The 270,662-nt window shown below is 45.5% G+C and overlaps 8 protein-coding genes and 1 long non-coding RNA gene across 12 annotated transcripts; 5 read left to right on the forward strand and 4 right to left on the reverse strand.

Annotated features, from left to right (window-relative positions):
* Positions 1–304: 304 nt before the first annotated feature.
* On the reverse strand, positions 305–125,034 carry LOC135366845 (ATP-dependent RNA helicase DHX33-like). Of its 3 annotated transcripts, none has more exons than XM_064599787.1 (23): positions 124,755–125,034; positions 18,528–19,089; positions 18,339–18,389; positions 17,602–17,673; positions 17,475–17,528; positions 16,625–16,680; positions 16,214–16,331; positions 15,485–15,583; positions 14,874–14,959; positions 14,726–14,811; positions 14,116–14,198; positions 13,064–13,161; positions 11,767–11,865; positions 11,129–11,203; positions 9,832–9,922; positions 9,576–9,641; positions 9,033–9,121; positions 8,643–8,709; positions 8,461–8,565; positions 7,558–7,691; positions 7,377–7,443; positions 7,195–7,304; positions 305–577 (listed from the first exon to the last, which is right to left on the reverse strand). In XM_064599787.1, the coding sequence occupies exons 2-23, from the start codon at positions 19,032–19,034 to the stop codon at positions 490–492; spliced, it is 2,301 nt and encodes a 766-aa protein (XP_064455857.1). In that variant the 5' UTR covers positions 19,035–19,089; positions 124,755–125,034; the 3' UTR covers positions 305–489. The 3 variants fall into 3 exon arrangements, with proteins under 3 accessions (XP_064455857.1, XP_064455858.1, XP_064455856.1); XM_064599788.1 differs by lacking the exon at positions 124,755–125,034 and adding an exon at positions 20,463–20,555; XM_064599786.1 differs by lacking the exon at positions 124,755–125,034 and adding an exon at positions 19,726–19,893.
* On the forward strand, positions 19,961–27,983 carry LOC135366850 (uncharacterized). The gene is made up of 3 exons (XR_010414298.1): positions 19,961–20,063; positions 22,689–22,809; positions 24,439–27,983. It is a non-coding gene; the product is annotated as an uncharacterized LOC135366850 (long non-coding RNA).
* Positions 20,074–22,399, forward strand: LOC135366848 (FAD synthase-like). The gene has a single exon (XM_064599792.1). It carries the CDS (start codon positions 20,184–20,186, stop codon positions 21,723–21,725), a length of 1,542 nt encoding a protein of 513 aa, XP_064455862.1. The 5' UTR covers positions 20,074–20,183; the 3' UTR covers positions 21,726–22,399.
* Positions 30,566–133,134, forward strand: LOC135366846 (cadherin EGF LAG seven-pass G-type receptor 2-like). The gene is made up of 17 exons (XM_064599789.1): positions 30,566–30,846; positions 80,733–80,888; positions 117,399–117,467; positions 119,347–119,555; positions 124,167–124,259; positions 124,367–124,474; positions 124,537–124,638; positions 125,899–126,024; positions 128,463–128,553; positions 128,769–129,052; positions 129,150–129,205; positions 130,017–130,101; positions 130,163–130,294; positions 130,401–130,459; positions 130,764–131,042; positions 131,274–131,643; positions 132,247–133,134. The coding sequence occupies exons 2-17, from the start codon at positions 80,762–80,764 to the stop codon at positions 132,325–132,327; spliced, it is 2,271 nt and encodes a 756-aa protein (XP_064455859.1). The 5' UTR covers positions 30,566–30,846; positions 80,733–80,761; the 3' UTR covers positions 132,328–133,134.
* Positions 127,941–143,101, reverse strand: LOC135366847 (mitochondrial intermediate peptidase-like). Of its 2 annotated transcripts, none has more exons than XM_064599791.1 (16): positions 142,781–143,101; positions 142,531–142,704; positions 142,379–142,467; positions 142,142–142,289; positions 141,047–141,165; positions 140,556–140,619; positions 140,278–140,483; positions 138,918–138,978; positions 138,685–138,737; positions 138,061–138,214; positions 136,716–136,844; positions 135,630–135,851; positions 135,321–135,554; positions 134,966–135,161; positions 133,875–133,977; positions 127,941–129,025 (listed from the first exon to the last, which is right to left on the reverse strand). In XM_064599791.1, the coding sequence occupies exons 1-15, from the start codon at positions 142,934–142,936 to the stop codon at positions 133,883–133,885; spliced, it is 2,100 nt and encodes a 699-aa protein (XP_064455861.1). In that variant the 5' UTR covers positions 142,937–143,101; the 3' UTR covers positions 127,941–129,025; positions 133,875–133,882. The 2 variants fall into 2 exon arrangements, with proteins under 2 accessions (XP_064455861.1, XP_064455860.1); XM_064599790.1 differs by having other exon boundaries at positions 127,941–129,044.
* A 191-nt stretch (positions 143,102–143,292) lies between these two features.
* LOC135366851 (NFU1 iron-sulfur cluster scaffold homolog, mitochondrial-like) lies at positions 143,293–144,245 on the forward strand. The gene has a single exon (XM_064599793.1). It carries the CDS (start codon positions 143,306–143,308, stop codon positions 144,080–144,082), a length of 777 nt encoding a protein of 258 aa, XP_064455863.1. The 5' UTR covers positions 143,293–143,305; the 3' UTR covers positions 144,083–144,245.
* Positions 144,246–147,006: 2,761 nt separating this feature from the next.
* Positions 147,007–153,639, forward strand: LOC135367563 (uncharacterized). Its single transcript, XM_064600854.1, has 4 exons — positions 147,007–147,138; positions 147,623–147,717; positions 148,348–149,095; positions 149,155–153,639. Exons 1-4 carry the CDS (start codon positions 147,007–147,009, stop codon positions 153,637–153,639), a joined length of 5,460 nt encoding a protein of 1,819 aa, XP_064456924.1.
* Positions 153,640–156,745: 3,106 nt separating this feature from the next.
* On the reverse strand, positions 156,746–182,105 carry LOC135367564 (short stature homeobox protein 2-like). Its single transcript, XM_064600855.1, has 4 exons — positions 181,787–182,105; positions 171,154–171,473; positions 162,463–162,520; positions 156,746–158,266 (listed from the first exon to the last, which is right to left on the reverse strand). Exons 1-4 carry the CDS (start codon positions 182,103–182,105, stop codon positions 157,839–157,841), a joined length of 1,125 nt encoding a protein of 374 aa, XP_064456925.1. The 3' UTR covers positions 156,746–157,838.
* A 35,157-nt stretch (positions 182,106–217,262) lies between these two features.
* Positions 217,263–233,412, reverse strand: LOC135366852 (renin receptor-like). The gene is made up of 8 exons (XM_064599794.1): positions 233,304–233,412; positions 232,732–232,877; positions 232,503–232,634; positions 231,758–231,859; positions 231,077–231,268; positions 224,137–224,280; positions 221,794–221,922; positions 217,263–218,160 (listed from the first exon to the last, which is right to left on the reverse strand). Exons 1-8 carry the CDS (start codon positions 233,326–233,328, stop codon positions 217,939–217,941), a joined length of 1,092 nt encoding a protein of 363 aa, XP_064455864.1. The 5' UTR covers positions 233,329–233,412; the 3' UTR covers positions 217,263–217,938.
* Positions 233,413–270,662: the final 37,250 nt, after the last annotated feature.

The raw sequence follows: 270,662 nt of genomic DNA on the forward strand, positions 1-270,662 counted from the left end.
TGCATGCATAAAATTCATAAAATCAGCTGACGCATCCGCCCAATCCGCTACATGTTGATCTCGTGAGGCTTGTGTGGCATTGCTGGAGTACGTTTTGGACAGATCACTGCCTTTTCAGAAACAGCTTCATGTAGCTTACAAAATGCCCAACGCCAATTTCTAATGTCCAAAAAAACGAAGCCATTGACAAAATGCTCCGCAGTTCAACAGTAGTAGTGCCTTGTATCGGATTACAATCCCCCCCTCCTAAACAATGTCTACAGACAGCAGGGTGCGCCCGAACACGCTGACAAGAACACCAGTGTAAGCTCAAAATAAAACATTTATTCAGGCACACAGGTCCATGATAAATTCGATGCGTCCGTCAAAAGCAATAAAAACCAAAATGTAAAAGATGCACGCAGCTGTAGGAATCTCTCGGTGATCATGAAATGTCATCCATAAGGCTTTACAGTTATCATTTAGGACGAATTCATTGATGTCCTGTTGTCAAGAGTCGTGAGCTGCTAGTCGTTTGCTCTTGAAGTACTGTGGTTCCATGTCCAGCAGCCAATCGGGGTCGACCACACTCAGATTCCTGCGAAATAATTATAAGAATGTATGAACTCGGTGTAAATATATTCTCAGTTGGACAATGCAATCTCTTCATTATGAAGGTGTGAACACTAATAAGGTTCGTCGGAACTTTGTGTACAGTTGTTTACAGATGAGCTCTCTGGCGGCGTAGACAAGGTCCACGAGACGTTCTTCTTCGGCCTCCTCAGGACACGAGAGAGAGTGATACCGATCTTGCTGTGTCTATCAGACATCTTCATGCAATAGCCACTAAGTTCTAAAATGCGGTGACCCCGAAAACGCAGGCGCCTTCGTGTTGTCATGCCGTTACTAGCTCTACTCTTCGTTAGCCACATGAAATAATCTAACACAAATAGCCAGATGTGCACGACGATAGGGAACCGCAAATAACGGCGCTGCAAGTATAAATTAGAGCGCCAAACTGCGACCAACCTAGTTTTACATTTTCAGCTTCCCCCCGTTGCGTAAGTTTCTCACTGGCCTTCTAAGATAAGGAACGCATGCAAAGTAAGACAAATAAAAGGCAACGCGGCAGAGAGCAGTTCCAGCGCTGATTAGGCAGGATGGCTATCCTCTATCCGCAGGGAAACACGTCGGCAAAACGTTTCCTAAACTTTTGGCCCCATGACCGCGCCGCACGCGAAATGCCGCCGGCTGTACAACGATGAGGCGGCGGCGGCTTCAAGAATGAGAAATGAAATATGTCCTACACTTGTCAATTCGTAGAAATCATAAGGAGATGGGCGAGAACTAGAAGGAAAGCTGGGAGGGTGGGAGGGAGAGAGAAGTAGGGGAGAGCAAAGGACTTGTACGGAGGCGATACCCGCTCCCAGCGTCGAAGTCTGGGAGGCGCCATGACCGACACGGTGGATTCGGCCACGGCCTTTCCACGCGTGAACGCCACTCCGCTTCGGCCCCCTGGTATCCAATCCAATCCAAGTCGTGCTTCCTTCTGCTGGGCTCCGCGTGCTCCGCCGTGTGCGAAGCGTGTTTTGCTTTGTCTGCTATCATCACGTGCGCTTGCATTGCTTTCTATTCCGCAAGGAATGGCACATGGAGCTTGTAGGAGATACCGTTCGTAACATGTTAGGCCTACCGTATCTATCATGGCGGCTGGCTTGTCGAGACGCCACTCTTCGCTAGCTTGGTTTCTATAGCTGTTATGAGAGTTCTATGTGTCAGTCAGGCGCTTAGCATTTGACGCGTGAGAAAACGCTGTCGTCTGCTTTCTTATGTCCAGAGTCAGCTGCTTCCGGCGTTTATTGGGAGCAACCTTATTAATTACGGTTACAGGCTAGTGAACCCATCGGTTCCAGACAAAACTTGCTAGTTACAATTTTTTCATCATCTCCCAACCCTTCACCTTTATCTCGGTGGCGCACCCTCGCAACGCAATCTACAAAGGTGCAGCAGCTCCTGCCCAAATACGTCGCTATGGAAACGAAGACAGACGTGAACGCGTGGCTTCTTTTTTTCTTCAGAACTACAAAGGCCTGTTCAACCAGATTTTACACGTGTCACCTACACGCCACTCACAAGTGCGGTACAATTCTAATCTCAAAACCAATCGATGGCTCCAGACTATATGAGTTGACGAACTGGGTTGATGTCCATGCACGAGCAACGTTGCTTTAACGACTGCTGCGAACAACAATACTCTATTTGAACGATAGTAAATCAGGCGCTTCATCACTATAGACAATGATCTACTCTAGTGCTCCCGATTGCGCTATGTTGCTAGCTCACTGTCGAGGTGATTGTGAGCCTCCAGTATTTTTTTTTGTTGTTTCATGTTAGCGCCGCGAAGCAACTGTGACTACGAGCGGCGTACACACGTGGACAGATGGAAAGAGGACAGCAGGAAGGAGTGGGGGATAGGGGGTTAGTATGCGTCCTGGGGCGACTTCAGGGGGAACTGTATGTTCCGACACTCGTTTGAATAGTCTACCAGAAAACCCAGGGAAAACCCCTAGACACCACAGCCGGTGCGGACCCCGCGTCACCTCCCAGTCTCGGCGTGGAAAGTGGTCATCCTAACCACTATGCCACGGGAGCTGGTAGTCCAGTGTAGTCTGCATGTGTGAAAACCAGCTCCCCAATCTACATATGCAGAAGGAATCATGCATTCGGTATGACCGCTAGACGTTTCCTATTTCCTCTTTGGTTGAGTGACTGTGTTAGCCTACTTGCTTTCCGAGACAACCTAGCGTAGAGAAAAGAGACCACACACACAAAAAAAGTAGTCAGCCGATGCTGTTACATCCTATTCAGGTATACTACATGAGAGGTGTTAAGTTCCCCATTTTATGAGATAGACTAATGGATATGCTGTAACACCGTCGAGGTTAATGACATTGGGAGAATGATTGCGATAAAACATTCGCACGTTATGACCCAATCGCGTAACGCAGTTCTTGTACGAATTTTCTGTCTTGTTCGTTTGGTATTCGCGCCGCTGAAGGGAAAGAAACGTCGCCAGTGCAGACGCAGCCTAACACGTGTGCCCTCTTGGGCACGTAGGATAAACCAGTTATCATCATGCAACTTGTGTAATTGCAAAAGCACTAGCAACATTAAAACGGCAAAAAGGTTGTTGCTTTCTACGTTTAGATACTTCAATTTTCATATTTATCTTAAAGGAACTGCATGTATACTGCAACAGCTTAGTTCCTTTAGAATTTCCTGTTTCTCCTCTACATATGATCAGAGTGAACGCTCATCGCCTTTCACTACCCCACGCCAACTTGTATTCGAATTGATGGTCAATCTTAACTGCTTAGAAGTAACTTCATTCCCCAGGACTGCTCACAACATCATGTACACTGTGTAAAAAAACGTAAGTGACACTAGCATAACTTTTAAAAGGCAAAGTTCAACCTGCTTGCATGATGTCTCACATACGTCCATATATCCTAAAGAGCCGTTCCTGGGATATTCAGTGGATCTACGAATGACTAAGAAGTGCTAGTCCACAGAACGTCTCCTGGATGTCAATGGGCTCTGTGGCAAGGTCCGTGGGATATCCCAACGTCCCAAATGGGATATCCCGTAGACAGTTTCTGGACATATACGGTTTGCTGGGTATTTCGCGCGCGCGGTTCTCATCTCCTGTCCAGCGGCGTCCGCGACCATTCGTGGCACTGCAATCGCGACGTTGTGACGACATGGGTCGGGTCGGATCGGATCGGATCGGCTTCAGAACGCTGTCGTACTGCTCTGTTCCGCAATGTAAGACAGGTTGTGGGAAAAAAGACGCGAGCTTTCATTATGACCCTACCGACAAACAAAAGCTTCGGAAGGAATGGCTAATAAAATTAAAATGGGGAGAGGAATTTCAGGCACATTTCGTGCCTGCAGCAAGCATTTCAGTGAAGAGGACTTTGAATATCCCGCCGGCATCGAAATGTTCGATGGCAGATTTGTCAGTGGTAGCTCCACAAACTCTTTTCTGTTGTGAATGTGCAGCAGCACGGCAACTATGTGAAGAAAGCAGAGGCATAAAAGGAAAATTAAGGGCCACTTTTAACACTACAATGCACAACCAAACGTTCTGTTGCCAGTGGGGGAAACAGTGTACAGCAGGCAACCACATTACTGTGCACCCCATTGTCGTCTTACAAGTGTGACCTGCCTCCAAGTTGTTGCCTCCTCCGCGTTGCGCTCTTGGAGTAAACCGAAATAAATCGAAATTAAGACGTGATACCAAGGCCTGGCAAGGTATTACTGGTTTTACCGCTACGCCAGTGCTCACAACAAAACACAGTTCAACAAGGAGTTTGAGCCCTTTGAGAAGGCACAAATATCAGGCATGCCCCACATTTCCACATGCCATAGCCACACCAGCTTATTTTGCAATGCTGAAGCTCAGGTTCTGCCTTCAAGCTCACACCCCACTTTGTGCGTGCATGATGCACTCTCCACCTTTCTATTATCGATTGCCACATGCAGTTCGTGAGGGTCCTGGCTCGGTGATGATGCATGGAACACAAGTGCAATGAAAGGCATGCACACATTGCCATAGGGTACAATGCCACACTCAATGACGTGTTCAGCTTTCAAGACTCTCTCTCCATGAGGCAAAGATGGTTATTCTGTGACGTTCCACACATAAAATTTTGTTATTTTTGTTACTATGTGTTGTTTTATATCTACATTTTCATTTGATTGATTGCAAAATAGAAAATACCTTTTCATCTGTTTGTGGGTTTTCCATTGGTTTCGAAGCTGGCATCTTCAAAGCGTGAGCGAGAATATGAAGAGGTCGCAGGTGTTTAAACTGCATTCCCAAACGAGCAATTTTTAAATGCGAGTGAGAAAATGTGGCTTACTTCTTGATTTAATATTCCCAAACTAGGGCGCCATTGAGCGAGAACGAGAAAAATCGGCAGGTATACGGAGCAATCACTGTTTCACTGAAGGAGACACCGTGCTCCGGCAGTGTCGATTGCTCAGAATCCTACCCGTGACATCACGGTTCCATGTTCCCAAGGCGGTGCCACTGCAAGACCTCAGCGCCAACAGCGGGCATGTCAGCGTCACTTTTTGAACAAATCTGCTGCCAACTTAAGCACGCTTTCGGAAGGACGTTTTAAAAGCGCAAAAGGCAATAAGCGATCACACGCTACTATGGTAAATGAAATGTGATCGTCAGTGCCCCACTGCTTATTTATTTATGGGACTACCTCACCAGCAGGGTCATCATGTTAAGGGGAGAGCCATGCAACAGAATCCAACCAAATACACTCCAAAAAGAACAGAAGTAACACAAAAGAATAGCAGTCACACAGTAAATACACACGAAGGATGCTGACAAGATCTTCTCAAAACATATTGAAGCCTACAAAGGCGACTAGCGACTACGACTATCATTGCATTCATTCGTAGTGTATGAAAAAAAAGAGAGAAAAGAAAAGACAACACAAAGAATAACTTATCATCAACTTTAAATGGATGGCCAAGTCTGTACGGTACTGTAAAGCCCTTAAAAGAGTACAGAGTGCCGTCCAAAATATTTTCAGTTTAAGACGCCTGACGAAAGTATATGCATCAATTTGTCGAACAGCACAAAAGGTTTTGATGCATGCAATTTCTTTTTCCCAGAAAAAAAAAAAAACGTACACAAACACAGCCGTGCTCATTCACTCTCGACTCGCCCCCCGGGGTGTAACAAGGAGGAGAGGGATGACCTATGATGTCATAACGTCTACGGGGACAGTTGAGGTTAGCGCATGTCTTCTTTTTTGTGTGCATGAGGGCTTCCTTCTTTTGTAGACAATAAAGCTGTTCCCTAGGGGAGGGGGGAGGGGGTGCAGGGTGTCTACTAAGGTGTACCCTTCAAATTCCCTGGCCTTTCCAAGTTTTCACTGACTCTCTGACAAAAACAAAAGGGACCTTGGTGCCTGCTGTTATGTTTTGATACCCCCACATCCTTCATAAAACAGGTCTATTGAGAGATCAGTAAAACTGACCTACTTTTCTGCCTCTGAGCTTTGTCGTATTGGAGAACTGCTACCCGCGGCAACTTTGCTGGGGCGGGGCCACTCAACCACTCATCCGCACTCGCGATTCACTGCACGTCGTGACAGCACTTGTCCGCGATTTTCCCTGACTTGAGCTGCCTCTTTGGCAGATTCCCTGACAATCCCCTGACTTTTCCAGTCACGTCAAAATTCCCTGATAATTCCGTTTTCCAGGTTGTCCAGGTGGGTAGGCACCCTGGGTACCTACCTAGGTAAAGGGTGCCCGTGAGCATGGAGGATTTCATTGTTCCGCGGGAGCTTCCCTGTGAGCAATGCTTCTTCAGAGCACTCAACAGCTGACTAGCAGACGATACTATGAACCAATCAGCAAGCGCGGACAGTTTAGCGTTAGTGCAAGGTCACAGGCTGGTACTGCTCTCCACCACCGTTACGCACAGTCGCTTTTTGCGGCGTACTTTAAATTCAATTCCTGCGATAATTATGACTCTGTGGGGGGAATTACTTCTCATGGTGCATTTTACTGGCCTACTTAAGTTTTATAGAAAGAAAAAGGGCGTTAAAATGACTTCTGCGCTCCTTTAATGTTTGGCAGCTCCTAATTTTCCCGAAAATTCCGAACTTCAAGGGCATTCAAAGATTTGACACTTCGGAAAGTATGGTGGAATGGAAAACTGTCTTTACAGTTAGTTGTGCAGGGTACTGGTAAGCACTTGAAGTGCTTTACAGCACAAGCATGTGCAATATGCTTTTATCAAATGCAGTATGAGAAATCCCTGCCTTATCAAGAAGCCAATGAAGCCACACATTTTTTCATCCAGAATTTGTGAAATTATATCCCCCTACTGAAAAAAATAAAAAACTTATGCAATGCAAAGAAAAAACTTTTAAGAAGTGAAAAATCGATGTAAAGGAAATTGAAAAAATATCCCCTCTGCCTGTTTCGCAAAAAACTGGGAACCACAAACATTTGAGTTGGTTTTGGAGTACATGAAACGTAAGGTGAGGTAAGGACTAAAAGATTGGGCATTAAAAAATGTGCGAAATGAAGGGAATACTTTAATTTTGACGTCTGAATTTTCAGACTTTTAGATATACTTAATATATATATATATTTTTTTTCACATTTCATCTGACTTACTTCATGTAACACTTAGTAGTTTCCACCATCTCTGTGTATATGATGCACGACGGTGATGAAGAGAAGAGCGAAGATGAAGGATGAATGTACACTTGTTTTCTGGACTCAACCTGCAGGGGGTGCGAAACAGCAGAGTGTTAGTTTTTCGCTGTCATTTATGTGACATTGCCAGTATGTCTTACGGTTGTATAGTGTCCCTCCTTTTGCAGCTCAGCAACATTTGTGAAGAGTCCTGAGATCATGCACTTCCTAAAACCAAGAGATAATACTATTTGAGTTCAACATTCTGAAGCATTCCTTAATTGTGTGCTTCTTTTCCTCATGCTTCTTTCAATACATATAAATCTAGAAAATTCTATCTACCTGACTGCAGCAGTGTCCTTTCCACATGACTTCAATGGAACATCTGCCTGTGCACAGAGTGCTGCAAGTTGGCGTCGAATGTCCAGCACTTTTATCATATTTTTTCTATTCACAAAGTTCTCTTTACACCATTCCTGCAATGAATGCAGAACGGTAATTACGTCATGGTCATGATACATATCGTGTCATAGAAAATGCACCACTTAGCACACTTCTGTGCAGCGATTTTAGCATACATGCTTTGGTTCACATAGCATTATCAGAGCAATGCTGCCACATTTCATTGCAGCCTCTTCTTGCACTGTCCCGATCTCATACAACACTGCTAAAAACATAAACGGGATGCGGCTAAGAGTGACTATTAATACAAGGAGGAAAAAAAAGTGAAGGGCGCTTCACATCCTCAATCCCTATGTCTTTTATTTAGGACTGTATTAGAGAAACACACAATTCAATTGATTAGATGACTAGCATACTATAAATATCGTAACTGCCTCTTTAATTAAGTGAAAAATGACACAATGAGAAAGTATCAACAGAACAGTTTCCATCTGGACTTGTACTAGAGCTCCACCTCTCACATAGCTCAACTAAGCCATGTAACAAAGCTTCTCCCTACATGTCAGTGTGTTTCAAAGAAATACTAGTCCTGTGTGCATTAAATTTCGCCGAAACAGCCAGCCAACTAATGACCAGTAAATTGTGTTTATATAAGTGTCGCAACATACCGAACAGTTGCAAGTGCAAGTTACTTAAATTATGCATTCTTTTATCTTCTCATTTTCATTTTCAGTCAAATTCTTTTGCAGCTCATAAATCTTTCCAACAAATGTAATTTTCAGATCCCTCTTTGAAGTCTTATTATGCAATTCTTCATCCGCTAACAAAATATGTTGCACTTGCCTTGTTTCCCTTGACACCTTTGAAACCTCTGAATATGTTCAGCAATGTGATGTGATCACCTTCGTTTGACTGGAACTTTTTCCACGTTTCGTTCCTGCGGTCCCTCTGGGGAATGCGGATGCATTATTACACGAGAGAGTCCACACGAGGTTGGACAGCTAAGAGCTTCGAATGGAACTTACATTTTTTTCTGAGTAGAATAGCACAGAATCTCCTGACAACATTGAAATTATTGTGAGAATCTCCTCCCTGTTCAAAAGAAAATTGGGAATCATGCTTCTGTCAGTGTGGCTGCCCAGTCCCCAACAGCAGCAATGTGTTTCACCAACAAGCAAAAGCATGGGCTCAAGGTATAGACAACACTGACCCCGCGGGTAGGTAAGGGGACGTGGCTTAAACAGTAAACACACTGTACATCACACTTCTTACATGCATCATTGTTACTATTTCCACAATATACTTCCACATTCTTTTACTTGTATTGTTTGTTGCTTCTTTATATTACTTTAAGTCCGGTCACAGCTTGGGTAATTTCCACTTCTTCTTCGTATACCGTGAGAAAGGGTGCTTACGTGCAGCCCAATTCTTGAGAGGCCAGGATTATTTTTGCAAAACGAGGTTCCAATGGAAATCTTGCCATCTTTTTCCCAAGTGGTGACAGCTGTAAGCACCAAACATAAATCTGGATATAGACCTGGGATCTCTTAATGGTCCCATAAACCTGGGGGCATCACTATTTCTAAGAAAAGAAGAAGATAGCTAAAGATATCAGTTTAAAGAGCTCTGCATGTAGATGGCAGTGCAAAGCTCTTCATGCAGGCAAGCAACATGTGAAGGAGCATTGCAATGATGCAACACACTTTCTTCTTTCTTAAAGCTTCACACGGTTACACATCTCACACAGTGTTACATACAAACTGGCATTCACACCCATAGTAAAGCGAACATGCTTGTTGCATATTATGAAGTTGAACGCTTTATACTTTTAAGCAGGATGACTGCAGGAGAGTGCCAGTAGAAAATCAGGGGACTTAGCTTAAAAATGTTCTGTTCCACATGCAAAACGTCACTGAAAAGGCAGAAGAGTAAGCAAAGCCTCATTAAGGTAACCTCACCCGTATTGTGTCAGCCTTTTCCAGCGCTCTGAACTGGTGAAGCCGTGTCATCGCCTCTACAATGTGCTGCAAGATTAAACAAAATGCGATCAAGAAACATCACCTGCACAGTTTTAATCTTTGTCACACGTAGTGCAATTTATATTCCTGCACAAAGTGCAGTTACATAATTAATACATTTCATACTCATGCATGCGTAGTTGTAAGATAGACATTTTATCCACTTGAGTTGAAACTCAGCAAAAACAAAGCATACGTGTTGGGATGGCTTGTCCATGAAATCAAAACCAAAGATGTCACTAATCCCGATAGCAAGCATCTGTAGTACCACCCCAGAAAGGCTGCACCTGCAAGTGAATTAACAATGTCATATAATTAATTCTAAACTGAAGAGGTAACAGTATTCAATAGGGGTGTGCTAATATTCGAAATATTCGATATTCGTACCGAATAACGGTACCGCGCTATTCGCATTCGAACCATATAACATTTCATTGAATACGCGAATATATTCGAAATTCCGCAAGCTGGCTTGAACTCATGCCTCTGAGCGTTTGGCGAAGCCTACCTTACAATTCTGCGCCTCAAGTATATCCTGCAAGGTGGCTTCACCTCATGCTTCTGAGTGTTAGGTGAAGCTTACTTTACAGTTTTGCACGTGCGGACGTGATGATATCCTGCAAGTTGGCTTCGCCTCATATCTCCGAGCATCATGCGAAGCCTGGTTTACACTTCTGCCAGTGCCGCGGGGTTGCAGGCATGGTTTAAAAGTGCGATTTGAGGGATCACTGAAAATTGCCACTTTTGAGAAATATTTTTCTGGCAAATGTTGGCAGGGATGTTTAAGTTGGTTTAATTATTTTGAGCTTTGGCTGGACCAGCTATGACGCCATAGAAAGAGGGATTTAATCACACAGCCAGCTACGTTATGTCTGGAATTACAATTTCCAGGACAAGTCTAGCACAAACGAAATTCATCAATGAAATATGTGTAGTCAGTCAGTTGTCAAGTTGCAGTCAGTCTCACAAACTACAACTGAGCACCAGGATACAATGCAAGCTTTTGCTTACTATTCAGTAATAAGCACACATTTTTGTGTGGTATTCGTCATTATTCGATTTGCTACTATTCCAAGATTTTACTATTCGATTCGTATTCGATTCGAACCCAAAAATCACTATTCGCACAGCCTTAGTATTCAATGAGTTTACATCTAATACAATCTCTTACAGTAGACCCCCTTTTTTTTGTTTAATAATCAGTCTATTTTTGCTTGATAGAGTTCACCGTTCATTGATTCCTAGGATTCGCAGAGTTCGGTAACGCTGACTAAAGAATTTCAAAGCGAATGCAATTAGCAGAATGTATTTCTAGTCCAGTTATCATACACGTAAAGTTATAAAAGAAAGAAATGGACCCTAGACAGGTTCAGCCCCTCTTCACTGATCACCACATGAAAGAGAACATAAAGCAGAAGAGGCAGCCAGCACCAGGAACAGAAGGTTCAACAAATTTTCTCAAAGCAGATGCAGTGTGGATACAGTGAACATACCTTTGTATCTCCGGAACTGTGAAATCTTTCATCTTGTCGAACTCTTGTCTCGTGAACAGCCTGTAGCAGATGCCACTGAAATAACGACACATTGGAGTCGCCAATGGACAAATATTGGTCACTACTTAGGCACAGACAAAGGTGGACGCCATGCTGAAAAGCTGTATTACTCAGCTATTCCAAGAAGGTAGATAGAAAAATCTGCAGGTCAGAAGCCACTGATATATATCTGTATAGAATAGGGAAGCTATCATTTGAAATATAACCAAGTTATCAAATTCTCAACTAAGGACCCTCGAGAGAACAGATTCTGGTGTAACTAACATAATTAGGGCCTGACTTTTTAGGGTTAGACCCGATTACGCCCGATATTTACCCCCACAATTCAAATCAACAAAAACACGGTTTAACCCGATATTTCCCCGAAAACTGCTGGACCAAAAGTTTCTAGCTCCAGTTACAATGGAGATACACTGTATGGCTCCACAAGATGAACGATAAAATTATTAGGGTCCCAGAACAGGTTACAGGCGACAGAAAGCAAAAATATACAGTAGAGTCCAAAACGGTGAAGTAGCGATAAGAGCATCACACTTTATAAATCACCCTGGTGGTTCACTGAACGAAAAGAGACTCACCTACACTCCCGTCCGGCACGCCCTGCACGCTGCCAAGCCTGGGCCTTGGATATCTTTTGAACTTTTAGCATTTCAAAACCAATCTTTGGGTGAAATAATCTGGACAGAACACATGTACTTCCGTAAGTACAGTACAGTGCTTATCCTTTCGAGGAACATAGACCACTTATTTCTCACACCTTTTTCTCTTCAAACTGACTAGAAATTAGTTACTGGGAGTGGTCAGTAGACATGCTGTTTCAGTCGAATTATACAGAAGTGAAACGACATACAAATGGCTACTGAATCAGGTACCTGAGCAGCTGTACATATTTTATGGCTGTACTTAATCAAATTATTCGTGTGTTACACTCGGTGGCTTGCACAGAACACTGCTCACACTTTAAGTAGCAATAGTTGTGCCTATTCCACCAACGAAACCTACTCATAGCAACATGTAGTGCTCAGGGTGGTGGTGGTGCTTTTTTGTGTTGTCCCTCATGTTAAAGTTTTAGCACACCAACACGCCCAAGGAAACATCTTAGTGTCCACTCATAGCAGCGCTACTACAGCACAATACGTTATTCAAGTAGGTCAGCTGTCTTTGCAGCTCCATAGCTTCCCTCTCTCCTCTATTGCCTGTGGAGCGACCTCATTGGTCCCTCTCCCAAATTAGGGGGTAACAGTTGAAGGTGAAGCACATGTGGTTTCTGCTGAGGACCAATGCCGTATGGATGGATGAATGCCATGGATACCCCCGTATGAGGGGACAGATATTTGTCACGTGGTTTCTCCAAACTTTACTCTTTCCCCTCAACAGAGACATAATGCCAAAGCACACAGCACAGCACAGTAAAATTATTGCTAATAATATAAAATTATTGGGACTACTGAATATGCACAGAATCATTGGCAGAGATAGGCTTATCGAACTAGTATGCACCTGCGGACAGCATGCACACATGCACTTATGCAGAACTCGAATGGTTTCTAAGGTTGTTATTACTCCATTCATTGTACAATATGTACACTTCACATCATCAAATGTATTAAATTATCTTACGCCAATGAATCTACAAGAACGCTGGACTAGGCAAGGCATAGATGATTTAGTAATTTAAACACGCATAAATAACTTAAAATTTGGTATTTATTGGCTTGAAAGTGCCTAATAACCAAAATATCCTTCTGGAAGGTTATAATTCACCTTACTTACGTACACTCACCTCACTATTCAAAAGATTTTTATACTTTCATATATTCCATTACTCATTCATCTACAGCCATCAGGTGAACAGAAGAGGAGAAGGGAACATACTTTTCTTTGACCATTCCAGTATCAATGACAAACTTGATTCCAGGAATAGTAACAGAGGTTTCTGCAATGTTTGTCGCGAAAATGACTTTCCGTGTCCCCTGGGAAAGCAATAACAGAAAAGGAAGAGCATGACACCTTGTAGAGCACGCACAATGCAGATACACAAAGGGGCAGAGTCCCAAGGAAAATTGCTGTATCAAATTTAAACTCAATCAGGAACGCATAAAAAGTGGGTTAAAGTCTTTCAGAAACATCGAAAACCTCGGAAAAAATGCAGCGACCAGCGTAGCCCATCTTTGCTTTGCGCAGCAGGAAGTATAAAAAGCTTTGCTCTTCCTCTGCAGATGAATGTATAACTTGCTTGATTTCAAAAAGGGGGGAGGCTAATATGCATAAATCAGAGCTGTGCGAATATTCGAAATTTCGAATATAAAACGAATATCTGATGCTATTCGAATGCTATTTGCAACCAATTTTCAGTATTCAAAATTTTCGAATATTTTTTCGAATAGTACTGAGGCGAGGCATCGCTATCGCCATTCGCCAAGTCGGCTTCCCCTCATTACATCCAATACTTAGGTGAAGCCCACTTCACGTTACCACTATGGTTCTTTTGGCGTGAGGCTCCACTCTGCAAGTCGGCTTGACCTCATTACACTCGAGCGTTAGGTGAACCCCGCTTTACACTGTTTACAGCTTTCTGTCACTAGAGTCTAAAAATTTTGTGAGCACATGGTCAACACTGTACTGTGGACGTTTCAAAATTATTCAAATGGGCCTTTTTTTTTATTATTCTAATTCCATTCGCCATCTGAAGAAATTCTTCGGCTTCAATTCGAAGTGTAAGTGAAATATTTGTAAACTATTTGCAATGGAAATTTTGCTATTCACCCTGCTCTAATACTATAAATGTACTCTTCATTCAAAATAAAGTTTATTTGCACTGGGCCATGCAGAACCTCAAAGTGCAATACTAAACAGAAGATTCAATTGTCTGGTTAAGCCCCAACTGAGCATGCATCCAGACAAAGATGGTCAGTGTATATGTTTACCTCAGTTGCAGGCTGGAATACCTTCAGCTGCACATCTGATGGAAGTGCAGAGTAAAGTGGGTATGCAACAATGTTTTGCTCATCTGGAAATATGGAAGACTACTTTACACACCAGCTAAGCGTTTTAATTACAACAGCGATGGTGGAATAAAGTACCGCAAGATATTTATTGCATAAATAAATACTTAGTTCTTAGAGACACATTAGGTTTGGTTTGCTGTACACGTAACTCTCACGTACATCACTTGAAAGCAGCACTTGTTTAATACCAACCTGGATGCCTACTACCACAATGGTCACATTAAATCTAATTCGTGGGCTTGAAAGCAGCAAAGCAATAGAAAAGCTGAGTCAAATATAAGCTTTAATTAAATAATTTGCGAATAACGAGAGCAAAAACTGACGTCTGAAGAATATGAAACCTATTTAAAAGTGCTCTCAGAAATATAGCTTCAATGTGGTGCACCTCAGGTGGTGTATTGCACTGCACCAACACTGTTCAAACAGCAATTAGAATGCAAAACAAGATATTAATGACACAGAAGAATGAATGGAAGGAATGAATGAACGAGCAGTTTCAAAAGGTAAGCTCCATGGATAACTATGGTACCTGGAGATAGCTGTGATCTCGTTTCTCTTGTAGCCTTGACAGCGGATTCAATCTCTTCCTGGCCAGTGCAGAAAACCAGTATGTCTCTGCAACAGGCATTTCGGGTTAAAACTGAATAGCATGGTGACCTGCTTTGCACGCTACTCACCCTGGTTGACCACTTTGATGGATCTGAAAGACTGTGACTAAAGTGGCAAAGATGTAATCTTCTTGCTTCTTCACCGCATACATAGACTGAAATATTTATTGCTCAATGTAGTTTACCACATATAGGGCATATGGAATGAAGGCACAAAGACAAAGGCTCCTCTGCATCATGCATTGCATCAATTTTGTGAGATGTTTCTTCATTTAACGATGTTATGTACATATATGTTTTATAGTCATCCCACTTACGCCAATCCTGCTCTTATGTCATTCATTTTTTTCTAGCATTGATACTGTGGCGGACACTTCAGTTGTGTCACTATCCTCAAGCTTCCCATCCCCTTTTGGTAGACGAGCTTGTGTGCATGTGATATTCTTTCACCATATGCAGAGCTCTACTTCTGGTGATACCATGGGTGACAAAGATGTGACATGTTAAATAATCTTGTTGAGCATCTTAAAAACATCTACGCTAATTTTGTACTCAAATCATCATGTCAGACTCATTCCTACAGATTACCCACACCTGTTACTTTCAAGGAAGTCTCGAAGCTTGCAGTAGCACATGCACAAAAGGTATGATAACTAGAATATGAGGCAAGGATGTCTCACCTTAATGGGATGCTGCCTCCCCTGAAGCATGTAAACTGGGGCATTGTCAAAGTATGCAGAAAACTGATCAACATTCATGGTTGCAGACATGACTACCACCTGAAAGCAAATACTTTCTTTAATGAGTGCTTTGTTTACTTAAGCACAATACACTACAACAATTTGCTACAATACCCTATACACTTTGCTTACTTAGACGACAATATACTACGACAATTTGTCTTTGCATGAGAGAGGGTAAGGTTTGGGGGAACAACATTAATAAGCAGAGGCAGATCCAGAATTTTTCTGAGGGGGGGGGGGGGGGGTCCAACCTTGAACAGCATGCTATTACATTACCAAGGTCAATTGAAACTCTATGTAACGACATAAATTCGGGGGGGGGGGGGAGGTCAAGACATCCTGACCCCCTAAATCTGCCCCTGTGAGTAAGTGCCTGTCAATGGGAACAGGGGCCAATCAGGTTACTCCACAGGCAATAGGGGAGAGGGGGAAACTAGGGCATTGCAGAGACTGACACTATATTTGCATAGCGTACTGACCAATCTCCACTTGTCTGTCTATAAGATTGACGTCTGATTGAGAAATTTTGGAATCGAAACTTAGTTGAACGCCCCCCTCGTGAACAGCGAAAGCAAGCAGGAAGACGGATGAACATACTCAGTAGTAAATACAGTATCTGTAATAGCGAAGGCATAAATACATAGTGCTAGTTCTGACTGCATTCACCTTCAAAGGGGAACCGTTCATCTTTTTTCGTTGTTGTTGTGCTATCTTCACAACACCAAACAAGATGTCCGTGTTCACCGTCCTTTCATGAGCTTCATCCAGGATGATTACTCTGTATCTGGAATAAGATTTTCCGGCCAATGACAAGATGACAAAACGTGCACAGTTCAGGGCATACTTAACCATGACAGTTCTATCGCCCAGAAGTGGAGCAGACCTAACCCAAGCGGCACTTGGGAAAGCTGAAGGGAGAGAAGATACGGGCTGGACCTTTCCCAAGTACCACTGGGGTGCTCTGCTCCAGTTCTGGCCTATGAAATTGTGTTATTGCTAAGTATATATGCTTCAAATTGTGCAAGCAGTACTGCACAACGTGGCCACAATTAAAAAGCATGAATGAATCTTGAGTACCTCTGAAGAAGAGGATCTGATAGTGCTTCTCTGAGCAGCATACCATCTGTCAAGTACTGGAAATTCAAGGCAGCAGTCAGCAACATGACATTGAAAATACAAAGCAAAATCAAGAGAGCTGTTCACAGATACAGTGCAACTTAGCGCATCCATACGTTACTTGCAAAAAATAAAGATTTTGTATGTATAAAGAAAAATGAATGTTAGAGTGCTGTGCATACAACTTATTTATATTTAATGCAAAGTGTATTTATTTTTATCTGAAATACTTCTGGCGTTTGACTTTCCATGGAAGGGGGGGACACACATAGTGTGCATATTCCACTACCAATATAAACGTAATACGGCACAGTAGTAACAGCTATGACAATAATAATAATAATAATAATAATAATAATAATAATAAAAATTATTATGTGTATTATTATTATGTTATATGTATTATAATGTGTACGAAGTGTAAAGAGCCTTGAAACAAGTTAGTTCCCAGGTAAAACCATTGCAACATTTTAGGTATTTCTACAGCCTACAAATGAAATTCTTCCATGGGCAACCTGTGCATGCAATGTCATGATTACAATACACATCACATGTTTTCATGTGTGCTCCATTGTTGTGCTAATGTCACGACTGCGATGAAGCACAAAGCATTGTGTGGAAGGTTAGGTCTCAATTTCAATGCTACATTTTCTCACGTACATATTTGGAATAATATATGGTGTCTCTCTTGGATGAATTCAATTGATGTTCTGCACAAAGGTAAGTACGATGTTTCAGCGAACCAGAACTGTTGGAGTTCTCCAAATGGTTCCATTTAACACTTTGCAATGTAAGGCATTGATATGTTTACCTTGATCTTTGTACCATGAGAAGTGGAGTCATCAAAACGCACTGAATATCCAACCTGTAACGCAGAAATCAACTCAGCACAAATTGAAGTGTTTTTCAACAAAGCTACGAGCTGTGAGCAAGCGTACCAGGTCACCGATGTTGACTCCCATTTCCATTGCCACCCGGTTTGCTATGGTAACTGCAGCCACTCTCCTTGGCTGTAGGAAGATGGCAGAAGTAAAAGTGTTACCAGAAATGATGCGCGCAATCATGTTAATGCCAGTACGAAACGCAACAACGTTAGGCAATCATCACTTGTAGAAATTCACATTTAGGCCTTTGTGTTCTTAGGTGTTCCAATGAATATCGGGTGTTATTTTTTATAAACGGCATGTAAAACTGCAATATCATGTGACAATGTGCGAAGATTCTCGAGCAGCAAAGAAACGAAGCAAAAAGAAGAATGCACAAGGTGACCACAGGCAAACCCAAGCACAGAGTACTTACACAAAGTACTTAAATACACTTATTGTTCATCCTAGAAACATATTTTGGGAAGGGTTCTATGGGAACTTTACATGGAGGTGAAGGGGACTTTACATTGATTCCCACTCCCACATGCACTACCAAAGGTATGATTTCCATGGGGTTTGAACCCCAAACCCCCCCCCCCCCCCCCTATGGCTATACCATGGCCCTTGCCCATATGAATGCCCGCATCCGTCCACTGGCATGTTCAGTTCGCCGAGGTCCCTGGATTTTACATACTACAGCAATGAAGCAAATCAAGTTGTGTTCACATGAGTGCACAAAATCCCATATATATATATATCAACAGACGCATTAGCCATTACTCCAAAGGATGTATGCACGAACTGCATACCTGAGTCACTCCTATCATTGCACGTTTCGTGAATCCTGCGTCGTGAAGAAACTGAAATGCAAAAAAGAAAGAAAGAATATGGTTCACTGTTCCAAAGTCACTTTTATCACACATCAGTAAGCGAAAAAAAAAATTTAATATTGAGACTGCATATTCCTCAAATGTAAGCACCACAGCACTGCCTCGTACCTGAGGAATCTGAGTCGTTTTTCCACATCCTGTCTCTCCCATCATGATAACACAGTCATTGTCTCTAACCGCTTTCACTAGGCTCCATCGAACAGAAAACACTGGCAGTGATTTTCGCTCTTCAAGCAACAGAGCCTTCTTGATGCTTAGGTCGTCTCCTTCAGCATCTTCGCTCACACAGGAGTTTGCACAGTTGGCAACACTGATCGGCTGCACTGCACCAGACGACCCGGGGGAAGGCAGGTCGCCGAGGCTTTTGACGCGTCGCTTCCCGAGACCTGGGCTTTGAGAGACGGCAGTGTCGAGCTTGGCAACCTTGCTCGGTGTGCCACTTATGCAGGAGGAGTCTGCGCTGAGGAGAGAGGACTTCCTCTTGTTCTTCTTTCTCTTCTTCTTCTCTATGAGCTGCTGTATGACAGTCATTGTAGGCAGGGGGCAACTCTGGGAGAGTTTTGGACCCTTGTGCTTCTTGGGCGGTGTTTTCAGCTGAAGGCTCTCATTGGGCATTATCACCAGATGATGTGCCACAGTCCATCACAGCGTCGTCTCCCAACGTGGTGTGCTGTAAAGCACAGGATGTCTTAAAATCTGCACGTTAACATCGGGTGGCAGACTTAAGCTAGACAGTGCGACGTGAAACTTTATTGTACGCACACACGTTACGATAATTGGCGAGGGGAATGCCATTTTTCTCATTGCAGCATCTGCGAGAACTTGTGAGAGAACCCGAGGTAGTACACACACACACAAAAAAAAGAGAAAAAAAACATGCGTAGGAATCATCATACAACGTGGAGCGGATTTCCATGTTCTTATATTAATTCAATATTCAAGTACGTCGTGGTTGTTGGGCTGGGAAAACAACAATACTGTTTGTTCAAAAAATCTGACTGCACATCTTCATGTTACGCAACTGAGCGCCGAACTACGAAAAACAGCAGAATGAGGTCGCACCGTCCAAGCACGTGTAATACTACAACACGCAGGCAACAGCTGGCGCCTCACAAGTTGTACCGATAAAAAAGACCTCAATAGGCTCTTCTTTACGCTGTAGTCCCACAATACACGAGAGCCTCATCAGCTAACAGTTCTGAATCTCTCTATAAAATCGGAAGGGGCAAGTCTAGGATGATGTCGTGTCAGCTTTCGCGGGCTCCACACAGAGATCATGAAATCGTAAACATGGGATGCTCCTTACGCCCAAGGTGAAACTGTACGTAGCTACGTCGTCCACAACTGCGATAAACAGAGCCCTTGATACGTCTCATACACTATGCATTCCGCGGAGAGATCTTCCTGTAATCCAAGGACTGCACACACAACTCGCACGTCCCTCATTGCTCTGCTGGGGGCCATATTTACAAATAGGTCACGTGTTTTCAGTGTTTTCGGTGCGCCATCTCTGGTGTAAAAAGAGAAGTCGCGCAGAGAAAAAGGGTATTGTTTTGTTTACATCACGTGTCGATGCGTGTTTTCGCCAGTGGTTTTCGCGAAGGCGTCATCCACGTCTTTTTCTGAAGGACGCTGCAGACATCAGTAAGTGCACAACATGCAAACAGCGCAGTCGTTTCGCCTTTTTCGCTCTTCTGATTGCTAGCTGTGCTAGCCTCGCTGTAGCGCAGCTTCCATAAACAAGCCATCGAGGCGCCTCTAAAAATGAGTGCTGTTTTAAATCATGTTAGACGATTGCTACGTTCAGTGTGGCATAGCAGTATTGGTTCACGAATTATCTCGACAGCAACTTCCGCGCGAGGAGACACCGCGGGGATAATAGTTATTGGGGACGAAATTCTGAGAGGTGACATCGCGGACATGAACGTCCATCACCTTTGTTCGCAACTGCGGGAGGTTGGAATCAGCGTGGAAAAAGTATCTATCATTCCCGATAGCGTCGACGTCATCGCAGAAGAGGTCAAGCAGTTCTCGACATCTTACCGCTATGTCTTCACATCAGGGGGCGTGGGACCCACTCACGACGATGTAACGTACGAAGGTATTGCCAAGGCCCTAGGCGAAGGTGTCTACGTCAACGCTGGCATTCTCGAAGCGTTCCAAGTGTTCTACGGAAAACGTGACGATGATAACAGCGGTGCCGTAGAAAAGTTTGCAACCGTGCCAGAGTCTTCGGAGGTACTGTACGGATATCTTAAGAGGCCAGGACGAACCATCAGGTTGCCTTTAGTTCGAGCTGGAAACGTCTACATTCTCCCCGGGGTTCCAAAAGCGTTGATCGCACTTTTCCCTTTGTTCCTTAAAGACGCCGAACGGGTTCCCCTCGCAAGATTTAAAATGGACGAACTCTTCCTGAAAACTGACGAACTCAGTATTACAGCACTGTTGAACAAGGCTGTTGACAAGTTTCGGGACAAAGTAAAATTCGGCTCCTACCCCGAATTGGACAGCAATTATTTTCGTGTGCGTCTCGTACTTGAAGCGCAAGATGCCTCCGATATCGAGAACGCAAAATCTTTTCTCCTGGCCAACCTGCCGAAGGATTCAGTCGCGAAGTTTGACCGCCGGCCACTTGAGGATGCCTGGGCTAAGCTGGACGCTACCTTCGGCAAGAAACCGCACGTCATTGATGCAGTCAGGGTCGTCGAAGAAGCAATCTCGACGTACACCGCGGAGGGCATCTGCATTGGCTTCAGCGGGGGGAAGGACTGCACCGTAATTTTGCACGTACTTTACGCCGTACTACGGAAAACGTACGGGAAGGACACGCCCAAAATACATTGCTTCTACATGAGCCGCGGGACTGTTTGGCCAGAAATTAAGGTTTTCATCGAACGCACTGCCCAGGTCTACAACCTCGACCTCAATATTGTCTCAGGATTTGATTACAAGGTGGCAATGCAGCAGTACCTGGACGGCCACCCCACTGTCCAAGCATTTCTTCTTGGTAACAGGTCCACAGACCCGTCGGGCCCCAGCCTGAAGCACTTCAAGGTTACGGATCCGGATTGGCCGAAAGCAATGCGAGTGTTTCCAGTGCTGAATTGGTCGTACAAGGAGGTGTGGGAATTCATCCTTGCCCTTAGCCTTCCGTATTGCTCACTCTACGACCAGGGATTTTCGTCGATCGGCGACAGCGACGTCCCCAACGAAGCCCTCGTGTACGTGAATGACAGGGGTGTGAAGAGATTCAAGCCCGCCTACCTTCTCGAAGATGATTCGTTAGAAAGATGTGGTAGGGAGTAACTACGAGGGCCCTGTGAATGTTTAGTTTTATTTACACACGCTCAATATTTGTGGTCCTAGGTTTTTCCCAGGCGACGTATCTTTCATCCTAGCAGCATTCCTGTTTTGTGCTCACATTGCCCCTGTGCTTGTGTATTCCTTGCAAAGCATGGCATGGTTTTTTGTGGGTTTTTGCAAGTCACTCCTTTTTTTTCGGACATGTGAACATCGCACTAAACTGACGGGTATAAGTATTTAGTAGTCACAGCCTGCCTTATTTGTATTTGTCGCGGAGTAGGCTGCACTTTTTTTGTGAAAACTTCTTCCTGAACACATCTGGTGCAATAGATACTGATGGCAACCTGTTCTGAACCTGTGTACTGTGATATGCCCAATTGATATGAGCCTTGCTCTGAGTGAACTTACTGCCTGAACATTTGCATACCATCGGATTGCATATTGTAGTAACTGCCGTACACTTGTTAAAAGTCGCAAGATATGGTCATTCCATACAGCAGTCTTAGAGACCCATCGTTACAAATGTTCACTTCACCTGGATGCTTAAGCATGAAGAGTTAAGTACAGGCACAGTATTTTTAAGAGTAGTCTTTGTCAGTCTCCTATAGATTAGAGTTTGGGCTTTTGAGGTGTCCTAACAAACTATGGTTTTACTGAATAAATTATATGTAAATTTTCGTTTGTTTGCTTTCTTCTGTGTTCTTGTACCATATTTCATGGCACTTTTCTGCATGTCACTTTAAAATGTTTGCTTATTTCATACGTAGCAAAAAATGAAACGTCAGTTGCTAACACACACAGATTGTGGTTGTACGCTGACACAATGTCCTGTTGCAGTACACCGATTTAATCCAGATTGCCTTTTGTAGTAGAATTGCTGTGCATGAAGCTCTAATACTTTCTTGTGACTTGTTTTAGTCAGTATGAGCTGAGTCTCACATTCTTTTTTTTTCTGTTCCCACGTAGTCACAACTACGTGCATGGCATGCCGGTACAGCTGCATCAACAGGTGTAGCAGTAAACTTTGGAACATTTTTCTGTGTTGACTGTCCTTCATCCTGCCTTACCCGACTAGAAGCCCTGCAAAGTAAGTGCTCCTGTAAGGACTGCAAGACTACTGAATGGGATCCAATGGAGAGTGCATGTGACATGGATGACTCAGATTGGCTTAATTCAGGTCATGGGGAACGAAAGAAATGATGGACGTAGAATGAGTGATTCACTGACAGTGGGCACAAGACTTTTTTACATTAATTTCTTTCACTGATTATAGTAGAAAGGGAATCGTATATTTTAAAACTGAGCTGCATCCACAGTTTTTTTTCCTATCCTCCTCCCCCTTTTTTTGTTTTTCCGTGTGTACGTTTTGGTGTTTGTGAAAAAAAAACAAGGATTCAAAAACAGGTGTTAACGTATATGTTTGAGGTTTATGACAGAGCTTCAGCAGAAGTCTGAGAGGGCTTTTAACATGAATCTAACTTATTATTATTCATTATTTCAGACTTTTTTTTTCTTGCACTACAAGAAAACTAGAAAAAACTTTAGACCTTGAATAAACATTTAATGCCACAAATCATGAGCAGTTTCTTGCTGAGCTGGGATTTCAGAACTCTTTATCTTTTGATATATTTCAGAGATGGGACGAGTTCAGAATTTTCCGAGTCCGAATCCAAGGAAGGTTCTGCGAATCCACAAATCTTACAAATCCTTTCTGAAAAAAAGAGCTTAAAAAGCCAGGGGGAAAAGCACTTCAACTGAAAACTGTTTCGAAGCAGAATTTGATATATTTGTTTGATGAAAAACAAATTAAAGAGTACTTCACTTTCAGGAGAAAACATACCCATATACTTCCTCTTAAATGTAATTTATTTAACGTATTGGTAATCAACTACAGGAAACACATAAACTCTCGAGTCTGAATTCTTTCCATAAAACTAAGAAACAGTCAAAAGCAAAATAATGTTACTTTCAAACTTGTGATGTAAGCACGTGGGCGGAGCTTTATGCTGCAATTTTGGCACACCCGGGGCCCGCCGGCCAATCAGGCTTTTCAGCGGACTCCGGAGGTGACAGTTTCAAAACGAAACAAACAAACGTGGTTGGTGGAATTTGAAAGATTCGATTTGCCATTTTAGCCAATGGGATTCGGATTCCCGAATCTCGAATCCCTACGTAGGATTCATGGATTCGGATTGGCCCATCCTGAGTATATTTCCGTTCTGTTCAACAAGCATTACATATAATAGTGTGATCTTTATAGCAGTAACCATTACTGTTTTACCGTCATTATGCCCAGCTGCCGGAGCCTCAGATGGGGTTTTCAGGAAAGAAAAAAAAAAAACGAGGAAAGAGCAGGTGAGCTGGTGGCTACGGTAATCCATTGCTAGAACCACAAAATCTGAGAAGAAACACAGACATGACAAGATCTCAAAACACGTCTGAATGTGTTTGCAGAGTGTGTGAATTGAATTATTATTATTGAATAGAAAATGTAACTGACATGAAAATAGTGTAGCCGTGGGTGTAGGAAGCACGGGTGAGGTTTATGTTGAAGCATCAAGGGAGACCTCAGCAGACTAGGTTAGGCGACATCTTACATGCCTAACCCAGTGTGGCAACCTATGTCGACTGCACGTCTTCACACTCATCCTCAAGCTTTTCTGAAAGACGGCAATGTCTTTATTTTAATGTCATTACTTTTCCCCCTCTCTCACAGAAAGACGATATAGAAGAAGCTATGGGGGCAACCTACGTGCACATGGGCTGGCTGGCCTTGCTGATTGCTGTGTTTGGACTGTTTTATTATGCCCTGGCAGTGTACTGGATGCCTGTCAGGAACTGTGTCATATTCGTGTTCTGTTGCAAAAGACCAGACCCCGACGAGATGGATAGAGGTCGCGGACAGGGTGCAGACACTGAATCAGGACTCTATCCAAGCATTGGTAATCCTCCGCCTTATGAGCCTCCACCTTCGTACGAATCAATTATGAAGAGTGAGCATATCAAACAGTAGACAAGGGCACTTGTTTGTGCCATATTCCAAGACATTGACGGCTGTGGTGATATTGCGGGTCCTTATTGCGAGGACTCATCGAGCTTCCTGTCATGAATTGTTGACCTCCTTTACTGCAAGCTTGCTGCATATGCTTGCCTGAGCCCAAGTTTTATAATTCAATGGCATATTGTTTTAAGATGCCAAACACAGTACCTGCTGGCTTTGATATACATATTTTGCTAATTAGCAGTGATGATAAATCATGCTGCAAGTCTACAAAGTGCTCAGCGTTCCAGACGTGACTGCAATCTGGAGAATTGCACACCTTTCTTATATGTGAATACACAAGCTCCAGGTTCTGGGACATCAGTTGTCAGGACATACTCAGGACATATTTCTGTTCCTGAAATAGTTCTCTGGAAGGCAAACATATTCAACATATTGTGGATGCTTTGCGGGTGCTTGAACTTTGAACTAGTCAGTGCATGAGTTGCATACCGCCATGTGTTCAGTCATGCCATAATTAAGTGTACAGCGCAGCAGAATATTGTTTTTAGAGTGAATGGATTTTTTAATTGTTGAATGTAATGAGTACATGTTTGTTGTAGCATGCTTCCTGCATTTATCTGCAAGTCTGCACATGCAAGGTGATATGACTGACCGAGACCCTTGCCATATGAAAGTAAAATTGGTAATGAAGTCAGAGTATTTCAACTTTAAGAGGAAAACTTATTACCTTTTCATCTTCTCTTTCTTCGTTTTACCTTACCTTGTGTGATGCAAGTTCCTATGGCTTCCATAAATGAATGACTCCTTCTATACGGTGGAAAGGAGAACTAATCTGGCTTTTTCAATGGCTTTGGTGACTTTTTCTATGGCTGCCGTACTTCAAATCTTTTTATTAGTTCGTTTAATTGCAACAGATCTAGCGTTTACTGTCTTTTGAATGTTGTTGACAGTTGCACTAGAATCCGCAGATAGCCTTTTTTGAGTGTGATGGGAAAAACAGCAAATTTTTCACGGGACAAGAATGTAGTGATAGCAGTAAACTTGCATTTCTATGGGCCTGCCAGTCAGAGGTCTAGTAAAAACCAATATTTTTGTAACTGTGGCACACAGCAGTGCTGCTAATGCATGTGTTCTTACAATCAGAAGGCCATCAAGAACACACACACACACACAGAGACGCACACACAAAAAATCATTCAACAAATGCACGAATCATTGCCATTCCTACTGCTTGGCTCTCCTAGTTCCACCTCACGCACAATGCACTATTTTTTCAGACTTTAGGGACATCTCTCAACTCGAGGGGCAAAATCTGTTTCACAGGATAAGTCAGTGGGACTGCAGGAGACCAGACATGGATAAATAGGGATTGAATTATATCTTCAAGAGCATTTCAGCAAAAGATTTCAGTCCATATTTTTCTATTCTCTACATCGCCACAAATAAACTAGACAATCCAGACAATCTCTATGCACTAAATTTTTTGTGTCAGGTGCAACTAAAAGTTAATGGGCACACCTCTTCTATAATTTGCCCCATTTTTTTTTTCCTGTTTGTCAGGATAACACGATAAAACGTTTCACCTTCTTGTGGCAGTCGTCAACAAGCATATCTCGAAACACATTTTTCTTGTACTTCTACTGTCTTCAGCTTTTTAAGTAAAAGCCATTTTCAGAACACCAAGGCCAGGCAAGGTGTATTGTATTTCTTCGGTGGCAATTTATAGATTTAGTGTGATTGATTTTGCAATGACAATGAGTTGTTCCTAGAACTGTTTCATGTTATGTAGTGACAAAGAAAACAAAGATCATCCTATTTCTAAACTATTTTCTAACCTATTTCTGAAACCAGAAACAATGTGGAAATATTTTTAACAAAGTGCTTTTGTCCTCTGACATTGGAATGTGTGTTTTCACTGGCAACCACGCCACCACCAAGACACTGTACCAAGACAACTTATACCACGCATAACTCATACGAAGACAACTCGTACCACGCTCAACTCGTACCACGCTCAACTCGTACCAAGACAACTCGTACCATGCTCAAATCATACCACGCTCAACTTTTCCTTTTCTTTTCTTTTTTGCGGGAAGCAGGTTGTTTTTGGGAGTAGCTTTTCGAATTCAAAACGCAAGTCACGCTGGGAGAGGCTATATCAGGAAAAAATGTCACAGAATTTCAGTACTTCTGAAGGAAATGTAAGAATTCCACAAACGACATTTACCGAGGCGCTCTGAGAGATAGTTAAAATGCACTACAGAATATGGTTATTGGAGAGAGGGGGATTTTGAGCAGAAATCAAATCGAAATTGTCCCACATTTTTGTCGTCGTGTGGAATACTTCGGAGTTTCTCAGTGTACACTTGGCCGCTTGCAAGAATAGAAGGCTTATTCCTCAATGACCTTAATTGTGGACAGCCGAGAAGCCTTTCAGGAGAAATCAGACGAATTCACCAGACTTTGAGGTGGCTGTTTAGTTCTTCCCGCCATTCCACTAAAGTTCTACTAAGTGTGTCTGTCCATCATGAAGAATGGGTTGCTAGTCCTTGGCTGATGTCTGTCACGCAAGGGCATTGCGAAGACAACGTCTGTAGAAGCGTGCCAACGGACACTTTGCAAATATAATTGTAAAGGGCTTGAATACGGATTAAGTCCATTGATCACGTATTCAGAAGATTAGTGTTCCATGCGACGACGATAATGTGGGACATTTTCGATTTAGTTTCTATAACAAAAATTCCTCGTTTCCAATTACAATTGCAGTGTGCTTTAACTATCCTTCAGTGTGCATCGTCAAAAGTCATTTTGGGATTGGTACATTTCCTTCGGTATAAGTGACATCCTGTGACATTTTTTTCCTGATGTGGCCTTTCCCGATGTGACTTAAATTTGAATGGTACAAGAAAAAAGCTAATCTCATAATTAGCACTCCTTCCCGCAAAAAGAAAAAAAAAGCAAAGTGTAACATATGAGCTTGCTTGGTATGAGTTGTCCTCGTACAAGTTGTTCCTGTATGACTTGTCCCGGTATAAGTTGTCTTGGTACGAGCCGGGGTGAAGCGTTTTCATTGCTGTGCATGAAACATGTAAATAAGAAATAACATGAAGCGAAGTTATAGTAGTGGCCGTCCGAATGTTGCCGTCCATGCTGCAATTGCTACATAAATATAATGAAGCATGTTATATGAGAGAATGAACTGGTCTCTGTGGACATTGACCAATGAATGAATAAAGTGATTCATGTGCCAAACGTCAGTCTGCCTGTATCGCATTAAACTTTACTTTTCCCGGTTGCTGACTGCCGTCAATAAGTCGAACAGCTTGAACCACGTCTTTGGCATAAGGATGCTGCGAGGTTCGGTTCTGTTAGCTTCCGGTGGACTCGAACGATTGTTAAAGGTGCACAAAAATAGGGAAAAAATCTCGAGGAACGAAAGGTGTCGTTACCTTGACTGCAATATTAAAGGAAAGGGATTCATTGGTTGCGTCGGTCATGATTTACGAGCGAAAGAAACCGCAAAATCACTGTTTCCCTCTCCCTCTTCTTAAGAAGGCCGGAAGTGCAGAACGGGCTCTCATTGGTCCCGTCAAACAGTTTGTCAAATCATCGCGGGAGATCGTTTTAGGTGACCAATCTGAGGAGACCAAAAATTTTTGCAGTTTATAGTGCCCCTTTTATTCGAGGTCAGGCTAACAAAGCGCAGAGCCTAGCGCGTTCCATAAATTTTTCGTTTTTATCTGCGGCGTATTATGCAACACTGCGCCCTTGCGCAAGAACGATGGCCGTAGCAAACCTGTAGCGCGCAAGAGAGAGAGAGAGTGAGAGAGATATTTCATATAAACTCTAAACTGAATACAAACCCCTCCCCTCCTTCAGAGAGCGCGTAAGCGAACGAGTGACGCTGACGTCACTCAGTGACGTAGAGAGCCCACTGCAAGTAGCACCGCGCCGTATCTGTAGCAGAAGAGTTTCCAGGCGGAAATGAGGCTTCGCAGTTGCTCTCTACCGTGATTCCACGTCACACGGACCTGATTACGTCACGCCAGGAGATCGGGGCTGGGCCTTCAAGGTCAAGCCGAACAGTTCATGGCTGCTACTTCAGGGCGTTTCTGTTAATTTACTAATTGCGCAGTAACAAGACACCATACAACGGAAATATTGTGCATGGTGGCTGCTGACAGCGTGCCTGATAGACGAAACAAGGTTCCGAGCAATTATAAGTATAACTTCCTTGCGCTTTAAAGGAGCAGTGCAAGCCCCTCTAAAAAAATTTCGTTCTTTGGTGAAAGTGGGATGCATACAGTGCACTATGATCATGCTTGTAGGGCGCGCGAGAGGCATTTGATCTGCGGTCTAGAATCCTTTGTACACCTTCCAAGAATTCCATGCGAGAATGCGTGCGTTTGACGTCACTCCATGACGTGCGGGGGAATGCCAATCAGGTGGCTCGCCACGGAGCGTCAACTGGCTAGGGCCGCGGCAGGGATGCTGGGATCATGATTCTTGAGGGGATCCGCGTACGGTGCTCTGATGACAGCGTACTCCTGGGGCATGTTGTGCTATAAAATTATCCCCATCATATTCATCATCCCCATGTCGTGCTCCTTCATTCATCCCCAAAATGACGCAGCGTATTCTTTACCGCAGATTTGGGGGGGCGGGGGGGGGGGAGAGATCTATTGATTTTGACAGGAAAAGTCAACCAGAAAGGCTGATGGCGCCTTGCGCAGATGGCTGTGCGCAGTATCGTACGATTTTGGCAAGGTCTAATGATGTCATTCCTTGATCAGTACCTTGGTTTTCGGTCTAATGGTTATAGACCCGAATCTCACCTCCGGTAACTGTTCTATCTCCAGCTATCGCTATCTGCCTCAAAGAGGTGCAAAAGTCCCTGACATTCATCCACGGTCATTCTTTCAATTCTGCAGTCAGCTACCGTGGCAACCATCTTGTTGTGCTTTGTGCAACTGTGGAACCTTGTGGAACGCGGTGATGCTGTATTTCTCACACGTGCAACATGAGCACATTTGCGGCTAATTCGTTGATTATTTTTTTCTTTTTGAGGAATGTCTATTACAGAACTCCAATCCACTCGCATACGTGCTGTAGTGAGAAGCATGCATCACAATACAGAGGTTTCGTACGCAATATATATATTTCGTATAGAACACCTAAAAAAATGGACGACAGGGTGCTGTCCTTCTTTGATGCATGTGAGTGGAGCCGCCATCTTTACGCTAGTGCGCCGCGTTGTTGCGCGTTGCGTTTCTCCATTGTGCACCCACGTATATGGCACTCTCCAAACCATGAGTATACCAGTGTTCCAAACGCATAGGTCCGTCGAGGGATGTTTGGAAGACTCATTGCACTGTAAAGGTACAGTACACCGGATAGAACACCTCATTGGGCCTGTTGGTACGTGCGCACCGATTGCCATCAGTGACGCCAAACCCCAGTGATGCCGTTTGCACGTCTTCATAAGGAATGACGTTTGCAACGCTTAACTCGAATAGACGTCATTTGGCACGTTTCGTTCGATAGTCTCCCAGAGGGTGAATATCGAGTTGAATGTCGAAGTTGAACTCTACTAACGCTCCCGCCATGTCAAGCAGATAGAGGACAGACTCCTGTCGAGAGATGGCTCTGTCTCTCCCGTCGTGCGAACAGCACTTCCCCGTCGTTGTTATCACGTTTTCAAACTTCCCGCTGGTACGGCCAACAAATTCCCGTAACCTCCACCAGACGGCGCGTTGCCTAGCGACGGAGAACGGTAAACAATTTCGGCAGTGGAGCGCGAAGATGCCAGGTGCGAGCTGGTTCTCAGAGAGTAGCATTCCTTTGTTGGGACAGGTACGAGTGCGGAAGGAGCTCCCCGTTTCTGATAGCCTGCCGTCACTGTGCCATGGCCCAGTGTGTCTTCTACCGATGTCTCTGGTCGGTGTCGTTGGCGTGCGCATCGTGATATCCGCTGCACTGGAATATTTGTGAATCTCTGCGCTGTTTGTTTGCGACAGTTTGTACATTGCTGGAGAATGTGTGTGTTACCTGCATGGTTGTTCACCAGCGCTGGATAGCAGTGTCACTATTGGATTTTACCATCCCAAGTCTTGTAGATAGGTGAGTGCAACTCTTGACAAGCATGTGGGTGTATGTAAATACAGCTGCGAGCGGATGAAATCTTCGAAGAGAAAAGAACACGACGGCAAGTAAATACGAGGGTCGTGCTAACTTGTACGATATTGTGTCCTGCCAAGTGGGCTGAACAGTAGTACTAACCGTAGTAGTAATTGAAGGTTGTGTCAAGCCGACATCGATGCTCAGCAATATCGCTCCTTTAGTTATTGTCGTATGAAAGTAAACACGTTATCTTAAAACACACCGTAGGGCAGAGCATAAACAACAAATACAAAATCTTTGCAAACCAATGAGTGTCATCAGGATTTAAGAAATCAAGAGCTAATCAATCATTTATTGATCCCCCTTTTTGTGTGTGCGTGCGTGTGTAAATGCGAGAGGCACTTGGTTAACTCGCGTGTTGTAATGTTGCGTTCAGATCACATCACCACAACGAATGAACATTCCAATAAGAGGCCCGGTGATGGGTCTGGGATGTCATGTTTGCATGTCTTGCGCCACTTTGCTGGCAGTTCTACGACGGATCATCAAATAGCAAAATGTGCCGGTTCCGATATGAATTTCTCACCAAATTTATCTTTCCTCTGTGCTCACTTTAATCTGGCACATACTCGGGCCACGTCGAGCTTGACACTGTGCTTTTATCAATTGCCTTGATTAAGTACATCCGTAGCACCATGTGCTCTGAAACTGTTAGAGTTATAGTGTACAATCTGGGAAAATATGAGCAGCTAAGAGAACAAGAATTTTTTTCGCAAAGTTACCTCTGACCTAAAATTCGTCAATATTACCATGCAAGCACGGTAAATGCATGACTCACAGTAATTACTTCAGAACGAGGCGTATTGATTCACACCAGTAGCACCTGACAGGGTCGCAGTTGGCCCACTGGTCCACTGCTTTCGTGTCTATCAGAATATCGATTGCATTGATCGTCCTGTGTGGTACATGTTCTCTGGTCCACGCATGTTCAAACAGACACCGATCCATCGCTTTATTCTTTGCAAAATCCAGTCATTTGCGTCCCCTCTGTCCAAGGAAACCGTTACACGCATAAGCATACACGGGAGCATATACTAGGTAGCCAAAGGAAGGAAGGACGAGAATCGTTCTAGCCGCTGCCTTTACGAACATACGATACAAACAATACAAACTTTACAAAACATGCAATAAACAGGATGGAGCAAAGGTGCTGCAAGATACGGATCTCCGAAAGACCTCCTGGAGCATGTTACCGTACACTTCGTACCGACCGCAGTAGCCCTTCCCTCGTCATCCTTTCATGTAAACCTTTTTGGAATGGGGTAGAGTCCTGCACTCAACGCAGGGAAACATACCACATCATCATCATCATCATCCAGTCATCTATGTTGTTGTTGTTGCAGTAGCGTACGAACGTGCTACAGATCACTTTGCCGTTCAGGATCTTGCACTCTTGCACCAGTGAGGACAACAACAACAATAAACTAAGGATAAGTGATGATGACATGGGATGTTTCCCCCGTGGTGGCTACAGGACCCTACACAATGAAGCACAAAGGGCTCATTTGTGATTGCCCTTGGCTTTTGATATGTGGCTAACGCGTGATCCCAAGATCCCTTCTGATGTCAAGGTTACGGGTTCGAACCCAGCCGTAAACAACAACAACTCGATAGTACAGTACCTTTTTATAGACGCAATCGTCCTCCGTGAGGGATGGTAAATACGGGGACGAAGTGTGCAGAGATTTCGGTGAACGTGGAAGAACCTTCCGGTGCACAAAAGTGAATCCGCAAAGTGAATCCACAAAGAGGCCACCGTTACGTCGCTCATGACCTTATAGTGGTCTCGCTATACAAAGCCACGAATTGACATCTTGGCTCCTGCGCCCGATTAATTCATCGCTGTACGAGGCGTGTTCAGAAAGTAAGCTCTGCCCCATCTCATCATAGTCTCTTTATGTGTGTGTGTGTGCACCTACAGGGCTCAGCCGCTCAGGTCAACGTTTGGTGACGCATGCGAGTTCGTTTACCCACTGGCGAGATACAGACACCATTTTGAGACAATAGGGCAGTTTTTTTTACTCCACGTTAGCTCCGCGAGGCAACTGTGGTTATAAGCGGCGTACAGATGTGGACAGGTGGAGAGAGGACAGCACGAAGGAGTCTGGGACAGGGTGATTAGTATGCGTACTGGACCGACTTCAAGGGGAACTGAGCCGACATTCGTCAGGAAAATCTTCGGGAAACTCAGGGGAAACCTCAGACAGCACAGCCGGTGACAGGATTCGAACCCACCACCTCCCACTCTTCAGCACGACCTTGGCTACCACCAATGAGCGGGACGCCTTCACCAGCCCGGCCATGCCTCTGGTAATAAGGCAGTGTTGACGTACCTTTATTTAAAAAGGCAAAGGAGCTGCCCGCGCCGCATGTGAAGTTCGCTTTCCTTCAACGCAAGGAGTGTGAAACCGCCAGACATGCATCCTTCGTCGTTCTTGCTATTCAGAAGCTGCTATGAGCAATTTGGTGGTAGTGATATGGATTTGAAACCTTAATCAAGGACATGAAAATGAGCATAACAAGGAGCGTATGGCGGCCAACCGTCCTTAGTCAAACGTAAGCGGGTAGAAATCCAGCGAACCAGTGGGGTATAGTACGAAGGGAGTTGCCTCAGGACGAGAGACGCCGATATTTCGAACAGAGACTGTTCTTCTTCTGGGCACCGTCCTCGTCATTGACACGATATTTAAAGGGTTAGGGCAAGGGTTTGGTACGTGTAAGCGTCTGGTCTAGGTACATCTGGTAAGTACGTCTTGGCACGTCTAAACGTCTTTGGTCAAGGATGATTTGGTGACTACGGTCGAAGAGAGAGACGACGAAAACGTTTTACTGGTGGCTGGCACTTTCGCGAATACAAAAAAAGATGATGAAAGTGGTGAAGGTGATACGAAGGAAAGGTAGTTGGAGTAGATTTACTCGTAAGGTGAGTCCACCGACAATTCTCTGACTATATCCTGCACATGCCGCAAGGTAGGACTGCGGATGATTTCGACTATATACGTGCACGGGGCTTTTTTGACGTGCGCCGGAAATCTCCGACACATGATGCCGGAAGACGGCGTGAAGAATATATAGTTCTATCTAAGCTGCTTACGATGTGAAGGGTGCAGCTATAGATGGTTGTAGCTCCTCTTAATGCAGCTATGAGTGTAACAGGCAGCATCATTTTACGATGCGGGGATGCAAAAACTGACCCCCGTTGTGAAAAGTGCCCCCAAATTAATGGAAGCTGCGTAGAAAATTATCAGTTCAAGCTACGTGAGGCTCAGTGAAGGTAAACAATTTTGTTGTATCTAATATCCAGTCGGGCATTACTTTCGGGGGGAGGGGGGTATTTTTATCACGTATAGTGGCACAACTTCTATGTCGGTCCCCAAATACGCGACACAAGTACGTAGCACTGTAATGGAAATACAACCCTATAAAAAGGGACAGAGAGAGCGCTTCTCAGCCTTCTTTTGTGGCGAAGTCCCCGCAAATTACAGCAGTGACGCGAGGAAGGGTCAAAGAGCATGCGGGCACGACACAGTCACAGCGCTACTAAGTCGCACAACGACACTTCTACGACGCTTGCACAAAAGGGAAAATATAAACTGTGGCGAGCATTTTATGTTAGTAGGACTCACGTCTGAACGAAGCGAGCGAAATTATATCGTTAATTTGACTTTAGCGTGGGAATGTCCTACCAGAAGACACGCGAGACAGGGGCCAAGGTCTCCATGTGTAGTTGAGGACGTGCAAAGCTCCCAAGAAGCGTATAGCGAAATATATTACAGGTATGTTTGAATGGCCTTTATGTAGGTTGAACGTCTATGTGGCCATGGGTGTGAATATTATTGCGTGACATGACATGATGGTCCGTTGAATACAACGATGTGAGCGTACTGTTCGGAGACCGTGTTACAATGGGCACGTCTATAACGATTGTGTGTGTGTGTGCACTGCAAAAAGGTTAATTGGTAGGTCGGGATGGAACAGCAAAACCAACAGATTCATGTAGTGATGATTAGCGAGGAAATTTGCCACTTAATTTGCGCCTCACTATAGTCACTGCCTCCAGATGATATGGAAACAAAGAAAAAGAGACCGCGAAAAACGTAATGAGCAATTAACTATGAATGCGAATATTCCTGCGAGATCTCAAGTAGCTGCCTCACAAAAGGACCAGTTACTAACACCATCGATTGAAAAAAGAAAGAAAGAAAGCGAACGTATACGGACACTGGCCCTTCGCTGAAGGTCCCCTCTGAACCCTATTCATGTTGGCACCGACACTGCGGCACGTGCCTGAGGTCAGTAAGTAGTTGAATAAAGCAGAAAACATGTCATGCCATCAAGAAAAGTCATCTGTCAGAACAGACGGCGCCTTACCCCTTAATTGCCACTTGTTTCGGCGTTGACCTAACAAGGCCGTATCCCGGCCGAGATCGGTTTGGTCTCGGCCCAGTTTGGCCCACGGACCAGCGCCAGCAGCATCCATTGTTAACTATGCCGCAGAAAATGATAGTCCAGTGTATCCGGCTGTCTAGTGTGATTGTCTTTTCCTGCGTCCCGTTTCGCCGCGGCTCTAATAAAAACACGACACAACTGCCGAAACCTTTTGTTACTCGTGGCTCGCAGAATGTTAACGATCTTGCTTTCTTCTCAAAGCCAGAAATCTGCGGTTCTTTGGGAACAAAAGCCGGGCAGCTTTGTCCCATTCAACAGGAATGAAGCGGTTGTCTCTTCTGGCTGGTCCCCTCCACTCTTCGTAGATGCCAAACGGTTTTCGGAAATATTGATTGAATTTGGGTCGTTGCGGTTGTTAGTCGTGTGGGGAATGGGTACCACAGCTCTTTTGGTCGCCATTTCGTTTTGTTTTTGTCCCATGAAAGGTGGAGAGGCTTATGATAATTAGCCCTTGTGTCTTTTGGTGGTCAATATGTTTCCTCACTCATCGTAACTAAGTGTGTCTGTTGTTGTCGGACATCGAGACGTTGGCATCGGTGTTGGGGCTGCGCCCAATATCATAGAGCACCATCACACACTGCTTTTCCTTCTGGAGTTTCTTTATTTTATTATTTATTATTTTATCTGACATACTGCCAGCCCCCTGTTGGGGGCCAAGGCTGGAGAGGGCTACAGTATAGGTGTGTACTCAAACAAACGAAGACAATGAATAACGCATTGATGTCACGACCAGTTTAACAAAGCATTCAACATTCTTAGCATCGACAGCATCTGCGGACAAGCGGTTCCATTCGATCACGGTACGCGGGAAATAACTAAATTTGTAACAGTCGTTACGTGGCAAGAAATGTCTGAATTGTAAATTGTGCTCTTTCCTGGTGCGGAAGTCAGATAAAGGTGTAAGGTACTCGGTAGCAGCAATTTTGAGTTTGCCCTAGCTGATAAAAATTTTTTTAACATGTTCGTTCGTCGTCTGGCTGGTAAGAGGGGTAAACCACATTGGCTACGTAAAGTAGACATTGGAATTCTAAGGAATTGGAAGGAATCTAATTCTAACTGGAATTGGTTTCTAAGAGATACTGGTCTCCTTTACATTATTTAGTAGAACTGGACTTGCACTTTAACTTTTATGCCTTAGTCCGCACTGCCATTATCTGGCTATGAGGCCTTCATGTCATACCAAGGACTTTGATGTAGCATCAGTAGTTCAGCCATCACCTCATCATTCATATGTCATTCCAATCAGTGCGCTCCGAGTTAGCGAGTCACTAATTAAAAGGCAAAAATCTGCCCACTCATCGCCACTGGATATATATGCTGTTGTTGGCCATCGGCAGGTACATGCCGGAATTCATTTACTCTAACATGAACACTGTGTGCTGCATGACCTTAAGAAAGGAGTATGAGAGGAGTATGAGATGAGTATGAGATGAGTATGAGAGGAGTATGAGATGAGTATGAAAGGAGTATGAAAGGAGTATAAAAGGAGTATATATACCTCTGTGAATTGTCCCTTCTCTCGGGTGTAGACCCCACGCTCTCTCTTGTAATTCTTCCGCCGCTACCGCGCCCCTTTGCTGCATTTTCCCACCGCACGAGGCTTAATGTCGCATTTACACCTGCCTTTAAACACCGTCTCGGCTCCACCTCGTCTTCCCTCTGCCCCGCTTGTGGGGTGCACGGCGACCTCTGCCACGTCATCCTGGCTTATGGACAGTATCACCACGAACTTGCACTGCCGTTCAACCTTGCGAAGATCCTCGGACCGTGGTCGAACGCTGCCCACCAGATGCAAGGTCTTCGTCTTTTTGCGGAGTACTTGCGCCCCACCGGTCCAGTGACGGATCTCTGAATGTGCTCCCCCATCGTCACCCCGTCATCCATTCCCAATGTGCAATAGGGCACTGTACTGCCTCAGCGGCGGTGAATTGCCCACCTCATCATCATCCAATGTGTGTGTATGTGTGTGAACTGGTTAGGTGACTGAATTAAATTGCAACTTTCAGAAATTCAACACAGTCAGTCCATTTTTCTGTTTCTGCGGGCGAAAAATAAAAGCGACCGTCTAAAGCTGGATTTCATGCGTCGCGAATACCAGCACGCATGAACGGAGCACATAACGAAGATATACCGACATCGAAATCCCGTTATGACAAAATATCGAACAGTCGGTAGGGTCATCTGCATCCTCCCCGTCGTTCTCAGCACCATAATTTACGATATGCTACGAAACGCGAACCGGTCCAAAACTATGTCGACGATAAGACACCCAGTTCGAGACGACTCGAAAACACGTAAAAATCATCTCTGGTGCACGTTCTTCAAGACAGTACAGTTAGACTGCAGCCCAGGGGGAGATTGATATACATAGGCAAGCTGCTGTACACAGGCTCCTGGTCTCTTCAGGGTATTTATGGAGCACACTTCCTCCAGCGTAACTCATGACGTGCACAATTCCTGAACTTGAAAAATGGCTTCTGCTGCCTCGCCCATTAAGAAAAACGTGTTCGTCGACACTGGCCGGTGGCCGGCCACTTGCGCAGTTTGCTCGAGCTTACAAAATATGGTGTGGGTCAAGAAAGAAGACTGGCCTCGGAGAAAGACCGAGACCAATTACAAATGGCGTTTTTGTTCCGTTGCTCGTTTGTCTCCGCATAGCTTCATTAAATTAAATTGTTCTAGGCCTCAATTCGAGAATTGGAATATAAAAAAAATGGCTGCACCTATGAGCATTTAATTAGACATCATCTTCTTAGCCTTGGGTAATGTTTCGATCCTGATCTTCGTGCACTCGCAGTCGTTTCGGTCGTTTGGTTTTAGGACTGTGACTTACAGTGTACAATAGAAACAATCTGAGGTAGTTGGTACAAGTTCATGATAGTTCAGATAGTCAGTTCAGATGGTTCAGATAGTCAAGCTTCCTGCAGTTGTCCTGTTTACTTCTTTCTATGTTCTTGCCTGATTTCTGCATTTCGCCATCAGGACTTACAGTCGCATATTCAGGAGACGGATACAGCATTATGACGAGTATCCATGTGTTCGAAACTTTTCAACAAGTCCGAATCATGATTATTGTTCCAGCTCTACAAGCGGAGGCAAGATAACTTTTTTTTGTCGGTTTGCAGTAGCCCATGCAGATCGCACCAGCTGTCTGCCGGTCTCTAGCTGCTACTTAACATTCTACAGCGAACAAATTATATTAAAACGCATCACTGGTTGGGCGCGGGAGTGCTGTCAACGTCGGAATACCAGGCGCTGGAGCATGACATGTGGCTTCCGCGTTATGCTGTTCTAACGGACATCGTAAACGTCAGACTGCCATTCACATTGCTCGATGACGGCGAAGTGAGAGTCTCGTCGCCTGTAGTCTTTCACAAGGGGTGGTCCGTATGTCCGCAAGGATAATAGATAATTCAGGACTCGCACGGAAATCACATCGTATCGAGCACGTTCTATACCTGTCATCCTTGTCATATGCGGGCGAGAGTGGAGACAGGTGACAACACGACGGCACACTTCTGCCGCTTTTTCCTTCTTCTGATTTGCTTTCGGAAAATTCATCCGCAAGAAATCCATAATGAAAACCTGATACTGTAGTTATTTATTTATTTGAAAGATACTGCCGGCCAACTTGTGAGGGCCAAATCTGGTCAGCCGGCGAGGGGTCTAGGGGAAAATAAATGAAAAGGAAGCACACAAACGCAAGTCTCAAACACAGCTGTGTTTGTGTGCGTCCTTTTTATTTATTTCCTCTAGTTCTCGGGTTTTCATTATATATTTCTGCCACCAGCCCGCTTGCTTTCTATCTTTTTTACTGCAAAAAAAAAAAAAAAAACATAAGAATTGCATTGTCACTTTGTACACTCTTTTTTTGTTGTTACATGGCTCAATGTGTCTTTTAATCTTCTCCCGTCTTACCCTGCAACCTGGATGGGCAAGAACACCACCAACAAATAGACGATGACAATACCATAGGGTGTTTCAGCGCATATAAGCCGCAGTATTCCACAACAGTGCCTGTGAGTTGGTATGAATTACCCCATTATATCATCATTACTTATTTCTTGTTGGTGGTGGTATGAATTATACAAAGATGTATGGATGTACATATATGTTACGGATGGCACCTATATTTCCTTCCTGTAATGTCGTTGGGAAGCTCATGAAGAGCACAGCGGCTGCTGATGTACGGGATTGCTCCGAGATCCAAGTACTTTAGGCATAGTGAGCAGTCTGTTCTCAATGGACAATTAAAATGGGGAACTATTAAAAACGCTGACGTTCCTTTTGGAAACAAAGCTATAATTGCAACCACATACAAAGAAAAGCTTTTCTGGTCACCGTTCCTGGTTGTTGACGACAGATGATTTTATTTTTTCCCGAAATTACCGAGTCATTGGGCCATTCATCATCCACGTTTAGATTCGACGCTTTTCTTTATTACGTGTCCGACAAGAGTGAAACCACCAAAAAAACAAAACTATCTTCAATTGCTGAACCTTGGACTTCTTCTTGCAGGAGTCCTTGATGACTATTGTCTGTCCGACAACGCAGACATTAATCGGTGCGTTCACCATATACTTACCGCAGTGTGCTCGCAGTTCCGTTTCTGCATGACGAATACTTTGCATGCATCATTTTCCCAGGAACCAAAGCCACATATAGTGACACGGCTGAGATGAATTTTCTTACACACACATGAAGCGCACGCAAGCCAAATGGACGAGCAGCGCATATACGTAACCTGTTGTCCGAAGAAAGAGCCGCTCAGCGAAGTGGACGCTTTTCTTGCCGAGCACTCTATGATGACGTTCTATTCTTCGGCTCTTTCTCGCATGGCTGGAGGCCGGACGCAGACTGCCATAGAAAGAAGAAAGCGTTTCCCGAGGCTCTTCATGCACTGGTCTGTGACGACGCAAAAAAAAAAAAAAAAGAGTCGACGTGAAACGGGCGGCTTGGTCTTGAACGTATCCCATAGCGCTGTTGCGGGGACATGCGTCATGCCGAAGAGTCATTCATGGCCAGGCTTCTCGACATATTCTATGCGTGTTTCTGGGACGCTATGGTTGTCACATGCACAAGGATATGCCAGGATTGATTCTTCAACTTGTCTGCCACAGTGTCTTGCGCATTTTGCATGATTCATAACTGAAGTGCAGGAAGGAGCTCGTCTGTGTGACCGCTGCTTACTTGTTTTTTTGTTTTGCGTTTTTTGTTTTGTGTGTGTGTGTGACTAGTAGCTGGGCATGGTTGTGTTCAACCTAAGAACAGCACGTTTAAGCCACGCTCTATGCTTGTTCGTTTTGGCTGCAATACCTAGCTATAGTCCGCAACGGTGTGGCTAGCTGTTCCTGATCTCCCGTTTTAAAAACAAGTCACTATAATCACTTTCTGAAGGTCTTGTGAGCCTTGTGAATCTAAGGACATATGGTCGCAGCACCCATTCATGATTCCCGATCCCGATTCACTAGCTCCTCCGGATTAATTGGTACTTGAAGGTTAAGCAGTTTGGGGGCTGATACCGTGCGTCCTCCATTCGAGAATGATGGCAACGCAAGCTGCTGTGGCACCCCTCACCCGTGCGACTTCTCAACTGCCTATTGAACCGGTATCCGATACTTCTTTTACGGTTCAGGTCCGTTTCAATTCCAGTGCTGCGCTCTTGGTTCAGTTTCGGTACATCACAAAGGTTTCGGCACGTCATAGCCCATAGAACGGGGATAAAACATGCAGGGCCTTGCAAACGAAGAGAAAGACGATAGACACATCACGGAGCCGTACCTGCAAGGTCAGAAAGAGATGGCATAGAAACCTCATGGCACTACACGGAGAAATAACATTAGGGCAGAAACATTGTCCCCGAATGATGACCTTGCAGCCATCATTCGTGAGGGGCTTCCGTAACGAATCCTTTCCCTTTCAGTGCCATTCCTTTATGGGAGCCGCTCCCGATAGATCGATCGGCAAACGGCTCCAGCTGCCCCGCATAAGGTCACTCCGCGCTGATAATCGCCAGGAGTGCCATATACAGCGGACGACCAGAATTCGTGATGAGAAAGCGGACGGCTGTCCCGGCAGCTAAACTGCCCATGCTTAAAATATAATTGAAATCTCCGATCTAGGTCATCGGCGACTGGCATATCCTTCGCGAGCAAATATGCGCCCTCCGCTTGGCTGTGGTCGCCATGAGAGGATGAGGTCCTTGAACGGCCCATAGTAGCTGGACCGCTCCATAAAGACTCCTTCAATACCAATGCCACAAAGACGGGAGTTGGTGGGAATAAACGTGGGCGGGACCATTTCGCCGCTGCTGCCATAGAAAGCCTCGCACGCTCAGAATGCGTGATAAAGCGGAATGATGGTGCTCCTGCGAACGAGGCATTTTAAATGTCATTTCAGAGAAGAAAAGTATCCCGCTTGCCTGTGAATGCAGGCTTTGAAACGAAAGGTTTCGACGCCTATATATGTAGCCCGAATACTTCCCGTATTTGTGACGTTATACGCCGTTGTATAGCCATTCCAGCTTACAGTATCGAACCCACAGATAGGATTGCACGACACCAACGACACCTAGATATACACTCCTTCACCAGAATGTCGTCTGGTCGTCTGCTTCCAGTGGCTACCCGCAGGGCTTTGTTTGTCTCAGGCCTTGTGTATATAGGTGGCGTTGCCTACACCCGCCGTTTCTGTAACTGTAAGTCTAGCGGTCGCGTGTCGAAAAACCACTGTCTTGTCCTTGTCACACATCACAGGCAACATCAATCTGAGGTCACGTGACTTTCTTTATGCTCCTTGTTGGCGATGATTGACATTTCCCGGACAGCATAATCAGAGAAACAGCAATCGCTTTCTCTACGAAATGTCTGGTTGTCGGACATGGGCGCCGCCATTTTTATGGTCACGTGTTCAGAATGCATTGCGTTCGTTTGGCACGCCATCGCCTATGAACCGATGCTGCGGCGGACTGTGGACAGCAGTCCTCGCACACCAACGTTTCGCATAGGGAAAAGGCCCAACCAGACAGCCAGATATATCAGCTTGCACATGAACTGTTCGTCTATTGTCGACTCGAGTTTCGAAAACAGTCGAACACGCCGGAGAAAAAATCTCGCATCCCCTTTCGAAACAGGACCACGCAATGTCTGTTGAACTGTATATACAATGAGTCACAAATGAAACTTCGTAAACGGAGTATTCATTGTAGCAATCCTGAGAGAAGTGTACACATGGTCGGTATACAGCCGTGTAATAGAGCGTTCAAATATCAACATGCATCATGTATGCCATAGTCGGATCACTGCTCATTGAGAACAGCTGTTGGAGATGCTCCGGTGCTCGTGTCGGCCCGCTAGTGAACCTGACACGAAACCAAACGTTCTACGCACTGTTGTGCTGATTGAGTACGACGAAAACTGCTCTGAAGGCAGGGTATTAATTTCTGGCTTCGTTTCGTTGTGTGTGACAAACACCACCACAACAAATAGATGCTGACGATAAAAAGGGGTGTTTCATCACTGTGGTGTAGTACCCTATAGGTAGATGAGTTTTATGAGAGTGAACTGAAATGAGCTGAGCAGTTCTCAGAACAACAGGGGCGCCATCTGATGGCTGTGCAATGGAACCAACTACTGTAAACGTATTTTTATTCGCGATGTATTAATTTTCGCGAATCGCGCGTTCAGTCATTTGAGAAGTTATTCGCGAGTATTTAATTTCGCGATTCCAGGGCCTGTTTCTTTTCGTGGGATAAACGTCAAGCTGTGTTCACGAGTACAATTTTTCGCGATTTTTCAGCGGTCGCGAAATTCGCGAACATTATTACATCGCGTATAGAAATACGTTTATGTGCGAAATATGTTTGTTGTCTCTACTATTCTAGTTCCTTGTCAGCACTGCGAAAGAATCGCCGCTATATGAGTGAGATGGAGAGAAGACGGAGGGTAGGAGTGAGAGACACCGGTGTTAATACGCCTCCTGGGCTGACTTCAAGGGAAATTGTGCTCATGGTACAGGAGAGCACAGGGGAAAACCTGAGTCGGCGCTGCCTGTGTTGGGATTTGAACTCGCTGCCTCTCAGTCTTTAGCATATTCTTTAATCTTCCAAGAATGAGAGAATATAGTATCCGCTGCTTGGCCACACCGTTGATGTTTATAACATAAGCAATAATTGAAATAATAACATAACAACGAGAGATTAAAAAAAACATATCCAGTGTTATCAGATTAACTCGTATTTCATGATGTTACGGAAGTTCGAACTTCCTCGTGAGTACGAAGATTGTACCATTGGGCTGGATGACTGGGAGGAGATATCCACGCTTTGTTCTGTTGTTTCCAGTGAACAGCATTCAACTAAAACAGAGTATGCAAATCTTCTTACGCTTTCCTCGATAGGCGGATGTTCTGATTTGAAATGAATATCGTGAGGAAGCCGATGTGCACAAAATAGCGCAGTGTATTTTCGTCCTTTTTCCCTGTCTGCCATTACGTTCCGACTTGACTGATATTAAGCTCGCATTTAGAATATATGATGATTGTATGGTCGAACGAATTAGTGGCGCTTGCAGATCACGAAGCAAAATGCAACGCTTGAGTTATCATTCGGCTATGACCATTTTTTTAATCCGGAGATCATATTCCCAATTTGGTACACGGACTTTCTAAATCATCGTATGCGGTTATCGTTCTGATTAAACTATATTTAACATTCTCATATGCATGTTGAAGCGTCATCGTTCTGAACTGAATTGAAATGAAAAAAAAAAAAAAAGAGGAGAACATGATAAACAACAATGACGGTGGCAATACCACAGTAAGGCTCCATGCTAATGAAGCATCATCGTTCTATTCGTAACGGAACTGCTATAAAAGAATACACCAGCTATGACTTGGAAGCATGACTCATCTCAAGGTACAGACATCGAGGACGCGAACTCCAAGAAAAAGCTTCCTTTATGTACGAGGTCAGAGGTAAACGCAAGACATTATTATAAAAGGGGGCTATAGAAAAGGAAATAAAAGACAGGGGTCGCTTCCCTCCGCGTTCACCCGTGCGAAACTCCTTGCAAGAAGACGACAGCTGGCTTAGGAGGGAGGGTCCACAATGGCCCGTGGAAGGAGAAGAAAAAAACAGCAGGTGTGTTATCTTCAGGGAGCCCCTACCTGGGAGGAAGGATGAGGCAGGAAGAACCTTAAAGCGCAGAAAAAACAAAAAACAACGATGACTCATACGCAGTTTGCTACTTTGAAGTATTTTCATTTTGTTAACAGAGTTGGTAGTTCTTTTTCTCTCATGCGTTTTTTTGTGTGTGTGTGTGTGAGCATTCGGCACGTCCTCAGCTGATCGTTTGAGCATGGCTGGTTCTTTCTCCCTCTGGAGGGAATGGAACATATATTTTAATCGTTGGAGTTATCGTAAACTACAACGAAACGGGGATCATTTCGAAGCGTGGGAACCAAATACGTATTTTGTTTTGAGGACTTTTTTGATGCCGCGCGGTATCCTCGCTTTTCACGCTGAACTATTTAACATAGAGAGAACTAATGTTCTGAGGCTGGAACAACATAGAAGGGACAATCACATACAAGGCCTCAAGTTGCCTAAGAAATTAACGATGAAAACTCAGCTTAGCTTGTTAGCTTAGCTCAATTGGTAGAGCCCTGGACCGGTAATCCAGAAGATGTGGGTTCGAGTCCTACAGCTGGCTAACCTTTTCAGTGACTTTCATCTTTCATCATATTTAACATAGTTTCACCGCCTGAAGTTCCTACAATAGAATCAAGTGCTACACAGGTTTCCATCGTTAGATCTATAACAGGTCGCCAACACCGTGCATTGCCATTATAAGCCGACATTATTCACTGGTTTCATTGTACATACCATCAGATCAATGTAATAAATTTCCTTTATATATTATAAGCCGTACTTCACATTTCAGCCTCAAAATAATTAAGTTCCATATTTTTCTTCCTCCTCCATTTCATTTTCGTTTTTAGTAACTTGGAAGCGCCCGGGGGCGTTACATCAGGAACGAGGCATGAGAGTCACAAAACATTTTGTACTGGTACACATTATAACAAGAATACAAATAAAATTCACGAAACTAACATAGAAACATGACAAACTCTCATACTGAAAATCTGCCGTATCTAACCGTCTAAAATTGCGTAAGCTGGCATTTAATCATCCCACGGGAATTCCGCACGCCTACGAGACACTACGTTTTTAGCTCACTTTCGCAAGGGAACAATAGAATCACACGTGATACAAACACACACACACACACAGTAACTTATGTGATGGTGGCACCCAAGCTCGTATATCATCCAAGTGTATAAAACACTTTCAAAACAGAACTGTCAGAGTAAGAAAGTTAGAAGGCAAAAAGAAAACTATGAACTGCGATATACAGCGGTCATTCATAGTAGAACAGCACGTAGACATGTCTCCGCGGCACCCAGAACGCTTTTTCATTCATGAGGAAGCACCTCTAGTCCCGTGCATTCTATCAGATTGGACTCCGTCGTGGTTTCTGGCGATGCATGATTCTCACGATACAGGTTTCATTTGCAACGGAAGGGAAAGTTCCTACAGGAAATCCGAATGACTTCTCCAAGCAGTGCTGCATGTAATAATGAAAGGAACACACGGCAGTTCGACCTTTCTGCGGTTGGGCCGCTACTTCGTGAGGATGGTAGATATGCATGACTCGGAGATTTCAAGCGTCTGAAAGACGGCAGTGACGAAAAACCCGCGAATACCAGTGGCGGGACTCAGACCCATACCTCTCTGATAACTCGCTGCAATTTAGGGTGTACCTCGAAATAATTCAATTCAATTGAATACAATGCAATTTTATTTCATCCTTAGCATGTCTAGATAGGGAAAAAAGCTGTAGGACAGCTTGATGAAGTGATCGAAATCCCCGCTGCAAAATAAACTACTGGAAATAAACGTTATTTGACTATATAAAATGTACAGTCGCGCGTGGGCAACTGCCAACAGCGAACTAACTTGGACATGCAAATGCAAACGCCGAACTTGAACTAATCTAATAATAAGCTAACCAACGTGGTGTTCCGTCATGTCTGCCCTGCTAAGCCTAACGACCGCTAAAATTTGGCTTTCGTTCGCTAAAACGACTTGGACAGACAAAGAAAACCCATGAATTTGGGTGGTTAAATAGTGATACCATGTTTTTAAACTCGATATATACCACCTTACGAAACAATCGGGCATTCTCCTTGATTTTCCTTGCCTTCGAGAACGGAAATATCCAGATCGGGGATTTCGCATCCGGGATTATCGAAGTCCACCCGCAATTTACGTTGATTTCAATGGGTTTCTCTAAGTTACGAGCTATGCATGCTTCTTGAGGGGTTATACACACGATTCGCTTCTTTTAGCAGTCTATACATCGAGCTAATTTCTTAGCCTTTGGTAATATCTTATATGCAGTCAGCAAATTGGGTATACCAAGACGAAGGGCATCACTCAATACCGTCATGCCGAACTATGCGGCATGCAATATAGTACTTCTGTGGTAGTTTTGGCATATACTGTAATTTGGTATAGAACGCCCGAAATAAATGATCGACTGACAGGTAATGCAGTCTCCACTATCCCTGTAGTATACAAGTCTAAATGTCGTTAAGGTGGAAACTGATCGAGTTTGATGAAAGTCGCTGAAAAGGTTTAGCCAGCTGTCCAGCTGGCTAGCGTTTTCAGTGACTTTCATCTTTCATCGTTAATTTCTTAGGCAACTTGAGTCCTTGTATGTGATTGTCCCTTCTATGTTGTTCCATGCAGCCTCAGAACATCAGTTCTCTCATGAAACTGAGTTCATAAGTCTAGGGTCTGCCTTTCCCGGATTTGGCGGGGAGGGAGCGTGGGGGGTGGGGGGCGTGTTTTATTTTGAAATCTGATATTCGAGGTGAAATCGGGTTCTATTTACAGAATCGGGTGTTATCGGGTTACTTTTTTGCTTTCTGTCCAGCAAGCGGCCCATAGTTAATGGTGCACATTGGTCAAACATGCATTCCTCCCGATTTATGGTCACAAACGGCACTTGATGTAGCACTCAAATCACATTTTCATCAGACGTGCACACAGATGCTTGCTAAACAGTGTACATTATTATACGTAATACGTGATTGAAATTCGGGGAGAAATCGGGCTTAACCCGAATTGGTTCGAAACCGATTTGGGAGGGAACAATTCTGCGGAATTGGGTCTAACCAGAGTCGGACGTAACGGGATACTAGTAATTGCGTTACTTTTGCGGCAATTACTTTTTTCAGTATTTTTTTAACGTAATCAATTAATTTTGTGAGCAAGTCATTTTCCGAGTAACCTTATTACAATTTTCGGTAATCAATTACTGAGTACAAATCGATTACTTTTTTAACCTTCTGTCAAGAATGGCAACCCTTTTCAGCAAGCCAATCTGTTCTGTTCCACCACGAGTTCAACTGAAGCAATGACGCAGAGGTCCCTGTGACGGCCGTCTCTAGTAACGAGGAAAGTAACGCGTTACATTTCTAATCGGTAATGTATCACATTTTGGATGAAGTAATTTGTAACGGTAAAGAATTACTTTTCGTGCAGTAGTGATAGTAATTGTAATCAATTCCTTTTTTCGAGTAACGTGTACATTGCAACTCTGGCTTTAACCCGAAAGAGTCAGACCCTAACGAAAACTGAGACCCGACGTTATATGCAGCTAATCCAAACGCTCGTGCATCCAAAACGCCAAACCATGGGGTTTGTCAATACAGACGAGATATTGAGCGGCGAAATAGAAGAACGAAAAATAAGGAGGTCTAAGCGAACTCGCGTTTCTCTGTCAATAGCAACAACGTGTACTTCCTTCATTTTGTGTGGTAAATGAAATACTACTTCGACGTAATGATGCTATATAACGAGAACGCACCTCCACACATAAAAAAAGAAACTTGTTCTCCCAAACAGGTTTCTTGCTTTTTTGTTCTTTTTTTTTAAAGAAAACAAGAGAATCATTAACGCAGAAAACGCCCTTCTATTCGCAATAAAGTTCAGAAGTTATTGCATGAAACAGGAGGGGCCGATATGTCCGTAGCTGAACTGGCCAGATGACCGCCATTTTTATTCTATCGTTTAGCCCATGTTGTAAAGATGACGGGCCACGACCAGAACTGAGAAGGTTGTAAAAACCGCCGTTTCTTTGCTCTTTATACGGCCATTGTTTAGTTTTATAGCCATTTCTGTTGGGACAGGTGCAGACTCAGAGACGCCGTGGAACACAATTAGAAACGGGGGGTAACTGGAGTAACATGGATGATATTTAATCCCTCGTTTCAAGACCGTCGATGATGCACTTCAGGCGAGATAACAATCTCAAGGTCTATTCAGATTTAGCAGGCGTTTAAAAGAGGACAAGAACGTTTCAGGTTAGTGGAACGCGTATTAAAAAATAATAATAAAAAATGCGCTTAAACACCGTGTGAATTATTAGAAAACTTTCTAAAATGCAGAGCATTGCATTGTTTGCAAATGCAAATATTTTTGCACGCTTCTCAATAGTTATTAAGGTAACCTTTTAAACTACACACCAAACCGTTCTGAGATCAACCAAAATTTACTTTATCCCGGTTTTATTCACGACCATGTCTTTTTGTCACGTGATTTGGACTACAGGTGAAGTCAGATACGTTAGAGGACATTAAGAACGCAAAATGCACTTATTTTATGAAAAACACCGAATTCAATAGTAACAACAACAACAGATAAATTAATGGTGCTGACATGGGGAAATTCGACACATGAGGTGCGCGGCCCACTACTCCAAGGCACAATCGGGTGAGATGTGTCCTGATGATGAGGTGATGAACGACGATGATGTAACAGCAGCAGCAGCAGCAACAACAAATATGTGATGACAGTGTCACTCCGTTTCATATCAGTCGGTATGAGTGACATGAAGATGCATGGAATAGGCCTGTTGTCGTTAGAAAGCCCATAATTGAACAAAGAGCACACCAGTGGTGTGCAGGATCGCATCAAAGTCCAATGACTGTAGACATAATGAACGGTAGCATCGATTGGCTTCTAGCTGGCACTTATTGGTGCGTCGTTCTCTTCTGTATCGATGACAGGTCATGACTGTATGGCTTCTTCTCAATGGTGGCTAAACGCCATATCAAAAGATACAACATACAGACACGCACACACACATAAAGAGACGATGATGAGATGGGGCTGATGCCGGCTAGCAGGCTGGGCGCTGCCCCAGTGCCATTTGTAGACAGTGAGAGATCATGATGAAGATGAGGAGTCAGGTGATCAAAGCACGGTGGGCAGGCCTATTGATGACAGGAAATCCCAAAGGTGACTGAGACCTTGGTGCATATGAACGCTACTGGACCATGGGCCCAGCACCTTGCCTATGGTAAAGGGGCGGTGGCCGATTGCATGCATACAACAAAATACACACTGAAACGGAATGTCGGATGAAACATATAAAATAGAGGCTTCTCTGCATCGCCTTGTAATAACCAAATCTCATTCCTTATTCACGCTTGGCTGAAACAAAATGTATGATTAATTATTGCACTCGTCCCGTATGTTGACAGGTTTCATACTAAGACGAATGGCATAATGAAGAGTAGATGCACAACAGATGCCATCATCAAATTAAGTGGAGCACTCTCCAAATATTTCCACCGTATAGCTCATATATATAGTGTGTCTTTGCCAGGACGCGTACAACGCACGCCGTACAGCTCATTACTCTACATATGCGTTCATGCAATGAAAGCGTACATTCGCTTAGATTGGATCTGAACTGCAGACAGCCAGGACGTGATTGATACGATTTCTTCCCTTCCGTGACTGATGCCCGTTATGTGCTCACTGAATAATTACGAATGCCTGAAGACGTTTAGGCTATTTACGCTTCTCGCAAGCCGCAACAGCCGCATACGCTGCACATCCCCTTGTTTTTATTTAAATTTTTTTTGTGTGTGTGCGTTAGGACCTGCACGCGCCATAAAATGAATGCCAGCATCTGAACGGCCGTGAAAGAGTGATGGGTTCATATTTGAGGACGACGTTTTGTGCAGGGTCTCATGTCAGCGATCATGACCTCGCTTAATTGGGCTGTAACGCTTGTTTGTTTGTTTTAATCCCACGTTAGCGCCGCGTAGCAACTGTGTGTATGAGCGCCGCGTAAAGACGTGGACAAATGGAGAGATGACAATAGGAACGAGTAGGGAACAGGGGGTTAGTATGCATCCTGGGCCGACTTCAGGTGGAACTGTGCCGACATTAGTCAGGAAAGTCTTCGGAAAACCCAAGGAAAACCTCAGCAGAGGAGTAACGATTGGTGATTACAGTGTAGAGTGCGGCAACGCCACGTTGTCTTCTTGTTTTGTTGGGACAACATCTGTGTCCATTCCCAAGCAGGACAACATCTTGGCTCAATATTGGTCCAATATTGTACCAATATTGGGCCGGTATTTGCCAGTATTGGATAAATATTGTGCCAAGATGTAGTGCTGCTTGGGTTGGAGCACACATGCTCGCATTGCTGGAGGGAGTTCCATTGTTTTGATGACTGCTATGCGTACACGAGAACCTTACGAGGTTTATATACGAATTATATTGCGATATCTACATAGAAAAGGTAGCCTTATGCCTGCAAGATACTTTGAAAGCTGCCTCATAAGAAAAGGAACACAATTGGGACCGTGCAGTAAAGTTTCTTAGCGGGGAAAGAAGGCGCGCCAAGCGGTGTTGTAGCTTCCGCAAACGAACGCTGACGAACGCGCAGCGGCCGTGATTTGTTCGGAAGAGTATCGTCCACATTTCGTTTGCTTCCCATATCTGCTTTTGCCTAAATGGCAGTGAAGTCGGTAGTGACGAAAAGGGCGACGCGGAGAGCGACCGGAGATTTAAAATTCTCCCACTTGTGGCGCTGTCGCCACAGTGTTCAGCGCGCCGCCTGGAGAAGCGCACGTCCCCTATAAAAATCCGTGCAGGTTTTGAAATTCCTTCTTAACGAACTCAGAAAGGAACGAGCTCATTGCTAGGAATTAAAAGCAAACATAGGAAGGATCAGACATGACTTCATAGGTCAGATAAGATGGACAAAGGATAAACATGGACATTATATAGCCTCGATGCACGTAGTCTTGAGTCAGCCGTAAAATGCACGATACACCCCGTGATCTCACATAGGTATCTCAGGAATACGTGCGCAACGCCACTGATAAGTAAGGAACACGCGGTTGAATGTGATGGCCTAAAGTATAGGTCAAGCGTGTTCAGCAAGGAATAACGGACTCTTTTGTGCGAGCTGTGGCTCCCTGAGCGATAAACAGGAAATATTTCAAATGAATTTGAAAATATGCATGTAACAATCTGGTGTCTGGTGTCTGGTGGGAGAACCTCAGGTGGAGAATGGCAAGCGTCCTCTTTTCGGAATGAAACGACGGTCTTTTTTTTCCTTCTTTTTTTGTGCATTGAGATTTTCACACGTGACCTCTCCCACACTGTTAACTTTGGTGCCAAGTTTTGTGCTGATGTTTTCATCTAGTCCATTTCGAAGTGTATAGATTCGTGTAGTTTCCCTTTCTTCTTTTCTGAATAACGCGTCCTGGAGTAGCCAGTCCCGAGTGGCTCGGGACTAACATCTCCATTTTTTTCTTTTACCCATCAAATCAAATCAAATCATTCGATTAGACTCGATTACATTAGATGTAAAACACTGAAAACATTGGAGAAATGTTTCGAATGGGAGACTATCTCTGGAAGAATAGTTTTGCCGAGCACTGGCTTGCGTACCAGGTACCACATTGCTTTCTGAAATTGGTAGGAGCGCTAGATTTTACCTTTATACTTTTGAGCGGAGTAGCTTAATTGCACCAGTATTTCGTACTTACTCGCGTAGCGGGTACAACGCTGCTGTACATCTCTAACCTGAATGTCTCTTTTCATCTGAAATTGCTCTACTCCACTCTAATTAACGGCGAGGCGCAACCATGCCACTGAACCACAAGGGCACATCGTTTCCCGACCTCAGAGCCCCCAATAATCCATCCCCAGCATATACTCGTCGCATAAAATCTCCTAATGGGCCGTAATCATTTTATTGTCTGCATGCTGGCCACTTTCACGTGGATCACAGCGAGAGGTATACACGATGTAGCACAGGACGTTGACCCACATATAAAAATGCTGTGTCGTCTCTCGTTAGCGCCTCGGACGCGCACAGTAGCACAGTTTCGACAACAACATGCAAGCTTATCCTGGTAATTGTGGACGCTTCTGCGCATATAGCTCACCGGCCAGTCATCATTACCAGTATGTACTATAGCTGCCGCCAAGAAGATGTCCTATTTTCCTGTTCGATCCGCCTGCTCCGATGATGAGCTGCTCATCGACACTTCAGCTGACCTAGTCAGTTAACGGTTCTCAAAAAAAAAAAAAAAAAAAAAGGAAAAAATGCAGCTTCGGGTTATGAGCTCGTCGGATTATTTCCGAGCTGTAGTTTGTGAGCATTACGCTATGTATACTGTGAGAATGTGCGGAAAGAATAATATGAGGAAATGTGGCATCGCACAAGAGGTGTCGTTGTATGTATATAGTCCTCGTGATTGAAGTTCCTGGTTCGTAACGACGAGCATATATAGCGGAAGGACTAAAATGGTAGCCGAGATAAGTTGATTTTACGACCTGCGAGGGTATTGGGGACGTTACAGTTATTCTAGGAGCGGAGACACTTCTCTTTTTTTCCGCGCGCGCGCTTTCCGTGCACGAAAGTTGCCGGCAGTGTTTGATTGAGACGTTCTCTCGCTTAGCCGAAGTTCGAAACGAGCCACAGTTTCATGCAACAAAAATGCAGCGAATTATGATGTTACAGAAACCTCCATCGCAATTGCAGGGCGTGATTGCGTATTTCGATATATCAGGTCGTATATATCGAACTGATCAAACAAACCTACCACCAGTTCCGTCCCGCTCCAGTTTACTTTTCTGCACGCGCGTCACGAAGTGTACCGACTCTAAACGGAAGTTCGTAAAAAAAAAGGCTAAATAAAACACATTCATCTTTAAGCACAGACAGCGCCGGCAATTTGCTATCGTTGGCTTCAAGGCAAATCGGATGCACCAGTAAGCTGGGGCCTCCATTTAAAGTCGATCATGCGCAAACCACACAGAGCCGACAATGGATGGGTTTACAGCCGATAACTTAGGGAGGGCAGGAGAGGGTGCTAGGTTGAAATTGGTTCATGTTCGTCGGATGAGCATCGTCTGAGTGATCATCCGTCAAATAGAGTCACGTGTCAGTGAAGGGAGAACGCACCAACGTTGGGCGTAACCGTACGGTACGCAGCATTTATGATGGATCACACACCAGATGGGGTTGATAGTCCGGTGCAGAAAACTGTTAGCTAAGGTGTGTATGGTAGTCAATTACAGATCATAAACGCGATGGTGCAACACACGGTAGTCACCATAGAGCCAACCCTTTAAGAGGTCATTCAGCCAGGCATCGTCGTTTCCCTCACCCTTTTTCTTTTTCTTTTTTTTCAAATTAGTCTAGCGTCTTCCTCCAAGGCTAAAGTAATAATGCTCTTCATTCCAGATCTCGATTACTAGTTCTTCTTTCTTTTTTTTTTTTTGTAATGTAAGAGCCTTGGGGCTTCTGTGGCCATCTATGATGAAAATTCGTTATACAAAGGCTTCTGTGTAACGCACTTTTCTCGTAAATTCTTTATAAAAAAAGCTTATATATAACGAATTTACGTCATGGATTCGCTATACAAAGACTTCTGTGTAAATGTTCGTTGTGCAGTGCTATAAAAGCACGAAACGTTTGAAAGTGACAATACCACAAAATATATGTTGCATATACTGCGTCGAATAATGTAGTTCAGTCGATATGAACTAAGGCTCGGATTCTCGCTCCGCCCTGAGGGTTAAGTGCACGCGCAGGGACCCTTTCGTCCATTCACGAAGCATGGCAGAAGGGCCCCTTCGCGTGCGCTTAACACTGAGGGCGAACCGAGAATCCGGGCCTAAGACTCAACCGGTCGTTCAAGAATTATTTCCGCTTCAGACCACCCAGAAGATGCAACATGCGCGACGCAACACCAATGGGGTTTCATCCAGAGCGTTGTTTTGCACAGCCATGCTCAGTGGCGAGTGAATGTTGAAAAATGAAAACGGGACGCGACTGATCGCTTTAATTGCTGCGTTCTGAGTAGGCGCCTCCACTAAATGAGCCCTCACGGAGAAAGAGGAAATCAGCAGTCGAATGGTGAAGGCCATCCAAGCATTCACTTCCTTTATGAAACATCGCTACTCCTTGAAGTGTTCTACGCTGTGTTCGTGGCCGAACAGTGTTAGCCGAGCGGAGTTCCGATGAAGGAACAAGTGACTGAACTGCCGTGCACTTTATTTGTCGTAGAAATATCCTCTTCGTTTGCCGTAGGAGTATATACTTACACAACAATACATTTTTTGCGATGCTGCATGTGTTCCTACGCATTCAAAATATACACATGAATACGAAGGTAAATTTACACGATTTACTTGATTTAACTGTTGTTGTTGCTGTAAATTTACACACTATACCAATTTCGTTCACATCAAACATTTCTTTTGCCTTTCATACATTTCTAACGTTTTTGTGTTTTCATACTTCCTTCATCATCTTCACATAACGTTCCACGTGCAATGCAGTAGGGTACCGCCCCACCGCGGTGAAACACCCCATCTCATCGTCATCATTTATTGTTGTTCCACGAGATATTCAGAAGGGTGTACTACCATCCATCCAATTTGAACCATCAGTGTTAATTCGAGTCAATATTATGAAACAAAAGCCTAGCTCAAACGCATTCAGTATACTCTGATTCAAAGCGACATCTTCGCCATTCCTCGGCAATCGCCTGACTACGGGAGGGTGGGTATATATTTATTAGAGCAAAGAAAACAAAAAACAAGGGAATAGGTCAGTCTTACTCGAGGTCAGATACTCACCTAGTATATTCATACGCAAATTTGAGACGCCTTTTGCAACAGCGCCTGTTGCTGTGAACATCGCATTTCTTGTTGTCGAAGAGGATTGTCATGAAAAAGTAAGTCCATGATTACGATATAGAGCGGTATTTCAGGACTGACACCTAGTGGTGCATTGTGAAGAGTAGGCGGTACTACACGTCCATAAATGCCACTTTGATTGACATAAGTGGGAAGAACGGGCGTTTCGTCTTCCGTGACCTTGATCGATATCCACTGCGTGTAACGGAAAGGCTATCTGAGGTCGACTACCCTGTTATGAAAATCTGATATTTCTTTTTCGCGTTTTAGACGCATTGTATATACGTATTAGGGTTTACTGCTTTTTTTTTTTTTTTTTAATGCTGCATTGAGTTGTGTTACATTTCGAAACTATATATTTTTCTTGCTGCGGTTAAGAATAATGTGGAGATGATGACACACCTTGATACTGAGGGAAAACAATGACCGACGAACAAGAAGCGACAGGACAAGTTTAATGTAGAACCCCGAAACTAGGGAACATGAAGGGAGAGACATAACACGGTCTCAAATGGCTTGAGACTTCGTGTTGTGTCTGTCCCTTCGTGTTCCATATAGTCTTGGGGTTTCACATTATGCATCAACTTCACCTGCTCGCTTGCTTCTTAGCCATCTTTTCATGAGTATAATCTGTCTGAGAGGTATATAATTCAAGTCGGCTAACAATGCAACCACGCATACTCGGACAATGGACAATAAATGTTGGTAAAGTGTGCTAGGTGTGGTACTAGAGACCCCAGGCACCTTTAAACTCGCTTTTGGGGGATTTATCTTTGTCCATTTCATTTAAAATTGTAGCGCGTGTACAACGACACGATTCACGAGATTCGGGTTTTGAATTTTGGTTGAAGGGAAACTATGGTAAGCGTTTATCAAGATTCACTTTTCGACGGATGTTCGCAGTTTCCTAGAGATTGAAAAAAGCCTAAGTTCAGCCAGAAGCCAGTCCACGGAGTTTTGGAGACACGGAGCCAGTTTTGGAGTAGCCAGTTCTGACTGGGTCGGGACTAACCTCTCCATATTTTTCTTTCTTTTTCCAATCCAATCCAATCCAGTTCACGGGAGTATATTGGATTAACCAGAAATATACTCAGACGAAGATGCAAACCCACCGGTGCAGGCTCGTACGAAATCCAAAAAAAGAAAAATGTATTGAATATAAGTTACTGAGTACAAGGTGAAAAACTAACCGACCGGAGTACTGCGTACTCAACTTCAAAAATATTTCGGTAGTGTGTTAAATAAATGTAACTTTTTACTTTCGATATACTCTCAAGTTGCAATTTATAAAATGCACTGAACTCTATGAGACACCGGTCCTTTCCTCTGGGGGTGAGGGGGGGTATGTTTAATGCGAAGTAAAAGAAAAAGAGAAGGGAAAGGTTAGCCACGGTGTAGGCTTGCTTCCTCTGGCTTCTATACAGACCCTAAGCATTTCGACGTGCCATTCTTGCAGACACATTGTCCCGATTCTCAATGCAAGACATTGATATACAACATAGTTTTTAAAAAAAAACGTCTTCTCGCTTCTGCAGACTACCCCTTTCTGCAGAAGGACGTGGATGCTCCAGAATATCTAAGATGAAATATTATTCAGTGGCACATAGCGCATAGCATAGGAGTAACCTTAAAATGAGTACAAGTTACCCAGAAACGTATTTAAGATAGAGTAACTTGAACAGAGTAACGAATCTTTCACAACCAACGTCTTCACAGGCCGTTGGCAACATATCGTTGAGCTTGGGGGGGGGGGGAAGACAAGTCGCCAGAACACAGAAAGAACAACGATTTCCATCCTGGCTCCCACACGATAACCCACCGGTTGCTGAACAGGGACTCGCAAGCAATTCGCCACCGTTTTGAACGCCTCGCACCTCTCACTAATTAATCCATTCACGGCATCCATCGCGCACACAACCTATATCAACCTGAATTCCACCGCTCCAGAAAGACAAACGCACCGTTTACCCGGGGCACGAATATGCTAACGTTAACGTGACGAAACTTAATGGTCGACGCCCGTGCAGCTTTTGTGCAATCAACATTCTTCGATCGTTGTTGATTCACGCTCAGGCAAATTGCGTACATGAAAAAAAAAGTGGCCGTACGGCTCGCTTGACCAGCCGGCCACACTGCGCTGGGAGAGGACAGGAGGCCTCCGTTCATGGCTAGGATGTCCGTGACGGGTTCGTGTTCTTGAGAAGCGTGAGAATTCTGGGTGACGCCCCGTGAATAATTTTGGTATCGGGTGCATGGAGCGAGACGGTTGCGAAGTGCGACAATGGGCCTTGATTAAATGGAGATAGCAGAAGCAACATACAGTGTTATTATACGTTCGCGTTTGCGCAAAAGCTTGAATGGTGGGTTCGCTATAGTATATGCTTCGGGAGATTAATTTATATCGCGCTCTCGAGATCGAAATGTAGGTGAGAGGGCTGGAGAAGGGAACGAATTGTTTATTTTTCCGAGGTGATGTAAAGTATGGTAGCCAGCAAAAATATTTCCGTAGGGGTTTTACGGAAACTTTACATTGGGGAGAGGATTTCGCCGTCGGTTTCCCTCTCCCAAATGAGCTACAGTTTCGGGTATGTTTGAATGCGCGAAGCCCCCCACTGGCTACGCCACTGGTGACGTATGTTGTGACACTTCGGGAGATGTCGGACGACAACTGGTGGCAAAACACTGACGTCGATTTTTGATAAGGTGGGAGAGATATATATTAAACTAAGAAACGTCGAGGTTTGTTATGTATTTAATGAGAAATGAATGAACGAATGAAATGAAAATTGTTAAAATAGAAGAGAGAGAAATGCTTAATAATTGTGTGCGCTACACGATCACGCAACGGTCGATAAAATTCCGAAATACAGCTCGAACAGCTCAAATCAGTCGTATATAGCACAAAAAACAGATGAACATAGTAGACAGTTTTAGCAGGCCGTCGGTAAGGTTACCGTGCCTATCGCAGCCAACCGCAGTCGTCTGTGACTCACACACCCACCGATTGGTTCCCGTTGACACGGTTCGACGCAAGTAACGTTAGCAACGACTTCCTAAAAATCTCTATTAACGCGGGGCCTATACCACAGTCGACAGCCGTGTATGTCCGTCCGTAACAGTCGTGGAGAAAGAAGAAGATGTGAGGGAGAGAGGGAAGAGGGAGAGAGAGAGAGAAGGGCACCGGAGCGAGTGCGGGCGCACGAAGATCAGGATCGGAAGATGAGTAAAGCTATCGCAGTTAGGCAGGATTTGCAAGAATGCAAAAATATATATATATATATATATATTTCTTTTTTCTTTTTTTACGGACACATTTATCCATTTTCGAATTTATCCATTATCCATTTCGAACCTGGATTCGAATCCCACCGAAACTTGCAACTGTACAAAGTAATTTCGCTTTTGGACAACACTTCCCCACGTCCCAAGCAGAACTGCGTACGCGAGGTCAGTCTCAACTTTGTTCTGCAAGCATCGTGCGCAAGGACCCCCGTAGAATCCTCACTTGACGGCATGTCGCCCCCTTAACCCGACGACATGTCACCGCCCTCTCACCCGACGACGTTTAATAACGCGTGCATAGCACATGACTGCGGGGGCTCCTTTCGCAGACACGTCACCCCATGTAACTTCCGTGACCTACGCGTCAGTCTGCGAGCACGTCAACTCGTTGCGTTCACGGCAGCAGCGCCGCTTGCACTTTCTGAATAGAGGAGATTCTTTAGGTATGTCATGGTGTCTGATTCGCGCGTCGTACGGCTTCCGATGCTCCGTGATCGCGTGAACTCGCGAAGTTTCCTCCAAGTGGAACGCGCATCTCCGAGCCGTTGCCCTCCTTATCTGATTCGGCTTCCTGTGAAATGCAACGGTTGTACTTGTTGTGCATAGCAGCATGCACGCGCCTGTGTTGTGGATATGTTGTAACCCTATATACCGTATTCGCGCTACGGCAAGGGCAATAATGCGGTCGTTGAGTATAGTTATGTACTTACGTACCAGCCGTTATAAAGGTGTGTTTTCGATAAAAGGTTAAAGTGTGGCGCAGGGGCGTAAAAAGTAAAGTGGGGTTATGGAGCTTTCGCTCTTAAATACCGCCGTTAAAGCGCTGTGGAGAACGTTTCGAAGCCAAGTTGCTTTAGCCTTTGGTGACTGTAGAGGTGAAAAGACGCGAGTCCCTAATCGATACCCTCAAAGCAAAGCCCTACAGTGGGGTTTGTGACAATTAAAATTTACAGCAGTAAGAGTAAGTAAGCAGTGAGTAATTTACAGCAGTAAAGTAAGACATATGCTCGAAACAGAAAGTAGGAAAACTGTTTAGTATGGTTGTAATATACAACAAATAGGTGGGAGGGGGATATATAGAGTCAAACAAATTGGTTATGTACAATAGTTACAATTATTTTTTCAAGCAACCAAAAATACAACAATTTGTTTCTGCAACAATTACACCTCAACAATTTGGTTGTACAATATACTATACACTCGATTAGTGCGCGATTATCATATGTCTGCTGTTGTTCTTAGTGTATCATATTGCACACAGCAGAGTGAAATAATAAACAAAGTTGTTAATTGTGGCAAGTGACGAAGGATGTAGTTCCAGTGTTTTGATGTGCGTGTGATAAATAAGTCAGAACAGCAGTTCCAACAACAAAAGCATGTATCATTAGTGAGCAAATATGCCACTTAATTTGTGACTCACTACCCCAGGACGCACTGGTTAATGAGTCACAAAGCGTTTGTTACTACATGAAACTTACCCTAACTTCACGAATGAGGTCCAAGCGCAATGAAACACGTACACAATCTTGTAACCTTGCGACGCGATTCGAGTGATACTAAGTCAAAGTTAGATTTCATCCGACCGTTACCTTCTTTCCTCCTAAGTATCTTCCCCACGATATTTCAGCCATATTCAGAAAAAACAAAAAACATAATAGTAAAAATACAACAAGCAAGTCCGTTAAAGATAGATCGCCGTAGGTCAAACAATGGTCGCAAAGCCGCCAACTCGTATGAAGCAAGGTTCGAAGTGCAAACACCCAATACTTTTTTTTTTCACAGATGTCGATGTTAATACCAGTATTTGAATGCTTAAGAACTTTCATTTGAAACGTACATTTGAAACACAGCTCCACGGAGTTCGACGAGAAAATCACTGTCGTGGTAACCACAGCTCGCATTTGATTTGTGCCTTTGGATACGCTAGATAAACATGCCCGTTCTCCATACCAGCTGAATTGCATGAAATTAAACCAAATACTGCAGTCTACGATCTACAACATCTTCTGCTGCAGACGCCGCGAACCCAGAGGTGCACCAGTTTGGCCCACATCTGTCACCCCAGAGACACCCGTATTAGACCGTACCGAGTAAATGGCAGCCTGTCTGTCTGGCCGTCACTCCCCCTATCGGACCCTCACAATTATCTTGGTCTGGTATCGAAAGTGCTGTGAAAATGCATGCAGTAAAATACGCAGAAGCAGGATTTCATTGCGAGCGATGCAGACAAAAATATGATTGATGATACCGTGTAAAGCTAGAAATATCAAATTTCTTGAACATTGTGCCCGTCCGCTGTCTGATATACGAGCTTGAAACACATCGGAAAAACACAGAAAAAGAGAGAATAATACGCAGGGCCATCGCTTAAATTCCCTGTCGTTGTTAGCTAACGTGCTTGAAATATGTACCAACCATACCCGAAATTGTTACTATCATCACTGATCTACGAAGTTTGCAGATAAATTTCTACGTCAGCCTGAAAATACGTACACGGGTCATAGCTCGACGCAGAGGCGTCAGTATGTGAAAAAAGTACATTTAATTTTCTTTCCCAAATCTGTAAAAGCTGCGGCTTCTTTCAAGGGCTTCCGTCATGCACTTTTTAGAGCTATATTCATTGTTAAAAATGTTAAACATTCTGGAGTACGAGGTTGCACCTACATTTGCCCTGTGCTCCATTTTTTTTTACGCGTTCTCGATTCAGTATGTTGGGTGTTTGGATTGTGGAGAGAAAGAATTATCTTTACGTATTCTACAGTGCTCTGCATGAACGCAACATCACCGCAGCTACCACTACCCGCCCACCCCCCGCATCATCGAATTTTTCCTCCCTTCTTCAACCGCTAAGCATTCTGCACCTACAACTTGGTCAACTGCCATTTTCTTCTACCTCGTATAACCCTCACCTATCTCATATGGTCATCAGTGCTGATGAATCTGGATGAGATGTGGACGGAGAAAGCATTTGCATTTGACGGCGGGCGAATGGTAATCACATGTCGTAAAACATTCCCATAAAATTATTGGAACGAAAGTTATGCGTGAGAAAGTTCACCGGCTGCGAAATATTAAACGCTTATCTTCCTCCTGCGGTGTCGTCATCCCTTAAGCAATAAAACTGCTCTCTCGCTTTGACTAAAATTTATACAACGGCAAGATTTTGGACAACAACCTCTGACACGAATTGAACAAGAAGAACTCAGCTTTTTGTTATTCGTTTTCCCAAAGGGCCACTCTGTCTGATTGCAATTACCTGCTTGCTCCAGATAAGCCCTTTTCACGCCTAGGCCATTCTCTGCGACGCCAAAAACGGTAACGGCACATAATTAAGAGTTTGCGTCATTCTTCTTAAGCGCATTCATCTCGGTCTGTGAATGCCTAATGAAGTGCGAACCAACCGGTTTAGCGTGAGGTTCGTAAAAGGCACCGAAGCCTTTGGTTAGGTCTTAGATTCGCAGACGACAGAGAATCGTTTCTAGAGCGTACAGGGGTAATGACTCGGTTCATTAACGCGTAGACGTGTGAAAAGCGCACGCACTGCCGTGTTCTATGTTCGGTAGAGACGGAACCAGCGATCGAGCACGGATGAAATGTGTTCGACGTGGGACACTGGTGACACGATTCTTGTCAACAGCGGCGGAAGGGGAAAGAAAGATCTTTGCATGACACAGAATGCGGTTGTCGGTTAAGGCGACGAAGAGTCATTTTCTCATCAGAAAGCGGAGGTGCTAATGCTTCAAATTCTCTGGGAACTCGGAACACAAAAGCGCGAATAATGGACCTGAACCGCGAACGGCGCGCGAGGAAGTGTTGACGAAGACGCGAATGGCCCGCGAAAAAGAAATGGGAATGAGATTACGAATATTTCCTTGCTGAGTTGATGCACGAGCAATAATGTCCTGGAATACGCGGCCAAAGAAGTGGTTGGGATGAATGTTTATAAGAAAGGTGTGGTGATGGTATAGTTCCGCAAAATGTGAAGAAGTAAAATAAAGGAAAAAATAAATAACGCGCAAGATTACTGTTGCACAAGTGTGTTGCACAACACCACAAAGCGACGAAGCCGGGATCAAACTTGCACTTTGCTTCACTGACTGTCCCGAAACGTATCAATGAGCATTTAATTCATTAAACAATTATTGTGAAATTAAAATTCCAACTAAGTGCAATGTAGGAAAGTGGTCGAATTGCATGCGAGAAGAGCATGCCAAGAGTGAGATAGGCTGAGTACGATCGCCGAGCAAACCGTATAGTAGAACCACTTGTCGTCTTTATGCCGCATTGGAACGACAGTATTGGCTAAGTAACCTGATAAATATGTCGATATATTGAAAGAAACACCACTAAATGCAGCTGCGTACCACGTCAGTGGTCACATAAAAACCACACACTAGAAAGTACGCCTGTGTATAGGCGCCGGCGTCGCAGGTCGTCCTATGCCTGAAATGCGCGGAGCTCTGTGTCTAAATGTTTGTTTCCACACGGACGACAAGTAAAAACTCGGAACTGCTTTGTTGAAACAATCGCGCTAGACGAACCTTTTTTTCGCGCTGGCGGGAAAAGCAAAGAAACCATAACTCGGTTAGCACTTCCTCAATTTTCCAGCCACGCCGCTCCAAAATGTAAAGGAAGTGGCGCTGATTGCCAACTGCGAACGACACTTAAAAGGGGGAAGTCTGCAGAGAGACTTCCGAGTATCTCCTTGTGTATGTGTGTGTGTATCGCCACTCCCAACAGAAAGAAAGAATCTTTGAAGGAAAAATGATACAGTATGAAACCTATATTGTCCTCGCACTGTCACGAAATTGCCGTAAAACACTACCTGAAATGGAAGGGACGTGAAGGTGAACAAACTTAAAGGGGATTATTGACGGATCGAGAGCTGCGCTGGAACAATAGGGAACTCGTGCGAGCTTCGCACAACAACGGTGTGGTTTTCGCATGTCCAAACGCTCTAAGTGACACTTGTGCTAGTTGTGCCTTTGGTAAAGGCGGTGCCCCGTTAACGTCGTAAGTCTGAAGTGCCGGAGATTAAATATGTTGAGTGCGATATTGAATGTGGCTTCGTGGTGACGGGTATGTCGAAATGAAGCTGAGTCCTTCGGAAGCAGAGAGAAGCGAGAATCAACTGCGAAAGTGAAACGTAACCATTGTTTTCCGAACTGATTCAGTGATTCAGTGTATTGTGTAGGACGCTGCGAAGTTCGAGATAACGTAGTAAACGTTTATGTTTCTGACAGTGATGTTTCCGGACGTGTCATGGCCACCGCGCTGGAGAAAATTGTGGCGCGAGAGAAGCCGTGTCCACCAAGTACCCGCGCTATTCAGGCCTAACACGAGACGAGTGACATGATAATTCGTTGGTAATTCGGTAATTCGTTGGTAATGCGGGGCCTCACTGCACGAGACAGCTATGATCATGAGCGACGCCACAGTGGTCGGTCTGCAGATTAATTAATGATGTAATTAATTAGGAACAGCTGGCCGCACCAGTGCGACCTACGTTTCTATTTTTTTTTCATACTTCTATTTTATTCGATGCGCACGTAAGGGTAACGATTTCTACTGGTGCTAACGGCCTTAGTGTGGGAAGACGGGCAAGGTAGTTGAACTTCATAGTTGAACGAAAGAGCACATAAAACAAGAGAACACAACACGAGCTCAGACTAATAACCACAAAACCTCAGTTGTTAGTCTGAGCTCGTGCTGTGCTGTCCACGTCTGTTTTGCGTGATCTTTTATTCAACTGCGGTGGAACAGACTCAAATTATGACGCAGCGACCGCACAAAGAACAGCTGGAGAACGCTTAATACGTCGGCGGCTAAGCTATACCGAGATATGGTGGCGATGGCACGGCGAACCCTTTCCCCGCCACCACCAGCACCACCTGGTGGCGATGGTGATGGATCAGCCTGCCGTAGTCAGTCACGTTCACACAGGCAATGTCATCGCAGGGGGGATCGTGTGTCCTGGGCCGACTTCACAGGGAACTGTGCCGACGTTTGTCTTACAGCGTCTGAGGGAAGCCCAGGGAAAACACCCAGACAGCACGGCCGGCGTCCGATTTCGAACCCGGATCATCTCCCAGACTCGACGTGGAACGCCATCATCGTTGCCACACTAGGCCACGGGTCACCTACCGGGAAATACACTCATCATAGAAACATTGCTTACCAATCACCTGCCGATACTGCCTTTTTCTTTCTCTTCAACTCATCCAGTGGCACGACGATCGGGTTCTTTGAGTGCCTCGACGTACCGGAGCTAAGCAATGCAACCGTGTAATGGCCTATTCCCAAACACAGTAGTATATAGCTATAACAAAGAACAATGCCGCCGCTGCACGCCGTGTTATTACGGCGAGTATACGCTAAGTGCGTCACATTCCACTATAATCCATTTAGAGAGCCGCTTTTGTAGGTTCCTACTATACGAGGAACAGTCCTCGATTGAATTCCTTGTACACGCGCAAGGGGGCGATTACCCTATTTTAGGTCTATACTACAGCCGTACGAGACGGTCTTAGTCAGAATGAATATTACGAGGTCCGGCTTTGGAAAAATGAAAGAGTATAGCGTCCAAGAAGATTGTTTACCGCGTTCCAAGGACAAAATTTCTCATCATGTGCACTCTAAGGAAGAAAGCAAGAGAGGGTAGTTTTACTCCTTTTGGAGACTAAATTGATTGGCACAAGAAATAGTCCCTTTCGGGAGTAAATGCACGGGAGTAAATGAATGTCACGAGTGAAGACTGCATTTCACGCTCTGTTCTAAGAGTCCCAGGTACATAATTCGCGTGCAGGCATGAAAATACTTCGAATCAAACCGTCAACAGTGAAGTAATGAGTGGCATAAAATCTTGCGACATACATATAGGGCACAATTTGCGAAGAGAGAAGCGCTCATTGTTTCTTACTCTGTGTGGGTGGAAGATTGCTAAATTGGCTGAGTTACATAGCCTTCAATTGACCAAGAACACACATTTACGTAGGCTGTTGCATTCGGAAGGCCATTTGCGCAGGGCAGTGACAATTCGCAGTTCTGGGGAGTAAATGTTGGGGTTAGGGGACTAAAATGGGGAGTAATTGCAGTCTAGGGCACTAGAAGCTGCAATTACTCCCCATTTATACCTTTTTTTCTTAGAGTGTGGTGGATTGGACACACAATACAGATCTCAATCGATGCTGCGGAGTTCTGTTGGTGGTATGTAAGTAACAGCGAAAAACGTGTTAAATATTAAGCGTAAAACTTGGATACATAGCACATCTTTTTGCTGTCTTGCCGACGATATGCCCAGCAACGACAGAGTCTCCTGGCGGCTTTGGCCGGACAGCAGATATTTTGACATAATGAAGGTCCTGTGTTCCTGGAGCCGCTCTCTCATTTTTGGTGGTAGTTTTCTTTAAATTCTGCTAAGAAAACTCGGATTCAAGACCAGAGCGTCCTTCATGTTGCCTGTCTGGGACAAGAGTGCGCTGCCACAAAGTACGTTCAAACTGTTTCTCATTTCCATAAACATCTCTTCTTTTTTGTATTCTCCAATCCAATCGAATGGTGCCTGCTTTATCAAAGAATATCGGCAATATTTCCTTTTATCGCGCGTTGCGCGGTATACTCTCACGATGACAACCATCAAGGAAGCGAGACTTTTTATCTGCCCAATTATATAAGCCGATTTTGATCCTAAAATAAATGCGGTTGCGTGCATGGCAGCGATTAGGTTCGCGATTATACCAATAATTTTGTCCCCGTACGGAAATAGTTGCTCGAGATGGCACCTAAGGCGTCGTATTTGCGACTAATCAAGAGCGGAAGCCATTTATTCGATGAACAGAGGGGGAAAAAATAAAGGGGGTGGGGGAAGTGATAGCAGGACATTTTCTCCGAGGAAGACGAGCGACACGTAGGAAGGCAGGTAAGAAGATTACGACTTGGAGAAAACGGCTGTTGTTTATGACAGGCGACACGAAGACACCATAGGACTACAAAGTGGGGCAAATGGCCTACTGATCCGCCTGGTTTAACACCCAAGTGTTATGGAGCACCTGCCTGCAACGGCGCGGCCAACGACTCCATTTTTTTATCTTCTGTACCTCCTTCTCTCCTACTCGCCACAGGCTCTCTTTCGAGTCCCTTAATCACCGTACAAGTTCGCGAAAATATTAAAATATATATCGCTTTGAAAAGGACGGTTACATTCTGTGCAAAACAGCAGTATTAAGATATTGATGAATAATTAATAAGTTCGTTTCTACTGCTCTGCCATGACCGCTTCCAGAAGGTCTAAGTGGCCATCTTCTTGCGGCACTCAACAGCAACATACACAGAGTGGCACTATAGGAGCAATAGATCAAGCTCTAGATCCCTTACCGCGACATTTGGCAGTATTATGCATAGGTACTTTCACCATGTTGTAAGGACCTACATTTACTTCGTTACAGGCTCATTATTTCATTCCCCACTTCACCAGCAGCAATGGGGTAGAGTATCGGCCGTGGCGATGAGACTCCACATTCATCATCTCAAAATAAAGTTGTTGTTGTATTTCGTAATACACTGATGTACGTGACAGCTGGTGAATATGTTGAACTTTGACGAAATCAGTATGGTCGTACTTTGGCGCAATTCAAGGCCCGATCGTCGAAGAGCTATACAGTTAAGACACATCAGACGAGGGGAAAGATTTGCAAGCAAGCGAGAAAATGGAACATCCTACAACTATACATAAACGAATACTATTTCTGCCTCCAACAACGAGAGCTCAGGTTGTGTGCTTATCGTTTGGCGGCGTCCAAGCCCTTGTTCGCAATTACCGACATTTCCGCGACACTGCGGTGCTATTTATGTGCCTGAATCCGCATTTATAAACACCGGCCGGACAATCGGTTGCTCCAACCGGCTAGCGGAGACCGTGGCCGGTGGCATTCCTCGCCTGGATGAGCATTGACGGGAGCCACCGACCCACTTACATCCGGGCAGCTGGCTGCGGCGTGGTGTGGTCACGCTTCCGCCAACTGCACACCGGATATGCCGTTGATTCTTTCACAGCGTAGAACGATTGTTTCTATATATTCGTCAGAAAACGTTCACGTTCAAAATGGCCATTCAGCGTTCAGATGCTCCATTGTTGTTGTACTGTACTGCTAGGCGAGCTCATACGTGAAGTCTAGCGGGAAGGCTGTGGTACTGACACACGATGCACGATGACAGACTCAAGCGCGGTGATTTGGATAGCAGGCCGAGACGGCTAGCAAAGTATGCCTAGAGCAGTGCTTCCCAAAGTGTGGTCCGCGGACCCCTGGGGGTCCGCGAGAGTGTCCGTGGGGGTCCGCGACCGTCTCTCACATTTCAGTGAGGACTTTCGTCCCCACAAACACGCGCTCGTACATGCAGCCCGATTTCCAAACACCCAGAACTTCAAAAATTTCTACAAGCATGCTTGAACGGCTAGCTTCTAATTTCTGATAGAAAAGTCCTGCAATGCACGTTTGTCCGCGTCATACACATACAAACAAGAAGAAGAAACCAGTCCGGAATCGTTTCTGAAGCTGTATCGAAAGCACGCAGCAGCTGACGAGGTTGCTGGTTATGCACTGGCTGTGACGATGTGTGTGTGTGTGCGTGGGGGGGTCCGTGAATTGGTTCTCATCGCTTCCGGGGGTCCGTCACCGCCAAAAGTTTGGGAAACACTGGCCTAGAGCACTCACACACGGGGCCCGCTGCTCCAGCTCCTCGCTTTGGCGAGGCGTCGCTACCGGATTTCTGGGGGGATGTGTGTTCCACCAGGGTCTTGAGGAAATAAGTCACAGAGTGCAACACACAGCTTGCCAATGGATGGCTTGCTGAGTGTCAACGGGTCCGTTGACGTATCTGTTCAATGCACCCCGCAGCACTTAACGACGTGCTCGTGTACGGCGCGCAGCTGGGCAGTATGTGTTCAGTGTCCCCTGGCACTGTACATATGGTGCAGTCTGGTGGGAGTTTGGAGTGTTCTGGCGCAAGGAGATCGGAGATCATGCAGTGTGGTGGGGATGCTGCATCGATACGGTGTACGAACGCGTGACAAAGGGGCACCTTCAGCAGGAACCGGTGGCGTAATGATTCCAGTGGTCTGGGCACGTGTCCTTGGAAGTATTCTGTGTGTGAGGTGTGAATCTATTCATGACCACCGCGTGATGTGCATCACTATGATGTGCATCTAACATTCCGCAAGTTATAATATTCATGAGTATACGTGCTCATAATAATGCACGGATGTTCCTCTTTCAACCGAAAGACTGGCAGGGTTGACTGTGGACATGCCAAGTGGCAGATCTTATGGACGCCGAAAACTATCTCCACATTCACATTTGAGACAACATAACGATAAGCAAGACCGAACAATAGACCATTGGAAGACGAACGCCATTGAGATGAGGCAATAATTGACGGTTGCTATGACCTTCCATGTGTCTAGAGACGACCCGGTGATGCGCGACAGCAGTTAGCCTTGTCGACTGACATTGCTGGTTCTGTCGTGTGTGTACTTCTTGGTCATGTACAACAACAACGTTGCATAACAAAGGTACAATGAAAGGCGTCAATACATACCATGACCTCTTGCGCTTCAACGATGAAATGTGTAAGCTTGCTACGAGTGTCTAGCTAAGGCTCCAAGGATTCGCAGCCCGAATAGCTCCTCAAGGTCTCCGAAAGAATTAATAGGAGACCTCCTAAACCATAACTTCTAAAGAGTAACTAGGCTAACATTAGTGCCTCTGTCTGTTCCAACATGAACTTCTCTCGTATGATGAAAGTAGAAAAAACTAAATAAAACAGAAACTGTGCATCAGCTGAAACTTAGTCGCTTTCGGCGCATGCATGCGTTCGATGTCTGCGTTGTCCACATGGCCGTATGGCTATTAAGTACATTGTTAGATTTACGCTGTTTTCTCAGCGTAGAGGCTACACAGTGCATCATAACACTACACTTCTGAGCTAAATAGTATACCGCACATGCAATCTTACGCGATACGCGAAGGCACAAGTCCGATACAAGATAACGTGACGATTCAGAGATACAAAAAAAGAACACCCTACTGATACAGTCTCCTTTCACGCACAAACACTACGCACATGCCTCGCATAATCCTTGCGAAACTTGAAGGCGATACCGATCAAACCAACTCCGCCCTTGTTCCTGGCTCACAGGGTACAACCACGCGCAGACACGCAAAGCAAGAGGCTCCACTTATTGCATAGGTGGACGTAGAGACTATGTATGGGGCGCATAACCCAACGTGCATGGATGTTATCGCATGTAGGCGAGCGTCCGGCGATGCTCTGCCGGATTCTTTTGGGGGAACTTTGCACGAAGTCTCGTGCGGGCTCCGGAGGTCATGACGCCCGATTGCAGCGGAACGATCTATTCGACGAGCCACCCGGTCGCCCGCCCGCACGCCGGTAACACACGTGTGCAAACAAAGCCGCATATTACGCCCAATGTCGCGTATCGTCACACATCTATATTAAGTCGAGAGAGGTCGTAAGAACAATGTTTGATCAATAGACTGAACGAAGAACGACTAGACAAGCGTATATAATAAACGTAGTAGTCATAATAATAAAAAAAACAATATGATATGGGCTCTGAATGAGGGTTGGAGGATTCTTGAACGGGGCTGTAACTTTAAGATATACGGGGCTACGGCGCTCATCTCGTTTACGTAGAATGTGGACATAAGTGGAGTTAGTACATTTAGATGCCAAAAATTGTCATCATTAATCGAAAGCAGAATAGAGTCTAGAAATGTGCAGCAGTGGTTACACAAGGTGAGAAAAAAAAAGCCATTTCAGAGAAAGAAAGGTTCACAATATTCAAACAAAACCCTCCACTCAGCAAAAAATAAAGGAATAAAGGACCAATGGAATGTAAGTTTACATTTTGATTTAGGAAAGCTCACATCGACTCTCGATGTAGTTTATAGTTAACCACTGGTTAGCGCAGGCACTTGCATACATGTAATAGTAATAGTAGAAGGGTGCGGTCAGTTTCCACGCTGGAACGAAAACCACTATGCAGGCATTCAAGCCAGGGTAAGCGTGAAAGTTCCTCCGTACCCGTACTGGCCATGCGGGTTCTTCACACACATCATCCTGTTGCACGGTGAAAAACCACTTTCGATGCCGTTTGCCTTTCTCAATGTTCACTCCGTTCATTCTCAACCAGTTGGCCCATACAGGCTGTTCAGTACAGGAACGTGATCGTTATAATTGGAAGAAGTGCTTGCAACAGATCCGGTCGGGCCTGTATCAAGAAACAATTCCACATACGAATGAGTTCCATCTCGAGATTCTAAAACCTACATTCTGTGGCCATTACGTATTCTGCACGGAGCGCTGTTTACATTAAGTGGCATCGACCATGGTACATCCCTGACATCCGCTTTGGACCTCCTCCTTGTTTAAATGGCCTTCCACCACCGAGGAATATGCCGATCGACGTGATTCACGTTTCGGGATTTTCCTCCAGGTTCACCGCATACATAAAGGAGATCTCAGCGAAGGTGAATAGAAGCCGACAGTGTGAATAATCGAATGTACCGCGATGTGCACGCTTATCAATCTGGCTAAACTACTTGGAAATGCATCGTGAACGGAGACGTGGAACTCTTATTGGCGCTGAAAAACAACGTTATTTGCTCTGCGAGCATGGTCCTCTTTGCGTTTGACCATACGGAAGGTCACAGCAGGTTCTTTGGCTTTGAGAGACTACATCGTCCTTAGTCCTGTAGAGGGACACCATTTTGCAGCACATCCATCAGTGTGGGACATTTCTCAGTCCAACTGGTCGTTACACCGTTTGACCATCGAGACTCATGGACAATTCCTTACGGATACAGGACAGGTCTCTTGTCCCCAACCGTGTCATATGATGTCAACGCTGTATTCGGGTGGTATCACGCAAGAGGACACCCCTGATCTCGTACTTGTAGCACCGTTACACGTAAGGTTTGTCTGCGCAGTGTGGCGACATGGTTGCACGTGCCGCAGGGTAGGACTGCGGATAATTTAGACCACCTGGGGTTCTTTTGACGTGCGCCGGAAATCTCCGACACACGGTGCTGGAAGCAATGCTGGAAGCGCCACAGGCCCATATGCTATAGCAGCTATGAATCCAGATTAGCAGGTTCAAATTCTTTGTGGTCGGAGTCACAGTATAACTGTTCTATCCCCCCCCCCCTGTATCCCTCCAAACACACCTATATACTATCCGCTCTGGTACAGAAACTGGACAATAGTGTTTCGTAAAACGCTAATCTATGTGAAGGTTCCTGGTCGAATGCTTTATTCCCGGCTTTGGTCAGCGACCTGGACAGAGGTGGTTGCTCCTTTTTATCGCTCATTTTGCTACGTACATGTATTTCACTTGCGCGCCGAGATTTGGACGTCACGCTGGTTCGAATCCCCGTACCAGCTGTGCTGTCTTCCAGTGCTCCCTGAATTTCCTTCAGGCGCCTCAAAGCAAACTTCTGCACACTTCCCCTGAACACCATGTCACCAAATAGGCAGACAAAAGAGCTCGGTAAATACAAATGACAACAGTATATACAACCACCTTCTATCTACGTATAACGCGATATCATATCGTAACATCTTTTTGTGAATTTCATTCATGCATTCCATCTAAAATAATACTAACCACTTAACTAACAACTCCAATAAAGCGTCTCGTGCCTCTTTATTTACTTATTCCACAGTAGCAGTCTAGTGAAACGTTGTAGCCAGCCTTCCTTAGTAGTTTTGACGAAGCAAGCGTGTCCCAGTCATGGCTTGTCTCGCTAAGTCGTCTTTCAGTGAAAGCGAAGGAAGTCTGTTACCTCTTGGAGACCCGTTGGTTGGTTTGGTGGAAGCAAAAATAAAATTGAGCGTGGCGTTGATGAAGGGGGTCGTCTACTCCAGTTCGCCTAATTAGAAGAGTACTCTGTCCTGTTTGCGCTGGAACTATTATTATCGTCTGACAGAGTAAATATTGATAGCACTCGCGTCGAGAATAATTAATACTGGCTGTAAGCGGTCCTCACTGATGCATGCATGCACTCCTCACCTAATTGTATAACAATAGCACCGTGCGTTGTACTATGGAGGCGCCTGAAATCTCCTTTAGGGCCTTGAGTGACACACAATGTTCCGAAGTTTACAGACGACTGATGAGCTTCCTACACAAAACCCAAGGCATGTTCTTGTGCCACAAAATATTCGATGTGAAAGTCGCCGCTGACAACCTTCCTGCAGTTTCAGGAAGTCCGCCAGTGTAGGAACAGTCCATTGTAGAAAGGCTTTTGTGGTACACACCAGAAAAAGTGTCGAGCCATGTGAACAAAGGGGGGCTCACTTTGTATTTCTGTGATGACCGCTTAGCGTGGAACACACACTGAGAGACGAAAAAAGAAAAAAACTGAGAGAAGCTCAGGGCGGAAAAACAATGGCCATCTCTATTGTGTCGCCGATTTCTCGCTTTCGAGACATGTCCTGGTTCACCGTTGCTAATTAGAGATACACCCAAAAAATCTTGCGCCTTCCAGAATAGATACACGGACCAAAACAATGACACATCAGCTGATGGCTGGCAATTGGCCACGGCTGCCACAATAACTTTTAAGAAAGCGTGTGTGTTTATGCAGGGCTATTGCGATGGAAGCGTGAAAACTCTGTGTGGTCCAGAGAGCTGTAGTCCAGGAGGCGCTCGATGTACTTTTGCACGATGCAGAACGGACAGATATATTTCGGCAAAAAATGATTCAGAGGTTGCATAGGACGGCCCGATGCGGAATTACGTATACCTATTGTGTATGTTTGCGTTGAAAGTCATCGCAGAGGAACGTGCGCCGTTCCAAATGGTTCTTTCATTGGAGGCCAAGCGTGCTATGCAGCACAAAGTAAATACAGTAAAAAAAGAGAGTAATTTTAGTCCTTTTAGTGACTGGGCACATTGCCACAACCATTCGTACCATTCGGGGATAAATGGTGGAAGATTGTGCCATGCTTGGGGACTACTTGAAAGGCAGGGGACTCAACTAGGGAGTAACTGGCTATCTAAGTGTCTCGAAGCTGTAATTACTCGGCACCTTACTCCTCCTCCTTAGAGTGTAAGGTGCAAAGCACATACACTCTAAGAAAAAGGACTAACTTGATTCCTTTTTGGGACTATTTCTGGGTTAGTGCGCTCAAACGGGGAGCTCTGTAATTACCCCCATTTTAACACTCTGATACTGATTACAAGAATATTAATGAAACGGTTCCTCCATTACAACGATCGCAACTGCGCGACCGATTTTGTGCTATACAGTCTAAGTAGTTGAACAGTAGTCTCTACAGTCGTCCGAATAATTACATATGCATACTGCGACGCTTCCCACGGAATACACGCACGAAAATGTTAATCAACTTCGCAGCGTTATAATCACACGCAGGGACGTCGAATTTCACAACGTGCTTCGTTTCATTCACGCGCCTCTTAAAGTCACGAACTGTAACACGGTGCAGATGACCGCACATACATTACTCAATAGTGGAAGCTCCAAACAATGCAACTTGTTACCGGCGTCTGGCGGTCATATGTCTTCTCATTTCAAGATTTTAGCTCTACAACCCAGGTAATTACGCTTAGCGTGAGCGCCGGAAGCTCGCGTAATATTAAATGAATTGTGTAAGGCTCTGAATTTCAAGAGGCGAGACTTATGATAAGGTAAGATAATGCGAAGATTTGGCAAGCGGGAAATTGCAGAGGTCGCCTCAACTGTGTCGCTGACGAACAACAACAAAAAGATGATACCGACGACATGGGGTGTTTCATCGCTGGGGTGCGGTGCCCTGGTGTGGTATGGTGGGCACCGCAATGGTGAGTGATACGAGGATGGAGTGACACGGCTTAAGTACGATCTCGAATACAAAACAAAGAGGATGAAGTGAAGAAAAATGCACCGAAAGGACCACCGTGGATCATTGGAAAACAGTTTAGAGGAGGTGGGGTTCCTCTACATGTGTCCTGACAGGCGATGGTGGAATGTCCTGGAGGGCCGGATGTGCTGGGGACCTTGCCCGTGGCTTCACTCGAGGACGTTGCAGATAGAACTGACTGGCTTGTGCTACAGTAGTGGCGCGTCGTCGTCGTCCACGGGCCGGTACATCACGCCCCCTCAAACGCGGAGCGGTGCTTGCGGTTGAGGTCCGCGTCGATACCGCGAGAATGAGTAGGACACCATGCCAAGGCACGGCTGGGCACTCGGCTTCTGGTTATGGCATTGGGTAGAGCAGCTGCGTGATGGGATGGGCAAGCGCGATGTAAGCCGTGCGGGTTCCAGTGAAAAGCTGAGGCGGCGTAGGCTCCAGGGCGACAGTACCACGACCTGTACGTCAGCGGTGAGCTCCGGGAGTTGTCGCTAAGGAGGTTCCCGGTAGGACTATCGCGTAGCAGGTGGAGGCCAGGAACGGAGTACACTGATCTCACTGCGAGTTGCCGGAGGGACAGAGGTCCCTGTGCCCCTGTATGCCAGTGGTTAGTTCGCTGCTGGTTGCCGAAGATGAAGACCGATGGGGAAGGTCACATAGGAAGGTAACGTGGTTCTTGGACCGCTAGCATAGGTGATGAGTGTGGTGGAGCCGACATCAGCGTACCGCGACGTACCGGAGCGTGTGGCATAGGGAAGTGCCGCTGGTGTATGACCGAGGGGGACCCTCGAAAGGCATGAAGTGGTGTGACGCTGTGAAGGTTACCGTGGTGTGTTGAGAAATTGTGCGACGCTTGAGTGCGCCGTGCAATTACTGGTCTTTGATTGAGTGTAGAGCGAGTCCTCGAAGGAACATGCACCACACCTTCAGCAATGACTTTCGGAGCGGTTCGAAGGCGGTCGTGCAAAACGAATGGTGGTGAAGGACCGAACTGTTCACCGGATTGACGTGTTCGTCGACCGGATCACCACCTTCTTCTGCCCCATGGGGAATGGCCATTAGCCACAAAGGAGGTCCTTCTTCTTCGTCGTCGTCAAAAGTGGCACTTACTTGCGTGTGCCATGGCGCGCGGTAGTAGTGAGGCGTCGTCGTCGTCGCCCACGCGGGCTTCTACTACAAGGGTATGACACTATGGTAACCATAGTGACACTAAAGCGTCTGGAGGAAACTGGCCGTCAGGAACTCATTCGACAACCATTCTCATTCGGAACTCATTCGGAAGACCTCGACAGTGTTGCACGGTGTGTTGCACAAAATGCGTAAATATGTTGAAGCGAGTACATAAACTTAATTTATTTATTTTATTCAATATTTACATCAATACGCAGCACGTTCTTTGAGCATGAGGAGAAATGAACACACCCACAAAGTGATAAGACTGTAGGTGTGTTAAAGCAGCTCGCGCCTGCCTCTTATTCTTGTGTACAATATTATGCACAGTACTTTCACGTCAGAACTATGCTGATTGTCTCAGTTGTTGACTCAAGGATAGAAATAGGCGAGATACGGATAACAAGTGGGGTAACAAGCGGGATAAATGGTTAGGGAAAGCTTAGGAAGATGAGTACACAATCTTCTGTGGCTCATCTCATAGAGTCAACAATACAGAACTATGCTGATTCCACAGAGGCACGTGGCAATCAAGATGACGATCAAGCCAAAAGCTCAACTCGAACTAATATGCGTCGTCTTGCTGCAAAGCTTACTTCAGCATCCACATCCCCTAGAACTTTACAGAATAGAGCTGCCTAGAACTTTTAGCAATTGACGAAGACCACTATACTAGGTTTACGTGCTTCGTACGTTATGCACGGAATTTGTGCATATGGCGCTCTCTCTTTTTTCGCTAATGGGCGTTATTAGCCCGATTACGAAAAATGATATTGTTCATTCACGTGCACTATATTCTTTAGGAGTTACGTAACCGTAGAAAGTGGAGTGCATGCGTGCACTTTCCTCGACATGGCACTGATTTTATAGTGGCTGCAACGCCGCGTGGTCAGTGTGCCTCTCGTTGACCACCGTGGAGTACAGCGATCACGCGCACGATTTCGCAAGCGCTAATTGCCAAAGCACGGAAGGAGAGACGGAACCGCCCTCCTCCACTGTCCCTTGAATTGGGCCGATTGTTCCCCCGAGTTACAGCCGCTAAAGTACAGTGAGGCTCGTTCATTTAATTGGCATCGCACAAAAGACAAAGGATATCATTCAGCGGAGCCTTTCTCATTGTGACTTGACTTGACAGTTACCGTGCTTCCGAATGCCGCGGGACGTTGATAGTAATTGGTTAAAATCATAAGGTACTATTGGGTCTGCCGTTTTATAAGGTTGCTGATGTGGCTTTTCTTCTGGTTGCTCGCATATTGAGATATACTCCTGAGGGACTCCTACCAATATGAGCGTCACTGATTTCATTTTTTTTCGTTGCAACTTTCGAAATAGTGCTTGCGTAGGCACGTGACCTAAAGCAAGCTTAGATAGCCAATCCTGGTTAGTGGCAGTCAAAATGTGAAAAAATCCAGCGATGCGGTGTAAATAGACGAAAGAAAAACCTCATGACGGGAGCTGCCGATATTTTGGGCAGAAATTGTCCTACTGGAGCACCGTCTTCAGACCACCACCACAACGAGAAAAAAATAAAAAATAAAATATATATATATATATATATATATATATATATATGTATGGATGATGATGTCGGATGGCATTTCTCGCTTATTGACCGTGGGACCCCATATTGCAGTGCATGTTGGTTGATATGATTTGATGAGTTAGAACGACACGTACGAAGGTAGCACGGTAACGGCTTGGAGTTCTTCTGGTAGGCCTGCGGCTGTTAAAGCAGCCATATAAGTCCATTCTGATAATTGGCAATGTATCTATGAAAAGTCCGGGGATCATTTTAGAGGAGTGTAGGTCATTGTGAAAATTCGGCATTGCGATACTGCGCTGACGGAAAATTCCGATGAGTGGCCCTGGGACTAAGGTGGCCCCAAGCACGAAACATGTTAACCCAAGTCCGATCAGGGGTCAGTCGTTGGACTTTTTCCGCCTACACAAAAGTTGACTCATAATGCCCTGCGATGTTCTTTAGTACATAATCCCCTGACGGTAAATAAACTGCCCTGATCAAGGTAGAACTCAAGGATGATGTAAACGCTGTCACTGTCCGTGCCAGTCCTTGTCTTCAATGCGTTCTACCACGATCAATTTCAGCCAACGCGCTGTACACCTTCCAGCACTCCTGCCGAACTTCCGTCTTACGTTCCGATTTCGTTTATCTTCTGGTCAAGAAACAATAATTGGAAGCTGGCTACGGCAATGGCGATTCCGAGGAATATATATCCCTGACATTCCTGAGGATAAACCCACCGTGTGAGATGCTAAATCGTTATCAAAATCCGTGCACACTGCCCCGCTTTTCCACATCTACGTAAGCAGTCTCGCCGCAAAACCGCATTCCACGCCACAATGGACCATCAATATAACTCATAATAGAGTTCCGCAATTAATAAACCCGAGAGGCTTACAGAACCACTCCCAGTGCCCAACATTGGCCGCATGGCAAACTAGAGGACTCGTTCTTATGCAAGATCGTTTGAGATAGATATATAGGTCTGCAACGTTTTGTTGAAGCGCAAACAAAAACCCATCTCCAAGAGAGCGTTCACAATGGCAACCATAGAGGAACAAAGGGACCAGTGGAGGGAACGCGTGGTAGCACTCTTCAAATCGCCTTTTCATTGATGACAGTCCCTGACGCGTGCTCTGTGCCGACGGCAGGTTCCTCTTGCCTGACGTGGGTGGGTTCCGGACAAGGTCCTAGGCGCGTAGTCCGCGGTCCGTTTTCCAACTGACCGTGTCGGCATCGAGGGATGCCAGTTCAGTGGATAAGGCGCGTCAACGTATAACGGGCACACCCTAAGGTTAGGGGATTAAAAAAATATTCTATGGATAACAGGCGGGTGTCTGTAACGAGCAGCAAGGAGACTTCTGCGGCTGCGTTCGCTACATGGTCTTGACGAAAGATTGTAGCATTCATGGTACTATGAGGCCTAGCACCAAAGGGTAGCTGCACTGGACTCCGCGAAAGGCTATAGGAAGCTCTAGGACAGCCATCAGAACTCCTTTTGAAGGCTCCTATTCACTTGAGTCGTCCCATCTGCATATAGACCTTCCATAAGCAGGAGCTGTGGCACGTCGCTATTGTAGACGTTTTACGCCAAGGATACTCGAACATTGGAAGAGAGTTCTGAACTACCCGAAATAGATATCGCAGTTCCAGTCAGTTTTAAGCTGTCATTACCCTTCGTGCTTCCTGTAGGCCTCGACATACATACTTCACTCTGGTGACGCTGCGTTTGTGCATGCGTATGCCTTTCTTCGTTCATGAGAACTTGATTAATCGGTTGTCTCTCGTACGTATATACTGTTGGCAGGAGGATCTTCATGGGGCATTACAGTTAAACTGTGCCCTTAAGACTTAGTATACCTAAGGAATAATTCCGTTTCGTTTTATGGATTTAACTGTTCTCATCTGCAACAAAATTAAAAGGTGTGGCGTGCAGAAGGACTACCCAAATTACTTCACCGCGCGCCACCTGTCGCCGTACGCATTTTGTTCATCCTATCTGGCTATTGCTAAAAATTTGAAAGATGCTGGCGGTAGCTATTAACTAAGACATTGTCGGTAATCTCGAGATCACCGCGACCACTGAGCCGTGGAAATTATGTTGCAGCACGAACGACCTGATCGGTTCGCTTCGTTGCTCCATTGTTTCCAATCGCTCTCAGTGCACCAAATTTAGATCCGGTTAGCACGCATGTTCATGCATGCATATGATCGCTTCGCTAATGCCGTCCGATTCAGTCACGCACCGTCGAGGATCACGACGTCATAAGCCGCACCAAATGAGGTACCTCTGCTGCTTCCTGAGAATCCGTCGGTTCTCGGTTGGCACAACACTGGGGACGCACAGACCGCGTAATCCGCGAAGACCGCGTAATCCGTTCCACTAAATGCACTGCGTATACGTGTATGGACGACAATATGTCGTCTAGAAATCAAGCTTTCCTCGAGCTGCACGACTGGTTTGCAGATGCGTCGTTATACATATTGAAAGCGACGTACAGATTTATCGAGCGAAACGCCACCGGCCACCACCCAACTGTCCCTGATTACCCCCAACCGCCCAGCACTGGCTCACGCGTTGCATATGCATTTTCTGTTCGTGTAGTGGTGTGAACGCCACCACCAACAACAAATGCGTGAAAAGACCATGAATGGGGAAATCTGCCACTTAATTTTCGGCTCACAACCCTGTGGCACACCGGCGAGTATGTGGTATGGAATAATGAGGTGATTGGTTAACAGCAATCAAAGTTCTTGGTGTGACAAAACGTTCCGTGCGCCGCGTACCGTCTATAGCACTAACTACGCGAGCTCCTCGTGACCAGGTACACTGCAGGTCACTGCACAAGGCACAAAGTCCCAACGTGACACACACACACACACACACACTGGATGATAATGAGGTGGGTGGGTGAAGTGAGCGAAGTTTAGCGAAGGCGTCTTACTGGACTTTCTAAGTAAGTGTATGAGCATTGATCTTTGTATAAGGTTGTATCTTGATAACAATTTTATTGTAATGGTGATGATTGATGTGTTTAATCACCGTGATGGAGTCTGTCATCATCTTGAGAAAGTGATGTAGAACATGCGTGTAACTAGTTCTCGTTTTCATAGAAGCAAAGCGGTGGTTGGTGTAACCAGTCTTGCTTTCTTTATTTCTGCAGTTTCGGTTTTGTGAATGACATTTCCGTACCTGTATTTATTTGTATGACGAAATTTCCGCGAGTCCCTGTAATGAGAACCAAAAAGTTACAAAAAGTCGAGGACTTTGCCATAGGGATGCCTCCCTACTACTCCACATCGCAGCAAATCGCAGTTATGTAGTCCATATGCATGTTAAATATTGATTTTAAGTCACATGACTTCTTCTTTTCCTTCCAGAACAAATTCCACGCTGGCCCTGCTATATCATGGAGACCTTTGGTCCGAGGACGCCAAGAACAAAATGGAGGCTGTCAGCATTTCGACTCAACCCCATCACATGTCTTACTTTACTTCTGTCCTTCATCGCCGTTGTAGACGTCTCGCATGCTCAAGGTAAGCATACCACCGCGGCATACGTGATATATTTACCCAAGTACTTCAATGAGCATTCCTGACATACAGAGCGCAAGCGCAAAACGTCGAACAAACTAGCTCCCTGAGACACCCGAGTCGTGCCAGAAAAATAAAGCGAGCTCACGAAATAAAAATAAAAAATAAAAAAGGAAGCTCGTTAGAGTAAAATAGCGGAATGTCGGTCAGCGAAACCACGCACAACCAGATCCTACCGATATCGCACTCGCCATAGCGCATAATGATATGCAGTCCATTTTACAAAGCTCAAGTTTGCCATTGCCGCTCTCAGGAGACGATTTCTTCTTTCTGCGAAAACAATGCCGAAGGCAGGTCGTTGAGAAAGGCGTTTAGACACAGCGTTATCGCTCTTGAGATATCTATGGATTTTCGTGGAAGGTATTGTTCGGCGGCAGCACAGGAGCGCACTGCGGTAGCCGTTTTGTTGCGAGGACCTGCACATACGCCATTACCTGCTTTCGGCGTTTGCGTTACACATGCATTCTTGCGCGTGGGTTGCGTGACTCAGCTCTTGCACGCTTGGGTGTGGACGTCGTGAACGACTTTGTTCGACGCCGTTTTTCTAGATTGCACGCGAAAATGCTTTGTCAGTTTTACTTCTTTACGTTCCATTTCTGCTGTCCAATATGGTGAGAACGAGCCCTGGCTCCACCATAGAATATCCGAAACAATTTGACTTTTGTGTTGACGAATACATCCACCTAAAATTCCACTAGGGGACTGTCCTTCCAAGATAGAGAATAGTATTCCAGTATTCAGAGTAATATCTAGGGCGTAAAGGTATATGGGTGTAGTCCTGGAGGTTGTGTCTTCAAGAGTCATTACCTTCTGGAACCTTCAATATACGAGGGATGTTCAAGTCAAACCGGGACTTTTCATTTTTCGCAAAAGTAAAATGAACTTACAGGCGAGAAATTAGTTTTATTTTTCAACGTAATCTCCAGCTGCACAAATGCATTTGTCCCAGCGCTTCACGAGGGCTTGGATACCAGCAGCGTAGAAAGCCTTACCGGCGCATAGCAGCCATGATCGGAACCGCATTCTTGACCTCGTCGTCGCAGCAGAAGTGGCTGCCACCAAAGAACGCCTTCAGTGGCCCGAAGAGATGGAAATCGCTGGGGGCGAGGTATGGACTGTAAGGGGGATGTGGCAGCAACTCCCAGCCAAGTTCCTGTAAGGTGCGTGTCGTGAGATGCGCGGTATGCGGGCGTGCATTGTCCTATAGGAGGAGGACTCCTTTGGTGATGAGGCCCGGCCGCTTTTGCTTCAGCGCCTTATGCGCATCCCTGAGAACCTGGCAGTAATATGCACTATTGATGCTGGTACCACTGGGCAGAAAATCAAGATGAACAACGCCAGCCTTGTCCCAGAAAAAACCGTGGCCATGACCTTACCCGCAGACGGGGATCGGCCGGGATCGCCCTGCACTGATGTACGGCCGTCTCGGAACCGTTTGCACCACTCAAACACTTTGCTGCGTCTAAGTGTACCGTGGCCATACTGAGCCTGAAGCCTTCTGTGAATTTCAGATGACTTTACGCCTTCATTCACGAGAAACTTCATGACAACTCGCTGTTCGATGTGCGCGCTCATCTCGTTGTCGGCCATCTTGTCCAGCACGTGTCTTCTGTTTTGTACAAACTTTGGACCACCACGTGGTGAACGCGGAGGTCTGTCCCGTGTGAAAATGACGAAAAAGAAGTAGCGGGAGAAATTTGTACGCTCAGGAGACAGAAAGTCCCGGTTTGACTTGAACACCCCTCGTATATATAGGTATCTATCAAAATTCTCGACGTACAGGTTGGGACAAAAGTTTACGGAACACGCGAGCGACGTACTTCTTCGGTGCGACACCCTAGAGGCTGCCGGAAGCGGGTGAGTTCACTGTTTCGGAGGGGTGGAAAGGTGCGCTGTCAGCGACACGCAGTTGTTGTTCCAGTGTCGCTTGGACGTGCCTGGGAAGTGGAAGCTCGCACTGTGTGTCGCTAACAGCGCACCCTTCCACCCCTCCTAAACACTGAACTCATCTGCTTCCGCCCGCCGCTAGGGTGTCGCACCGAAGGAAAAGTACGCCGCTCACGTGTTCCGTAAACTCTTGTCCCAACCTGTATCAGTATACGTACTACCAGCAGCACCACAATCGCCACGTACTACTAAGTATGCTCAGCATTCGCAAGTAATTACAGGTCTCCCTGTCGTTATTTGTTTTCCCATCGAAGTATACCTGCCGAACTGCGATACGCTGCTCGCGCCACGATTGAATGCCCTGTTCTGGAACGCATTCTTATGAAAGATTGGTGTCGCGACCTCACCGACGTATATGCAATGCGTGAAGTGTGGAGGACGATTCGCGTCGCATTCTGACACAACGCGATTGTTTTCATGCGAGTCGGCAAGCGCCCGGTAGAGTCCTGGACAGAGTCTGCAACATACAGGTCTGATTTAGATAAGGTACTGGAGGCTGGTCAGTCGACCATCGACATACCACGCAACGTCGACCCATATCTTTTTAAGATCATAGGGAAGGAGACTTCATTTTAAAATGTTCACTTAGCCACAACAACTACATGAATAACGGTGGGATGAGCCACGTGTTGTTAATTGGTCGGGAGTAGCCGATGCCCCGTTAAGTAAGTCCTACACCTCCACATTTTTCTACTATCATCATCATTATCATTATGCTTATGCGACTTCGTAGAGCGCAATTTCGGCGTTTGCCTGAAAGAATCTGCGGAAAACTCAGGAAGAACTGCCAGACATGCGGTCATAATACCGCCTGTCATCGTAGGAGCACCTCCTAGCTCTGAGCTTGAGAAGGGTTTATGAAACTAACCAAGGAATCCACCTCTAGACTTGAGGCACGGCCTCTTGGAAATTATCAGGAGACCGTGCTTGAGGTCAAACAGCTACCTATGCTTCATACGCCGTTCCCTGGTGAGCGTCTGTTTCAAACATTGGCCTCCGGAATGTCTCAGTTGTTTTCGGTACTTCACCAGGCGGGGAGGCGAAAGTGTGGGGCATATAGGTACTACTCAAGAAGGGGCAGCCCTGCGGGTTATCATACAGCCTTCACGCCGTGGGAGGTCTGAGAGGCCATGAGAGCCATCAGGGGTGGCGTCGGATGATGATCTTCGGAGAATTCATAGTTTAGAATGAACGCGAGGAACGAATGTGAGACCACACAGTCTCATATACCGCCAGACAATTTCCTTTTCGACCTTTTTACGCGGTTCGGGTGGCGATGGAATGGGGGAAAAAATCACCGTAAGTCGTACTTATTACGTGCCGCGATGGGTAATATAGTGATGACAACCTCCTAACAATATTACTAGATATTGTCACAATGACATATTGGACATATTGTGACAATTCGAATTCATGGTAGGGTAGACAACACCGGAGGCAGATGGACAGATCGAGCCACTGTATACAGTGGCCCACTGGACTGCCGATGATTCACTGAGTGATGAAGACTGTTCGCTTGGAGAGCTGTAGACGACACCACCGTTCCGGGGTATGTCAACATTGACCAACATGATGACACCTGCGCCACCGTTAACGATTAACATATGTCATTAACATTGTCGCTTTCACTGATGACGAGTATGAATCCAATGACAAAGATCAACCCAGTGTTGTCACTCTTCAGAACGCACGAAGTCCACGGAGAATAACCCTCGTGTTTTTTTGTTTTTTTTTGAAAAAGCGAATAATCTTTTTCAAGTTAACGTCGACTTAATGGAGGAGCTGAATTTTACACAAATAACGATTGGCAGTTTCCCATGTCCGACCTAAACACAACTCTTGTAGACTTACTTATAGCTGGTCTGCCTTCGAGTTTCATTTAGCGCGCTCCCCCGCTATCTGGACATTTTCGCTGGAAACGACCAGTGCCGGATGTATGAGGGACCAACTCTGCGAGTAGTCGGCCTATAACTCAATACATTGGGAGCACAATTAGTGCGCATTCTCAGTGTATCCCGCCGCTCCTGACCTTCTCAATCGGAACAATGCATCCAAGCGCGCAAGGCGTACTTCAGAAAGAGCATACACTCTATAATTACTGCGATAGATAGATAGACGCGATATGTAACTCCCACTGAAGCAAATCGCAGTGCATCTGTGTGGCCCGCAAAGAGATGCTGTACAGCCTGTCAGTTATGCCGTCTATGTCCACCGTGCACTGCACAGACCAACCGTAGCCTGACTTATTTCAAGTGTACCAATCAACTTTAGTTGCTTTTTGAACGTCGGCGCTTTGGGATGCGAAGACAACTCGCACAATGTGCATGCCTTCTTGAACAGCGACGGGGGCCCACCTGAATGACTGCCTATACAATCTTCCCTCCTGTCCCTGCCTCCTCCATGTTATCATGCAGGTAATAGTTCCGCGAAAATTCTACGCTTTTATTTTGAATATCTGGTCTTGATCTAATCTGATATTGATCTGATCGTCGATCGATTTCAACACGAACTGGTTTGTTCGATGACTAACATTTCTTCGAAGTGCAATTAAACATGCATTAGCCCTCCTTCATTTGTCAATGTGTGCAGGGCGGCTATGACTGGCACGATGACGAGGCTCATATTGCGCAGAGAAATACAGGGTGTTCAAAATTAAGCTTTCACGAGCGCTACGCAAACACAGCGGTGACAGGAAACCGGATGATACCTTTACGCTACTTGTGTAAGAAACAGGTGCTGCTAATTATGTAGCACCTGTTTCTTACTCAAGGAACAGAAAAAGTAGCACCAGTTTTCTCTTGTTCGCCTATTTATAAAGTGCTAGTGAAAGCTTAATTTTGAACACCGTGTATATGGCAGCGGAAGTTGGATTGAACAGGCGGAGGGGAACAATAGTGTACAACATCAAATGGCCAATACAGGTATTACGTGTCCAGGATGGGACGCCTACTGTGAGCACACATATTAATACGTTATCACATATAACACATATCTAATTATATACATTATATACATAACACAATTATGTAACACGTTATGTGAAGACAGCCCTAAAGGCGCGATATCCACATCGTTGCACACACGTACGGTGTAAACGATGGACATCGTTCTGAAATGCACTCTCAGACAAAAAAAAATAGAAAGAAAGACTAGAATAGAAATATAGAAAAAAAAAGGAAACGTAGGTCTCACTGGTACGACCAGCTGTTCCGTTACTACTTCCGTTACTACGACCAGCAGTTCCTGGACGTTAACGATTTAAAGCAAAACAGTAAAGAGTGAGAGAGAGAAATTTAGTCCGTTTGGGCATTGCCACAACGAACAGTCCCTTTCAATACACAGAAGACTTAGGAGTAAATTGGGGTAATTACACCTTCTAGTTCTGCAATTATACTCCCCATTCTATATACATTTTTCAGAAACTCTTTCGATAGGCTCTCCCCAGGTAGCGCCGTTTGCGCGCCGCCATTGAACACCTTTCGACTTGCGACTCCGCACTCGCACGGGCACGTGCAATGTCGAGAGGTGACTCCCTGAAGTTCACATGATCTGCTATACATTTAGTCCCGAGAAGAGACTAATGGTCATGTCAATACACCTATATACCTAGTCCCCCAAGAGACTAAAAGCACGCCTTTTTTCTTCCTTCTCTCTATATACAGGGTGCAGGCCAACCTTCCACACATCACCGCTGCGTTCCTTACACCAACGCGAGCCTCAGACGCGTGGAACCTCGCAAAACCTACAAAGCCGCTATAGATAAAAAAGCCTTTGTACGTACATTCTATTGCGCTCGTATAATTACGCTTCCTGCTCAGAGCGTCACTCTTAGACGTCTTTAAAGCGGCCACCATTGCGGCATCAACGTGACATCTTAATCGTTTCATGATGGGCCGTCATCATTCAACGGGACGACGGGTCTGGAGGAGAAAGCTTTTGTGTATCGGAAAATTTCTCGGTTTCCGGAAGAGTTAAATGCGGTACAGATCGCCATGAAAGTTCACGGTCAATGCACGCGCTGCGGAGACGGGTTGGTGGTGTGTCCTGTCATTCAGGAAACAGGGTAGCCAACCCACGACACGTGCATTTAAAGGTAATCCGCTCGCTGTGTCCACATTGTGTATGTCGAGCGGTCGTGTAGAGTTTAATGTACCGTAATAGCGTTATATAGCCTCCAGTGGAAGTCTTTAAAGGGGGCAGGCGCGTTAGTATTTGCTTAGTGCAGACGGCGCTATTTTTAGCCTATGTACGTAATCTCAAGTCTTTAAACTGTCTGGTGAGTTGATGAATGTCGTGTCAAAAGGCTGGAAGGTTCGTGGGCAGTGTGGATTCTGCTTTCGAAGCGTCCTGGCGTGACTAACAACGTACGTTTTTTTATTTTCGTCAAATCTAATCTCATCTTCAGTTTACCACGCATATTACTTTGCTTCTATACTGGGTGCCATACATATAAACTATTGTCAACCACATACCCCCTATACAATCATCTCATGCACCGCAGGAATGCACACACACAGAGGGTAATCTTCCGTGCGATGCACCTGCCATCTAGCTTCTCAGACTATAGCTGCTTCTACAAGTGTGCCGTTGGTATGAAAAGTACACACACCGAAGATAGCCGTTCAAAAGCGTTCATGCAGTCGGGTGGGAAGACAGGTAGGCTGCCGGCCTCTGTAAACATAAACTCGCGTGGGCTAAGTTTATTCGATATCTTGAAATGGTTGCCATACCGAAGCCCACACAGTAGCTCCCGGACAGATTGTTTAGTCAAGGAACTAAAGAAGTCACTGGCGCCTCCGTTCCTTCAAACAAGAATGACAAATTAGGAAAAGATAAATAAGGAGCCGACCAAGGAGAATGCAAAGCAAACTTGCAATGTTGACCTGTCCAAATTCCGGACGAGCGTTGTATCAAAGGCTTCACAGCTTTCGCTTTGATTTTAATTTGATTTGACTTTACTAATCCAAGGATAACACAGCACAGATTTCGCTGTGACACTGCATCCTGCCCAAGAAACTGCACGCGGACAAACTTCGAACACGTGTCGACCACGGCCCATTATCGAAGGACCGTGGTGCCTACATAACAAATGACAGTCCTTCCAAAGCATCTGCAAGGCAATGCGATACGCCTATTATGTGCCATTAATGCATCAATAACACTAAGGGTGGAGAAACTGTTATTATATACGAGCGCTCTGTTTCCTCAGGCTGTCTCGATGCAGCGTCGGGTTACTATCTAGGTCGGAGTTGTTCAATCGCAAATTACCCATAAAGGTCCGAACGGAGGTCAGTCAAAGCTCAGAGATACGCGTTTTGATATGGTGTCCACTGCAGATTTGCAGGGTCCATCTATCACCGCGTAAACAGCGAGTACGTACAGGCTACCTGCGCTTACATGCGACCAGCAACGCAAATGTGTAGTGGTTGTAAAGGTACGTCACGCGTCGGTGCTTTTTCGGATGAACTCCGTTGACGGAGAAAAGATTGATGCCGAATAAAGAAGGTAGGAGCGCATATAAATGCCTGCACAGATGGTTACTCCTGAACTGCGTAGTTGCGCTTGGTAGTGCTATGGACACTGCTGATTTAGTTCGCTAAGATAATCGCTAAATAGAAAGAGTTGGGCATGGAAGTATACAAGTGCAGAGGACAACAAGAACAACAACAACAACAAATAAGTAACGTGTAGTGGGATGTTTCAAGTGCAGAGGAGGCAAGGTAAGAAGAGTGGCTTTTGTAATGAAGATGCAAACAGCCGTAGATGTTTGCAACCGAGGTACGGTTGCATTGTAAGGAGTAATTTTAGCAATTTTGGGGACCGGACTACTTGCGTTTCCACATCCATTAGTCACTTTCGGGTCTAAATGAATGCCACATAGTAGGGACTACATTTCACGCTTTTCCGATGTGCATAATCTATATGCATCAATGAAACTACTTGGACGTTGGTACTCGGTGACTGGCCAGAAGCACATCGACATGTTTCACACCCTGTGATCTCCTTCCTTAGGAGTTCTATGGGACAAACATCCTTTTAGACTCCTTGTAGCCAGACCTCGCTACCATAAGCGTATACTGAGTAGCCGGCCCAATGTAGAGTTGGGCCAACATCTCCATACTTTTCCTTTTTATACCAACCAACGAGCCAACTACGACTTTGGATTAAACTGATATGTCACGTTTAATAAGCACACCCTTTGCACGCAGAAAATTGCTCTTTTATATTGCGTCGTTCCGCCATATTCTTGCAGAGACTGTACGTACTGTATTTACGTATTGACTGTTGCATTCAGGGGACCATTTGAGATATTCAGGGACTATTTTCAGTACGGGGAAAAATTTCTGAGTCAGAGGACTCAAATGGGAAGTAATTGCGACCGTGAGGATTTGAAGCTGTGTAATTATTTCCGGATTTACTTCCCCTCTTTTTTGTTTTGTTTTGTGTGTGTGTGTGTGCCTATAGAGTGCGAGGAGGTTAGTTGCAAAAAGGGAGCTAGACTACCGTAAAAGTTTACTTACTGTCAACTATACCTACTTATGAATGTTTCGATCACATTCTAATTATTTTCAGCGAAAATACTAACACGTCAGAGGTCGTGTTTTTCAAAATTGCATGTCAGCTGTCAGTATCGATGACACTACCATCAGAACCGACTACAGGGAATAACAGTCACTGAAGATTTCATTTCTGTGGAGACGCAATAACGCAGCGATAGGCTAACTAAAGCAAGTAAATTTAAGTTCATAGCGGAAGTACACATTCATCAAACCTAGCAGCGTAAGCATGCCACGCTGGTTTCAGCGTTCCATAGCGTTTCGAATACCCTACCCATCAATTAACCCGTTGCCAATGCCATAGATAGAAGGCCTAGTAGTGTTCCTTCCTTCAATGAACATTGTGATAGCGAGAGAACGCCCCCCCGCGTCAAATACTCGAGTGCCCTGCCAGCCCGCGTGGCGCTGCGAGACCTTTTTCAATTTGCTCGCCCTATAATTAGCAGAAAGGGCCCGTGACGTGTTGGGTCAGTTTGACCAGCAAACCTGCACGGTTTTGCCTGCTAGATGACCCGCATTCATGAACTCATCACGGTACTACATATTGCTCGATCGCTAAAACAATAACGGACGCGCTGGCGTGTTATAGGGGACGACGTGTGATCCGCCAGTGATCCACTTATGCTCGCCAGATGGGATCACGAAAAGCTTTAGGGCTTGAGCGGATAGATCAGTAAATTTTCCATATACCACGTCCCTGTTACTCAAAGGATGCATCGCAAGGCTGTGATGATATGGTGTAATGTGGGGGTTGGTCACGCATCCCTTTTTGAAATGGAGTCGCTCTCCTTTCTTTTTTTTTTTTTTTCATTGCGTCCCGCCTCGTTTCAGCTAGCAGACGTGGCAACTGTAGCAGACGAGAAAAGAAAACGAAGCGCAAAATGACCCTATAGTTTTTTCCGCCAAGTCAAGACAAGACACGAGTGTAATGCTAGATTTTTCATGTTTCATCTTCATGTTTTTTTATATCTCAATGGGGCTGATGCCGGCCAGCAGGCTGGGCGCTGCCCCAGTGCCATTTGTAGATACTGAGAGATGATGACGGAGATGAGGATTCAGGTGATCAAAGCAGGGTGGAGAGGCCTGTTAACGACAGGAAATTCCAAACGTGACCGAGACCTTGGTGCATATTAACACTACTGGACCATGGGCCCAGCACCTTGCCTATGGTAAAGGGGCAGTGGTAGATTGCATATGCATTCCGTGCTGCAAGATCTCGCGCCCGCTCTGGTAGCCAGGCCAGTCCATAAGTAGGTGGTGCTGTAGAAGGTCTAGAGCACATTCTTCTCCACTGCCCACACTACCAACCTTCCCGGACCGTACTCTTCGGATCCCTTAACGAGCTGGACTCTCGTCCCCTCTCTCACAAAATTGCTCGGTCCCTGGCGACATCGAGCCCACCAACGCTCTGCCCTCAAAGCTCTCTTCACCTTTCTGGATAACACAGGACTTCGACCCTTATTGTAAAGGAGCTTTCATTCCCCGTATCACCACCAGCAATGCGGTAGAGTATCGCCCCTGGTGATGAAACTCCCCATTCATCATTCATAATAAAGTTGTTGTTGTTTTTTATCTTTGTCGCTAGGCTGGTTCACTATATAGGCCTCTTCACATTTGTGCAAGTTCTGATTCACCCAACTCATTAGACTGCAGCGAGCACTCCATAGCTAGACGTATACCACTGTATCTGCTAATAAATTTGCAGTCCTAAAAATAGACGCGCCGTCCTTTTAAAGTCCCGATACGCGCAAAATGGAAAAGAGCAGAAGTGCTCTTTATGTAGTAGACACATCAGTTTGCGATGTTATCATGATCGATGGAAGAAATGCCCTTCCAGTATAGAATTCCGCCATAGAAAACGCTGGCGAAAAATGACCCTCGCAGAAGGTTGAGAGCAGCACAAAAAGCTACGCATTGTTCACGACCTCGAAAAAACAGAAGGACCTCTTTTACACAATCGTTGATGAAATGAACGCCAAGTTGAGCCACGCCCGATACTCGGGTATTGTTGTCTTGTCGGGGTCCTCGAGATTAGATGGCCACATCCAGACACGCATAGAAAGATGCATCTGATCAACGAGGTATCCGCTCTGTCAAGGCGGAGCCCACAGTGATGCTTCAGAGCCACACTCCCGGAGTTCAATCTCGACGGCACAGATACATGTAGAGCACATTGACCACCGTTTTGTTCACCTATTCTATACTTCGGGACAAGTTGCTTTCAGACAAACAGATCCTACAGGTCAGCTCCGCCCACAAATCTAAAGACTTCTGTGATTGGATTAGGCGGACGCGTGACACCTCCGTATTAGGACGTATACAGGGTGTCCCACCAAAAAAGGGCCAGGGGCTAATGTAAAAACAGAGGGATCTACACAAATGGAACCAACTGTACGTGCTTGGCAGTTGTGTGGTGTATCCAAAAAAAATTTTTCATCGCCCCTTGTCAATTAATTAGCGGTAATTAATTTTCCAACTTTTTCATTATCGGTTTTAGCTCTCAGATGTCAATGAGGAAGTTGTAGTACATGTCGAAAAAGATGCAACTGAAGTGGTTCGAGATTGCTATGGATTGTGGTTTAGTTTTTTCCCGGGTTTAAAAATTGGTTTCTGAAGCCGCGCGCACCACAGAGCGCTTCCCATAATTCGGCGCCCGCGTGCGACGATTGCAGTGCACTCTGATAGGTGTGCCGTGAAACAGGTGAAATGTCTTCCTCTTGAGTGAAGTGGCCCAAGGATGGTCTCCAAGTGCTAATATCAAAGTCAATGTACGCCGGAGGGCGCTGGAATCGTCGCGCGCGGGTGCCGGATTGCCGGACTTTTAAGCTCGGGAAAAAACGAAACCACAACCCATAGCGACCTCGCTTCTGTCCTGAGGCAACTCCCTTCCTACATCTCTACCGGTTCGCTGGATTTCTACCCATCTTCGAACCACTTCAGTTGTGTCTCTTTCGATATCTTCTACAACCTCCTCATTGACATCTGAGAGCTAAAACCGATAATTAAAAAGTTGGAAAATTAATTACCGCTAATTAATTGACAAGGGACGATGAAAAAAATTTTTTTGGATAGACCACACAACTGCCAAGCACGTACAGTTGGTTGCATTTGTGTAAAGCACTCAGTTTTTTTTTAGCCCCTGGCCCTCTTTCGGTGGGACACCCTGTATAGTGCTCCCACATGCTTCAAACCCTTGCTTGTATACACTGATCATGCCGTGAAAACACCCGCTTGAGACAGCGTACTTAGAGCACACTTGCATGTTTTTAAAGCAAACACGTAAAACATTCGTACCAGCACCCGTGGCATAGTGGTTAAGAGGATCGCTTTCCACGCCGAGACTGGGAGGTGACACGGGTTCGATCCTGGAACCGGCTGCGCTGTCGGAGGTTTTTCGTGGGTTTTCCGAAGACCTTCGAAACGAATGTCGACACAGTTCCCCCTGAGGTCGGCCCAGGACGCATACCTAACCCCCTCCCCTCCTTCTTGCTGTCCTCTCTCCATCTGTCCACGTTTGTACGCTGCCCATAGCCACAGTTGCTTCGCGGCGTTAACACGGAATTAAAAATGAAAATAAAATATTCGCGCTTCCCCGTCTGCCATCTTCTCAATAGCTGCGTTCACATACATAACCATACATAGCCACAGTTTACATGGATGCGCAACGAGATTGACTCGAAACTAGCGCCCCACGACGTCACATCTGAAAATATAGAGCACCGCACTTCCGGAACTAATAATAACCGGAACTGCTGTTTCCACTGCGATTTCTCAAAATCATCTTCATCTTCACAAAATCTAACCTCGCAGCCACCTGAACTTCTTCCTCCCGCAGCGAACGTTTTTCCATAATCATCTTTTGTTTTCAATGCGCATCTTCTGCTTACAGGCACGATTTCCATGCGCATCTACCGTTTGGATCCACATCTGTCTGGCGGATTGCAAACGATGCGCTATCCTAGCGAATTGACCGTTTACAAGAGCGCATTCGATGCGACAAGTCGACTCGATGCATTTCTGTCGTATTCATGTAAGCGCGACAGTCATGTGAACCGTCTTAAGTGAAGCGACCACTGAAGTAAAGTGGTCGCTTTACTTCAGTCATGTACCAACCAGCAGGTTGTGTTGAATGTAAACCGTCGCCAGTCGACCTTAACGATCAGTCGACTGGGGCCTTCAGTCGACACATCCGTACGTCCATGTAAACGCAGGTGCGGACTACATTCGCTGCTGGCGGAGATATACCTCTGCGTCTGTAACTCTTGCGTTGTCGTGGAGTACAGTGAAGCAGTATAGTGGGCTCTCTCTCACACGCTCTTCGTTTGTTTTGGATAATGTACGGGAGAGTACATACTTGATAGGAAACGAGTCATCCTTACATCGATTATATCTACGTAGGACCACCGCGAAAATATTTGCATTGTTCGATCTATACAAAACTGATGTTCTAAGCAGCTATTCTCGAAACCTATCTACTCTGCCAACTTTCCTGCGCAGCCTTCATCTGCATCAGCATAATAACAGTGCTGGCATTTCCTCAACCGATGTCCGAGAAAACATCACCGCACCCTCTAAGCACAAGGTACGCATTCTAATCATACGTCGCACGCTACCGCCGCGTTGCCTTATGCTTCTGCTGAAACGGGGAAGTGCTCCTTCAAGTGTCTGTAGCCAAGACGGACGTTCAGGCGAAACTTAGCTCACCACATTGAGTCACGTACAGAACGTAGGTAGGTCATATCACAATGAACCACTCCCAACGTGTGCATGGCAAAAATACCAGAGCTTGTTAGGCGAATATGTAACTAAGTTATTGGCCATAACGCGCATGAGCATTTTCAATTTGTTTCTTCCGATCCTCGTCTTATAGAAAGCAATTTTATCTGGAACGCTCAAGTGAAACGTGATGAAGCTAGCAAATAATCGGGTGTGGTGTACCGATGATTGAATTAGCTCAGGTGGAAGTCTGCGCTTAGTGTGTGTCGCGCCCCACTTAATTGGTCCAGGGACTGTGTGGTCCTATGGCTCAATACGAGGAAGTATAGCCACGCGTTGCTTACAATGATGTGTGGGCGGTATACTTGATAAATGACGGTTGCTTTCAGATTTACTCTGCCTTGTTAGGCTGAGTTACGCGAGCAAACGGATCTGCTACCTTGTATAGTCCATGTCATGACTGATGATAGTCCACCTGATAGTCCACCTACTGATGTAGCAGAAGCAAATCTCCCACAGTCTGTGAGCCATTAGTCAGAAGTCGTTGTGTGTCGTTTATGGTAAACATGACAAAGGTAAACATGATAAAGGTAAAGATTCGAACACGTTAAAGCGACAAAGTAGTCCCCAAGTAGCGGCGGTGTGTTTAAGTGCCACTAAATTCTACTTATTTTATTTAATGTTATAAATCATACCTCCCTGATAGACTCAGTACGCAAAATACAAATGCCGCCAGTGCACATTAAGCGCTTCTACGAACTTTCGAAAGAACACGCAAACCTTCATAGTTTCGAACTCTCCAAGAGCAAGTGACGTCACCGACAGCCCATGGTGTCTGTCTTCTAGGAAACAGCGCGCGAACCTTCCCTGTCTCCGCTCTCCGTCCCACGTTGGAAGATTCCCAGCAGCTGTGGTGAGGAGATGCAAATGGACATTCGAGCAACACGGTTGCCAGATGTGCCTGTGGCGTCATACCTCTCAAAACTGAACATTGATTTTATGGTACTTCCGTGTTACAGAGAGAAACGACATTTTGGGGGAATATACGGTGTCAGACTCCCCATTGATTGCAATCGCATAAATAAATTAGGCAACATTCTGGTGACACGAGATCTAGTCCGCAGTGGTACGTTAAGTCGGAAGACACCGTCGGTAAACTTGCAGTAAGCAGGAGTTTGCCATGGTTCCTAACAAAAGAACACCGACTCCGTAAAAAGTGGTAATGAGAGACAGGTGTAGGTGCCTCCCCCTGAAACACGCCTTACATTGTTCATCGTATAGCGAGGTAGAACGGACTTGCTTCAGCAATCTCAAAGACGGTTTCAGTTCATCACACCCAGTGTCCTTGGGTGGCGAGGACATGCCACAGGTCCCATGGCTCCGCTCCTTGTTTGCGTGTTCAGGTTTTGTATACTTTGTTCGGCCTTCGTTACCTTTATATGCATTGTGCGAAGACGAAATACCAAGCGTTTTTAAGTTTTTTGCTTTACAAAATGAATTTTATTGGTGCATGTGACAGAAGTGCTAATTTAGAGCTCAGCTGTGTACACCGATACGCGCGAATTGTCATTCGAAAACGAAGTTATTGTCATCGTGCTGTGCGGTCTGTTCACATTGAGCCCTATAAAGGAAGTTCAAAATTGTCCGGCTTTTACGGAGCAAAAGGTTCTCTCTACTCACAGGACTGTGTCAGGTGTCGCTGAAGCACTTATTCAAATGCCATCTGGCAATCAGCGTCAACAAACTGATAGCTGAAAAACGTCTATCTGGCTCAATTCGTTTAATAATTTAATCGTCACAAGTGTGTAAACTAATCACTGAAAACAAAAATCGTTCCCCACATGAGAAATATAATTCATGAAGTTCAAACCAACCACAACGCATTTTCAGCTCTTTGTCGAAGCATTATCTCTCTTTTCGTTTTTATATACATGGCGTTAAGCTTCGAAAGGCCACTGTATTGCAGGCACATAATCAAGGCATGGTTAAACGTCATGGTAATTGGCGTTGGCGATATGGTCACCGCAGTTATTCTTTGAAGAAAAGTCACAAAGATAGCTCGTTAGAACTGAAGGACAACTTGAGGCGAGCGTTTTAATTGTAGTCCTTGGCGGTTCAGCATACACCGTTACCTTTCTTACCGTACTGCATACTGTATTTGCTGTATCAATACACATAGGTCAATTGATCATGATCGATAACGCAATTCGATAAGCAATTAAAGATGAGGTGGCGGCCTCGAATTGCCTGCCAACACCACCACAGAACGCGCACCCTGCAACCGGCGGTGTCCATGATTAAGACAACTTCCTTTACGAGCGAAATCTCGGGAAAAAACGCATCGGCCATTTAGAACACGCTACTGATTCAGGGCTGCACAACATTCTGGTCACGTTTCAGTAAGACCGCAGGCGAGGTGTGGTCAGGGTAGGACATTGTGAGTATAGTGTATAGCACACACAGAGAGCGTATAACATTGAAGGGACAAGATATATGGGCCTTAGCGGACACCGCCCGCTCAATAGGAAAGCTGTCATTCAGAAGCTGAAAATGGACTGGTGTGCCCCACAGCTGGCAGCAACGGGCTATCCTTAACGTGACAGGTTGTTTGTCTGGACCGGGATAAGTCGAAGGACCAGTGCTTCGGCAACGTGGTATTTTGTAGGGATGCACTGCTCCGTTTGCAGTTATATAGGTGACAGGAGAGGATGAGGCCGGAAGATGTTCGGGTGTGTACTCCGTTTTGTGTACTCTGTTACTCTAACTCGGAATACATGGGCGACGGCCGTAGCGCATTCCAACGAGGGGAAATTAATAAGAATTAATTAATTAATTAATTAATAGGGGAAACTCTAGTTGTGCACACGGATTGTCTCACACACATTGTCCAATAAGGCTGTCCAAGTACTGCTTTGAACACCCTACTGCGATTATTTCTCGAGACCCGCAAGCAATCGTTTTTGCGAAAAATTCTCGTGGAATACGAACACCGAACTGTAGTCACCTGACTAATTATAATGAACGCTCCAGAAGCTAGCAATCTCCTGCTAAACTTACGATTGATGCGCCTGTTATGTACAAACATTCGGATTAAAGTAGCTCTTAAATGATGTCTGCTATTCCGCGCTAGAGATAGAGGGCAAGCGATTTTTTTAACTTCGTTTCTTTCTTCACCTGTTTTTTTTTTTTTTTTTCACACTAGGACGGGACAGGAATGGATGTTTAAAGAATGATATGGAAACGACAGTTCCATAATTACCGACCCAACTATTTCATAGCACTAAAAATCAGCTGCTAAGCCATCGCTTGGGAGTGAAAGAGTAATGAATGGGGAGGGGATTGAAATGTGAAGAAGAAATATGATAAAAGGCAAAGCTAAAGGCATAGTGAAATTACTATGAAATAACTTTAATAATATGAAATAGTGCTCGGTATATCTATAAACTAAAGCCATATCGTGTAGCTTTACTTTCGTCACATGCAAATTTGGCGAAAAGGTTCTCAATCAGCCAACTCTGCCCCCCCCCCCCCCATATCAGGACCTCCAAAACCAACCTGATACACACTCCTATTGTAAGCATGGCTTCAAAGGACAAACGAACAGAAAAATCACACCTTGCACTCGCACAGGTTCGCAGCTATATACGTTTGCGTGTTGAGTCCCCCGGTATGTTTCTTTCCCACAATTACGTGTACTTAGAACACAATCTGAAGCAGGACAAAGCACACAGAATAGATATCGAATGCTACAAGAGACCTATCAAGTACGCATACAGCACAGCTTTCGTTTTCAACCGTGTATGTTCGGCATTCGTATGCTACGACAGGTGGAACACACCCAAGCTATCATGTTTGACCAATCAAGTGTTATTACAGCAAGCTGAAGCGGTTTCACTGCGTACGGCAAGAAACAGGAATGATCCCTCGTGGTATAGTTATCAATCCCCAGTGTGGGAATCTAATGGTGATATATGCTTCCATTGTGCGATTAATTGGGTCATGCTTAAGCGGTGCGGCACATGCAGATCGAGAGTGCTCCTATGTGGGTTTACTTAGGCAATACGTACCTGGTGCATGGGAATTGTTTTTATACTTGGCCGACTTAGAAACAGCTTGCCAATAAGTGCGCTTCCTGGCATATGGCATTCTGAAGAGATGGGTGTGTTATGCTTGACCATTTGACTTCGATTGGCTTCTATAAATATCGGACGGCATCTCTTAGGGATACACGCATGTTAATAGCTGATCGATTTCGATGTTGAGGCTATTTTTGGTGGGCCCGCACTCCCACAGCATCAGCGATGTTGATAAACCCGTTACACACAGGATGCTACGAGATGGCTCTGGAGAAACAACATTGGCGTAATTACGATTCATTTTTACCGATTATTTCAGCATGAAGCGCGCATCGTGTAATTAGCCACCAATATCGAAGCGTCACATCCACCCTACCTGTCGTGATGACAGGGTAATTGTACGCTACCCTGTTTGTTCTCCTGGATGTTCCCGGACGCAATAATGACAGGGCATGGAATCTTCGCCAGGGCTCCAATATGCTACTTATAACTGCATTCGTTATACGACATGCATGATCGAAAGGTGGCCTACATAAAACAGCCTCTTTAATTTGAGTCCTTCCAAATACGGACCACACATCGTGTTCCTTCGTTTCTGATCGTATAGTCTTCCACCCACACGTTTGTACTTCCGAACACCCGTAGGAGGCTCTGTGCACAACGTTACAAATTGAGCATTCATTGTTCCGTCACGCATAATCCTAAATGACAGGCCGGAAGCCGCGGTCAATATTTGCTCGTTATGTTCATCTCGCGTGGTGAAACCATGTACCGTGTATTGACCAAGACCTGTGTGGTACGCACTGATGCTGCTTGAAAGATGGCGCTTCGTCTTGAACCGCCTTAGAGGTACGACTACAAACAATGTTATCAGCGCTCTTGCATAATCATGACGGACCAGATAAAGCGAAACTTTATGTTGGGCGGCATGTTTTATCGGTGGCCAACTGCGCCCTCCCGTTGCACAATATGACTTCCATGAGCTCTGTAGAACGTTTGCATAACTAGACTTTCCATGAATATGTGCGCTGTACAGCTGAAGGGATGAAGCTTTCCGTAGGGATGAAGTTGCCGAACAACAACCGTGAAATAAAGAACGATGACATCGTGGGGTATTTCCCCGTTTAAGACTGCGAGATACACTACTTCAACTCATGCAGGTTGAGAGGATTTGACGAGTTAGCATGACACACACGCGGATGTAGCAGGGCATCACAGAGAATTAGATTTCGTCCGGTATGCCTGTATGTGGGTGTTAGAAAAGTCATAAGTGATCGAAGAGCCCACCGCTGGTGCGCAGGATTGCGCAAAGATCGAATAATCTTGGATGCACAAGGAGACAGGGCAAAAATAAAGACTTACTAGAAGAATACGAAAGTCCAAAGACTAGAATGAGGAGAATGAATTCAAATAGGAGCGAACATCAAGGGGGGGGGGGATATGTTTAATGCTGATAAAAAAAGAAGAAAAAGGGAAAAGTCAGCCATGATGTAGGCTTGCTATTCCCAAATGAAAACAAACAGAAGGAAGATAAAAGCAGCAGACACAGAAAATTACGGAGAAACATAGGAAAAGACACAGCTCCCTCACTAATCGTTGTGCAGACAGTCATATATAGGAGGTATCCCAGAGTGCCTAAGAGTTTAGATTTCCGAAGGAATCGTGTCGGCGCAGACGTGACTTCAGCGTGCTGAGTAGGGCCAAGTAGAACCGCGAGGGGGGAAAGCTCTCGGTAGCCTAGATGAGCGAGACCGAGACGGCGCCAGAGACTGGACCCGTGATCATCGTACCGCTACCAGGCAAGGAGTATGTGTCGCACGTCAGCTTCTTCATGACACGTGGGGCAAAGAGGTGATGAATGTCAAGGGATTATTACTCGCTCCTTGCATTATTATTTTGTTCATTGAGTGTATCCCAATAGTCTATGATGATGATGATGATGATGGCGACGACGATGATGATGATGGCGACGACGATGATGACGAAGAAAATAATCAACATGAGGACGTAAGGCCGTGATAGAGTTATGGTGAGCTAGAAGGTGGTGAGCTTAATAGAGTCGACAATAAGGAACATTACATCTGTCAAGTATTGTGCACTGCACAGTTGCTGTGCTGTAACACCTGTCAGGTGTCAAAGAACCACCTTTTCTTTTCAGAAAGACGGCATAGAGCGCATATGACATCCAGGAGGCGATGACAAGCCTTCCACGCGTTAACTGTGTCTCTCATGACGTTACGTTTTCATCGGCCCAGTCTCTTACAGCCGAACAACACTTGTAGCGCGCGCTTCGCCACGTGACCGTGTCCTTCCTTGTTCGTAACAATAACCAACCCCTAAAATAGTTCAAAGGTAAATCCTGAATAAGGTACGCCTACGAATAAGAAGGGAGCGGCTCAGATACACGTATTTACATATCGTAGCGTTTGTGCGAAGGCATCGTAATTTATGCAATTATATCACCCCTTTAACCTTTGTTCTACAATGCACCCCTGAGCTCATTGCCAGGTTGAGTTGGGAATCTTAATATCTTCGTAGCCCATGCGCTGTAAGTTGACTTCAAACCATGCTAATAAATACAAGACATGTGTGCGAAATAAAGAGGTCGCTGTAAAGCAAGGGTGGGCAGTGATACTGATATTTTTCAATACATACACATTATACTTGCAAAAAATCAGTATTGATCATTCTGCGTATTACGAGAGTAGTACCAGTGATACACTCAATCTGTTGGTTGTTAGAAAAGAAAACCCCGCTTTTTTTGAATCTCTCTTAGTCATCTTCAGGTTGTTTTTTTACTTTCTTTTCTAATCTGTTCTGCAGTAGCCTGATCCGATTTTGTCGGATCTCACATCTCCGTATTTTTATATCTCAATCGATCAATCAAAGAAAAACCAAACGTGTACACAATTTGCAACACTTGAGACATTGACTCTCCACTAACGTTTCATTCTATGCGAATGGTAGTGCCTTGTTTGTGACCAAACTCTTGTAGGACGCGGGCGCGGAAACATTAGCGATAAAGTGCACCGGAGACACTCGGTATAGGCAGGACTTAGGAGCTCACAGTAAGTATTACGTATTCTAGAGCACCATAATACACTTAATACTTCAATTTTGCGTATTATAAATCAGGTACAAACACATTCAGAGAACGAGTATGATAACAACAACAACAACAAATAACAAATACACTGATGATGATGAATGGGGAAATTCGCCACCTGGGTTGTGGCCCACTACCCCAATGCCGACGGGACTGCACGAGATGTAAAATGACAACGAGGGGACGAGATGGGAGAGACGGTAGCAAGACCGCACATCAGGATTAAAGAACATATAGGACAAATACAGACATACATACATACACTCACACACATGCATGCATGCATACATACATGCATACACTCACACACATGCATACAGATACATACATGCATGCATGCACATACATACATGCATGCATGCACATACATACATACATACCTACATGCATACACACATACATACGTGCATACACATACACACATACACGCATGCATACATACATGCATAGCACAAATGCACCAAAGCTATTCACCACACACATGCGCCACGTTGTACTGGACTCTGCCCATCGTTTCAAAAACACCGGGTGTATAATCGGTTTTACGCAGCGCTACGATATCCAGGAAGCAAAATACGTATAGTGAGGAGTTTTTTTTTTTTAAAGCCGAGTGCCAGAGTCACGTTCGCGTTTGGCGTGGTCTAACGGTAAAGTCATTAGCGGACAGTTCACTGAAAGGGTCCTCTATCAACGGAGCCCCACATTGTCCAGGAGGGCGGGGTGAAGTGACCCACCTGATAGAATTCTCGTTGTGTCGCTTTCTCGCTGGACAAAGAGGCGTTTGTGTTCGAAGTGTATCGTATCGCTATCGGATATATTTTTCACGCAACAAACAACAACAACAACAATACCAACAACAAATATAAGTGGTGAGTGATGTGAGAATGAAGCGAAATGAGTAAAGTAGTTCATATAGAACAATTGAGGGGTCCTCGGGCGGCTTTGCAATGCAGAATGAAAAGAGGACAACATGAAGAAAAAAAAGCACTCAAAGAGCACCGAACGTCATTGGAATACACAGTATAACGCTAAAGAGTCTGGAGAAAACTGACGGTCGTCAGGAACTCCGTAAACATTTGATGACCTCGACACTTTTCCCATATACACTTTTCCTTTCGAACTAGACAGACTACTATTACCGCTTCGTTTTGCCCGTGTCCTTTGTTGTTCCTATCAGACTCAAGGAAACGTTGCGTGCTTCATGTACACGCCAGCTAGCTTGTCTTCTCTCACTTTGTTCATCCACTATTACTCTTTTAAAGAAAGAACGAACTATCTGTATATGATAGCTGGCATATACACAGCGGCGATCTTCTTGCACGTGTTTTTGCGAGTATACTAAGAAGTCACCAGCGTTCGGAAAAACGAAGAGTTTCATTTATTTTTGATATCTTATATAACTTGCCGCTCCACCGCTTATCTTATCTTATATAACTTACCGCTCCAAACAGGCGAGCTGTTTTCCAAAAGTGACTTGCTGTACGAAATAGATGCCCTTGCACGTACCTCGGAAGAAGACAAGACACAATACTTCCCGTATTGCTCCTATAAGTGCTTGTCAAGCTCCTCTTTATATATTCTTACACTCGTCGCATTGTAATGCTCCACATTCACGGCGGCAGACGCTTATAAGCGCCAACACATACACACGAGCCGAAGATCCCATGTTCCACGCAAAGCCTCCCCGAGTTCAAATACTGTGAAAGGTGCGCGTAAGAAAGCTCTCAGTCCAAGACAGTATAATTTGGGGTCTTCTAACGTAACCTCCTAACGACGTGACAAGACGCCGCAAGAGTTCTTTCAAGTTAGAGAGCCCGCCTTTGCTCCAACTGGTAGGTTGTTAGAAAGGCGTGTAGCCCATCCAGAATAGGGCAGGCAGCCCGCACTCCATTGTGGTCTATCCTCAGCTCTATCTGATGCGGGTCCATAGAGCTCCTCCAGGCCGAATGCTACCCCATTTCATGAGCACAGTTTTGACGGAGGATAAAGACATCAAAACTATATTCAAAGGCATTCTCTTGTCCAGGTGATGGATCGGCCTCAGGTCGCGAGATCACTTGTCAAGATTAATTTTGATGGAATCCACAAGGGTATGCACTCCAGGAGAACTGGAGAGTATTTCGCAATCTAAGCTAAGACGATCTTACTATTACCTATTACTATGGTAACACGGTCCAGACAGAAAGCGTCCTCTATAAAGACTTGGGAGCAAAGGCACCAGAAAGAGGAAAGCAAGATAAAGTATGTGCTAATTTGTATTAGTGAAATGCGTAAAATGCCAAGTATGAAGTATGACGCACAGCAGAAGGACATTTTCATGAGCCTTTGCCGCAACTGCTGTAGTCGAACTTCCACTATAAAGTCACACAGCCCTTCCCAAACTGTCTGGTCTGCCTTCTCAAGAACTAATATCAACACTCTAACTCCCGCCATCTTATCCAGGATTAGTGCTTCGGTGTTTAGTGGCACAAGAGCGTCTTCTCCAGGAAGTGTCAAAGAACCTGGCTACGGTCCTTTCACTCCTCTAGCTCCATGGAGTGTCCCAAGCCTCATTAGCGTCGGACAACAACACCAAATAGTCTACGAGACAGTCGATGTCCTCAAGGAACGCGTAAAGGATGAACTCCAGCGATGCTTTCACCCCGAGTGACCATTCGGTGAAAAGCGAAGTCATGTGTGACACAGTCTCCGATGGTGTCCGCAAGAAAGCGTCTCCTTCCACCCAGCGGAACGCGTACAACTTCCGCCCTTTCGAAGATCAAGCAATTCCAATGGGATGTTGAACCGCATCCATTCTTTCTTTCTGTCTTTTTTCATGACGGTCTCGAGCCGTTTCGAAATGGTTCGAGATAATGGTGCCGGCGTTCGTAAAAGGAGGGTACGAACTAGAAAAAAAGAAACAGAAAATGGGATAGAGTGTGCATAATCGCTTTTTTTGCTGAAACGCGAAACCGCGTGTGGCCAAACGAAAGGTTCACGGTGCGGCCAAATGGAGCTTTTGTCCTTGAGAAGCCGACAGAGAGGAACCGAGACGCAACCTGGTGCAGAGCCCCGGATGACATTCATCCCCCTTGCTCCGCTACAAAAATGTTTTGAGAAAGAAGGCAAGCGATGAGAACGTCACTGGGAAGTAAGAGAAACAATTCAGAAGAAAAAGATGAAGAGATGAAGACGCGGAATGCCTCAGCATATAACGTCACGAGCTCCGTGTCTGGGAAGGTACAGACGTCCTCGAAGAGATGAAAGGTCGATTTGAAGTCCCAGAAACGCTTACCAGCTCGCGTGACTCAGTGGTAAGCGCGCTGGCCATGTCTCGTCGAGAGTGGGAGGTTCCCGGAGGTACCCAGTGCCAGCTGTGCCGTCTTTTTTTTTCCTGGGTTTTCCTCAGACGCTGTCAGACATATGTCGGCACAGTTCCCTTAGAAGTCTGCCCAGGACGCACATTCCCCCAGGGCGTTAGCCGTGACGTTGCCCACCTCTGTGAGGCCGACAACGGGGAGTTCTTTCAGCACCACCACCATCACTACCACCCAGAAACGCTTCGATCGAAGATTTTGTAATTGTGCCACGACAGCCCTGAAGGGGGGCAGACACGGTGGTGTATGGCGCACGTACCGAGAGATATCCGAACGCTTCACTTGGCCCAAGATGAAACAGGATGTCACCCAATATGTGCAGTCATGCGACAGGTGCCAGAAGTAAAAGATCAATTATCGCCGACGGTCAGACCAAATGACACTGCCAGAACACTCTAAGTTTAACATCCTCTTTGAGGTGGTCCACCTTGACTTCGCAGAACTTAAAAAAAAAAGTCCAAAGGTGTCGGAATCACACGGTCATTTCTTCTGACCATTGATGAGTGTACGCGCATGGTCGCTACTCGGCCTGGTCGTGAAGATGTTTGTACGCATTTATTTGGACTCGGGGGACAGTCACGGCTAGTGGACTTCTCGGTTGAACCGAACTGTAGTTGCCAGCAGCGATTGAAAGATGGAAGTCACAGAAAAGGTTAGCCAGCTGTAGTAATCGAACCGACATCTTCTGGATTACGTTGCGTTTGGTTGCGATTTACCCCGCACCATCTTTTTTTACCCGTTTCTCCTCTTCCTCTACGAATTAAATGTAGATAATAGTCACAATTGGGCTGTAGATAGCTTTTATTATATTTATTTATTTATTTTTGATTCGGTGCTAGCGCCGCGAAACAACTGTGGCTATGAGAGGCGTACAGATGTGGACAGATGGAGAGGGCACAGCAGGAAGGAGTGTGGAATATGGGGTTAGTATACGTCCTGGGCAGACTTCAGGGGGAACTGTTCCAACATTCGTCTGGAAAGTCTTCGGGAAAAACCAGGGAAAACCTCAGACAGCACAGCCGTTGGTAGGATTCGAACCTTCCACCTCCCATTATTCAGCACGACCACCAATGAGCGGGACGCCTTAGCTCGGCCATGCCGCTGGTATGATACTTATTACACCAGTGTGAAGCCCCTTGAATGAAGGAAATATAGTAAGGAAGTCCTACTAGTGATTGTGGTGTTTCGACAAGTCAACTTTTCGCAAGCGGTAACGCCACTAATGAAATAGGAATGCGAAATGCCTTTGGCACAAGTCGCGTTCAGCCACTTCAAAAACGAACAATGCGGGCACCGAATAAAGCGAAGTAGGCTATATTGTGGGAGCAAGAAGATTCGTACTACATATCAACTGGAGCACCATGTGGTCCCCTACACGACTTCGACCACAATAACTCTGCACCACCCACTGATAAGTGAAATCGTGATACAGACCATCGCCTGCAGTTTACCGGCGAGTTGTATGAATCGCAATTACGGCAGGAAGCGGCCTCCGCGCTGCGAGGTAAAATAGAAGCAACGTCGGCCAATCACGAGTTTTCGTGATGGTGGGGTTTCATGCCCTTCAGGTTCGCGATAAAGCATTCGCCTCAAATTGAGCCAACTGGCGTGATTGATAAGGAGTTATACTACAGTGTGAACTATTTGGAGTGAGTCGTCAAGCCTCATTTCTTTTTTATTTAGTTTCAGATAAATGGCAAAATCAGTTTGGACGAAACATTGGTGCTTCTTTTGTTTGTTTGTTTTTTCCTTCGTCTTCCCTTTGATCGGCGTAGCGCAGTCAGTGGAGCACAGCTCAATTGTTGTGCTTGTATAACTTTAACTTCATTCTCATATGTCACATCTAATGTTTCGCGTGTAATGAGGGGTGGATATGTTTATTGAAAAAGAAAGGGAGGAAAGGTTAGTGTAATGGGGTAGTGTACTGTTTCTCCAGTGGTGAATCACCCTATGTCATAGTCACGATTTATTTGTTGTTGTTGACGGGTTTTCGCGTTGATTTCGTCAAGGAAGCCATTAAGTCTTAAAGACAGCCTGGTACGTTGTGCTTTAGAATGACTTTTCTGCATTTTACAATGACTGATCGCTACTGGGACTCACAGAAAAAATAGCGTATGATAGATTAAACGCTGCAACAGACAGCAAATAGATAATGACGACATCACAATAGATACATTACGTATCGCACTGCATGGGCTGTACCAGATTCACTGATTGAAAAAGACTGTGCTGCACTAGACATCTTTGTCTATATAGGTTTTGATCTGCTGGTTTACAATAGAGTGTGGTCACATGGACTAAGTTGCCCACACCCTCATCTTTTCTCAATTTTTTTAATAGAACACATTTCGTATATTATGTATATTACTGTACCGTGGACCACCATTACCGTGGGCTGAGAACTCGACGGTTCACGCACTAGACCCTGAAGGTTTCTTTGAACACGGCCGTTCAAGCAACGGTTCTATTTCCACTATTCCCTGTTAGCACGACGCAACGCACCATCTCTGACTATGAACTGTGAACAAAGAGAGAGAGAAGGGGACAGGAGAGGAAAAACGTTCGCGTGGTATACGATATGATGATATGCTATGCTCATAACGATCCGCAACTACATGGTATCAGTCCGGAACGTCTTGCGGAAAATCCCAGGAAGCCATTATCCAGGACAACGTGTGGTTGGATTCGACTTCAGATAACACTAGCTTCACACAGTATACTCACACTAGGAACGTTCATTATGTTTTTCGACGCCTGTTGTGCCTTAAAAAGTCCCTTCACACTTACTTTCACTTCTTGGACCAAACCATCTCTGCGCGGAAGCATGCCCAGTCAAACAAGGAAACTGCAACCTTGCACGAGAAGCTTCCCTCCCTCACAGCCGGGAAGGCACTCCGAACCGTTGCCAGCGTGTACAACAGGAGCAAGAGTCCTTTTGTAAGAGTGTCCCGTTTTACCAGTTTCCGCGACCGAACACAAAAGAATCGAACAACCACGTGCCTTCGCCGTCGACTACCGCTCTTGAGGCGGGTCCTTGCGCCTCGTGAGTCGCTGCCGTTCAACCTCCAACAGCGGTTACTACTGGCTTAATTGTTGCAACAGTCGTGATCTTCCAGGCACATGCATCTTGCAGCTACCGACGCAGACCTGACCCCGTTTTTCCTGGACAAAACAGCGCACCATTGCTTCTGTGCAGCTTCCTAGATCTACCGTGTTCAAACGAAGGCGAATCGCTGAGCCGATACGGAAAAGGATGCAGCGTCGGAGAAAGTTCGGTCACGAAATGCAGGTATATTAGGTGCATAATACCCTGGTCGTGAATAGGGATTGATTTCTTTTTAGTGGGTACGGAGGTGAAAGAGCGGGGGTGAAAGTGTGTCCAATGCTGAAAGTGGTGGCGGATTGCGACGAGGCTCTATAGGCAGAAGTATCAGATTAGTGCGCGGTGGAAAATCATGAGGTGATGTGGTACATCAACCTCTATAACCTGTGGTTAACCTTCATTGGTAAGCATTGCTATATGGATGAACTACAGGGATGAAGTGAGTAAACACTAAGGACTATGTATAGGCGGCCATTTTGGGGAAAGAAGGGACTCCCAGGGTCGGAGGCGCTTCGTGCCGTACGTTCAGTTCATCACGTTTCCAGCGAGCGACGAACCTGCTACATATTGAAAGAAAATTTAATAGCTCGAGGTAGCAATAGGCTACGGTAACACCAGAGTGACACTGAAAAACAAAAAAAAGAAAAAGAGAAAAGAGGAATAATAATTGGGAGTAGATTCGCAAGTTAGAAGGAATCTTGCTGTCATCTCCTAGAAAGTCACTAGACGGCCACGCTATAGAAGCAATATTAACAACAACAACAACTTTATTCTACTGATGTCGAAACTCCACTAGCCTTACTAATTACCTGTTATAGAACAGAAACGCTGCAGGGCATTACCAATGGAAGTTCCGTAACTTCCAGCATTCCATCTTCCAGGCATTTTCTAGCTAACTTTCTAGCTTTTAACTTTGTTTCATGGACTTCACATTATTCGCTTAAATGAAATCAGACAGGAATAAGTAACAAGACAATGGGCATCGATGATGATGCGGATGATGATGATAGTAAAGAAAAATGTGAAGATTTTTTCAACACTTAGCGAGAGACCATCAAGTCCAGAAGGACTATATAAAAGCATACGGCTAGTAAGTCATGACATCTCCTCTATCACATTAAGAGATGCATCGAAAGCTTAAATAAGTGGTTAACTTCACATACAGCCATTCTATTCTGCAGAAATTTACGTGAATTTTCCTTCAGGATCAAGAACAGATGAGCAGCTCACACAGCTTGGTGAACCGTCCATGGCTGGGCAGGTTGTCGCTTAGGCATACGAACTACACAACGTCCAGGAAGTAATTTCCTATTTTACTACACACCTCAGTGCACTCCAACCGTTCATGCGTATAGCTATAATCACCTTTCGTTAAACCATATAGTCAGCATTCCGGTTCTGAGATAGAATGAACAACGAGCAAAAATTATTAGTCTGTTCTGGACAAACGCTTCCTAGAAGATGGAAAAGGCACATGACCGTACACAAATCTCAAATAACAAAAGGGATTCGTGCTTCCAAAATGCAACCTCTCGATAATGACGCGTACACAGGTGGATTATCAGTTGGGCTCCATGTTCTCGGCATTTGCGGGAAAACGCCGGAAAATTCCACTGATTTGTTCTTTAATTCGACGAATTCCGTTCTCCCATTGGCAATAAGGTAACAGCTATACCTTTTGAGTTTGAGAGCATACTACGTTGTCCTTGAGCCAGCTCATCGTTACAGCGCTTGACCCTCGAAGCTCTAGGCCATTTCCCTACGAATAGGACTGGCGTCCCGTCGTTGACAATATCATATATGTCAATATATCACTATATATCCATATCAATCAATCAATATCAATATACCACTCGAACTGGACACCACTGCTTTCATTTCTGTGGCACATGGCTCATGCTAACAACCCATGAATGCAGAGTGGCAGGTCTTAATTATTTTGTGGCCAACCTCTTTGTATATCATTTCTCACATATCTCCCCCACCCCCACCCCGTAAAAAGTTATGAATTTTGACTGGATACATTTGGCAAAAGTCTCAAAATCACCGGTAATCGACACATATGGCGCTGTTAAAATTCATCAGTAGATGCAGCAGCATCCAAAAGTGTTCTTCCATTACATTTTGTTTGATGCCATAGCCTTTAATTTTCGCATAGCACTTCTCGCGAATACTCCCATATACAGCCACTAACTGCAAAATCGTGATTGGAGAGAGGAGCTATCCCAGCGCGCCGTATAGGAACTTATAATAGCAGACGCCAAGCACGACCTCGTGAGTAAGGTCTGTACGATTTCTCCCTCTCCACCTTCCTCCCTTCTGCCGTATAGTAACAACAAGCTACGCAGGGTGATCCAAGTTTCTAACGTACATACAGACTTGCACTCTTATATATACGCATGGCAGGGTCACTCCTGCGCTCGACAATGAAAGAGAGCTCTGGCGAAAGTTAACACGCGAAGAGTAGGGCATATTGCACAAGCCAGGAAGACGTTCACCTGGTTGTTCAGCATGTGAATCTATCTTCGGGAGTCTGCGAAGAAAAAGGGCCCAGTTCAGAACCTGCGTGGTTTTCTGATGCTGTGTCTTGCAGTAATTAAGATAAGAAAAGTATGATTCATGAAATCTTACTGTCGCCCCCTGACGATGAAATTCCCCATTTATCGTCTTGAAATAAAGTTGTTGCTTATTATCCCCGATTGATCCGAGTCAATTGTTTAATATTGTTTAAATCATCGCTGAAGATGAAAGGGGTCGACTTCACCAAGATACCAGTGTAAGAATGCAGAGACAAAGGGGTATACGTTACTACACATACAATGCCCTACCTCAGCGCATTAAATTGGACAGCTCCAAAGTACATACGAACACACAGACTTAACGTACACATTCGTGACTGCGGTGCTGCAGTCAGCGCAGAGCACGCGAACCGGCATACTACCAGTCGCCAACCATGCGTGTAGTCTAAAAGCTATACCTCGTCAGAGTACTGATTAACATACAAGGAGAGATCTTTGTTTGTTGACAGCCTAAAACAACCCATCCAACATCTAGGAATATTAAGAAGGAGCCGCACCCATGATGCTTCGATCATAAGTCCTCGTGACAGTTCTGTCTTGAGGAGTAATCAAACAAGAAAGAAGGAAAGAGGGCAGGTGTGGATAGAAAAATGTCGTCGCCCAATATATTGCATGCGAGAATCCAACAGTTACAGAGCGACATGGCATCATGAGGCCGCTAGCACGAGCATCAATCTTTAGCTGTGAGAGCGGCTTTAGGTGGGGGAACAACCTATAACATCGCCATCATGTGGTTGTTGTTGTTCTGACGACCCAGCAGTGCTAATGTACCGCAGACATCACCGACAGGCAGACCTTGACAACATGCATGCTATATAGGAGGAAAACATCGGAGAGGAATCTTCCTTTGTTTCGCTGCCTGTTCGATCATCCTGGATACGTTTTTGACACGTTGCATGAACCATTGTTTCTTGCACAGACGTCGCCCCTGTAGCGCCTGCGAAATTGATGCGATAATTCACACTCGCAGGTAGATTTTCTAGCTGATCAGAAACCTTGGAAGCACCGGTGTATGCAGACATCACAGAGGGTATAGACAAGAATTGTTGCAAGCAACAATGGGCGAGCGCTCCTTTTCGATAAATCGCAAAATCCACCTGCTATCGGCTGTCTGCTATCTACTTGTTGGTATCCTACCATGCATCCTACAGACGAGTTAATGTGTTTCGTGGTGTGCTCCGTACGTTCTCAAGGCGCATTGAAGCAGTTGGAAGATCGTAAGCAATGAGAACAAGACGCTTTTGAAGGTCTTCATTCGCTCTGACATCTCCGCGTGTGTAGCTTCTTTTTCGCCAAATAACGCTTTACTTGCACGGGGGTCACTCCTAAAAACACTGCGTATAAAGATAAAGTTTAGTAAAGATACAGCTGTCGTCTCTTTGAGATTTGTGGACACTGTAGTTCCTCCGAGATTGGTGGACGACAACCGACGGACACGAAGCAAACAGGACGAGTGGCAACATGTCCGTCCGTTGTCACCATATAGTCCGACGATGATGATGGTTTATTTATTTATTTTGGTTATACGTTGAGGGACCACAAGGGTCACATGGTGATGATGATTTTTATGTCGTGCCCATGCAAGAACGACAGTATATGCGGCTTGCATGTGTCATGTAAAAATGTTTGCTTAGCTTTTGTTCGGTCCGGACTCATATTCATTGTGATACTTTAGAAGTTAGCACTTAGAAACCTGCAGAACATTCTGACAGGTCGAGATTAAATTTTTAGAAATGAACGAGCAACATCGAGAGGTACCAACACAAAATAATTACCTGCCAAATAAATGACATAAGCAAGATGCGCTGTCTTACCAAATCCATGCAATTATCGTATATCACAAAACATCGTGTGTCTGTTATTGCCCGTGTAATTGTTTGAGACACAGGTACGCCACAAAGTCAATGATACGGTCACTGATCGACGGACGCCGAGTCAAGGCCGGTCCACCCACACTGCGAGATTAGCTACTACTACACCGGCTCGGGGGTCACGCAGCGTCCTTACACGCGAGGGAATTTGAGATAAATTTATTCAAGCGTCTTTGGGTCCCATCCGCAGACCTGTTTGGGCACCGAATAGTGTAATTACACGCTACGGTAAATTACTGAAAGGGGAATGCCTTCATAATGCCCGCTACACGCCAACTACGTTTACGCCCTGTAGATGGCGTTATATGAAATGTGTCACTTCGTTTTCTTTCTCCTTTTTAACCGCTGTCGTGTCATGGTTGGCGCACAGGATCGTTGGCCTAGTGGCTAGCGTGCTGGCCATGTCATGTCGAGACTGGGAGGTACCCGGTTCGAATCCGGTTCGAAGGTTCGAATCCTGGTGCGGGTTCCTGGTTTTTCCTCAGACGCTGTCAGACATATGTCGGCACAGTTCTCCAGCCCAGAACCTCAGCAGAGCCCAGAAGTCTGCCCAGGACGCACATTCCTCCACAGCGTTAGTCGTGACGTTGCCCACCTTTGCGAGGCCGACTACGGCGAACTCTTTCAGCAGTACTACTACCACCGCCACCTATACTGTAACTCAATCAAACGTTACAAGCGATTTGTTGGAGCTTTCTTCTAGAACTCTCTATTACATTATTTCTGAACGAAAGCTCATAATCGGGAAAGGACAGTTATCGAAGGCGCCACACACGCAAAAAAGCTGAAATATTATTTTTCTTTTCCAAGTTGCGAGCATAACCACGAGAAACAACAATTACAAATGTAGTGACGATGCGTAAGAGAAATTGTCGCTTTAATTTGTGGCTGACTACTCTGGGGCACACTGGTTTGGATGTCGCGTGATATGAAATTATAAAGTGATGGGTGAGTACTGATCCAAGTCCTTGCTATGACAAACGCCGCGTCAGATCACAAACCCAATAGTCATGCATAAACCCCTCATGACCGGATAATGTCATTGCACAATGCATAAAAGCCACAGTATAAGTTGAGCGTACGTGTAAAGAAGACCAGTGTGCCGTAGAATCCAGGAGCGAAGACAGCGCTTGAAGGTGCTACATGATATTGGGACCAGCACTGATCCCAACGATGCCTTCTTGTAAAACAAACTTCCCTCGCATTACGATACAGATCGCAGTATACCTGATAAAATGCTCGATATCTACCGACACTGTACAGTTATTATAGAGAATACCTGTCGTACTCATCTTATCCTCAGATACAATGCCGCGCGTTGCAAAGCACGTCCGCACCCTGAAGCTGCAATAAATTATGCGAGCAAAATATAGAAGCTCGAGTACATATTCGTAAACACCTCATGGCCCAGTTTACCTTCGACGTCATGCAGCCCCGTTACCTGATGTTCAATATTACAAAGGGAAAAAACAAAGAAAAGCTGGCCCGCGAGCAGTATAAACCGAACCAGGAACTGATGGTTTCGCCATTTATCAGATTCGTATCACTCCGGAATCCCCGTTATGCATATGTGGAGCCAGACGAAAAAAAACAACAAGTCTGCATCCTTGGAAGGCTGTACGAACGCTGAATGAACGATTAAAGTATTATGCTTCCGCCGCTGCCTATGGCTGCCTCTCCCATTGCATGTAATTACTCCAGGAACACTTTCAATTACGCCAGCGGGCTTCAAAATGGAGCCACGAAATAACTCGCAGCTGCACGAACCGTCTGCATGAGATGAAAAATAAATAACTAAATAAGCAGAAGGAGAAGGCGTATAATCATGTCCGCACACGGTTTTCACATTCAAGGACTCATTTTCGAGAAGCGCGTTAAATCACTCAGGAATATCATTAACTCGCGAGGTCCAAAAGGCAATCATAAAAGGAGGTTTGTCGCCGGCCGTTAAGTCGGTGAAGGTAACGATACGTTAATTTTACGTGGGAACTGTGTTGTAGCTGCCTGGCGAAAGCCAGTAGCAGGTCGCGTATCACTTCTCGCGTTACGCATCACATTTTGACCGTTGAATGCTGAGATAAATCGATTAAGGACGAATATACGTTGATTTACGGCGCCGCATGCAGCATCGACCATGGGCGACGACGCAGTTGGCGAATTCATTGGGAGAGCAGTGTTTGCCCGCGCTGGGTATAGGGTTTAGTGCATGCTCCCGGCGGAGTCGCACGGGTTAGCTTTGTCAATGGAATGCTAGCATTCAAAGCACGATGCGCGCTCTGTGCATAGCACGTGATCCACATGGTTTCTCGAGTTTGCTTTGACCACGTGGGCAGGGCCGACGTCTACATTTTGGTCCTGGGGGGGGGGGGGGGACACTCCGAGATTTGCGCCGCCCCACCCGCCCGTACCACACAACTTCTTTGGCCGCGCGTTCCGTGGGTGATCCCTAAGCACATGGCGCCCCGAAACGAAACACGGCACAAACGAAATGAATGAAAAGCTGGTGATCCACTGTCATCGGTTTGTGCGGACGCCAAACACCGTGAACTCACACACAATTCACACAATTCAATTTAAAATTTAATTTAAAATTGTGATGTCTCTTGTCGCCGTTTGTCTCTCAATCATTGTACACATTACGCTTTCTAAGAGATACAGAACAGTGAAACTAACGTATATCCTCCCATTATGAGCTAATTATCTTATTATGAACTAATTAACGGGTACTAATTAATCTAATAAACGGCAGGTTCGATTCGTCCGAGGATGGTAGCAACGTGGGGGATGGTAACTGATAAAATGGCGTAGACGCAGGCAAGATGGTGGACGAAATCCATGAAGAACGAAGCTTGAGCGTGGGCAACACAAAAGCTGTGGCTGTGTGTGTCTGTCCCTTCTGTGTTGCCCACGCTCAGGCTTCCTTCTTCATGGGGGAGGTAAAAATTGCTTGACCTACCCTGCGTCATGTGCAGCATGTCCACACAAAAATATAACCTGAATTGCCTTACGTATAAATCTATACTTGTAATTCTTGTAAGAATATCTAATAAATAACTAATAACTAAATGAACTGGTATCTTATTACTGAATTAATTAATCAGCAAACAGAGTAGGGCTTACAAGCCCTCGGGCTTCGGCGAGCCCGCCAATGTAATGTATTTAATGTTAAAATGAATAAAGAAATGATATTAAATAGAATACAATGTTTATTTAATGAAAATATGGAATGAGCAACGTAGTAACAGACCGCTAGGATGCCCTGTGTCTATGGCGACATGGTGCATAAGACATAAAACCTGTGGGATTGTCACATGTATAAATAAGAAATCACCATTAGTTTATATAAACACGCAAAATACGCTAAAATACATGGATACTGGAGACAGTTAATTACGTCTTAGTTACGTACACGAAGAGCAAAAGAAACCTAATTTTCCCATCACGAACTAATTATCGCAGGAGGCATATCGAATGCTACAATCAATAAGTTACGTAAGCCGATGTGTGCAGTTCCCATGCAGACCTCCATAGTTCGCGCTGCAGAGAGCATGACCTATACCAGAGAAAGGAAAACCACTGCGAGATAGGCATACATGATTAGCGATGAAAATGAAATCCTATGGGGAGTGCGAATGGACAAGAGCCAACAACCTGTTCCGGTTTCCAAACGAGGTGCGCTCACACGGACACGCCCTGTAAAATGGAAGACGCTGACACTTACGGGGAAGGAAGTTCACCGGGGGTGCTCGCATGCTGACCGATATTTAGGTCCTGTAATGGATGACGTACTGTCCCACGCAATGCTATGATTGGAGGGAACTGTACACTCCGTATGCAGTGGATACTTGTTATGTATTGAGAGGTTACTGCAGGCTCGTCTCGCCGGGCCAATTACCGTGACATACATATTATAATAGAGAAAGAGAACAGAAAAGTGAGTAGGCGTTTACTCAGTGACATATGTATAGTAACACTAGCATAAATAAAACGCCAGTCGTGACTTGTATGGCTTTGGATGATGAGGTAATTTGTCACTTGATTTGTCATTTGATCTTGCAACAAAACGCCATTTTCTGCCTTCAACAGTTCCCGGTAACAGGTTATCTTCATGATGATTATGATGATTATGATGATGACGATGGTGGTCGTAAAGTAATATCTTCATGTAAAGTGATTTTAACCGTAGAAATTAATGAATACAATTATGAAATATTGAAGTGCACGCGCAGAAAACTAATCACGTCAGCGAAAAACAAACTTTTTTTCGCAAACTAACCGCGTTGAGTAAACAACCTCTTTCCGGCGATATAAGAAATTACCATATCCCACTGCAGCTGTAAAAACAGTAATATTAGCGACGGACTATACTTTTCGTGTGGTGTAACTGTGATACAAGAACTGCAAGTAAACTAAGATTAGTACCCACGTCTTCAACCCAACTCACGCAAGTACTTCACTACACACTTCAGTAGCTCACATCCCTCGATAGTAAAAGACATCCACTACCGGACACCACACACAATGTAAATCACAACGACCTTGCCACAGTGATTCACGACCTAATAAGATTGAGTTCCCCCGAGGCAGGTTGCTTGCATTGAAGAAACACGCCCGCGTAGGTCTGCAAGACAGGAATCCATTACCTTTTGACGTTCCATTCGCCAATTAGGCGGTTATGGGAATCGTGAACATGCTTTTACGAAGGCGGTATGGGACCCTCCTATTATACCTTTGGGATATGTTACATACAATGAATTCCAGTACGTCTGACCCATTATATGCTCGAAGAGAATTATTACGAATCACGGGACAACGTGACAGTATCATGGCCACTCTAGAACCCACGCCTACGTAGGAACTGATCTATCAAGCGAGGTAGTTAATCGTCCTACGTGTGTAGACTGTCGCGAAGTGGGGGAATGCATACTTCGCACAAAGGTTTTTGCGTTTCATTTCACGTTTTCGTGAATGGGAGGCACACGCGGAAGCCACGGATGTAGAGCATCGTGCGAAAGTGCTTGCAGAGATCTGGCTTAATGAGTGTGTGTCTTGTTGATGGTGGTACGTGGCATTGATATACCTTGTTCTGTGAGCGTAGCTAAATTTCAGTCATATTTACAATGTCTTCCTTATTTCTTGCAGATAGCCTGTGCTACCTGACACATGGGGGATCGTCAGAAACATTCACAGTCAATGAGGCACTTCCAGTCGGTAAGTGAGCGAAAGGCTGGTTGCTCTGTTCGTTTATGACAAATGGCTGTGTAAGCCGACGAGGCTATCAGTTAAAAAGACTGCAGGAAGACCAAACGAAAAAAAAAAAAAAAGAGAGAGAGAGAGAGAGAGAAAACGGAAAAGATACAGATAATCTGAACAATAACTTTGAGGGTGAGCTGTTGTGTTATGATGTTCACGAGTATACCACATCTTCATATAAACGAAGAAAGTGACCGAGATTATAAAGATAATAGCACTTTACGTGTAAAAACCTATAGGAAAATTATATTTATATAAAAAATAATGAAAATAAGGGTATTGTTGTTTTTGTGGAACAGGGATCTCCATATTCTTTTTTTTTTTTCATTTCGATACAATTTCCAATCAATTCCAATCGGGCATGTTTTGCCACATGTAGCCTAATCATTCCTTCTTTCTTCTATGCATACAGACAGACACGCACTTATAATTAAAACGGTGATTAATGTGCGACGGAGAACGAGAGAGGAACAACACGAGTACTTCTGTCTAATTCTATTCTATTCTTCTCTCACGCGGATCTACGGAGTGATTTCTCGAGTTCCATAATAATTTGTCATTTAAAGCGATAATAAGCCAATACATTAAAGAAACGTAAAACTTAAATCTGCGTTCACATACCAAAAAGAGAGAGGCGGAAAAAAATCGCGAAAATAACTTTCACATATGTGTCTGTCAGTCAGTTCCTCAAAAAAGTTCACCATGGATATGTACAAATGTTTCAGTTCTAGGCAGCTTAGTATATATATATGCGCGAATGAAACACACACAAAAAAGAACTACAGCTTTACTCGAATGAAGAAGATGATGATGATTGGGGAGTTTTATCGCCAGGGGCGATACTATCTATCTCATTACTGGCGGTAATGTGGTGAAATTAGTGAAAACTCACTAATGAGTCGCCTCCAAGGTGAGGACCGATGTCCTGCGGTGTCCAAAAATTCTAAAAAGTGCTTTAAGGGCAGAGCGCTGGTGGCCTGGATTTGTCCATGGATAAAAAAAAAAAAAAATGACATTGTGAGAGGTGAATGGTACCCACCAAAGAGATGGGAAAAATCGTTGAAAGGAGGAAAACGGAAGATAGAGCGCGACAAGTGTGCCGATGGTGTGGTGCAACACGCGAAGAGCTTGTTTCGAAACAGACCGCGCTGTTGCACCCCAGCTTGCTCTTCCCATAACTTATCGAATTTTGAACGCCCTCAGCAGGAGAGATCCGAACCACATCGAAAACCAGAACCGTCCCAATGCGTGAAGTTCACAAGAGTTCCTTTGTGACGAAAGTGGGTCGACCCATCACCATGCTACGGTCATATACGGAAGTGGGTGGCCCTCCTCAGCGAACGTGGACACAGAAAGAAAGTCTGTTGTTATACTTTAGGAATCGTTTATCAGAATGTATATCTCGAACGAATCTTTTTTTTTTTTTTTTTTTGCCCCGTTGGTGTCCGTGCCTAAATGAAACATACAATATCACAGCGTGGAACGCGGCTTGCCGATGGACGGTTGACGTGAGATTGCATGTTGCAGTTTCTTGTGGCTTGTATACAGTTACCTCGCATTTTGTATACGTTTTGTTACATTTTATGCACTTCGTTACAGTTCCTCGTTACATTGTTACATTTTTGTTGCAGTTTTACACACTTTCGTTTTCGAACTGTTTTGAATAGTTTTTTTCTTTTTTCATGTAGTTTTTCTTTACACACTAACGCTTCACGCGAGTTTGTGTTTTTTATAGCCTGTGTGACCAGTTCGTTAAGAAAAGTGCTAATAAAGAGGGATGGCCTCCATTCGCTTCCTGTGAATGCGAAATACATAATTCCGTTTGGTGAATTTGCAGAAAGCATAATTGGGCGACTACAAGTGGACGGCAATGCGTCTGAGGACGGGGACATCGAGCTCCGAATGGCGCAGGCCGATGCACCGATTAGTATCCTGCCTTCATCCAAGAGCCTCGTGCTGAAAAGGAAACTAGACAAAGAAGGCATAGTCGGACTACGGAGTGTCTCTACGGATGTCATCTGCTCCGTCAAGAGCGGAGATAGCCTGGTAAGTGCAACAGAAAAGGCTGCAATTTCTTGCAAAGAGATGCCTTTCGAGTTCTTTTTAAAACATAATTGACACGACGTGTGCTGACCAGTCTAACACGTTTCGCAGTATACCGCTGTCTCATGCATGTGTCGGTTCACTGTAGAAAATTGTTTTTTTTTATTATTGTTCGGTGTTAGTGCCGCGAAGCAACTGTGTCTATGAGCGGCGTACAGGTGTGGACAGATGAGAAGAGGACAGCAGGAAGGAGGGGGAGTTAGTATGCGTCCTGGGCCGACTTCAGGGGGAACTGCCTCCGGAGTCCGGCCTCTCGACCAACCTCTAAGCCCCCTCCCCCCTGTTTTTTTAGTGTGTGTGTCCGGTTTTATTTTATTTATTTATTTATTTATTTTTAAGGAATAGGAAGTCGGCCTACGCCTCACTAACCTTTCCTCCCTTTCTTTTTTGAATAAACATATACCCCCCATGCACGTCTTGAAAATATGTTGTGCGCGACAGAAGCGTGAAGAAAGTTAACCCTGTAATACCGTCAGTTCTAAAGAGGTCTTCGTTTGAGGCTTCGTTTCAGGTGTACTGGCCATACGCGGAAACCACAAATATAAGGCCTCTATCAGCATACGACGCGCTTCTTGCGCTTTAATACTGCAAACTTCACTTCAAAACACACACACACGACGACGAAGCTGACCGCGGTCGAAAGACGTCGCCCTCTTACCACGATGTGACCCTAACATACGGTGATGCACACTAAACGCCCAGGACATGCTCTCGAAGCACGCTTTCAAAGATTACAAAAGGCACGACACTTTTTTTTTTTTAGCGGACATCTCGTAGAGTGACCACGTCCTATAAGCGTTGCAGGCCCACGCCCCGTGGGCACCATGGAACGAGGGCAAACAGAGAAAGTAGGGCTCATGTTGCCAGGCCCCACACGTACGTCGTGAACAGGATAATTGAAAAGCAAAGAGGGAATATAGATAGTAATCACCCACATATGGTATCGCCAACAAATTATACCGAGACGACGCGCGGATACAGGAAATCCTGATGTATGTGTGTGCGCATCGATTATTACGCCAAAGTGGCCGTCACGACGGCTGGCCTCTCAAATTAATGGTTGGGGACTGGTACTTCTTAGAGAGATTCATGGAAGATGCCGCGACACTTTCCTTTGTGCGTAAATAATAGTCATGATTTCCGCATCACCCGACATACTTTACATCGTACTGGCCGATTTTATCAACAACTACTAGTACATGTATAGTGACGAAGAGTGCGGAAGTTTTCCACTTATAGTTTGAGGCTCATAACACCAGGGCACGCCGGTTACAGTATGAGACTTGAAATGGTGAGGTAATTGGTTAATAATTATACTAGATCCAAGTCGTTAGTACGACATGAAGTCATCGTAACACAATAATATCAGTGCACAAAGGCGTAAAAGTAACAATATATGTCCAGTTCTACTAAAGAGTGCGAAGGAGACCAGTGTCCCTTAGAAATTACGTGACGAAAAGCAGTGTGTAACACTGCTGCATCATACTGGGCCAGGACCTAGCACGGATGCCAAAGTGAACGGAGCCTCAGTGAGGCTATCCATCCGATCTTTCAGCGCCTCGCTTGCATGACAGTACAGATCACAGTTCACGCGATTTCATCGCCTTTTTCTGAATCAAAGGGAGAAAGAGAGCTTTTTAACTTATTTTTTTGTGCAGCCTTAAGAACAATGTAGCTTTCGCAAACGCTTGTCGCACATACAGCACACATATACATGTGCTTCACTACCGAAGCAACAACAACAACAACAACACAGATGAATGGATGATGATGATGATGATGTGGGACTACCGAAGCAGAAAGCGAAATATCATCAGGAAAACACATACGATACATGTATGCTCATGTAAGGAATAGGCAAAGGTAGAGACTTGGAGCACAATACTCTCCAAAAGGTCTTCTACGAGATCAATCAATCGGGGATGAAGCTTGCCTGCCGTCCTGTCTCACGTCGCCGTCATAATTATAGTATCTCAATCCATAGCAGACGAAAAAACAAACAAACAAAAATACAGCAGTAAGCATGGGCCACCTGGACATCTAAGTACTCTGTAAGTGCTACAGGCAGCACCGAGAAAATCGCTGTTGAATGGCAGTCAGTTCACTTTTCCAATAGAGCGCCATTTGAGAACCTTCCACAATGTAACAATGTTTCTGACGAAAGAAAGTGACGTGGTACCATTACGGTGATGATTGTACGGACACTGAAGGCGTGAGTGTAATCTGGTTTCGCAGAGTGTCATTCAAATTGCGGAGAGAAGGAATGCCTTGGCGAAAGCTATCTGAGGCGGAGAACTGTCCCGGCGAAGAGTTCTTAAAAACTTGTGCGCGAAAACAACTCACTAAGAACCATCGCCAGTGATATGGTAAAAATCACGTGTTGCTGGGTTGGTTCAAAGGAAGAAAAATATGGAGATTAAGAAGAAAAATATGGAAAAAACATAGTAAGAACGAATGCCGTTGACCGCGTAATTCTAGGTGGCGCAGTTATTTTTTTTTTTTAAAGTTCGTATTTAATGACACGTTTTCTGGGACACCCTGTAGAACTATTCGCTTCGGTTGCGTAACTACTCATTTCATATTCGCTTCAGTTGTACACCTATTCATTTCGTATTCGCTTCGCTTGCATAACTATTCGTTTGGTATTCGCTTCAGTTGCATAACTATTCGTTTCGTATTCCCTTCGGCTCTAAAACTACTATTCGTGAAGCCCTAGATTCAATGGCGCAGTTGACCAATAGGTGTTGGCGAAAATCTCCAGAAATGAATATTGTTGGTCAGGACACTTCAAATTCATTTCCCTCCATGAACGGTCATTCTGATTTAACGGTTAAGACAATGGACAACTGACGCATTCCCCTAGAACGAATACTCCCTAGAAAAACACACTCTAAAAAATCGCGAGCACCGAATACAGATGTAGAAGCTCCACGACTTGAAAGCGAGACACTTCTGCGACAGCCACATGCTTACAGGCTTCTGGTTACCTTGGAGCGGCAAAAATACAAATAAAAACAAAGCGAAAGAAAGGAGTCCAACAAGTTCAACGATGCTTTGAGGAGCTAAATGAGTGAACACAACGAGGCGTACCGTCCTGCAAAGAAACGACGTTGCGGCAAAGTGGAGCATGAAATATGGAAGGAGCACGTTTTTAGCCTTCTTTTGTGGAGATTCTGTTCCAGCGTTATCACGTGTACGATCAACACACAGAAGATGGAAGGTTCCAAAACAAACACGCCCTGCGTGCATGCGGTTAGTAATAATCTTAACATTACTTCTCATGTGACGTATAGCTTCTCATGTATGGCAGAGGCAGTGGAACATTGAAGGACGACACACAAAATGCACTTCCGCCTCACAACTAACAACTTTTCATCAACTGCCATTATTTAATTATAGCATTATTCGCGCACTCATTGCTCTGCAGACGTGAGCACGTAGTCCTTGATCTCTAAGGATAAGATATTGGAGATTGGTGCGCCATCCCCTGGATCTCAACAGTATACCGTTTCTTGTTCTGTGGAACCCACGCTTTAGCACAAATTGCAGAAAGAAACGCAGGCGGAACTGTGCTCCATAATGTCACCTGCCGCCGCCCGTTGGCGTGTAGGAGTTCCAGAACACATGCTTGCCACATGCACGGTAGCCTCCCTCCTCCACATACGCTGGTATCGGAAAGCAGATCTCGTGCAACTCAGCCGCGCAGGTCTACTGGTGCTCCTTGCCCGACAGTGACAGAGATTAAGATATCGGTTTCAAAATGTTGTCTGCTTGATATGTGGATTACGAATTCCGAACCTGCGTCCAGGTTTCGTACAGCAGTCAGTCCGAGCGCCCTTGACTATCGAATAATGAAGATACTCCTAAAGATACTGAAAATACGGTTGTCATATAGGACAGAGTAACAGCATGCAAGCTAGTTAGTGTAATTGCAACGATGGTAGCATCTACTTGAGTTTGAAAAGTTCAGGACAAGGACAATTTGGACGGAGAAACGGCGAAGAACAGGACGAGACGGACTAAAATATTCCTTGTTCTGAACTCCTCAAACTCAAGGACATGCTACCTTTCGTCATGGTTATTATATTCGACATCACTGGCGGACAAATTATGTGAACACAGGGTCAGGCTGTGGGACTACGCACATGCATTGGAGATAGACATGCGCCAGCTTCAGGACTGGGGGACGATTTCTGTGTCCGATGGGGATAACTGAATTTGACCCTTGTCTACATATGGTGCGGGCATAACAATTCCTTTGTACGACACTTGATACACCAAAATGTCATAGAAAAAAAAAATCAAATCAATTTGACAGACATTCGTGGATGCCACGCTGAGATACTATGTGGACGTTTGTTCATTCTTTGATGAGTGTCTGATAACTGGAATGACGTATCGATGGATAGTTGAATGCGAACCATACATGCGTATATCAGTGGGTAGTTTCTGCCAACAAAGACAACTTCAATTGAACCGTACATTATTACCCAAGCAGCAGTACGTGAGTTAACTTGGTTTCGTAATACACTGTCGATGCTTCTATTCTTGCAGAGTATACAAATCCCAGTACGTATAATCGTGACGGATGCCAACGACAACGCACCTGAATTCCAGGGGACGCCGTACTTCCTCAATATAAGTGAGGTAAGAGACAGGCTCCGATTAAGATCATGCATAGAAACAAAAAGTAATCTGCAGCAGGTCATTGTGGCGACGAAAGTAATAAGCCTGTAATGCACTATTCCGTACAGATCACGGTACCAGGCAGTACTGTCATGCAAGGAATTCGTGCTGTGGATAAAGACCAACCCGGACTCTATAGTACCGTTGAGTACTACGTCGAGGATGGGCCACACTCTGTAAGTTAACCGAATTTGAAATGATAATTTTTTCGTTCATAAAACTATTTCCTCGCCATCAGCACCTGTTCGCATTCGAAAGCCGACTGGAAGGATCTCTAGTTCTTCAGGACAGGCTGGACTATGAGACGTTACCGAAATTCACGGTCACACTTCGAGCACAGGTACGAGAATAATCATGTCGTACATTACACATGATGTGCCAGTTTTCATGACCTGCATGACACTCAGCTAACGATGTCCCAATACCACTATCTTTTAACCATGACCATGCACTCACCTCAAGGCTCTGGCGTAAACGCGATGGTTCCTGATCTTGTCTGTGAAACGGCGCACAATACATGGTCGCTGCATGTTGCGCGATTACAGTTCCACACTTCACGCAGCAAACTCAAGTGGCTGCTGGAATTCACTATCATAGCTACGTTCGTAGATGACACCGGCGGATGTCGAATTCCGAATGTACAGGCTCCCATACCCAGCGCTCCAAGAGCTGGCTAAGAAGAAAAAAAGCAGACGAGGCAGAGTTCCAAGCACCACAACGTTCGGAAAGCTCAGGTGCATTAGTAGGCGTGGCTGGCAGTGTATCTTATCAGGTAGAGTCAGTGGCGTCGCTAGTGCGTCACCCAGTGCGGGAGCTCTTTGCGTCACCCCCACCCCACCCCACCCCACGCCCCCATTAACGGACACCTTTCCGTACCAGGCGATTCACGATAAATAAACATATTACACCACACTCAGAAGAAAAAAAAAAGTGCCTCGCAAAGACTCATGTTTTTGGCGTCATCGTGCCACAGAGAACGGGAAGAAGCGGCAGTATTGGTGCGGCGCGTCACCCCATCCGTCGCTTCACCCGGTGCGGACCGCACCCCCCGCACCCCTCTAGTGACGCCACTGGGTAGAGTGCTACATTCCACAGCGTATTTGAACTCCGTCCGCTCCTACGCACTTACACTTCCAGCTTACAACGAGTGATACAGATTGCATAGCCACACTGCCCTCTAGAGCTGCAAAAACTTAATAATCGCTAGTGGTTGTCCTGACCTACACAGCCGGATCCTTTCTGCAGTGCCAAGAGCACAAAATATAACCTTCAGGTGGATTAATTTGGTAGCACTACCCAATACCTTCTGAGGAAGCAGTGCCCTGCCGACTCATCCCACATTCTTTTCCTTCGTCTGTGCAAGTCTATCGCAGATTATGGAGGAAGCGTTTCCGAATCGTGAACGTCTTTCAGCACGCCCGGGTAGTAACTATCTTTTGCTTTTTTTTACGAGACTGTGATGCAATGAACGCGTACATGAAGAAACGTGCGCTTGATCGCTTTCACAGTACTGTGGTCCGAGCCCAAACCAGCCAATACATATTAAACTAACATTATGCTTAGATGCTTCCCATTTCTTACAATATCGTCACTTCTTCAGGATCAAGGAAACCCACCGCAGAGTACCTACACTACTCTGACTGTGGTGGTGCACGACGCTGATGACCAGAACCCGAGGTTTCTTTCTGAGAGGTACTACGCGCAACTAAGCGGCACACCACGTTTGGTAGGTTTCTCTCTCTCTCTCTCTTTGCACGTATGTTCACCGGGCAATCTACCTGCCCCGCGCCTGCCATGGTGTTCGTGGGAAAGGGGTTCTACGTCCTGATATGACTTCGCAGGGAAGTGCGCCAAGAGTTTTCCCAAACCGTCTGCGGTAGACACAGGAAAACAGCGGGTCCCGGGAATCTAACACTGACCACTTCCCAGACTTAGCAGGGAAGGCAGGAAAGAAAAACCCAATGTTGCCATGAAAATCGCCTTCGCGGGTGTTTAGACTCTTCGCGTGAATGTAAAAACAGTCTCTACAATCAGGACCATAGGTTCCGCTGACCATATACCGATGTGACCATGGATAAGTGTTGATCGCCTCACTGTTTATTTATATACTTATTTAAATATTATTGTATAATTTAATGTCATTTCTGAAGGGCAAGGCACATGCAAACTTGCACAACACCACGACATTACTTTCATCGTCAAACGGACTTGTGTGCCTGGACGTCGGTTGGTTTGATTTGATTTGATTTGACTTTACTGGCGCAAGGATATCGAAGATCATGCTGCGCCTGGACGTCGGTTGGTCGACTGGGCGACGTTCCGCCAGGCGACGCTCAAAACCGCTAAGTTGAACGACACTTGACAAGAAGTAGCGACAATGCAGGCCCCTTCACTTCCCTCACTGAAATACACAGCGTGTGAAACAAGTTCGTCCGCTCTTTCCTTCACGTAAGACGTGTCAAATGTCCCGGCAAAGACAACAAGCGTACCGCTCTCGCACCACCGGAAACTCGCGGCAGCAGCCTTCTGTACAGCTTTCTTCCTCGGTATCAAGCCGTACACGGTTACGGGAGATGATATCGGCACCCGTAAAAACGACAACGGAGACGCCGTCGTCACCCACGCGGGGGCGTCGGCACGCTTCCGTCGGACGCGAGTGATGCAGTGGCCCGTGGATAAGGCTTTCTTCGGCTCTCTCGAACCGTGAACCCAAACCCCGCCCGTGTGATTGAAGACTCCTCTCCATCTTTTTGTTAGCTACATGCATCACCAAAGTTCCTCGTATTTATCGCGTACTTGTAAAGTTCGGCGCCAATGCGAGTGACCTGGGGGAACGGCTCGCAACGAACCGAAAGTATGCTTTAAAAAGTTGACACGCCACCCACAAAAAATGTGTATTTAATGTAGCGTTTGTAATATTGTGGTCCATATATACATAGTTACACAAAGTTGCACTTGTCTCTTGAACACGCTGCTTTTGTAATAATATTTACATAAACTGATCTTTGTAAAGCTTGATAAGCCGCGATTACATGAATGCGACAGAAGCGCATTGTATCGAGTTATCGCACCTCCTCGCGCCTAGTGACTCTACTCGCGCCTATTCCGATCTGTAGATTGGATAACTTGGACTTGTCAAAGATGACTTGTTGCGACAAGTCGACTCGATACACTTGTCGCATTCATGTAAACGCAGCTCACAGCGCGACGCCGAACGGGAAATTTTCCTGCGGAGGAGCAGGCGGTTGCCATGGGAACAGGTACTCCTCGCACCTTCCCATGAAGATCTGCGAGCATATTTTTCTGTGGTAATACGTGTTATGTTTGTTTGGACAGAGGGAAAGAGCGAAAGCGCGCCACTCTCGCAGCGCCAGATTTTCGTTGTGCAATACCTTCTGAACGCGGGCTCGCATCGGCATAGGACTTTGTTCTGTATATTCAGAGACTCTGTATATATTCTGTAGATTCTGTATAGATTCTGTATAGATTCTGTATAGATTCTGTATAGATTCGGATACTCTACATCATCAACAGGACTCCTCCGAGAGTGGGAGAATCATTTTAAAACCCGTTTAAGTGCTTCCAGGTTTTATGCATATCTTCATAGTGAGGCAGACCAGACAAAACAGAAACGAAGACATGTTCGTTCGCCCACGTTTATTTCTATTAGTTTATTTGGACACTGAACAAATTATTTACATCAGACCTTCCACTTTGTTCTGGAAGCCGCCTGAAAGCATTCATATTTTGTGAAATATACAAAGACTTGCATTTCATTTGTGTTAGAGGGACATAATAAAAAATATCCAACAACAAAAAGTGATAAGAAGTGCGCTTAAAAGTCATTGTGCTAGACGACAAAGTGGGTTCATACTGACATTTGTTTACGGACATGCATGATGTCTGGGAAATAAATACTAACAGGAAATCAATGATTGGAAGACACCAGACAGCATGATGATAGCATAAAATGTATGTGCACACACGACGTATACACATACATATACACATACGACACATAATACGTCATGTTTCAGACAAAGGAGAAGACATTTTACATTACAATAACCACCAGGTTTCCCTTGCTACCAAAAGTGCACATGTAAAGTATCGAACGAACGTTTCACCCTTCACAAAATAACCATCATCATGTATTTTCATTAGGGGGTCCCACTAGATGTGAAGCCCAGCAGAATCATGGCAGAAGATCCTGATGAAGGCATCAGATCTCCTATCACATACACATTCAATGCAGGTGAGTGTTACTGAGCAAGTTCCCGTAGCACGTACTCACCAATCACCAGAAAATTCTCGGTGGTGCCAAGTCACACCACAGAGAACACAACACAAAAGTCACCTGAATTGTATCTGGCAGAATAATGGTGGCAGCCATAGTTAAGACGACATGTTATTCATGACTTATATGCAAGAGCAGAAGTGATTTCTCAGTATTATTTATTTCTATTATAGACGCCCCTGAGTACGCATACTTCGAGCTGAATTCCCAAACGGGTCACGTCACCATCCAGAGGCCATTGCCAGAGAACTTTGCGCTCCCCGTTACTCTGGTCATTCGCGCCACACAGCAGGACAACCCTGACCGATTCACGCTTGCCACCCTGGCCATCACAAGGGACAAGTTCTTGCCACACGAACTACGCTTCCTGCAGGCAGAGTACGATGCAAAGGTCCTTGAGAGCACGCCACCAGGACAGGTTATCCTTACCCTGCAAACCACCAAAGCCGCTGAAAAGGCAAAGCTCTTATTATATACTCGATGCTTCTGTCGTCTGTTGCCTGTGTCGTCACTTCAGCAGGCACCAGTCACAAACCTGTTTCATTCCATTTCAGAATATACAGTTCCAACTGCTTGACCACAGTGAAGAGATATTTGCTGTTAGACCAACGTAAGTACAGTATTAGACAGGGTGAAGTCAATTTTTAGGTCTGATTATGTCAAGACAGTGTAGAAATTTTGTTATGCTGTGAGCCTACATTGAAACAAATCTGTTTAAGTGGGTCATAAGTTGACAGGAGTAATCTTGATAAAATAAACAGTTGCTGAACACCCACACGTAACTCATCACTCTGCATCTGAAAAGGGGATTAAGCAATGCAGGCTCGTCCTTTAGAAGCTCTGCCAGAAGATTAGCGAAAGCATTGTGGTAGTTCTTTTCTGCGAGGTGCACATGATAACACAGACTGTGCGCCATATTCATTATCCATGGAAGTATGACATTTAAAGAAGTAGCAAGCACCCAAAATGTAAAAAAATCTGTTTAAAAATCTCCTGGTGGTTGTATTCTGAGAAAGGCCACTACGTGGCTGTCCAGGCCAAACCGTTTTCGCATGAAACCTACTGATCTGTCTGCGTTACAAACTAGGAGGAGTGGTGATGCCATTGAAAAATGAGCCTGTTGGAAAGATCCTCCTAAATGTCCTTGGCAAGGCTAGGCAAGTGCTTCCCTAGTGAAGCAAACAATTTGCACAGCTGCTATAAACTTGTCACTAGCTACTCGTTCCAGAGTTTTGCTGATGTGCAAGGATTGTGACGTGAAACACAAAGGACAAACACAATGACAGTCACAAACCTTACACGCGTACCCACCAGCCCCATACGTTGAGTTATGGTTGCCGACATAACGTTTTACGTCCGGTGGCTCCGAACGTGTCCTACTGACAGACACACAGTAATGTATCTAATCCTGTCCTTAACAGGGGTGAGCTGATACTGGCGCAACCTTTGGACTACGAGCAGCAGCAGGATTACCACCTCCAGGTGCTTGCTACAGATGGAAGATACGTAAGCAGAGATGCAATCTTCGTCTTACGTAATTCATAAAAAAATTCGAACTTGTTTCCAGAATGACGTAGCCAAGGTGAACATCACCGTGATCAACGTAAACGACAACGACCCCAAGTTCCGTCAGGCCAGATACTCATTTGTAGTGACTGACCCAGATGTTCGAACGGGAGCACTGATCGGAAAGGTCCACGTAAGTGCAACGTTGTCGTAACTTTATCAAACGTTAAGCAGTTAAAATGGCAACCTTGATGCTCCTTTTTACGTTTCACCGACTCACCCCCGCGTCTCCTCCGCAGGCAAGCGACGCGGACAGCGACGATAACGTTGAGCTGACAGTCGACGGCCCTTCAGCAAAGTACGTTATCCGAGCTTTCAGAAGGATTCTTGTCATTCAGCACCATGTACACTATAGTCCAATCTCCTAACTGAAGTTTGCAAGCAGCTGCCTGTGGGTGTCGGTAGTGTCGCATGTCATGATGACTAGGCTTGGAAGCGGCTCCAATGTCCTGTCCCCGTGGATGTTTCCTGAAGCCTGGCACCACCAGAGGATCCGCCCACGGGCAGCTTCGAGCACGCTACAGTAGAGAGATATGACTGCAGTGCAGTGGTGCAGCTGTTGAGCATGTCGCTAAGAGCGTAGTACGTTCTTTCCCACTTAGGCTCTTCATGATAAACAACAAAGGAGAAGTACGGCTCCGGGACTTGGACTACCTGAACTCTACAACTTCTCATCTGGTCATTGTGGCTACGGACAGTGGCATACCGCCGAGAAAATCCACAGCGCTAGTGGAAGTGCAGTTCCCAGAAGCTGTCATCCTTGGCAGTGTAGTCACTCCCAAAAAAGACGAAGGCAGCTTCATCCTCATGGTAGTGTTTGGAGCACTGCTTGGATCCTTGCTGCTTATCATCGTTACGCTGACAATCTACATACTCAAAAAGTACGTAGAGGTGGATATTTCTGTGTTTTGACAGCGACTATGTTTCCCACCGATTATGGCACTGTCCTTCAAAAAAGTCCGTCGCTGTTCGTCACTTCTCTAACGAGGGAACCGACGCGCAACTGAACACACCATTTGTTGTTCTCATTTTTTTAATTGGTGTGTTCCAAACGTCACGCGAAAACTCTTCTGCCAAGCACTTTATACAAAGGGTCGGATTTCTTTTTCCAGCAAGAAGTATCGCAGCCGGGCACCAGTCACTATGAACGGCAATGGGCACCCTCCAATTAATAAGGTGGCAACCATCAAGATACCGGGCAGCATGGGGAACAAGCTCCACAATCCTCCGCGGCCGCTCGCTGGAGTAGAAAATCCTATCTTCAGCTTATCAGACAGCAAGTCCGACGACCAGACGGATAACAGCAGCGACCGCGGCATCTCGCCGAGCACGCAAGAAACTCCCATATCCAATGGGAGTACGCGGGGATCACCGGGAAGGAACGGTCTCATGGTCAACGGAAAGCTGCACGTTCTGCAATGGCCAGTGGGATCCATACCGAGGAGAGTCAAGAAACTCAGCTGGGAAGATGAACAACCTAGGGTGAGCAATAATCCCATATCAGCTGTTCCTATGTTGTAAGTCCCCGTCGCATCCCTATTCGTAAACCAGCAGGGGTCCATAGAAGAAACCACCATGCACCTCACCCTCAAAATGTTACCCCCTTACTTGGAAGAGGGACCAACGAGGACGCGCAACGGGCAATAGGGGAGAGAGGGAAACTAGGGAGCTGCACAGACAGCTGACCTACTTGCATAGCATATTGTAAAATTAAATGGTGCTGTGACACCTCAAAGATGGGTGCATGTTGCATGCATGACACAGGCACTGCAGTACACGCGAGGGTATTGAGGAAAATAATTACTTGCCGTAATCGGCGACACAAAAACCGTCAAACAAACTGAAGAGTCACGGTCCGACGACACAGAGGCACGAGCCACGGCCCTTCCTAGTGGTTCTCAAAAGCTTGTGACTTCACCTGCCATAATGTCACAGCCGGAAGAGTTGTCATAACTTAGGATGAAGTGTTACAACCCTTATAACTGAATGCCCTGTCATCCTTTCCTTTATGATGAAGTATTCCATTTTATTTATTTAAGTATTTCATGAAGTATTTTATTGAAGTATTTCGTTACACTATTGCAGACTGCCCTGGATCCAGACGTCAGCGTCACACCACTTGCTACGCATCCACATGATAGCAATGAGCTCACGGTGTACTTCTAAGGACACAACAGTGACGTGTGCAATGACAATGCTCTACTGTTCCGTGTCGTGGGAACACTGCAAATTGTGATAGCTGAACTGCCACCCAAGTGCCTTTGTGGACGTACACGGGAAAGACTGCCTGACGGGGCTCGTGATCTATGACAGTTAATCGCTACTGTGAACATGTGACCACACTATGCAGGGGTTTTAAGATGCCATTGTAATGGACTGGTATTCACCATTCTAGAAACCTGGCACACGTGAAAAGACTAAAATCATCAACCACGTTGTTACGGTGGAAAGTCATAACTCGTAGCCAAACATACACTGCTTGACACCAGTGTCAGTACTTCTGAGTGGACACACAGAGTGACCTTGCCACATCTGCATTTCGGAGCCAATGTTTGTGAGATACTATCGAAAGCACTATTTGTATACGAGTACTCTCTTTTGTTGTCTTAATGTATATTCGTAATGGCAAAAGGTCACAATTTTTCCCACAGTGCCAAGTGTATGCTACAGGTGACTTTATGCTTTGCTTCCAAGATGCATTTTGGTACTTCAATGTCCTCAGACCAATAGATCTCCCAGTACTGGAGATGCCCGCTTCTGTTGTACCAAAGAAATGAGTCAAAGCATGCTGCATTTAACTATAGTGTAAATACTGACCGATTCTAGTGTATATATAGATGAACAAGTGTACGTGTAAATGCTATGGTCAGGCCTAGCACTATTTTCTATTTTGTGTGGTACCCACAATTTTGTACAGAACTGTTTTTTGGCAAGTGCTGAAGTGTTACAGCAGAATAAAATTATGCTGCTACAAACTCAGCTTCACATTGTATAACTTGTACATGTCTTCTGTCAGCTTCTGCCTCAGTTCGGAAAGAATTTATCTCTAATATCTCTGGCTGACTAAAGTAGTAGTACGGAAGCACTCTAACTAGCAGTGCCCCCTGCGAGGTAAGTGGACACACTGTATAGAAGTACATTTTCCCACGTGTGCATAACGTTATTGAGGTGAGCGTACAATGGTGGCCACAAGCTCGCTTGCTCTTTAACAATGCTACACAAGTATAAGCAGCACTAAATTTCACATTGAATTGCAGGGAAGAGTAGCACCCCATTTTAACTCCCCGAAATTGTGGAAAGCATTTTAACTGAGCAGATAAGACCCTGTTCGAAGGGTTAATGTATTGAACATAATGAGCGTGAAGATTACGTATTGCAATGTGCATGACGGCCGATGGAAGCCCAGCAAGCCTATGATACCGCCCCTTCAAATTTCCTTATTTTCTTCTCACGGCAGCTAATGACAATACCATGGTACACATGCTGTCATTGTGAATAAGAAGAAAACAGTAGATCTTGGTCAATGTCATTATCACAATGCTTCTGGCAAGTACTCTTTCCTGCAAGTCTCATCTTACTGGGGGGAGAAGCATTGTCAACATAGCATATTGCTAATGCATAAACACGTGTGTCCATGTACACATACTAGCACATTTTTTACAGCTACCATTTTACAGTACAAAAAGAACAAAATTAAATTAGTGTTCACTCACAGGACAGGCTATGTCTGAGGCATGGCATCAATGAGGGCGCTGTCGATGTCCGAGATGAGAGAACCAGCCAGATTCATTGGAGTCACATCTTTCTGGAGGAAACCTGTGAGAAAATGGGGGAAGATGGTGAAGGTAACAACCAACAAAGAAGGAACCCACGCGCACGCAAACGTGCGTGCACACACAGGAACAAAAAGAATGAAGGCCATTAAAAGCACTAACCTAGATTCACTAATATCAGACGGAAATTTGTTTAAATACGTACTAGCACGCTCTGAAAATCGCTTGACAGTAGTGACATCACGAACCGATCGCGGTTCAGATTGGGAAAAGTTTTCCGAGGTTGGACTTTATTGCGCATTTGCGTCAATCTCCTTCCCGGACAAAGTATTTTATTTTCCCCAATTTTGAATTATAAAAACTATATCAGTAACAGTATTTTGGGGCTTTTGATTAGGAAGGTCAAGTCTCAAGTGAACCTTTGCGAACCTTGGTATGTCTGTGAATATTTGTGACCTTGGCAAGTATACATATGAATTTTAGGGACTATTGGGATTTAATATTTTATAAATAATTCAACACACTACTAAAGCAGGACAGCAGTTCCTGGTTAACCTGGGCTTCTTGCTGTAGCTCGGCATGTTCCACACCAATTACAGTATAGCTTGTATGGTTTGCACTCCTGCCAGTAATGAACTTCATCATCCTTATCTTCATCCTCATCATCTTCGTCATCATCATCATAATAATAATAGGGAATAGATTTACACATAAAGTGAGTCAGCCTATTTGTGTGGTGACATGCTGCATATGCGGCAGCGGGTAGGACAGCTGATCATTTGGACCACCTGGAGTTCTTTTGACATGTGCCGGTACCTCAGAACATGATTAGTGTGCAATGCATTACAAGAAGCCTGGTGCATACGGAGGTGTTACTGAGCACGGGGGTGCACAAAGCAAACATTAATCGTGAGCAACTGGTTATTCTAGAAAATGGAAGGGCTAAGTAAAAGAAGGGAGAGGTCAGGGGGACCTCATGGAACAAAATGATTCTATTGCACAACAATGGTGGCAAAAAAGGAAGCACTTACTGCTAACAAGATCCTTAGCTGGCACAGATCCTCCATGCGAGAGCAGCTCTCGCCTATACTTTGCCCCTGCTTCACGGCTGAAAGGATTATCTTTGAACACCTGCTGCCACGTCCAGGCCGCCACTGCCCTTGACATGAGGTAGGAATAGTATTTCGCGCCGTATCCGACCAAGTGACCAAACCTCAACTGCCAGGCCTGCAACCACACAAGAAGGACAACAAGACATAGCACATCTGTGAAGTGCCAAAATGAAAATATTAAACGTAGAGCTCCTAACAGTAGTCGTATGATGCTCTCAACCGACACAGAACTCCAACTGTTTGACAACTTAAAAATGTCCAGCATGGTACTAACAGTGTTTGGAACATGAGGCAACCCGTAATGCTGGTCCTGCGTCTCGGCAAGAATTTCTGTCGTCGATTTCCCCAGAGGGTGTTTACCGTGATACTTCTGATCCAGCATGGCATAGAACACCTGAAGCTGCATTTCACTTGCAGAAAAATGGTACCGCGACTGCCAGAGGGATTGTGCCATTTGGTAAGGCATCGGCTCTCCAGTCTGATAGTGCCTGGCAAACACTGAAACAACCTGTAAATAGAATGCCATTCATATCCCATCAGCTCCACACGTACAGGAACGTGTTCCGGCAGCTGTTCTACATACTCTGGGGTCAGAGGCGAAGTATTCCATGAGAATAGAAGGAACTTCTGCCAGGTCCGTAGCACAGCGTGTGCCCGTAACATGCTGGTAGCGTGTCCGTGCCAACATGGAGTGCATGGCATGCCCCATTTCATGGAACAGGTTGTCCACCATACTGGGTGTCAGAAGAGGTGGGCCTGTCCACTGATTTGTGGGAAGGCTAAGCATCAGAACCACAACTGGAACCTGCAAGAGTTTACCACGGTGTTACGTAACTTTCTGTAGTCTCCTATAATGCAAGGTATTAGACTAACAGGACATGTACCACCACCTCCTCGTAGAGGAGGAGCAAACTGTTGAGACAAAGAGGGACACGGAAGGTCATTGAACATTGTTCTTGAGAGAGTACAGGATATAACATAGGCGTCTTGGGGCTTAATCGCTCGCCATCCACATTAAAGTTTCCTTGTTGCAGTAAGCTATCTGTGTCATCATTAGAGCCTGAAGTTGCAGGGTTTAACCCGATTCTTTCCCGAATTTGTACCCGCGAGTTGACGGTTGCCTCTTTAGGGTGAAACCCTGATTTTTACCCTGCAGACTGCCTTCACTGATACTTCTGTAGGAATGCAAACTAACTTGTTTGGCATCAAACGCAGTTACATCACCGTTTGCACCAAACCAGTACAGTTAGTTTGAATAACTGAGTTAGATTTCTCCCTGAATTTAGCATACTGGAAGTTTTTCCACTCGAATTCACATGAATTTAGAGCACACGTTTATTTTCCTGATTTTTACTCCCCGAAAATATTTCCCGAAAACTTCAGGCTCCAGTCCTGACGACTGACAAAGGAGATTGGAATATTGAATAACCGAGAGACACTGGATGTGTAGACAAACATGAACTTGAGAACTTCTTCGTGTCTCTCTATGTTTCCCGCGTCTCCTGGTTATTAATTATATTAATCATCATGCACCAGTCAGTCTGCACGCTCTCCCTCTTGTCGATGTAAGGAGCTCCCAGTACCAGTACAATTATCAAAAGTTGATAGGCTTCCAATTCAACTGACTAAGAATGCCAACTGTTAAATAAGAGTCACAACAGACATTCACCTGATAGGTCCCATCAGGAAGCATGCGACCACCCTGAATTGTGAAATGGCAATCCTGGTTAGGCTTTTCTGGCCTTTCGAAAAAGTCACAGTAGATGTAACCAAGAAGGCCGCCTTCCTCTTTCACGGCCTGAAGGACAAGCATGAGCGAAATTATGGGGAGAACATGAACCAGCTATTGAATTCAAGTACACAATGTCTTAGTTTCTCCTCTTGCTTCAATTTGAGGCCAAGGTGCCCAATTGTAGTGCAACCGCAAAAATTTTGCAATGCATTCATGAGGCTTTCAAGGAATCTTTGCTTTAGCTCGGCAATTCTTATAAAAAGTGCAAAAGAATCCTTCACAAACTTTTCGTGCCCTGCTGCGGAACGTTGTACGACCAATACCACGTGCTGTCACACAGAAATTATCGCAGCTGCCTTGTACCCTTTAGCACATAGGTTCTCAAACTCTGTTTCTCAGGTCCTGTGAGCAGCTCCCTGCCTCCACTCCCATCATGCCACCAGAACACAGTTTTGAGGACTTTACCTGGTCACAAGAGAGGGTGCAGTTTCGCCCCCCCCACCTCCTCGTCAGTACAAATGTGTGTGCCACCAGCACAGCATACTTTCAAGTCGCTAATGGCAGTTTTATTCCTATCACACTATGAGCTAGTATGTAAGACCATGCTGCGGCAGGTATATTCGTTATGGCTTTATCGAAAGCAGAGGAAACCCTGCGTGTTCCTTGGAACTTTTAAAAAGTCGTTGAGAGGGAACCGCGGGATGAAAAAATTGAGGACCTGTACCCCAGAGTCCTCTGCTCTCTTTAAGAGATCCTATAAGGACAAGTGAGGGAGGGACAAGGATGCGCGTGCTGACTAGAAGACATGCTCGAGGAAGCTTGGAATGGTATTGACACGTCAGGGCAGCCAATCGATGAAGTCTCCATTTTTTTGCATCGTGCAGTGGTAAGTGTGGTCGCTTTTGGTAGATTCCTTGATGAGTTAAGCAAGACTGTGAGCAATCCTATATGTAATTTCACAGTTTCATAAATCATAATTGTGCACCTGTGCAGAAAGAGTATCTCGTGCGATGTCTCCAACATTTTTGCTTGTCATATCCTAGAGTATGTCGAAATGGGAAACAAAAAACAAAAAAAAAGAACAATGTCAAGGAGCCCGCAATGGCGGAATCGGAAACGTGATATTAAAATGATTAGGAGCAACTAATGTTTATTAGAACGACAACTTTTCCCCACTGAAATACATGTGGCTTGGATGTGGGACCCGGACCAGAATTCGAATTATCCGGAGGTTCCAGTAGCAAATTAGAATTAACCAGATTCTACTTGAAATACTACACACCAGCTTAATCACGTCTGGACTCCACACTTCGCCATTCTTCACTTCCTCCACTTCAAGTGAGACACCATACAATGAATTAAATATCTCGTTCAATCCATCCATGCAGCAGCCCAATGAAAGGTAAGGGCTGTAAAGTGCTGCCTTCATAAGGAACCTGCAGAGTGCAATGTAACAATATTTTAAGATACATTTATTATTACAATAACTTTCCCTTCTGAACTGTGGCTCAAAATAACACAGTTTCGTAACAGTTTTGCTGATTGAATGACTTGCACACTGTAAAAGAGTGGGGAGCTCGCTGAGTACAATTAACTGACAACGGGCAAATCTTGTTAACAGCAAATAGACCCACATTGACCCATCACATATCAGTGTTTCCGAACGGCCTTTTAAAACAAGACAAGGTTCAAAAGAAAGGCGTCAAACTCCCATCTGTATGAAGAACAAACGGCAGTTAACGTATTTATACAGATTTCTGTTATACGTTAAGTTTGTTTTATATGACTAAGGTCTACCAGTTTGTTGCGCTTGGTGCACACCAATCTGGTTGTGTGGCTGTCCCTTACGATACAGAGCACAATGAAAGGCTACATGTATTCTACAACAATAAGCAGCAAAACTTACCTCGATTGCCGTGACTGTGACGTATAATAAGGTACATCCCAAGGGTGAAGCACCTGAGAAAAATTTGTGTTTCCTAAAAAAATGAGTCTAGCTCTACTACACAGGACAGCAGACATTATCCAAATATAAGATGAAGAAAGGCCATTACATATCAAGTGGCACAATGATGCTATTGAATGTTTTATTTCACACACTGGCTCATGCAACCAGAAGAGGGTTTCATATTATCTCACCTTTGCATGCCTGTTGCCAGATACCTTCATGTTTAACATCTCTGCGTAATTTTCATCAGCCCTGCAAGAAGAAATTCTTAAACGTAAGCAACTAAAGTGGGACACGGCAGCATTCAGAATGACAATACAGTAGAGCATCGTTACCATAACTCCACTTTTAGAAAAAGCCCAGTTATTGTAGACGCCAGCGACAGTCAAGACTGGAATATTTGCACCTTCTATGGCTCGATGCGACAGTGGTTACGTGTAATGAACTGCAAGGGTTCACCGCTGTCACACGGCCGACAGAACATAGGTTTCGACGCTAGCCGTGGTTATGTGAAACCGAGCCTTGGAAACCTCAGTTTCTCGAGGCAACTGAGGAAATGGACGGTTTCCTTAACTGTGGTTAGCACTGCCCGTGTGACATTTGACACAAATGATCATTAGAGCCTGAAGTTTTAGGGTTTTACCCGCTTCTTCCCCGAATTTGCACCCCGAATTGAAGGTCGCCTCTTTAGGGTGAATTCCGATTTTTACCCGGCAAATTGCCCTCACTGGGATGTCTGTAGGAATGCACTAACTTACTTGTTTGGCAGAAAAATGCAGTTACATCACCGTTTGTACCCAAACCGCTACAGTTAGTTTGAATAACTGAGCCCGATTTCTCCCCGAATTTAGCGTACTCGAAGTTTTTTCACCCGAATTTGCGTGAATTTAGTGCACGTTTATTTACCCGATTTTTGCCCCCCGAATGTAGGAAAAAATATTTCCCGAAACCTTCAGGCTCTAATAACCATGTATGTACCGTGTGTTTAATGATTGTTAAGCTTTTTAATCACCATTATGCCCTTTTCTATTCTTAGTATACAGCGTAATCAAAATATACCTGGCACTTCTGTCACAATCACGTGGTCACAGCTAACATGTCACAAACTGCCGTGACAACAACAAACCATGGTTCCCGATAACTGCGGTTTGATTGGGTAACGGCGGCTAAGTGTAACCGCGGTTAAGACTACCTGTGTGGCAACGGTACTAGACAATCTGGATAACTTTTTTTTTTTCCAAAATACAGTTCTACTATGAAGCAAACTTCTACAACAAGCTTTTTTTAATCTGATAAAAGTGATTCTGCCAGAACTACGATTCTTGTTCTGAGCCCAATAAACCTTTCATTCATGTTCACTGCCTTTTGGTAGCCTTATGGGGATTTCAAAGGGTTTTTTAAGACGCCCCGCCTGATATAATGCAACCCCTAATATAGTAAACCTACGGCTTGGACCCGACCAGTTTACTACCTAGGGGTTCCACTGTAGTAGGTTTTGGGGACAATGTGGTGAATCATTCATGATCATGAAGACTTGCAAAGAATCACTACCTAGGTCTCAGCTCTGAGGACAAAATTCCAAGGAATTCCTGCACACCATCAGGGTTTCCAGCAATGCTGCCCCTTAGTGCTCTGTGGGCATAAGTTGGAAAACCACACAGGTTCGCCAGGCAATGACGAGAGCTCAAGAGCTCGTCCAACAGCTGGCTCTGATGCTGGTCCGGGAACAGATAGACCCGGTAAGCAGCCTCTCGGATCTGAAATTAGGGGCCTGTTATTTCCGCTCGGCAGAAATCATGCAACTCGTGCAAAGTCAAAGTATGGCATACCAGTTCATTCACAGCATCAGCGTACAGTCCAGGTATAACAACGTTCTCTCCCTCAATGGCAAAACTGCAATACAGAGCCGTTTTAGCAATTATAAACACTGATACTTATTGCTGTTTACATGCCAGGAACAATGCATTCAGCGCCCTCTGTATCTCTATCATACTTTAATACTCCATCCACCATGATAAGTTGAGGTTACGGGTGCTGGTTACGGGGAGGTTACGGGTGCTGGTTACGGGGAGGTTACGGGTGCTGGTTACGGGGAGGTTACGGGTGCTGGTTACGGGGAGGTTACGGGTGCTGGTTACGGGGAGGTTACGGGTCCTTATCTTAAGGATAAGATAAGTATCTGATTGGCTTTCTTAACAATACAGTCTATGTGCACCCTAAATGTACGGAGATTGCCTATCTAGATACCGCAAGATCTTTTAAAGCATACACCCTACACATAACTCTTTGCCAGGCAGGTTACACAAAGAAGAGTTCATACCAATTTCTAATGTTTTCTGGAAGCTGCGATTTCTTCACAGAGCGGGGTTGCAGGGCATTGTTTGTGAAATAGCCTCCTACATGAAGAATATGGTCATTCAGGGCAACCACCTTCCTTCTCTGGAAAAAAAAAAGGCGGGGAACATGGAAGGAAGCATGTAATGTGTGTCTTGTCTTTCTGAGGGAAATTGCATATCATATAGTGCACTATAGAGCCATGCACCATCCACGGATGGAAGCGGTTATCCGCAAGATACTTGCGGATTCGGATGAAAATTCAGAACTTTCTGCGGTGTGCGGATCGGATGCGATGGCGCAAGGTCGGATGCGGATACGAAGGCAGCGGATCGGATGCGGATATATCGCGTGCTGTAATTTTTCCACCAGCAATTTATTTGTATTGCGCTGCAACAGCAAGCGCATGCTCGGGTTTTGCTTTGGGAATTTTGCAGATCGGATGGTGCGTTTTGGTCAGCGGATCGGATGCGGATAACGGTTGCGCGGATGCAGGTCGGACGCGGATGCCAAAAATCTCATCCGCGCAAGGCTCTAGTGCACTGACACAGAGACGTTAAAGGGGTTGAGATATTTTCATAGATGCGGTTCATTACATCATGAACGCATTGTACGGCACGCCAGAATACAGAGGAAAAAAGAATAATTCTTCTAAGTGTCGTACTTAGCGAGATACAAGCCCTCGAGACAAACTCCCGAGCAGAGCGCAGACGTCACAGACCTCCGAGCTGCGTCCATTCCCATTGGCAGCCGTATTCTCCGCTTCTATTACTCTCCTCGCTGTGAAACTTTCAATGCAGGTTCACGTCGGCGCAAAGAACCGTTCTTTATGTTTACCTGGGAAAACCTGTCGCAACCCCTTTAACGTTAAATGCACCTCCACTCTCGGCTTGTTTGTGCGCTCCAAAAACTATGATGCTCTGCTGTATGAAGTTTTGCTTTTGACATTTCACATAACTTGCAGTAGAATACTACTTCAATCTCAAAATGAGTCCATAGCTTTAGGTCGTGACATTATAACCATTATTTCATCATGCATGAAATGCCAGACAACTCAGTTGTAACTCTGGGTGATACCTACAGTTTCTGCGTCCAAATGAATGCCGCTCTGCTCAAAATCAGCCAAAAAAAGTTTTGAAACGTGGTTGTCCTCCTCAGTTGTGGGAACAATATCACCATGCTCTGCCACCTGCCTCAGTGCATTATAGAGCTCCTTATTTGTGTTGAGCCTGCAAAGAACAGCATATTTCTCAACTCACTGTGTACAAACACATGTATTGTCCGCACATAAATGAAATGAAATTTTGACAATACTAACTTTTCTACCAGGCTACTGATAGACGCTGAAGCATCCAAGGCTGCAGCAGAGAATCTTCCTTCTGGATGTCCTATCCTGATAAATTCGGCCTGTGCAGCAGAAAAATTAAATTATGTTAGTGAAAAAAATCGGACATATGAAGGGTGTCTTACCAGATCGGCTACCCGGCAAAGGGCATCCGAAAGGTCGTCGAAGACTTGAACCATTTTACGGTCCCGCTTGTGGTTTGTGGCTTCGGCTACATATGTCTCTGCATCACTTATTGCTTCTTCCTTCAGCAGGTAAAACCCTGATGGTTCACGAAGCACTGAATGACCGAATAACCCCTGAAAGGAAATGCAAAGGTCAAAACATTTTCTGTCAGACACGAATTAGAACGCATTTGTATTACAAATATTATACCGTGCGCTCGTTGAAACCCAGGCGAAGCCCTGTTCTGCGAACTCCCACATTATTAAAGCAGAAGGCCAGAGGTGACCAAGTTGTGAGAGCCCTCGAACGAAAACTTGTGTGCGCCACACGCTTCAGAAAGCCACCGGATCTTGTCCCGGGAACCATCTTGAATGGTTATGTGTAATATAACTGTTAAACTAACCCATGAACGTTGCAATCATCATTTAACGCTTCTCTACGAATACTTCGACCGTGTGCCGGCAAAAGCGTGCGGTTGTTTACAAATACGCAGTAGCCATGCGGTTCCTCGTGAGCGCTGCCATTGCATGCGTATGAGTCGCCATCTACCGCTACGTGTCTACTAACCTAAACATAAACCTACTACTACATCAAGATGAACATAAATTAGCTTTGTATTAATTTAAAACACATGATAAACTTTGACAAACAACAAGTGTTTGATCGCTTGAAGCTTTTAACCCCAGGTTACGTTTTCATTCTACCGTCGCTGAATGGCGGCACTGTCATTTTAAAATGGCGTCGCGCGTCGCAGCTGTTTTGGGACGTAGATATTGCTCCTATTTGCGTAAGGAACTGTCTCGGCCGTTTCAGCATGACAGCAAGGTTGAAGTGTACCAGAGGCGCAGTTTCAACACATCCTGGGTTTCATGTATGTTCGTCCAAACTCAGGATACTCCTAACCCGAACTGTCTGAAGTTCCTGCCGGGAGTACCGGTGCTGGAGAAAGGCACCGCTGATTTCCCCACGATCTCTGCTGCCAAAGGTTCCCCTTTGGCAAAGCACTTGTTTCGCGTGGAAGGCGTCAAGGCAGTCTTCTTTGGCTCGGATTTTATCACAGTGACCAAAGATGATGACGAGAGAGAATGGAAGGTTTTAAAACCCCAAATTTTCGCCACGATCATGGACTTCTTCAGTTCAGGGCTTCCTGTCATCAGTGAAGGTGCAGAGCCAGTAGCACCGGATACGCAACCGCAAGAGGGCGATAGCGAGACGGTATTGATGATCAAGGAAATATTGGAAACGAGAATAAGACCGACGGTCCAGGAGGACGGTGGCGATATAGTCTACATGGGATTTGATGATGGAGTTGTGAAGCTCAAGCTTCAGGGTTCTTGCACTGGTTGCCCAAGTTCAACGGTGACCCTGAAAGCTGGAATACAGAATATGCTTCAGTTTTACGTTCCTGAAGTAAAGTCTGTTGAGCAGGTTATCGACGAAGCAGAAGTGGTGGCGAACAAAGAGTTTCAGAAGCTGGAAGACACCATCCGTCGCAAAGGAGTTGATCCCTAGCACTGAATGACAGCTGTGATCTTAGCTGGTAGTGAGGACATCTGACTCTTGGAATAGATATAACGTGCAGTTACAAGACGTCAGTAACAAAAGCACCCCATGTTATTGGAAAGGGCGGTTGTGTCACTCTGCACTTAGTACTATTAAATATCAGAAAAAGTTATGATACTACTTCCTGATTCATTGATGAACCTCACTGAAACCTTTTAGTTTAGCAAAGGCAAGGTGGTTGACGTGAACTCGCAGACCAGACATACCGGTACCTCCTCATGACAGGTACAATGTGAGTATGAACATGTTATACTTTGCTAGTTTTCCTCGATGTAATAGTGTGGTTGTTTTACAGCCTTGCTTTGTCTAACAGCAGGTGTGGCTTATCTCAAACTCCACCCTTTTTTTTTAGTAGCAGCAAGCTTCTTGCATCATCATGCAGTTAAGAAGGAATAGCACTGGCGCTGTACAATATGTGTTTTCTGTAAGACACACTTTACATTGCCCTTCGGTAAACAGTTGGCCGATTTTTACGAGACCGATCTATTTCAATAGCTCTCTGAAACTTGCTTTGAATGGACGTAACAGATTACTAGTTTTCTCAATTCATACTCATAGGGCAGTACGGAAGTATGCAAAAATAACGAATATTTGGCGCTCAAGTTGTGCTCTGAGCAGACTACTCCAAAGTTCAAAGGTGGAGTTAATTTTTGTATCTTTTTGAAGTAAATATCCTTCTAGTCCATATACCAGGATTATGTATGTCCAGTTTGCCGCTCGCGAGCTATGCCACGAGATATGGAGGTATTTGACACTCTGCTAGACAGCCGTAGGGGTGAGGTTGCCTGAGCGACTGAACTCACAGCCACAATGAGTGCAGTGGTTTACTTCTCCTCGTGCATTTGAATGCTGGACTATGTGCAGAGGTGTGCACGTGGTAGCCGAGAGTGCTACATTGTTAATCGGTTATTCAGTCTGAGGAACTTCAAGTCGCGATCGCTAGGCTAGGCCTGCATTAGTTGTACTTCCTGAGCCTACGTGCACATGCAGGCTGCCATGATATCTCTACTGATGCTTTCCTATTCAGGGGGCCCCTTGATGCATGCTATATTGGATTTAGGGATCTCCTTAGCAACGGAGTGAGAGTACGGAGGAAGCGGAGACTGCTCCTTGCACCAGAGTAGGCGCTTGTGACCTATCAGAAGCCCTTTGTCGGCCTCTTTTTTTAAAATTATTTTTTGCTTGTCCAGGAACGAAACCTCGTGGAGCTCTAGTAGGTTCACGTAATGCTCTGCTGCGCCCCGGAACGGCGACGGAAGTGGTATAGGGGAACTTCCATCTACAGCCACTTTTTCTAGTTTCTCTATATACCCATTTTCGTGGCTAGTCGCTTCCGCGCACCCTTTCCAAGCGTTCCCCGACCACTTCCACTCCTACCAGCCATGCTCCACGCATTGTTACGCAACTTAACGCCCATCAAGTCCACCCAACACATTCCCATAAAACAGGTTGTCCATTCGCTCCAATTTCCCCTCGGATTTCTCGAGGCAGACTTATCCTCGTTGCCCGTGCACCCAGTGCACGAAGTGTTCAGCATTTGAAATCCATAAAGCTTCATCAGATGATTACGTCACCTTTTCTGTTTCGGAGGTTACGTGTGACACTGCCACAGGGGTAGGCGTACTTGAAGGGGGGTTCAGAAATCATTTCTAATTGGATGTGTTCAATGCACTGTTTGTAACATTGCGGTCCGTATATTCAATACACAAAACCATATACTTGTATCAGGAGCATGCTGCTTTTCTAATAACATTTACAACAATGCTTGCTGAAGTTCGATAGACGAAGAGCGATGGCAAACAGAGAATTTTCCTGCGCGTCGTTGCCTATGATAATAAGTATTATGTTTGCGGGCACTAAGGGTGAGAGCGAAAGCGCCCCTCTCGCAGTGACAAGTTTCCGGAGTGCAATAAATTCGGAACGCAGGATCGCGCTGTCATAGAAATTCGCTTAATTACTATATCCAAGAGACAAACACACGCATCATCAGCATATGATTTTTCCCGAAGTGGGAAAACCGCCTAACACTGAACTCCGTTTAATTAGTGGGGGGCTTATCCTATCCTGTCGGGTCCACGACGCCTTGCCACAACCGGGGTCAACAAATTATTTAGTTACTCAAGCCAGAACTGCCACTGTTCCGTCAATTGTTCGTGTCTCAGGGCTTTCAAAACATTGTTCTAACAGCGACTATAAATGCTAACATCAGAGCGCACTGACATCACACAACAGGAAACGTAATCAGGCTGCGGGATTCCTGGCAGTCTTTCGAAGTCGTATAACTTCATTCGCAATTTCGAATCCTTTTTCCCCTCGCGTCTTTCAGTTTTAAATAAGTTATGGATGTACCTAATAGAGACGGTAACATAAATTGGAGAGAAAACAAAATCAACGTGGCACCAGTGTCTTGTCTCGAAGGAGCAGTCACGTATGGAAGAAGTTTGTTGAATGATTTTTTTTTTTTTCAGCCGAGGTGGGTTGGGTAAAGGAAATGAAATAAGAAGGAACATCGGGCAAATTCGGCGGTAAACATTGAGAGCTCTAAACGAGGAAGTGCGAAAGGAGAAGTAGAGCTGAAGGTGCAGGTGAGGAGGAACATGTTTAGGGATTCAGATATCCGAAGGGAAGAAGAAGAGAATGAGGGCGAACGCCCGCTTTTGAGGATAATCTAATGAGGGTTCGATTTTAGCTCAGGGGCCAATGCTCCGGGGGCTCTAAAATAGGGAAGTCCCTTACGCAACCTGCAAGCCACGAACAGGATGATAAAAATTTCGGGAATGTGCTTTGAACTTTATTATGCGCACTGTTGTCATGTGTGGCGAGATCTGCAAGAAGGCTAAAGAAAGTGCCGATTGATAATTCAGTCTTAAGACATGGCCAAGACTGCACAGGCCGTAAAGTACAGTAAAAAGAAGAAGAAGAAGAAGAAGAAAAAGGACAAGGATGAGAAAGGAAAGATGGCACATGACTGTAGACTGATCAGACGAACAGGGAGCAGCAGGAGCGTAACCTCAACTCCATCAGGAGCTCTGCCGATGCTGGACTTTTATTTTTTTTTTTTTTCATTCCTTGTTGGCGCCGCGAGGCAACTATGGCTATAAGCGGCGTACAGATGTAGACAGATGGAGAGAGGTACAGCAGGAATGTGTGGGGGACAAGGGGGGACAAGGGGGGTTAGTATGTGCGTCCTGTGCCGATATTCGTCTGGAAAGTCTTCAGAAAACTCCAGGGAAAACCTCAGACAGCGTAGGCTGTGGTAGTATTCGGTTCCACTACCTCCCAGTCTTAAGCACGACCTTGGCTACCACCACCGAGCGGCATGTCGCTGGTATATGTCGGACATTTGCTCACTCCCGAAGGCTCAAGACGGCCAAATGCTCACCGGACACTTGCTCGCTCTCAAGACGGCCAAATGCTCATCGGACATTTGCTCACTTCCAAAGGCTCAATACGGCCAAATGATCACCGGACATTTGCTCACTTCCAAAGGCTCAATACGGCCAAATGATCACCGGACATTTGCTCACTCCAAAGGCTCAAGGCGACAAATGCTCTCCAACCGTATCATTCCCCAATTTCCCAATGTGAGTTTTTTTTAACAGTATCATTCAGCTGTTACGTTGTCACTTTATTTGTGATACTATCGTGGCACGTATAGCAGCGCAGTTATTTCCATAAATATATTCTGTTATTGGAAATGAATTAATGACTCAAGTTTGCAAAATCTAAGTGCATCTAACGAGGAATTCCCTTCTTGCAGCGCGGTTCGATTCGTTTCTGTACAGCTCTCATACCAATGCGAATACAGTCGTATTCGCTTAGTACAAATGACCATTGTCGTCTTTTATTTCGTCACATACGCATACTGAATATTTCTGTTTTGTTTTTTGAATGCGTATCATGTATACTTCAGCAGTGATGGACGGTGAGAGGCTCATCCGCGTATCCTTACGAGATGACTTCATAGCTTATTGATTCGGCAAGTGGAAACTCCCTGTTGGATTTTGTGGGTGTGTTGAAGAGGAAAACGAGTTGTAATAAAAGAAAACGATCGGGTAGGCGCGAGGCCTGCATGCGATTGGAACTTTTGCTTCGAAAGCTGTTCGAGACAGTCTGGTTGTCTTCTGGGTCGCTAGTAGTTCCCCGTTCGGGTAGAAGAATATTCCACAACAGAATTTTGGTGCCGAAACCCGGGATTTATTCTCGCCCTTCAGCATGGAACCCGAAGCTTCTAGAGAGGACTGTTCAGATTCAGCTATTGATCGACTAAAGAAAAAGAGAGCCGTGGTACGTAGAGCTGCGACGAAAGTAATGAACGAACTTGATGTGATGTTGATCACGGAGACAACGCCAGTCGGTGCGTTTGAGGAAAAGGTGGAAGTCTTGAAGTTCAAAGAGAAAGAACTACAGAAGTTGGACTTGGAAATCGAAAGCCTAATCAGCATCGATGACCTGGACGACGAGGTGGAAGGTTCAGCAACGTATCAGGAGCGGATTGTCGTAACAAGGACTAGAGTGGACCGCAGGACAGCGACCACAGGAGCGATGAGACAGATTACCGTAGTGCCATCTTCAGTGGCACCGTCGGCTCCCATTGGAAGGACTCCTGCCACAGTGAAGCTTCCAAAGCTGGAGATTCCGAAGTTCAACGGCGATATTCGATCTTGGCAGTCCTTCTGGAATCAGTTCGTTTCGACGATAGACCAGAATACTAGACTCTCGAGCATTGACAAGTTCAAGTACCTCAAGAGTTACATTACAGGCAAAGCGGCATCGGCTATCGAGGGGCTCCAGATGACTGAAGAGAATTATCCCATTGCAACAGACATCTTGAAGGAAAGATTTGGAAGCAATAATCTTATTATTGACGACCATATGTCTCGTCTGCTGCACATAAAACATGTTCATGACGTAACCAACGTACAGAAGTTACGAGCAATGTTCGATGAGCTTCAAACCGGCGTACGAAGTCTCGAAGCCTTAGGAGTTAGCTCGAAAACCTACGGTGTCCTTCTCCTTAGCGTACTCAGAAGAGCTGGAACTTGCAGAACTTGGAATTCATCCGCAAGCATTCTACAACCTCGGAGAACGCCGATGGGGAGCTAGAGCTGTTCATCGACTTTCTAAAGAAGGAAGTGGAGACTCGTGAAAGAGGACAGCAGCATAGCCCTCGTCCAGAGCGCCGGAGTGGAAACCGATATCCTCCGCCTCCTTCAGCCTCAGTACTTGCATCAGGCGCTCACCCCGGCCGTCTTGATGAACACAAATGCATCTTCTGTTCCACTGAAGACCACGCATCTGCGGATTGCAATTCATCAATGCCCGTCTCCGAGCGCAAGGGTTTATTGAAGAAGGAAAATGGATGTTTCCGTTGCACCATGCGTAACCACACGTCACGATTCTGCAGAAGCATGAGATGGATGAAATGTTCAAAGTGCAGCGGGAGGCATGCGTCATCCATGTGCGAAGCAAGACAGAAAGAAGATAGAGACCAGTCATCAGCAGAAGCAACGTTACAGTCTTCACTGAAAGTAAAGGACCACGCGCGGTGCGCTCCACAACGAATTATTCTACAGACAGCACAGGCGTGGGCAGAAGGTGAACGGACCCGTCTTCTTGTTCGGATGATGCTAGACGGCGGAAGCCAGCGAACGTTCATACGTCGTGACATTTCTGAGAAGCTACGTTTGAGGGTACTCGATGAGGAAGATTTGAGCATCTTCACCTTCGGGGACGTAACATCCAAGGGCCATAGCAAATGTAAGAGAGTAGAGCTGTGGCTAAGGAGCCAATATGACCGAAGGCAGATACGTGTGGAAGCACTGGAAGTACCACATATCTGCACCGATTTGATGCAAGCTCCACCAGACATAATCAACAGGCATCTGAGGAACAAGGACATGCAGATTGCAGACACAACGCCATTGGGGTCTCGATGCGAGAATGGAATAGGATTCCTTATTGGGTGTGACTATTATTGGGAGGTGGTTACCGGAAACGTACGACGACTCGACGACAAGCTTGTTGCAATGGAGACAATTTTCGGGTGGACATTGCAAGGGCCTGCTGTGTCGTCAACAACCTCAACGGCAATTTGTTCATCAATCGTTGGCATCATGAGGGTGGTCGTTACCGAAAACAACGAGGAGCTATCCCAAAGGATGAGGTCATTCTGGGAGCTCAAACACATCGGTATCACCGACTCAAAGACAGAGCTGTGCGACAAAGGCGAGGTAATGCAACGATTAGGAGAATCCGTAAAATACGAGAATGGGAGGTATGAGGTCAGCCTTCCGTGGAAGCAAAACGCTGACAAACTTGCAGACAACAAGGATATGGCACTCAGTAGACTGCGCAGCCTCACAGCCCGTCTTATGAAAAACCAGAGTCTACTCCAGGAATATGACACAGGCATTCGGGAGTATTTGAAGAAAGGATTTGCCGAAGTTGTAACAGAGAGCGAAACCGTAACTGAACCGATTTTCTACATGCCTCACCAAGCAGTGATACGGAACAACAGGATAACGACAAAGCTTAGAATAGTCTTTGACGCTTCATCCCGATCTGAGGACCAGCTTTCGCTCAATGACACACTATCAGCCGGCCCAAATTTGAATCCGGATCTCACGACGCTGCTTTTGCGCTTTCGATTGTATAACATTGCAATTCTAGCTGACATAGAGAAGGCGTTCTTGCAGGTGTCCCTTTCAACAAAGGACAGAAACGCACTTCGTTTCATCTGGTACGAGAGTCTTCCCCAACCTGGCAAAGAACTGCCAAAGCTGGTCACCTGGAGGATGACGAGGGTGCCCTTTGGAGCCACTTCCAGCCCCTTTCTATTGGCGGCAACGATCCGGTACCACCTGAAGAGGATGATGGATCAGTATCCTGTCACTGCCAGAATACTTAGCGAGAACTTTTATGTGGACGACCTGGTGACGGGCGCAGATGATGTCGAAGAAGCAAAACGTACATGCAGAGAGGCATCGGAAATCATGACTACTGCGGGAATGCGACTTCGGAAGTGGACGTCGAATGTAAAGGATGTCCAAGAGTTCATGACGGAGGAGGCTGAAGGAGAGATACATGCACAAACGTCAAGCACGCCACAGCAAAAAGTGCTCGGTGTGGCATGGAACCCAGGGAAGGACGAGTTCCTATTTGACATGCAGTCGCTCCTCGATTTCCTACACAGTCGAAGAGACAACAAGCGATTCGTCTTGCAGGCGGTGGCACGCATATTTGACCCTTTCGGGTTTCTGACGCCGATGACGACAACTGTAAAAATACTCTTTCAAGAATTGTGGCGACTTGGGATCGAGTGGGACGAGCGGATCCCGGAGGACCTTTATAAAGGGTGGGACAAATGGTGCAATCAGCTTCCGGACATTCGTCACGTGTCTGTTCCCAGAAAGTTTGCAGAGGATGTGAGGCTTGCCTGCGTCAAGAAATCCTTACACACATTTTGCGACGCAAGCCCGAAGGCATACGGCGCAGTTATTTATTTGATTTGCAGCAAGCCTGGCGAGGAGCCACGTTGTTCGTTGGTGATCTCTAAAGCGAGGGTAGCACCGCTCAAGAAACTTTCGTTGCCGAGGTTAGAATTGATGGCAACGCTAATCGGAGCACGGCTAGCTCATTTCGTAAAGGAGGCGACGGACCTTCAAGGAATCGAGAGCTACTACTGGACGGACTCGACAGTTGCACTGCAGTGGATTAAGAGCAGTGCGGATAAATGGAAGCAGTTCGTGTCAAATCGGGTGATTGAGGTGCAACAATTGTCTAGCCCCGAGAACTGGCGCCATTGCCCAGGAAGAGAAAACCCGGCGGACCTGTTGACGCGAGGTATGCTCCCATCAACGCTAGCGGGTAATCGTACCTGGTGGAACGGACCTCAGTGGTTGTGCAGCCCTAAGCACAACTGGCCGACGACAAACTCGACACCAGTAGTGAGAGAAGTAGAGGCAGAAGAAAAGAAAGCTTCAGCAGCGCTTCATAATACCGCTGGATCGGAGTTGGTGCCAGTCCTCGACATTAACCGTTACAGTTCCTTCCTCCGGATGGTTCGTGTGACTGCTTGGGTCAAGCGCTTTAAAAATAACGCCCAAAGAGCATCACAGAGCCAAACTGGACCCCTGACCGCGAAGGAAATCGACGATGCTGAGAAGCACTGGATAAAAGCTGTTCAACGAGAAGTTTTTGGAGAAGAAATCAACAAGCTGAGGGCATCCCAGCCGTTGGACGGAAAATCTGCCATTCGCGATTTCAGTCCGTATCTAGATGACGACAACGTACTTCGGGTAGGAGGACGTCTACAATTTAGCGAGTCTAGAGAGTCAACCAAGCATCCCTTGCTTCTACCGGCCGACCATCATTTCACTTCTTTGTTAATCGAGAAGGAACATCTCCGGTTGCTTCACGGCGGGATTTGCGACACGCTAGGGCAGTTACGGGAACGATTTTGGATAATCAGAGGACGTCAAGCGGTAAAGAAGATTATCAAGAGATGTTTAGCCTGTCGAAAGCAAGCGTGCAAGCCAGCATCTGCACCAGTAGCGCCTTTACCGGCTGACAGGGTTACCAAATGCAAGCCATTCGACGTGACTGGCGTTGACTTCGCCGGACCGCTTTTGTACCGAGAAAGACGACGTGACCAAAAGTGCTATATAGCGTTGTTCACATGTGCCGTAACACGCGCGGTACATCTTGAGCTTGTCACCAGCATGTCGACGGATGCTTTCCTGTGGGCATTGAGACGCTTCGTTTCTAGAAGAGGAACTCCGACGACGCTTTATTCCGATAATGCGACGACCTTTAAGCGAGCCGCGAAGGACCTAAGGCTCATGGTCAAAATGGTGAAAAGCGAAACCGTTCAAGACTACTTCGCTAACCACAAGATACAATGGAAATACATTGCTGAGAGAGCCGCCTGGTGGGGCGGCTTCTGGGAGCGGCTGGTAAGAACGGTGAAAACAACGCTGCGGAAGGTGCTTGGGCGAAGTAGCCTCCATTTCGAAGGACTGACAACAGTACTCAGCGAAGTTGAAGCAGTAGTCAATTCGCGACCCCTGACTTTCACGTTCAGTGATACTGGAGAGCCACAGCCGTTGACACCATCCCACTTTTTAATCGGACAAAAGCTGACTAGTCTTCCTTCACTGAACTCGGCCAAGAATATGTCATCCACACCAGAGGAACTGAAGCGACGGTGGAAGTATCAGGTCGAAGTGACTGAAAGATTTTGGAATAGGTGGAGGAGAGAATATCTCCTAGAGTTAGCATCAGCGCATCGAGCACGACATGCGGACTGTCATCACTTGCGAGTTGACGACATCGTGCTGCTTCATGACGAAAAGGTGCCAAGGCACATGTGGAAAGTGTGCAGAATAACTGAGACGTTTCCTGGGCGAGATGGCACGGTCCGATCTTGCAAGATAATGTTACCGAATGGTTTCGAACTGCGGCGGCCAGTTCAGGCTGTATTTCCTCTCGAGTTGGTTGACTGATTATGAGCATCTGTTGCTCATTGCGGGGGAGATTGTTGGATTTTGTGGGTGTGTTGAAGAGGAAAACGAGTTGTAATAAAAGAAAACGATCGGGTAGGCGCGAGGCCTGCATGCGATTGGAACTTTTGCTTCGAAAGCTGTTCGAGACAGTCTGGTTGTCTTCTGGGTCGCTAGTAGTTCCCCGTTCGGGTAGAAGAATATTCCACAACACTCCCTTAGTGACTGAATCTGAAAAAGGCCATTCTGAAGTTCATATCCTCCGGGAGACCACCCATGGTTTGTGTATGCGAGGTTGAGTTCTTCGCTACGGATTAGGAAAAATGGAAGAGTTCTGTTCTGTTTGTGAACGAACGGTGAATGCAGTGGGTGGGCTCGGAATATTTTGGGTTCAATACCTCGAAAGAAAGAAAGAAAGAAGGAAGGAAAAAGAAGGAACGTGTCGTGATTCATATTTATAAAAAGCGAAAGTAAGTGAAAGCATCTGAGATTGAGACGACGTTGATTATCGAAGTCGTCAACTCTTCCACGGGCAACCGAAGCTTCTTTTGGCGGTTATGAATGTCAAAAAAGGTCGCTAAAAGTGACTGGATACATTGACGGTGTAAGTTCCAAAGGAGCAGAAACTGTAAGGGAGGCCTCACGAGAAAAGGAAAAACCTCAGGGTGGGCTCTAGGTTATTTTATAATGAGGTGAGCAATTGTCCGTCTTCAGCGTTTCATTGGTGAGCGATCGTCCGGGGAGCAAATGTCCAGTGAGCAACTGTCCGCGCGCCGCCTGGGGCATCCACCTGTATAGTGAAGTGAACTCAAAATGGTCCAAACACCGGGGAGTGGGCATTCTTTACTCCGAAGTATAGATGCACGTTCCGGCAGCACAGCACGTCAAGACAGGTAAAAGCAGTTTAAAAACAATTTGAAACATGACGTTTCGGGACCTATACCGGACCAATCAGACATGAAAAAAAGCCTGTGCATGCACAACGGCTGCTGACAACTACAGCTCGGTTCAGCCGATCGACAACCCATACTGGCAACTGTCCCGAGTTCCCAGGTGTCAATGCTGTAGATAAAAATGGAGTCCCAAGGGTTGCAATAAAACGCAATATCACTACGTCTAAAGCACCTGGAACAAGCATGTGGTTTTCAAGAAGTCCATGAATGACTGAATACCCTGATGGTGTTACACAAGAGTATCCGAGTGTATCTATCTGAATTGTGGAGTGGAAAAGGAGAGGCAAAGTGGCGTTGCAAATGGTTCTGGAACAGATAATGACAAAGTTGCATCGACGGGAGACATATATACGGAATACTGTCCATGTTTTCCCGGCATCATGATCGCCATCAAATTGCTGGGTCTCGTCGGGCAGTGGCACTCGGGATCGACCAAGTTTGATTCCCAGCCGGATCAATTGGGTCGCCTCGTCATACACAGGTACGGTAATGTGTTCACTATCATGGAACTGATTCGACAGAAGCTACAAGGTAGAGAAGTTGAGATGACAGTTCGTCTGCCCTTTAACAAGACCACACGTCAACTTCGAGGAAACGTGTTGAGCGCATGGCCATGCTCGCATATTTGTAAACTGTGTTGTATAGACGAGATTTAACGCTGACCCTTTTGGATGGCGCACTGCTGGCTATGCTAAGTATTTGGACTGTTATGTCAGCCTTTCTTTGGTGACACTCGGTCTCGATCGTGTCAGCATTCACGAATTGCGGCGGAATTTATTTTGGCAGGAAAAGTCAGCCTAGAAAGACGGCATGCCCACGCGGACACGAATTGCTGATGCAGCAATCAACTTGGCGTAATGCAGAGCCAGTGGTCAGATCGTCGCAGACAAACTAGGGTAGCTGGTCTCACGCTGTAATTTGGGGCCACCATATCTATGCTGTTCTTCACCACTACTACCTCTACCACCACCATCATTATCATCATCGAAATGGATTGGCGTTCTTTACCGCTTGACACAAAAACAGCACATTGCAAGAAAAAAGCATGCCATCCACGTCGGCAGTTTTCATTGCTCCTCGGCCGTCGCAATGGGGGAACACCGCGGGCAAAGAGCCAACCCAGTTGTCGATAGTGTAGCCTACGGTAAGTAACTGCAAACGAGCGTTTACTTTGCCGACGAATCCCAAAGAAACTCCGGCTCCTCTATTAATAAGACAAGCTCCGGTGTGCCCCCGGCCGCCATTTAAATTACAAATCCCAGCCCTTGTAATTGAATCAGGCTGATGAGGCCGCTCCGAGCGCCCCCGCATCGAGCAGGCAGCGATGCTAGCGACGCCAGCCGGCAAAGTGATTGTGCAAACGGCCTTATTTGTTGACAAACACGCGCCCAATTACCGGTAAAGGAATTAGTGTAATGCTCGGGAACAACGGGACACGGTGCTCGTTCAACACAATCACGGGATAGGGGGAAGATACTATGCACTCACTGCCCTCTTCGTGACCCCTCTAGCGCTATTTCGAAGGGGGAATGTCATGTTCTGTTGTGTGGCAATTGCACGGGGAAAGTGGAATGCGGGAGTTCATGTCTCGCTGAAGAACGACTGGGTGACCCAGCAGTGGCTGTTCTGTTAGAGTTGCAGGCTTGTGTCTTTCTTCGCAGCTTGTATTCTGATCAGGAAGCGAAGCGAAAGCTTGCGCAAGACAGAAAAAGGAAAGCAAAGAAAATAAAAAACGAATAAATAACGAGCAAGAGTATATTAAAAGGTACATTAAATATATTTTGTGCAGGAAGTCAACAACTGTTGTACACGCACACTTAGAAACTTCATATGATCAATGTGATGAGATAACAAAGGAAGAGAAAGAATAGGATAGAGGAATTTGGGAGTAGGAAGAAGAAGACATATATTTACTTGCCCTCCGATTCGGTATTCCTGATATGACCCTTTCTAAAGCGAGAGACAGGGAAAATTTTGCCAGCTTTACCAACTTAACCTACTTCCTCTTAATGTATATCAGTTCATGAAATAAAGACTTGCCAAAATAACAGATTCCAAGAGTTTTACTACAAGTGAAATGTGGACTCTCGCGGTAAAGAACTCCCTTTCTTACGCTTCTCACCACGGTAAGTGAGCTGGAGCAGTCGACACCAAGTTTCATACTATCTTTAAATCCAATCCATTCCAATCCAATCCACAGAAAGGGTACGCTAAACGTTCATGCGCAAGTCGTATAAGAAAGGCTAGTGCGCTTTGTTGATTTTTCTGGAACCACAATGCTTCGAGGCATGTGTTTTCTTTTATTCTCGTGCGACAAGGACACGGGCGTTTCATAACTTGAATTGCTCCATACAAGCCCGTCTCTTTCCGTGTACGTTGGCTTGAAGCAGGCGAGCCGAGTACAGAAATGTACTTCTACTCGTCAGGTCCCGTATTGCTTGTCGAGAACTGCACAGTAGTCCGATGTCCAGCACGAGATGCAACACTGTCCGGTGCACAACACAGTGAGGAAGCCCAGCTGGGAAGTCCATCAACTTCCATTGCACATTTCAAGCTGTGGAGTAGTGGCGGCAGCAGCAATGACCTGTAAGCTGTTCTATCACCATTGGCGTTATAGGAACTACTCGTACGTCTAGTAATGTATAGCTGAGAAAGCTTAAGCGTAGGAACTACGGTGCTACTGGTAGCTTGTACGTTTGAACCACATTCTTATTTGTACACAGAGGACCCCTCTCTTCACATGTTTGGGTTTTTGATTTCGCGTGGCTTCACCAAACTACTTGACATTCAGTTCTTCTTAGTGTGCAGCTCATAAATTCTCACATAATTCTTTAATTTCATTTTTTTGCTTAAGGTTTTCATTAATTGTGACGATATTGGTGTGAAATGTAAGAACACGATACTCATCAACTAAAATATAACGTGTTACCATGTACCTTTATCGTTCCTAGCTCATCCCGTTCCTTGTTTTGTTGACGTCAAAGTACCAGCATTTTTCATTCCGTGAGAATAAAGTTTTGCACTTAGTGGTCCTTTAACACTGGCGAAGCATTGCGTCTTATTCCCATACTCTAGTCTTCATTATAATAAAACATTACACCTGGTCGCTGCCGGACAACCGCCCCGTATCGTATTTTCTCTCAATTCAATTCTACAAATCGTATCGTTAAAAGCAGACAGGAGAGGATCACAGTCAGTCCCCTGTCTTGTATGATACCTCTCCGTGTCAGTAACAATCACCTCCACCCATCAAAGTCCGAGTGCGGCCGCATGCTTCTGGGCCTTCAGTCTCAAATCCGCGATGCTGCTATTCTTATTGCTGAATCTATCCGGCGACATGAGTGTTGTAAGCCCGAAAGGATTTGCCGCCGAGGGATAGAAGAACAGACCCGACGGTGGCAGCCCCGCGTGGCTGGACGCTGCGGCCGCCGCGGCCACCGCCGAATAGTGCTGTGCGGCAGCCAGGAGTCCCGCCGGGTCCGGGTAGGGCAGGAACGTGGGGCCGGAGGCGGCACCAGTCGAGAAGAGGAGCCGATCCGCCAGACGAGAAGTCGCCGCCGCCGCCGCTGCGGCTGCTGCTGCCGCCGCCGGGGGCGGAGGGGGCGGGGTCGCGCTCACGTTGATGTAAGGGGCAATGCGCGATGACTCGATCGGTGTGCTCGTGCCCAGCATTAGGCCTAGTAGAAAGATTGAAATAGGGAGGGCAGAATGGGAAAGACGTAGTGATTATTCGATCAGGTTGGAAGTGGAGGAGAAGAGAAAGGGGATCGGGAAGACGGAGGAGCCAGAGAGGCTCCCATGCAGGAAAGAATAGGGAGTTTGAGAAAACCATGAGTGCCCTCAGATTCGTTTTCCGTAACGCTATCGGCTATCAGCGTAGCAATAGCTGATTGGCTGATCGCGATACGGAAAGGGAATCTGAGGGTGCTGACGGTTTCCTAAAACTCCCTGTTAGTATACGGACATTGCAGTGATGAAACGACGAATTCTCCCTAATTGTTTTTTTTTTTGGTAACCCTAAAAACATTGTATAATTACGTTATGCGAGCAGCTCATTTCCCCCCAAGATTCCCCGCACAATGTCGAACTGTGGACCTTGCCATGAGGAATAGGGAGACAAAGGTGACAAAACAATGAAAGAGATCGCGGTTATCGGCCTCACAGAGGTGGGAAACGTTATGACTAACTTCTAAGGGAACTGTGCGGACATATGTCTACAGCGTCTGTGAAAAACCAAGGAAAAACCCCAGACAGCACAGCTGGCACCGGGATTCGAACCCGGTTACGTCCCAGTCTCGACGTGACATGGCCATCATGCTAACCACTGAACCACGTGAGCTGGTATTTCTTTTTCTTTCTTTTTTTCAAACTGATTTTAATGTGTCAATGGTATATGCAAGCACGACGATCAATAGCAAAGTTTCGGGGCGCAGAACTACAAGAAAAGAGAGAGCGTTTTACCAACTTCTAAATCTTAATGAAAATCATCGTCACAGTAGTATTGAATTGTCTTAGCGGAAGAATTTTATGCGTATTGAGAGTAACTACTAGGCTCCTCTACCGTTTGTTGCGATACGTATATATGCAAGAATGTCATTCATCATCTCTTCTCGAGCTCGGACCGCCAGGCAGAATGGGTTGTTTATCCAGGGACAAGACGCATTGAAAGCACACGGAAATGTTGCTGGAGACGTCGCCTCAGCTTCACTGTCCGACATTTGCACTCTAAGAAAGAAAGAAGGAAAGAAGGAAAGAAAGAAAGAAGGAAAGAAAGAAAGAAAGGAAAGGAAGAAAGAAGGAAAGAAGGAAAGAAAGAAAGGAAAGAAAGAAAGAAGGAAAGAAAGAAAGAAAAGAAAAGAAGAGAAGACGAAGAAGATGACAAATAGGAAGCTCCGGCGTTTAGCACCTAGATTGCATTTACCCATTTGGGTCTCTCCGTGCCTGTAATTTACTCTCAAGAACTGTAAATAATCCCTAAAGTTTGCAGAATATTACGTGCATTTAATTCCAAGAGCGACTAATTGTTTTAGCAATGCGTCTAGTCCAAAAAAGGAAACTAACAGGCAAAAAATGGGAAATGTCTAGCACTCGCAAGTGAATACGATAAGTATTTAGAGAGATTGAAGCATCCAAATAATTTATTTTACTAAAAAACAAGCTTTCGGACGGAGTCAGTCTTAGTGTGATCACCTGCTCAAGGCCTGACTCCGTCCGAAAGCTTGTTTTGTTTAGTAAAATAAATTATTTGAATGTTTCAATCTCTTTAAATACTTATCCAAAAAAGGACTAAAATTACGCCTTTTAGACAAGCAGACAAAACGTCCAACTGCCTGGAATGGTGCACCTTTTATTATGAAATTAAATTTTTTATCTTTGGCGCACAATTTTTACCAAGCACAAAAAGACATAAAAAAACAAAACAAAATGTGGTCACGTGTCTTCTATTATCGCGTTCCTCTCAAACCAGGACAATAACCTCTGAGGTCTCTGAATGGATATACTGGGCAGCCTTCCCTTTTGTATCGGGTCGTATAGGCTGTTATCAGTACAAAAACGCCCTCTGCAAAAACATGCTAAGCTTTGATGAGTCAACTATCTTCCATTCGCACGAAAATACCCTGTTTCTCTGCCATTTTTCTTTCCGCGTGCACAGCAGTGATGGCGTCGTCCAGAAGTTTGTTGATTTCCATTTGCTTCCTGTCACTCTCGTGCCACACCATACAGTGTTTACTTTCCCCATCTTCGTTCGTGAGTTTGGTCCTGCTTCCGTACAACACTATTTTTAGCGCCGCTGGTACCATTGGGGTGAAGTTAGCGATCGCTATGAAGCTGCTGGGCCTCCTGGGACGGTGGCACTCGGAAGCGGTCATATTTGATTTCGAGAAGGCGTATTTCGAGGGGCAGTTGGATCAAGTCGATCGTCTCGTCACAGACAAGGACGCTAACGTGGCCACTATTGTGGAACTGATTCGACAGAGGCTACAGCAAGGAGAAGTTGAGGTGCCAATTCGTCAGCCCTCTCACAAACCCACACGTCAACTTCGGGCAAGCGTGTTCAAGGTACGGTAATCCGCGCGTTATATTTGTTGACTGCGTTGCGAACGATTTTTAATGGTGGCTGTTTGAGTGGATCATAACGTGTTCTAAACGAAATATTCGGGATGTGAGGCCATCAGTTCTGCCTGGCTTTGGTATCACTCGTGCATGACGCCGTTTTACAAGCATTCATGAATTGCTTTGGTTGAAGAGAGCTCTTGCGTAATGCTGGACAACGTCAACAGGAGTTACACAACAACGTTAGCTACAGTGTTGTACCAACACTACCTAGACGCAAAGCCTGATCGCTCGACGTCCTGACGGTATACGGACGTTTCGGTGCACGGACATCTTGGTACATGAACTTATTGGTAAATGGACATTTCGGTACACGGACGAACACACGTACACGCGCGAACATGTGTGGCGCCCGTCGAGATTGTACACGAGGGTTAAAACCTGTGCGGAATAAGTGATCTTACAGAGGTATTTTTGTAATACCAAGGTATTTGATGAGTCGAAAACACTTACGCTCATTCCTACTTGCAACGTACCAAATGCTATGCATATGAAGGGATACTACGCGGAGAACACTGCGAATAATAGTCTCTGCTCCGAAATTTATTTTTGACACGGCCGTTTCCCTGGAGAAAGGGCACCAATGGACTATCAGGTATGTAACTCAATTCAATAAATGATTAACACAATCATATTTATGAACTAATACGGCTAATTTTCCCGAAGTTGTGTCGTCTTTTAGAAACACTCTACGAAATCTTGCACTAACTGTACTTAATAGGGATGTGGGAATATTAGGATTTTTTCGAATACTTTTTATTCCAATATGGAATACTACATTGGAATTTCGAATTCGTTCTTCGAAACCCAATATATTAGGATAGTTCGAAAGCTGCGCTCATAAGCCCGAAAAAAAAATCGTGCTCCTAGCGTCAGAAATATAACATCAAGCCCGAACCTCAACGACGATCCCGATCGACACCACAATTGAGCAGAGGCATTACACCCGATTTAATAGAGCCTTTGGAAAATGAAAGTTGCTGCTTTCTATAGGCCCGCTACATCAGCCTCGAATCTACATTTCGCAAAAATTCAAATGTACATCCCATTTTCCAGTTGGCCATTCCGTTAATTTACCATGAACGCTAGAACTTCTAATGGCGACGAACTAGCGTGCAAACATTTTCCCTACGCGACAATTCTTGTACCGAGATGTCCGTGCACCGAGATGTCTGTACCAGAATGTCCTGTACCGAAATGCCCTAGAGCCCGTCCTGACTGATACACATTATGTATTTTTGCTTCTTCTGCAGGGAAGCCGCAGTGTCTCCGGAAGCACCTACGTCAAGGCACTGCATTTGGTTCGCGAAATGGACGTGGACGACTGCATGTTGAGACTCTCTTGCGAAGTCGGGGCATCGCCTCGTGCGTATGGCGCATACGGACAGCGCGTCACCAAGTTCATTCAAGATCTGGGTTCACTTGGACGAGATTCCTATCTGTACAACTACAAAAGAGCCTTTGATTCCGGAGACAGATCTGGACCCCGCTCCTGTTCTACGGACTATCCTAACTGCCATTATGATCTGACCGCTCTAGCTTTTCTCATCGAGAATGGAACGACGACTGATGACAACGGTTTCCAGTGACAGACGCGTGCGCTGATGTGGCGGAAGATCTGGTTGTCATAGTGTTTGGTGACATCGTTTACACCAGAATGGCTGATGTGTTTGCTGAGGTGAACTGTATCTGTGGTATTTTGTGTTGATGTCATTTTTTTAGTAGTGGGCTACAGTAAATTTAAGTAGGTTTTACTTACTCTTTTGCATTTGGCTCTCATGCTTTCTGCATTTCGCCCTCCTATTTTGAAACCACACCTGTGAAGGACAAAGAAAGGTTATTAGGACACGACACAGAACCACGGTGTGCATAAAAACGGTGGTCGTTCGACAATATAAACTGCAATAAAAAACGAGCTTCACGCTTACACGCGTGCTTTCTCATCAGGGTTTTTAAAGATATTTGCACCCCGAACACACTTTGCGAAATTCAGGTGCAACCAGATTTCTACTGAGGGAATTCCTGAAGTCCTCAAGCCTCAAGAGTTGCCTCTGTAAGCTCCCAAAGGGGTGAATCATGATACTAGTATCAGCCAAAACAGGTGCGGGAGGAGATCGGCCCGTAAAAACGGGCTTTCGTAGAGCTGGGACACGTGTTGGAATTCCCCCAAGTCATTCCGTGTCCCAGTTCCAAGCGCTTATTGTCTGGTAACCTAAACCCCACTGTAGTGCGAATGGGACAGGAAGTCATAAAACACGGCAATGGCGTGTAGATATCTAGCATCAAAGGCCATGCGTACACTGGCTGAGTTTGGCTGTTGTAACCGTACAACAATAAACATTGCGGTTTCTTGACTGCAATCTCAGAAAATATATCTATTCGATACCCTGAGCTGCCAGTACTCTTGCATCACAATATTAGTCCCATAGTTTTTTTATAGAAAATTCAAATCCAAAATTACGGGCAACACTGTGTCCAAGTTGCCACCAACTGCGCATTGCTCGTCAGGTATGGCGGCAAAACTACATTGCATGCGCATAACACTGGGTCTAAAAGAAAAGAAGTCTGCTACGTAGTCGTCATGTGCCAGCCGGGAATATGTATCGCTGTTGCTAGACTAACTGGGGATTATTTCGCGCCAGATTAAAAGTATTTAGCGTTCCCTGTCACATGTATACCTCGTTATGGTGGGTTTACAAGCAACAAGCTGTTCAACCGCAGACATGACCTGCCTCTCTGCTGTTTTACGGTGCCTTTAAATTCGATGACTTTGGTTTCACCCGGTCCGGAAATCCCCGATGACGTATCAAAAGAAGGAAACACCCGAATTTTTGTGCGAGAATATCACGCGATTTTCATTCAATCCGTGGATTCACATAGAAAGTCCCTGTACTCTATACCTCTTTTCTTACGTCAACCCGTACTACAGAGTGACTTCAGTCACGTGATCGTTTCACTGTGACATTTTGTTTCACCATCTGTGATAATCGTTCAAGCGGAAGCTAACCTGATCGTTGGCGACTTCTTTCGCCAGCTCAAATATATTGTACGTCAAACACAGGGTAGTTTAAAATTCCGTGTGATCGCCGCGAAGCAACTGTGACTATGAGCAGCGTACAGACGTGAACAAATGGAGAGAGGACAACAGGAAGCTGTCGGGAACAGGAAGGGGGTTAGTATGCGTCCTGGGCCGACTTCAGGGGGAACTGTGCCGGAAAACTCAGGGAAAACCTCAGACAGCACAGCCGGTGCGGGGATTCGAACCCGCTTCAACTCCCAACTTGGAAAGCGATAATCCTAACCACTATGCCACGGGAGCTGGTAAAACGTAGGAATGGTTTCATGGCAAATTAAATTTCAGTATGCGTCCTCTCAATTAGTACTTCATCTGGTTGTGTGTCGATAGTTAGAAACGTTAGATGCTTTTCTTTTTTTTTCTTCCTCTATCATGTCTTCCCCTGTTGCAGCGTTTAATTTCAAGCACAGGTCGCCTTAGGAGTTACGATCTTTGAAGTGTTAAAGTTAATCTTTTTTTATCAGCTTGTACAGGATTAGTGCCGTACAGAGTTAAACACAGTAATTAGTATACGTAAAACGGCATGAGCTCAAAGGATCAAACGCCACGCAACAACAACAACAACAACAACGATAAATGATGACGATGAGATGGGGTGTTTCACCGCGGCGGGATCAAACGCCATAGGCGTGAAATGGAAGGCGTTTCCTACGCAATTATCTGGCTTAGGTCGCTTAGCTCGGTCGCTTTTCCTCCGTTCCGACATGAGGGCCGGAAGGATTAAGAAAGCTTCGCAAGTTTTCTGCGTACGCCTTGAAACGTTCGCAGAGGAGTCTCATCACTATACCGAGAGCAATACATGTGGCTTCCCCCAAGTAGAAGAGGCGGCTAAGAGGCCTGGAGTAGCCAGTCTGACTTTGTCGCGTCTTGAATCCCAATTTTTTTTATTTTGCTATCACATCACATCACAGAAGAGGAAAGAGGACAGCTGTGGAGCTGCGCGCAAACAACAGTCCTTTCGCTGTCCCGATTGCATGACGCAAGATGAAAAGCACGACACGTAAGCCTTACATATATTTATTCATCGTACGTCCGCGCGGAAAGAAACGCTCAGCGTTCTCCTCACTGGCACAACGGAACGAAGGCAGCGCAATAAATCAACGATTGCCGTTCAACGAAAACGATTTCGCATCGCGACGCTTAGAGACGATCATAAGCCCTTTACACTGAGTGCTTGATGAATGCGCCAAGACAGGGGCGTAAACCGGACGCAAAATACTCACGCCTCCGCCTCTTTCATCGGCCACTTTATTACGCACAAACGCAATCCCGTTAAATTGCAATTGGGTAATGAATAGATATCGTTGCCGATCCGAGCGAAGAGAGGACGTTATGCAAATGTTCATGTCAGCTTTGAACACAACGGAAAAGGGCGAGCGGAGAGGCGACGTCTAATTGAATTCACCCATTAATGTTATTATTCCGAAGCAGACGACGCTCATGGGGAGAGTGGGCGGGGCATCGATCGAAGCTCGCCTTCTGATTCGCGGAGGCGTCATAAACGCTGCTCTACAAGGCCGTTCTCCTCTCCAATTTCACGATCACGGGTGGTGCCATCTTTGGAGCTCTAAGCGAAATGAAGTAAACTGGGCAGTAAAAAAAAAGGGTGGCCGTCTTTCCGCGCCGCTGTTATGGTGGAAGAGAGGTGACAGAGGAGAGCAATTACGGCGTAGAATGGCCGCTCTGTGTGTGCGAGGATAATGGTTTCGTGGGACGTGTTGATGTGTTAGCTAGTAACGGCTGCGTTTACCGCTGTCCTTCCATCTTTGCGATGTGGGAAATGAGCGAGAGAGGGTTTTCTTGGACGTACGGTAGGCGCGCCTTCCGTGATAAGGAAATATGGTTTGGGGGATTAGTTGTAAAGAAGAAGGCGCAATATGCTCATAGACGAACAGGGGGAAAACAGAAAATATAACGGGGACTTTAAAACTGGGTTAACGAGAGAACTCGGTAGTCAGGTTGCATGGTAACGCCACGAAATTAATTCACGAAAAAAGAACGCGTGCAGCGAGGACATGTCCACCATCGGGGCCCCTACCACATACTAGAAGCGGTATTTTCCATTAATACACAAACGCGCCCAGAAAGATGAATACCTATGCATACGTGACTTGAAGTAGCTGTCTTCTCGCTTGTAGGATCCAAAATTCCTATATATTATTTAACCGGACCTAACCTAACAACGTGCAGCCACTGTACGAAAAAAAATCTGCCAGAAATGTAAAGTTGACTCCTCCTCAATGATATGCTACTTGCAAGAAAGCACGCTTTACAGCCGCCCCACCATGATATTTGCGCTAAGACCGTTTCTGCACTAGAGTGAACAGTATCGGAATAATGGTCAGTGACACTTTTGATCCGGAGCCATTGCCTTGTATTTCCACATAGGCTTACCTCCATAACGCCGCCCTCTCGTGCTTTTTTATGCCACATTTCACAATAAACGCACACGCGCATGCAGGCTAAATGATGGTGATGTGATTGAGAGAGAGAGAGAGAGAAAAAAAAGGGGATGCGAGTCACGACTAAGTCGAACTGGTTACCCCAGGACACTTACACACAGATACTACAAACAGATGAATGAGGTAAAGTGATGAGTGTAAGAATGTCGGAATCGCTGGGACACACACAGCACACATTCAGCGAGTCATAGAATGTCCGTAAGCCCGGTTATATGTAGAAAATCGTCAAGTGCCCTCAGCGCCTTATCGGACGACTCAGGTCCTAACAGTTTCGCGATGTTGAAGGCTCGGGAGTCCACACGAGACAGGCTCGCCTCTAAAACCCTTCGTATCAACGCATTTCCGACACCTGAGAAGGATGTGTTCTACGTCCTCTACAACGCCACACTCACTGCAGTTCGGAGAGTCACGCTTGCCCAGTTTGAAGAGAAGACGTGCGCTGTACGGTACATTGAGCCGTAGCCTATGTAGGACAGTCGTCGTTTGTCGCGTGCAGGAAGGCTAAATGTACACATACTTGCTTGCTTTATGGGTCTTAAGAGTGGTCAGTAATGCGCGTGGCTTGCTACTCTTAAAACGTATGCCTACATACAGGACCCCAGACCTTCGTCATCCTCATTTTTTTTTCTTTATCACATCACCATCACCCGCACCTTCGATGCTATACGGAGCTATATCTCAAATACTCCAAGCAAGCCCACACTTTATATTCCGTTAATCACACGGACGCCTTGTGAAGTCTACGCGCATGGCAGTGCGAACAGGGCTATAGGAGGGAATTATTCTCAACCTCGTTCTGAATAGGGTTACTGCATTGAGACCGCTGGAATAGAAGACTTGAAAGCTCGGTTAGGGGCAACCGGATCAGTCTATCAATTAGAGGGCGATGAAAAGGAGGGAGAACAGATAGGCTCAGCGTACACAGACCCAAGTGGAGAGCACACGGGCTTTTAGGCTGATTAAAAGTTCCCTGTTGGTAATGTGCCTTTTATAGGGAGCTCAATTCGTTGCCTTCATTAACCGGCCCCTGTACTTCGGGGGTTGTGCCGGAGATTTGCGATAAACGGGTCGCTTACGGGCAAGGGCGATATACCCGTGTTGTGGTTGCGGAAATGCCCCTCTTTTCCGGGAGTATATCGCGAGAATTTTATCGCTTGATGGTAATCGTACACAGTGTGCGTGCAGTTACATGACGCAGTTTAACGAATAGAGATTTGGAAAGATACCATTGTACGACGCACTAAATATAATAGCGCAAAGAACCTTAATTAGTTACTAATTTGTTCAGGATAACTATAGTTAATGCAAGTTTCTGTAGGCAACTACATGGATATTCCTGAATCAGTGTTTTCAGGTTGCTTTGTTAAGACACAGAACTGTCTTAACACTTTTGCACTTTCTGCATCTCGACGTGCTCATCAAGCATTCAAAACACGACATACCCCACAAGATACTAAACATGATACACTATACAGGGCACAAGGACTGTCGGAGAGCTTCATTAATTTAGTTAACACACGGAGACAGAGAGAGAGATACATAAATAATAATATCACAACTGAACGTAGAATCTCTGTTTGGTCTGAACTGATGCACTGTTTTGGTGTTGGAATGTAAGGGTTAGTGTTGCAGTGCATGATCGAAATATGACAGACGAAGACTGATTCTACGTGATTATTCAGGATTTCTCAAATGTGCCAAGATGAAAACCTGGATCAGTAACAGCCCTCACTGAGAATTCCCCAGTGCCTTTGTAATTGGTTGTGAGGTCCCACTTGCATCTCTCCAAATAGGATAAAAAAATATTGTAATTCTCGTCTAGTGGCAGCAAGAAGCGCGAAATATTAATAGAGAAGGACATTCTCTGATACGAGTGTTTCGCTTGCACGTTGGAACATGGCGCGGCGAGCCCAAGGTGTGCGGTGGACCTCCAAGCCATGGCTAGCGCCGACAAGAGTTTAACTCCACTATGTCAGCACCCCCTCCGTAACACTTTCCGATAAGGAACTGACTTTTCTGATTTATTTAATTTATTTTATTTTATAAAGTGATAGGGCCGCGAAGCAACTGTGGCTATGAGCGGCGTACGGACGCGGACAGATGGAGAGAGGACAGCAGGAAGGAGTGGGGGGACAAGGGGTATGCGTCCTGGACCGACTTCAGGGGGAACTGTGCCGACCTTCGGCTGGAAAGTCTTCGGAAAACCCCGGGAAAACCTTAGACAGCAGAGCCGGTGACAGGATTCGAACCCGTATCACCTCCCAGTCTTGGCGTGGAAAGCGATCATCCTAGATCATCCTAACCACTATGCCACGGGAGCAGCTCTGACTTTTCTGAGGTTATCGCATCATTTTGCGAGATTGGCATGACAGTACTTGTGTACACTGATGTGACTTGTGTATGTCTATAACAAATTTGTTTGAAGTAGCGCTAGTGGGTTGTCTGCCTGTCAGTCCTTGTCTCTTCGGCGGTCGCTCTCTGGTTACATAATTTTACTACACCCACAGAAATTTATTCCGCAGGAAAGCATTTCAGCACCGCGTAATAAATCAACCGCATCCCATATAGAGGCTGTAAAGCCACTCGCCGTCGGCGTCCGTCTTCTCAGAAGCAAAGGAAAAAAACAAACAAAAAATAAACCCTCCGTTGTCATGCATAGTAAGAAGGTGCGATCAGACAAAGTCGTTTTCCCAAGAAATGTCCGGACGGGAAAATTTGAGTCGCTGCACGAAGTAACTCGATTTGGAAGGGCCCCTCCACACAGCAGAGTTCCCGGCGGTCTGAAAGGGTTCCCGCCCATCGCTGCAACCCACGACACTTAGTTGAAGGGTCCGAGTGATTTGTCTGGCCTTAATTGAAGACGGCCCCTGATGAGTTTCTGCCCTCCTATCTGATTGCAATCAAGCGGACAATGCTATCAGCGGGGACATAATTCGGGCAGACATGAAATAGTGGTTACGCCGCTAATGCTCGCTATTTTGCCGTAAGAGACGGGCTGTGTGGTTCTCTCGTACCGTTGTGCAGGGAAAGCTCGTCGTATTTCCGAGCTAATTTTTTTGTTTGTTTCGCAGCACATTAATGGCATGATGATAGTGATGATGGTAGAAGAAAAAAAAATATGGAGATGTGAGCCCGCTCACTGCGGGACAAGCTACTCCAGATATAGTAGAGGAAAAAAAACGAGAAAAAAAAACGAGAAAAAAAACTTCTAAACAAACGAGAGCTCTGCTATGCTCTTAACGAAGGTGATGAGTAAGCGCTGTGCACCCTGACGATGAATCGCAGACCATTCGCCCAGCACTTTCACGACGTCAACAGCTCCGGAGCGCTTTGCTTTTACAGAGATGACCAATAAAAAAACAAACTATAAAGACTATCGAAACATGGCAGTCGTCGAAAATGCCAGACAGCGGGGAGAATCGAACGCCGCACCTCTTGATCTCGGCACATTGAGGCTGGTCTTGTGTCTCCGTGTCCCAGCCTCAGAATCGTTGCTTTCCGTCAAAAAGACTGCTTTGCTGCTGTGTTCGAAGTGATTCCCTGCGCACGGTTTCTACCCAAGCGGCACAACATCTTGGCCCAATACTGAACCAAGATTGGACCGATATTGGACCGATATTGGACCTATATTGGACCGATATTGGACCGATATTGGACCGATATTGGACCGATATTGGCAATGCAGGCCCAATATTGGTCCAATCTTGGTCCAATATTGGGCCGGCATTGCCAATATTGGTCCAATATTAGGCCAAGATGTAGTGCTGCTTGGATAAGCGCCACACTTATATTACATTTCGCAATCGAGAAGCAGTCACGTTGTGTATATGATCGTGTGTCTCTATAGATCGCGCAAATACAACTAAAAGTGCCAAAAACGCACAAAAAAAGTAACAACAAATAAATCGAGAGAGAAACTGATGTTCTGAGGCTGGAACAATCCAGAGTAATCCAGAGATGTGGGTTCGATCCCTACAGCTGGCTAACCTTTTCAGTGACTTTCATCTTTCATCGTAAATAAATCGTGACCATGAACAAAGAGGAAGATACACAAGCGGACTAACCACAAACGTTTATTCACAGACAAAAATCTCTTAAGATCACGCAGAAATTCTCTCTCCTTGTCCGTTAGGCTAATAACGCGTTGCTGACACAGCCTTCCCTACCCACAGATATGAAATATGCTTCACATATTCTTAAGGATCAAAGAATTTAGCGCGTTTCACACTCTATGGAATGCCAACAGGCCCAGTGCGACGTTTTACGTCACTTGGAACGTCATACGTATACGATCGTCACTTTTCAACACTAAACCAACACTAAACCAACACTAAACCAACACTAAACCAACACTAAACCAACACTAAACCAACACTAAACCAACACTAAACCAACACTAAACCAACTCTTTGCGCGCGTGGCTGGGAAATAGCCCAAATTCAGCGCCAACGATCTTCGTGATGTTCGAATAACATAGCGTAGCATAAGACGAAGTCAGCTGTGAATGACCCCTGTGCTTTTTTTCACCAAAGAATCACCCGTCCTGTCTCGCTCTACCCTCACTACCGAGTACGCGCCTACTACACCACGCAACAGTCTTCGTTGTGCAATCTGTTTTCTGTTAACGTAACGATATATGTTACACAAACTCATAAACAATACAGCCACAGTCGTACGCTCTGTTTGAAGCTCACTCTGGCCCCATAAGAGCTGCTGGAAGATGGTCTAGTGCGCCCTTGAGTTTAGGGAACGGCAAGGGAAGAAAAAGGAAGGCAACGGAAGGGAAAAAAGGAAGGTGTCGAGGCAGAGTGTGCTTCGAGAAACGAAGACAGGGGCCCTCGTAGCGTACTATATAGGCTCTAGGGGATCTCCGAGGTACGAACTGGAATTCGACTAAACCAAGTGTCCTCACCTGTACTCGTGCTTCAGACAATCCGAGCCTCTGCGAAAGCTCTTCCCTCATGAAGGCGTCAGGGTAGTGGGTCTCGTCGAACAAGCGTTCCAGTTCGTTCAACTGGTCCAGTGTGAAATTTGTTCGGGATCGCCTTTGCTTCACCTTGTTGCTGCTGCTGGATATCCCTCCGTTTTCTTCCCTGGGAGTCTCAGAAGGCGACAGGGTCTCGGACTTGACCTCTAGCCTTCCGCAGGACGGTGGCCGTTGGAGATGAGGTGGAGATCCGTCCTTTCGGAGGAGTTTAGCTCTGCTGATCGTGTCAGGCTCGGGTGAAGCGACTGGAAAGGAACAAGTATAGATTGAAGAGGTCATCACGTCATAGATAGGGCTTGCGGACAGCTCCTGGCTCTTTATGTAATATAATGATTTCTTGTGTTGTTCGAAAATAAAACACAGTGCAAGAAGGCGGAGAGCATGTTGGTGGTCAATGAACATGAAGGTACGTGGCGTCAAACTGCGTAGGAAGCGCAATGGTCGAAATACCCACATCTGAACGATAATTAATTAAAAAATAACCACCAATTATTTTCAACTACTTTCAGCGCCAATATGCCTCCTAGGGACAAGGCTTTAATATATGTTTGAAAGAAAAAAATTGGAGAGGTCGACCGGACCACCAGGCCTGATCCGGCGTGAAATCACCCACCACTGCTATTCCTACGAACAGGACACGAACTGCATCCATTGTTATCTGTAGCGAAAGGCTGACGAGAGGAGTGATGAGCGAAATGACGTGACACTTGGTCACTGTTTACCACTTCTAGCACCCACCAGTGTTACTAGGCAGAGGACGCACGACCAGTGAGGGGGAGCGGGGGATATGTTTATTAAAGATAAAGGGGGAAATGTCAGACCAGTGGTGTATCCAGAATCCCAAGCACGGAGGGGTGTTGCAAAAAATGGGGGCGGGGGTCATTATTATAGTGACGTCATTACAGCTCGACATATCATTACCGACATGTGTCTAAAGCTGAAATCACGAGGGCACCCCCTGTAGGCGGTACACAGGTGAAAAAGTTAGGGGTGTGTCACTGAACATTTGGGGGTGTTGGGATGTGTGGGGTGGGTCTGGATAAATCACTGCGCACCACTATGACGACTATGACGCATGCACAAAGGGCAGCATATAACGTTGACGTTGCTACAGTCTTTGAGTAATCTCTGGGCCAATGAAACCTATAGATTGCGTGAGCAGGGTTAACGTACAGCCGCGAACGCAAGGCAGGTAGACTTCGCACACGGCTATACCAGAGACTGACTTCGCCCTGTAAGACGTCCTCCGGCTGCAGTAACAACAAGTATTCATGAGAAGTGAAGCACCGGAATACTTTCGTGTAATTTAACGTGTTAATCGTTTCTCTGTATATCTGCCGATTAACCTATAATTAATATACAAGTCTTAGTTATTTGCGTTCCATTGCACGTATTTTGGCACATGTTTCATACAAGAGTGAGCTATTTTATGTCATTTCATGCGCTTGTTGTCTCTCTTCTGCTTAGTCACTCATCACGCGAAAAAAAAAAGGTTTGATCTGGTGGAAGCAAAAATAATTTCATAGTTAACTATGTTAATCACACAATCTTTATAACGTGTAATGTGGTTTCTTCCCGTTCCAGAATTCAGTGGTGACACACAGAGTATTATCCCCCGATAGCTTGCAGTGTCGGAGGCAATACTGTGGTTTCCTAAGAAAAATGGGGAAGTGCTGGGGACAAGCGACGCGTAACATCGGGTCTAAGGGGACAAATTAAATTAGGCCTTTGGGAGTAATGAGAAAAAGCCGGAACCCTCTATAGCGAGAAACGTTTCGTGTTCGAAGGGATTTAGAGAAAATTTAGTGGCAAAAGCGACGGGGTGAATAACATTGCAAGTCACAGACGTGGTACGTACTAGTATATGTAGGCATAGATAATTTAATGAGCCATCGTGTTTTCGAAAATCAGCTGCAGAGGCTGAGAGCCGTAATTTTTTCGGCATTTTGTACGATGTACTTTCGGTCGTCAAAAAAAAAAAAAAAAGAAAATGAAGGAAACATATGCGAAGCACATGTGTTATCCTAAAATCAGCCAATCAAGAATGTCATATGCTTATCCTATACAAGTACAAATACGCATAAATACGTAACTAATATATGATGCATACATTTATCAGCTACTGAAGTTAATTTATATAGAGTAAATCCTCGTTATAACGAATTAAATAGTACATTGTCCCTGTTAATAACGCACAGGGTGTCCCAGAAAACGTGTAATTGAATTATAATAAAATAACTACACAAACTAGAATCATGCGGTCAACGGCATTTGTTCTTGCTGCGTTTTTGCCACCTCCTCATGTCAATGTGTTGTAACGCGAGTTAATTATGTAAATTTTTGCGAACTGGTCACTTTTTCCCCCACCAATGTGAACAGAGTGCCGGATTTACTCATAATTGACAGGGTTATTGAGGAGCTATCGTATCGGAAAAATAGCCAAAAATCATGCTCTGCAGAGCAGGCATCAGGAGGTGGCAAAATCCTAGCAAGAACAATTGCCGTTGGCCGCATGATTCTAGGTGGCGTAGTTTTTTAAAATTAAAATTCAATGAGACGTTTTCTGGGACACCCAATACAACATCTATATATACAATAATATATACTCTGTTGCGTCATAACGAAGCCAATGAAAAAAAAAGTCGTTGTAAACGGGTACGTTGTTTCCCTACATGTTTGCCTATCAGCAGGCGTACCCTCCGAGTGTGTAACGTGTAATGTATAATATGGTGTTGTGTTGTAATACATTGTAACGCTCAATGCATTATAGGGTATAGCATTTCTTTGTGTGACTTTACATACACAACTTGAAATGGAATGTAGCCTCCGTGCAATGCCACTTGGCCCTTGAGGTATTGCACGCATCGTTCCTAATGACCAGCACTCATTCGACCAAAAGACAGACGGTCGACAAGATTCAATGAAACTTTCGAGACGCCTTCTGCAGATTTTTTCTCGCCATTCTCAGAAAAACCTAGGACGGCGCTGAGCGCACGGCGGCCATCAAAGTTTCATGCAACCGTCCCCTCTTAATCGTGTTATGTAGAGGCGAAACAGCTTCTGCCCGTCTTTCCTGAGCCCCTTGGCCAAAGTGAACGCCCCATCACGCACGTTGTATGGACCCGCACGTGAGATAATGTCAGTCACAAACCCACAGTGAGTGAAGTGTACTGGGCCCATTCATCCCGTTTGCTAGCCCTGTACCGCCTTATTTACTATCAGGGCGAGGAGGAATTTTATCACCTTCAGGCGGTTCCCCGTTAAAACTGATGTAGTGTTACTCGCGGTATATAAGAACATAATGGCATAGAGAACGGCGAATGAGTAATATGTATTAACGGCACAGGACACTGCGCATGACGTGTAAAAAAAGTCTACTCTACGCATGGAGAAAATTATTTTCCTGTAAAGTGTGAGGCCAATCGTGCTTACGGGTATTGAGATGTAAAGAACTCGTGTCAAACGTACGCGAAGTAATTATGTCTGCAAAAGTTTTCCAACTTTCAACAAGTCTAAAATTAGCAAAGTACAAGCATTATTCTCGCTTTCGCTTCCCCTCATCATCATCATCATCAGTGTATTTGTTAACACTCTCTCTCGCGCTGTTTTTTAGTTCGAGGAAGAGAATGAGCATGCGTTACTTAACTCCCTTTACGACAACACGGGCTTCTCGGTGATTTGACATGAAAGTATTTGAAGAAAAAAAAAAAACGCGAGAACTGGCCCACTATAAAAAAACAAAAAAAAAAACAACGAATTAATATTAGTCCGTTTCGGGGTAAAATGTCCTGACACCACCATTAGTCTCTCTCGGGACTAAACGCATGAAAATTTAGGAAGCGATTTGCGATGCACAGGGGTAAATTAAATTTCAGGGTCAGGGACTAAAATACGAAGCAATATGTCATTCTAATGGACTAGAAGCTGTAAGTACTGCACAACTTACACATTTTCTTTATAGACTGTCAATTACGTTGTACCATGAACTACACGATTAGAGTTCCCCAGTGCAGCTTCATCTTCAAAGCCAATGGTGGTGGTGGTGGTGCTGGTGAAATGGCTCGCCGTTGTCGGCCTCACAGAGGTGGGCAACGTCACGACTGACGCCCTGGGGGAATGTGCGTCCTGGGCCGACTTCTAAGGGAACTGTGCCGACATATGTCTGAAAGCGTCCGAGGAAAACCCAGGAAAAACCCCAGACAGCACAGCCGGCACCGGGATTCGAAGTCTGGCACCAATCAATCAGCAACCTGATCAGAAACAACAGGCAATTACCTAATCACTGTGCGGAAAAAGGAAGAAAATTGCGGAGCCATTCCCCCCTACTACTCCCCCCTCCCCTGATTACTCCCATTTTAGTCTCCTGATCCCGAAATTTGCTCCCGAGCATTGCAAATACAAGTTTCCAAACTTCGCGTAAACTTCCGAGTACATTTAGTTCCCGAAATGGTCTAGTAGTTGTAGCAAAAAAAATACTCTTTTTTTTTTGTTAGAGTGTACGTGGTCCTATCCACTTAATGCATCGCGTAAAAAAGACATCTCGTAGTCGGTTCTTATTACCAGAAAGAACGTTGTAGTTTGCGGAGGTTGTGTGTGCTCCATGATTTTTCACGTAGCGCCCATATTGTTTCCGCCGTCCACCTGGGCCTTATACGAGCTTCAGATTGAATTACTCGGTCCAGATCGTAAAGGCAAAATATTATAGACAGTATTTCGGCCGAATTATCACGTTAGCGGCGTTAGGAGGTGTGATGTCAGAATGAATGTGTTATGGGGCTGCGCCCTGCATTATTGATTCCTATGGGAAGTGAAGGAGCAGAAAAAACGGGACGTTGTAGACCAGTATGGGCAATGACGTTATGGTTTCCAGTCCCTGGGTAGTCATAAATGTGCGCTAGAATGGGGTTAGCAGTCCGTACGTTGTGGTACCGGTGGCTAGCTATGTGTAATCTATGGGGTGTACGATTGCACCCTTTCGGGACTTACTGCGCCATTCACTGTGGACAGAAGGTCGTGCAGCAAAAGTAGGCGCTTGCCGTGCTACATGCAGGTATGGTGAAGTATGGTATGGTAGGTGAACTATGGTATGAATGCTATGGTATGGTATGAACTATGGTAGGTATGGTATGGTATGGTATGAACTATGGTATGGTAGGTTCACCATGATGCAGGTCTGAATAGTTTATCGAAGAAGAAAAAAAGTGGCTGTGTGCCCTTGGGCATCACGTGAAAGCCGTTTAAATGCGATGCGTTTAATGGCGACGGTCATCGTCGCCGGTAGGTTTTTGGTCACGTGGTCATTGTCACGTGGTCCAGTATGATTATTAGAACCCGCGGGAGTTCATGCAAAACGCATATTTTTTGTATGCGTTCTAACGGACATTCTGACGTTTCTCCACACATTACCAATCGCAACGACACATATCTACTATGTTTTGTGTTTCATATAGTTGCATATTTCGGCATATTTCCTCTTGGTCGTCATATCATATGACGGTTGCATATTATAGGTCATATTTTGGCGCCATTTGGTTGCATATTACGTCACATTTTAGCACCATTTTGACCGTTTTTTTTAAACGTTTGCCGTTCGCTTCGTTTTGCCACTGCTCACGTTATCTTACAAGGGGGAGGGGGGTCATCGCCGGAAAACCCGTGTTCCAGCTACACAACAAAGATACTACGCTGCTTTGGGGCTGCTTCGTGCGCCGCAATCAGTGGATTCGTCTAGCACAACTATCACCCAGAACTAACTTCTGAAAAACAGACCGGGCGACCAGTAGTCAGCGTGTTCAAGTTGTACTTGATACAAATAAGGGAATCAAAGTATTGTGAACTTACGTTCCAACTGCCCCATTCATCATCTCAAAATAAAGCTGTGGTTTATGTTTCCAACTGCCAACGAGGAATGTGCATTTTTATCTGTAGAAGCGTTCCTTTTAGATAATTTTGCTTTTTTTAACAGTTCCGAGGTACGCCAAAGCTTCTGGAAGCAACATTCATATTTTGTGTATATGCACACGTTTCGCGCCGCATATCTGCACTGTGGAAGATTTTTGTGCACAAAGTCCCAGGCCCTAAATGATAATCAATACCAATATGCGTACACCATTTTAACAATCTGATTCGTGACTGATACGAAGCGCGTGCGAGCATCATGTTCTGCGGCTTACCGTATAGGGACTGTGCCAGAAAATCTGGTTGTGAAGGTACCTAAAATAGCTTGACATTTCTGTCTCGTCGTTCGTAGTACGTTAGGGGGAAATGGAAAAGACACGATAAAAACAGCAGTGTCCATCAAACTAGACATAGCTTCGTGGAATAAATACAGACGAGAAGCAAATGGTCGATGAAACATTCGAAACACTGGAGTGACAACACATATTTTATGCGTCTCGACGACTTTATGTCACTTACGATGTTCTTAGCAATCGTTATTAAGAAAGGCACAAAGTGCTTCGACACGCAGCAAGTACAAAAAAAAAAAAAGAAGAAATCAGATCGTTCGACACTACTTTGCATAACCCATTGTGATGGCGACGTCTGTAGAAAAGGGCCACGAAAGTCAACCCTTGTACGCCTTGTCAAATCTTCGACTCATGTGATTCTTGCCTGCCATCAGCACTTCTATCACTTGGGAAGAGTTGAAGTACTACATCGAATAGCATCGAATGCCAGGTACGCTTTTGTGCACTAGAGCATCGACAGACGTGCATCGAAGAAGCAGCGTGAACGGAATTCGTCCGCTGAAGTGCAACACACGTTGACACGCATTCCGCTCGTGAAGGTCCTGGGTTATAGGATCGAACAATGTTCAGGTTTTCGCACACGCACACCTATGTGTCTGTGCTTTGTTTTTGGAGGTAGCAGAGCCCTAGAATAGCCGTGGTCTGCGATGTGGTTTCGTATCCTCATACTGTAAGAAAAGTAAAAGCGTAACCAACTAGTACCTAGCGCTCTTTCCAGATACGTTTATGTTGCTTGGGATACGCTTGTAAAACGTAAAGTTAGCTGTTCTGAAGTGTAAGGTATATTTTAAGGCCTAACGCTGGAACGAAGAGCAGGATACACATGCTCCTGGCATTAAACTGGTATGGAAAGATTTTTGCTTAGAAAGGATGTAACAATTTCGCCAGCATGTTTTAGTATTTCAGTGCCACGTTTTGCAATTTGAGCGTTTCATTTTTGGTCATTTTTCTGTACTTCCGTAAGGTCCCTAGAAATATGGATTTTGAAAAACAGTAATGTGTTACATCCTTTAAATGTGAAGTTCGAAAAGCTGTCGAAGACGACGCACTATGCGAAAGTAGGTACCGAAATTCAATTCAAAGTTCGTCCCATAGAAAGCACATTCGTCCGTGAACAAGAAAAATGCCATCCGCGAAAAGATGCTCCGCTTGGCGTATATGCGAACATGCTGTGTACTAAAAAACAGGCAATCTACTTTTATGTAATCACTAATGGGTGTAGACTATTAGAGCACCTGAATACTCTAACGAGTACCATGCATAAGTAACGAGAAAAAAATAATTTTCTTCTCGTTCTGATAGAAGGCATGTATGTACATGCACTTGTGCGCAAGCACCAGTAAAAATCATCCGAGGCCAACTAAGTAGTTCGTTACGCGCAAAACTCCGCTTGAGTTAGTGGCGCCACGTAGCGACAGCTTAAAAACCTTCTTAACGCAATTAACGTAATGCAATTAAGGCACCACAACGAGCGCGTGACGTGTTTTCTAATTATGCTTTTTTCCTGTGCATGCTAATCTGCCCCGTGAAAAAGACGGAGAACGAAAAGGCATCTTGTTCTTGCTCGCGTTGACAGAATCCTCCGTAAAGAGCCCAGCACCAACTGGTTGATGAATGATGTGACGGAACGGGACGCAATTAGGGCACTTTGGGTGCACGCCATCTATGAGAGATCACTCTTTCACGATCGTTTCTTAGCATCCAACTAATAGCCTTGTGGTTGGCTGTTTCATAAGAGAGAGAGCGAGAGAGAGAGAGAGAGAGAGAGATTGAGAGGAAAAAAACGTGCTTCTCGGCAGAGCATTTGTTTTAGGGAGGACTGGTGATGATATCTATGAGTATGCGTCGCACTTTTTTTTTGCACTGCAAAACAAGTGCTATAGCATATATTTACATAGCAAATGCTATGGCACTGTTGCATAGTAAAGTGCTCTAGCATAGTTGCATAGCGAATGCTATAGCATTGTTGCATAGCAAATGCGTCAGCATAGCTGCAGAGCAAAATGCTGTTGGATATTTGCACGGCAGAGTGCTATAGCATAGATGCATAGTAAATGCTATAGGGTAGGGTAGTGTACTGCTCGTGAATTACCCCGTCTTATAGTCACGATTTATCTCTGTTGCTGTAGGATGGTCGCATGGCGAAATGCTATCGCATAGCTGCATGGAAAAGTGCTATATCATAGACGCGGAGCAAAGTGCTATAGCATACAACGTGAACATAGCATAGTTTCATGCCAAAGTGGTGTAGCACAGTTTGAAGTCAAAGTGCTACAGCATATAGTTGCATGCCAAAATGCCGTAGCATAGTTTCAAGCCAAAGTGCTACGGCATATAGTTTCAAGCCAAAGTGCTACGGTATATAGTTTCAAGCCAAAGTGCTACGGCATATAGTTTCATGCCAAAGTGCTATAATATAGTTTCATAGCAAAGTACTATAGCATAGTTGCAGAGCAAAGTGCTGTACAATTGGTGCATAGCAAATGCTATAACATTGTTGTATGGTAAAGAACATTCACATAGTTTCGTGGCAAAGTACTATAGCACAGTTTCAAGTAAAAGTGCTACAGCATATAGTTTCATGCCAAAGTGCTATAGCATAGTTTTATGGCAAAGTGCTATAGCATTGTTGCATAGCAAACTGTAGCATTGTTGCATGATAACGTATTGCACAGTTCCGTGCATGTTGTTGCATATCGAAATGCTAAGTGCACAGACTTCATACCAAACCTTAATTCCAAACCTTCATACCAAGTCTTAAATTAAATTATCAATACGAAAATGTTTCGTCTTTTCGTCGCGCTAACATGCTATAGGTGCATACGACATTCAGGAATGGCTGAATGACATTAGTCGAAACTACACATCCCCATTTTTTTTTCTTAACGGATTTGCGGCGCTGGAGGTTGCCGCGCGGATGAACGATCTCCTCAATCTGTAGCTCTGATGTTCCAGGATGCTGCATTGCTTTCTGGAGTTCTCGTCTGGCGTCAGATATAGCCGGACACACCATTATAATGCCCTGAGCTTTCTGAAGGCAGTGGACCCACACGGTCGGTTGTAGTGCGGGAAACTGTAGAACCAGACGTGTGACCTTCCCCTTCCCCCTTTTCCCCCTTCCCAGAGCAACGTGCCGCCAACCTAGGCAGGCAGACCGCTCGAATCCCAACGTCACCCCCCATTTTTTTCTTCATCACATCACCACCACCACCACCATCACCACCGGTTCTAGGCGACCAGGAAGTAATGTTGCGACGTATTTACAGATCACTATTAGTCCCTGTCCAAAGGCCAAAACTGACATTGTTTTGCCTTTTCGGCAAAGTAAGGTTAGAGATGGGTCCTCGTGTGCGGCACGAGCGATGCTTCATGAAATATATTCATGGAAACGTAGGTAGCTTTAACACAATGTGCCGACACCTAGTATATGCGTCACCAAGAAGGTCCTACTTAATTCATGCATGGAGCAACGACAACAACAACACTAAATGATGACGATGAGATGGGGTGGTTCTCCGCGGTGGTGCGGTACCCTACCTCATTGCACGTGGAACATTATGTGAAGATGATGAAGGAAGGATGAAAATACAAGAAAGAATTAAAGCGTGGAGTTTATTGCGGTATGTCTGGTTTATTGGTGGCGTCTTATTGCCGAGCTATATAAACGAGAACTATGTCTGGGTGCAGCGAAACGTGTGGAAGATACCGGATTTCTTTTCTTTAGTGTTCGTTTCTCGCAGCTTTATTTCACATGTGTTCTTGTAAATTGTGCATAAGTATCTCGGTCGTTCGGCGTACGTACCTGGAGCAAAGTGGTTGGCAGGTGGAGTTATTGATGAGGTTCCATAAAGTATTCTGCGGTAAAAAAAACAACGTTGCCCACATTCCTCAAAATTTAGGGACAACTAAAGTGTAGGTGTCACGGTGGAAATACCTGTGTGTATTTGTAGTCGAAATGTTTGTTCGTAACAAAGCTGCCCGTGTACTCCACCAGACACCGTGGGAAAAATCTCGGCACAGCGCTCTGTGAAGTCGGCCCAAAGCGTATGATCCCTCCGAGCAATATGGCAAACGCAGGCAGGCGGGTCTCTTGGCAGCAACATGTCACCGAGAGTTTTCTTTTCTTTCTTTTTTTTTTAAGAAGGCGACAGGATTGAGGACTGTTCTGTTGTCGTCTTAAGAAGAATCTCATGTACCTTGATGTGCGAACGACCCTAAGGTTCACCTCTGAACAGCCCTGTACATATTTCCCTGAACATTCCCTGGCTGTGTACATATTTCCCATTACGCTGCACTGCACTCCAACCTACCTGAACTTCCCCTGGACGTTTCGCCATCGTCCTCCTCCTTGTCCAGCTCGGCGTCACTGGACGATCGCCGACGAGACACATCTAGTGGAACCGGCGACGTCCTCGCAGTCGGAGATTCCACTCGAGGTCTTTCTTTCGAAGCAGGGGTTGCCAGATTCTGTGCCGTGAACGATAAACTCTTGGCCGAAGGTGTCTTTGCCGTCACAGCAGATTGTCCCACAGGAGGAAGCACTAACGGAATAGGAGTCACGGGAACTGTCGTTGCGAGGGCACGATCCAGCGTGAAGGATTTCGAGACAAACTCAGTTAGCTGCTCCATCGTCACCGTGGAAGTCAAGTCGCGTTAAATTCGCCGATCATCGAGAACAACTTCCTTAGTCGCGGCTCTGATCATTTAACTTCTCAAAGCAGACGTATCGCTTCACAGAAGACTCGTCCAGGACGCGACGGCCCCTTCCGAATTTCATAGCGAGCCCAAAGTCTGTCTTCAGCAAACGCAAGGAAATTTGTTTGCACGTTTTCTACAGGATGACTTCCGCTTGTCATGCTGCCGAATAGGGCTTCAAAGAAACACGAGTTCGCGCTGCCTAGGTCACGCAACGCAAACTATTTCGAGCGCAATGATGGAAGATGTGGCAGCATTCAAGGAATGAACTTCTGTACCAGGAGAACTCCAGGACACCGCAAGCGCTGAGAATCGGTGAGTCAGAAGAGGCAAATTCGATGAAGCCCAAAGTAGCATCACCACGAAGTTCTCCAGGTTTTCCCACACAAACACGTTAAAAAGGATCACACAATGTATTTGCGCAAGCCCATTCACATGGCAGCACAAAAGCAACTGGATTTCAAGTTATGAACGCAGCACATTCAGAGCGGTTCGCGTAGCACGTGCATCAGAAGACCGATCTCTCTGCATGAAGTTGCTCATCTGGGCCGAGTCGGCTGGGCGCTTTATAAGTGAGCAGAGGTGAAGGATGAACCCTGCTTTAAAATTGATTATGGACGAGAGAGAGAAGTGTGCGCGCGTTGCGGGGAAAACGGGAAACAGGCCGGGACGTGGAGCCCGGCGACACCCGCGTGCTTCGGGAACGGGAAACGGGAGAGGGAAGGGTACGCGCATGCGTCGGCGATGAAAGGAGAAATCTGGCGAAGGCTGAGGAAGAGTAAGGATGAGGATGGGGAGTGGGACGTTAACTCCTTCGTTTATATCGTAGAAATACCTTATACTCTGAAGACTGAGGAAGAGCAAGGAAGAGAGTGGGGAGCGGGATGGTAACTGCTTCGTTCATGCCGTAGAAATACCTTATACTGTGAAGGCTGAGGAGGAGAGTGGGGAGCGGGATGTTAACTGCTTCGTTTATACCGTAGAAATACCTCATACTGTGAAGGCTGAGAAATAGTAAGGAAGGGAGTAGGGAGCGGGATGTTAACTCCTTCGTTTATACCGTAGAATTAGCAAGGAAGAGAGTGGAAAGCGGGATGGTAACTGCTTCGTTCATACCGTAGAAATACCTTATACTGTGAAGGATGAAGAAGAGAGCGGGGAGCGGGATGTTAACTCCTTCGTTTATACCGTATAAATACCTCATACTGTGAAGGCTGAGGAAGAGCAAGGAAGAGAGTGGGGAGCGGGATGTTAACTCCTTCGTTTATACCGTAGAAATACCTGATACTGTGAAGGCTGAGGAATACTAAGGAAGGGAGCAGGGAGCGGGATGTTAACTCCTTCGTTTATACCGTAGAATTAACTCATACTGTGAAGCCTGAAGGACAGTAAAGAAGGGAGTAGGGAGCGGGATGTTAACTCCTTCGTTTATACCGTACAAGAACCACATATTTGTATACTGTTTCATTTATACCATATACTGTTAAAATGTATAAATTATACGCTGTGGGGAAGAAAGGCTACTAAAATATAGATAAAATCGTAGCGAGCTTAATAGTGAGGATAGTTGGGTGACGCACGGAAATCATTGTTCACTAGAAGTGCGGACGCGTGTCGAGTGCTAGGTCTCTCGTTTTCGAAGTCCTTAGGAGGACGAAAGCAAGCGGCCATCAGTTGCCTGTAACCACAGTGAATGAACATTCCAAATAGAAACAAAATGACGTCTTGTGCCTTGTTGACGCACTTTGGCATACACGCTTAATTTATAATATTCGTCCTCCCTTACACACACACACAAGAAAAAATCGCACATTCTTCTCTTCATGGCTATCTTGAATAACATTTGAGAGCCAATGATATATTGTGTCTTCTTCTCGCACCTTTCTTCCTTACAGAGCTCACACACATTCATCACATGTACGCTTTATCGCGTCAACGAAAGTATGGAAGGAAGATAAGCTATGGATCGGGCGTTCGGTGGTGGGTATCTTCACCTCCTACCCACCTGTATAGCATTTGCATACGTACTTACGTAAGTCAATTTGAAACTAAGAGTCTATAGCCCAGGAAAATATGACGTCTATACAAACACGAAGCTTCAACGTTTACAGATTGAGCCAATTGAACATTTCGCATGCCCTTGCAACATCTGAGCTATAAAAAAGATTCGCCTACAATACCTTTCATTAATAGACACAACGCTTATCTCCTTACAACCTTTTCTTTTCTCTTTTTTTTTCTACCGTTATGTAGACATACAGCTAGTGTCTACGTCACCGCTTAACGTTCCAAACGAGGTTCTTACGCGTCTCACTTCACGTAATCTTACAATCACCTTTACGCATCATGAACGTTTATGTCCCTTTTACATCATCGCAAAATTAATGGTTCGTCCAAGACTGCAACACAGAAGAGCCGTCACCCAACACGACACATTACAGTCGTTTCTTACTGCAATAGAAGCACTTTAGCGTGAGACGGCGCTCTTGCGTTTCGTTAGCAACTGCACTCAAGCTTCAAAGCGTTAGCGTGACGGCAGTTCATAATGACCTAAAAAATACGGCACCTCCACAGTTTTTTTTTTTTCTTGCAGGGAGATTTTTTTGTCCGCGTTAAAAGAAATGACGGGAACCCCCTCAGGGGCGGCATTAGCAGGAAAAGTGAAATGTCGCCGGGTGTGAAGTCAAGCTTGCGTGTTGCTAAATAGCCCTGGCTGGCGTACACATTTTACTTGCTCAAACGGGGTCCGAAAAGAGGGTTATTATTGTGGGTTACTTTGAAATAATGATGGTTAGGTTATGTCAGCGGAAGAATCTCAGGGTGAGGGCCGCCAATATTTGGAACAGGGAGTGTTCTTCTCTGGGCTTTCTCCCTTAACATTTCCTCACCGCTTCGCTGGATATTCTACCGTTCTACGATCGTTTGCTTTAGGTTGACGAGGAAAAGGGTTTTCGTTTAACTACTACTGCACTTGCGAACATACTTGAGTTTATCTGTGGTAAAGGAGATTCGAAGTAGTCTTCTCAACTTTCCATGCATATGTACAACACGTAAACTGTATCATGGGCACAGTGAGGAGAGCGTGATATGCAAATTGTGAATGTATATACCTGTCTCCTCACGTGTATAGTTTTCAAGCAGCCTGCTTGTCCGATGGAAAGCAGTTATATTAGTAATCACTGCAGCGGGACTCTGATTTCTCCTTCAAGTTACCGCATGGCCAAAACATATAATCATTGTCCAGGAGGAGTACCATCTTAATCGATACAAATAAGGAGGCGTAAAAATATCTTAAGCACTCTACGAAAACGATACGATAAAGGAAGCTGTGAAGTCAAAGATCAGTAACGTGATGTTGTCCACTCGAAAGGAATAAAGCGGAATAAGGAATACTAAAATTTGCCACCATATGCGTAAGGTCGGTTTCACACTACTGTATTTGTCGTCCGTTTGCTTCAAAAATCGATAACAATCAGACAATAAACAAATCAGAGCAATCAGTGAGCATAAACGAAGTAACCGCATTGATCAAACGTGATTCATGTGTATGTAGATCTTCCCTAGCAGCACAATGTACTGAAAGTCGAGTGCAGTAGGGGTGGACGGGTAGGTGGAAGACCGTGAACAGACTCTTGAAACTAAGGAACATCGATAAGACACATACCGTCCACCCCTATTGCACTTGACTTTCCGTACATTGTGCTGCCTGGGTAGCATTTTAGCCATCTAGCGTTCTTGATATGGGCGCAGGTAACTGACCTACAGTTCAGATGCGAACAGAACTGTCACTGACGTCACGGCGCTCGCTATCTCGCTGGCGTGTTGGCGGAGTACTTTCGAAATCGGAATGCTTTGAGTACCGATTACGCATTTTAATGCAGAATGCATTCGACAATTAAGGCGTGACGTCAGACGAAGCACGCTTTAGAGGCGACCGCCACAGACGGACGGACTGTGCGTCCGTCCGTCTGTGGCGGTCTCCTGTGAAGCGTGCTTTCACTGCAATGGCTTGATGTACGTGGGAGAAGAGTACCAACCAAGCAATATGTTACGTCCCGGCTCTCACAAACGAACAGGCGTAACGTTCTTGCGCGTTGTACCGTATGGAGCGTGATGTGAAACACGCCTTTCGTGTTTGAGTAAAGCTTTGACATTTTTTGAAAATCGAAGAAAACGGACGAGAATCGATGGACGAAGACTAAGCTCCGAACTTATGAGTCATCACCCACGTTACCAATACACACGTTTTATGGATCGGAGCTCGTTGGATAAGACGTTGACTACGTCCGAAACAAAAAAGAAAAATATGGAGTGGTTGGTCCAACTGTAATCGGGCCGGATACTCCAGCACGCGTAGAGTGACAGATTTCGCTACCCGGTTTCCAAAGTATGTGTGTCCCACGACAGACCTAAGGAGAATAGCTAGACATGTCCCTCGTATTCCTCCCACGTTCTATGAAGCTCAGTGTCTGAAAAGTTGACATATTTTGGACGTGCAAGCCTGGAATACCCAAGTGTTTTGTTCTTTTTTTTTTGTTTTGTTTTTACCTCGTCAAATGAACGGGACAAGCTACGTCAAACGGAGGTCAACAAAACACCAGATGTTTGCCACGGCCGATGGCAAGATGGCTATCTACCAGGAAGGGGTAGACTCGGGTTCCGGGGTAACAAGAACAGGCAAAGAACTGTCCTTCCGGACTTTGAAATAGACGCACCAGGAGGAGCTACGCGAAAGCGATGGACAGGAAAATAGACAATGACAATGAAAAAGCAGAAGTAACCTCGGCCATTCCTGAAGTTTACGATAGGTTGGATTCGTCGGGGCTGGTCATTGGCCTCGAGAACCGACAGAGACCCTCACGGCAAGACCAATAGTGAGGACAGACCCGACGTTTTCATGCGGTACCGAACAGATCCACACCATGCATTCGGTACCGTAATTACAACAGGAAAAAGTACGTAGGGCGTCCGAACTCCATGCACTCGGAACGCTGCGCGCATTCTCTTATCCTCGCTATTTGGGCGGTTGACGCGACACTTACAGCATGTTCTCGAGGCCAATAGCGAACTCGATCCCGTACAGGGACGGTAATGACAGCAGTACCTCTGCGATGAGTGTGCTGCTCTAAAGTATCACAACCCACACCTAGAACGCACCTAACCTATATCTAAATCACATCTAAAACACACTCCGCTGACGGTACGACCTACAAGGGAAAAGAAGATAGAAGAATGGAGTGCAAATCGTTTACCATGAGCAAGATCGTTCACGCGTATACTGAAAAAATAAATGAGCTTCTTGCACCTTCCGTGAAACTCTCCTTTCATCGATATGCTTCTCGCCCTTTCTCACCCCGGACTGACTCGCTAAAAGAAACCAGCGAAAAAGAAACCGGGAAAAGACGTCCACACTATATTGCTATGCAAACGTCTTACGCAAACTCTTCAGACGCGAATGAACCGTTGTTTCGAACCCTAGGAGCTTGATCATTTCTAAGCACTGCCACAACGCACGGACTTCGCAGACGCGAGATAATGGATTTCACTCCGTCTGCAACCCACAATCCCACTAAAACGCAGAGTCAATGGGATCTAAATTTGATCCTACCTACCTCGCAAGCACTTTCGTCGACTACATACAGTAAAGGAAGAGCAACGCAAGTAGAACAAAATAGGCAGACGAGCCATCGTGCATCGCCGGCAAAGAAGAACAGCTGGAGGCGTCGTTGAGGGCGTCGCATTGCTTGCACGATCCCCACAGGGATCGTGCAACATTCTGCAGTCTCGGGGGTGGTAAAAAAGAGGGGAGAATTAGGGAGGGATATTTGCAATCTCGATAATGCAGAAACTTGTTGAACACCTCAGAGTGAGAGGCAGAAAAGATGAATAGCCGCAGTGGGGAAAAGATAGCTGTGCACGGTATAATGCCATGTGTTTCAGCTGCGCGCAGTGTGTGTTTATGGGAAATTTGTCGGTGATCCCCTCCCGCCGCGTCTTTGCACGGTGCCGGGTATCAGCTTTACTGATGCGATGGAAGGTATAGGGTCACCAGATAATGGGGATATGAGTGCAGTCATTCTAGAGCGCGGATGGGGTGTAGCATCTAAAGGGATAAGATTGGAAGGGATGACCATAAAAGTGGATACTGGGTCCCTTTGTGGAGAGGTCGGAATGGGTTAGAAGTCTCGTTGCTACTGCGTTTTTTCTTTTTTGCGGATTTAATGGAGTTTCAGGCTTCAGTTGGACGTGGGAAAGGCTTTTTAGCTTCATATTTGAAGCGGGTTGTTTTCCGGAGTGTTGCATGTAGGTTGCATGTTTTCTTCCCGTATAGTCTGTTGTATAACATGAAGGAAGTCAACTTTTCGAAATAGTTTCATACCAACCACCACGCATCCAACACTGTCAGGAAAAAGGAGTATCTTTAGACCTTTTGTAGACTAAATACACGGAAGCTTACGCGAAGCTTAGGGACTATTTTCAGTGCTGGGCACTAAATTTCATGGTGAGGGGTACTCCACTGGCGTGTAACTGCACCTAAGGGAGTAGAAGCTATAATTGCTCTCAAATTTGCTCTTTTTTTTTCTTAGGGTGTTCCGTACTGTACATGAGGTTGCGGAAAACAAAGCTAATATTCATAAAAAACGGAATAGTTTTTTCAACGTTCGTTGTAGTTTCCTCAGTGAGGTTCGGCTAGGGAACTAGCACTCTTGCGCTTGGTAGGAGTCACCGCCACGCAGAACCCTCTCAGTGCTATTGTAGCTATGATAACTCGGGCCGCGTGGTGTTTGAACCTGTGGTGCACAGAACGTATCTGTTGTGGCTGAAGTATATAATGTACACTGTAGTATAGTTGTACAAGGCAGACATTTTTCCAAATTGGTTAGTCCAGTTAGGGCTGCATTAGGGGAACAAACTATAACCGCGTTAAAGCCGAAAATAGCCTCGCTGGTACATCTTTCTACACCCATATGTGACAGCTAAGCCACGATAAACGAAGCCTGGTACTTAGAATTCGTTTTTTCTTCACGTCATGCTCATGCATGTCATGCACCTGCTGTTGTCTTCACCCTATGCAGAGAGAGCTAGTATTGAGGCACCATAAAACACTACGCTTTGTCCCGCTCCCTACACTCCATAAAAAAAATGAATAGTTTTTATTCCTTTTGAGGACTAAATGCATTGCCACAAAAATTGGTCCCTTTAGGGACTACATGAGTAATTCTCTCAGCAGAGAGAGCATGAGCAATTCTCTGCCGCCCCGCTCATGTCTTTCCCTTTGCAGGCGCAGACGACAGACACCTCATTAGCAGAAACAAAAATGAAGTACCCTGTCATAATAATGTTGCGCATTACACGAATCCATCGTCATATGACGGGTCAGTATCACACTGCGAGTGGCCAATAATGGACCACTTGCAGAGCATTAGGGCGAATAGCCGCTGCCCCATTAGTCAAGCCCCGTGACAGGGTACGGACGGACGGGGTTCTAAGAAGGAGTTGACTGACGAAGCTTCTGCATCATCTGTCCTATTGACGTATCAAGATAGATTACACCTTGGAGCACGTGGAGTGTGCTTTAGTAATACGCTTCGGACTTTCCAGCGCGCTAGGGGTCGCTAATGTTGTTTGCCAACAACAAGAGCCTCGTTTCCTCTACTTGGCAAATAGACGAACGGGTGTTATATTCAGAGTGCTCCTGGGAGCAGAATATATAGAGACGGAAGCTCGGTGACGATGTGAAAGAGAAACAACAACGCAATGTCAGATTGAAAGTCATGCAGCCATGTATCTTGGTTTGGCGCCGGTCGGTCGAGTTCCTTACGTGTATGGTGAATAAGAAGGGATCCTTCGGTGCAGAGTGAAATTATTCCGCCTTGTTTTCGATACTTAAGAAGACGGCATTGTAATGTGGATATATGTACCGAGATTTCAAGCGTAAGAGAAGAAAATTTATGGAGGCGCAAGTTTTACATTACTGTTATTAGTCTGTCTGCCAATTGTCTTGTCACGCTGCATGTGGATTACTATATCCTAAACCATAATGCGTTGAGAGATCTCGACACATAACTTAAAATGTGTTGCGATCGTTCTCTGTACGTGATTTATGTTTGTAAATTATGTTATTAATACCATCCATGCATACCATGGTTTCTGACTAACTGTGTGTCGCATTTGCGACTAAGCAATGATTTAAAAAAAATCGGATCCAAACGGAGAATACTGGCATCATATTGGACCGCTGGTACTTTAACTCGCTCAGCATTATGCTGACCAATTGCTGACCATTCAGCTGACAAATATAGACCAGTTATAAATCATTAAAATTATAATGGTAGTGATGGTGATGATGATGATGATGACAAATTATGATGATGTAATATTATTATTAACCCATCACCTCATCATTTCATATATCCTACCAATCTGTGTACCAAGGGGTAGTGTGCCACAAATTAATTGGCACATTTACCCACTCATCGCCACTACATATTTTTGCTGTCGTTGAAAGTACATAATGCCAGGAATAACTGGATAGTCCATCTTAATATCGATACCTACAGCGATATTAGCAGAGTGTTGCACAGCAGAAAGAAGTAGTTGAAAGAAAGAATCCACTGCAAGTGGACCGCGCTTTTACTGCGGTTACATTTATGTAGGGAAGGGCGAATTTTGCATGTAATTTATCGACGTTATCACGCAGGACTACGGTCTCCTACACGCTATGCAAGTAGGTCAGCTATCTGCGCAGCTCTCCAGCTTCCCTCTCTCCCCTATTGCCCGCAGAGTGACCTCATAGGTCCTTCTCCCAAATAAGGCGGCAAGATTTCAAAGGTGACACGCACGTGGTTTCAGCAGAGAACCTTGCTGGTCTGCGAGTACCCCCTTGTTGCTGCCTTGTGAGTGGACAGACACTGTCACGTGATTTCGCCCCTACACAACGCACAGACAAACCGGCGTATCGTATTAAGAGAACAGAAACAGAAGCACCCGTCATTCATCATCCATAGTGAAATTATTTGTAGTATATCTGGAACTTTGAAGGCCATGAAAGTTGCGCAGACATGATTAATAAAGGGACTTCGTAGCTCCATCCACATTTCACGGAGCCGCGCGGCTGAACCAGAGCACAACGATATGGTATCTGCTTCCGAAACCACAACTCCCAGTCCAGAATACCACAAACGCACTGAGTTCTTCAGCGTTACTTGAAACAAAATTAACAAAAACGAATAGTCTCCTTAAATCGTATTACAGACCTTCACAATCTCGTTACCAGAGCACTAGAACAAACATATACCCGAAAGGATATCGTCTCATTTACCGCATTTCAAGAAACGCTGTGCACGCCGGGAAACGTTAACGTTTTCCCTATTTTTGTCCCCCCACCCCCCCACCCCGCGCAATAATTTACATCATTCGGGCCAAAGCACATGCGAAGGCATTGTACTCCAAAGCATCGCATTTCGCGAACCGAAGGCTATATACGGGACACAAAGAGTGGGATGCAAAGTTCGTTTTGATCGCGGCCAGCAAAAGAAATGGGTTCAGCTACATTTCTCAACAATACAAGGCACCCTTTGTTAAATACGCTCTCAAATGATACCATCGTCTGTTTTGTGCCGGCTGGGACAGTCCATTAGGCCCCCCCTTTTCGTGTCTTGTTTTGTGTCCCGCGAGCTCCAAATTCAGTAAAAGATGTCCCATTTAGATCGTAATTAGGGAGCCTTCCCCATTCCGGCGAATTTTCCGCCTTACTGGCTTCTCGCAGAATAGGAGAAAAATTAAAAGCGGGTCGGTCACTCTCTCTCTCTCCCTCAATGTCGCTCTTACGACGACAGCTGCTTCTCATTCAATTAAAGGGAGAGGAGAAAAATTAGAGAAGATCAGCGGTCGCTTGACGAGGCTTTTCTCTTATGTGTTCTCTTGTGCTCTGTTACATATCGTCATTGTCGTATGGAATGACTATTGGCTATTCGATCACAAGACTAAAGTTTGCCGGCTATTAAGATTTTCTGTGTTTTATTTGGAGACAATGATTTGCGATGAGTGCGCTCGCAGATAGCTCAGATGTTTCAGGTGAGGAATTTATTTATTTATTGGCCCTATACTGCTTCAACTAAGCGGTATTACACGGAGGACAGAGGAGTAACATGGAGGTCGGCACTTTACCAATAACAACAACAACAACAAGAAGAAAGAAAGAAAGATATTATAGCCATTCAGTAAGAAACGTACATAATTTGTTTGAAAGGGTGTCGGTGGAACAATAGACAGCAAGGTCTCATGGAAGGTAGTTTCATATGAACTGCTCTTTTTGAAAAATAAATAAATAAATACATGTTCGACACAACGATAAAGTTCAATCTTACACGCGTGGTCTAGATGTTTAGAAATGAAGTGATAACAGATATTGGCTGAAATGGATATCAATCAAATAATATAAAATGTCACGAAGTTGTTTCAAACGAGGTTGTGTTCAGCGGCTTTCTGGTGGAACCCATCCCAAAAATAGTCAGGTCTTCTTATATAAAGATCATTTCTTTGAGCTCAGAAAGCAGAATAGAAGTATAAATGGTATATCTTACAAGAGGTCGCGAACTGTTATGACGGCAGGTAACATTTATACCTACGCGCCCTTCTGATATGACATGCCACATTCTTCAAATTAAAACTTGAGACTTGGTAACTTGAATGTAGCCATTGCCTGTACAGCCATTTTACAGATACTCAATCCCCCCAGTCGCACATCCAGATATCGTAAAGCAACACTCATTGTTCAATAACGTTCCCATTATAGGAGTAGCACGAAATTTAACCTTCGTGTACTTCGCAGAAATACAAACAGACGACTTTTTAAAGAGGAAGAAGACATATGGTCCGCCAGAAGTGAATCCCACTTCATCTAGATGGCGCGTTGAGTACTCCCATGATGTCCAGTTGGCTGTCGAGTTGGTGACATAGCCAATCAGGCATTGATGGTGTGAAAGAAGACTATCCACCCCTGGAGCGGCAGCGCGTTATAACGGCGCGTCACTGCAACCTCCAGAAACCAGGGCCGCTCCCCTCGCAGGGAGGCCGCCAGAATGCAGAGCGAGAAAACAAGAAACGACTCTATACAATAAACGTTACCGCGAAATAACTAAACAGTGCAGTGCCTACTTTAGGAAGTGTTGACGAGGTATAGACCTGAGGACATTTGTTTATAATTAAGCAAATACCGAAACACTGAAATACCAAAGGCTTCGCGAAAGGAGCATTGAACGTCAAAAATACATTCCTATGGTTTCCAGATTCTTCTAGTGTCGACCGAGTATTATTTAAGGTGAACGAAAGAGGCTGAGTTACAAAATAATGGCGAAGGCCAGTTCGATTGTGAGCATCTCCAGACCTACCAAAAATTTGCCATTTCGTAAGCAGGCCATTGATGGCGAATTTAACTGATCGACTTCTTGTGCTCCCCGGCGGAGAATGGGTTTGTTAATGGTCGATCCGCAGAGGATCCGCAGAGGATCCGCGTGTCTCGCTGGTCGTTTCGGATCAACTCGCTCCATGACGAAGCACTTTCTCTTGCTCCGCCGCAAAAACCTCGGATTCCACAGAAACTCCAACAAAGCACTTCTGTTTGCGCAGAAGTGCGTAAACCGCATCTTGCGAGACAAAGCAACAGCGAGCGTTTGAACGATTTGCTGAGTTTGCACTTTCATTTCTCAACAAATGAGGGCTCGTCTTAGGCAGCTTTAGGAGATTTTGGCAGTTTACGCAAATAAGTTGAAGTTTCGAGGCAGGGTTCTACGAAAACAAAAAACAATGGCGAGCGTTGGACCGACTCGCTGAGTTTTCACTTTCAGTCCACAACAAATGAGGGCTCATCTTATGCAGTTTTAGTAGATTTATGTAGTTTTCAGGCAGTTAGGCAGTTTAGGCAAACTAGTAGCAGCTTTAGCCGAGGTTATACAAAAACAAAACGCAAAAGCGAGCTTTTTGCCCGCTCGCTATGCTTGAACTCCAATCCACAACAAGAGAGGGCAAAACTTTGGCATGCACTGTAGATTTAGGCAGGTTTCAGACAGTTATTAATATAGGCCGTTCAAGAGGATTAGTACGAGTTTCAGCCTGAGCTCTACCAAACCAAAAAAGCAATAGTAAGCGTTGGGCGGACTCGCTAGGTTTGGACCTTCATACCCCAACAAACGAGGGCTAATCTTAGGGATGTTGTAGATATAGGCAGTTTTACACATTCAGGCAGTTTAGGCAGACCAGCACTAGTTTTAGCCAAGGCTCTACAAAAAAGAAAAACAAGAGAGACTTGTTGAGTTTACACTTTCACTCCACAGCAAATGAGGGCTTTGGCAGTTTAGACATGTATGCAGTTTAGTACCAGTTTTAGCCAGGGCTCCTACAGAAACAAAAAGCAACAGCGAGTATTGAGCGGGTTCGTTGGGCTTGGACTTTCACCCCACAACAAAGGGATGATCTTAGGCAGCTTTAGTAGGTCTAGGCAGTTAGGCACGTTAGTAGCGGTTTTACTCAGGGCGCATGCCGTACAAAAACAAAAAACAACAAAGAGCGTTGGGCGTTGGGTTTGGCTTTTCACTGTGCAACAAATTAAGGCTAATCTTGGGCAGTTTAATAGTTTTATGCAGTTTTTAGGCATTAGTCACTAGTATTAGCTTTAGCCAGGCTCTACAAAAACAGAAAGCAACAGCGGCTCGCTGAACTTGCACTTTTACTCCACAACAAATGAAGGCTAATCTTGGGCAGGTTTAGTAGATTTAGGCAGCTCTTGGGCATCTCTGCAGTAGGCAGGTTAGAACCAGTTTTACCCAGGGCTCTACAAAAACAGAAAGCAACAGCGACTCGCTGAGGTCACACTTTCACTCGACAACAAATGAGGACTCATCTCAGGCAATTTGGTAGATTTAGGCAGCTTTTAGGCATCATTTAGGCAGGCAGATTAGTACCAGTTTTAGCGGGGGCTACAGAAAAACAAAAAAGCAACAGCGAGTGTTAGGTCAACTCGTTGGGCTTGGATTCTCACTCCACAACAAATGAAGGGTAATCTTGGGCAGCTTTAGTAGATTAAGGCAAGTTTTAGGCAGTAATGCGTTTAGGCAGATTAGTAGCAGTGTTAGGCAATGCTCTACAAAAACTACCCGATAAATGGTGGTGATTGAGATTAAAGAGGTAGCGCGAATAGCTTATCACGTTTTATTTATTTATTTATTTTTCGGAACCGTTATCATGAACGCCTTCCGATCAACCAAGTCTCTCTCTTAGCCACGTACTACCGTCCCGTACACCATTCAGCCACCCCAGCATGTGACGCGCTATCAAAGCGAAGTCAGTATATTTCGAAAAATGTTATCGAATTACACTTCGTTTTAAAACACCATCCGAGACGCACATCTTTTGGAAGAAGTTGAAAACGAGCTCTTTAATCGACTAGACGTCAGCCTCCGTGACGACGCTGTTCCAACGTGAGGACGTCTATCTCTCCCTTCTTCTCATTTCAGCGGCGAGATCCTATTAGAAATCTCTCCAGCCTTAGGTCAAGGGAGCGACGGGCGACATTTTAAAACGAGCCGTCGAACAAGTTTCCTGAACCGACTCTTAGAAAAAGAGGGGCATCTGTCGCGATGAAAATAAATAAATAAATAAAAGAAGCGTAAAACGTGTCTTCGATCTGACGCAGGCTCTCAGCGTTATTGGGCATTGCCCATTTATGTGCTGTCACAGCGAGAGAGCTTCCGAGTTCGATTATGATAAATATTGATTGAAGTAGACGGAGTATTTTTTTTTTGTGTAGAATTTGGGACAAGCGACAATCCGCCAGAACTGCCATTTAAGAAATGCTTATGACAACGTTGTAGCGGCAGCAGTTTGTGCTTTACAGCGTCGAAGATAAAAACAGTATGAGGCAATCGTGTACGTTAGCTGCATTACAGGAAGTAATGGAGTAATGTTAGTCCTTTCTGGGATCCTTTGATTTTGTGTTAGAGCCGCGATGCAACTGTGATGAGCGGCGTACAGGCTCGGACAGATGGAGAGAGGGCAGCAGGAAGGGGTAAGAGACAGAGAGGATTAGTATGAGTCGTGGGCAGACTTCAGGGGGAACTGTGGTGCCGTTATCGGTCTGGGAGGTCTGTTTGAAAACCCAGGGGACCCTGAGACAGCAGAGCCGGTGGTAGGATGCGAACCCGCCACCTCCCAGGCTCGAGCACGACCTTGGAGTAAATTTCAGGGTTCGCGGATTAAAATAGGGAGTGATTACAATATGGAGGGTGCGTAATTGCCCCACAATTTACTCCTTTGTTCACAGAGCGCAGAATGACAGTGAACAAGGGGCGTCAAGTCCGAAATTTTAATGTAGCACAATAAAAAAAAACAACAGTGAAGCTTCCTAAGCTTAATAAATACAAGCTTTCGCGTGGGGACCACGCTTGCTTGTATTTATTAAACTTAGGAAGCTTCGGCACAGTTCAACAGTACATGATAGGTCCATTTCACCCTATCTCAAAGCTTATTGTTTGTAAGCTTATCATATCATATTAGAAACAATGATCAAAAGACAAGAGCAGCACAGAGGCCAAACTTTCAGCATGTAAATTTGACGACAGAAATGACTGAACCAGCGTGTTCAAACGAAATTCATGGTGTTGACCCAGCTTTGCAACGTAAAGTATGCTTTACCACACACACACAGTCAGTGCGACAAAGAACCCTTTACAGGCAGCTTTCACTTTACCGGAGGGTACGAACGCAGAAAATATCACTCGAAAAGGCTCGCTTAAGAAATGCTGTGTAACAAAAGTTTCAGTCCCGCATGAGGCAGATAGCGGGGTAGTATCTTGAATCGTTTTATACACACGCACATATATACGTGGGATGATGATGTGATGCGATGCGCTCTTGGTTTCTCCTACTTGAAAACGAAATTTGGTAAATATCTTCCGAATTTCAAAATAGCCAAAAATTTCCAACAACAACGATCTCCCCCCAACGAAAGTCAGCAAGCGTAAGATATGAAGACGACAGATCGTTCAAAACACTCTTCTGTGTTCGGATTACCAAGCTTTTAAGCGCATATGGGAACACGCAAGTGGGAACTGAAGCATGGTGTTATATGCACTTTGCGCAGGGCACATTCACGTATCTATGATACATTTACGAGCTGCTATGAAATGTATCTGAAATCTGCACTGCAGGGATGGCTTTGAACAAGTTCCCGTTATGTGAAAGTATGGCTTGGAGTGCATGCGTGCGTACCGGAAAGCGTACTCGTTCACTTTACGCTGTGGCGACATGATAATGTGGTACCGAAGTGTGCCTTACACAAAAGTAGGGCGTGGGTTTTTTTTTTCTTTTTAATGCGTTTGCATTGGGAGTGTCAAAACGGAAAAAGTTGCGTGTATGTGTGTGTGTGTGTGTGTGGTCCGTGTGTGAGATGGTAAAGCCTCACTGAGGCAGAGGTATAACAACAACAACATAGATGAATGGATGGTGATGATGATGATGTGGGACAGAGGTATAAGGGGACATGCAAAGGGGATATAAGAGGGTGAATGTAAATGGAGGTAAATGATTTTAAATTGAAGTAGTCGAAGGTAATGAGGTAAGAGTAACTGAGAGTAATTAAAGGCAATTAAAGCGAGAAGGTTGAGTTTAAACGTAATGAATGTAAGATGTATGCGATTAAGAGAAAGATGAAACGAAATTAAAGATTACCGAAGGTAATTAAATGTGATTAAAGGTAATAAACGTCAGTTAAAGATGAATTCAGAGTAATTAAAGCAAGTGAATGTAATTAAAGGGAATTAAATGAAATTCAGGTATCCTGCGGTTACCGTCGGTAATTAAAGTGTAATTGAAAGTAATTGAGGCTAAATAAAGGTCAATTAAATGATAATATAGTAATCGAAAGTGTCGAACCAGAAGTCAGGTATAGACCGGAGGCGGACAACCGAAAGTCAGGTTCGACCGGAAGTGGAGAACCGGAAGTCGAGTTCGACCGGAAGTGGTACCAGAAGTCAAGAATAGACGGGAAATGGACAACCGGAAGTGGACGACAAGACGTTGGATTTAAAGCGGAAGAGGATGCCCGGAAGTCAAGTATGGACTAGAAAAGGCGCTTAATGCTAACGCATTTCTCTCGCATTTACCTCTAAATCGCCGTTTGTTTGTTTTTTTACAGGTGGCGTTACACGCATGTTGTTTCGTGACTTAACACTCCAGTTTGCACGAAGAGTGTCGAATCTCTCGCCACGACAATAACGAAGACACAATAACAAGACTCTTCGAACCGACATAGCCGACGATGCGGTCCTCACAGCATTCATGAAGCGTTTTCGAACACAGTACACTGTTTCTTTTGTGTATGAGTGCAGAAGCATGAGACAGTGCATTGTTCGGAACCCTCTTTCCGTTTCTAATTCTTGGCTTATGTGCGAAATTATACTCTCGTTAGCGCTAAAAGTTGCCTCCGTGGAAATGCCTCAAGTCCCAACTTGATACCTTCCAGAAATGTAAGTTGGTAAAACAGTCGCCTAAAAGCTCGCAAGGATGAGTTAGCAAATTTGCTGTCGAATTAAAAACACCGCGAGCACAAACTGGCACGGAAAGAACAATTAAGAACTGTCAGAAGCTTTTTTCATGCATTGATTTGTTCTCTCTATGAATAATAAAAATGTGAAATCCGAAGCACTGAGACTGCATACTATTCGTGCGCGTTGCGCCGAGAGGATTGCTGTGACCACGTAACACGTCAGTTAGACGGCCATAAAGTAGCGCCTTTCTTTCGAAAATCCTCCGCTAGGAAATGTCTCCGTAATACATCTGCAATCCATGAGGGTGAGTCAGGCGACGACGAAGAAGAATAAAACGGGAGGACACTTTTTTCTTCAAATTGAATGAAGGATATTAGGCTAAAAAAATGCGAAAGGGGTCCTCGCCCTTCGCGCTTGAACAGAACGGGGTTAGCACGTAGCGACCAAATTGAGAAAAGCGGGGAGTTTTGCCAAAAACGAAATCGATGATTTTGTCGTCGGTCGGGGTTTTTGCACTCTGCACCCCTTTTTTTTAATGTTTCCCGTTTCTGCTGTTCTTTTTTCTTCTTCTTCTGTTGTTTTAGTGAGACGAAGGAGTTAGGAGGGATGACAGTAACGTTTGCTGCCAGAATAGAATAAATGTGTCTTTGAAAGTGTCACACAGTGGGAGTTACGCATAAGTGGAAGCGCAATGGGAGGAGGCGGGCAGACGGGCTTTCCCGGCTGCTGTCCGAAAAATCGGGGGAACCAGAGATGGATTGAGCTGTAATGGGCGAATATCTATTTTTTCCGGACGAAATCACGTTTATCTTGTTGAGAATGTCAGCTCGATGAGCGATACATCACGGTGCTTGATTTCATTCCTAATGTGCTTAGAATTTTCCGGAAAAATGCTGCGTATTCAATGGCATAACGCGCACGAATACTACTTCGGTAAACAGTTTTTGTTTCCTACCGTGATGATGCTGAAATTACGAAATGTTTCGCTAATACCTCGACCTCGGGGGTATAAGCTGGTAACACCCGTCAGTCTGCTGATACTAAGTTTGCAACTCTGTACCAGGTACAAGTTTCGTGTGCCAATAACGTTAAAGAACCTTCAGGTAGACAAAATTAATCAATTCAGTGACCACCACTCATGGTCATAGCTGTCTCGCGGCATGAAGCCACGATTTAGGCTTATGGTCTTTTCAATGTACAAGAACATTCCTGTTGAATACCCATATTCGTTTATTGTTTGTTTGCTTTTCACTTTTTGCTGGCTCTATTTTTCCGCGAGTTGGAGTAGCCAGTTCTGACCGGGTGGGGACTAACATCTCCATATTTTTCTTTCTTTTCCAATTCGTTTTATTGCTTCGCAATACTTTCCAACTTCAGCGTTAAGGCAACACATTACTTCCAACATAAAAAAAAAAAAAAAAAAGATGCCGTGAATGAGCAGCACACAGCTTGATTCCCGTCCGATCGTCCCGTACTGTCAATTTCTCAATTCGCTGAAAAAAAAATAAAGTAAATAAAATACACAGAGGAGCGCTCTTCAATATAACAACCACGCCCACTTTTTGTCCCTCGGAAACATTAGGAATCCATTTCCCGATTCCGCACTCAATTTGGAGCGCGCGCCTTGGGCTCTCTCTCGCTAAGACGAGAACCACGTGAGCGTGAATGAGCAGCACTAAAGGGGGCGACACCCGGCCGCGATATTTGACGGCACGATTGGCGTAATGCATCCGGACAGCCGTGCGCGAGAACCACTTAGCGCGTCGTCGCAAGATTTATTTATATTTGCCAGTACATCAAGCCGAAACAACACAAACAGCGGAAGCGGCGGCGCCTGCCACCATCCTGCCCGAGCGGTCACCAAATGACCCGTGCTGAAGCTGAAGAGCGACTGAGCGTCCCTCGCTTACGCACTCGGGAATCCGTAAGGGGGATGAATCGTGCTGATGCGACGTCACGTCACGTGATTTATGAAGTCTTGCGAGGAGGAATGAATGAGGGTTAATCGCATAAGTGTTCCTTATAGGCGTGGCTCGGATTAAATGCGCGTAGATGGCATCGATGGTAGCCGCACCGGCTTGTCCAGTTTAAGCCGTTTTGAGCCGCGATGTCGGAGTAAATATGGGAGACGTGATGACTGAAATTGGATTCCACTTTAAAGGTTGGGGAAAATTGAAGCACTGGTTAGCATTTTGATTTGATTTGCGATTTTCTGGCGCAAAGATATCCACTGGTTAGCATGAGATATGCAATTCTGAAGATCACGGGTGAATAGTGATCCAGGTCTTTGACATGAGATAAAGTTGAATACGCCGCGTGGAGTCCACAGCACAAACCCGCGGCGTGAAACGAACTCCTCATGACCAAGCAGTGTCATTGCACAAAGCATAAAAGTGGCAATATGAGTTGAGTTCGGCTCAAGCGTATTAAGAAGAGCAGTGTCCCTTAAATAATAATGAGGGGTAAGTTGCTGTTTGCCCTGTGTTTTTTGGTGGGACATGAATGTCAAGTCGTATTAAAAATATGATCCACACAGGGGATACGTAGAGTTAAAATGAGGCATCACCCGTGTTCCACGCTATAGCTGGATCATCGGCGTCTTTCTTATCATGAATGCCATTTCAAAAACACCAGCCCATAACGGAATACGCATTGGTCACACATACCGCGCTATGTTCATAGGTGCTATTGCCCCGGGAGTGGTATTTGCAACAATGCGGTAAGATTTTGATTTACGGTGGCTTTTTGGGCTGGCCATCAGGACCAGCGGAAGTGTCTGTAGTCTGCTTGGAAATCCAAATGGCTCAGTTTCATTCAGCCTCACATGAATCAATCAAATCAATCAGTCAATCGCATAAACAAGCAAAATGGAACCGTTAGTCCACGCAGCTTTCGAGACTGGCAAAGGTAGTGCTGAAGTAGCCGGTAGCGAGTATCATTGAAAATAAAGTAAGCAGTGACGATAACTTTTCAATAAACAATAGCTTGAAAATAATTTCGTCATTTTTCATATCTAATATAATCTGTAAATTCACTTCAGTTTATTAGACGCTTATTGGGAAAACGTCTTGCGGTTGTCTGAGGCTTCCCCTCAGAATTGCCTGCCGGTACTCCGGAGGTTACTTCAGGAAATCGAGAAGTTCTACCTCAGGATCTCACACGTAACAGGAAAACACTATTTATCACAATATGCGCTCAGAATGCCAACGAACAATAGACGTGAGATGCATACCGCCGCCCATAATATATGTGATTTTATGCATCACAGTATCGTACAGAACAGTTATGGTTATAAATAATTCAGGCTGCCATCATTGCGCCCATTTATCATGTTTTTCTGAGGTCGCGCGCCTAATGACTCTGAAGGAAAATGTCGCGCTAGTTTCCCTGCCTTGAATGGCTGACGAATCAACAAAGAATAAACAACAGAGAGGGATGTCTAAAAAGCTCCCGCTTCAATTAACGCGAGCGCATTATGAACCATAATTGCCGCCTGGTAGAAAGTCAGCTCTATACTCGCAAACATATGGGCGGCAGGCAACAAAAGGAAGAACTTTTAACGCTCGACTCGGAAAGAACCACTAAACGACGTTAGTCCTAAGATAGGTCTTATAATGAATATAAAATGATGGACAAAACTTTCAGAGATGCTTCGTTTCAACGCTGGAGAACCGTCGCATTAATTAATCATCATTATATAACGCGTAGTTTTAGTACACTTCATAACAACAAAATTTGCATCATATTTAGGTACTCCGATCGTTTCGCCAATACTCTCAGGCTTCCTATTTCCGTGTTCAACCTAAGAACGGCACTTCTAAGCCACGCCATATAAGTTTGTTCCTATTGGCTGCTATAGCTATCCGCGTCACTCTACATCGCGACACCGAAACTATGGAAACGCCATAGGCGGCACCCGGTGGCGCTGCAGTATAATTTCTCCGGTGGAGCATTAGCACTTCGAAGCACTGCCTGGCTGTAAGCGATCTACGGACGTACACAGATGGAGAAATGTCAGAAGGAAATAGTTGGGAACCGGTGGTTACTAAGCGTCGTTCGCAGACTTCAGGGAACATGTAGGGGACTGACATCGACAACATAACTCTAATGGCATTCAACACCAAATTCTTTTCGTGGGGCGAAAGCACCCCACTTGCCCACCTGCCCGGCGTACGATAGATAACCTGAACCCGGACGTAATCGATAACGTAACGCCGCAAAAGAAAACCACCTATGGTAAGGTGGTGGGCACCTATCAGCCAATCAGCCGACGCGTTCCTCCCGCTTCTTGCCCACCACAGCAAACTATAACCTCGAACGGGTCTTCTCGTGACGTCACGTGTTTGTGAATAGAGAGCCGTCTATTACCTACGGGTGAACTTGCTCTCACACTTGTGACGTACACACTCGTGACCTGTGACGCGAGCCGTAAGGAAGAGGGAAAGCGTACTTCGTGGGTGCGGAGTTCTCGCGTGCGCGCTGCAGATGGGTTAGGCTCTGCGAAAGCGGTTCATATAGTTATAGACCGCGCCAACACAATCGAAACAATCCTTTGGCTCGTTGAAGATCTACTGTAAAGGGGCACTGGCGTGCAAGTATTTCTCCTCGTGGAATGAAAGATGGCGTTACCCTGAGAACAATACAAAGGGAATGGGATTCATCAGTTGAGGAACATTAAGGGATCCGTTTCTCTTCCCCATGAGCGCTCTTCCGCTTGAGCATCGTCCCACACAAGGTGTGCTCAAAGTGAGCAACACTCATTCATTACGTCACGACCACACTGCGCACCAAAAACATGTTCAGGTAACAGTGCAACATCAATCTGTACCGTATGACATTTCAGTTAATACAATTTCTCATAGCCAAGTGGCACAGATAATTAGCGAAGAAATATTTTCCTCCGAGTGTTTAGGCGCTCCTCCACGGAAAAGCAGTCCAGCAACACTGGGCTTCACCTCATCGGTATTAATCGTATACGGCTTTCTGTAGGTTTCGCTTTTACCTCCGGGGAATATTTTTGAACGAAATCGAGGAAGCAGATGACTGGTCATCCATGTGACACGAAGAAGTCACAAAGCGCGTGCCCGAAAAACAGCTGGCAGCACACACGAGACTACAGTGACGTCACGCATGGTACAGGAGGTAGGAGAGGGAACCATCAGAAGTTTCGGTTTCGATTTGAGCTTCCCTAGCTCTTTTGGCAACTAACGGGTCCCCGACTGCAAAACCAACTTTATTTCTTATTTCCGAAGAATTTATAGAACTTATTCACACAGCCGTTATAATAGTTTCATATTGTCCCGGAGTCTCCCAATACATTTTGAAAACGCAAGAGACAAAGTCAGTATGAGAGTATGAGGCGCTCACTAATATGATCACGGCGACATACATTGCACACGAAAACAACGGCACGACTGTCCAGACACTCCGCCGTATAGAGTTCACCCAACCATAGAACAGAAAAAAAAGAAAAATCTTTCTGATATCATGTATAACAGCGAGCGGTCAATCCCACAAAGCTCATTCCCGTCAAATTACAGGACAGTATTTTGAGCTAGTGGACGCCATTATCGAACGAAAAAGCATCATTTTTAGAGGGACAATTCCGGTCGACTTGGTACTTTTTAGTGTCGGCCTTTTTTTTTTTTTTTGTCTACTTTAACTCGACGTCCGCAGGCACACATAGAATGGCAGTGATGCCTTATGGTTGGAGATCAAGACAAACGAGCGTCCGGGATGACCAATGGTGTGGGCGTCCCTGCGGAGATGGTCCATGGGAAAGCGGGTGAAGTGGACACATCCGTCTCTCGCGGCTCATTGGCTCGAAGACGGCCGGACGGGTAACCGGACAAGATGGACGGCATTTATTGAAGGATCGTCCCTCGTTGCGGTGGACGTCGGTATCACGGGGGGAAAGACTGTTGAGTTGCAATCTGCTATCACCGAAATGCGGGCTTGTCGGCAGGAAAGCGACAAATCGAAGAAGGAGTATACAACAACGCGTAGGGGCAAAAACCGCGGACACAGGAGCTTTATCATCAAACTTTACTGCCCGTATATATACCGTTAGTTTTCCGCAGTAGAGTGTGTTGACAGTGGAGCGCGTGTGTCGTTCGGTTTCTGTCTCTTCTTGGCTGCTTCTTTGATGGAGTTGCCTTCTGTCTTGTGCATATTATCTTAGGGTTTTTCTAACGCATTTTGTTTGCTGGATTTCTCAAATAAATATTTTTTTTTTACTTTCGTGTTAGCGCCGCGAAGCGGCTGTGGCTATGAGCAGCGTACAGATGTGGACAGACGGCGAGAGGACAGCAGGAAGGAGTGGGGTGACAGGGGGGTTAGTATGCGTCCTGTGCCGACTTCAGGGGCAACTGTGCTGACATTCGTCTGGAAAGCCTTCGGAAAACCCAGGGAAAACCTCAGACAGCATAGCCGGTGGTAGGATTCGAACCCACCACCTCCCAGTCAGCACGACATCAACGAGCGAGACGCCTTAACCCACTCGGCCATGCCGCTGGTAAAACAATTAAATTGATCAAGAACGCAGCGCCGTTTTGTATTTCAACGCCGTTCAGTCGTACAAGTTTTCACATACAATTAGTGAATAAATGAGCTTCCACAGTAATTAGTCGGTACTACAGATCACCGTCACTGCTGTGATCTGGAAGGTCTAGATCACATCCTTCTCCAGTGTCCGCACTACCAACTTTTCAGATCCACACCTTTTGAGTGTCCCTAAATCAGCTGGACTGTCGCCTCATCACTATGCCAAAATTGCCTGGTCCATGGCCTAATCCAGCCCACTAACGCTATACCCTAAAAGCACTTTTAAAGTTTTTGGACACCGTGGGGCTTCGACCGTCACCGTGAGGAGACCCGTTATTCCATTTCACCACATTACCGACAGCAATGGGTAGAGCATCGCCCCTGACTGATGAGACTCTTCACTCATCAGCATTCAAATAAAGTTGTTGTTGTTTACAGATATTATAATGTTTATAGAAAAGGGTTCTCTAGGCTGCTTCGTATTCATCGAATGGTACCGAATCGTTATAGTTTTTAATTTCTTTTTTCTGTTTTGCTGCGTGGCACCATGCGGATTTACGGTGCATGGGAATAAATTTCAGTGTCAAGAGACTAAAATAAGACAAAAAAAAAAAAAAAGAACCCTGCAATATAGTCAGTTAAAAGCCGTAATTGCTTACCCTTTTTTTAGAGTGTAAGTAACGTATCTACTCCCAGTGTGTTACACGCAACATAAAACTAAGGTTGTTCCATTCCAGCACCCTTCGCATCGTAACTAGAAAGGAAAACTCCACGCTAACCAACCTGCCACCTGCGACAGGCAACAAACAGCTCTTATTCACTTCAAAACCATATTAGTCAATGCACGTATATATATATATAAATGTCGAAAAAATAAAAATATACGAAAGGAATCGAAGTCGCGAGCGAGCGAAGGAAGGAAAGACGGGATGTCGCTCTTGAATTTTTCATGCCAACAACGCAGCGGTCGTGGAAACCGAATTACGACGTGGCCTAATTCAATCAGGGCGTGCTACTGATCAAGGCGCCCGGAATCGGTCCCGAAAAATGCGCTTATTCCCCTTATTATGCTGCCTCTTTTCCGGCCTGATTTATGTCGCATCTACCGCAAAATATTGGTTGAGACGGAGAAGGCACGTGACCTCCTCAGTTTCAATCAGGGGATTCACTGGGTATTCTTCGCGAGCCTTTGTTTTGCGCGCGACGGAAGACTACGCCACATATATCATTGCATGCGGAGTCCCGTTTGCATTAAACGATTTTTATTTTTATTTTTTGCTTCGTATCTGTTTAATGGGGAGGAGGGCTATGAAGCACATGCGTCGATGTATTTGCTTCGAAAAATTCAAAAGATATTGTTTACATTGTAAGAATCCCTTTGACGGGTAGGTCAGCCTATAGAAGCAATTGTTAAAGTCTCGCCGTAAACTAAAAATTGTATTTATTTTATGCCATACTCTAAATCAACGTCGTTCAGAGACTCAGCGTACAAACAATACTTAAATGTCGTCGGCGAACGTTATGCCGCTCCCACGAATATTTCCCAAACAACACCCAAAACATCATAGTTTCGGGTTGTGTAAGAGATAGGTGACGTCATTCCTTTTGCAATGGGGTCCATTTCCTTATCCTCCTTGGTAACACAGCGCGCACCTTCCCGGTCTCCGCTCTCCGCCTCACATTGGAAATCTGGCAGCAGGTGTGGTGAGGAGGCGGAAATGGACCTAAGGGAGCAATGTTGCCAGACAGTTTCTACATTGCGCTCATTATGTGGTAATACTAGTCCTCGAAACTAGAAATCAATTTCAAGGTGATTCCGCGTCAGATAGACGAAAAAAAAAAAAAAAGAAAATTTGGGGAGGGGGATGTTTGGTGGTGCTCGATACATGCGTGAAAAAAAGAGGCTTCGTAAGCATCAAAAGAAAGCCGCAATAAAAAAATAACTCTGAGGACTTAGAGCTGTGAGTTATGAAAATCTAAGCAAGTTGGTAACCGTTTTTCATGTTACAAGTTGGTACAATGTAGAAATACACGTGAATATGATCCACGTTTTCACCATACTCGAACGTCTTGTTGGTGAAACTAAATATCAAACAGTCAATCATTTTTTATATCCGACCATTTGTTTGGCCTTTAGTCTCGGGGATAATCCGCGTGCAGAGGAGGATTGCGAGGAGGAAAGGGGACCACCTTTCAAGAGAATAGTCGAAGACGGTTGAGGTTCACGTTAGCTTAGGTTAGATTTCGTTAAGCAACCGCTGAATCATTCCGCGCCCTGACTTAGAGCCTCTTTACATCCATTTCATTCGTTGACTACAGATCACAACATTAAAAAAAAAATGGAAAAGAACTAAGAAATAAGTATAAGTTTCGCTCATTTTTTTGTTTCGTCCGCGATTGGCCTTTGCTTTGCTAAATTATACTCAATTTCAGTAAACTCATAACCAAATAAAGTATACAGAAGCTGATATTACTTTGGAGTTCCTTAGTATTAGCTTAACAAATATACCTACAAATAAAATAAATAGCATACCGCGCTAGTATTTAGTACTCAACGTGTCAGCATCAAGGTCTAGATAAAATCTAATACTCTTAATAGCCTGGAAAGATGGGTGGCAATGATTTAGATTATTCGTTGGAGTCTATTTGGGGATCATTTATAAGACGACGATTTCAATAGAAGCGGAAGAGAGAGTGACCTTCGGGGGAATGTTAAATTATTTTCTTTAACAAAAAGTCCCTCTTCCTTCTTTCCGTTTGTCAGGGCTGACTTCATTTGTCACGGCACATTCCAAACACGAGATTCATCCCTATTTGATCGATTGCCCTGTGGCAATTTCGGGAAAATTCTGTCTCAATTCGGGAGGGCGGGAAAGATAGACGTCAGGAACAGAGGTCTAACGACAAGTCTAGACTCCGTGCACTATTTGCAATTCCAAGTAAGACTTTAGAAAATTACACTAGCTTTTAATGAGGCGAGGATTAAATAACAATTAGGAGTTTTTGTACATGTTAGCACATTATCCGTTGGGTAAGTAAGGGGGGGGGGATGTTTATTAAGAAAGAAAAAGAAAACGTAAGCAAGGGATATTATTCGATTAACTGCAAGACGCGCTGTATGAAATTAGATTACACAAAGAATAGGAATCAAGATGTTAGTTGGACTCCACTCACGAACAAGTGTGCTGTTACGAAACATGTACTTTTGTATAAATTATCATTTTCATTATCTTCGTGTGTAACATGCAGGACAAATATGTAATTTAAGGATTCGCGTTCCATCCCCTACAAAATCATTGTTCTCCATAGAGTATTTTTTTATGTGCGAATAAGCATTGTGTACATAGTTGTATTTTCAACGATTTTGCGACCTTTATACCTTTGCTGAGAAGCTTCAATGGCGTCCAGTTTGCATCCTTAGTAGTCGTATAGGTTCATCCTTTATATCCTCGAAATGTGCGTAACAGCAGGCGGACAGAAATAAGTCGATGATCGATTGCTGAGGTAGTGCTGAGACGGACAGGACACTGTTTACCAGATAAATTTCTAAGCACGAATGTGGAGGAAAGTTGCTTGCAACATGAACGCGCAAGAGTAATTTATTATTTCCTCGCTCGTATCTCCTAGAAAAGACCGGTAAAATCTCAGCTATGAAGAAATTTATTCGACGAAAAAAACAAACATAAGAAAGCAACAACGAGGTTTCGGCTGCAAATTATCGGCAATCACCCACACGAATTTTGTAGACTATACGTTCTTAGCGATATAATATTGAAGCTGGAAAGCATATATTGCAATGTTCCTTATTCTGCCTATTACTTTCCTTGTACCTTCTGCTATACAACTTTCTGAAGCGACCAGCTCCCGTGGCATAGTGGTTAGGACGATCGCTTTCCACGTCGAGACTGGGAGGTGACACGGGTTCGAATCCTGTCACCGGCTGTGTTGTCTGAGGTTTTCTCTGGGTTTTCCGAAGACTTTCCGGACGAGTATCGGCACAGTTCCCCCTGAAGTCGGCCCAGGACGCATACTAACCCCCCTGTCCCCCACTCCTTCCTGCTGTCTTCTCTCCATCTGTCCGCGTCTGTACGCCTCTCATAGCCACAGTTGCTCCGCGGCGCTAGCACAGAACTTATCTGAAGATACTGCCGGTACTCAAGCACTTTCCTCATCAACTTAAATATACATTACAATCTATACGGCACCTCTCACACACCCCAACAACCGGCAGTGACCTCTCTAGCGATCGTTCCCACATCTACAGGTAAAGGAACCCCTTTATCCAGAAAAAAAAAGAGGGAGAGAGAAAAAAAACTTTCACACTTTCCTCGTTCACTCAATCAGGCTGCAAACCGTCTGATGGATGGATCTCCCCCACGTGCTCGCTTGCAAACAGACAAAACCTCGGGAGAATTTCTCTCCGCCATTAGGGAGATGAACTTCCTCCCTTCTCCTTATACATTTGTGCTCCTGCTACCGAGAGAGAGAGAGAGAAAAAAAGAAAGCGTTAGGGATAATACGAAGGATGCGTGTCCGGGACAATTGATTAATCGGATAAATCGCGTCCGTCATCGGCTTAATTCGGACCAGTGAGTTGATTCCGTTAAGGAGAGCTCTCGGGAGGCAGGGTAGTGGCTCCATTTCAGTTCAGCGAATTCTCTGCGTCTGAGGGAGTGTTCTTGTTTGTACGTATATGGCTTGTTGTGCCGTTGGTAACGCCGTACGGTATAGGTTGTGCATGCTTGAACATGTCATACGGTCAAATGCGACAAAGCTAAAATTTATTACGTGGAATAGAGGGAATTATTAACGACAGTAATCGTTCGTAGCCCAAGCTTAAAAAACAATATGGGACGTGGGGACTGCGGAAGTAGAAAAGTTAAAGAAGTAAAAGTTGGTGCACGCACACACACACACACACGACACGACAAAGAAATGATGATGAGGTGGGGCTGATGCCGGCCAGCAGGCGCAATCAGCTCTTCAGTATGTAAGAACATGTGCAAATTGTGTAAAATGTGGAAATTCTTCATTTCTCTATGCATTCCCTTGCGACTCATGAACATGCATGGCGAAAGCGGGAGTTGCAATGTTCCTTTTTAAACGCAGCATTTACCGTAACAGCCTTTTCCATTTGTCTCGCGGCAAGGGAGGGTTCGACCCCGTTGAAGCAGCAGGCAGTTGGTTATGTGATGATACTTTCACGGACATTTATTGCATGCAAACGAACACGGCTGACTCTACGTTAACCACGTGATAAGAACGTATATTTTCGCTAAGACGTTGCCAGACGCAGAGTTAGAACACTCTTCTGCTGGATGTGTTGAGTCCTAACGAGTTGAAACGTATTAAAAACATGTTGACAACTTTTGGAAGCTTTATTTGGTTTATCGTACCGATCTGTTGATTTCAAGACACCATATCCTACCATTTTCTACGTATACCAAATGAAATAATTCCAGCAGATGAACATTTTCCGTTCTGCCTGCTTCAGAGCCGTTACTTGGCCACGTTGGACAAGCAAACAGACGAACCCATTTTAGAGAAACTGGCAACAGATCGCAGCTAGTAGAATGTTCTAGGATCGACCACACAGAAACTTGAATGTTTCCACTTTCATGCCGTCTGCTATCTGCGGAGAGCAGCGTTGCCCGTGGCTATGAAAAGAATATCAAACAGCTGCAAGACTTAATGGTAACATTAGACACGACTAGCCCTATCTATGGAAGACCATCGGCGCCTATTTTGTTTGGCTGTTGTGTCCCTTGGCCAGAGCACCAAGAGTATGTCTTGTCACTCGCCAAGAGCTCAGTCGGATGACAAACCCTAAAGGTTTTTTTTAATAAGTTTATAAGTTTTCAAAGGTGCGCAACGCCTTTTAAAGCCCATTACCACCAGCAATGGTGTAGGGTGTCGCTCCTCGCGATGAAACTCCCCATTCATGAGCATTTAAATAAATTTGTTGTTTTTAAAACCAATGGACTGCGTGCCTCGAGCGCTCGTGTGGCCGCCGAGATTCCTCGTCGTACAGTCACTGTCTTCGACAGAGGGTCGGAAGGCAGCATAAGTTATAACGCTGTCAATGGCGGCAGTGTCTGGAGGGGAAACCCAGAAATTGCAACCAACCTAGAAGGTGTATCAAATACTAAAACCGAAAAAAAAAAGTCAGAAACCATGAGACATTAAGATGCCACTTTAGCAGGTGAAAGTCCCCGTTCATCATCTCGAAATAAAGTTATTATTGTAGCAGGTAGCGCTGTAGCGTGTATGCGCTACATATGTGTCTCGTCCTTTCTGTTTGTTTTTAGCGCATTTCATACTCGATGGAGAGCATGCAGGCCCAGTGCGAGGTTTTAGTTACAAGGTCTAGTGTAATTATTTAACTTTCCGATGCGATAGAAAGAGATTTCGGTGTACCACCACATATTTCCTCGTTAGCTTGAAAACAGCAAGCGTACTAGGCAGTATAGACAGCAGCAGATGCCTCAGGTCCGAAGCCAGTGACACTTCGAACAGAGACGGTTCTTCTACTGGCCACCGTCCTCATCATTCGTAGTGTATTTAAGAAGAGTACACTCTAAGAAAAGAGTACGTACGTACTCCCCATTTTAGTCCCTTGGGCTTTAAATTTACTCCCCAGCACTTTAAATGCAGATTAACTTCTCTACGTTTCCCTGTACAGTCTCAGGAAAGGGAGCAATTTTAGTCCTTTTTGGGAACTAAACGTACTGCCACAACCATTATTCCTCTAGAGCAGACGGCCTTCCCCTACATGAGTCCTGTAGTGACGACACGGATTGAGAAGCTCCTCAGCACATCCAGCCCTCAGGACTTATGTTGGGGAACACCATCTCCATTACAGTCTGAGCAATGGCTGTGGCGGTACATTTAGTCCCCAATAGGTCTAAACTTACTCCTTTCTTGCTGAGAGAGTAGGTATCCGCATTCGCAAGAGTACAAGGAGTTCCTCATTACAACAGTAGATAATGCGCACCGCGTTTTCGAAATCTGGGTCCACCAGCACACTCTTCACCCGTGTGTCGCCTTTCCAACTACCGACCACTCCGTCGCTCGGCGCGCGGTAATGGCGTCAATGTGGAGCTAACGAGACCCTCTTCAGGTAACGCCGAAACATCGATTGAGGAAGTCTGGCAACTCCCACAGCCCGGGTCTCCGTGACAGCATCGATGGAACCCACCGTCTCGCCTCCCACGTGACTCCTTCCGACACAGTTTATTGGCGGATCGATCTTGGAACGTCACGAAGGGGGCGAAGCTTCCGCTAGCCAATGAGGATGGGCATAACGCCGTCTCCTCTTATAAAACATCTTGAGAATATGGTAGGCGATTGTTGGAGCTCTAAGAGGACACTAAAATGCAATGTGCCACTATAATCTAGTTGTTTTACTGCAGATTGCGAGACAACGGCGGGGATATCAAGGGGAACGCAGCGTGTTCATGTTCATGCTAGTGAAAGGATAGACACTCCCAGAGTTGAGTTTAGGACGTCATTTCCGATAGTATGAGCCCTATAGATGGGGTTTCACAGAACCTTGAAGTTTCACGCTAGCGCAAGAAGGAGTATGAAAGTTACCAAGGGCTTACGAGGTCGTAAGCCGCTAACCCTAATGCAGACGTTGACAAAATATGAATTGATCCGTAACAAGCAGTAACCTCCTTCTGAACTGCAAACGTTCTGCTACGGGAGCCAGGAAGATGGGTACTGCGTGCTTGTTTCTCCTAAGTACATTACGCAAGCGCAGTGAAAGCACGCTTTACAGGAGACCGCCAGTGATGGACGGGCGGATACGTTCGTTGTCTGACTTCCACCACATTTGTATAGAATGCGTTCGGCATTAGAACAAGTGCACAACAAAGGTAGCACGAAAGCCCAGGTACGGCAGGCATACATTACTCTTCTTGCTCATCGGAACCCACATGCACATGGGGAAATAACAATGAGGATTAGTTTAGGAATATTAACGGTTCGTGATTGACGATTACCAAATTGTTTGCCGTGCGCCATCTACAAAATATACAACAAAATATACATCTACAAAATTCGAACTGAACTGAACTCCAGTTCTTGCTGAGTGCCGAATCTGCCGTGTCCAGCGACTGGTTGATCGCCGAAGGTGCATATTTTTTTTTCCATTGGATCTTCCTTCCCGAAATGATTTTGGCTAATCGTACGTTCATCTCTGTGGCAAAACGGGAGCTCATTCGCACTCGCTACTTCACCTGTATATCTCTATATCTGCATAACCCGAATACACTTGAAACTTGGAAATACTAATTTCAAAACTGTATTTGAAAACCACCAAGGTCAACCACGCAACTATTTGCACATTACGGTCTCTCGGTATCAACGACATTGTTCTTACTTTCAAGGGCTGCTTACCAGTGTTTCACACACACATCATACATTGATTCGTTACGTCACAAATGCATGTCATGAATCCAGCCGCGCATGCGAGAACACATATCTTCGGTTTTTGAAAGGAGCAGTGCAGATTTCCCGTATTTGGCTGCGGCGGATTGCACGGCAGATATCATGCCCTCTTTAACAAGAACAGTGGGTCAATCACGAAGTGCTTTCGGCGGCTGTAGCTACGGAGACGAGTCACAATCTGCCGCATGGGCAGCCATTGGTATCCATAGAAAGTCTGTAATCGTCTGCCGCGATTGGCCGAAGCAGACGACATCGCGACTCTTCATGTCCACGTGGCGGAGGAGTGAGAGAAGGCATTGAGGAGGCCTTACACGTGTAGGTGGCGTTGGCTGCAGAATATGCTTCTTCCGAGAGTGAGTGAGCTCTACGTCAATCCGTGACGACAAGACTAGTACCAATCAGGTGGCTCGCGGCGTGACGTCAAACGGCTCATCAGCAGCGGTCACGAGGGCAGCGACGCGCAGTTGTTCTTTGGGGACCCGTTATTGCCTGCCAGCGCCGCATCGTGTGAGCATCAGACGAATCTATGTCGCAAATGAATTTTTCCTATACTTCATTAATTGACTGCTTGCCGGGATACGCCACGCACCTACGACGGCACTACAAGCTTTCATTTGTAGTCACCATGTATACTTTGTAGACATTGATATCAGACATTAGGGAGTTTTAGTTGGCCACTTCTGCTCCTCCGATAACTTTCCGACTCAGCTTTCCGCAAAGTGCGCATGCGTATACTGAGTCGGAGATCTCTATCGGCTACGAAAAATATCGGAATCCCACTCATTCCGAATTTATCGGACTTCTTTCGTGCGAGTTTTCGTGCTCCCACTCAGCTGGAGCATGCGCAGAGCATTCACTTACAAACAAGATGGCTGACAACAACAGAAACAATATCGTTCGCTTGCTGCGTGCACTGCGAACGATTTTGGTCTACAACTGTAACACGCGTTTCATACGCATAATGTAACTGGATACTAGTAAACGAAGTTAAGATTTTTGCGAACAGATGGCGTCCCGCTTGATTTTCCGTATCGGTGGGTCGTTCTCGGTGACTCTTCGTCGGCAAACTAAGACTGCGAACAAGCGCTTTACGAATCATTCCCACCGACTCGTGAGTCGTATCTGTTTTTCCGAGATCGTATCGATTGGCGTGTTATCGTAGTGGGAACTAAAACTCCCTATTGATTGCACATTCCAGGTTTTCCTGACTTTGTCACGATAAACGCGCGTGGCAAGGGATCGGACATCCAGCATGAATGTGACAGAGGAAGTTCTAAAATTCGAAGCGCGCGGAGATAACGGCACCGGTTATCTCCGTTATCGCAGTTTTGCCACGGGGGGCGCTGGCCTACCTGCACGTGCGTGCTCCTTTCCTTGCATCTCCCTCTCCCATGATTTGCAGAACACGCCCGTGAGGCCGCGTAAACACATGCGGCAAAAACGCGCGGTAACACGCACGCAGAGCCCCAGACGCGTCGCTAGAACTCATCTTTCAATATGCGTGTCTTGAACTATGAATACTTTTGAATATCAGCAATGCTGAAGCGTAATCCTCAACTTCAGGTGAGGATGTCAATGATGTTACTACGACAGATGTGTTCAGTAGCCGCGAAGATGCAACTTCTTCGTCACTCAATAACGTGGCGTCGCTGTGTTGCGCTTCCCAAGCAGCGCAACATGTTGGCCCAATATTGGACCAATATTGGCAGTACCGGCCCAATATGAAATTTGGAGTCTGCAGCATGTCTGTGGCTGTCCAGAAAATTGTACTTTTTATGAGTCGAACAGTGCTCTGTGTACGAGCACTAAACTAAGTGCTAACGAGGACCTTTGTACTGTAATTTCACGTCTCTGCTAGTATTAGGGATTCGGGTGTGCACTCCTCTCCTCAATATTCTCAACAAAACTTTACATACGCATTCAGCAGCTTCCGCTAACACGACACAGAAGTAGCAGCACCGCTGCACTAAAAAAGGGAAAGAGGAAAGAAAAATGTTTAGGACGACGCGCGAGGAAAGCATTTCATCTTTAAGGACAAAGGTATGTTTCGTAACCTCGAAGGCAGTATTACGCCTTCTTCCAACAATGTACATATACTTCGCTCCCTTCTACGGCACTCCATTCTCACGAAAATTGGAGTGAGAATATTGGAACGGAAGCCAGACGCCTCCTCCTCTTCTCCTATGTCACCTCTGTTCCCTACATTGGTGCTACGGACAGAACTGTCCGTGCCACTAATGCAATTCTCTGCGCACATGCGCAAACCAACGTATTTTCTTTCGCACTCTTCCTAATACTTAGCGCATGGCAAAGCCACAACCAGATATCAATGCTAAAATGTTTACTCACCTTGTCAATATGTGTTGCGTGGCACGCTTCCTCAGACGCTTTCAGACATATGTCGGCACAGTTCCCTTAGAAGTCGGCCCAGGGCGTCAGTCGTGACGTTGCCTACCTCTGTGAGGCCGACAACGGAGTTCCCTTTCACCAACACCACCATCACCGTGGCACGCAGATGGTATGCGGACTGCTCACATGAAACGATCACCTTTTTAAAACATTGATTGCACACTCCACGTTTTCCTGACTTTTTCACGATAAACGCGCGTGGCAAGGGATCGGACATCCAGCATGACTATGACAGAGGAAGCTGTAAAATTCGAAGCGCGTGGAGATAACAGCACCGGTTATCTCCGTTATCGCGGCTTTTCCAGGGGGCGCTGGCCTACTTGCACGTGCGTGCTCCTTTCCTTGCATCGCCCTCTCCCATGATTTGCAGAACACTCCCGTGAGGCCGCGTAGCCGCATGCGGCAGAAGCGTGCGGTAACACGCATGTAGAGCATAAAATTCTTGCCGCGGTGCGGAAGAAGCCGCTTCCGCTTTTCCTCGACCACGCAATGCACTATTTTTAGCGGTACGCCGCGCTTCTATCGTCCAATCAGGTGACCAACGGAGACTGCGTCACACTCTTGTTTTCTTCCGGCCACCCACTCACTCTGTAGCACGTTGACAGCGTCTGCAGCGTCGATATCTTGAGAGCCACGGAAACCGTGGGCGACAGAGGCTGCTGGGCGGCAAGCACTCTTTCTTGCCGCTTAGCGGCAGCCCGCAGGCGGTTTCCGCACGTGTGTGCCGCATGCGGATACGGACCCTGAAGCAACTTCACCGAGTGTCAAGGCAACTACCGTGATGCAGGGAGCATCTAAATCGAGGCTGTTGAGTGAAAGCCGTATGTATTTTTCCTTGTCAGGTTCCAGAGCAAGAGGGATCGCACACCCTCTCTTCTCAGTACCTCTACCGCCTCTCCCTTTAATATCGCTTTGGAGCAAAATCAATTTCGAGCAAGCTTACAGAGAGTTCCTTAAACATTCCGAAATGCAGGGACACAGCAACTTAGCAAGAGATATATTTCAGGAGGGATCCTACAAAATCTTTACACGTGGAGGAGGATTTCACCCTGGGTAGGATTCCGGGGGATGGAATAGCCCCCCCCCCCCCCCAAAACCCCCCTCCCTTTGGGTATGCCACTGCAGGGACATGACTCGCATCATATACAGGCCCAAACAATTTTATTTACAAAGATTGTTAAGCAGATGAAATGCATACATTAAGAAAAAAAGGGAGAGGGAGAGAAAGAGATCTAGCTGATCCCCTCAGACATTGTCTGATGTTCTGATGCAGCTGACTAGACTGCTATGGACTATACAAAAAAGCCAATTGTTTGGCCAATGTGAATGTTGCAGAACATGCCATCCTTGTGCATATACACACCTGTCTGCACATGCTAACTTGCTTCTGCTGTGTAATAATACTGGAGAATGAAAGGAGTTTCGTAAATATTTGCTACAATAGTTTGTTGCTCAATATTAGAATGCAAAAATTGGCCTAATTCATTACTACCCTCAACTGTGCAGCAACCAGACAGCTAATCCTAAATTAATAATATAACAGTGCAAGATGCACATAAACACCAGCATTAAAACCTTCGCAGTTCCATTTTGTGTGTGCTGTCCGATAGCTAACCATTTGTGGTCTAATGACACAGGGACAGACCGCTGCTATATCAACCAACATAAATAAATGTCAAAGCAAGGGTACCTTAGTTAATACACCAAGCACGTTCTACTGTACATGTACTGAACTTGATTTCCACATCCAGGAATTTCTTGAACATTCACTCATAGTCAAGACTCACAACATGTACATTAAATACACACAATTTTCACATTCAATCCCTCTTGACGCGCTGCAGTGTCAACCGATAAATGATGGAATCCCTTCCCGGGTCGATGAACCAAAGGCCTACGCTGATGCCAAACACCATGAGAATCAGAGAGATGCTGACAAAAGCCAGCAAAGCAAAAGAGACGTGAAAGTCTGGGTCTGTGTCCACAGCGAGGTTCCACTCCGCTGCTGCCATGAGTCGTTGCTCTTGAAAACGTAGCGATTCCTGCAGACGGAAAACAAAATGTTTAATCAGGCTCGTACAAGATGCTAAAAAAATATTCAAATTAAGTTACTGCGTACCAGGCAAAAAACAAATGAGTAGAGTACTAAATACTCACGCAAGTAACTCCTTACTTTCGAGAAAGCACGGTCACCGACCGATAATTCGGACTTTCCATTTTTTCGAACAAAACTATATCGGTATTGTCGGATGCCCCATAGAAACAACAACCAACGTACTTGCTTGTCAAATAATTTGGACCGTTCCTCGGAAGACATGCTTGATTATTAGAGCCTGAATTTTTAGGGTTTTACCCGATTCTTCCCCGAATTGAAGGTTGCCTATTTAGGGTGAAACCCGATTTTTACCCGGCGAACTGCCCTCACTGGGACATCTGTAGGAAGGCAATAACTTAATTGTTTGGCAGCAAATGCAGTTACATCACCGTTTGTACCAAACCACTACAGTTAGTTTGAGTAGCTGAGCCCGATTTCTCCCCGAATTTAGCATACTGGAAGTTTTTCCACCCGAATTCGCATGAATTTAGTGCGCTCGTTTATTTACCCGATTTTTACCCCCTGAATTTCGAAAAAAATATTTCCCGTAAACTTCAGGCTCTATTGATTATTAGCATTCACTTCGCCTCAAGCCTGCATGGTTTTTGAGACAGTCTCCCCGAGTGCCAGAAATACACCTGTACATTGTGCTCCCTCGCTTTATATTTCGTAGTGTGTTACGCAACGGAGGCTATTTCGGTCACGATGCATGCGCAGAAACACGTGTGGAAAGGCATGAGCTTATTTGTGCACGTCCGAAACCAAACACTCCGCCCCAGACGTGTTGCTAGAACTCATCTTTCAATATGCTCGTCTTGAACTATGAATACTTTTGAATATCAGCAATACTGAAGCGTAATCCTCAACTCCAAGTGAGGATGTCAATAATGTTACTACGACAGATGTGTTTATGTAGTACACGCGAAGACACAACTTCGTCAATCAATAACGTTGCGTCGCAGTTTTGCGCTTAATTTCGCAAAGATGGCATCAAAGTAGTGTTTGACATCAACAACACAAAAAAAGAAAAAAGAAGAAGGTAAAAACAATGGCAGCGACGAGTATCTCGATGAACCCCCGTTCACAGCAGCGATCCTTGCTGCAGTAACTACACTGATGAATGTGTATATTATACACCGGATAGTATACTATCAATTTGCAACCTGTGAAATTTACTGTCACAAACACAAACAAGAGAGGTAAGAGCATACATCATACTGACACCTTCATTCTCCTACGACATCGTCTCTGCACATGCTCTCCTCCGCGGACAACAAAGTCTTTTTTCAGATACCTAATGCCGCGTTCAAAGGATGCTGTGCTTCCTGATGCCCTATGAAACACCGTTCTTCTTCCCTAGCTTTGACAGAGTCTAAGCATTCACTAGCATGTCCTTCAGGTCAACACAATGTACAGTGTATACAGTTGAACGTCGTCAATATGACGCACGCTAATATGACAACCCTACTTATCGTCATATGCATATTCACTAACATGCCCTTCAGGCCAACACACTGTCCTGCATGTGCTGTCGAACCTCATTAATACGGCACTCGCTAATACAACATCCCTGCTTATGGTCATATGCTTATTCACTAACATGCCCTTCAGGCCAACACACTGTCCTGCATGTACAGTCGAACCTCGTTAATATGACACTCACTAATATGACATCCCTACTCATGGTCATATGCATGTTCACTGACATGACCTTCAGGCCAGCCATTGTCCTGCATATACAGTCGAACCTCGTTAATATGACATTCCTGCCCTTATAACCCCTTTTCTCAGGAACCATTCCCTCCCAGTGACCTCTACATGTAACTTTTGTTCATTAATATGACATTTCGTTACATGACAATGACTGGTATTTTCAGTACAACTAGGGGCCAACATGTGTATTTTACCCTTGTTACTATGACCATTAGTCACTGAACCAGCGGTTCTCGTGACTTATAGCTGCCATAACGCGGCCCCGTTCTTGGTGTTACTCATGATGCCCCTCTGTCTGACATGCTTAAGAAAACAGTGTCCGTGGTAATATGGTCATAGTGACCTGCAGCAGTCATACGGCATTTACCGACCATATCTGAGAAGAAGCCAAACGAACAGAGTTAACTGTCGGTATGAAGTAGCGTATATGTGTCAGCCTGGGAATTGCACGAAGCAAACATATTTACGCCTCATTATTCCTGCCTCATTGCCTCATTATTCGAGTTCTGTTACCAACTTATGTAACAGTATTACACTTTTCAGGCGGTTTTCACTTTACGGTGTGATGAGACTCACAACATGTGGTGCTCATTAATATAACAATTTGCTTCATTACCAAAATTTGCGGGAATGGCCATAAGCATGTAATGAGTTTAGACTGTACACTAAACCTAAAGCAACACACGTCTTCTGCATTTTTGCAGGCTACACCGCAGAATGACAGGCATACCCCTGAAAAGTTTTGATGAAATGTATGTAGATGTGTGGCATAGTACCCAACCGTACCAGACAAATTTGATATTTTTCTTAACTTTCCTGTCTTCCAAAATAAAAAATAAATGGAAAGAAGTATAATACTAATAAGAACATAGTTCATTTATACATGGAAAGGTGGCGAGCAAATGTATCTTAGGAGTAACTCAAGAAATGAGTACAAGCTTCTGGTAAAAATTATTGAAGATACTAAATACTGGTTTAAGAATATCCTGTAAGACACCAAGCTGCTCCCAAAAGTAGTTGAGGTAGAGTAACTTGAGAACAGTATTATTAAAGTCATGTCCAAGTCTGCATCTAATAGACGATGGCGTGGCAACAGATCGTGTGCCTGCTCACTTATGTATAAACTAATAATAATAATAATTTGGGGCTTTACATCATGCGACAACAGTGATCAATCATGAGCAACACTGCAGTGGTCAGGTCTGTGGATTAATTTTGGCCACCCGAGGATTCTTTAACGTGCTCCAAAATCTCGACGCACGACACACGATATTTAACATCCCTTGCGGAAGATGCCATGTCTCAACAACTTGTACCTTTAGACCAAGTCGCTACTGTCCTCGGCTGGGTTAGGACCCACAATCTTCGGATCAGCCGGCAGACATGTTATCGACTGAGCCATCGAGGCTGGCTTACAACTCGGAAAAGCTTGAAGGCGAGAGAACAATGTGGTGAGGGACCATCATTGTTACGTGTCGCGAACATCTTCGAATTCGCGTGCATATAATCCCCGTCAGTTATGCGTAGTTAAATTAATAGTGCTGTTACTTCAATTACCTCTGTGGCTGCGGCTGTTAAAAGCCGCACAATATCTCAAACCTAATTTGAAAAAAAATATCTGTTGACATCCACCTCTTTTTGTAATCTTTGTAGGAAGGTCGTGATTGCCATAAAAACAGTAAGGTTTGCTTGCTTTGCTGAGCAAGAATACATAACATCGTTCCGTACCAGTCGCATTTGCACACATCATTACAGTGAATCGTTCGTTGCTCCTCTTTCTTCTGGCACAGGTATCGCTTTTATAAGTGATGGTCTCACAAGTAAATACATAAACTTAACACTTAATGTAGCAGGGAGAGACACATACCTCAGATAACTGCACAGGTTCCTGAAGTAGTGACCTGCCCTTTCGAATCAATGCCGCATTTTTATCATTCTGTGTGATTACCATCAGGACAGCTCTTTGGTTATGGCTTTGGCTGAGGATCTTCTTTGCCTGCAAAGAGAATGGGGCCGCATTTTAAAGAGGCGCTAAAATGCCACCACAAGTTCACTTCAAATTACGTTGCACGCTTAGTTAATTTTGCACTTGTCGTAAGTGAAAACTTCAATTCTGTTACAAAGCTGCAATTGGAATTACGGCAGATTCTTTCTTGCCCCGGCACTACGCAATGAACATCGGGTTACATCGGGTGCTTTTAGTCCATGCGGCACATGCCATGCCATGCCATGGAGAAGTTGCAGTGAAACACAAAGTGCGACTTATGAGGCATGCTTGCGTCGCTGTCCAAAGGACGTGAAAATGATTGTTGTCACTGAAACATTTGGGATTACTGTTATGGCCTACAGTTCAGTAAGCTGGCATTGAAAAATAACCAGTGAACTAATTTTACTTTCATTTCAGAACAAGGTGTTTTTGCATTTTTGTGCCCCTATAATAAGTACTGCCAGTATATATACCCATTCAAGCGTAAAGTGCCCCCCTTATCTATGCTCATAAAAAGTTACAGAATTAGCAACACGCAACAAACATGTAGTGGTTAAGCTCGAACTGCCAACATGAGCAGCATAATGATGACACGTGCAGAGCTAAAGCACAGTTTTTACAAAGTAACAGCATGCAAGCTAGCTGATGTAATTGGTGGTTGACGGTAGCATCTCCAGGACAAGGACAATTTCAATGAAGAAACGCCGTTATTTTGTTCTCCGTCGAAATTGTCCTTGTCCTGAATTCCTCAAACTCAAGGAGATGTTATTGCCATAACAATGGCTAGCCAGAAGTTTTCGGGAAATATTTTTTTCTAAATTCGGGGAGTAAAAATCGGGGAGGGATCGGGCTCAGCTACTGAAACCGTACTGTACTGGTTTGGTATAAACGGTGACGTAACTCCATTTGCTGCTAAACAAGTTAGAGCACATTCCTACACATGTCTTAGTGTGAGCTATTTGCCAGGTAAAAATGGGGTATCACCCTAAAGAGGCAACCTTCAATTTGGGGTGCAAATTCGGGGAAAGACACTAAAACTTCAGGTTCTAATTATGCAGTAGAGAGTGTGACATACTCTATGGGTACCTAAGTGTTTTGCACATCAAATTCAATACAACTGCTATGAACAGAGGAGTAGAAAGCAAGCGAGCTGGTGTAGGTTACACGTTGCTGGTTTGAGTTGTTCTTTCGCATCATCCTTTTGTGTGCTTCCTCATACTCAAGAGAATGTTATCGCCAACTTCAACTAGTGCTACTGAGAATATGAGTACCTTTAATACCCATGAGTTGCTTAATATTTGGAGGTCATTTGGGCTCCCCATCTTTGCGACAGGTCAACTCCCCATTAATCATACCACCGCATTTGAGAGCCTTGGTACGATATCGTCGTCTAAAAAGAAAAAAACTGCAAATTTGGCTCTTTTTCTTTTTTTTCAAACAGGGCTCCTCGGGCAAAGAGTCAACCTCACTGTCGAAAACTCTCAGCTGAAGCCATCACCAGGTTCCCATAGCATCAATCCCAATGTCAACTCCAGTGATTCCTTGGGTTTATCCTTTTTTCCAGTTTGATATCCCACTGCAAACTGAAATCCCCAGAAACTGAAACACAGCCCCCAGTGAATCAGACAGATTCGTTCTATGACCTTATCGCAAACTTCTGACGCCAAGGAAGATAAAAGTCACTGAAAAGGTTAGTCAGCTGTAGCCAGCATGTTTGATGCCAAGTTTAGCTTTAGTACAAGCTGATTGCTTACGCGCTCCAATCTGCCAGCAGGTGGTGGACATTCTTTAAGTTTGAAAACTCATTCTTCAGTGACACATGCACAAACATCCAGCATATGAAAGGGAACCAAACCATCCCTGCCACCATATTGTCTGCTATTTCACATTCCACATCCCCACAAAATTCCAATATCTTCTCTCACGCTCCTGTGTGACATTTTCACCCAACAGCAAGGTATTTGTTAACGTTGTTAATGTTGTAAATATACCTTATCAAGGCACGCAGTACAACTTTTCCCGCAAAGGGGACCAAACCCCCAAACACCCCCAGCCCAAAGCTAAGCAGAGTGTGCAAGGTTCAAGCGAAGGCTTCGCCTTGCACAAGCCAGAACACAGTGTGCGCACAAGCTTCCACTCATTAGAACATACAGGCAAAGGCCAGACACAGCATGAAACCAGAAGGCCGTGAGATTCAGTAAAGAGCAGTCCTATTAAACTTACCCGGTCAATTAATGTCCTTATCAATCTCTGTGCATGCGATGCCTGATAGGACTCCTCCAAGTAACGATCGACAATTCCCCTCAAGCCTTCCAGCTTCAGCCAAACTATTGTGGGAGCTGCACCTTTTTGTGTCTGCTTTCCAACCTGGAAGGAAGGGAAAGCAAGGGAACATGATGAGACTCGAGGACGCAGTAAAACTTGCAAGGACCCTGAGCATACGTACTACATACACTGCTGAACAAAACTTTACGGAACGCGCAAGCGGCGTATTTTCTCTGGACAGAAACACCGTAGCAGCGAGTTTACTCATTCAAGTTATGGAAGAGAGCGCTTGTGGCGACCCACTGTGGTAGTAGTGCTAACTTTGCTTTTGAAATGGTTTCGTTTTCACTCTACTGCACCGAATGCAAGTTGCTATCGTGGGAAGGGAGTATCTCTGCTATCGTGGAGATAACGGGGTGCTACGATGAATTGAGGCAACAACGGGCTGCTGTGACTTACCGTTCTTTCATCTCTTTTTTTATTCGACAAAAACAGAAGAAAAGAACGTGTATCCTTGAGCGCAAACAAAAAGAGAAAGGGGGATAAGATGTTCTTTTAATACTTTGTTGGCCCCGCTTTCGCAGCAATAACGGAGGCCATGCGCATAGGCATGGATGCGTATGGCCGACAGACAAGGTTCCACGTCTTCACGTTGTAAGGACCACTCTGCTTCTATAAATTCTCAGAGTGCATCTTTGCTCCTTGTAGGCATCCGTCTATTGCTCATTCTATTCTTCAGGACTCCCCAGGGGCCGTTTGCATAAAACAAAACTGAGATGAGAACGATCTCACGGTGAGTTTGTGCTCAAATGAGTAAAGACTCGAACTTGAGTCCGAGATGATTGCATAAACCATTTTGAGACCGTTCTCGTCTCGTACTAAGTGAGACCGAACTTGAGATCAGCAGCACGGCAACTGCCGAGCGGAAACCACGTCATGCGCTCAAACCGTCCAATAGCATGAAGGATAGAGGTGCTCCGTACAACTTGGATGTCGGAGCGTGTTACTTCTACGACACACGGATTATTGTTTATTTGTCGCGGCCGTTGTCTTTTGACTCTTGTCAGTCCCGTCAAACTATAGGAGGCAGGGCCAAATATTACTGTGTCGCGAATCTGTGCAGTGCAATATGTTCGCGTAGCATCATTTGATCTGCGGAAGGCATGCAAGCATACGGCTTTCAAAGTGGTGACAGATTCTGTCGTCCGAGTTTTATTCAGTGTGCAAGTTGATACAACTGCGTTTGCACACAGATACTTCAGTAACTTCATCAGATTGCATAGCACTTCTGTTCAATAAAATGGATCTCAAGCTTCGTGTGCTCTGTCGTCTGTATCCCGTCGCTGTCTCTCAGCGGTTGAACGGCGATGAAACGGAACCCAAATTAGACAGACGGAAGGTTACAACTGGCACGCGAAGTTGACAAACAAATGGATGTCATTAGGTCAATAATTTTCAATTTGACAACAAACGCAGCGAAACACAATGTACCAGTCCATTACAAAGCAACTACAGTTGAACCTCTCAATAACGAACGTCCATTTAACGAAATCCTCCGTTTAACGAAAAATTTCCGTTGCACGAGCGCGTCCCCATAGACGCCAATGTATTTTTGAGCTCGATTTAACGAAATACGTTCGTTTGGTCACCTCCATTTAACGAAGTCCCCGGGCTCTCCTGCGCGTGTCTTTACCCCTTAACCACAAAGAAAAGGAGGAGAAACTTTCCTTCTCCATAGGTTTTACGCGAGTTTTCGTTGGTTACTTCGGTTGTCACGTGCTGGGGGCGCGGACGGGCCGACGTGTGCTTAGCCTCTGCCGGTAATCGGTGCGCCGATGCGAGGCTCTCTTCGCACCCGTTTTCGGACAAGAAAACACGCATTGCTGACATTTTTTGCTCACGCCTCGCGAAGTCTTATCTGTGTAGCGGGCCGTGGACAACGACGAAGATGGACACGCGCCTGGAGCACCTGCCTCAGTTCCACCGGCGCGGCCATGGAGATAGGCCGCCGTCATCGCCTCTCCGTGGCATACCATCATCGCCGGTCGGGGCTCATGTAGAGGAAGACCACCGTCCTCTACATTTGGTGACCCGAACAACGAACACCATGTTCGGAGCAATTCGACTCTTTACTATCCCAAATTCCTGATGACGCCTTCGACGAGCACTACCACAGCGCCCTATACATGGACCCACCGCATGCAAACCCCGCCGTTAACGTACCCGGCGCCTTTCCGTCTGCGGCCTCACCGTCCAGCACGGCCCCGCCCACCTCTGCAGCCGTGCAGCATTTCACCGTCCGGCTCACGACGACAGCATCACGACTGCCCTTCTCCTGTCGACTGACGCACCGACGCTCACGTACCGCCCCCCTCCACGGTACCAGTTCAGACGACCATGCAACGCTCCGACCGTTCACTGGTCATACGATCGTCTAACCGACCATCGCTTGACGGATCCCGGGGACCGCCCTGCGCTGTGCACGGACCCCGGCACAGTCACTACCCGCCACATCCCTTCCGCCTCTCGACGCTCATTCGCAGCCGGCCGCGACAACAGAGCAAAGTGCTCGCCTGCCGGTTTCGGCAGTCGCGGCCGCCGACGCCACGGCCCGCATTAGCCGGCGTCTCGGCAGTTTTCACGGCAGTCCTCACGGGTACGCAGCATCACTTCCTGGGACCCTATGAGCTCACACTCCCGTGCCGGTTCCGGCACCCCAGGCCACGACTCTGACGCCCAACGATTCGCCCTTCATCTGCCTCGCTCATCGAGAGCTTCACGCAACGGGTATTGTGCCGTCCCACGAATTCGTCCAGTAGTGCACGTCATCCACGGCCGCTCTCGCTCTCTCCCTCCGGTATAGACGTGATTCTTCCATCTTTCTTATCGCCGCTCCGCGTCTGAGGGGGGAGCCCTGTAGCGGGCCGTGGACAACGACGAAGATGGACACGCGCCTGGAGCACCTGCCTCAGTTCCACCGGCGCGGCCATGGAGATAGGCCGCCGTCATCGCCTCTCCGTGGCATACCATCATCGCCGGTCGGGGCTCATGTAGAGGAAGACCACCGTCCTCTACATTTGCTTGTGTTGATGACGACGACAGTACGTTGTGGTTTTGTGCCTTTTCATTACTTTTTTTTTTGTTCGCGCCGCTAATGCTGACGGTGGTAAAATGGGCATGATGCCGCGATGCCGCTGCCGTTCAAGGTTCCATCGGCGCAGGGGTCTACGCGACATGTACCCATTTCTCGTTCTTTTCGGCAGCGTACTCTTGTTCTTTCCGGACGTCATGAGTGAAAGTGAACCAAAGAAACTTCGATACGCGAGCGCGTAGGAAAAAGCAGTCGAGGTTCATCCGGAGTTACAAAGGTAATGAACGCTCAGAGCGACACTGCGCACAAATTACGTGTTACCTAGCATTATGTAATGAATAAAGCTTGATATTTTGTGCCCTTCTTACCTTAGTACCTGTTTCATGACAAATGACGTTTTGCGGAACACGCGGCGCTGGTAGTGCGGCGGCCATCTTCGTTTAACTTGGCGTGTTCCATTTAACGAATATCTCGATTTAACGAAACAAAGAGTCAGCATTTACAAATTCGTTATATAGAGGTTCAACTGTATAGCTACATGTGAGTGCCAGATCAAGAGGCTCTACCGTCTGTATTGAAAGCTGAGCAGCCATTCTCAAATCGAGAACCCACTTGAGCATGGTAGTTAGCTTTCTCAAAATCCGAGAACATTACACGAGAACCTGCTAAGGCGCGATCTCATCTTTGCTCTCAAGTTTGCTTTATGCAACCGGCTCAGACGCTGAGTAAGAGCTTGAGATCAAACTCTTGTGTGAGATCGATCTCAAACCGCTTTATGCAAACGGCCCCAGATGTTTTCGATAATGCTTAAGTCCGAGCTCTGCTCAGGTCATGTCGGCTGCATTACGTAGAGGTCATAGAGAGGGTGCTGCTCCCCTATGCTCTGGACGTGCCATTTCTGGACGGGCCATTTCCGGACGAGAAGGTGGACAGTTTTGCTTCGATGGATGGAGCAGCCATCGTGCTGGAAATGGTAGGACCCATTCGTAGTCTGGCCAACTACATAGAAGTTAACAAAATAGCTACTTGCCATCAAGATACGCACGAGGACATTATTGCAGAGGCTGTGGATTCATATTCTACAGATGAGGACTGCAGTGAGGTGGATAAAACCGAGCCAGAACAAAAAAATGTGTCTTGTTGTGAAGCCCTTAAAGGTGCTGATACACTTAGGAAGTTTTTTGCATCAGAGGTAGGTTATGAATCGTACATGTCGTCATTATGTCAGTGACTGACTTTGTAATGGCCAAACACTTTCTAAAAGCCAAGCAAAACACTTTGGATGATTTCTTCTGCAGCTAACAACATAGTTGTGTACGTGTAAATAAGCTAGGCTACTTCCCAAAATGCACATAGTCTAAGCATTTGTAAATAAATCTTGTTAACGGAAAGTAGTTTTTTTCTCTCCAGTACTCATGCACTTATCACATACTGTTGCATACTGTTGCAAAGATAATGACTCCTAATATTGCTTAATGCATCATTTATCACAAATTCAAAATGAACAATAACTGTTGAATGCTAAACTGTACAAAGATGCACTGTTGGTTAAGTGGAACCAATTTTCTTTTCTAGGAGCTCCACTTAGAGAGATTCTAGATTGTCAGACTAATGTGTCAAGATGTGTCCCACCATCGTCAGTATGCATGGTGTGCTGTCTCGTTACTGTGTGCCAATCAGGAGGGAGCATGTGATGTTCATTCTCTCACCGACCACCAAATGCAAGTGAGTGCAATTCTTGTCGTCACCGGCTTGTGCGCTCACCATCCACAAGGTGGTCAATTCAGCAAAATTGTCTTTGACCTAAGCAGGGCACTGGATCAGCAGGTTGCGTATGTGGCTCTGCTGCAAGACACATCGATCGATGGGTTCTACTTCACCAATGTCAGAGGCGACTTCAAGCTCTATCATGCCAATCGCACCAACTTGCCCAAGATTGTGGAACTGTGACATCTCGCCGACCAGAGGTTCCTTGCCATCGCGCCAGGCAAGCCATCAATGTCCCTAATGTCATTCAACAAGCAGCGCTTGTACTCACTAGGTACATACTTGGAGTATCGCGCAACTGGGCAGCCAGTCTTCCACGAAACCTGGCTCAGCAGGTCCAGGAGTCACCATAATTGATTGAAATGGATAACAGTTTATGTGAGACAAAGTGAGGATAGGCAGCGTAAAGATCTACAATAGGGACGGCACCATGGCCATGGTGACTCCGCATATTCTCATGACCATCCCAAACAATGGAGGCAGACACAGTCAGAAGGGCATCAAAATCGTGATGTGGAGACATCTGTGGGCCTGAGGTGACAACTATTCCACACATCCTATCCATACACTATATCCACACGGGTTGATGACTATTTGTGGCCATTTACGTCGTACTACCTCACTGTGGACAGCTCCAATGTAGGCCACATCAGTCGCTTTCTAGCCACAACTTGCCCATCATGCTCACCTGCTATTTCAATCTACACGCATCCAAAAGCGAGAACATCACCTCCCTTGGCTGCCCACTACGTCTGGTTGGAGGCTCGCCCCAACAACAGTGCCCACAACATTCGGCGGCTCGTGATGATGACTCGTGGCCTGATGTCGCGAGAAAAACTACGATCACGAGCGACACCGCGGTGGCCGGTCTGTGGATTAGTGTTGCCTAGTCGAGGGTGTCTGTAATGTGTGCTGAAAGCTCGGCGCGCCAAGCCACTTGTACCCTGCCACCAAGATGCTGGCATCTTATGTCGAAATCGATTCGGCAACCTTGGTGTCAGTAGGCGGGCACGCTACTAACTGATCCGCAGAGGCTGGTCGGCAGATTGAGTGCGTACATTGTCCTCATAAAAAATTTTATCTGGCCACCGCATGTCAAGCTTTGTAGGTGGTTAGGATGAACGCCTTCCACACTGAGACTGGGAGGTGACGTGGGTTGAGATCCCCGCACCGGCTGTGCTGTCTGGGGTTGCTCCTGGGTTTTCTGGCAGACTTTCCGGATGAACGTCGGCACAGTTCCCCCTGAAGTCAGCCCAGGATAAATACTAATCCCTCTGTCTCCACTCCTGCCTGCTGTTCCCTCTCCATCTGTCCATGTCTGTACGGCGCTCATAGCCACAGTTGCTCTGCAGCACTAACGCGGAATTTAAAATCATGTTGTCGTGCATGTGTTATGTACGATTTCACTCTTTCTGCAATGTGCTGTGATATCACACTCAATAAATGACTGCATAAACAGCCTTATTCCATTTCTGACATCACCGAGACACAGTTCTACATGAAAATAACTATAGAAGAGGGTTGCCTCAGGACAGAAGCCGCCGATATTTCGAACAGAGACTGTTCTTTTTCTGGGCACCGTCCTCATCATTGGCATGGTATTTAAAGGATTAGGTGTGACGTGTTTAAAGGTTCATGCGAATTGTGGGTCAACAGCCCGTCAACGGGCTTCTACGGCCGGAGTGAATGGCTGCTTTGTTAGAGTGTGGAGGGGATTATGTGAACGTAGTTTCAAATATCACACCTTTAAATACCATGCAAATGATGAGGACGGTGCCCAGAAGAAGAACAGTCTCTGTTCGAAACATCGGCGGCTTCTGTCCTGAGGCAACTCCCTTCCTACATCTCTACCGGTTCGCTGGATTTCTACCCATCTATGCCCCTGTTAGTTTTTTTTTGTCTTCTCAACTTGCACATTCAGTGCAGCAAAGTTTGTTCTGAATGAGTGCCTGCTGTACCTTTGTTCAGACTGTTGTGCACGACTTACTACTTCCTATACAGCATGCACACTTCCTAAACAGGTTCACAATTCACGCTCACCTCTTCAATGACCTTAATAGCAGTGTATAGCTCGGTCAGAAACCGATCATCTCCAGAAAGGCTGCAATTGAAAATACCATCATGCACAGCCTTGCCCAAGTCGGAATCTTTTGTAGACTCGCTGAGACGAGTGTCTGCCTCTGGGGACACAGACAGCAGCAAATCTGGATAAGCCCTCTTGTGGTCATATAGCTGAGAAGCAAAGGGAGACACGGTTGAAGAAAGACACAACAACATCTCCTGCTAGTTGCAATATGAGGTTGAACAGACATAACAAAGTTGCGGACTACTAATGGTGACCACGCTACAGTGAAATGATGTACGGTAGCGCACAGCAGCATTATAGTAAAGTGAATTGACCTACACAAAATTTTACTAGATCGATAGCTATATAAACTGCAGGTAATAAACAGGAAATTATGAAAAGATATAGCTTTATCTGCTATGTTACTTTATTATTCATATCAAGATTTAACAGAGCAGTGAAAGTTTGTTTTTTGTGAAAGTGGAATTTTTCGTTTTTGGTCAAGCTTGGCCATTTAGAGAAAAAGTCAGGGCTTCGCTTCATGCTCAAAGTGAAGCTTCCTACTTCAAGCATGGCTCTCAAGCAATGCCAAACATTCTTTCATTACTCCTTTAAGATAACAACACTACACAGTAACATATTATGCTATAGCATACCTGCTCTCCTGTTTTCATGTAGAATACCACAGGGCCCTTGTCAGAGAACCGCTTACTTGTTCTTTCCATGAGGATTTGAAATTGGTCTTCTGGATCAACATTCTTGTAATTGATGCAGATCAAAGCAACCAAGGTGTAGGCAGAGACAAAAAGATGCACACAATGAAGCACATATTTGGCGATCCCATTACAAAGCATGGTATTGAATGAGTGTCACTCATTGATAGAAATACACACATATCTGGAATTACGAATAATGTACGAATAATGTCCAAACAGGTTCATATGCCCGATGGATATTCTGAGGATATCCATCGGACGTACAAATTTGTAACGACATTATTCGTACGTTAGCCATGGCTAACTTTTAAAGCCCACTACTCTGTAGTCGATGGGTGGGCCGGGTTGCCTAGAAACTTCTCGGGCTTGGGCTGCGCCTGAACTGGGAGACCTGGAAATTTCTCGGGGTACGGTACAGAGCCGTATGGTTGGACCCAGGCAGGTGTAGCAAAGGAACACCGGGCTTAGCGCAGGTCTAAAAATGGTGCCAGTTAAGCAGTCTAGTACGAATACCAAAAGGGATGTACAAAAATTGCGCAGGAAGCGCGGAATACATGTCAGAAAGAAAAAAGGGCAAAGTCGTTCAAGTTATTGGTGACTTGGAATGTAGCAACTTTGTCAACTCATTATGGAGTGATGTAACGTAAATATTTTCCTCATAAAGCACCAATCTGCATGCACTCACATTTTCCAGGGGGAAGTTTGGACCGGAGACATCAAGTACTGTGTCTGGGTCGTATCCATCGAGGTCCAGAATGACAGCTGTGCGTGGTGATTGGAATGGTAAAACGGGGGCTAATGCATTCCAGGGGTCGTCCTGTCTCGTTGTAAACGTGAAAGCAACAAAAACAAACATCATATAGATGGCTGGATCCAGAATGTAAGTTTTGTTGGATATCTTGTGTCAGACTTACCGTCCTTACTGAATACCCCATAATGCCTGAGAGGACGTCGGCCAACTGAGAAGACTTGATAGCATCGCCAGAAGTAAATTTTACTGCTTCCGGAACTAGGGGGAGGAAGACTTTATCCGAGCATTTGACCACCGTTGTCATGCACGCTGGAAAAATAGTGCATTGTGTGACAGATTGAACGTTTTCCAAACCTTTACACTACCACGCATAGTTGTTAACGTGTTCTAACGAAGTAAATGGCGATTTCATAACTCCATAACAAAGTCTTGTGCAGCTGAAGAAAACAAAGCTACTAACGAAACGCCTGGAAAAACGACTGCTTATGCACTTGCAATACAATAACTAAACGAAAGCTCGTAAACTTAGCTGCAACGCGCGAATTCTTTTCAATCACCACAGCACTACAGTTGTGTCATTTGCAGTTCGTGCAAAGCAAACATGATCCAGAATCATGTGACACAGGTTCAGGTGACTCCGAAGCAGTATGCGCTTTTCGCACTCAAGCTCGTCTTCAAGTATGTCGAAGGCAGTTTTGTGAAGCAAGGAAAAGTTATGGAGGTTAGATCACCTACCTAGAACAAATAAAATTGGATACATGATCACAGACCCGCACAACCACCGCACACGAAAAGCACGGACAGGAACCACCTTTCCTGCAATCAGTGCAGCCGGTAGTGTCGGTCGATAGATGGCACTCCAGTACAGCACCTAGATAAGCAGAGTCAAGACAACTTTGTGGCAGCAACCGCGACTTCCATTTCGTTAATCAACGAAACGTTTGGTTTTGTAAATATTTTGTGTAACAAGCATAATTTTGAAGCGTCGGGATATTTAAAAATGTCACAATCTTGTGCTTCTTCAAATATCGTCTCAAAACATTAGGTTTATTCCTGTGCGCCGCTCCCACCGGCACCGCTACCATACCCCTACCCTGCGCGCTTGCGCGTTTCCATGGCGGGAAATTTAATTCAATCTTGTGCTCTTCTCCCTAACGTTTTTAAAATTGCCGATGCCTTTGATGCAAATACAATTACGTGTATGTATTTTAAAATTGCCTCTTTCTCACTGCATCGGATATGCGGACTGATGCATGCCTGAACTTTGGGCGCACGCAGTTTTCATGCATCTGTTTCTGAAGCAACTTTTCTCCTTTCCTGTTCTTCTTTTAACAAACATATCGCCCATTTTCTCTTTTTTAATAAGTATATCTCCCCTCCCCCCCCTTTAGCGACTCTCCCTTGGCTTGCTTCGAACTGGGATATACCGACAATTGAAATAGAAAGAAAGCTGATGTAGAGGCACTTACGCATCAGCCAAACGAAGAGCTCTCGACATTAAAAATTTCGCGGGGCAAATGTGCTCCCAGAGTATTTACACATGTGCTATGTTCGCATAAACATGAAGTCCATAAAATTTATTATGTTGAGGCTAACTTTTGTTTAGTAAACATTATTTAACCGTAACCTATCACATTTATTCAAGTACAGAGTAAGCCAGTATATTTCAATGGCAATTGGAACTGTAGCCAAATTACACTTTTCTTCTGCATATTCTGGGCAGTATCGTCAGTACTAAATATTTTTATATCGAACTGGAGAACGTCCAATGAAACTATGCTAACTAATGCGGTCTCTCGCCAAAAGTACAACCGCTACAGCCTTGTATATACAGGGCCTTGTGTTTTCGGGTTTTATGTTTTCTGAAAATCGGAAGTAAAAATCGGGCGATATCGGATGTAAAATAAAAGAGAGAGCTTCCCGAATTTTAGATGAACAGGAGATGTGGAACAGCCGTGCTGAATGTGCAGTGCTTAGCGTCCTCCACTGCCCATATTGGTGGCTGATTTACCATTATGCCAAGTTTGATTTCGGAGTTTTTCGGGGTTTATTCCAAGTGACGATGATGCAGAGCGGGAGCAAAAACGGGGTTTTCCGGGCTTAGCCCTAAAGCACGAGGCCCCACTCGTACTATAGTGACTGAAGCCAAGAGCATACGACATTACGCGGACTTCTGCCAACTTGTCTTGGCTTGTCTTGGGTATTGTCCGATCTCCCGCAGCCTTCATCCAAACAGCATTGTTGTATATGGTTGTATCCCAACTGCAAGAAGGAGTTTCGAGAATGAATTTTGCGAGCGATGATGTGATCGTGTCAACAGACCGACGCATGTTTTTCCAAAAAACAAACAACCGGAAGCTTGTGCAGCACCTCAGCTGTGGCATGTAAATTTAGGCGTTCAGTCGGTTAGGTATTCAGTCGGTTTAAACCACACCGGTAATTCAGAGGTCCAGATTGGAGAGGCGCCGACATGCAATGTTATTCTCGCGGGCTACCTCCATTTGCAATTCATTGCGGGGCGTTGGAAGTTCCGGCGTTGTGTCGGCTGCATTTGTCGTCGGTTCAGCAATTCCTTCTGTCTGACATCGCAGGGTTTACGGAGTAATATATTGCGCACCATGAACACTTGTGTAGTATGGTCCATGTATTTAGTACTGGTGAGCATTGTTTAGTGCCCGACCAAGTACTATCTGTCAGCAAGGGAAGCTGTTCCTTCAATAATAAAGGTCTAGTATCTAGCGTATAGAGACCGGAACAGAGATTGGACTTTATGCACAAAATGCATTGCAAAAAATCGATGATACTTTTAAATACCGGTTATTGGCAGAAAGCCGTCATGTTCCTTTCTCTCTTTTTCTTGTACTTGTCCAGTGTGCTTGTCTTGTCCTTTTCGCTAGAACTGTGCGAATACCAAATTTCCATTGCGAATAGTTTCCAAATTTTGCGAATAGATCGAATCCGAATAATTTCTTCAGATGGCGAATCGAATTCGAATAATCAGAAATGGCTCAATTCGAATAATACAACTTCGAGTACAGCTTCGGTCAACCTTAATAATAACATTGGAAAAAAAAATGTGGTTTCGTTCCCGAGCGCTATTACAGGAACCCTTGGGGACACGAGGCAATCTTAGTTGAACATAATTATTATTCTGTTCGTTTAAATAAAAGATTTTGTTCACTTAACATTCCCCCTGCGCCCCAAGGGTGTCTGTTATCGCGCTGGGAAAGGAAACCGAATTTTTTTCAGTGTTATTATTAAGGTTGACCGGAGCTGTACATTTATTGGAACCTGCAATGCCCAGAGTATAGTGTTGACCATGAGCTCACAAAATTTGTACGCTTTAGTGACACTAGTGTCTACTCATTGTAAGCAGTGTAAAGCGGGCTTCAGCAAACGCTTAAAAGTAATGAGTAGACGCCAACTTGCGGAATGGAGCTGCGCACGAAGAGAACAAGGATAGTAACGTGAAGTGGGCTTCACCTAACCCTTCAATGTAATGTGGCGAAGCCCACTTGCATAATGATAACGATACTTTTCGAAAAATATTCGAAAATTTCGAATACTGAAAATAGGAGGCGAATAGCATCAGATGTTTGTTTCAAATTCGAAATTTCGAATAATCGCGCAGCTACACGCTTTCGCCGCATTCTTGATATGGTTCATTATCGAGTCAAGATTTATTTTGGTATACATATAATGATGACGTCATCGTCAACATCATCATCATCGCTGTCCCGGTATCGACGGCGATTTCGACGCGAATTCTTTTTCTCCTCGATCTTGAACTTTCCCACAGCGATCGGTATCGTTATATTTAAAGTTCGCGCGCTCCAAAGACACTTTGGTATAGGCTCGCGCAAGAGCTCGTGGCGAATCACAGCCCGAAGTTATGCATATAACGCGCGGTGGGATGTGGGATAAGGACAAGTTGAAGATCGGGCATAAGTTGGGTGCCGACATATATTTTGGCTTAGAGAGTAGACTGTTATTATTATTAAAGTATATTTTCCAAATCTCAAAACGATAAGCTCATTTCTGCTTGCAGACGATAGTGTCGCTGCTTCTCTTCAGCATCGTAGCTTCAAAGTGGGTTCGCAAACTTTCTGAGGAGAGGTACAATCCGGTGCGGGGTACAACGTGCGGTTCACGTCGGCGCTGCGAGTACCATTGCCCTGCAGCTGGATCGATGGTCCGCAATACGCGTGTGTTGCCGTAGGTGCCTATCGTACAGAGTGACAGCCCCGGGCCTCCCCGACAGAAATTCGATTATCTGGCCACCCAAAAAGAGGAGGAGCAGTCGCACCCAACACACGCGCGGCGCGGATGCGGAGAGTCCTTTCCCCACGTGCGCCTCTTCGAACCGCGCTGAACGTGAGGTTCCGACTGCAACCACTAGGTGGCAGAACGAGCCTCGATGCGGACGACGGTGGGGGGCAGTAATGAAATTGTCCTCGCATAACCGCATACGTAAATAAGGCCGGTGCAACCAGACGAGAGAGCCATCGAACAAAACAGAGAGCGGCGGGGTTCGAATTCATATCTCTTCACTATTGGTAAATGGCGCTTCCGATTATAACGCGCTGGCACGATTTTTCGAACGACTAAGCAGGGCTTTGTATAAACGGACAGGACGTGCTTCCACCGTCTTCTCATCGTCTTCCTCACATACACACAGCGAGACGGGCGATATCTTAAAAACGCACAAACGTGGGGAAGGTATATTCCCAGGAAAAAAAAGGTGTTGTTGCAGGCACACCAGAAGGACACACAAAGGGACAAGAGAAACGAAACAGTGCGAGAGAAAGTAAACATTTACTTTCTTTAGTAGGCAGAAAGTCTTGGACCAATATTGGCCAATATCGGCAATATCGGCCCAATATTGACCCGATATCTGCAATACCGGCCCCATATTGGCCCATGATCGGCAATGCCGGCCCAATATTGGCAAAATATCGGCAATGCCGGCCCGATATTGGGCAAAGATGTTGTGCTGCTTGGGTGCTCTTTATTGCTGCTTGGTGTCCAATATTTTATGGGAGCTACGTTCCGGTCTTAGTGCATGGGAACGGAACCACTCTTTCCTCTTGAGTCCTGGATGAACCTCTGAAGGGAACGTCCACACTCCAAGTTGAACAGCCAGTTCAATTCACAAAGCAAGAATAGGAAGGTGGTCTGAGAACTGCTCATCGATTTATTTTACTTTTATTACTCATTATTACTCACTTTACTCACTTTTATTAGTTATTATTATTTTTTTACAAGTCAGGTGAAAGTGGCACAACATTGGGAAATGAATGGAGGAAAAAGTCATTTAGCAAAGTTATAGGCGCAAGCATAGGATGCTAACAGAGCTCAGAAAAGCAGCGTGCGCCGTTCCTTCTAGATCGAGGAAAATTTGAAAAATGCTTAATCGTGGACAGACAGCGCCAAATCCTTCTGAAGCGAAGGCTTTAGTTAATGAGGTTTGGCAAACGAAGTTTTCTTTCTATTTATGAAACCTAGCGGAGGGACGTAATCTGTTGAGATTAGCGAAGCACAATAACAATCAGTTCTCACAGCTTTTTTTTTCTTTCTTCTTCTTCTCCATTTTATAAACACCGCCACGATATATCGTTCTAGCTCCAACGAACTTCTGCCACTGACTTCGTTGCTTATTAAAAAGAAATAAACAAAAGGCGAGAGAGAAAGAGAGAAATATCGTGAGGTGGAAAATTCCTAGTCTAGTTTGAGCAATTAAAGGGGCTACAAACTCTACCAAGCTAGCCCGCCGGCTGTGTCGGCTCCAAACGGCGATTTTAACTTCTTGGCTGAGACACCCTTTGTATAGATGAATCTGATAGGCCCGTATCTTCGCCACGTATAACACGCTGCTAGCCAACCATCACCCCCAATAATAACGTTTTCGCTCCTCATTTGTTGATTACGGGATGTAGAGCCTATTATGTACCATTATGTACGGCATTATGACTACAAATAGGCTCCGCCTTCCATTTTCAACAAATCAGGGACGAGAACGTCGTCATTCGGGATAATGGTTGGCTAGGAGCGTGTTATATGGTGAAGTTCAGTTTTAAGAGTGTAGAGCAGAACGTTTCTTCTGTGAGGCCGACAACGGCAAGCCCTTTCACCAACACCACCGCCACCAGAGCAGAACGCTATGTGTAGCTCCGTTGTTGGCGTTTTATTGGGTGCTACAATTCTTCAAATGACGTAATAATTGATAGAAGTATCTGGATGGCGGTACGTCTACTCGCCCATATCCGAAAAAAAAAAGTGAATTTTTATATTAACGTTGTACACGTTATGAAGGACAACTATTGAACAACAAATTGTAAATACGAAGCATAGATAGAAAATAATACACCTACTATACCATGAACTAAATACCTGCAGATAGGAGTTCTTACCTCCGTTGAAACTTCATTATATAGTGTACGTTCGTTAAACAACCAATAGAAACTGCCTTCTTTTATTTTTTCCGGCAGTTAATAAACCCATAGCTCGAATTTCAGTATAGTGCGAGAGCAACTGCTGCATCAACGGGCAAAAGGGTTTCCGAGTAGCTTGAACACCCACGTCGGTCCAACGCTGGGCCAACACAGTACTGCAACGTTGTATCGAGCGTTGTAGCGACATATGGTGAATGACGCGAAGAAGGCATTACAGGGGCAAAAAAATCACCAGCTTTCATCCACCAATATGATTACTGGTATAGAGAACTGAAGGGAGTGTCGGTTTTTGAGTACACAGTTCGCACTTCTTAGTTCTTAGTTCACTTTAGAATTAATGTCAATGTCTTAACGTGGCTTACTTTAAGTACTATTCTAGTTCGTTTCTTTTTGTGCTCTTGCTCGACGACGTGGACATGCGAAGGCAGAGAAGGTTACCTAGACTGTATCCATGTCTTTTCACTGACCACAGAGGGACGTTTTAAGCCCTCTTTAAGCCTCCTTTTTTCTCTCTCTCTCTCTCTCTCTGTTCTAATAAATATATTCCCCCCACTTTGAAACGCCGCTTTAAAACGTACGTTCGATTCCTTCTAAGTTGCCGTTTTTGTTTCATCTTTCAAAATCACTCTCTTCTATTGTCCTTGAGTCTTTTTTTTAAATATAAATATTCATTGTCTAAGCAACGAGGAAAAAGCATCTCCCCCACCAAGCCGCTGCTTTTGATCTGGAATGGACCCACGTCCTTGTAAACCGCTTTTATTTTACGGAATAATATGGGAAGTATAAAACTTTGAAGACGAGCACTGCGCGGCAGAGGAGTGGCTATCATACTTCAATTGAATCGAGACGGCATTGGAAAATGCATAAGTGACGCAACATCTCCCAGGTTGAAACGCGAGGTTCCCGGGGGGGACAAACGAGAGGAGGAGGTCCCTGTCCAGACACTCACTCTGATGGTACTTTAATAGGGGCCTACTTAAAGCTCAAGGTTTGATGGATATGGCAAATCCCCTTGTGACACAGCTTTCGCAGATTGGATCGGGGGGCAGAATTTCGTAAACTTTTAAGTCTGGCGCGCTCAAACTGTTATGTTTTTCGGGGAAAATAGAATGTATATGTATACGGAAGAAGAAAAAAAAAGAAAGAGAGAAAGAAAACGTTGGGGCCCTGGTGATTGATTTTTAAATTAGGCCAAGTTTCTGAATTCTGCGTTCAGGGATGAAACGTTAGTGCGCAAGGTGAAATATCAATTAGCGTGAGCGTTCCGTGTTCGGGTGGTGCGACGATATTGATTTAGCTATTTCGCGGAAGGTTTCATCTCTCATTTTTGAAGTGACTATCACGTACCATTTAAAGCTGGTTTGAAAATTAAATTTTGCAGAGCGTGTTACGGCGGGGAGTGACTGGCACGGCTGAGTAGAAAGAGCTCGGCATGACTTTTCTTCAGTGAGGCCACTGATCTTGTGCTTGGTTGCGGGTCGTGTTCAGCTTGAGCTCGCTGGACACACTCGATGTCGCTGGACTAGTTTGACTAAAGTGAGCATATAGCACAGCAGCCTGTTCACTGCAATGTGGTAAGTCACCTGATAGCAAAGCCGAAGGACTCTGGTTCGCATCTCACTAACGCTAAGACTAAGAAAGCAGAAATATAACTTCATGTCGGTAAGCGTAAAACATGAGAAAGCGAAGAAGGCATCACGTGTACCTGCATGCATAATCGTGATATTTAGCCCTGTCGTTGCGCGAGTGTGCACACAGCACACTGCGTAAACGTGCAGTTGGCTTTCCTGCAGAAGTTACCTTTATGTTGTGAAGCACGCTTTACAGTCTCCACCACGCTCACCGTGCTTGCGTTCGTTCGAGCTGCCTACTCTTATTAGCGAACTGTCGAGTACCAAAAGAAGACAACGTCGTCAAGTGAATTATGTTTTAGTGGACCAAACTACCGCCACGAGTTTCTCAAGCTAGAAATTCTCAAACCTGAATCGAGCAAATAAAATCGAACCAGGAAGACAGTTATCCCATGTCTGAATTTTGTATTATGTGGTAAGGCATAGTGCAACCATCCTCACAGTCTTGAATACGGAGTGCATATAATGTAGGCCCAAAGTTTCCTGTCCGCTCTTTTTTTTGTTTTTGTAATTGAAATTTAAATTGGTTATTTCTCAGTATGTTGAGGGTCTCTGGAGCAAAAATCATCAGCGTGACGAGGCTCCAGAACCCAGACTTTAGTGCAAGAATCAAGATGAGACAAGACAGATCCCACCGTTTATATTAAACACAGAGGCAAACAACGCCCAAATTTTCAGACAGCGCTAATTAAGGCAGATGACGGGCTTTCCATAAATGACACACGCTGCTTAAGAGCCTCTAGCGAGCAGGCTTTTCTTTGTCTTCATCTCGGAAGAGGGATGTTAGGGTCATGCAGGGGAAGAATGCAACCACCCTGTCCTCAGGACCGTGAAAGTGCTTCGCTGACAATCGGACCGTGCACTTACGACCATCGTAAAAATTTTTTTTGATGCCTTCTCATGACTTGAGCGTACTTTTGTACTAGCCCTAGTGTCCGTGCTCCGTTTCGAATAAGTGGTGCTAATGGGGGATTTTTTTACACACGCGTCTAAATCCCCAAGTTTTTTCCTTTTCTTCCCCTTTTTGCTGTGATCTCCCTCTCTTGCAACCAAACAAAGTTTTGCCTTTCTTGCGGCTAAAACATGAAGAAAAAACGTGACGCCCATTTTATTGCTTACGAGACGCTCGTTAGGGGCGGCATGCCGACTCCGCAGACGTAAAGTGACGGACAGGACACATACCACAGTTACGCAAAAGCTGTCACGTGATTTACTTATGATGTTCAGTGTGCGAAATATTTCTAATCGAACGTTATAGCCAGCGCTCTCGCAGCCGTGACGTTGTTGTCACAAACTTCCGGTTTCTGTTCTGCAAGACAATCAAGCAACCGATTCGAGACAAAACTTGCTGATTATGGTTTGCAATATCTCAAAGCAGTCCTCCTCATCCTCGGTGGCACATCCTCGTGACGTCAGGTGCTGTAGCCAACGCCACCTAGATACAGAAGGCCTGCTTAATGCCCTCTCTCACTCCTTCGTCACGTGGATGTATGAAGTCAGGATGTCGTCTGCTTCAGAATATAGCCGCAGACGATTTCAAACAACGACTTTCAGTGGCTACCAGTGGCCGTTCGTGCGGCTGATGGCGGCTCATTTCCATAGCTACGGCCGCTACGTCACGTCGTCTGAGCGATGAAGCTTTGTTTTGTCAAGGTGGCGTTGTTGTAGCTCACGCTCACATCACTGTGAAACCGAAACCAGATGTGAAGGTGCCGTTTTGTTATTGCCCGAGTTTCCACGTCACAAAAATTTAGATATAAAATCTTGATACTGACACAAGGAGACTTAATTGCGTCGCAGACATTTATGCAATTAATCAATAGTGTTTTATGCTGCACATAAGAGATGTGATGCCTTCAAAATGGTTCCAGAAAATGAATTACAGAAATATCCATGCACCTCAGATGGTAAACTACCATATATACATTCTCTTTACTGTATCTGAAGCATCTTAGCAAGATCTGATTCAGTTCTTACTCGGAGTACGGGGGCTATGGCGTACCTATCGCTAATCTGACAATGAACTGTCCAAGCAAACCTCCATGCGTTTGTTTTGGCAGCAGCTCGTGCTTCTGCACATGTTTTTTTTTTCCCTTTTTTTTTTCGGCATAACGTGGCAATCAGCCCCAATTCCATGGCGGAGAGCCAAGCTTTTTTTTTTCGCCTTGTGTGCTGCTTTTTCTACTATTTTTCTTCCTCTCCAGATGAAACGAGCGATGATATTTCTTTCGTTTGTCGTATGAGCGGATACCCGGTGTACTGTGTCAATATCCGCTTTCTGTATTTTAGCGTTAACTTAGCACCGATGGTGTGAATTTATTTTCAGTCAATCCTCGCCTCGCGCCACAGGAGTTCCCTTGATTTCTGTAAATGTATTTCTGTAAATGTATTTCTGCAAATTTCTGCATTATATCTTTTATAAAAGGCGGGACTGTTTCAACTTCATATCTCACACCAGAAAAATATCCGTTCTTCCAACGTTTCTTGACAATGCACCTCATTCACAGTATCGTCATGGAACCAAAGTCCCAGAATTTTCTCACGTGAAATATTATAACGTACCGAGGTTTCTGGTGACTGCCTGTTTCGTCACGCCGCAGAACCGGTTATGCACTAACCTGTTCTTCCGGTTCACTTGGATGTTCATACGGAAGGCTCTTCATCTTCCCTTGTACGATGAACATTATATGTCCGCTTACATTATTACACTTCGAAAGAAATAGGTATAAGATAGAGAAAGAAGGAGAAAGGAAAGGCTCTCTACAAAGGAATCTCCTGTCATTTACTTCCTTACAAGCCGTATGTCCCCATAGGCGTTTGTCGCCAACAAAAATATCACCGGGTGTACCTTTTTACTATACGGAGAATTTGCGCGCAGTACCGCCTGCGCGCCCTCGCTCGCCGACAGGAAGAAACAAAACTGCACGAAACGGGCATGCGTTACAACCCATGTCACGCGCTATCGCCGAACAGCATCGGCTCGCTCCCACAAAACTGCCTTCCGACCATAAATTCCTCTGCCATCCGAACACACAACAACACCGCCGACGCCGCCCGATAACAGGGCAATGCCGCATGTGCGGGACGCACAAGCGTCGACTCCTATTTTCACCGGAGGATGCCGCACGGCATTCCAGGGAATCGTCTCAGACAGTCCAGCTGGCCGGCTCCGTTTCCGCGCAGTACGTGTGAGTGTGGGTCGTGAGATTTTTCTTATTCTCTCCCTCCTTGGAAGAAGCTGCCAGCAGCTATTTCGAGTGGGGTCTTAGTGGGAAGACAGCGCTGCTCTTTCTGTGCAAGATCATTTGGAGTTTATGCTTGGAGCGCCTTCTTCTTTTTTTTTTTTTTTCTTCTGTTCGGGCCGCTTCATTTTGTGGTGCTGGGAAATCGGTTGCCTGCAGCGCGCGAGGGGAGGAAAAAAAAAGGGGGAAATAAGGTGGGGTGATAGGCGGGAGCAAAAGCGGGGATGAGAGTACATTACGCGTTGTGTTGTGATGCTGTGGAGGGGGAGATATGGAAGAAGTGCTTGTGATTAAAAAAAAGAAAGAAAAGAAAGTGCTCGGTAGTTTGATTTTTTTTTTCGCGGGACCTTGCGTTTTAACTCACTGTTTCAATACGCTGTGCAAGTAGGTCAGCTGTCTTCGCAGCTCTCCTGTTTCCCACTTTTCCCCATTGTCCGTAGGAAGATCTCATTGGTCCCTCTGTCGGATATGGGGGTAATAGTGAGCAGCTAAAGGTTACAAGGCCTACGTGGTTTCTTCTGTGGACCCGTGCGAAGATCCATGCCTGTCCTTATTGGCCGGCCCTTACTGCTGCCTTGTGATTGGACAGACACGTCGTCACGTGGTTCCCCGAAGCTTTACCCTCTCCTCTACACAGGCGGGGCAAACTGCCGCAGCGTTGTGGTGCCTGAGTATCTGTCCTGGATCAGAAAGAGAAGCGGACAAACGGATACCGAAGATGAGCAAAATGAGAAGCATATTTTTCTTTTTCCAATAAATCAATCAGGAGTAAAACGAGCACGCGTGTCGTCAGTTCAGTCCGTTCACATAATTTACGGTTGAAGATTGTCAGCAACCTGCTACGTTTAATAAACCTGGCTTCACCGCAGCAGCTTGCGAGTCGTTGGAAGGTATTCTGCAGACGTGAACGACAAAGCAGATGACAGTTATGCGGCCTCTTTCTGAGGCAACTGAGAAATACCAGGCAAGGCATGTACCATCCAGGGAGCTCTTCCTGAAAACCTCCTGGGTACTACCTTGCCTGGTAGTGTTGCAGTGGTACTGCCGGTAGTGGAGCGGTACAGGAATCCTCTATATAACAGCAAATTAGGGACGATATTGGAGGCCAGATGGTAATGGTGGCCAGCGGCTGCGACTGCGAAAGCCGAACTTAAGACCAGAGCCGTTCCGATGGGGGTGCAAGAGGGGCAGTCGCCCCAGGCGCCCTCGCCAGAGAGGGCGCCGATCGTTAGGCCCTGGCAGGTTGGTTGGACAGTATAAAAAGCGGGAATAGAGAGAATTTGAATTGGCGATCTCGGCAGTGCAAACGAGCGTTTTCTTTTCTTTGTTTACAGAGCTTCTGACGGCAGTAAGAGAGGGAGAGAAGGGGGGGGGCGCTTCACGTTTACCCTTCCCCGGCAGCAAATTCGCCTCGGGACGGCTCTGTTGAAGACGGCACGCCCCGTGCTTAAATAACCACCTCGCGGTCGTCCGTGATGGCTGCCACATAACCCGAAAAGCAGCAGTGCAGAAATTCATGCCGTCCATGCGACTTCGATGTGGAATGAAACTGCTCCCTGTACTCGTTCAACAAGAACCACAGTACATATTACTATACGAGGTACATTCTCCATACACAAGTCAAATACTCCTATCTATTGCACCCCCCTCCCCCAACATAAACAACATGAACCCAACTACCACGTTTCTTCCCGCGGCCACACACATGGTTATGCAACACGATTATTTCTTCATGACATGTCGTTCCTATAAATCAACCTGCGCTCACAGGAATTTTCATCGTGAATTGATTTCAAGCACTCATCCACATGAGGCACGAACTATACGAGCAACAGTTCAACGCTCCGTCTAACTCCTACCTGCCAGGGTGTATGCGCAGTATGTGCTGGAGAACTATTTTTCTCTCGCGAAGGCGTGGCGGTCTTTTTTCCTTTCTTTTCTTTCATACAAAGTACGATCTATATAGGCTATCCCCGAGAGACATCCGCCGCTGCCGTGGTAGTGGCAGCAGTGGCGCCGCCTAGCGCTGCGGCACTCAGGCGGTGGCGTCGGCAGACGCGACATGCGCGCCTGCGGTGTCGGATGCACGTTCGGGCTTTGTGCTTTTGTTTTGCTTCAGGTCGCGCCCGGCTTTGTTCGCCCGCGCAGCTGCCGCAGGCACGCGAGCCCACCGCACGCGCGGTATTGTCTCCACAGTGTTCGGCGCGAATGTAGCTGCCCGACTTTGTGGCGTTGGGTGCCTGCAGAAAAGACAAGACGCGAGTTTGTTACGCAGCTAACGAAAGCGGTACATCTTTGTTCTCAAATAACTGAACGGGGCTCCTTTTGAGTGGATCAAAGTAAAGTTTGAGGTGTTGAGAAGGTAGGAAGTGTCGAACTTTCGCGAAGGATATATGTGAGGAGGAGGACGCTGTTCGCCCCGGTCGTGACTCTTTACAAAAGTCGCAGCTCTTTATTCGAACAAAACTGGTGTGGTAACGAAGTTTGTTATTTTCCACTCACAAGACAATCCGCTCGTTTTCTCTAAACAAATGTCGTGCAGAAGAGCTGCTTTTGAGGTACACTTTTGATTTCGTGGTAGTTGTAGCGCGGGAATGTGAAGCGGAATTATTGATGATGATGATGATGATGATGATGATGATTGAAAGAAAAAAAGGGGGATTGTAGCCCTCATCACGACGGCCAGCTAACCCAGATCACTTAAGGAAAGGAAAGGAATGCCAGACACATCCACCCACACCCACTGGAGATGTCGCGAAGCGGCGAAGAACGCCACAGTCAGGGTCACTGCACGTCTAACAGCTTGGTGTCCCTTAAAAACTGTGTACCTGCTCGCAAAGCTGTCAGTTGGGTGCTCGTTGTCCATGCGCCATGTGTTGCACCTTCTGCACTCCGAAGGGTTGACCCGGCCTAACGCGGCTACAAGTCTGTCATGACACTCAGAGTATCTTGGGCACATAACTATAATAAGCGGAATTATTACCTAAGTAATCATGGAAATAAACGTTCTGAACAAGTGCCCATGAAATGAAAATAGGCAAATATGCAGATACGGGGGTTGGATAGCCGTCAAACGACCACATCACATTGAAAATGTTCAAGGCTGATTATGGTGATGATGATAGCCTCTCATCACGAGATGGAAAGATCACCGTGTAATTTTGAAGTCGAATTCTTAAGCGATTCGACAAATGGTGGAGATCTAGAGTGGGGTCCACGGCGTAGTGCGGTGGCCAAGAAGGCATTTCCTCCTCTGCTCTGTTTTTAGTAATTCCTCCGAAGCGAAAGGAAAAGGCGGCTTCACCGTGCCGTGTGCCGTGCATAATACACACAAAATAGGCTCCGCCTCCCGTTTTCAACAAATCAGGGGCGAGAACGTTGTCATTCGGGATGATGGTTGGCTCGGAGCGTGCTATGTGGTGAAGTTCATTTCTAAGAGTGTGGAGTATATTTCCCCTTCCCCTGTAACACTTTTATCAGTGGGTCAAGAGCGTTCAAGTACACATGGAACCCTCCAAAGAAAGAAAAAAAATCCTTCGCGATCTCAATGTCACACTACTGAGGTATACCCTACTTGTACGAGTCATTATAGCTTTTTTTTTTTTGTGCAAACGTTTTAGAATGCCGAAAATATCTGAATTTGACAATACATAGAAATGCCGAAAAACAGCCGCCGAATGTCCCCAGGAATAAATACCGAAACCGCGGAACCCTACTTATGATTTTCTGTACACAGGCTCAGGCCTCCGGTGTCCTGCTGCTGTCATGCTGGTCTTACTTGAGGCTTCTACATTGTGAATTGCGATGCGTTACTTTCTTCCCTACAGATGGATAGCTACCAAACAGATCCTACAGATGGATAGCTACTAACTGAGTTTTTTCGTTTAGATCGAAGTGACACCGGACATTCGATGTACTAGAGAAAGGACTCGAGCCAGACGTTCCAAGATCCCCAAAACAGCTTCTCCTCCCCGTCTTTTTCGGCTGTGTTTTGGTCCCAGGACAGTGCGCCCAATGCGATACATCGTTCCTACAGTATCCTTTGCAGGTACCCCCTCCAGCATTCTTGCTCCGATCAACATTCTCCTAAGGCCTAGTCTTGGAAGAGAAAGTTGTTTGATGGTGCTTGTGGAGTTTTTGAGAATAATAAGTGCGTTGAAATCTCGCCCTTTGTGTTGTATTGCCAACTGTAGGATGGGACAAGCGTAAGCTCGCCACATCACGCTTCAAAAATAAGCTTTCAAATAATAAAATAAGATAAAATAAAATAAAGCTTTCAAAAATAAGCTTCAAAAATAAAGCTTTGTGTCTGCGGTTCTCGGGTATGCCACAGCCCCGTAACCGAGGGGTCTGACATTACAAAATATATGCATTGAAACGCAGATGTATTCGCTGGAACCACGCAACATGGAATCTCCGGTGTTGGCAACGTAGATATTTCATCACACCATTCCATCCACTTCTGTTGAGCATCAAATGGAAGATCTTCGTCCCACCCAACCTTTTTTCCTCCATAGATTGTGCAACATAGACCGGGTCCTGAACGTTAATGGATCGTAGATCCCGATGTATGAACATAATCAAGCTCTAATGGCCCGGCTCACTGCGCCACAACAGCGCAGAAACATAACGTGAGATCGCGCTAAAGGAGACGTAGAGAGACATTGTACTGCTCGGTTACTTCCCCTGCGTACATTATGACACTGCAGTGAAAGCACGCTTTACAGGATATCGTTACGGACAGGCGGACGGACAGACACACACACACACACACCTGCTCTTACCTCACCGTTTATTTCTAGAACGTATTCTGCATTAAAAGTCCGCACATGCTCTTTAGCATACTACGTGTTGTTGTGTGATACTTTATAACAAGACCATTTTAATAAACTTTCAAGAATCAAAAGTTATTCTCTTCACAAGAATTTTTTTTAAAGCAAAATAGGTTTCGGATATGGTTCTTGGTATATTACGAATATTTATATATTATTTATTATATATTATATTATTTATTTATTAGATTATTTATATATATATATATATATATATCCGCCATCCGATCAAACGTTGCCTGCCTGCGTACTGCTGATGAGGCCCAAGAAGGCCGAAACAGCTGTCCAGTACTGGCATGGCGACGTTTGACTTACAAACATATGCTATACGTGCAGCCAAAGAGCTCCTGCTAATTTTTTTTTTCCTCCTTATACATTTGACTGGCTTTGCACTGGGCTTTCAGAGGTGTCCTATGACACCCTGACGGGAGGCATCACGTGCCACGTGACCTTCTGACGCCATCCGATCAAACGTTGCCTGCCTGCGTACTGCTGATGAGGCCCAAGAAGGCCGAAACAGCTGTCCAGTACTGGCATGGCGACGTTTGACTTACAAACATATGCTATACGTGCAGCCAAAGAGCTCCTGCTAATTTTTTTTTCCTCCTTATACATTTGACTGGCTTTGCACTGGGCTTTCAGAGGTGTCCTATGACACCCTGACGGGAGGCATCACGTGCCACGTGACCTTCTGACGCCATCCGATCAAACGTTGCCTGCCTGCGTACTGCTGATGAGGCCCAAGAAGGCCGAAACAGCTGTCCAGTACTGGCATGGCGACGTTTGACTTACAAACATATGCTATACGTGCAGCCAAAGAGCTCCTGCTAATTTTTTTTTCCTCCTTATACATTTGACTGGCTTTGCACTGGGCTTTCAGAGGTGTCCTATGACACCCTGACGGGAGGCATCACGTGCCACGTGACCTTCTGACGCCATCCGATCAAACGTTGCCTGCCTGCGTACTGCTGATGAGGCCCAAGAAGGCCGAAACAGCTGTCCAGTACTGGCATGGCGACGTTTGACTTACAAACATATGCTATACGTGCAGCCAAAGAGCTCCTGCTATTTTTTTTCCTCTTTATACATTTGACTGGCTTTGCACTGGGCTTTCAGAGGTGTCCTATGACACCCTGACGGGAGGCATCACGTGCCACGTGACCTTCTGACGCCATCCGATCAAACGTTGCCTGCCTGCGTACTGCTGATGAGGCCCAAGAAGGCCGAAACAGCTGTCCAGTACTGGCATGGCGACGTTTGACTTACAAACATATGCTATACGTGCAGCCAAAGAGCTCCTGCTAATTTTTTTTTTCCTCCTTATACATTTGACTGGCTTTGCACTGGGCTTTCAGAGGTGTCCTATGACACCCTGACGGGAGGCATCACGTGCCACGTGACCTTCTGACGCCATCCGATCAAACGTTACCTGCCTGCGTACTGCTGATGAGGCCCAAGAAGGCCGAAACAGCTGTCCAGTACTGGCATGGCGACGTTTGACTTACAAACATATGCTATACGTGCAGCCAAAGAGCTCCTGCTAATTTTTTTTTCCTCCTTATACATTTGACTGGCTTTGCACTGGGCTTTCAGAGGTGTCCTATGACACCCTGACGGGAGGCATCACGTGCCACGTGACCTTCTGACGCCATCCGATCAAACGTTGCCTGCCTGCGTACTGCTGATGAGGCCCAAGAAGGCCGAAACAGCTGTCCAGTACTGGCATGGCGACGTTTGACTTACAAACATATGCTATACGTGCAGCCAAAGAGCTCCTGCTAATTTTTTTTTTCCTCCTTATACATTTGACTGGCTTTGCACTGGGCTTTCAGAGGTGTCCTATGACACCCTGACGGGAGGCATCACGTGCCACGTGACCTTCTGACGCCATCCGATCAAACGTTGCCTGCCTGCGTACTGCTGATGAGGCCCAAGAAGGCCGAAACAGCTGTCCAGTACTGGCATGGCGACGTTTGACTTACAAACATATATATATATATATATATACAGGCCAAATATTTTCCATGCTCCAAGAGAAAAAGGATAAGCGGCGACGTACGCTTGAAGAAACAATCCCAAACTTTGCGCAACAACTGTTGAAAACTGATAATAACATCAGCAGCAACTTCATTTTATGTTGATTACGCAACATTGTCATTTTCCTCTGAACTTGTAAACCGTAACATTACGTGTACAACTCGAACGGATGCGAAAGAAACCTCTCAGGGATGTGCGCGTACCACTTGTCGCGTTTTTCCACCAGAATCTCGCGGGGAGCACAACGGGGCGCTCTGGCTAGATTGAGAGGACAATGGAAGTTAGCCTCAGTAGGCGGACAGCCTGTTCCATTTCGGCGGACCTCATCCTATTTGACACGGGGTCGCCTCCCAGATTAGCGATGACGTTTTCAGATGGCAGAAAAAGGGGAATTAGCCTGGCGGGTAGGGTCCCGGAGCGATGCTTAATATGCAAAGCAAATGCGCGATCACACAGTTTTTATGACGTGTGGGGGGCGAGTCACGCGATTGTAGTCCGTGGCCCGCGTGTGTGCTCTTCATGATTGGATACTGCTGCAGCCACATGTGCCACGAACCTGCAGATAGCTGAGGAGCTTAGGGGACTGTCTTCTGGGACGGCATGGGCTGTCGGGGGAAGTCGAGCGGACTGGCAAGAGAGCTACGTTGCAGAATTCAGTCTTCGTTTTGCTTACTTTGCTGTTTCGATCTTCACAGAGGATGCAAGCGGTTGTACGTGCGGATTTTCTTGTCATCCTTACGCCTCATGGATCGTCCTCATGTTCTTCGTCATGAATCTTTGTCACCATTCGTGGTCATGGTCGTGATCTTGCGTGGTCTTACTTTCTGACCATCCTTTCAGAGAGATTTGCCATACCTCATAAGACCCACTTTCTATGCCTCAATATTTTTTTTTTGTATATTCTAGAACAACTCTTCTTTTTCAATTACCGTACTATGGTTCGTTCTCTGAAAGAGAGGGTCGAAGTCCTCGGAGCAGCCTCCTTATCTGTCACAGGTACCAGCAAGACTGTCGCTGGAGTGACAACACATACTATTAGCACGGTACCAATGTAGTAGCCCAATACAAGGTGCAATAAGGGGAATGTGGCTATATAGCCGTTACGGGAGAACATTGCGTCGTCATGGCGTCTAACAACCTGGCCTCATTCACGATTCAATCTAAGAGCCCAACTACCCCGCTGCACATCTTCCTAGTACAACTATACGACAAAACCCAATGGAAGCCGATACGAAAAGCAGTCCTCTCTGGGTCTGGTAACGAACTTTCTTCTCATGGAACTCTGACGTCCGAGAACCGAGAAGAAGAAAGCGTCCGGAATCCACTCAGCACCGCGGAGAAGCAGGGAGCGAAAAATGTCGTAGATGCACTTTGCTCGTAACGCAATAAGGGGAAGCCGACATGGCAGCCGGGCCAATAATCGGGCGCTCTGGAGGACGGTTTCTCCCTGGCCCGGGAATCTCGTCTTCCGGTCTCTGTCACTGCGTGACATGTGCCTGTATCCCCCAGGTCGAGCGAAGCCAGAGAGAGGATGGGCTTTATTGAAACTAACTGCGTTCGAAGCTCGCTGACTTTGGCATGGCTTCTTCGTTAAAAGTCTCTGAAAAGTTAATAAAGGTCGTGTATCGTATCCCGAACTGCTGGAAGGAAAGAGAGAGAAAGAGAGAGAGAAAACTACAAAGAGTCTTCGTAAACATTTAAGAGAAATTGTAAGATAATCCCAGTGCCTGCGACATAAACCCAATAAACCGGAGACAAGGGGTACAGACAAATGCCAGTGTCAATCCCAGTGTCTGCGAAATAAACCCAATGAACCCGAGACAAGGTGTACAGACAAATGCCAGTGTCAATCACAGTGTCTGCGAAATAAACCCAATAGACCCGAGACAAGGGGTACAGACAAATGCCAGTGTCAATCCCAGTGTCTGCGAAATAAACCAAATAAACCCTAGACAAGGGGTACAGACAAATGCCAGTGTCAATCCCAGTGTCTGCGAAATAAACCCAATGAACCCGAGACAAGGGGTACAGACAAATGCCAGTGTCAATCACAGTGTCTGCGAAATAAACCCAATAGACCCGAGACAAGGAGTACAGCTTGGGACAAAAGTTTACGGAACACCGGTGCGTCGCATTTCTCCTTTGGAGCGACAGCTTAGCAGCAAACAGCAGCGGACAGACATACTGGGCAATGAACAGAATAGCTGATCAGCCGTTTCTTATTCGATGTCTTCCTGATGGCTAGCAGGAGGCCGCTCCGATGAAGAAACACGCCAGTGCCATGTTCCGTAAACTTTTGTCCTAAGCTGTACAGACAAATCCCAGTGTCAATCCCCGTGTCAATCCCAGTGTAATTTGTGTTCCTTATCAGTCATACGACCAATTCTATTTCATGTCTCCTATGAGGTAAGAACATATGTAATGTTGTGGTAACGTAGGCATTTCATAAGAACGGCGTCGGGCGAGTGCAACGTTTCTCCTCCTCTGCCGATGGGAAGGCACATCATGATGTATACAGAGTATTTATTATTATTCGTTACAGAATTTTTATTAAAAAAGTAGGAGAGCAAAATAGATGACTTTTTTTTTGCAGTTGAGTTCTACGGCCAGGCTGACATCCGCTCGAAGAAAGTATGCAATGCAAGATGACTAATTACCTAAAATTCGTTAATGAACTAATTAGGGGATTTCGGGAAAAAACGGGAGATCAGAATGAGAGACCATCCTAGTTAAAAGCCGTTCCACGTTTAACAAATCCTGAAACACGCACCTGCGTGAAGATATCCATCCCCGAATTTTGGTATGCAAATGAGCCGAAACTGAAAAAGCGCGCCTGAGAAGCGCATCACCTTCGCCGATGGAGGCTTTCACGACTCATCTCGCCATCTTGGCTACCTTGTTTCCACCGGGACGCCATTTCGTCAAAACACAGAGCTGCCCACTCGTGTCCGTCACAAAATGGACAGCGTCTTCCACGAAGTGTCCAAGGCTGCGACCTCTTTCCCAGGCTCCGAGGCTACTTAAGCGGACGCGCTGACCCACTGTATTCAGATCCCTATTTTGTATATATATCCCGAAATACACTTTCTCTTCGACCTGTTTTCCCTTCGTCCGTCTGACTCTCCGTAAATGCCCCAGGGTGTTGGGATTCCGGCCTCGCTGCCATACGGCGGTTCGCAACAAGGCTTATCTGGCCAGGAAAGCGGTTTATTTGGCTCGCAGGTCGGCACTTACTCCAATCATCTCCATCGCTCCAAATCACGTGGCCCTCTGACGTGAAATGAGGGCTGTACCCCCTGCGTTCCAGGTCACCGCGGTTTCGGCTTATTTGCATATTAAAATTCGGGGTGGATGTCTTCACGCACGTGCGTGCTTCAGTATTTGTTAAACGTGGAATGGCTTTCAACTAAGATGGTCACTCATTCCGATCACCCACTTTTGCACGGAATCCCCTAATTAAAGAGTTAATTAATGAATTTTAGGCAATTAGCCATCTTGTAGATGCATACTTTCGTCGAGGGGATGTCATGCTGGCCGTAGAACTCAACTGCAAAAACGGCATCTATTTTGCTGCGCTAGTTTTTTAAATAAAAATTCTGTAACGAATAAAAACAAGCACCCTGTGTACCACGGCTCTACACTTAACTGTCAAGCAAACTTCTTGCATATGACCTCACTGGCGAGCTTGTGAGGGCTGCTGAGATATATTGCTGATGAAGGTCTATTTCCGAGAACATCCCACGTGAACCGGAATTTTTGGAAAATCACTTCATAGCATCGTTAATAATGTCCGCCATTAGAATTAAAAAGAAAAGTAAGACACCTGCATCTTTGGACATTCTCTCAAGTACGTTTAAGCACGGCCGTGTTTTTTTTTCTTCATCCTTTTGCACTACCATGACCACCATCATTTATTTATTTATTTAATCCCACGATTGGTAGGAAACAGATTAAAAAAGTCACATGGCGTGGCTTGGCTTGGCTTTTCAGGGCCACCCTCCCGATCCTGAGATTCGCGCGCCCATGCTCCTTTTTGCTATATTGCAACTCTTCTGTCCTATCTTTTTTTCTCTCCACGACTGACGCGGACGGACATACACGGCTACCGGTGTTGGTCTCCCCATAAAGATATCAGGTTTTAATCATCATGTTTTGCGTGACTATTCGAAGAAGCAACCTTATGATGGACAGGAGAGTTGAGATCACCAACCAAGTCCATTAAACGGGAACGCTAGGGAGAGGGGCGGGGAGGGAAGAGGGGGTTACTGGCAGAAAAAAACAAAACAAAAAAAAGGACAGGAGAGAAAGATAAAATCGGAAAGGTCAGCCATGCAGCACTTCCATTTGCTATTCCCTGAACAAGGAGCCGGACTACCCCCGTTTGATGGACCTGGTTGGTGATCTCGGTGCAACTACACAATGACCCAACCAGACACACCTGTGTCGAAAATGTTCACGTTCAAACCCTGTCGCTGTACTTTGTGCTACATATCTCATGATGTTGACCATGAAAGGATTCCGCAATGAGGTGGTGTAAACTTGACGTGGGCAAATATCCCTGAGGTTCGGGGTGAAGACAGGAGGACTTTTGATTGCTGCTCCCCTTGTCTTCACCCTAACCTCAGGGGTATGTTGCCCACGACACACCTCACGCTTACTTCTGGGTTCGAGCCAAGACAAAAGGCTTCATCACGGATGCAGCGTCGCATACCATAGTAGAGCATCGACAAACACTTCACCACCCGCAGTTTATCTATCGACTGCTGATTACTTTCCCCCGATTACGATAGGGTACAAGACCTCGTCGGAAAAAGCTTCTGTCAGCCTGCAGCCTAACTCACTTCTCCATCGAGAGCCCCGAGAGCAAACAGCCGACGCTTTGACGAAGTGTTCCTGCGTCGGCTGCGCTACTACTGTATAGAGCTGTCCATCGGGCGTCATTGATGAAGCGCCCGTCGCCAGCCACGTCCTTTGCGAAATCCCTAATCTCCGGCGGCCCGGCGCGGGGCGATCCGCGGCGCACGGCTCGTAATCCGGTTTTCTCCCCCTTCCATTTAATCACCAGGGCGCCCGCTAAGCCTAAAACAAACTGGCGGCCTGCAGCTCTTGCGACAGCTTGCGTCGCGTCGGGAATTTCCATACTCTTTCCCCCTCACCTTACCGTTTACTCATCTGCTTCCCCATCCATTTAGAACCCATCCTCGTTCCTCACTCTGGTCGCCCGCTTACAACAGACACACGCGGAAAAGGCAACAAATAAACAAAAAAAGTACTGCGAAGCTCTTCGAAGAAGCGAGTTGAAGAGTAGACGGAAAAATAGAGGTCCGCGAAAAACAACCGCAACCGCAGTGAAAGCGGTCGCGCACAAAGCATGTGCGTTGCCAATGCTGTGGAACTACCATCGGAGTTTCTATATTTGCAGAGTGGGCCGATAGATGGCCCTCGTTTGCCGATGGAGAATAATACGATTGGAACGGAAAGGCATAGCCGCGCTCACGCGAATAAAGATGAATGCTCGAAATGTTGTGTTGGAACAAAACTGCTCCGAGCTGCCGACAGCCAACACAAAAAAAACGCATATTTTGGTTGGTTGGTTGAAAAACCAGGTAATGAATATGAACACCATTAAGAAAGTAATGTGCTCCTTGCAATTCGACCGTCATAGTGACCCGTCGCCACCTCGCGGCCAAAGTGGAGACTGGCGAATGAATTATGAGCCACTTTAGGGACATCGTGGTCTGCTTGCACTATTGGAGCAGTACGCGATATTTACGGACTAAAACGAAATCGCTAGACGCAGAAGGATTTACGCTATTGAATTATTCATTTATGAGATTCAGGATGGCGTGTAACGTGCTTGCCGTTTTGGGGAATACGCTGCGTAAGTAGGCCAGCTCTCTGCGCAGCTCGGCAGTTTCCCTCTCTCCCCTGTTGTCCATGGAACGACCTCATCGCTGCCATGCGAGTTGACAGACACCTCGTCACGTGGTTTCCCCAAGCTTTACCCTCTCAACTGCGCAGAGACAAACCGTCGTAGCGTGAAAGGGGCTGACTGATCGATTGAAAAAGAAAAAAAAATATTGAGATGGGGAATAAGGAAAAGAAATTGATAACAAATGTTTTTTGACGGCATTTGTATTTATTATCGGGACAGGCACATATGTATAGCAAGCTCCCAGATTTGCTTCAATGGTCCTTTGTATCGACACCTAGTGTGTTGTCTAATTATAATTTTGTACATAATTGATCTCGGAGGCAATTCTTAAAGGAAATGTGTAAACAGACGTAACAACAACGATTTGATTTGAACGGTGACGAATGGGGAGTTTTTATCGCCGGGGGCAATACTCCACCCCATTGCTGGCGTTAATGTGGTGAAACGAAATAATGAGTCGTCTCACAGGGAGGACGAAAGTCCTACAGTACCCGAAAACTTTAGAAGCGCTTTCAGGGCAGAGCGTTCGTGCGCTGGTAGCTCCACACCGCGGCAGTTTCGGTATCGCTTGACTGTGCTCGAATCGTGGTTTGAATTGGTGGCGCTGCAGGCGCACTCCTCCACCCCCCCTGAACGAGTGAACAAGCCCGCTTCCGCTTGACGCTAGAGTGTCGCACCGAGGGGAAAATACACTGCTCGCGTGTTCCGTAAACTTTTGTCGGGACCTGTACACTACGTAGCGCACATGTTCAATGAATTATAATGCTGAGGCACACTGGGAACATTGTGAAAACACAGGCAAGGGAAAGGAGGTAGAGGAGGCAGAGGAAAAAGTCGTGTGGAGCTAGGGTTCCTGAAAAGACAGACATTATAGGTATGGGAGCAAAATCATCGAATGTGTGCAAGGAACCATGTGTGAGACTCCTTTTGGAGCGTGGACGTATTTACAGAGAACGAAATGGGTCGTGTCAAACACAAAGTTAGCAAACCACAGCGATAGGTTGAGAGTAAGCTGTAACCGCCGAGCGAGGAAATCTTGGACTAGCGCAATAGAAATTGTCGACGTAAAGTGGGCTTCCCGGACACGGTTATCAGGGCACGTATTTCGTTATAAAAAGAAGAGGAGCCGTGAGAAGATGATGAAATCATAGAATGAAGACACTCAAGCGACGTTTCCACGACAATAACAAATGTGTCTAAAAGAGAGGGAATTCCCCTCTTCTTATAAAAATCGACGACAGAAGAGGTGCTGAACGAACTCTTGTTGCATGTAGGTGCTTCAAGTTGCAGGGTTGCTAGTGTCTAGCAGTGTTATTCCATCCTTTCAGCATTTAAACGTGCGTCGTCGCGATAACGATCAAGAAAAAGTAACTGCGCGAACTTGTTACGCCGTCACTTTGCGAATGGGGCATGCATAAGAAAGCCCGAAACTTGCCCGAAAAATGCCCGAAACTTGACACAGCGAAGGCGCCAACAAGACGAAGAAAAAAAAGGGAAAGAAAGAAAGAAAGGGAAGGGAAGGGAACGCTGCCACCACAAAAGATATCTTAATCCTTTCTACACTGAGCTCAGCTGTAGGATGTCCCTTGGCTGGTTCCTCCGTCGAAAGAGCAAGTAATGCGATCAGTGATCGAAGAAAGGAGATCCGCTGATCTGGAGCGAAACTAACTTGAGTCGAACTAAGTAACTGTAATAATCAAGTAATTGCTGCCTACTGTAGTCTTCGTGTTGTGCACCCGGCGGAAGAGCGGTAATTTGCCGCATTGATGTCTGCACATGCCGGAAGTCCCTCTCGCGCATTTGGTCTTTTTAGTTTCAAATTATAATGTATTACAGTCTTTCCGATGTGTGCATCTAATGAAACCAGAATAACCCGCTTCAATATCGTCAGATTCCATCATAACAGCCCAGCAACGCCATGTCAGCTCACTAGGGAAGCCCGGCATATCCCAAGACATATTGCTAGGTTGCTTTTCCTGCGTGCATTAGTGAAATGCGGTGAAAGCACGCTTTACAGGAGACCGCCACGGACTGACGGACGGACTTGCGGAGGGCTTCGTCTGACCTCATTTCCTAATTCTCGAATACTGCATTGGAACAAGCACATTCAGCATCCTATATTCTAGAAATTGAAGCAATTGTGAAAGAGAGGTAACACTATAACGTATGGTGCAGAGTTTTTAGGTGCACAAGGCGGTGTCGTACGCTACAGCTACAGCTTTCACTGATCAGTAATGACGTTGGGTAACGTATCAGTGACGTCCGGCGTCAGAGGGAGTCAGGGGGAGCACTACTGGCATTCAGTGAGGCCTACGTGGGTACTGAATTGCAGTCTCAGTATAGAGAAATGGAAACTGAACTACAGAGCCCGCTTGCATTTCTTTCCTGCCATTCCCTGTCTTTCTAGGTGATACGCTCACGAAAACACACACACACGTTTCCAGCGCTGCAGGCAAATAATTTTGACATTTCGTCACATCACATTTCACATCATGATCCCATGTAGATATATGCATATGTGCGTGCTAACACTTTCATTGGAAAGCGTCTATGTGCGTCGCATCTGTGCATCATTCATTTTTTTTCTCCAAAAAGAAGAAAAATAGAAGGGAAAACAAAAGACAATATTAAATGCAGTAAATATAATAAAATTAATTTATTCAATTAAACAAGTTTTGATTACTCCTAAATCTGACAATGAATCCTATTGTGATCCGTTTCAGCCTTGTTCGCCCTACAGCAGAAAAACAAACAAACAAACAAACAAAACAAAAAAATAACGAAAAATACTGAAGCTTCACCCGGTTTACTACGGTACAAGCTTGTGTGTAGCAGACTATACTTCATCAGGTAGTTGGAGTCTGTTACACGAAAGCTCGTACCCCAATAAAACAAGTGACCAGTCAAGCACCACCACCAGCAGTGCAATGACGACAAGCGCGCACGCTCAAAATTTCGCACGCAAACCTCACCTCACCTGACCAAACCCAACCCAACCCATACAAGCAACCACAACTACACTGCCACCTCGTGCCCACCGCTGCTCCTCTTCTAAATCCTTCCGCTTCAACCGATTGGCTTCTACCCTACAGCCAGCAGCTAAACAAACATACATACATAGCCCACTCTGCAGGATACACGCCATACACATACGCGCGAGAGACGCAGAACTGTGACGTCTGAAACGACCCAACCGCGCGCTGGCATCGAAGAGCTTAATGACGCGCTCACGCGACCGAACCTTTTCGTCACTCTGTCCAGCGCCAGCCTCGTCTGATTGGGAGACGCGTTTTCAGGAGAAACCAAGCAACAAGCAAAGAAGCGGCCAAGTTAGCCGCCCCGATCGATGCCACTCCAGGGCGGACGAGCACGCAAACACCGGCCGACGTGCCTTCGTTCCGTTCCCAGAGCGGCGATATCGGCCGGGCATCACGTAGGACCAAGAACGGGATAGAGTCGGTGAGGAGTCCGTTAAGTCCATGGCTCTTGCAAAATGGATGGCGGAAGAGGGAAAGGTCGCTTTCTCCCGTGCGACTTATTCTTATACGGGGAGTTTGTTTCCGGATCCCGATTTGTTCACCGCGTAGCGTGAACGGTAGACAAAAGGGTGGACTCGAAGAGGGCGGTGAATGAATGGATAATATTGGGATAGAGTTCACCCGTTACCAACCGGGGTCTAGTGGTAGTTCTCATCTTCTGCTACGGTTCTGTATGCTACTGCCACGAAGAAATGCAATGGCTTCAAGCGAATTTTGGGCGAACTGGAAGTTTTCTCGATTTTATAATGCGGTAGCTAAAGAGACTGAACATCACGTTGAATTTAGCTGCGTTAAGTTTGAAACTGACGAGTTTAATTTTTTAGTTAACAGAAATGAATTAATTGAATGTCCGGCATGCAAATCGGGAAGTTTTCTTCGCACTATATATGCGCCAGGCTCCTGCAACACGTTCCTTCGTCTGCTACTACTCCACCACTACTATTGTAGTGCTATACTAACTCTACAACCACTGCACTGAGAAATCAAAACAAATAAACACCTATAAACTGTTTTATCTGTAATTGCTTTTGTCTGCGCAATTTGCATTCATTTATTTTTGCATTGCCAGATTTTTTTTTATCCTCGCTCCACCAGCTCGCTTGCCCCCAACTGTTTTGTTCAACGTAAGATCCTCAATAATTTGCTTGCAAATTCTCCAACAGAAGTTATAATGCTATTGGTAAGACAACTGAGGCACTTGTCCGAAGGACGAACTCCTTGGACATGTCAGGAGCCAAGGAGAATGGGAGACATTGGGAGAATGGGAGCCAAGAGTCAGGAGAATGAGAGACGCCGACAACCGGCACTTCAGTTCCTCATGTCCATGAGGCTCACACACACACACACACGCACACACACAAAGAGAGGATGATGAAATGGGGCTTATGCCGGCCAGCAGGCTGGACGCTGCACCAGTGCCATCTGTAGATACCTAGTCAACTCCGTCAGTAGCCATGCGATTTTGGTAAATCCTGGTAAATTACAGAAGAATCCAGCCAAGCCCAGGAATGACCGAACTTGTTTCTTATTTTGCGGTCACTGCGTTTATAAAGCATCATATAGCGTAACTGGGTTAGGGGCAATGTGGTCGATCACTATAGGGCTTCTGCCCTATAGTGCACAACCAATGGTGGACATCCCATCTTTTACCCAATTCACACTCCTCCTCCTGAAAACCAGCGTTCAACAGGTGTTTTTGGTTCTGTCACCGTGGAATTCTGGTATCTTCGTGTACCGCAGCGGAGGCTACTATGTTCGTCAAAACGGAATGGACTACTGAGGACGACCGACCAGATTCGCTCATTCGTTTCGTTTTTCCCTTTCACGTAACCACACTCCCACTGCATGCAGCGTTCCCGACCAACACAATCATTCACCGACCCTGCACCACTTCTGGCATTCTGCTCCACCTCCACGACCCTTCCGGTTTCCAGCGACCCAAAGCACGCAACATAGCGTTCGCCACTGGCATCAGCTTCCTGTCGAAGCGCACAGCGAGCGGGCGTGCTGCAATAGAAGCTGTTTGATGCCTGCGAGTCTCGCGGGGATGGCAAGAGGAGCCTCCGATCTGGAGCCGCATTGACGAGAGGGAGGAAAGGGAATGACTGGTGGTAATTGCCGCTGCAGCCCTTTGTCGGCGGCCTCTAACTCATTAGGGCAACCGTAGCGCATGCGTACGTACGTACGGTAGTTTCCCTCCTCACAGTGTCGTTATCTAGCAGGCCTCCCTCACCTGATAGCAGCGGCGGCGACAGAGAGCCGAATACGACGTCGCATATGTCGTTGCTCTAGAGTGCGTGTGCCGTTCGATCGGTGCTCATGTGAAGGACATTTGGGTGTGTCGATAGAGGCAACATTGAAAGGGAGAGGGAGGATTGATAGGCCTTCCGTTCTGACATATAAGTATGCTCTGCGTTTGAATGACCGCAAGCGCTTGGTTACGACTCTTGATTTTCTGAATATTGGGAAGCATCTGAAAATGCCTTCTCTTTTGTGTCAGTCGAGTTTTTCTTCTTTCTTCGTTTTCTTAGGTTCCGAATAAAGTTTGGCGATGATCTCTGGTCAAAAGAGACGCAGTAAAAAACAGTAGGAAATATAGGTAGCCAGCGATTTCAACAGCGACAAAACACTGTGACCAGCACATGACCAGCACGTGACCAGGTTTATGCATGCAACTCGACGCTGGCGGGAATGCGCATGAAAGCCTAAGGTGAACTCTGCCGTTAGCTCTCTATGGGGGAGGGTTCATGTCGTTTACATGACACTATTGAACACATGAAAATGTAGGGACTATAGCATTCAGTTACGGGATACTTCAAGGTCTTCTACTTTGTAAGTTATAATTGAATTATAGCGACCCCAAATACACTTATTTGTCGCTTAGCATTCCTCGGAACGCTGCATTTCATGCCCAGGTTACGCTTCATGACTTCTGTTTCAATAGTTAGGCCTGTGTTATTACATTTAGGTCTCTCTACAATAGAAAGAATTATAACACAACCTAATCAAAACAAAAGTATACTATATCTTACTGAATCATATGCCATGCATGTGATGGCGAGCACGGCATGCCGACGCGGGTAGACTTTTATAGGGTAACACCCTGTGTATACGTGACAGAACTTCGACGAGTTTTCCGGCTAATTTACCAGTTTCCAGTCTGTTTCCCTGCTCTGTACGCATATTGCATTTGATGAAATAGCATCTGTGTCGCCCTTGACGTATATAACGACAAAGCCATCACGAGGCATGAGTTCATGCCAACTGTTTTCGCGGGTTAATGTGCTGATGTTAATAAACCAGTTGTAGTTTGATCCAGCCAAGTGTGGTGTTGGGTTCTTGTTGAGTTCCACATTTTTTGGTGGTCCCTATCGCACTGGGGATGAAACTCTCCACTCATCATCGTTTAAATAAAGTTGTTGTGGTAACCTCGAGGATTTCGTGTGCGATGTGAGCGGAAACTCACTGGTAAAAAAGAAAAATGTGGGAAATGCGAAACGTAGTGATAACTTAGTATTCTCGCTGTCAGTGCAACGCAACTCAATCCAGTTCTGCTGGCAAATTTCAGCAATATTTGCAAACACTTGTGCGGAATTTTAAGTTTCCCGCGTAATTGCTTAGATGTTCGGCGCATAAACAGCCATGCTATCGCATTGCTTCTGGTTGACCGCTAGTTTTTTGTTTTTTTTTTCCTTTCTCGTCCCTTTATAAAACGAAGTACGTTTGTGTGAACCGTCGTGAAGGGCTACAAAGGTCAACTGCATGAACGCTGACGACTCGCGCCGTCTTGACGTGTTGCGGTGAATGCGTCCACATTTTCAAGCGCGTCGCTCCTCTTCTTAACCGTTTCCCGTCAACATGTGGTACGCAGACATGCGCGCCGCACACAATCACTAGGAGCAGTTGGCTACACTCAATCTGACGATTCGTTACACACACTCCCGCTCTGCACGAATGATCTCGGAGCGACAAATAACTTCACCCTTTTTAGCTCCGCAACCCTCTCCCGGATTCCAGATGTGAATGCCTGAGGGCACCGTCGAAAGCGATGGCATCATACCACTATGTATGGTGCAGGCGAGAAGCAATTTGTTGTCGCGTCGTGGAGACATATGTACGCTATAAAATAGGGAGTAATTTTAGCCCTTTTGGGGACTAGATACGTTGCTACAACCGTTACTCCCTTTCGGCACTAAATATACGGAGATTTTGCGAAGCGTTGGGGCTATTTGCGGTGCTAAAGAGTCAACTCTGTGGTCGGAGGTGTGAAATTGGTAGTGGGCGTACTCTAAGGAACTGGAAGATGTATTTGATCCCCAATTCACTCTGCTTTTTTCCCTCTTTAGAGTGTATACGTATATCGAAAAGTGACAAATCCAAAGACCCGGTGAAGGTATATGTAAGCAAAAGTCTCAGGTCCAGAGCCGCCGATATTTCGAACAAACCCAAGCAGCACAACATATTGGCCAATATTGGGCCAATATTGGCAATATTGGCAATATTGGCAGTATTGCCGGTATTGGGACAAGATGTTGTGCTGCTTGGGAAGATCACTCTTTCTTAATGTAACGGGCAGTACATGTCTGCTACATTAAAATACAAAAGTCCCGGCTTCGTAATCAATTGAGCGATTCGCGTAACGATCAGTGTTGTACGTAACGTCATTACAAGTAACGCTGTTACCGCAATCGATTATTTTTTTTGTGTGTGTCGAAGTGCGGATCGCGATATATTTTTAAAATCGGTATCGGGGAAGTATTCCCTTTATAAATCTATGATAAGGCGATCTCCGTATTGTTGCCGATACTGATACTTTTGTAGCGTGCCTCCATCCTTTCTTCTTCGGTCATATTTCTTACTGGCATTCATTGTGACTCGTCCGTCTAGCGCGGACAGATGGCAACTTTGAACGGCAGCTACTGCTAGAAGTCAACCAAAGTGTCCAAGCTGTATAACAAACATTTTTAATATTAACGGTACTGTAAAGCAGCAGGCAAGCTGTTAGTATTGGCAGCGGCATTTGAAAGCTTATGCCGAAAGGAACCCACAGTGCAAATTTTGTGTGCGACAGAGAATTCTAAATATTTTTTAATCACTTCCGAAATTGCGGTGAAAAGACGCGGTGCGACGCCTGGTGGGAAACAATCGCCTATTCGTCGAGCAACAGTGTTACATGTCCCCAACCCTCTATCGGCTAAGTTGTAGGCTAAGTAGCCGGCTTCATGAACTTTCTTTTAAAAGTTGTTGTCTCTCAAAATGCAAGAACATTGGTACATCGCGTAAATGAGTAACAACCTGCCATCAGAATCACCATGAGAGCCACCTACGCAAAAATGCACCACGTCCGGCAAGCCGGTATGGTGATGGTAGCGGTCCACAGATGTCGCTGTACGCTCCATTGTTATTTGCATGTTTATGTCAGCCGCCCTACATGGCGGGAACTGCGGAGTTCGTGTCGGGTCTTACACACAGAGTTGCCCGTAATATTGAAACTTATTATTCTAAAAAAACTATGGGGTGGATTTGAACGAAATTTGTGGTGTTTGTGTACTGAGCACCCAGGCTGTCAAATGAGCCAACAATATAAAATTGTATGCCTGCTGCTTTACAGTACCAACTATTATTTCTACATACTATTATTTCTTGCAAACAAACAAACATTATTCTTTTTTGTCGCAAAACTGTCTTCTCCCAATTCGCCACTATAGAAATGGAGTGTTCACGTAAGCGAGATTTCGATGTTGCAGATTGGTTGATCGATTGAAAAAAAGAAAAAAACTGGAGATGTTAGCAGATCTCATGCAACTCCGTCGTATTTTCAGCAAAAATATTGGTGTAAAGCATCGCGTTACGTTTTTGTAGTAGTGGTACTCCGTTACTTTAAAAAGGAAGCATCCACATCGAACCTTCGCTACTTTATTGCTCAGGTAACGACTATCGGTATCGTGATACATTATTTCGGTTACGGATACAACGGGGTAACTATAATACCCGTATAACGATGAACGTTATTGGTGCCGAAAGAAAAAATCGAACTTGCCAGCGACACCACGCTATCTGGTATGTGTAGAAGCGACTTGTACCATACCACAAAGTTGTTGGCGTCCTCGGCCGTCATGGAACTCACCACCTAACATAGAAGGGCAGAAAATCCATCGAACCGGTAAGGAGGTGTGAAGGGAAGTCCCTCAGGACGAGAGCCGCCGATATTTCGAACAGAGACTGTTCTTCTTCTGGTCACCGTCCTCATCGATTGGCGTGGTATTTAAAGGGTTAGGGATGACGTGTCAAAGGTACATGGGTATCGTGGGTCAACAGCCCGGAAGGGTAGAAAATACCCATACAGTCTTTTACGACAGTGGTGAGCAAGGGGCTCTAAGGTGAACGGACTGCATCCGTAAGCCGCGTTGTCAGGGTGTGGCAGGAGATTACGTGTATGAAGCATCTTTACACCAGACCCGGTTACAAAAATACGAAGTTCACAATGAAGGGAACGAACAACGAGACGGGACAACAGGCAGACGTGGACGAACATTCCGAAAGATAAGGAGGTTAACGGTTACGTGAGGAAATTCGCAAAGCATTTATTTTTATAACATATGTGAAACGCACAATTCTGGCATACAACAAAGATAGTAGTGGCCATGCAATGCATAGCATGCATGCAAGCAAAGCAAGCCTTTCTTTGTTGCAAACCTTTCTTTGCAAGACTTTCGTTGTTCCATGCCACAATTGTGTGTTACAAACAAGTTATAAAAAAGGCATGCTTTATTGCATGCCTTTCTTTGCAAGCCTCTCTTTATTGCAGGTCTTTCTTCATTGCGTGCCACAACTGTATGTTACAAATACATGTATATGTTATAAAAAATTGCATGCTTTGGGAATTTCCCCATGTAACCACCAACCTCCTTATCTTTCGGAATGTTCGTCCATGTCCGCCTGTCGTCCCGTTTCGTTCCATTGTTGGTGCCTTTCATTGTGAACTTCGTATTTTTGCAACCGTCTCTGGTGTAAAGATGCCTTCATAGATGTAATCCCCGTCCACACTCTAACAAAGCGGCTTATGGACGCAGTCCGTTCACCTCTGTCGTAAAAGACGGAATGCACCTTTTCTACCCTCTTGGTTGTCGACCCACAATACCCATGAACCTTTAACACCTCATCCCTAACCCTTTAAATACCATGCCCATGATGAGGACGGTGCCCAGAAGAAGAACTGTCTCTGCTCGAAATATCGGCGTCTCTCGTCTTGAGGCACTTCCCTTCACACCGTCTAACGGTTGCAAGCGAGCAGGTAACAAGAAGCATAATAAGCAGTTGTCCTATTTCTGTTGGTCGTTTAAGAAAGCGTTCGACAATTCAAACGTTCCGATCAATTTATTCAGCTACTGATGCGACACGTACATTTTCCAAAAAGGGTTACAGGATTGGAATGTATGAATGGAAATACCCTGAGATATATGCCTGAGTCTCATGGGCAAAACCTCCTTTTTAAGTGGATAGTACGGATCGTGTAATGAAGTTTACGCGGCGGTCGTTGAATGCGGTTCTTCTGAACCTCAATGGACTGGTTGTTATTCACACAATATATTTCGGTATGTAATTCAAATGCGTGCGTAATAAACATGAGAGAACTGGTGTTCTGAGGCTGGAACAGCATAGAAGGGACAATCACATACAAGGCCTCAAGATGCCTAAGAAATTAACGAAGAAAGATGAAAGTCACTGAAAAGGTTAGCCAGCTGTAGGACTCGAACCCACATCTTAGGTAGAGCCCTGGACCGGCAATCCAGAAGATGTGGGTTCGAGTCCTACAGCTGGCTAACCTTTTCAGTGACTTTCATCTTTCCTCGTTTCTTTCGTGCGTAATAAATTACGGCACGAAGAGTTGTCTGCCCTTCGTCATCGGGTATCTCTGAGTTAACCGCATCGACTTTCGAATTTCGGCCGCCTCCTACGCACGAGATAAATTTCTCGCGTTCCACTCGACATACTTCTTGCGATTCGTGCCACGCTTGCAGATGTATATCGAGTAATTGCGTTGTGCATAACCGCATTCGTTGTTCACCGACGCCAATGGTTCAACAATTTGGACACGCGCTTTGCGCTCGAGATCTACCCTTCCAACCGTGGAGTGGTCATTCGCCGATAAGCCACCTTTACGCACAGAGTGTAAGCACGGCGCTCGACACGGAATCACCTACCGCGACAACCCCCCGCCCGCATACCAGTACGACGCAATTCTGCGCGGCACCGGCACGTGTTTCATCAGCATGCAACCCAGCAACCGGAAGCACGATGGTGCGCGTGGGGGGGCAGGCCACACATGACTCGGACACTAAGCACGCACAAATGGGCGAAAACCCCAACGGCATTTGCATGACGCGCGCGGTGGACGACAGAGCGACGAGAACCGCATGCGATGCCAAGCAAGCGAGCACACGGCGTTAGAAACAGCCAGGGGAAGGGGGGCTGAATAATTGAGGCACAGTTCCGCAGGGTAGCGCGACCGCTAGGGAGACAGGTCGTCCAGATAGCACTCCGGGAAAGCGAATTTATGGAAGTCGGAGTCACGTGGTTGCGATAGGGCCATTGCATCCCTTCTGGGGTGCTCGTTGTCTTTTCGTTGCCTCGGTGTCAGCGATATAGCTGCTGCTGCAGCCGACCGCCGGAATAAATCCTCTCGATAAGAGTCGTCGAGAAAGACGAAGAAAAAGAAGAAAAGACGAGAAGGTCCGGCTTGGGGGCTTTTAGCAATGGCTCGCGGAGAAAAGTGCTGCGGTCCTAGGGGGAACATTTTGAGAGTATGGGGGCTTTCCGCTTCGGTCTACTCCTTGATAGAGCTGTGGGGTTTTGAGGACTTTGCAGTGGGTCAAGGGAAGAAACTCTTTTGCAGTATATGAAACAACAGAGGGTGATAGGCGTTTGGCTGTGACACAGTATAAATGGGTGCTCTCTGGCAATATTCGCCCCTCTCTGTTATTAATGAGAAGCAACGGCAAATGGAGACGACGTAAGTAATTTGGAGGGTCCTAACACAACGAGAGGAAGGAACACAGTTCTTTCCCAGGTGGAAATTTGAGAGAAAGTGTTTGGTTTCGTCGTCGACCAGTCTGTAACTTCACCCTGCCCTTCAGTGCAGCACTCACTGGTACATTCGTGTTGACGATGTTGTGTTCGCTTGCTCAAAACAGAACTTCACCACAATACGCGCTCGGCGCTCCTAGCCAACCAATGTTATCCTTCTCTCGCCTGATTTGCTAACGGTTTGAGAGGGCACGCCTTTTTGGACACGTCACATTTGTGGTAACAGTCACAAAAAGGAACACTCCCTGCTCTCTTCACAAAGCAGGAATGATATCGGTAGCGTCTTGGTGCAACGGTAGTGCTCGAGCGTGTCACGTGGTGAAGTTCCGGTTTTACTGTGCACACCGTTCTATTTTTAAAGCTTCCGGGCCCATCGTCGTTGAACCTTGCCAATTGTCCTCCAATGCCGCAATCCCACACAGCATGCATTGTTAAAAGCAATTAGCTGCCGAGCCTTCAGTCACTGATGTGAAGCAAAGCCACAAGCAGCACGCGTGGGCGAGCAAGTTTCAAAGCAGCCCAACAACAGGGAGAGCTGGCGTCTCGCTCGTTGGTGATAACTAAGGTCGTGCTGAAGACTGGGAGGAGGTGGGTTCGAACCCTACCACCGACTGTGCTGTCCTGGATTTTCCGAAGACTTTCCATACGAATGTCGCCACAGTTCCCCCTGAAGTCGGCCCAGGACGCACACTAACCCTCCTGTCTTCCACTCCTTCCTGCTGTCCTCTCTTCATCTGTCCACATCTGTACGCCGCTCATAGCCACAGATGCTTCGCAGCGCTAACATGGAATCAAAAGAGAAGAAAACAGCGAGAGCTGGCGACCGAGCCCTATATAAAGTACACCAAATGGGGACCAAGTGACTACAGGCATGTCTCGCTTTGGCGAAACTCTATTACCGAAAAATCACTTTTGCGAAAATCGAATTCAGACTCCTCACTTTCGATTTTGCACTTAGGACTATGGATTCGGACTTGTGACTTCAGGTTTGCACATTGCACTTTCCTTATGGACTTGTGACTTTGGATGTTGGACCGTGGGTGGCGACTGCCAAAGCAGTTCCGCCGAGTGCAGCAAGAAGCACAGGAGGAGCATTGCTTTGAGGGCTCCGAAGTTGGCGTTCCCTGCAAAGCACACGAGTTGTGCGGAGAAACCAATATCATCCAGTAGTCGGAAGTACATGTGCGTGTAATTAACTGTAATTCTAGACGGTCTACATAGCACTCTCGCCGTGGAGCACGAGAAAATCAGTACCGCACTTCTTGAGAGACACATGCCTCTGCCTCTGAGCCTCTGAGTGGGTGAACCACATGAGTGGCGAATTACCACTGAGTTTATTATCTTTCCATTTTCTTTTTCATTCTGCATTTCCTTTTCTTCTTTTCTTCTTCTCCTCTTTTCATAATGGGATAGCAGGTCGACCATGCGTTCGGCTCACCTTTCCTCTTGGTCATAACCACAACCAGAACTTTATTTTGTGATGATGAATGGGGAGTCTCGTCTCCGGGGGCGATGCTCTACCCCCATTGCTGGTGGTGATGTGGGGAATGAAGCCCCTTCACAATAAGGGTCGAAGTCATACCGTGTCCAAAGAGGTCAAAAGAGCTTTGAGGGCAGAGCGCTGATGGGTTGGATTTGGCCAGGGACCAAGCAATTCTGATAGAGAGATGGGGCGAGAGTCCAGCTGATTAAGAGACCCAGAGAGTGCGGTTCGGGAAGGTTGGAGACACCACGTGACGAAGAACCTGTCCACTCACAAGGCAGCAATAAGGGAGTATTCGAAGACCGGCATAGGTACACTGAAGGAACCGAGTGCGTCTCAACCTTGAAATGTTTCCCC

This window comes from Ornithodoros turicata, chromosome 8 (genome assembly GCF_037126465.1).
Source record: "Ornithodoros turicata isolate Travis chromosome 8, ASM3712646v1, whole genome shotgun sequence".
NCBI lineage: Eukaryota > Metazoa > Arthropoda > Arachnida > Ixodida > Argasidae > Ornithodoros > Ornithodoros turicata.

Coding starts and splice junctions, on each gene's coding strand:
- LOC135366847 (XM_064599791.1), bottom strand. CDS start 142,936: ATGGTTCCCGGGACAAGATCCGGTGGCTTTCTGAAGCGTGTGGCGCAC. Junction 142,290..142,378: donor ATCAGTAGCCTGGTAGAAAA/GTTAGTATTGTC, acceptor TGTTCTTTGCAG/GCTCAACACAAATAAGGAGC. Junction 135,852..136,715: donor TTCCTGATGGGACCTATCAG/GTGAATGTCTGT, acceptor AAACTCTTGCAG/GTTCCAGTTGTGGTTCTGAT.
- LOC135366846 (XM_064599789.1), top strand. CDS start 80,762: ATGGAGACCTTTGGTCCGAGGACGCCAAGAACAAAATGGAGGCTGTCA. Junction 124,260..124,366: donor ACTTCCTCAATATAAGTGAG/GTAAGAGACAGG, acceptor TATTCCGTACAG/ATCACGGTACCAGGCAGTAC. Junction 126,025..128,462: donor TAAGCGGCACACCACGTTTG/GTAGGTTTCTCT, acceptor TATTTTCATTAG/GGGGTCCCACTAGATGTGAA.
- LOC135366845 (XM_064599787.1), bottom strand. CDS start 19,034: ATGCCCAATGAGAGCCTTCAGCTGAAAACACCGCCCAAGAAGCACAAG. Junction 17,529..17,601: donor GAGTCAACATCGGTGACCTG/GTACGCTTGCTC, acceptor TCTGCGTTACAG/GTTGGATATTCAGTGCGTTT. Junction 9,122..9,575: donor AAAAGGCTGACACAATACGG/GTGAGGTTACCT, acceptor TGGTGCTTACAG/CTGTCACCACTTGGGAAAAA.
- LOC135367563 (XM_064600854.1), top strand. CDS start 147,007: ATGGCCAAGACTGCACAGGCCGTAAAGTACAGTAAAAAGAAGAAGAAG. Junction 147,139..147,622: donor GAACAGGGAGCAGCAGGAGC/GTAACCTCAACT, acceptor TCACTTCCAAAG/GCTCAATACGGCCAAATGAT. Junction 149,096..149,154: donor TCGATGAGCTTCAAACCGGC/GTACGAAGTCTC, acceptor CCTTCTCCTTAG/CGTACTCAGAAGAGCTGGAA.
- LOC135367564 (XM_064600855.1), bottom strand. CDS start 182,105: ATGGAGCAGCTAACTGAGTTTGTCTCGAAATCCTTCACGCTGGATCGT. Junction 162,521..171,153: donor TGTCTGAAGCACGAGTACAG/GTGAGGACACTT, acceptor TGTCCTTCACAG/GTGTGGTTTCAAAATAGGAG. Junction 158,267..162,462: donor TGAGAGCCAAATGCAAAAGA/GTAAGTAAAACC, acceptor TCTTTCTACTAG/GCCTAATGCTGGGCACGAGC.
- LOC135366848 (XM_064599792.1), top strand. CDS start 20,184: ATGAGTGCTGTTTTAAATCATGTTAGACGATTGCTACGTTCAGTGTGG.
- LOC135366852 (XM_064599794.1), bottom strand. CDS start 233,328: ATGTATCCAATTTTATTTGTTCTAG. Junction 232,635..232,731: donor TGGGGTATTCAGTAAGGACG/GTAAGTCTGACA, acceptor ACAACGAGACAG/GACGACCCCTGGAATGCATT. Junction 231,269..231,757: donor ACATGAAAACAGGAGAGCAG/GTATGCTATAGC, acceptor TTTGCTTCTCAG/CTATATGACCACAAGAGGGC.
- LOC135366851 (XM_064599793.1), top strand. CDS start 143,306: ATGGCGTCGCGCGTCGCAGCTGTTTTGGGACGTAGATATTGCTCCTAT.